Source organism: Chiloscyllium punctatum, chromosome 11 (assembly GCF_047496795.1).
Source record: "Chiloscyllium punctatum isolate Juve2018m chromosome 11, sChiPun1.3, whole genome shotgun sequence".
Taxonomy (NCBI): domain Eukaryota; kingdom Metazoa; phylum Chordata; class Chondrichthyes; order Orectolobiformes; family Hemiscylliidae; genus Chiloscyllium; species Chiloscyllium punctatum.
Genome location: NC_092749.1, coordinates 61,211,747 through 61,462,647, shown reverse-complemented (window position 1 = coordinate 61,462,647; position 250,901 = coordinate 61,211,747). Strand labels below are relative to the sequence as shown.

Genomic DNA, 250,901 nt, shown 5'->3' with positions numbered 1-250,901 from the left:
TCTTTTTCAATATATCATTTCAGTTGCATCACACTGTAAACTTTTGCTGAAAATTCTGTGTCTTATGATCTTATTCTCCACAACCACCTGATGAAGGAGCAACGTTCAGAAAGCTAGTGCTTCCAAATAAACCTATTGGACTATAACCTGGCATTTTGTGATTTTTAATTGGAGTTGTGTGATTTTTAACACGATGTGAATGGTGGGAATCTCAAATAGAGGTTGATTTGTAAGAAGTGACCTCTCATTTGAAAATGCCGCATTTATACTGGATTTCTGCAGGAGGGCAAAAGTCCTCAAGGCATCTTTTCTGTCAAACCCCCATAAGCTTCACTGCATTTGTTTCCATTTGTTTTAAATCTAATTAGTACAGAATGAATCTGTTCGATCTTTGCACATAAGATAACCTAGTGAACTTCTCTGAACTGCTTCTAATAAAAGGATATTCCTCTTGACATAAAGAAAACAGAACTGCCTGCAGTATTGTAGTTGTGATATCATTAATGCTCTATACAATCCTAGCAAGACTTCATTTTTATGCTCCATCTCCCTGGCAATATATATAATACTTGTCTTCCTAATTACTTGCTGCAACTATGTGCTAATCTTTTGAGATTCATGTACAAGAACACTTGAAATAACTCCACTGAGGCCAATATCCCATTAGTAAGGCACCGTGTATTCACATACCCTTAGTATTTGACACTAATCCAACCTCCTCAGAACCAGCCCTCAAGGTAAGTGGAACCGCTGACACTCCTGTTGTTTTTCCCTAAATCCCCTGTCTTTTTCTTTTCATATTTTCCGCAGCACCCATGTTGTGTGTGTGCAGGTGTGAGACACAGTGAAAGACAACAGGTCTACAAGTCTTTATTCAATTTCTACCACCAGGAAGAAAGGAAACACCTGAGTGGCCAGTGATAAGCAGTGGCCTTCTCAAAGGGCAATGCTGCATGATCAAAAAAGTGAAGGGGAGGGCAGGGATTAAATCAAAATAGAGTTGGAGGGGGAAATAAAACACTCCACTCCTTGTGGTGCCCACCTCTCCCAGAACAGCTCGAGGGAGTTGGTAGACACCAAATGCTCCTTCTCCAGAGACACCCAGACTCAGACGACACTTTTTTTTTCTTCCCTAAACAAAGGGGGAAAAGACAAAGAAACTCCACTTCTCCTCACCAGCAGCAGTAACACACTGACTGTAGCACGAGCCCACACAGAGACAATACCCGAAACTGAGGAAACTTTAAATCTCCTGGTTATTTTTTCTTTTTTTTTCCTTTGTTTTATATTTTCCCCAGCACCCATGTTGTGTGTGTGTGTGCAGGTGTGAAACACATTGAAAGATAACAAGTGTATGAATCTTTATTCAATTTCCACCACCAGGAAGAAAAGAAACACCCAAGTGGCCAGTGACAAGCAGTGCCCTTTACTTCAAAGGGCAATGCTGCGTGATCAAACAGTGAAGGGGAGGGCAGGGATTAAATCAAAATAGAGTTGGAGGGGGAAATAATACACTCCACTCCCTGTGGCAGCCACCTCTCCCTGAACATCTCAAGGGTGTTGGTAGACACCAGTTGATCCTTCTCCGGAGACACCCAGGCTCAGGCAATGCTCCTTTTTTTTTCTTTTTCTTTATTTTCCTGACTGTGGTAGTGCTTATTTTGTCCCCAGCACCCATATCGTATGTGTGCAGATGTGAGACACAGTGAAATGCACAAGGTATACAAATCTTTATTCAATTTCCACCACCAGGAAGAAAAGAAACACCTGAGTGGCCAGTGACAAGCAGTGCCCTTCACAAAAGGGCAATGCTGTGTGATCAAACAGTGAAGGGGAGGGCAGGGATTAAATCAAAATAGAGTTGGACGGGGAAATAATGCACTCCACTCCCTGCGGCACCCACCTCTCCCTGAACAACTCCAGGGTGTTGGTGGAGACTGCGTGCTCCTTTTCCAGAGACACCTGGGCTCGGGTGACACTCCTGTTTTTTTTTCAGGAGGTCTGACATTCCTGTTTATTTTTTTTTTTCCTAACATTCCTGTTTTTTTTTCTTTTCTTTTCTTTAACCCCCACACTACCGCCTAAGTGCGGTAGTGCTTACTTTTTCCCCTGCACCCATGGTGTGTGTGTGTGCGCGCGCAGGTGTGAAACACAGTGAAAGACACAAAGTGCACGAATCTTTATTCAATTTCCACCACCAGGAAGATATGAAAAACACCCGAGTGGCCAGTGACAAGCACTGCCCTTCACATCAAAGGGCAATGCTGTGATCAAAAAGGTGAAGGGGAGGGTAGGGATCAAATCAAAATAGAGTTGGAGGGGGAAATAATACACTCCACTCCCGGCGGCACCCACCTCTCCCTGAACAACTCCAGGGTGTTGGTGGAGACTGCGTGCTCCTTTTCCAGAGACACCTGGGCTCGGGTGACACTCCTGTTTTTTTTTTCAGGAGGTCTGACATTCCTGTTTATTATTATACGTTTTTACCCCCACACTACCGCCTAACTGCGGTAGTCACACTCCTGTTTATTTTTTTTTAATATGAAAAATACCCAAGTGGTGACACTCCCCTTTTATTTTTCCTCAAACCACACACTACGGCCTAACTGCGGTAGTGCTTATTTTCCCCCAGCACCCATGGTGTGTGTGTGTGTGTGTAGGTGTGAGACACAAGGTGCACGAATCTTTATTCGGTTTCCACCACCAGGAAGATATGAAAAACACCCGAGTGGCCAGTGACAAGCACTGCCCTTCACATCAAAGGGCAATGCTGTGATCAAAAAGGTGAAGGGGAGGGTAGGGATCAAATCAAAATAGAGTTGGAGGGGGAAATAATACACTCCACTCCCTGCGGCACCCACCTCTCCCTGAACGACTCCAGGGTGTTGGTGGACACCGCGTGCTCCTTCTCCAAGGACACCCAGGCTCTAACGTAACCCCGGAAGAGGGGCAGGCAGTCGGCCCTAACGACCCCCTCCACGGCCCGCTGCCTGGACCTGTTGATGGCCAGTTTGGCCAGGCCCAGGAGCAGACCCACGAGGAGGTCCTCGGACCTGCCCTCCCTCCTCCGTACCGGGTGCCCGAAGATCAGGAGCATGGGACTGAAGTGCAACCAAAAGCAGAGGAGAAGGTTTTTGAGGAAATCAAAAAGGGAGTGCAAACGCCCACACCCAATATATACATGGTCCACGGACTCCACAGCGCCACAGAACAAGCAGTTGGGCTGGGAATCCGTGAACCACCGCAATCTGCGGTTGCAGGGGACTGCTGCATGCAGCACCCTCCACCCCAGATCCCCGAGAGAAAGGGGGAGGACTCCCGCGTAGAGAGCCCTCCACTGGGGATCCCCACCGCCCGGTGGCAAATGGGCACGCCAAGGCGTGTCCGGACGGTGGATGAGGGAGAAGAGGTGGACGGTGTGCAGCAGCAATCGATACAGGGCCTTCCTTTGTATATCCCTTAAGGGGACGAAATTAAAATTCCGGAGGCGGCTCAGGTTGTGGGGCACAGGCTCCCGCGGGAAGTACAGGACCTTGGGGCCAATGTGAAATTCCGTCCGGGCCAGGGTGAGCGCGGACGGGATCGCACCGCACACCTGAGCGTCCTCCGACTGGTGCACTACGTCGGGTCCGAGCACCGCCGTTTTAAGGCGTCGGATGGCGGTGGCCACGTACCGGACGTCTACCGCTGCCCTGCTAGCTATGTCCTGCGGCAGCGTCCAGCCCAGGCCCCCGGCACCCAGTACGTCCCCGACCCTGGTCGCCCTCGCTGCCACGGCCCTCCCCTCCGACAGCCACTCGAACCCGCGAGTACGGAGGTGCGGATTCCTGAGCAACGGCTCCCTGACGACAGCCGCTACTCCAGCCGGAGGGTAGGCGTGACGCGATTCGACCATGTTCCAGACAGTGATCAGGTCTTGGTAAAAGACAGGCAGTGTCTTGAGGGCGACCTCCAAACCGTCACGGTCGACGAACAGGAGCTGCGTGTCGTAGTTGAGGTTACGCACCTGGCGGAAAAAATACGTCGCCAGGGCGCACCACCTTGGAGGCGGCTCGACGTAAAGGTATCGCCGCAAGGTCTGAAGGCGGAACGTCGCGACCTGGGTGCGGACGCACACCAGCGACTGACCGCCCTCCTCGATAGGGAGATTCAGAACCTGCGCGGCGACCCAGTGCATCTTTTTGTCCCAGAAGAAGTCGACCAACGTTCTCTGGATGTCAGCGACAAAGCCAGGAGGAGGGACCAAAGTGACCAGCCGGTACCACAGCATGGCGGCCACCAGCTGGTTTATGACCAGCACTCGACTCCTGTAAGATAGCACTCGGAGCAGTCCTGTCCAGCGGCCTAGGCGAGCCGAGACTTTGGCCTCCAGCTCCTGCCAGTTGGCCGGCCAGGATTCCTCAGCCGGGCTGAGGTAGACCCCCAGGTAGAGGAGATGGGTGGTACTCCAGCTGAACCCCCGTAACTCCTCCGGCAGAGAGTCCACCCGCCACGGACCGACCAGTAGTCCGGAACACTTGGCCCAGTTGATCCTGGCGGAAGACGGCCTGGCACTCGCGCATCCTCCCCAGGTCAGCCGGGTCGGTGAAAGTGAGGAGCACGTCGTCGGCGTAGGCCGAGAGGACCACCCCCGTGCCCGCGCCACGCAGAACCAGCCCCGACAACCTCCTCCGCAAGAGGCGCAGGAAAGGCTCCACGCACAGGGAATACAGCTGGGCGGACAGGGGGCAGCCTTGACGCACTCCTCTCCCGAAGCGAAGGGGCGCCGTCAGGGACCCGTTAACTTTAACCAGACACTCTGCGGCGGCGTACAAAAGTCGGATCCGGGCAACGAACCGCGTCCCGAACCCGAACGCCCGCAGAGTCCCGAGCAGGTACTCGTGATCGACCCTGTCGAACGCCTTCTCCTGGTCGAGAGACAGGAAGGCGCTCGGCAGACCAGCCCGTCGACAGAAATGGATCAGGTCCCGGACCAGGTGGACGTTGTCGTGTATCCTCCGGCCCGGGACCGTGTAGGACTGGTCCGGGTGAATCATGCGGGCCAGCACGGAAGCCAGGCGAGAAGACAACACCCTGGCGAAAATTTTGTAATCAGTGCTGAGGAGGGAGACCGGACGCCAGTTCTTCAAAGAACGAAGGTCCCCCTTCTTCGGCAGCAGGACGATGACCGCCCTGCGCCAAGAAAGGGGCAGCTGTCCGGCATTTAGACACTCCCCCAGGACCTGTGCGTAGTCGTTCCCCAGGACGTCCCAGAACGCCCTGAAGAACTCCACAGTCAGCCCGTCCAGCCCCGGGGTTTTGCCCCTCGAGAGCCGGTCGAGGGCGCCGGTCAGCTCCTCTAAAGTGACGGGAGCGGCGAGCCTTCCGGCGTCCTCCGGGCCGAGCTGCGGCAGGTCCTCCCACAGAACTCTGCGAGCGTCCTCGCTGGACGGATCCGGAGAGAACAGAGCCGTGTAATAGTTTCGGACGTGGGCCCTGACGCCCTCCGGATCCGAGACGAGGGACCCGTCGTCGGCCAGCAGCACAAGGAGCTACTGACGGGTGCCGCGCCTTTTTTCCAGCGAGTAGAAGAAGGGGGAGCCGCGGTCCAGGTCCTGCAGGAGCTGGATCCGCGACCTCACGTACGCGCCCCGAGCCCCGACGAGCTGCAGGTCCCGGAGCGCGGCCCTCTTCTCTTCGTACACCCCGCGCAGGGCCGGGTCCGCGTCGGGCTGACCGAGGCGTGACTCCAGGTCGAGCATCTCCCTCTCCAACTCCACGATCCTGGATTTCCGCCTCTTGGTCGACCCCCTCGCGTACTCCTGACAGAAGACGCGGACGTGAGCCTTGCCCACGTCCCACCATAGCCTCAGGGAGGGGAAGCTTCCCCGCTTCCTTCTCCAGCCGGCCCAGAAACGACGAAACGAGTCCCGGAACCGCTCGTCCTCCAGCAGCAGGTTGTTAAAGTGCCAGTACGCGGAGCCGAGCCTGGCGCCGAACGGAAGGAGTTCCGCCCACACCAGGTGATGGTCCGTGCACGACACCTGCCGCGTGGAGGCCTTCGGAAAACAGGAGGCGTATGCCCGCGAAACGTACAGGCGGTCGATTCTGGACGCTCCGACCCCAGGCCTCACGAAGGTGAAGGCGATGGAGTCGGGATGGAGAGTCCGCCAGACGTCCACCAGGTCGAAGGACTTGACCAAGTCCCCCAACCTCTTCCCCGACGCGCAGCCAGTGCGGGTACCGCCGTGGTCCCTGCCCTCGAGGACGCAGTTGAAATCTCCCCCGAGGACGACGCACTGGTTCTCGCCGATGGAAGCCAGATGAGTGGACAGTTCTTGAAAGAAGCTCGCTTGCCTCGGCCCGGCCAGGGGAGCGTATACGTTCACCAAGTGAAGCACCGCGCCCCCCAGCCGAACCGTCAGGTGAAGCAAACGGCCTGGCACCGGCTCCCTGACCCCCAAGATCTCCGGCTGAAAATGCGGGGCCAACAGGATAGCCACCCCGCCAGATCTGCGGGTGAGGTGACTCATGTAGACCCCCCCTCGCCACTCCAGGAGCCAGGTGGCTTCGTCTCCCGGGGCAGTGTGGGTTTCTTGCAGGAAGCACACCGCATACCTCCCGTCCCGAAGGACCGAGAGGGTCTGGAATCTGCGCTGTGACTCCCTGCTGCCGTTGATGTTGAGGCTGGCTATAGTAGTCTCCATGTCGGAAGCATTGTGCTACCACCACCAGTACAGTTAAAAAACAAGTACAATTACTGGGAGGACGAGGGAGGGGCACAGGTGTCCCTCGCCCTCACCAGGAGTGCCCCCAGGAAGTTCCTGACTCGCTTTCGCTTGTTGACGTCGAGCCCAGGCGCCTGGCGAGCAGCGTGGGCCGACCAATAAGCTTGTTCAAATGAGCTCCAGCGGTCGAGCGCCAGTTGGGCTCTATCCCGGCGACCTCGAGTTTCCTCGACAAATTCCCGGAGTTCCTCGAGGGGGATGAGGGGGAGATCGGCGGGGGGCACCTGGGACTCAAAAACGTCACTGCAGACGGAGTCCGCGTCATCCCCGGTGTCCGCCACCGATCCCGAACCCTCCTCCGGGAGGTCGCCCTCGGTCGCCGACCCCTCCCCCACCGAGAGGATGGGGGCTGGTCCGGCGCCGCCAACAGGCCTCGAACCCCCGGCGACCCCACCCCCAGGGTCACCGGCGGTACCTTCCTCGGCGCACCCCGTCCCGGAACGCCCCGAGTTCGGGTCGTCGGGCGGCGGAGGCTCGGGGCCCCGCTCTCCTCCCGACACCGGGACGCCTGGCTCCTCGGGGAAAAGGTCATCCCCCAGGAAAAGGTCGTCCCCCAGGGCCAAGGCTCCCGGAAAAACAGTCTGGGAGGGAGGAGCGGGGATAACACCTACCTCCCCTCCGCCGCTCGGCGACCCAGTAAAGGGTCCTTTGTCGACGCCCGCACCGCGGCCCTCGTCGTCGTTGTTGGGCAGGTCAGGCCGCGGTGCGGGATCGCTGGAGGGTCCCGTGGGCCCGTCCCCTGGGGAGGGGCAGCGCCGCCGGCGCGCTGCAGGACTGTCTCTCCCCTCCAAGGGCCAGCCCCTCTTCCCCAGACAGACAGGGGGGGATTTATGGGCCTTTCCCTCCCCGCCCGCCTTGGTGGTCATGGGGCCTGAGGCCCCTCCCCCCAGCCTTTCCCGGAATACGATTGGCTGGGGGAAGGCAGGGGTGTGGCCAGGGTGGGGAGGGTCAACCGTGTCACTTCCTGCCCCGCCCCTGGTTTATCAGGTGACGGCGGGCGGGGCAGGGGCCCAGTTCCCTCTCCGGGGCCCGGAGACACGGTCGCTGCGGGAGATTGGGCAGCAGTGGTCCCCCCCAGGTTAGTGCCAGGGTGTGGCTGGGCGGGGCGGGGCGGGGCTCGGGCCCGGGGTCCCCGGGGCCAGGTGTTGCAGTGCCCGGGGCAGGTGTCGCAGCCCCAGGGGTTTCTCCATCGGGGGGGGTAGATGTGGGGTCAGGGTCGGGTACGGGTTCGGGGGTTTGGGGGTCAGGGTTCCCGCGCCGGGGCGACGCTGGCACGGCTGCAGGGGCATCGTCGTGCCGGGGCGGGGCAGGTCGTGGGCTTGGTGTCGGGGATGGGGATAGGGTGGTCTCCCCGTGGGCGGGCCTGACGCGTCGCGCCTTCCTGAGCGCCTTCCGGCCGGCTGGACGCTCACCCCCCTCCCTGCCGGAGGCTGGAGGATCGGAAGCCTCCGGCTCAGGCTCCGGTGTCGGGGCCTGCGGTGTCGACTGTGGGGGAGGGGGAGTGGGCGCGGCGGCACCACCGGCAGCCGTTGGCGAGGGCTGGGCGGCCTTCTGGGTGGGGCAGTTTTTTCTGATGTGCCCCACCTCGCGGCACAGGTGGCACCGCACGCCGTCCAGAAGGCGCGGTAGGCCGCGCCCTCGTGGAGGAGGGTAAACGAGCCCTCCGTGACCTCCTCCCGGGCCAGGCAAATAAACACCTGGCGACGGAAGGAGTAGACGGAGGGCGGGGTCCTTCAGACCGAGCAGGAGCGGCTGGATCCCTGACCGGATCTCCCCCAAGGTGGTGAGGTGGGGGAGAAGGAGCTCGCTGGCAATAAAGGGCGGGACGTTGGAGATCACGACCCTCTGGGCCGTGACCTCCAGAGGGTCCACGGGCAAATGTGTCCCGCCCACAGCGAGCCCCCTCTCCACGGCCAGGTGGACCGCCTGCTCGGTCTTTAGGAAAAATACGGCCTTCCCGTACATCCGGGCCGCAGCGACTATGGCCAGTGGGCCGACCACACTAGCCATGGCCTTGCTGCAGGCCTCGATGGTCATATTGGGGTGGGGATAGGCCTTGACCCCCAGGCGTTTCGTGAGGTGCCTGAAGGGGGTGTGGTTTGCAGCCGGGGCTGGGCCAGCCGAGCCTAAGGCAGCGGCTACCCCGGCGTAGGTGCGGCTGGGCCCCGCGACCTTCAGGCTCGCCATCCTCTGCTGCTGGTGGTGGAGTCGGGACTCTGGCAGCGGCAGTGGTGGAGGTCGCAGGGAGAGTCCCAGGCAGCGACGGTGGAGACCCGCCTCAGGTGACAACAGCGGTGGAGGCAGGCCTCAGGCGAGTCCCAGGTAGGCCCTCGGTCACTGTGGTGTGGGGCAGACCTGTTGGGGAGGATCCCCAAGGCAAGTCCCAGGCAGCCCCAAAATTGAGTCCCAGGCAGCAGATGTAGTAGCAGGCCTCAGGCAACAGCAGTGGTGGAAGGCAGGTCTCCGGCAAGTCCCAGGCAGTTCCTCCAGTCACAGCAGTGGGGGGGCAGGCCTGCTGGGGAGGGTCCCCAAGGAAAGTCCCAGGCAGCCCCAAAACCGAGCCCAAGGCAGCAGTGGTGGAGGTAGGCCCCAGGCAACAGCAGCAGCGGTGGTGGTGGTGGAGGTCCTGGGGAGGGGCCCCAAGGCGAGTCCCAGGCAGCAAAGGCGGAGGCAGGCCTCGGGCAGCAGCAGCAGTAGAGGCAGGCCTCTCCTCAGGCCACAGCAGCAGTGGTGGTGGTGGTGGAAGTCCTGGGGAGGGCCCCCAAGGCAAGCCCCAGGCAGCAGCAGGGAGGCAGGCCCCAGGCAGCAGCAGGGAGGCAGGCCCCAAGCAGCAACAGGAACAGTCCTCGCACAGCCACAGAGTCACAGTCACAGAAATGGTCCAATCTCTCCAGAAGGGAAGGAAACACTCGAGTGGCCAGTCACAACTCCAGGGTGTTGGTGGACACCCGCGTGCTCCTTCTCCAAGGACACCTGGGCTCACGTGACACTCCTGTTTTTTTTCAGGATGTCTGACATTCCTGTTTATTATTATACGTTTTTACCCCCACACTACCGCCTAACTGCGGTAGTCACACTCCTGTTTATTTTTGTCAGCCAAACTCTCTGATTGGACTAGATTTACAATCCTAATCAGGGAACTCATTCTATTAGCTGCACTGGCTGACCTTGTTACAATCATATCTGTAAGACCTACTACCCACCCAACTCCTCGAACCTTACACCATGAGAGGGAAATCAGGTAAGTTTTTTTTCTTTTTTGTTTCTTAGTAAGGGAAGTTAGCAGGGATGTCAGTGCAATGTTCCTCCTGTGGGATGTTTGAGGTAAGGGATGCCATTAGTATCCCAGCTTAGTACACCTCCAGTAAGTGCACCCAACTCCCGCTGTTTTGAGACCGTGTTAGGGTACTGGAGCTGGAACTGGATGAACTTAGGATCATTTGGGAGGCAGAGACAGCTATAGCTAAAAGCTACAGGGAGGTAGTTACTCCTAGAAATGAAGATAGTTGGATGACTGTAAGAAGGAATTAGTGAAGCAGTCAGTGCAGGATCCCCTGGAGCTGTTACCCTGTATAACAAGTATAACAAGTTTTGGATACTGTTCGGGGTGGGGGCAGTGTATGACTTACCAGGGATTAACCATGGGGTACAGGTCTCTGGCATAAAGTCTCTCCCTGTTGCCCAGAAGGGAAGTGGGGGAGGAGTAGAGCATTAGTCATTGGGATTCCATAGTTAAGGGGACAAATAGGAGATTCTGTGGGAACAAGAGAGACTCGCAGTTGGTGTGTTTCCTCCCAGGTGCCAGGATCCGTGATGTCTCCGATCGTAGTTTTGGGAGCAGCCCCAAGCCGTTGTCCACATAAGCACCAATGTCATAGATAGGAAAAGGGATGGGATGTAAGATAGATATTCAAGGAGCTAGGGTGGAAGTTAAGAGCTAGAACAAACAGAGTTGTGAACTCTGGTTTGTTGCCCATGCCTCATGATAGGGAGGTGAGGAATAGGGTGAGAGAGCAGTTGACCACGGCAACAGGGATGGTGGAAGAGGGAGGGATTCAGATACCTCAGTAATTGGAGCTCATTCTGGGGTCGGATCTCTACAAACAGGATGGTCCACACCTGAATCAGAGGAGTACCAATATCCTGGGGGGATATTTGGTAATGCCTTTCGGAAGAGTTTAAACTAATTCAGCAAGGGGATAGGAACCTAAATTGTAGCTCCTGTATACAGAAGGTTGAGAGTAGTGAGGCCATGAATAAGGTTTCAAGGTCTCTGGAGGGTACTGGCAGGCAGGAAGGTCATGTGAAGTGTGTCTACTTCAACGCCAGGAGCATCTGGAATAAGGTGGGTGAACTTGCAGCATGGGTTGGTACCTGGGATTTCGATGTTGTGGTCATTTTGGAGACATGGATAGAGCAGGTTATGGAGTTTAGATGTTTCAGTAAGTTCAAGAAAGGTTATAAAAGAAGGGGAGGTGTGGCATTTTTAGTCAAGGATAATATTATGGTGGCAGAAAAGATGTTTGAGGACCTGTCCACTGAGGTAGTATGGCTGCGGTTAGAAACAGGAAAAGAGGTCACCCTGCTGGGAGTTTTCTATAGGCCTCTGAAAAGTTCCAGGGATATGAAGGAAAGGATTGCAAAGATGATTCTGGATAGGAAAGAAAGTAACAGGGTAGTTGTTATGGGGGATTTTAACTTTCCAAATATTGACTGGTAATGCTATCGTTTGAATAATTTAGATGGGTCGGTTTTTGTCCAATGTGTGCAGGAGAGCTTCCTGTCACAGTATGTAGATAGGAGAAAGTGAGGACTGCAGATGCTGGAGATCAGAGCTGAAAATGTGTTGCTGGAAAAGCACAGCAGGTCAGGCAGCATCCAAGGAACAGGAGAATCGACGTTTCGGGCATCAGCCCTTCTTCAGGAATGAGGAAAGTGTGTCCAGCAGGCTAAGATAAAAGGTAGGGAGGAGGGACTTGGGGGAGGGGTGTTGGGAATGCGATAGATGGAAGGAGGTCAAGGTGAGGGTGATAGGCTGGAGTGGGGTGGGGGCGGAGAGGTCAGGAAGAAGGTTGCAGGTTAGGAAGGCAGTGCTGAGTTCGAGGGATTTGAGTGAGACAAGGTGGGGGGGAGGGGAAATGAGGAAACTGGAGAAATCTGAGTTCATCCCTTGTGGTTGGAGGGTTCCCAGGTGGAAGATGAGGCGTTTTTCCTCCAACCGTCATGTTGCCATGGTCTGGCGATGGAGGAGTCCAAGGACCTGCATGTCCTTGGTGGAGTGGGAGGGGGAGTTGAAGTGTTGGGCTACGGGGTGGTTGGGTTGGTTGGTGCGGGTGTCCCAGGTGTTCTACGAAACGTTCCGCAAGTAGGCGGCCTGTCTCCCCAGTATACAGGAGGCCACATCGGGTGCAGCGGATGCAATAGATGATGTATGTGGAGGTGCAGGTGAATTTGTGGCGGATATGGAAGTATCCCTTGGGGCCTTGGAGGGAAGTAAGGGGGGAGGTGTGGGCGCAAGTTTTGCATTTCTTGCGGTTGCAGGGGAAGGTGCCGGGAGTGGAGGTTGGGTTGGTGGGGGGTGTGGACCTAACGAGGGAGTCACGGAGGGAGTGGTCTTTTCGGAACGCTGATAGGGGAGGGGAGGGAAATATATCCCTGGTGGTGGGGTCCGTTTGGAGGTGGCGTTGGACATGGAGGTTGGTGGGGTGGTAGGTGAGGACCAGTGGGGTTCTGCCTGGTGGCGGTTGGAGGGGCGGGGCTCAACGGCAGAGGAGCGGGAAGTGGAAGAGATGCGGTGGAGGGCATCGTCGACTACGTCTGGGGGTAAATTGCAGTCCTTGAAGAAGGAGGCCATCTGGGTGGTACGGTTTTGAAATTGGTCCTCCTGGGAGCAGATGCGATGGAGACGAAGGAATTGGGAATATGGTATGGCGTTTTTACAGTGGGCAGGGTGGGAGGAGGTGTAGTCTAGGTAGCTGTGGGAGTCAGTTGGTTTATAATAAATGTCTGTGTCAATTCAGTCACCCGAGATGGAAGTGGAAAGGTCTAGGAAGGGGAGGGAGGAGACTGAGACGGTCCAGGTGAATTTGAGGTCGGGGTGGAAAGTGTTGGTAAAGTGGATGAACTGTTCAACCTCCTCGTGGGAGCCGATACAGTCATCGATGTAGCGGAGGAAAAGGTGGGGGGTGGGGCCAGTGTAGCTGCAGAAGATGGACTGTTCCACATATCCTACGAAGAGGCAGGCATAGCTGGGGGCCATGTGGGTGCCCATGACTACTCCTTTGGTTTGGAGGAAGTGGGAGGATTGGAAAGAGAAGTTGTCCAGGGTGAGAATCAGTTCAGTCAGTCGAAGGAGGGTGTCGGTGGAAGGGTACTGGATGGTACGGCGGGAAAGGAAGAAGCGGAGGGCTTTAAGTCCTTTGTGATGGGGGATGGAGGTATACAGGGACTGGATGTCCATGGTGAAGATAAGGCGTTGGGGACCGGGGAAGCGAAAATCATGGAGGAGGTGGAGGGCGTAGGTGGTGTCCCGAACATGTGTGGGGAGTTCTTGGACTAAGGGGGACAGGACCGTGTCGAGGTATGCAGAGATGTGTTCGGTGGGGCAGGAGCAGGCTGAGACAATGGGTCAGCCGGGGCAGTCAAGTTTGTGGATTTTGGGCAGGAGGTAGAAACGGGTGGTGCGGGGTTGTGGGACTATGAGGTTAGAGGTGGTGGATGGGAGATACCCTGAGGTGATGAGGTTCTGGATAGTCTGGGAGATGATGGTTTGGTGGTGGGAGGAGGGGTCATGGTCAAGGGGGCAGTAGGAGGAGGTGTCTGCGAGCTGGCATTTAGCCTCAGCAGTTGTCAGGGCAGCGTTCGCGGAGGCTGCGAGGTCGGTGGGGGCGGAAGTGATGTCATTGTCCACTTTACCAACACTTTCCACCCCCACCTCAAATTCACCTGGACCGTCTCAGTCTCCTCCCTCCCCTTCCTAGACCTTTCCATTTCCATCTCGGGTGACCAAATCGACATGGACATTTATTATAAACCAACCGACTCCCACAGCTACCTAGACTACAACTCCTCCCACCCTGCCCCCTGTAAAACGCCATCCCATATTCCCAATTCCTTCGTCTCCGCCGCATCTGCTCCCAGCAGGACCAGTTCCAAAACCGTACCAACCAGATGGCCTCCTTCTTCAAGGACCGCAATTTCCCCCGAGACGTAGTCGACGATGCCCTCCACCGCATCTCTTCCACTTCCCCCTCCTCCGCCCTTGAGCCCCGCCCCTCCAAACGCCACCAGGACAGAACCCCACTGGTCCTCACCTACCACCCCACCAACCTCCATGTCCAACGTATCATCCGCTGTCATTTCCGCCACCTCCAAATGGACCCAACCACCAGGGACATATTTCCCTCCCCTCCCCTATCAGCGTTCCGAAAAGACCACTCCCTCCGTGACTCCCTCGTCAGGTCCACACCCCCCACCGTGTTAAGGTGCTTGAGAATTACAAGTTAGCCAGGAAAGATCTAAAGAGAGAGCTAAGAAAAGCCAGGAAAGGACATGAGCAGGTAGGTTCCCCACAGTCGGCTATTGCAGAAAATACGGACGCATGGGATTGAGGGTGATTTAGCTGTTCAGATCAGAAATTGGCTAACTGTAAGAAGGCAGAGGGTGGTGGTTGATGGGAAATGTTCATCCTGGAGTTCAGTTACTAGTGGTGTACTGCAAGGATCTGTTTTGCGATCACTGCTATTTGTCATTTTCATAAATGACCAAGATGGGGATGTACAAGGATGGATTAGTAAATTTGTGGATGACACTAAAATCAGTGGAGTTGTGTATAATGCAGAATGATGTCGCAGGTTACAGACAGACATAGATAAGCTGCAGAGCTGGGCTGAGAGGTGGCATGTGGAGTTTAATGCAGAAAAGTGTGAGGTGATTGACTTTGTAAGGAGTAACAGGAATACAGAGTAGTGGGTTAATGGTAAGATTTTGGTAGTGTGGATGAGCAGGGAGTTATAGAGTCATAGAGTCATAGAGATATACAGCATGGAAACAGATCCTTTGGTCCAACCCATCCATGCCGAACAGATATCCCAACCCAATCTAATCCCACCTTCCAGCACCTGGCCCATATCCCTCTAAACCATTCCTATTCATATACCCATCCAAATGCCTCTTCAATGTTGCAATTGTACCAGTCTCCACCACTTCCTCTGGCAGCTCATTCCATACACGTACCATCCTTAACCTATGCCCTCTAGTTCTGGAGTCCCTGACCCCAGGGAAGACTTTGTCTATTTACCTTATCCATGCCCCTCATAATTTTGTAAACCTATATAAAGTCACCCCTTAGCCTTCGACACTCCAGGGAAAACAGCCCCAGACTGTTCAGCCTCTCCCTATAGCTCAAAATCTCCAACCCTGGCAACATCCTTGTAAATCTTTTCTGAACCCTTTCAAGTTTCACAACATCTTTCCGATAGGAAGGAGACCAGAATTTCAAGCAATATTCCAACTGTGGCCTAACCAATGTCCTGTACTCAATACTCTGACCAGTAAAAGAAAGCATACCAAACGCCTTCTTCACTATCCTATCCACTCGTGACTCCACTTTCAAGGATTTATGAACCTGCACTCCAAAGTCTCTTTGTTCAGCAACACTCCCTCGGACCTTACCATTAAGTGTATAAGTCCTGCTAAGATTTGCTTTCCCAAAATACAGGTCCTCGCATTTATCTGAATTAAACTCTATCTGCCACTTCTTAGCCCATTGGCCCATCTGGTCAAGATCCTGTTGTAATCTGAAGTAATCCTCTTCACTGTCCACTACACCTCCAATTCTGCAAACTTACTAACTGTTCCTCTTATGCTCGCATCCAAATCGTTTATATAAATGACAAAAAGTAGAGGACCCAGCACCGATCCTTGTGGCACTCCACTGGTCACAGGCCTCCAGTCTGAAAAACAGTCTTCCACCACGAGTCTCTGTCTTCTATCTTTGAGCCAGTTCTGTATCCAAATGGCTAGTTCTCCCTGTATTCCATGAGATCTAAGCTTGGTAATCTGTCTCCCATGGGGAACCTTGTCGAACGCCTTACTAAAGTCCATATAGATCACATCTACCACTCTGCCCTCATCAATCCTCTTTATTACTTCTTCAAAAAACTCAATCAAGTTTGTGAGACATGATTTCCCACGCACAAAACCATGTTGATTATCCCTAATCAGTCTTTGCCTTTCCAAACACATGTACATCCTGTCCCTCAGGATTGCCTCCAACAACTTGCCCATCACTGTCTATAGTTCCCTGGCTTTTCCTTACCAGCCTTCTTGAACAGTGGCACCACGTTAGTCAATCTCCAGTCTTCCAACACCTCACCTGCGACTATCAATGATACAAATATCTCAGCAAGAGGCCCAGCAATCACTTCTCTAGTTTCCCACAGAGTTCTAGGGTACACCTGATCAGGTCCTGGGGATTTATCCACCTTTACGCATTTCAAGACATCCAACACTTCCTCCCCTGTAATATGGACATTTTGCACGATGTCACCATCTATTTCCCTACAGTCCATATCTTCCAGACCCTTTCCCACAGTAAATATTGATGCAAAATACTTGTTTAGGATCTCCCCCATTTTCTGTGGCTCCACACAAAGGCCGCCTTGCTGATCTTTGAGGGCCCCTATTCTCTCTCTAGTTACCCTTTTGTCCTTAATGTATTTGTAAAAACCCTTTGGATTCTCTTTAATTCTATTTGCCAAAGCTATCTCATGTCCCCTTTTTTGCCCTCCTGATTTCCTTCTTAAGTATACTCCTACTTCCTTTATACTCTTCTAAGGATTCACTTGATCTTTCCTGTCTATACCTTACATATGCTTCCTTCTTCTTCTTAACCAAACCCTCAATTTCTTTCATCATCCAGCATTCCCTATACCTACCAGTCTTCCCTTTCACCCTGACAGGAATGTACTTTCTCTGTCTCGTTATCTCATTTTTGAAGGCTTCCCATTTTCCAGCTGCCCCTTTACCTGCAAACATCTGCCCCAGTCGGCTTTTGAAAGTTCTTGCCTAATACTGTCAAAATTGTCCTTTCTCCAATTTAGAACTTCGACTTTTCAATCTGGTCTACCCTTTTCCATCACTATTTTAAATCTAATAGAATTATGGTCGCTGGCCCCAAAGTGCTCCCCCACTGACACCTCAGTCATCTGTCCTGTCTTATTTCCCAAGAGTAGGTCAAGTTTTGCACCTTCTTTAGTAGGTACATCCACATACTGAATCAGAAAATTTTCTTGTACACACTTAACAAATTCCTCTCCATCTAAACCCTTAACACTATGGCAGTCCCAGTCTATGCTTGGAAAGTTAAAATCCCTCACCATAACCACCCTATTATTCTTACAGATAGCTGAGATCTCCTTACAAGTTTGTTTTTCAATTTTCCACTGACTATTAGGGGGTCTATAATACAATCCCAATAAGGTGATCATCCCTTTCTTATTTCTCAGTTCCACCCAAATAACTTCCCTGGATGCATTTCCCGGAATATCCTCCCTCAGCACAGCTGTAATGCTATCCCTTATCAAAAATGCCACTCCCCCTCCTCTCTTGCCTCCCTTTCTATCCGACCTATAGCATTGGTATCCTGGAACATTAAGCTGCCAGTCCTGCCCATCCCTGTAATTGTTACGATATCCCAGTCCTATGTTCCTAACCATGCCCTGAGTTCATCTGCCTTCCCTGTTAGGCCCCTTGCATTGAAATAAATGCAGTTTAATTTATTAGTCCTACCTTGTCCCTGCCTGCCCTGACTGTTTGACTCGCTTCTATTCTCAACTGTACCAATCTCAGATTGATCTCTTTCCTCATTTTTACCCTGGGTCCCACCTTATTAGTTTAAATCCTCCCAAGCAGCTCTAGCAAATTTCCCTGCCCATATATTAGTCCCCTTCCAATTTGGGTGCAATCCGTCCTTCTTGTACAGGTCACTTTGACCCCAAAAGAGATTCCAATGATCCAAAAATGTGAATCTTTCTCCCATACACCAACTCCTCAGCCATGCATTCATCTGCTCTATCCTCCTATTCCTGCCCTCACTAGCTCGTAGCACCAGGTGTAATCGAGATATTACTACCCTTGAGCACCTCCTTTTTAAATTCCTGCCTAAGTCTCTGTAATCTCCCTGCAGAATCTCAACCTTTTCCCTTCCTATATCGTTGGTTCCAATGTGGACAATGACCTCTTGCTGGTCCCTCTTCCCTGTGAGAACACTCTGCACCCTCTCTGAGACATCCTTGATCCTGGCACCAGGGAAGCAACACACCATTCTGCTTTTTCACTGCTGGCCACAGAAATGTTTGTTTGTACCTCGGACCAGAGAATCCCTTGGAACCCGATGTACCCCTCATTGCATTAGAGCCAGTCTCAATACCAGAAACTTGGCTGTTCGTGCTACATTCCCCTGAGAATCCATCACCCCCTATATTTTCCAAAACAGCATACCTGTTTGAAATGGGTATGTCCACAAAAGACTCCTGCACTAGCTGCCTACCTCTCTTACCCTTCCTGGAGTTAACCCATCTATGTGACTGTATCTGAGACTTTCCCCCCTTCCTATAACTGCCATCCATCACATACTGTTGATGTTGCAAATTCCTCATTACTTCTCACTGTCTCTCTAACCGATCCATTCGATCTGATAAGATTCGCGACCAACAGGATTTATGGCAGATATAATCCGCAGTATACTTTAAACTCTCTTTAAACTCCAACATCTGACAAGAAGTACATATCACTCTCCTAAAGGTCATTTTTACTTCTTCACAATCTACAGATCCAGAAAATACCACTGTCTTATTGCTGTACAAACACTGTCCAAGGTTAAATTAATAGTTATGGCTTATATTTTAAGTTTAATTAAGAGACATATCTCCAAAAACATATAATCAAGAAAGAACTCACTCTACTCACAACTGCAGACTTTCTGTAGGCCACACTTAGAACAACAATTAACTTACCTGATTCTGTGCTGTGAACTTTGCCCAACAGTTCCTCCAAGATCAGTTGTAAATTTAACTGTTTGTTAATTTTCCCAGATGCACTCCAATATCCAACGATACATGAATTCAAACAGCAAAGGTAGTGTCAGTTTCTTTTTTTCTATCCTGCACTGACCTCACCATGTGCTTCCTTTGTCTGTACTTCTCCCTTTTAAAACTGCTGTTGTTTTGACTTTTTTCCCCCAAAGTTACAAAACAATGCAACAGCATTTTAAACAGTAATTGCTGCTCCTGGAATTCAAAATACCTCAAAAAAGAAGCCGCTGTTACAGCCAGAAATTTTTCCCATCCTCCATCTTGGTTTACCCAGAACCCCACTGAGAGCTCTCGGTGTCCATGTGCATAGATCCTTGAAAGCTGCCACCCAGGCTAATGGGGTTGTTAAGATGGTGTACAGTATGTTAGCTTTTATGGATTGAGGGATTGAGTTCTGGATTAGTGGTGCTGGAAGATCACAGCAGTTCAGGCAGCATCCAAGGAGCAGCGAAATCGACGTTTCGGGCAAAAGCCCTTCACGTCAATTTCGCTACTCCTTGCAGCTGCCTGAACTGCTGTGCTCTTCCAGCACCACTAATCCAGAATCTGGTTTCCAGCATCTGCAGTCATTGTTTTTACCCCAGAGGGATTGAGTTTCAGAGCCATAAGGTCACATTGAAGTTGGACAGCTGCACTTGGAGTATTGCATCCAGTTCTGGTCTGTGCATTATCGGAAGGACGTGGAAGCATTGGAAAGGGTGCAGAGGGGATTTACCAGGATGTTGCCTGGTATGAGGAAAGGCTGAGGGACTTGAGGCTGTTTTCATTAGAGAGAAGAAGGTTAAGCGGTGACTTCATAGAGACATAAATATGATGATAGGATTAGACAGGGTGGACAGTGAAAGCCTTTTTCCTGGTATGGTGATGGCTAGCACGAGAAGATGTAGCTTTAAATTGAGCAGTGATAGATACAGAACAGATGTCAGAGGTAGTTTCTTTACTCAGAGAGTAATAAGGGCTTTGAATGCCCTCCCAGCAACAGTCGTGGATTCACCAACATTAAGGGCATTTAAATGGTCATTGTATAAACATATGGATGATAATGGAACAGTGTAGGTTAGATGGGCTTTAGATTAGTTTTACAGGTTGGTACAATATCGAGGGCTAAAGGACCTGTACTAAGCTGTAATATTCTGCGTTCTATATTCCTCGCCCTCTAAGCCCAGGCAGGTAAACCTGCTCTTTGTCTCATAGCATTTCCTGGGGAGTTTTCGTAGTGGGTCTGGTTCCTCTGGCTCACCCTGGGATAAGGGCGGCATGTAATGGACTGTAGCCCAACTTTTGTACCTGGACCATCTCGTAAGAAACTAATCCTCTTCTTCAGGCAGTAAAAGCTTCTACCACGTCCATCTCAGGCTCCAAGGTTCCTTTGATGCTAGATGAAGGGGAGAATCCATGGGTTCTGACAGCCTTTCTGGTTATTCTGAGGGCATGGTATGTTATGCTTCTGCCCCATTTGTGAGTTTGGAGCTTTCATGTGGTCCATTTGCTTTTTCAGGACTGCCTCACCTGCTCAAACATCATATGTCACAGGACTTGCCCTCATGTCAATTGTGTCTCTTCACCATGCGAGGCTATTTATGTGATTTTGGCACCAAACTTTGTCCCCTGAAGTAAACTGTCTCTCTTGCTTAGAGGACCGTTCTATTTGGCATTGGTGTTCCTGATGCCATTTCACCCTCCACTCCCACACGAAGTAAGGGAAGATCAGATTTAACCTGGTGCAGAGTCTTCTCTCCATTAACAACTCCGCTGGATCTATCCCTGTAGTTGCATGAGGGGTGGTCTGATAATCAAAAAGGAACTGTGACAGTTTGATATCAAGTGAAGCTACAACCTTTTTTTTAAGCCTATCTGCCAGATCACTGGACAGTAAATGGTATGGAGCTGTCCACATATCCTGAATATCATTCGACTTTATGAAATACTCAAATTCCCTGCTCGTAAATGGTGGCCTGCTGTCCTTGACAAACCCTTCCAGGAGTCTGTGCATTGCAAAAGATGCTCCAGCTTTTCTATTCCTGTGTTAAATGATTGAACTCTATGCACATCCAACCACTTTGAGTGGGCATCCACAATGACTAAGAACAGTGAGGCCATGAACGGCCAGCATAGTTGATGTGTAACTGAATTCAGCACTTACCAGCCATTCATTCCATGAATGTGGGGGAGTTGCTGGCAATAGTCATAGTCATAGAGATGTATAGCATGGAAACAGACCCTTCCATCCAAATCGTCCATGCTGACCAGTTATCCTAACCTAATCTAGTACCATTTTCCAGCACCTGGCCTATATCGCTCAACTCTTTCTATTCATATATCCAGATGCCTTTTAAATGTTGTAATTCTTCCAGCCTCCACCACTTCTTCTGCAGCAAACTTCATACATGCACCACCCTCTGCGTGAAAATGTTGCCCCTTAGGTCTCTCTTATTTATCCTTGTTGGCACTCTGGCACTGACCCACCATCACGGCAATGTCCACATCCAATTCTGGCCACCAACATCTTGCTAACATCTTCATTTTGGAAACCCTTGGATAACCCTGATGGATTTCAGTCAGTTTCTGGTGGTGACTTTTGCTCAGAATAATTAGTCTTGCTTCCCATAATAATATGTCATCCTCTACGGTGATCTGGTCTCGCTGGGTCCAAAAGAGTTTCAATTCTGATTGTGATGGCCCTTTGGTTTTCCCCCATCATCTGTTTTTAGCTGTTTTTAGTTTTGCCAGGACTGGATCCTTTTGTGACCACAGTGTCATTGTCAGCGATGACCAGATGCAAACCCAGAAAATTTAAAACCAGAACAGACTTTTCCAATGGTGGCACTGCAGGTATGGTTTTGCCAGTGGGAGGGAGCTCAAGGCATCTACATTTGCTACTTGGCCTCCTGGAAGGTGTCCTAACCTGTATTTGTATGCATTAGAACGAGAGCCCATTGCTGAATTCAATCTGAGGCTACGGGCATCATTGCCTTGTTTTCTTTGAATAGCCCTAACAGGAGTTTGTGGTCTGTTACTATTACAAATTTACATCTGTAAAGGTACTTGGGGAACTTTCTCATACCAAAGATGACTGTCAAACTCTTCTTCTTTATCTGGGCATATTTGTGCTCTGCATTCACCAAAGTCCAAGAAACATACATCAATGGGTGTTTTTTTCCATTGGGCCATCTATGAGCCAACACTACCCCAATATTGCATGGGGAGGCATTGCATGTCAGCATCAGATCTTGCTTGGATCAGAGTGTACCAACACCTTAGACAATGATAGCTGCTTCTTCACTTCCCTAAAGGCCACACCTTGGCTACAAGATCATTTACAAGACTGACCCACTTTCAAAAGCAGATACAAGGGTGCCAGGACAGAGGTTAGGTAACATGAACTTGCCATAATAATTCACCAAGGAGGAGAAAGTGAGGACTGCAGATGCTGGAGATCAGAGCTTAAAAATGTGTTGCTGGAAAAGTGCAGCAGGTCAGGCAGCATCAAAGGAACAGGAGAATCGATGTTTTGGGCATAAGCCCTTCTTCAGGAATGAGGAGGGTGTGCCGAGCAGGCTAAGATAAAAGGTAGGGAGGAGGGACTTGGGGGAGGGGCATTGGGAATATGATAGGTGGAAGGAGGTTAAGGTGTGGGTGATAGGCCGGAGAGGGGGTGGGGGCGGGGAGGTCGGGAAGAAGATTGCAGGTCAAGAAGGCAGTGCTGAGTCTGAGGGTTGGGACTTGGAAAAGGTGGGGGAGGGGAAATGAGAAAGCTGGAGAAATATGCATTCATCCCTTGTGGTTGGAGGGTTCCTAGATGGAAGATGAGGCGGTCTTCCTCCAGGCGTTGTGTTGCCATGGTCTGGCGATGGAGGAGGCCAAGGACCTTCATGTCCTTGGCAGAGTGGAAGGGGGAGTTGAAGTGTTCAGCCACGGAGTGGTTGGGTTGGTTGGTGCGGGTGTCCCAGAGGTGTTCTCTGAAATGTTCCGCAAGTAGGCGGCCTGTCTCCCCAATGTACAGGAGGCCACATCAGGTGCAGCGGATACTGTAAATGATGTGTGTGGAGGTGCAGGTGAATTTCTGATGGGTATGGAAGGATCCCTTGGGGCCTTGGAGGGAAGTGAGGGGGCAAGTGTGGGCGCAATTTTGCATCTCTTGCGGTTGCAGGGGAATATGCCGGGAGTGGAGGTTGGGTTGTTGGGGGGTGTGGATCTGATGAGGGATTCGCGGAGGGATTGGTCTTTCTGGAACGCTGATAGGAGTGGGGAGGGAAATATATCTTTGGTGGTGGGGTCTGTTTGCAGGTGGCGGAAATGACGAAGGATGATACGATCCATCTGGAGGTTGGTGGGGTGGTAGGTGAGGACCAGTGGGGTTCTGTCCTGGTGGCGATTGGAGGGGCGGGGTTCAAGGGTGGAGGAGCAGGAAGTGGAGGAGATGCGGTGGAGAGCATCGTCAACCACGTCTGAGGGGAAATTGCGGTCTTTGAAGAAGGAGGCCATCTGGGTTGTTCGGTATTGGAATTGGTCCTCCTGGGAGCAGATGTGGTGAAGGCGAAGGAATTGGGAATATGGGATGGCGTTTTTACAGGGGGCAGGGTGGGAGGAGGTGTAATCTAGGTAGCTGTGGGAGTCAGTCGGTTTATAGTAAACGTCCGTGTTGAGTCGGTTGTCCGAGATAGAAATGGAGAAGTCTAGGAAGGGAGGGAAGAGTCTGAGATGGCCCAGGTTCCTTAAATTTACAACAAGTGTAATCCAGTCTTGTACTTGGGGTGCCTGGAACATGCGTTTTTCCCTTCTCAGGCATACGCTGATGTTGGAAGAATGTCTCAAGACAATGTTCAATTTCTCTAAATGCTCTTTATTGGTCTTCCTTGTTATTAGCACATCATTCGTATAAATGGCAACCTGGGATAGACCTTGTAAAATGTTCTCCATTATCCACTGAATGATGGCACAGGCTGATGATATTCCCAAATATCAGCCTCGTATATTGGTACGAATCCTTATTGGCATTAATTGTAGCATACTTCTGGAAATCTTCATCTAATTACAATTGCAGATACACATGGCTCATGTCCAGCTTCATGAAGGACTGCACTCCCACTCCCACCAACTTTATGTATAAATTCTCTATGCAATTTATCCAGTTTCAAAAAGCAATTCACCCACAAAGGCAAAGCCATTCTTTGGGCTTCATAATTGGTATAACTGATGCTTGTCATTTTGCAAACTGGACTGGTTTAATGATTTCATCACTTTCCAACATCCTGATTTCTGCCTCTACTTTTGCACATAAGACAAAAGGCACTGGGTTGGCCTTACAGAATCGTGGAATTGCTTCCTGGTCAACACATAAGGTGGCCTTGGCTCCTTTGATAGTCCCTGAAACTTCTTGGAAAACCTTTTAGGTAATTAATTAGGACTTCACTCAGGCAGTCCTTTCCTGATCAAAAAATGTTGAGTCTATTTTTCTCAACCAATTTTGCTCCATTAGCCTTTCATTACAATCACTGAAAACTGAACCAACAGCGTCTCGTATGAGACTGGAACCAAAGTTGTACCCTTAATCTGTAAAGGTTCCCCAATAGAGGTTCTCAGTCTTGCTCAGGTCTTAGGAAAACTTAAGGGCTGGAGTCCAGAGCAAATTTTGTTAAAGACTGGTTGTGCAATCACTGATACAGCCCCATCAGAATCAATGTCCATTAGAACCAGGTGGCCATTTAGCCAGACATTTATTTGATTGGCTCTGATTTTTGATGTTGCTAAGCAATTTAACTGTTCCAAAACAGATGTTGGTGGACTTTCCAGGGTGTGCACTCTCCAGGATACTGACCACTGTTCTCTTACTCAATTCAGGCCTACTGGGGCTCTTTTGCTGTCTCAAGCCTACGTACCAGCAGCAGTTACATGGCTTGCCGGCCAGATTCTAAAGAAAACGTCAACCATTTGGTTGAGGCTTGGCTTTGTTTTGGGATTTTGCTGTGGACTGACCTCAAGTCCCTTAATTCAGGATTTGTCCTGAGTGAGGCTATGCAATTACATTCACTCAAGTGGTGTCTTCCAAGCTCACTTGCCCTGGTGACGTGTCCACTTCCATCACCATACCCTGTAATTCATTTGCATTTTCCTGCTGCATTGTCTAATGACAGAGCCAGCGTAGTGCCTGACCTACAGTTGGGCTTCAGCTAGTAGGTACTTTTGCATATTTATATCATTAATCCCACTATTGTCGCCACTTCTGTTACCAAGTCACCCTGTATTTACATGTATATAGTACATGACACTGGCCTGGCTTCCTTGGAGCAGCTCTCAAAGTGAGTGGAACCTCTGACACATTTTTTTTCCCCAGGATATCTAACACTCTCGTTTTTTCTCTCTTTCTCTTTCTCCACCACACTACCACCTAACAGCGGTAACACTCCTGATTTTTTTTTTCCCTAAGCAGTAACTGACAGACAACCGTCAACATGTAACGTGGAGACAGTAGCACATTGCATTCGAATGAAGTAGGACTCGAACCTACAACTTTCTGGTCCGAAGTCAGACGCATTATTTATTACGCCACTGGCCCAATGCACAACAGCAATTTACAGATAATGTCAATGTACAATGGGGACAAATTAACACATTTGATTTTCGCCAGGCAGGACTCAAGCCTCAACTTTTGATCCAAAGTCAGACACATTATCCATTACGCCACTGCCTGAATACACAGCCACACTCCTGTTTTTTTTTTAATACTCCCACACTGCGGGAGTGCTTATATTTTCCCCAGCATCCATGTTGTGTGTGTGCTGGTGTGGGACACTGTGAAAGACAAAAATCTTTATTCATTTCCCACTCCTCAATGGGAAGGCAGCAACAGAATTAGTCTCCTCTCCTTTTTTAATACTGGAAAAAGAAGAGCAGAGTCCTTCACTCACACTGATCCAGCTCTCACAGAGGCAGCTATCAAAGTGAGCAGAAATTCTGACACTCCTGTTTTTTTTTTCTTTTTCTTTCCCCTAGCATCCATGCCATGTGTGTGTAGGTGTCAGACACAATGAAGAACAACAAGTGTGTAAACCTTTATTTATATTTCACCACCAGGAAGAAAGGAAACACCCAAGTGGCCAGTGACAAGCAGTACCCTTCTGAAAGGGCAATGTTGCGTGATCAGTGAAGGGGAGGGCGGGGATTAAATCAAAATAGAGTTGGAGGGGGAAATAATGCACTCCACTTCCTGCGGTGCCCACCTCTCCCTGAACAGCTCAAGGGTGTTGGTGGACACCGCATGCTCCTTCTCCAGAGATGCCCGGGCTCTGACATAACCGCAGAAGAGGGGCAGGCAATTGGCCCTAACAACCCTCTCCACAGCCTGCTGCTTGGATCTGTTTAAGGCTGGTTTGGCCAGGCCCAGAAGCAGACCCACAAGGACGTCCTCAGACCTGTCCTCCCTGTACTGTACCGGGTATCTGAAGATCAGGAGCATGGGACTTAAGTGCAACCAGAAACAGAGGAAGGTAACACTCCTGTTTATTTTTCTTTTTTTGTAATTGGGGACCTTAGTGAGAAGGCAAACAGATTGGGGGTGGGTTTTAGAGGTCACAGGGGAGGTGAAATAACTCCACAGAGACTAATGTCCCATCACCAAGGTGTCCTTTATTTAGACATGGAGAGTCCTTTGCACAGATCAAGCTCCCTCAGAGCCAGCTCTCAGAGTGAACAGAACCTATGACACTCTTGTTAATTTTTTTTCATATTTTTTTTCTTAACCCCACACTACCGTTAACTGGGGTAGTGCTTATTTTTCCCTTGTACCCATGTTGTGTGTGTGCGGAGGTGTGAGACACAGTGAAATGCACAAGGTGCACAAATCTTTATTCAATTTCCACCACCAGGAAGAAAAGAAACACACAAGTGGCCAGTGACAAGCAGTGCCCTTCACATCAAAGTGCAATGCTGTGTAATCAAACAGTGAAGGGGAGGGCAGGGATTAAATCAAAATAGAGTTGGAGGGGAAAATAATGCACTCCACTCCCTGCGTGCTCACCTCTCCCTGAACAACTCCAGGGTGTTGGTGGACACCGCATGCTCCTTTTCCACAGACACCCGGGCTCTAACGCAACCGAGGAAGGGTGGCAGGCAGTTGGCCCTAACGACACCCTCCATGGCCTGCTGCCTGGAACTGTTTATGGCCAGTTTTGCCAGGCCCAGGAGCAGACCCACGAGGAGGTCCTCAGACCTGCCCTCCCCCCTCTGTACTGGGTATCCGAAGATCAGCAGCATGGGACTGAAGTGCAACCAGAAACAGAGGAAGGTAACACTCCTATTTATTTTTTTTTTCTTCACCCCCACACTACCGCCTAAGTGCAATAGTGCTTATTTTTCCCCAGCACCCATGGTGTGTGTGTGTGCAGGTGTGAGACACAGTGAAAGACACAAAGTGCACCAATCTTTATTCAATTTCCACCACCAGGAAGATAGGAAAACACCTGAGTCGCCAGTGACAAGCACTGCCCTTCACATCAAAGGGCAATGCTGTGATCAAAACAGTGAAGGGGAGGGTAGGGACTAAATCAAGATAGAGTTGGAGGGAGAAATAATGCACTCCACTCCCTGCGGCGCCCACCTCTCCCTGAATGACTCCAGGGTGTCGGTGGACACTGCGTGCTCCTTCTCCAAGGATACCCGGGCTCTAACGTAACCCCGGAAGAGGGGCAGGCAGTCGGCCCTAATGACCCCTTCCACGGCCCGCTGCCTGGACCTGTTGATGGCCAGTTTGGCCAGGCCCAGGAGCAGACCCACGAGGAGGACCTCAGACCTGCCCTCCCCTCTCTGTACTGGGTATCCAAAGATCAGCAGCATGGGACTGAAGTGCAACCAGAAACAGAGGAAGGTAACACTCCTATTTATATCTGTCAGCCAGGGCCATGTAATTAGACCAAGCTAACAGCCCCAATCAGGGAACTCATATTCTTTGAGGTCCACCTGGCTGACCTTGTTACAACCACTACAACACCTATATCCGTTTGTACCTCATTATTCTGCAATCTTTTTCTATTTAAAAGTCTGCTGACACTAATGATCTAATTATAATAAATTCTGACTGTGCATGCTTACCTCTGTTTTTTAAATGTGAATGTGCAATATAAAGCTAATTTTTTTAAATTAAAAAAATCTTCTTTAAGTTTTTTTTCTCCTCACTTTTTTACGGTATGTTAAGGTTTTCATTTTAAGGGTTCATTTGGCTTTTATCATCTTCTGTTTCAATTTAGGAAATTTTGTTCTGCCCACATATGTTTATGGGTGTCAACAAACATAATCTCAATAAAATTCTGCTTTACTATTCTTCATGTCAAAATAAGCAATCTCACATTTTCATGTATTACATTCCATTGGCCAATTTTTTGCCTGTTCACTTAACCTATTTATATCCCCTTGCTGACTCTTACACAGTATTACACAGCATTTGCTTTCCTGTCTACCTTAGCATCATCAGCAAATTTGGTTATGATGCAGTAATTCTTTTATTCATGTCATTAATGTGGATTGCAAAAACCTGAAGACCCAGTAATGATTGTACTGTTATAGTCCGAGTTACAATTTCCATATCTGATAAACATCCTGACATTGTTTCCTGTTCCTTCATCAATTCTCTATTTATTCTGGTATATTGACCACAATGCCACATGTTTTACATGTTTTTATTCAGTGTGGTAACCTTTTATGAGGCACTTACTAAATGCTTTTTAGAAGTCTAAACGTATAAATGCTACTGATTGTTTTAATCACAGTCCTCCTTACATTTTCAAGAAACTGTTACAAATATGAGGATTTATGGGAATGACATATTTTTGGGGGGTGTCTTTAACTAAAATGAAGGAAAGAAGTAGTCATATGACCCTGTTCTGAATTTTGCTGACAGCAAACTGGAGAGGGTGTTAAAAAATTTTGATGTCCCCATGCAAAGATGGTTTTACCAGGAAGAAAGTGCAAGCATGCACATCTTTAAATAATGCCCAAAACATCAGGGTTTTGTAAAAGGTTATACTTCAAATGATCTATTGAGATACCACATCACTATCCTTTCGACTCTCAATTTAACTAAGTAGTATTTTTACTTGAATACAGGGAACCACGTGACTCACATTGTCATGGAGACAGGCTTCGGAGGAAAAGGATATAGAAAGGATTGAGTTACATACTTCCCTAAAGCAAAGCACTGAACTTCAAACACAGGTTGAGTTGTAAGAATCCAAAAGAGTGAATGGAGCTAGAGGCTACGAGTCTTTATAATTCACAAGGCAAGAATATGGGAGGGGGTTGTTATGACCAGTTGAAAAGGGGTGTATCAACTCCCCTTTGTTAACATTCTTGGATGGCTGCAATAAAGACTTTTAACTCTCTTAATATGCAGTTGTATCATGTTTCGATTAAGCATACTTCCTATACCAGAAATTAATAAGCCAATTTTTCTTGAGTGAAATAAAGAACAATTTTATTATTTACTAACCCTGAGAACGCAATAAATTGTGACGTCCAATACAGACACAGAAATGTAGGTATAAAGTTTAAAAGGGATGTTCTAGGCCAATAGGAAGATAAAGAATACACAGTTTGAAATGTTCTTATTGTCCTTGAGTTATAATAGTTGAACCCAAAACCAGAGCTGTTTAACTGATACCTCATATCCACAACAGTAATTAAATTTGTATTGTTGTCAGTGAATGGATATTTCTCCATTTGCTTTCTTGATGCTTTTGAGATGTTAAAGGAAGAATAGGGAGTCAGAAAGTCTTCCACTTCTTGCTGTCAACAATTGATTTTGCTTCTTTCCATCTGCTAAAGTGCCTTCAGAAATATGATTCATTTGTGTATTCTAGATTAACGATCTGTTGCATTTGCAAGATAGATAGTTGTAGGCAACCTTTCCTGTCTAATATGTGCACTTATGAGTTTTTACAATCATTGTAAAAATAGACAATCAACATCTAACTTCATCATCTGATTCTAATACCAGAGACCTTAATGCACTAAAGTGACTTTTTAAAAAAGGACAAATACAGACCCAAACTGGCTGCTGTAATCACCTGACCAGGTTGAACCAAGTTCAGGAAACCATCAGTGAACAATAATTTGCCTGAAGTGAAATTAGCATAGTTGTAAAAGTCAATGAAACTTGGACCTGAAGCTCCAGATGTTTCTTTTTGGGATGAAACTTGAATGCAGAAGAGCTAGTTGGAAAGACAATAACCATATTACTAACCAATAATGAAGTTACTGTATATTGTAAGGGGAATAATGGGGCAGCCATAAATCATGAGAGGAATAACCAAAAATTGAGTGCAGCAGGAAGGAGGATTCCTCTTTGACTTAGGGGAGAACCTTTGACAAAATCTTAACTGAAAAAGTGACAGAGCTGAGATGGTGCACAAGAAATTTCATAATCTAGTGCCATACCCAGAGGCATGCCATATGATAAACATTTGATCTATTCAGAAAAGATTTACAAGGATGTTGCCAGGGTTGGAGGATTTGAGCTATAGGGAGAGGCTGAACAGGCTGGGGCTGTTTTCCCTGGAGCGTCGGAGGATGAGGGGTGACCTTATAGAGGTTTACAAAATTATGAGGGCATGGATAGGGTAAATAGGCAAAGTATTTTTCCTGGGGTCGGGGGTCCCGAATTAGAGGGCATAGATTTAGGGTGAGAGGGGAAAGATATAAAAGAGACCTAAGGGGCAACCTTTTCACACAGAGGGTGGTACGTGTATGGAATGAGCTGCCAGAGGAAGTGGTGGAGGCTGGTACAATTGCAACATTTAAGAGGCATTTGGATGGATATATGAATAGGAAGGGTTTGGAGGGATATGGGCCGGGTGCTGGCAGGTGGCACTAGATTGGGTTGGGATATCTGGTCGGCATGGGTTGGACTGAAGGGTCTGTTTCCATGCTGTACATCTCTATGACTCTATAAATTAGGTACACACAAACTGTTAAGGAAGTTGCTTACATATCATGTAAGTTTTGGCATCTGACTATAGAAATGGTCAAGTTTCTGAACAACACTTAGTTACATAGGAAAACAAGTGAAGTTACTACGAAAAACTGTGAAATTCATACACCTGATTATTTAAGGATGTGCCAACACCCAAAGGCTATGGAATTTCCACTGTCTCCATGTTTCAGACTGAACAAAAATGTTAACAAAGTGTTCAAAACCGGTTTCATAGACTCCACATTTAACAAGATCCAGCAGATTCATTGAAACCATTAGATATCAGCCAGCAGACTCTGAAACTGGCTGCGTCATCAAGCAGCCAAAGTAATTAACCCCTTCCATTTTGGACATTCCTGAGAAGCAACCTCCAAGATATTCAGCTTCAAAAATCACAAACATTCACTTTACAATAATTTCACCTAAACTTTAAACCATCAAACCCTGTCAAGAAACTACAGATCTGTCATGTGGGGCACTGGAAATTGTAAATTAGAAACTGAATTTATAAAAGTGCACTATCTTTATTTGTCACAAAAGGTGACTACTGAATTATTTTAGAACTCAAAGAAGAGTCATATTGAACTTGGAATGTTAGCTCTGTTCTTATGTCCACAGATGCTGCCAAAACTGCTGGGTTTCTTCAGAACTTAAAGTCTTTGTTATTCAGAGGAGGGGTCCAGTATGAAATGATTCTGAAATTGTCTTAAAGTCACAGCCTTTATGTAATATAACAAAATAAGTAAAGATTGAGTATATAATGAAAGGGAGGAATTAAGACACAAACAAGGAGCATAGAAGCAGCTTAAATTACCACTAAGCAGAGCAGTTTAAAAAGAGCCCCAAAAGTTAAAATAGATTCTAGTTACCTAAGAAAACAAAGCAAGGGTAGGGATGAGTGACAACTGTGAGCAATTGTGGTGCAATAATAGAATCCCTGCCTCTGAGCCAAGAGGTCTGGATTCAAGTCCCACCTACTCCTGTGTGTAATATCACTGAATGGGTTGATTATGAAGAACAGAATCCAACAGAGATAGGTTTAGCATGCTCAGACTTTTGCGGAGGTCATCATGATCAAGGATAACATCTGCTGTGAATGTTTCTTGACGAGGTCAGCTCACAGTTGGGAAACTGGAACTTTCTCACTTCATTTTACAGGAGATCTTGCCAAGGACTGCAAAGCCATTATGACATTGAAATTCAATGCAACCAAGAGGTTGCTATCATTTCTTTGTAATTGTACATACCTACCATGTCCCAAGTGTGTAATGTATAACTTATAAACCAGAAAATAACAACTCAACTGGGACTAAATGCAGAAGAAGGACGACTTGGCTAAACTGGTGAGTGGGAACAAGCACCTGACGAAGTACATTCAGAGGACATTTAATAATATTATAATCCTGAGTGCCATTATAATTATAAAGATATAAAGCATGTGATGTCAGTCAAAGTTCCCTCTAAGCTGCACAACTCCAAGGCTCTGTGCATGACAATCAGTGTCGGCACATCAATCATGACACTGACTTATTCACAGCCATTGATAGTATGGGTGGACTTTGTGACACACTGGATAGGTTCAACAGAACAGGATGATGGTGGGTGTTGGAAGGCAAACAAACCACATCCAGTTCAATGAATTCAAAATACCAATAATTAAATCTGGAGGACTTCTCTGAACTGCTGCTCATTGATGGAACATACAAAATCATAACAATGGTTATGTTCTGGAGCTGTCTCTGAGATACTGAATGAGATCATGGATGTGTTTATTGGAATGACAGGATCCTGCATTGATCAGGTGAAAATGACAATTATTGATAAGGCCATGAACAAGATGAATACACTAAAGAAACACCTCCCAGTTGTCATGATGCTCCTGTTCCAATTCCAAATGTTGCTGAGCATGAGAATGAAATTCTAGCTAGACAATGGACAGTGGTTAGAAGCAACAATTGTTTATGGATTGCAGCAACATGTTTTGTGTATTTTTGAAGGTGCAATTAACAATATATTTCAAACGTATTGGCATTTCTACTGCTTCCTGTAGAGTAATTCACTTATAAACTGCAACCACAGAAGTGAGAATTATATTTTCCAAGAAATGTCCTAACATTTAGAAATAATACAAATAATAATAAGTCAGAGGGTGACAAAATTAAACATACCCTAAAAACTCCTCCTGATCCATGAAGGAATGCATCTCAGTGTTTGTCTTCCACCCTGATGTCCTGGATCTCCAGTACAACTACATATTCAAATTTTCTGCATAGAAACTCATCAAGTGTGCTGCTATGAAAATCCTTGTAGCTTCCAGTGAGCATCAAGCAGTCAGGCATAGGAGCAAAATCTAGTGAATTCTAGTGATAAGAATGGCTGACATGATGGCTGCAGTGACAGCTTCTTGATTCAGTTTTGTTGCTCTGTAAATGAACCATGTTACGCAGAAGCATTTCAGCTTGTCTATGAAGATATTTGCTCCCAATTGTTATTCGTAAACATCTTGTTCATTCAAGGAGGTTGACATGGCCATAACAATGGATGTTCATGACGCTGCTGGATGACTTTCAACAAGCCTGAGAAATACTGAACAGCTGGTGTGCCAAAGACACTTCATATTTAACATTTCTCAAAGGATTTAAACATTTGATAAGAAGAAGCCAAAGTTTTTGATCTTGTACTCATCAGGACTAGAGGACAGGAAACAGACTTGACACACTGGGCACCAATTTATATTGCATGAGAAGAAGGTGCTAAATGATTGGGCTATCATTGGCATGGAGATGCAACAGGAACAGTTAACGTTCGATCTTAGTTCTCAGACCAGCCAAACTCTGATTTGTCAGAGTGTTGCCACAAGAATACAGGAAAGAGATTGTCAGTCTCTCTTTTTTCAATGAAAAAAAACATAATAGTATGACTTATTTTGCTTACAAAACATAGAATTCTGTGTATTATTATATGCAGCTTCTAGAAAATGCAAATTCATAACACTGTGAGCTCAACTGATAATCTTAAATTGGTTTGTGGTGTAATTCTTAGCATGATCTGAATTATTTAATAAATGATGTCTAAAAGCAGAAATGTCTTGAATGGTTGACATCTGAATGTCGAAGATCTTGTTGATTCCACTCTTGTTGTTTTCCACTTGGAGTGGACCTCCATACATTGCAACTCACGTAACACGCATCATGGTTAACATGGTGATTGCTCCTTGATCAATGACTCTTGGCACTATTGGGGAAAATGTTACTGAGTCCTGTTATGTCTGTCTGATGCATCCATTGCTGCTGTGTTTGATGAACTTTGGTTCCCAGTTTTGCAATGTTTCCATCGAATAATTTTCAAGAATTTCTATGAACTTGCCCCATCCTCTTCCTAATATCTTCTTCATACTCACATTCATCCAATATCTTGGTACTGCTCCAACTCTGCCTTTTTGCACATCTCAGCTTTTAATTGCTTTACCACTGATGGTTGTGTTTTCTGTGCCAAATCATGAAGTTTTGGAATTCCTTACCTGAATTTTTCCACTGAATTCCTAGTTTAAGATTTCCAGAAAACCTGTCTGGCCAGAACTCAGAGGAAGAAAGGAGCATGAGTAGGCCATTCATTCCCTCAAGCTTGTTGTACCTGTCTAGTTTGTAGCTGATCATCTACCTCTACCAATTTCCATAGCTATCTCATAGCCCTTGATATAATTAGTAATGAGAAATCTACTAATCCTTATCGGAAATGTAATTAATGACTCAGCTTAAACAGCCCTCTGGGATAGAGAATTCCAAAGGTATTGCCACCCTCTGAGCAAAGAAGCTTTTCATCATAGGCCTAAATTGCTTGCTTCTTCTTCTGAATTGTGTCCCCTGGTTTTAGAAAGAGCACACATTCCCAAGAAAGGGAGAATTGTAAGAATTTTGCAACATCCTATAAGAAAACCTTTCATTCTTTTAAACTTGAAAGAATCCAGGCCCAATCTGTCATCACAGGACGGTACCATTATCCCAGGAATTAGAAGGTTAATCCTTCACTGCACTCCCTCTCTGGCAAGCATATTGCTCCTTAGGCAAAGGGATCAAAACTGCACACAATATTCCAGATGAAGTCTTTCCAAGGTTCTATACAATGATGCTTGGCATCATTACTTCTCTCCTCAAATCCCTTGCAATAAAGGCCAACATACCATTTCCTCCCTAACTGCTAGCTGTACCTGCATGTTGGCTTTCAGTGACATAAATAAAGTTACTCAAGTCCTTTTAGATATCAATACTCCCCAATCTTTTAGAGATTAATACTTCCCAATCTTTCACCAGTTAAGAAATATTCTGTGTCTCCATTCCTTTTATCAAAGTGGATAGCCTCAGAATTATCCATATTATATTCTATATGCCATGTTATTGCCCATTCAGCCTGTCCAAATTGCCTAGCAGCTTCTTTGCATCATCTCCATAGTTATGTATTCTAATTAATGTTTGGTTCCCAGATGTTTGAAATAATCACATTTAAAGCTTGTAATGCTTTGAATTTTTTGTTTACTTCTAACTTGCCTTGCTACCTGGCTAGGAGACTGGCTTAGGACATTGCTGAACTAGTTCCTATTTACATAGATTTGACATTTCATGTCAGCCATGGAGGCTGTATATTGAAGTGACAGGAAAGTAAGGTTCCAGTCTTCCTTTATCATCGAACAATCCACAAGCCTCTTTTGACCATCTGGACATGTCTCTGAGGGTTGTATTATGATGATGTTGAACCTATACTCTAATCTTCTCACTTTGAAGGCCAACATACAGTTTTCCTTCTTTACTGCCTGCTGCACCTGTGTGCTTACTTGCAGCAAATGGTACACAAGGACAATGGTCCCACTTTATAGCTTCATTAAGATGTTTGGGAACTAAAAAAGTGTTGTCCTCTCATTCACCACAATGAAATTCACCCGATCTGTAGGCCCTGTGACATGAGACTCTGCATAATAATTTCTTTCATCTTTGGGTCTGGCTTTCAAGTGTTACTTTTAGCTGTATGTGTACTTTGTTTGGCGAGTGAAACACTGGTTGTATGGCTTGGTCAATGGTGATAGGATACTCAAAATCTTAAAAGTATCCAATTGTTTCATTGAATCTGATGGGAGGGCACTTTTTATGGGTTTTCAATTCTTAACGTGGCCTTCTTTATTTCATGATTTATTGTCACAGTCTGCAGCTTTGCATAATTGTTCAACTCCAATGTTGAGATTAGAGATAGAAATTTGATTAATCTGGATCACATTAACATAAGCAGGGAAGATGTGTTGGGTAAGCTAGAGGTTATTGAGGTGGACAAATCCCCAGGACTGCAGGGGATCTATCCCAGGTTGCTGAGGGAGGCGAGAGAGGAAATAGCTGGGGCCCTGACAGATATCTTTGTAGCATCCTTAAACACAGGCGAGGTGCTGGAAGACGGCAGGGTTGCTCATGTTGTTCCCCTGCACAAGAAGGGTAGTAGGGATATTCCAGGTAACTACAGACCAGTGAGCCTAACATCAGTGGTGGGAAAGTTGCTGGAGAAGGTACTGAGGGATTAAATCTATTTATGTTTGGAAAAGAATGGGCTTATCAGTGCAAGGCAACATGGTTTTGTACAGGGGAGATCATGCCTTACCAACTTAATAGAGTTCTTTGAGGAAGTGACCAGGTTGATAGATGAAGCAAGGGCTGTAGATGTCATACACATGGACTTTAGTAAGGCGTTTAGAGTCATAGAGATGTACAGCGTGGAAACAGACCCTTCGGTCCAAACCGTTCATGCCAACCAAATATCCCAACCCGATCTAGTCCCACCTGCCAGCACCCGGCCCATATCCCTCCAAACCCTTCCTATTCATGCACCCATCCCCATGGTAAACTAATAGAGAAAGTGAAGTCACATCATGTTCAGGTTGTTCTAGCTAGGTGGATAAAGAACTGGTTGAGCAACAGGAGACAGAGAGTAGTAGTTGAAGGGAGTTTCTCTAAGTGGAGAAAGGTGACCAGTGGTGTTCCACATGGATCAGTGCTGGGGCCACTGTTGTTTGTAAGATACATAAATGATCTGGAAGAGGGCACTGTTGGTATGTTCAGCAAGTTTGCAGATGACACGAAGATTGGTGGAGTAGCAGAAAGCATAGGGGACTGTCAAAGAATACAGGAGAATATCAATAGACTGGAGAGTTGGGTGGAGAAGTGGCAGATGGAGTTCAATCCAGACAATTTTGAGGTGATGCATTTTGGGAAGTCTAATTCTAGAGCAAATTGTACAATAAACAGAAGATTCTTGGGAAAAGTTGATGAACAGAGAGATCTGGGAGTTCAGGTCCATTGCACCCTGAAGGTTGCTGCACTGATGGATAGAGTGGTCAAGGCAGCATACGGTATGCTTGCCTTCATTGGACGGGGTATTGAGTATATGAGCTAGCAGGTCATGCTAAAATTGTGCACAACATTGGTTCGGCCGGATTTAGAATACTGTGTACAGTTCTGGTTGCCACAGTACAAAAGGATGTGGACGCTTTGGAGAGGGTGCAGAGAAGGTTTATGAGGATGTTGCCCGGTATGGAAGGTGCTAGCTATGAAGAGAGGTTGAGTAGATTAGGTTTGCTTTCATTAGAAAAAAGGAGATTGAAGGGGGACCTGATTGAGGTCTACAAAATCATGAAGGGTATAGACAGGGTAGATAGAGATAAGCTTTTTCCCAGGGTGAAGGATTCAATAATGAGAGGTCACGCTTTCAAGGTGAGAGGTGAAAAGCTTAAGGGGGAAACATGTGGCAAGTACTTTACACAAGAGGGTGGTAGGTGCCTGGAACGCGTTGCTAACAGAGGTAGTTGAGGCAGACATGGTAGTTGAGGCAGATTCATTTGAGATGTGTCTGGACAGATGAATGAGTAGGTGGGGAGCAAAGGGATACAGATGCTTATGAATTGGGCAATAGGTTTAGACAGTGGATTTAGATCAGCTCAGGCTTGGAGGGCTGAAGGTCCTGTTCCTAGGCTGTAAATTTTCTTTGTTCTTTGAGCATCAACATTTGATTCTCTCTTGTTGGAGATGATCATTGTCTGGCATTCATTTGACAAGAATGTTACTTGCTGATGGTCACCCCAAATCTGGAAGTTGTCCAGCTCGTCCTGCATTTGGACATGAACTGCTTCAGTAGTTGAGGAGTTCTAAATAGTGCTGATGTCCAATGATCGGCAAACATCCCACTTCTGATGTTATGGTGTAGAATGGTCACTACCTCCCCTACCTCTCTACTCTTCCTGTCTATTCCATCCCCTTTCTCATCTACTCCACGTCAATCTCTGCTCACTTAATCCTCCTCATTCATCTTTGCTCACTCCCACCCACCTTCTGCTCCCTCACTCCTCTACACTCCTGCCTCTGCTCATTCTTGCTCCACAACCACCTGCTGAAGGAGCAGCGCTTTGAAAGCTAGTGCTTCCAAATAAACCTGTTGGACTATAACCTAGTGTTGTGTGATTTTTAACCCTGCTCCCCATCTGTGGTCTCAAGCTCACTCTCCCTATCTCCCCACTCTTGTTCCTCCTTCGTCTACCAACCTACCCATCAGTCCCTCTCTCCCTGTTGCTCTCTCCATTCACTCCTACACCCCATTCCCCACATCCCTCTCCTATTATACACCAATCCCCTTCCATCTCCCCTATACATCAATTCCCCTTCTCCCCTATCCCTCCATCTATACCCATAGCCCCCTCCTTGTACACTGTATTATTCCTCCCATCTATATCCCATTTCCCAACTCTCCCCCTTCCTATTTCTGTCCTTCCCTCCAGTCGCCCACCCATTCCTGCTCCCTTCTATCCCTCTCCCAGCTCCTCCCACCTTTCCCCTCCCCCCAGCGGCGGAAGTGGGGGGGAAGGATCAGAAACCGGAAGTGTGTCAGTCGGTGACGGGGACGTTGCCGTTTCCTCACATCCGCCGGTCGCGGCGCTTCAGATGGATCGGGAGTCGGGAGACGGTGAGACGTGGCCGGGCAGTGATCCCGGATCAGGCGAAATGCTCAACACGAGCGAGGAGAGCGGCAGCGAGTGGAGACGGCGGCGGAGACGGGAGGAGGCGCTGGGCTTCAGGCCGCAGAAGGAGATCCTGTACAACCAGCTGCTGCCGTACGCGGAGCGCCTGGACCGGGAGTCCAACTACATCCTGGGCCAGATCAAAGGCAACCTGGGCCGGGCCGTGCAGCTCCGGGAACTCTGGCCTGGAGTTTTATTCTGGACAAGAAAACTGTCAACGTGAGTGATGGTGGGAGGGAGGGAGGGAGGGGAGGAGGGTGTTCGCGCGGCGAGGCGCGGCCTTCACTCTCCCACCCGCCGAGCTTGTAGACCGGCTCCACTATCCCCCCCGAATCTGGACCGGCTCCATTTCTCCCTCACCCCCCCCCCCCCCCCCAAGTTAGTCAGCCCTCTCTGGGACGGAATGTGGCCGGAGGTGTTTGTAAAGGTCCGGGCTGGGCCAGGGCCACCACCTCCTCCCCAGGCCGTAAGTCTGCTTGTGATAACACTTGACGTTTAAAAATAGAAATAAATCCCTCCGGAACCAGCGTAGCTCTTTGTTAGGACCGGGCCAATCTTGTTTGAAAATACGACTAGGCAGAGGAAAGGTGAAAATTAACTTCAGAAAGAAACTTACTTCGTGTGACCTTTCACCAACTTGAAATGTATTGCCTTGTGTTTGAGATGCAGCTTACTATGACACGACACTTTTTTTCTCTGTTGACAAACTTTGATAAGGGAAGGAAGCGCTGCCAGTGCTGCTGATCGTATGTAAACCGTTATTAGGTTTAAAATTCAGCGTCTCTGGATCAGGTTGTCTTGGCTTAGCAAAATTCCTGCCCGGCTCAACGCTGATGTACTTTTAAAAATAATAAGACGCAAATAAAACCTAGTTGGGGAATTCAACTTTAGTGTGCTTAATTGCACCCGTGCTTTTGACTTTTAAGCTCTTCCCAATAAAAACTATTTAGAGGTGCATAAGGTATATTATTGAAAAATGATTCTTTTGAAAGTTGTTTGTAAACAAATATTTGATTACTTTAATCCATAATTAGGGAAAAGTTTCTATTTATTGGGGACCTACTGTATCTGCAGCATTCTTTTGATACCCAACAGAGAGAGAAACTTTTGAATGTATTCTTGGTTTTTGCCTTGTTGGGGAAAAGAAATCAGAGCATTTAACAAATAAATCACACTGTGAAGCTGTTACGTCAAGATTAAGGAGATTTTTGATCTTTTGAGTTCGATCTTTTGCACTTGTTCTTCCAGCTGAAGAACTACATTGCAGCATTGTGAAAATGTTTTGTCCAATTAGATGTAAAATGGGTACGTACTGTTTTAAGTTGGAGATGGGGAAATGATCTATAGAGAGTTAATGTAATCTTCTAAATATACCTTGGTATTACTCACCCCACCCCCCCAAAAAAACATTAACGTTTGTAAAATGTTTTAACTTTTGGTAACTCCATTTTGTTCATAGCCATTATTGTGCGTTACAGATTTCAATTTCTGCTTTGGTAAATTTTGTTTCCAAATGAAATAATCATTTAATTTTTTTTGTTATTGCACCATTTAAAATTGCAAAATTTATTTGATACAGTGCCAGCAAAGTGTTATTTTGAATAACATTGAAATAAGATACGATGTAGCATACATTTGTTCACTATGTTCTGAAATATGTTTTTATGGATTACACAATGTCAGTTTGTTTACTACCCTGTTTAAAAAGATTCTGTATCAAGATTTAATGAGCAAACCTTTTTCCTTTCATTCTGGGCAACAAGTGCCCCTCAAGCAAGAAGTGCTTTGGAAACTATGCTGTGTGCAGATTTTTTTTCATTGCCTCCATGACAGTGACTGCATGACAAATGTTAATGGATTTACTTAGTTTTTAAAATTTTCCCTGTTCAATCTCCCTTCCAGATTCAAATTGAATAAATAGGATTTCAAATTTAGGGGATAACTGCTAGAGATTTTAAATGAAGTCACCTCTCTATTGATAGTTTATTTCCTGCATTCAGCAATTGACTTTTGGAATGTTTCTTGGAAGTACAATATTTGCAAATTACTATTGATGGTTTGTGATCATCTTGGTGTGTTCTCATGGATGATAAGTTTGTGTGATAGCTTTCAAGTGAAAGATAATTTGTAATTATGTAAATTTATGAATATTCAGCAGTGGTTTATGCTTCAGTGTGTAAGAATAGACTGTGATCCATTTTGATCAGTTCAGCATCTCCACTGATGAGGCTGATAAATGGGGTTATCTTGAACTGCTATGTCAAATGATCTCAAACTTCAAGCTTTTTAATTGAAAAGTTGGTGATTGTCATAAAAGTCAGTTGGTGCTTTGTGATGTCACTGTCATTGTAATATCACGTCAGTGGAAACGTTATTTATATCTACTTGTTTTTAACCTCATTTCTTTGCAGTTCTGAAGATGCTGTGGGGTTGAGCCTGTGTTGAGGAGAAACCTGTTTGATATCAGATTATGTTTCAGAAGTTGTTTACTCATTATAACTAGATTTGAGTTTGTTTATCCAAATAAATTCCATTGTGCTTTGGTAATCTCTGGAAAAATTTATTCCAATCTTGTACTGGATTCTGTTCATTTACCATTTCAACCCAACCCTGAGTACTCATTCCTGGTTTCCCATGCCTGCCTACCTTTATTTACATTTTAAAAACCTTTTTAAACCCAGCTGTTTAGAGTTTGGCCATATCTCCTAATATCATTTTGGATTAAGTCCCCACACTTTTGACGGCATCTTTTGTGAAATATGTTTGGGACATTTGTACCATGTCAAAGGTACTATATAAATGTAAGTAGTACCCATTTAAAAAAAAACTTGCATGTTTTTTGCTTAAAAAATATGATAACTAGAGACAAAAGGGATAACCATAGCGTAAATGAGAAGAGTGTGAGAAGCAACCAAAGGATGATTACAGTCCCCGAGCTTTGTTTATACGAAGAATTAATAGACAGTTGTTCCAAGTAAAAGGTAGGCTTTTAACCTAAAGCTTTGTGTGTCATTCCACTGGCTCTTTGATTTTGCTTTTCTAAATGATTTGGAACCTTTTTCTAAGCCTTTGGTAAAGCTTGTTACAGGAAAACTAACTTTTAATTACTTGACACACATTTTACTTTGGTCCATATTCAAAGATTAACATGTGTATATTTGCATAAAAATCTTTAATGAGATGTAGGTGGTGTTGGCACGTCCAGCATTTATCGCCCATTCTTATTTGCTGTTGAGCAGATGTTGAAAAATCACAATTTCGAGCAACTTCAATCCTTCACTTATCTGTTTGGTACAACTAAGTGACTTGTTAGGCCATTTCAGAGGGCAGTAAAGAATCAAACACAAAGTTGCAAAAACACAGTCTAGAATCATCAGTAGGCTGGGCCAGGTAAGGATGAGAGATTTCCTGCCCTAAGAACATGAGTGAAACAGTTGGGTTTTTCAAACAATTCAACAATAAATTATTGCCACAATTAATAATGACTAGCTTTAAATTCTAAATTTATTAATTTCACCATTTTCTATGGTTAGTTTGAACTTGTATGGCCCTCTAGAGACATTACCACCTCAGCACAATCTGCCAAATGATTTGTTTTCTCAGTTTATCCAATAGTAAATCAGGAAAACATCTAGAAAATAATACGGAAAAAGGATTCCATTAAATGTAGCAGGACAGAACATTAAGAAATTCCCTTTGAAATGATGTAGCTGGAGATTTGTGCCTCCTCCATATTCTAGTTTCCTTGCCGTACTATAATACTTGCTTTTAGTTATTAAGTGATCTAATATAAATGAAAAATAGCTGACACTTTTACGCTATGCAAAAATTAATTGTGTAAGTCATTACAAATAGTATGCTTTTTGATAGTAATATGAGAATTAAGCAAGTATGGCGATAAATAGAAGTGCCAATGAAACCAAGTGCGAGGGGAAATGATGGAAACTCAATGGAATCAAATAGAAAGGGGTCAAAATGAACAAATAAACAGAGGAAGGAATGATTGACTTTTTTAAAAAAAAGTTCATAGATAATATTGTGCGCATTTCTTCTGGATGGATTAAGTCACTTCCAAAATGTAATTCAGTGGATGGGAACCAACTTGGGGACATTCAAAGGATTGTAAGCCATTATATATAAATGGAAGATTTTTAAAGCAGTTTTGTGGATTTCTGATAGAATTCCTTCTGTTGATGTAGTAAGTTAGGCTGTGTAAAGTATTCAATACAACAGAGTGCTGGCATAGTACTTCTGAGGTGACCTCAAGTCATTTGTGGTGATGGTTTTGATTCCTTGACAATTTTATGAATGTGAAAAATGCATATTAGATACTAATCATGTGACTTCAGTACTAATAATAGACTGAGTGGCATACAGCATTCATCCTAAGTAATGTGCTGTGAACTTTGAAACTCTAATAGATTTGAATTGTGATCTAAAGTAGTATTTGACTTGTACCAGCCATCCTATTTGGATGTAATAGAGAAATGTATTGCCCTTAAGTAATGTAGCTCCATACATCACAGAAAGGAGGCTCCTGTATTTGCATCTATAGTCTATTCCTTTTACAGCCAGCACTTGAGACACTGGATTTTTTGGCCACTTTTTATTCATAGTCAATCAGCATGGAAACAGACCCTTTGATCATTGACTTTATCTTGCTATATTTTGTGTATATTTTCCATCTGTCTTGTGGATGTAATGTTCATGCCTCAAATTATGCCTTTTTTGTAAAAATGCATATCAAGACATTTCAACTTCAATTTTACATAAGTAGCAATAAAATTCAGCTTGTCTCCATTTTCATGTTACATTCTTGGATGTCCTATTGCATTCCATGTCAAGTATATAGCCTGAGAGCAAAGCATTTCAAATTGAAAATTATATAGAATGTAGTAGAAATGATGCGTCTGGAGAGATGCATGAGTACGTTGGGAGCAGAGGGGTACAGATGCTTAGAAATTGGGCTTCAGGTTTAGACGGTGGATTTGGATTGGCTCAGGCTTGAAGGGCTGAAGGGCCTGTTCCCGGGTGTAAATTTTCTTTGTTCTTTGTTCTCTTTGTAAATAAACTTTTCTTCTTGCACCATGTTTGGCTGTGAGGTATCTCAATGTAATTTCAATATTGTTAATGTTCACAATATTTATTGTAAAGCACAGAGCCTGAGAGTTTCTGTTGTTTCCAGTCCCTCCTTATATGTGCCCTGAAACAGAGACCTATCACATTGCACTTCTGTGGTTTTTACCCCAGCATTGGTATCTCCCTTAGCACATCGTCATGGGCATTGGAATTGGAATATTCCAGTCTGCAATACTCGGTCAAAGGTAACCCTTTGCACTGAAACACCAGCACATTTTGAGCAGACTAAAGGCTGGTTTCACAGTGTTGATCTTCTAGGTGCAGACGATGCATATCTTTAATGTGTGTTCCTGGAATAGTCAGTAGAGCTCAGAGTCATGTGGCACAATTGCTCAGGTGATTCTTGTTTTTAAAAAAAAACCGGCATCTTTCTGCAGACCTTCGTAGGAAGGATCCAATAGCAAAAAGCCTTGCTCACCACCAGACAGTCTGTTCTACTGCTTGATTAGAACTTTCAGCAATGAGACATTTTGTCAAATTAGTTTGACTGTCTGTCTATGTTGAGACGATCTGGTCAAATTTCAGAATCAGATTTTGCAGGAGACCATCAATGACCAGAATCATTTTAAGGTTCGTCCCTATCCAATTGACATAAATCTGTGAGCAATATCACTGCACATTGGTTTGCATTCAAATTGCTTTATCCATCTAATTGCTTAGAATTTATTTTCCACCAGCTGTTTGCTTCCCATTACACTGTGCCTGTCAGTACACTGCTGTTGTGCAGAAGAAACCTATGTAACAGTGCCCAGGGTTGTCAAATTATTTCTTCCTGGTACAGTCATATCTAGTCTTCCTTACTCAGTGTTACAAAATTGTGTATCCTATCCCTTTGGTATTCTCAGTGCACTTAGGTAAAATTCCTAATTTTCTACATTAAATGCAGATATCTTGACCATAAGCGTTATCTCAGTTAGTGTTTCCTAAACTATTTCAAATATTAAACTTGGATTGTATGTAAATTGACTTCCAGATGCCACCAAAACCCAACTAATAATAAAATAATGCTGTAACATTCAGTATATAATTAAAGTTTCATATTTATGAATATATAAATATGAAAATCAGTTTTTCAAGTGCCATTACTTTTGGGCCTGGTGATTGTGATACACATTATGCATAATCTGGCAGTGTGGTTGACACTATACACTTGATCTCCAATATCATTTCTGGAATTGATAAATACTGGAATTTGATGACAAATATTCTAAATGAAACTTCAGACAAATACGCGCTGGAGGAAAAAACATTTTTAATGCACTCATTACAACATCAAGGCAGTAAGTTCCCACTGAAACAAAATTCTAGCACAGAAATTTGAAGGGCACTTGTTTTTTTTTAAATTTCATCTCTTACATTTCAATAGTTCAGTTAAAGCTGCAGGTAAATAATGTCATTATGCTGAATGGTACCAATCAAGCTTTGTTGCATCTAAATATGCAATGCAACTCCTGGCAGCTGAGTTTTTTTTTGTTCACTCATGGGATGTCAGCACTATTGGCTAGGTAAGTATTTATCACTCATCCCTAGTTCCACTTGAAGGTGATGAGTTGCCTTCTTAAACCATTGCAATCTGTTTGGTGTAGGTACACCCACAATGCCTTGAGGTAGAGAGTACCAGAATTTTGATCCAACAGCAGTGGCAGAGGAAACTGATATATTTCTAAGTTGGAAAGGTGAATGGTTTGAAGGGGAACTTGCAGGTGGTGATGTACTGATGTGTTTTCTCCCTTGTCCTTCCAACTGGTAGTGGTTGTGGGTTTGGATGTGCTGCGAGGTCCCTTGATGAATTTCTGCTGTGCACCATGTAGGTGGCACATGCTGTTGATCATATGTGTTAGTGGTGGAGGGAATGGGTGTTTGTGGATATGGTGCCCATTAAGCAGATTGTTTTGTACTGAATGATATTAAGCCTCTTCAGTGTTCTTTGAGCTCAAAAGAGCCAAACCTCCTCTTTAGGTTAGGAGCTAAATGATCCTGGCAGAACCCAAACTGAGTATTAGTGACCAAGTTATTGGTAAGCAAGTGTTGCTTGATAACATTGGTGGTGACCCGTTCCATTCATATTACTGAGGAATGAAAGTGGACTGGTAGAAACATAGAAAGTGGGAGCAGGAGTAGACCATTTGACCCCTTGAGTCTGCTCCGCTATTCAGTGTAGGGTGGTAACCAGCCATGATGGGTTTTGGGGCAAGTTTCAAGATATCATGCCATTCATTTGACTGAGGATGCAATCAAAAATAAGCTGGTCATCAGAAATCCGTGCTTTGGCACAGGTGTGTCGTGTTTGTAACAGAAATCACGCAGAAATCTGGGTTTTGTTTCACTTCTTAATGTAGTACATATGTTATGTCTTGTGCTTCACTTTGAAATTTATTATCATAGCTTGAATGCCAGATGATTTCATTGCTTGCAGTTCTGTTTGCTATTTGTTTGAATTGAATTGGGCTTGCGACTTTAGTTGGGAACTGTGCTCTGGAGTGTATTTCCCTATGACAGTATTATACACAGTAGATTGGGTAAGGCTACACATTAATGAAATGTTTTGTGAGCCATGTTTAAAGTGGATCAGTTACCTAGTGCTGCTTATGGAATATTTCAGTGTACATAATGGTTGCCATGTTTGCTGACTTGATGGTGACTATTTTATAGTTTGTGCTTGGTCATTTTTCAGTGTGTGTCAAGTTGCAATATAAATTTCATGAACAGTTTATTCAAAGTTTTAAAAAGCTTGAAATCTTCCTGCGTATAATGGCTCTTGTAGAAATTTGGCAGAAAATTAAAATAGCACAATGTAAATCTGAGCTAAAACAGAAAATGCAGAAAATACTCAGATCAGATACCACCTATCGCTTGGTAGAGACGGTTAATATTGCAATATTGTCAGAACTGCAAAAGGTTCAATGTAATATTGTTATGGACCAGCCAGACCCCTTAAAACATTTCAAGCACTTAGCCCAGACTCTAACTTTACTAGTTGTTTTAAGCAGGTGTAATGTGGATATTCTAGGAGAAATGCAGCTGGCTCAACCATGTAGTTTTAAACAAAACCATTTATTTACAAGATTATTGAATGAAAAACAAACAAAAGAGAACAGAATACAGAATAACTTAACCTATCCGAAAACCCAACAGATTATCCTAATTTAATGATGCTGTTCCCAGTACTTCCAACAATTCCCAGAAACACCCTTTGGCACAGATGGTAAAATCAAACACAGGTTCTTACAGGAGAGAAGTCAGAGAGTGATCAGCACAGACCTGCTTCTTTTGGGTCTTGCAGCCCTTTTCAATCAAGCCAGAGAAAAGCTGAGCTGGGGGAACTGGCCTCTCCCCTTTTATTGTACTAGTTTTTTCTTCAAAAACTTGGAAAGCCTGTTGCATGAGGCAGTTTCTGTTAGTTATAATCGAATTGGCCCTAAAACCCTTCTTGGAGTCTGTGTCTTTTACGACTTCTCTGAATAAATTAAAACGTAAGGACAACAATAACCATGTTAAAGGAGCAGCTTCGTCACAATATATTTTCAATATTTTGCTAGCTGTGGGCAGGGAACTTCAAAATCTATGAGCTACTCACTACTTCAGTTGTCAAAAAAACTGTAAATATTGATTCTTCACTGCAGTAGCTGGGTGAGCATCTCCTGCTTTTGCCTTTTCTCGAGTAGCTAAAAGGTGTGAAAGGAGAGATGCATTTTCTTCCATTTGCTTTACTGATTTCAGGATCAGGATCCTGAAGAAGGGCTCATGCCTGAACATTGATTCCTCTGCTCCTTGGATGCTGCCTGACCTCCTGCGCTTTTCCAGCAACACGTTTTTCAGCTCTGATTTCAGGATCATTCAAGGTTTCCTGAATTATCACTTTTATTATTCAAGAAAAGTAAATTATGAAGAGGAATATCTGGCTTACATAGAACAGTACTGCACACAAGCAGGTCCTTTGGCCCATCGTGTCTGTACCAACTGTAATGCCATTCTAAAATAATCTTATCTGCATATGGTTGATTCCTTGCCTGCTCATGTATCTGATTAAATGCCCCTTAAACATTGCCATCTGCTGCTACCACCTTCTCTGGCAGTGCCTGTCAGGAACCTACCACCCACATCTCTTTTAAACTTGCACCCTCTCACCATAAGCCTGTGCCCCCGAACATTTGACATTTCCAGCCTGGGAAAAAGACTCCAATGCTCGTTATCTCTCAATTTGATATACTTCAATAAGGTTGCCCCCTCAGCCTTTGCTGTAGCAAAAACAATCCAAGTTTGCCTAACCTCTCCTTTACAGCTAATAAACTCAAATCTAGGCAACATCCTTATAAACCTCTTTTGTACCCTGTCCAAAGCTTCTGCTTCCTTCCTACACGGTAGTGACCAGAATTGCATGTGATACTTCAAATCTGTCTGAACTAAAGTTTCATACAGCTGCAACATGACTTGCCAGCATTTGTACTCAGTGCCCTCACTGGTGAAGGCAAGCATTTCTTGACATCCTTATTCATTTACGTTGCTGCTTTTAGGGAGCTATGGACTTGCATCCCAAGATCCCTCTATACATCGATGCTGCTAAGGGTCTTGCTTATTTGCTGTATACTTTCCTCTTGCATTTGACCTCTTAAATTGCATCACCTCACTTGTCCAGATGGAACTCCATCTGCCATTTCTCCATCCAACTTTCCAACTAACCAATAACTTGCTTCAACCCTTGAGAAACTTCCTCACTTTCCACAACTCCACATGTTGTTAACTAATTGTTTGGTTCAATGCTCACCAGTTGCATTTCGTTAGGAATTATGCCCTTCTCTTGATAGCCTTTGTTCATTTTCTTCGACAATAGTTCACCATTAAACACAACCACTTCACATGCTTAAGCAAAACACATTGCTTGACACTTCAGTGCAGTACTATCTTATTGGATGCCAACTTACATGCTCTTTGATAACATCTCAGCTGCATGCTGCTAATATAGATGTGAATCATCACAACACTACTTCAAAGAATAGGGCAGTTCTTTCTCAGAATCCGCATAAATACTTGCCTTGTGTCAAGATCAGCAAAACAGATCATTTGGTCATTATCACATTGCTGTTTGTTGGAGCTTCTTATGCATTAATCAGCTGTCACATTTCCCACATTACAATTGAGTATACTTGAAGCAAAGTTCATTAGTAGCAAAGCAGTTTGGACATCTTGAGGTCATAAAATTGCTGCAAACATTCCACATTATTTTCCCCTCTTCAACAAACATTCAAAATACATTATTATCCAAATATCAGCCTCCCTACTGACCTGACATACTGAATGCTTCCTTCATTGTCTGAAAGCCTTCCATTCAGGATATATTATGCCCACAGCAGATGCCACTGAAAAGTATTGGTGCAACGGCAGTACATGTTATTCTCCCCAACCTGTCTGCAAACTTAGTTGATTACTCCACCAGATCTAAATCCGCTTTTCCTGGTTCCAATTCAGTTAGTTTTAATATAACTGTCACATCACCTATAATGGCTCATCCTGCATAATCAGTGAGCTCTAAGATTCCATTTCCATTCTATCCTTGTATTCATCTGTAGACTGCTTCTTGGTACCTTTATCCAAAAGTGTAGGTTAACATTTCTTGGGTAGACTGGCAGCAGTCCTCATTAACTGTCCATCACTGCCTTCAGTTTCATGATTGTTGCTATGGTGTCCAATCAGCCAATCAAGTTTCAAATTCAGCAAGAGATGTTTTTATCTGTGCATCATCTGGAACAAAACCATCTTAATCACCAATGCTACCATATTTCTCAGCAGGTCAGTCCGATTGAACTGGAAAGTTCAATATTGGCTTCCAGTTCAACCTGGATTAAACCCATGCAGATATAGTTGTCTCAAAGAGCTTGGGGCTAAATTGGTGTAGATTTTGGATTTTGCCAGTTTTCAGGTCGAGTATGAATTGTTGGTAGTGTCATCCTGTTTCCCCACTCAGTCATAGCAAAACGCTCAGAGACATAGTATAGCTTTACATCCTTCATCTCTATTCCGAGCCCTGGCGGGAGAGAGAATGGTCGCCTGTAATGAATTGTATCGTCATTTTACAGGGAGGAGCATCCAGATAAGGCCGCATGCATATTGATTGGATGACCTTTACAATCAGCAAGTGTCAATAGCAAAGATTAAGCCATCTGGTTTTACATAATGAATGTTTTTAACCTTAACTGGCTTCACAGAATGAATACTTTTCACCTTGTTAAACTGACCTTGCATACTGAATGCTTCAATATTGTTAAATGGCTCTACATTATGAATACTTTTCCACCTTGTTAGCCCATTACCCTTGCCTCCAACACTCCATTGTTAACTAGGTTCTTATCTGCGTCATGCTCAGCTGAGCCTCTTGTTTCACAAAACTCAGGATTTATCTCTCTCCCTACCTGCATATACCCTATACGCATTCTCACTAGTAGATCACTGACATTGCCTGAGTTTGCTATAGGTTCTTGATGCTACTTTTCCTTAAGTGTACTGTTGGTAAAGTGAGAAACTTCCACAGTCATCCTAACTTTGATATACGCTTGGAACCTTTGTTTTTTCAGGATGTCCTTCATGGAACTTGAAACTGGTTCTGAGAAAACTAATGTTGGAATGTTTCAAACCATTGGTTAGTAAACTGAAGCTCCTTTTGCTCAAAATAGTTGCAATTTTAGCATGAGGTGCAGAGTTTATGAATTTATACTTGTCAAAACTTGTCAAATTTCAGTTTCCTAAAACGTACTTCAGAAGGATCCTGAACAGAATAATGTTATTGTGTGATTAGATTACTTACAGTATGGAAACAGGCCCTTCGGCCGAACAAGTCCACGCCGAACCGCAACCTACCCAGACCGATTTCCCCTACACCTAGCACTACGGGCAATTTAGCATGGGCAATTTAGCATGGCCAATTCACCTAACCTGCACATTTTTGGACTGTGGTAGGAAACGGGAGCACCCGGAGGGCACCCATGCAGGCACAGGGAGAACTCCACACAGTCAGTCGCCTGAGGTGGGAATTGAACCTGGGTCTTTGGCTCTGAGAGGCAGCAGTGGTAATAAAATTGTAGCTGCGTAATTTTTTTTCCATTTCAATAGAAGAATTCTATTTGCCATTTAAAAAATATTTTTCTTGATTAAAAGCTCTTATTTCCCTCTCCAAAAATTTAGGCAACTGAGCTTTCAGTTCAAAGATGGGAGATGGTCATGGTGGTCCATATCTATATGATTATACTTTCTGGATATTTCCCTTGTAAATTCTATTTGTGTATGTAGGTATATACATCACTGACATGAGGGAGTAGGTCACCTAACTGTTTATAAAATATATCATTAATTGATCTCCAGTGACATTAATTATTCTGAAATGGGTAAAGGGTACCTAAACCAGATTATGCTGCTGTAACTGAAGTCACATGCTCTACCTTTCTTTCACATTCAACTTATATGTTAGCAACCTATTTAAATTTCGAAAACTTGAATTAATCGAGCGTATGGACAAAGAAATTAAGGGGATTAATAGGTCATTTGATCCCTAAGCTGGTTTGGCATTCGATTATGTCATGACTGATCTGATGACTGCATTAATTCCATTCTATATACGTTTTGATTTCCTGTCACTCGCGTATCTTTTGAACTTTGCCTTAAAATATTCAATAACCCTGCCTCTCTGGGGAAGAGAATTCCTCAGAAAAATAATTTCATTTCTATCAATTGAAGGGAGCCCCTTATTTTGAATCTGTGCACTGAAGTTCTAGTCTTTACCACAACTGGAAATTTTCTCTCCGTACCCATCCTGTTATTTCTCTGTGGGATCTTGTATTAAATCACTAAACAGAGGGCTGCATTCATTCCACTTACTTGACCAAGTCTTTCCCATAAGATAACCTTTTTATCCCAGTTATTGGTCAAGTATCAAATTCTGAACTGCTTCTGAAGCTTTAATATACCTTCTCAAAATGGATTTTAAAAACTATGCTGTACTTCAGATGTGGTCACACCAATATTCTATGCAATTGAAACAAAGCTCTCATACTTGTACATTCCACTCTCTTTGCAATAATCGTTTCCATTTGCCGCCTTATCACTTTCTAACCTTTTTTAATCATGAACCAGGGCACTTGAACCCATTTCTGTACTGCAGAAATATTTCTCCATTTCAACAATATACACCTTACTCGTCCTATCATTTTGTTGCCTACCCACTTAACCTATCTATATCCCTTTGTAGACTCTTTGTCTACAAAAATGCATAACAATTTAATTTCTTAACAACCTTTTGTCTACACCAAATTTAGCATGTATTCATTTGGTCCCTTTATCTGAGTTATTACTATAAGCTGTAAATAGTTGAGGTCCCAAATGTCAATCTTGTCACACTCCGTTGTTTAGCATTTTCAACCTGAAAGTAACCCATTTATCCCACTTCTGTTTCCTGTTATTTGACCAGTTCTTTATTTACATTATTATGTTACCCCTGCATCATAGACTCTTACCTTTTGTATAGAGTTTTGAGTCACGTCAAGTGTATGTTTTTGTCAGTCCAAGGACGACATGTTTTACAGATTCCACATTATCCACATTACTTGTTACTGTCTCAACTTAATCAAATATGATTTCTTCTTCTCAAAACCATATTGCGTCTGCCTAATTAAGTTGAGATTTCCGAAATGCCCTGTCAGGATATGGGCTGGGTGCTGGCAGGTGGGACTAGATTGGGTTGGGATATCTGGTCGGCATGGATGGGCTAGACTGAAGGGTCCGTTTCCGTGCTGTGCATTTCTATGACTGTGTGTAACCTGAGCTTTAGAATACATTCTGGTCTTTCTCCTTGATAGGTGTCAAGATAACAACTGGTATGTAGTTACCTGCTTTTTTTCCTCCTTGAGTAGAAATTCCACTATTTCAAATCTAATGGAACCTTTCCAAAAGTGAGAGAATTTTGGAAAATTGTTTTTTAATGTATCTTTTTATGTCTGCAGTCATTTCTTTTGGGGTTCTAGGATTAAGTCAGTCATGTCCTCGTGACATGTCAGCCTTTGCATAAGACATAGGAACAGGCGTGGGCCAATCAGCCCCTCAAGTAACTCTCACCATTCAGTAGGACCCCTTTCCTCAGCCTTTGGTTCACTTACTGATCAAGGATCTATCTATCTTTGTTAAATATTCACAAGGACTCTGCGCCTAAAGCTCTCTGGCAAGAGTTCCAAAGATCTTGACCCTTTGCGAGATGAAATTCTTCCTCGTCTCTGTTAAATTGGCATCCATTCTGGTACTATACAGTCTGGTACTGGACTGTTCCATGAGTTGAAACATCAACTCTGCATTTACCTTGTCAAAGTTAAAAATCACACAACACCAGGTTATAGTCCAACAGGTTTAATTGGAAGCACACTAGCTTTCAGAGCACTGCTCCTTCAGGTGATTGTGGAGGGCTCGATCGTAACACAGACTTTATAGCAAAAATTTGCAGTGTGATGTAACTGAAATTATACATTGAAAAATTGATTGTCCACACCAATACTCTGAAGAGTATCTCACCACCATAATCAATCTGCTCCCTGCCCCGATCTTTGTGGAACCTCACTAGTCACAGGTCACCAACCTGAAAAAGGACCCCTTATTCCCACTTGCTGTTTCCTGCCTGTTAGTCAATTCTCTGTCCGTGCTTTTGTTTTACTAGTTTTCTTAGTAACCTTCTGGTTGTGATTGTAATTGTTCCCTTCCTTTATACTCTTGATTTGCAAATATTTCTTGCAAATCCTTTGCTGTTTTCAATGAGGACAGACACGTTCTATCCCTTTAACACTTTGACCGTTTCCTTATTGCCACCTATTATTAATTCCCCAAGCACATGTTAACTCTTTTTCTGCACAAGATGTTAGAATTTGTTTATTTGTTCTTCTTTTCACAACTACCTTTTTGAGTATTCTAATTTCTCGCTGCTTATTACACTTTTAAACATTTTTTTTGCCAGTTCTGTCTAGTCTTCTGAATTATTGTTGAATTATTTTCTTTCAATTCGATACCATCTTAAACTTCCTTAGTTGGTTATTGATGCTGCATCTTTTGTCTTTACTCAGATTGTCTTTATTTAATGTTAGAAAATATCTCCTTAAATGTCTGGTGCTATCTTTTCACTGATCCTTCCCTCGTCTATAAGGGCATTGCAGAGCCCAGTTGCTGCATTGCATAGAAACTTCTTATAGACAATTCTCATAAATGTGTATACTGTACAGCTGTAACCAAATTTTCTAATATAGCCCCATTTTAACAGTCAATCATAGATGCCCACAAAATAAAATTGTTGCAAAGCAGCATGGTAATGTTCGCTGAATGTTCAGGTTTTTTTTATACTGCATGCCAGTTTGAAAAATTGTTTGCAAGTGCAGGTTGAGAACCTGATGTCTAATGTTGGGTGACCAGTTGTTGTAGAAGCAAAGCATGTTGGCATTGGCCCCTGGCAGCAGTTTGGCAGTAGAGGAATGGCTACTTGGTTCACAGTCAAAGACCAGACTTTGAACATAAGGTGCTTTGAAATAGACATACAACATAATGTGTGCCAATTACTGGCCATGAGTTTTCAGCCAAGCTCTTCATATACCCTGGTAACTGAAAACCTGATGAAGCAACCAGGGTCAGGAATGCATGATCAGAGAGAGAGAGTGCGTGAAAGGGAGGGAGGATAAAAACATGAGATGGGCAGGGATGTACGTCATCTGGGCATTGGCACTGGTGCAGAATGCATCCTGAGGATGGGAAGCTTGTGACCCAATTGGCTGGAAGGTAAAGACGGAAGTTAGTGTTTGAAACTATAAATTTACAATAAAACTCAAGTCTCTGAAAAGATTTTGATGCCTAATTCAAGACGTGTCAGTCCAACAAGATCAAGAATAAAAAATAAAACTTTTTATAGAGTTGCAGAGAGAAAGAGAACCAAGTATGGACATGATTTCCAACGAGGTAAAAACAATGACAGCAGATGCTGGAAACCAGATTCTGGATTAGTGGTGCTGAAAGAGCACAGCAGTTCAGGCAGCATCCGAGGAGCAGTAAAATCAAAGTTTCGGGCAAAAGCCCTTCATCGGGAATAAAAGCAGTGTGCCTGAAGTGTGGAGAGATAAGCTAGAGGAGGGTGGAGGTGGGGAGAAAGTAGCATAGAGTACAATGGGTGAGTGGGGGAGGGGATGAAGGTGATGGGGCGGGGGGAGGGTGGAGTGGATAGGTGGAAAAGAAGATAGGCAGGTAGGACAAGTTATGGGGACAGTGCTGAGCTGGAAGTTTGGAACTAGGGTGAGGTGGGGGAAGGGGAAATGAGGAAACTGTTGAAGTCCACGTTGATGCCCTGGGGTTGAAGTGTTCCGAGGCGGAAGATGAGGTGTTCTTCCTCCAGGTGTCTGGTGGTGAGGGAGCGGCGGTGAAGGAGGCCCAGGACCTCCATGTCCTCGGCAGAGTGGGAGGGGGAGTTGAAATGTTGGGCCACTGGGCGGTTTGGTTGATTGGTGCGGGTGTCCTGGAGATGTTCCCTAAAGCGCTCTGGTTGGAGGCGTCCAGTCTCCCCAATGTAGAGGAGACTGCATCGGGAGTAGTGGATACAATAAATGACATTAGTGGATGTGCAGATAAAACTTTGGATGTGGAAAGCTCCTTTAAGGCCTTGGATAGAGGTGAGGGAGGAGGTGTGGGCGCAGGTTTTGCAGTTCCTGCCGTGGCAGGGGAAGGTGGGTTGTAGGGGGGCGTGGACCTGACCAGGTAGTCATGGAGGGAACGGTCTTTGCGGAAAGCAGAAAGGAGTGGGGAGGGAAATATATCCCTGGCGGTGCGGTCTTTTTGGAGATGGCGGAAATGTCGGTGGACGATTTTGTTTATGCGAAGGTTGGTAGGGTGGAAGGTGAGCAACAGGGGTGTTCTGTCCTTGTTACGGTTGGAGGGGTGGGGTCTGAGGGCGGAGGTGCGGGATGTGGACGAGATACGTTGGAGGGCATCTTTAACCACGTGGGAAGGGAATATGTGGTCTCTAAAGAAGGAGGCCATCTGGTGTGTTCTGTGGTGGAATTGGTCCTCCTGGGAGCAGATGAGGCGGAGGAATTGGGAATACGGGATGGCATTTTTGCGTGAGGTAGGGTGGGAAGAGGTGTAATCCAGGTAATGAACCATACTCTTACCTGGCTGCAATTGAAGAAGAATTTGAAGATTAAAAGGAAAGCAAAAATGAAAATCAGTTGTGATTTAATGTTGAAATCTGGACTGAGGGAGACTTGAAGAAAGCATGGGAAGAAATGAGATGATGCCAACAGCCCTACAAAGGGAGTGACAATGAATGAATTGGCAAGAACTGACATTCATTCCATAATTTTACAATGATACAGGACAGTTTGTCTAGGGAGTAGGTTTGAAGGGTGAGCTGATGATTGTAGTAATGTACATACAGTTTATGTAGAAATAATTTAGAAGGGCTTTTTCTCATTTTTCTGTGGGAACTTAATGGCCCAGATAGAGAATGGTAAAACATAATGCTTGAATTTCTCTGTTGCAGTAATTTGTTTTCTTTTAAAGCAGAGAAACTCAGAAATGAACATGTGGTAATGAGTGTTGAGGAAAAATCTGGCATAATCTTGCCTGCTTCTAGTATATGTTACCATGACCACGTGCTTCTTAGAAAATATGGTGGCATGTGACTTGGAAAGAGACAGTGTGAAACATTTCAGGCATTTCCTAGTCATGGGATGGGAAGTGGCTATTAATAGCATATGTACTATAATCAGTTCATTTTCCATGACCTATTTTCCAATCCTGGACTTCTGTTTTTTTGTTTCTTGTTTGTGTGTGTGTGTGTGTGTGTGTGTGTGTGTAAAATACACACACGCGCGCGTAAACAAGAAACAAAAAAACAGAAATCCAGGATTGGAACATAGGTCATGGAAAATGAACTGATTATAGTACATATGCTGTTGATAGCCACTTCCCATCCCATGAGTAGAGTTCAGGTTTTGTTAATGAGTAGGTCTGAAACTAATAATGAGTCCAGTGCTAACTTGGAATAAACTGAACGTGAATTATTGTGCATGTCAAGCACAAGCCATTAATGAGCAAAGATTTTGTTTTAGAAATAGTGTAGAGAAATACATGATTGATTCATGTTATTGTCTCCTAAATGCCTAGTATCACTGTTTACAGTGAAAAAACACCGGTAATTTGGCCCAACAGGTTTGTGTTGCTGTTTATACTCTACATTAGCTTTCTTCCATCATCTTACTCTTGTATTCTATTCTCCCTTGTATAGTTATTTAGCTTGTAAATGCATCTAATCTGTTTAGCTTGTAAATGCATCTCAGTCATTCCTGTGGAGTCCAACATTCCATTCTATCAGCAAAGAAGTTATTCTTGAATTCTAACTGGATTTTTTAGTGACTGTTTTGTATTGATGGCTCCTCAAGCTGTTCTTGTCCACAAGTGGAAGCATCTTCTGTGTCTTTCCCATAACCTCTTTCATAATGATAAAGGCCTTGAACAGGTCAGCACTTGGCTCTTCCTATTGACAGAAGCATGTTCAATCATATCTGATGGGCACAGGATTTTAATTCTGGGATTATTCCCATAGCTCTTCTAATCATGTTTTTGTCTCTCCCACAAGAATGGTACTGATCAAAATGTCAAATGATATCCTGTATGATTGTGAGCATCACTCCTTGATCTATCTGCAGTCTTAGATGGGCGGCACGGTGGCACAGTGGTTAGCACTGCTGCCTCACAGCGCCAGAGACCCGGGTTCAATTCCTGCCTGAAGCGACTCTCTGTGTGGAGTTTGCACATTCTCCCCGTGTCTGCGTGGGTTTCCTCCGGGTGCTCCGGTTTCCTCCCACAGTCCAAAAATGTGCAGGTTAGGCAAATTGGCCATGCTAAATTGCCCGTAGTGTTAGATGAAGGGGTAAATATAGGGGAATGGGTCTGGGTGGGTTATGCTTCAGCGGATTGGTGTGGACTTGTTGGGCCGAAGAGCCTGTTTCCACACTGTAAGTAATCTAATCTAATCTTGGACAATACCTCAGTTATTTTCTAGTTCAAAACAATCGTACCTAATTCCACACTCATGTATCCAATTGTAGCCAGCCATTAAGTTCCCCAAGGATCTAATCTTCCATCTCCTATTTTTAATGTGCATGCAGCCTTCAGTGACAGCATCTGAAAATGCAATGCCAGATTGCACATGTATCAGGCATGACCTCACCTTTTGCCTCTTATTTGACCAGTGAAATACTGGGCAAAATCAAAGCTTTTACATTAACTCTGTCTCTTTCTATCAACTATCTGAGTGAATTGGATTGTTTGCAATCTTAATTATTAATTTGACTCTGAACCCACTTCATGCTCTTACCATTACTAGGACTGCTTTCTTCTACCTCCGTAACATTGCCCTCTCTCACTTTCCTTCAGTATACAGAGTGCTCAAGCTCACATCTTTGCCATTGTTCCTGCCAAACTGAACTATTCAAATACTATCCTGGTGGCCTCCGATCTTAGGTTCTGCATGAACTTGATCCAGCCAAAGTTCTATCACCTTTATGCTACCTTGATTTAAATCCTGTCTATCACCCCTGTGGTAACTTGACCCTACTTTGACTCCTGGTTCAGTAATGCCTTCATCTTCCTTGTGCTTATTTTCAGCACCTCTGAGATTTCTGTAATTGCCTCCAGTCCCAGCCCCAAAACCTTCTAATATGTATGTGCTTCTCTAAACCTGGCTCATTGAGTATCTTTGATATTAATCATTCCAACTTCCATGGATGTGCTATCAACCTTAGACCTCAAAACAAGCAACACCCTACTTTTGCCGCTCTTCCTTGTTGCTCCTCTTTAAGATGCGCATTAAAATTGCATGACCTAATTGTCCTTGTTTAACTTTTATAAAGCCTCTGTGAAATTCTTTAGAATGCCTTATTAGGATAAAGGCTATATCAATATAAGTTATTAACCTTGTACATGAATCCTGTCATGGCCTCACACCTAGTAACTCTCTTCCATGGTCCTCCAATTATAGCCCATTGTTCACCCCTGATATTTATTTCTCTTACTATTGGCAGTCAAAGCTCCAGCTGTCCAAGTCCAAATATGATTATTTATATTTCAGGTTGATGAGTCCATGAATTTGTAACCCTTACAAAAATGTGATGACTGCCTAGTATTTAGTATTATTTCTAAAATTTTGTGGTTATCGATGTGGAATATTTATCAAATTTGTATTTTTGTTTTCCAGATATATCCGATTATATGGAAGAAAATTCAGTAAAGAAGATCACGTTCTATTTGTTAAGCAGGTGTATGAATTGGTTGTCATGCCTAAACTTGAAATTAGCATGATGCAAGGATTCACACGATTGTTAATCAGTTTACTCAAGTAAGTTAGTTTATTTATTCAAGTTAGTTAGTTTAAGTTACGAGAAGATGTGCGACTGCAAACAATTGCCAACCATTAATAAGTACTTTTAAGTTCTAAACTACTATTCTTGTGAGTATGTTTTAGTGGATGTGTGGTAGTGAATGTTTTTCAGTCAGGTAACTGGTGCAGTGATACTCCTCAGGAATCCGTTTGCAGTCATTACCTTTTAAGATGTCTGTGTTGAGAACGGCTGCATACAGTTTGCAAATGACATTTGGGAATGGGGTAGTTGGTGAAGAGTATATTTTGGATTTCAAGGTGACAATGATTAAACATGCAGAAGCATGGCAAATGTAGTTTATGGGGAGAAATGTGAAGTTATGAACTTGGGTGGATTAATATGAAAAGTCAGTATACTGTAAATGACACCTAAATGACAATAAACAATAAAGGCATCTGATATAAGACTTTTGTAATCACTAATTTGGCAATTCAGAATGTGACAATGCAGATCAAGTGTAAAGACCTTCAGAAAGAGCATTGGGGAGATGTATTGGGGTTTTATCGGGGTGAGCAACTTAATTTATCATTGGAGGCTGGAAAGTTAGGATTTTTCTTCAGGTTTAGAGATATTCGAATGGACATTTTTTTAACTTTAGATGAAGTTTTGATACAGTATATAAATAAAAACTTGTATCTAATGCTGAACTTTCATGTTAGTTTTTTTGATTTATGCACAAGGACTTGCAAATCATTCTTTCCTTCAGCTTTCTGCAGTCTTTACTCAACTACATCCTCTATTCTTTCTGTCTGCATAACCTCACATTTTTCCCTCATTATATTCCATCTGCCAAATTTTCATTGACCTGTCTATATTCCTCTGTAGCTCCCTTGTATCATCCTAAGGGTGGATCCTGACTTAAGGGTGGAATAGTGGTTCAGTGATTGCCTCACAGTGCCAGGGACCTGGATTTGATTCTAACCTTGGTGACTGTCTGTGTGGAGTTTGCACATTCTACTCGCATCCACGTGGGTTTTCTCTGGGTGCTTCGGTTTCTTCCTACAGCCCAGAGATGTGCTGGTTAGGTGGATTGGCCATGCCAAATTGTCCATCATGTTCAAGGATGATCAGGCTAAGTGAATTAGTCGTGGAAAATGCAGGGTTACAGGGGCAGGGTAGGGTTGTCAGTCTGGGTGCAATTCTCTTTGGAGGGTTAGTAGGGATTCTATGATTCCCTCACCTTGTCTTTGCACCTATTTTTATCAGTTGAAAAATGTTTACTTCTGTCCAAGTCATGAAAATATGTTGTCAACACTTGTGGCCTTAGCACTGATTCCTGTGGCATTTACTAGTTGCAGGTTGTTGTCCTGAAAATTCCCACTGATCCTAATTCTGACTTTTGTTAGTTAGCCAATCCACTTCCAAGTTAATGTGCTATTTTGATACCGGGGCTCATACTTTAAATAACCTTATGTGAAATACGTTTATTGAATACCTAAGTGTATTGCATCCAGTGCTTCCCCTTTATTTCCTCTGCTTGTTACCACCACAAAGAAGTGTAATAAATTCGTCAGGCATGATTTCTCCTTCACGAGGCTGCTCTGACTCTGCTTGATTATATTGTGTGTTTCTAAATGCTCTTCTATTTTGTACTTCATGACTAACTTTTTCCTAATGACAGATGTTAAGCTAATTGGCCTATAGTTACCTATTCTTTGACTCCCACTCTTTTTGAAAAGGGGTGTTACGTGGGTAGTTATACAATCCTCTTGGACATTTCCAGAATCTAAGGATTCTTGGAAGAACAATATCAGTGTGTTTACTATTTTTGTAGCAACTTTTTAAAACAATTCCTAGGATGCAGCCCATCAGGTCCAGAGGACCTTTCACCCCATTAGTTTTTCTTGTGGTTTTCTTTTCTCTGGTGATAATTATTTTAATATGTTACAATTTCTGTGCTTGCTTTTATATGGGACTGGAAGCAATCAGGGATTACTACTCTTGAGGTCCTGATTGCCAATTTTGTACCAAGCTCCTTAAGTTCTGACTGCTGGACCTTATCACCTTTCCACCCCATGTATTGGTACCAAGTTGGGCCATGATCTTTGGCTGTTCACTGCGCGCATTCTTGCCTACTTATGTATGTGCTCTCACACTGATCTACGGCTGTCTCTGCCATGCCCCAGAAACACTTGTGTTTTCCCTGAGTTAGTGAATCCCATCACTACAGCTGTCCCACTTAGTCCTTCGTAGTGCTGGACCACACATGGTGCCATGGCTTGGCTGCTGCTGTACTCCATGAAAGCACCATCACCTTCCTCTGTATCCAGAATGTAAAGCCAGTTAGCGACTGGACCTTGGGACACCTAATTTGGATAATCTATTTGTCTACATGCCTCTAATCTGCAATATGACCATCTCTGAATGGGCTATCTACATTATTTTCTGTCTCATGGTTGCACCATAGTCTCCAGCCACCACTTGAAACCTGGAAATTAAGTTTGTGCAACCAGTGGCAATTCCTGCTTATGTGCTTGTCTAGTCCCATGACTGAGTCTGTCAAGATAATTCTTTCAATTTCTATCTTGATTGTGGTCATTTATATTTCCGTATCTGATGTTCCATGGTCCATCTCATACACATTGCTTCTTAGTTTATGTCTTATTTTATAAAAAGAAAGCAAACTGGGGATCCAAGATGGTGACGACCCAGCAAGTCTGAGTCTGTAGTGCTCTGCCCAAGACTCAGGCAAAGTGGACTGCCCACCTGCACTACACCTGTCAAATCATTTAAAATAGCTTTTATTTAATACAGCTAGTTATTTTGCACCAAACTTGAACAGTTTAGTGCCCCGTTAAAATGACTAAAGGAAAGAATGCTCGCAGCACACAGGAACCCCTCCCCCACCCTCCCCAGCTGCAGCAGAGGCGTATGCAGCCAGCCCGGGGGACTTGCCTATGGTGGTGAGCCTTGTTGCAGTGATTTCCAAGCTTGAAGTGAAGATCACGCCTTCATAGAAGAGTCCAGGAGCAGATGGGAATCGTTGTTGGTCGCGCTGCAGAAGCACGACCAAGACATAGAAAAAATCGAATGCGGAGCTAAAGGCTGCGACCTCTGAGGCTGCTGCAGAATCGGCCGTGGGTCGGGTCCAGACTCTCAAACAGCGAGTCTGGACCTTAGAAGATCACCTCGAGGTCGTCGAAAAAATATTCTTTTGCTGGACCTTCCTGAATGGGAAGGGGAAGGCCAGCTTACAACATTTCTGGAGCAGTGGCTTCCACAGTTGTTGAATCTGGAGGCTGGATCAGGCCAGGTAAGGGTAGAATGGGCCCACCGGGTTGCAATACACAGGCTCGGCTTGGACCAGTGCCCCCGCCCGGTCCTGTTCCGGCTGCAGTGCTACAAGGAGAAGCAGATGCTCCTAGAAGCTGCCAGAAGTCTTGGGAAAGATTCCCAAGCCATGACTTACAAAGGATCCAAGACTATGCTGTTTCAGGACTGTTCCTCAGCTCTGGTCCGAAAGAGGAGGGCGTTTGAGGAAATGAAGAAGCGTTTAAGGGATTTAAACATTCAGTACTCCCTGCGCTACCCAGCAATACCAAGTTTTAGCCACGAAGGGTCTGTGTATAACTTTGGATCGCTGGAGAAGGCCAAGGAATTTTTGGACTCTCTTAGATAAACTGTGAGATTTAACTTGTATGGTGAATGATGTTGTTCTGACCTTCTCCTTCCCCAGTTCACCCTTTTTTCTCTTTTATTACTTTATTGCTTAATATTATCTCCGGGAGGTAAGGAGGGGGGCTTATTTGTTCTCCACTCTGCGATTTTCCCCTTTTTAAAAAAAAATATAGGCCGGGTGGTCTAGTCAATTTGGGTGAGGAGGGGTCTCTGCCTTGTCTTATTTTTTCTTTCTTTTTAAAGCGGGGTTGTTTCCCCCTGTTATTTTGTATTACTATACTTAATTGTTATCTGCTGAGACTGTAATTTTGTAGTTTTATATGTTGATATGTGGTATTAACATCACCAAATATATCTAAGTGTTGGTGTGGGGGGCGGGGTTGGGGGCAGTAGGGTACTCGCTGTTAACTTTAGCTTTGTAGTACACTTGAATTTTCTTTATTTTATTATGGGATGCCTGGGTCAAGGGTGGGGCACTGGTTGGGAGAGGATATGATGGGATTTCGGAAAGGAAGTGATGCCCCCTGGAAACTAGGGGGAAAATCTCTGTTTAAATGTTTTATAATTTTTCTATTTATAAATAGTTTTTTATTATATTGGTGTGAGTGTATTAAACAATCTCTATTTTTGTGTATTTTCTGTGGTCTATGCTTGGGGTGTTTTGGATGGGGTTTCTCCTCCTTGGGGGGGGGGTGGTCTCGGACTTGCCTGGACGATTATGGTTAGTCATTCAATTAAATGGTGCACCTGGAATGTCAAGGGGAGTAATTCACCAATCAACAGGAAGAAAATATTATCAAACCTCAAAAAAGAAAGGGTTGATATAGCTCTCCTACAGGAGACACATTTATTGGATAAAGAACATTTGAAATTACGACAGGATGGATTTGATCAGGCCTTCTTTTCTAGCTCAAAAAGTAGGGGAGTAGTCATTCTTATTCGGAAGAATCTCCCTTTCGAAATCCTAAGTCAGATAAAGATGAATCTGGACGATATATACTAATTAAAGCCCTTATAAATGGAGAAGAATATGGGATGTTAAATCTGTATTGTCCCCCTGCGCATCCTTTCAAATTTATAATGGAAGCCTTCTCCAAACTGACGGCTCTTGGTGCTCATCATACAATTATAGGGGGGGACTTTAATTGCATATTGGACCCGGATATAGACAGGATACCCAAGAGTACTGCGGGTGTATCCCCCAGATCCAGACAATTGGCAGATTTGAATAAAGAATTAGGGTTAGTAGATGTGTGGAGGTGCCTGCACCCGCAAGGTAGAGATTTCTCTTTTTACTCTAATCCACATAAATGTCACACTAGAATTGACATTTTTTTGTCCCCTCGACTTTTTAAAATTTCATATCATCCTGTAAAATAGGTAATATAATTTCTGATCGCGCTGCTGTGTATATGGAAATCAAGGCTAGGAACAATAAGGCATCCCCCCTGACATTGGCGTGTGGATTCCTTCTTAATGAAGGATAGTAAATTTGTAAAATAATTTTCTCAAGAATTTAAAACTTCCTTGGAAATTAATTCAGGTACGGCTAGTAATCCATCAATGATGTGGAAGACTGTTTAAAGCTTATGCATGAGGTCTGATCATTTCATACTCGGCGACCCAAGAAAAAATTAAAGGGAGAATGACAGCGTCTACTTGAGGCTCGCTTAAAAGCAGCTGAAACCGCATATGTTGACAGACCTTCTATTGCCAAATCACAAAGGATTACGGCCTTTAGCACAGCTCCGAATATCGCGCTCACCCAAACGGCAAAGAGGAAAATATTATTTGCAAAACAAAGATTATATGAATTTGGCGATAAACCTGGTAGATACTTAGTATTTCTCGCGAGGTTCAAAAAAGGCTACTCACGCTATCACGGCTATCAGGGAAAGTGCTGGTACTCTGACTCACGATCACAAAAGGATTAACACAATCTTCAGAAAGTTTTATTCTGATTTATGTAAATCGCAGGATTGTGAAGATAGAACCAGGAGGATGCAGTCCTTTTTTTAAAAAGCCTGGCCTTTCCGGATTTAACCCCAGAACAGGTATTGGTCCTGAATGCTCCCCTAACAACTGAGGAAATACTTGATGCAATCAGGTAACTTCAGAGCGGTAAGGAACCTGGCACAGATGGCTTTCAGGTTAAATTTTACAAAGAGTTTACAGCTGTATTTGCTGACCCATTTATGGACATGTATATCTACTCATATAGTCGGGGGCTGCCTCCCGCCTTCGCTGAAAGAGGTGAATATCTCCCTTATTCTCAAAAGGAAAGGACCCAGAAGATTGCGCATCATAGAGACCAATATCCTCGCTAAATGTAGATCTTAAAACTCTTTCTAAAACATTAGCATTGAGGCTAAAGAGGCTACTGCCATATATCATAAAAGAGGACTAGACAGGGTTTATCAAGGGCCGTAGATCATCTAATAATATTAGAAGGGTCTTGAGTGTGATTCAAATCTGTCATCAGGAAAAAATACCAGGAATAGTAATCTCATTGGATGCAGAGAAGGCATTCAACAGAGTTGAATAGTCATACCTGTTCTGTACATTGGAAAGGTTTGGCGTTGGAAAGGTATTTGTCAAATGGGTCTCAACACTGTATAATGATCCCAAAGCAGTTGTGATTACCAATGGATTAGGCTTGGATAGCTTCAGTGTGGGTAGGGGCTGCCATCAGGGATGTCCTCTCTCACCGTTGCTATTCATGCTAATAATTGAGCCACTAGCAGAGGCTATACGGGCTGACTCTAATATAACGGCCCCAAGGGTTGGTACAGGTAAACATAAAATTACCCTTTACGCAGATGATATATCTTTTTCTTAGTAGTCCTCTGATGTCCGTGCCTCACTTAATCCAAGTTATTAATACGTTTCGTGCATTTTCAGGCTACAAAATTAATTTTCCAAAATCCGAGGCCATGCTGATGGGTCCCACTTATTGGACGGATCCCACTTCTCCTTTCCGTGCTCTCTGCAGGGTTTCTTGTACTTAGGCATTTTTATCACCCCAATATTTGGCCAGCTATACAAGGCCAATTTTGTGCATCTATTGGAAAGGATAAGGCACGACCTTCAACGTGGGGAGACCTTCCCATTTCCTGGCTAGGTTGATTAGCCCTAATTTAAAATGAATGTCTTGCCCCGTCTCTTCTACCCTATGAGAATGCTCCCGGTGATGCTGCCGAGGCCAGCACTGGTTGGCTGGGTTCTTTCATCTGGAATCATAGACGGCCCCTCATTACGTTAAGGAAGCTACAGCTTCCACAGGCAAGGGGAGGGCTGGATTTTCCAGACTTTAGGAAGTATCAGTTAAGTTCCTTGTTAAGCTACATAGCCGATTGGGTCTCGTCTGACCCGCAATCAATCTGGCTGGACATTGAGGCTTCTCAAGTAAAGTGCCCTCTTATTAACCTCTTATTTTTAGATAAGATGAAAATCATTACGGACCACTGTAAAAACCCTAGAGTACTAAACACAATTAAAGCTTGGAATATAATGTGGCAAAACGAGGGTAACTCGCGTAAAACATCCCCCTATTCCCCTATACTCTGATAGTGGGGGCATGGGGTTTTCAACCGGGGTTCACAGATGCCGCATTCAAATCCTGGAGATCCAGGGATATCTCCTGTTTAGGGGATCTGTTTGAGGAGGGGGTCCTGATGTCTTTTGAATAGTTGCATCAGAAATTTGGATCACCTAACGGAGATCTCTTTTGATACTTCCAAATTCGAGATTACGTACAGAAGAAGACTACACTATTCGGTAGTCTCTAAAAATCAGATAGAGAACGTAGAGTGCTGTGGCCAGTGGCTGTACCCTCGGTCAGCACTCTTGATCATTTATTACACGATGAAGTGTCGGAAGATATGGACCGTCTGCTTAGAGCATGCGATCAGGATTTGGGGCTGGAAATTTATACAGAAATGTGGAATGACATCTGGGGAAAATGCCAGAAAAGTCTCCATTTGTAACAGAACCCAGGCCATTCAGTTAAAGATACTTCATAGGGCCCATATGGCACTGGAACGATTGGCAAAAGTTTGGGCAGGAGCATCTCCAATGTGTCCCAAATGTAAAACAGAGGTGGGCCCTCTGACACACTGCTTATGGACATGCCATAAGATCTGCAAATACTGGACCAAAGTAGTATACACCCTGACAGAAATCTTGAACGGAAATTACAGTCGGTCCAGTATCTCTCCTTCTGGGCTTCTCGAGCTTATCTTCTCTGGATGTGCACGGGAGGAAATTATTTTCCATTTTGTCCTTCTGTGCAAGGAAAAATATCTTAGTAAACTGGGTGGCTGAGGGCCCTCCAGGACTTCCGAATTGGCCCATATTAATCATGGAATGTATTCGCCTTGACTTCCTTACAAATATGGTGCACCAAAAAACTGAATTATTCTGTAAAATATGGCAGCCCTTCTTGAATTACATAGATACAGATATTTCAGCCATTCTATCAAGGGCTTTCATTTAGTTGAGGTAACGGTTCTGGCTGGTCCGGGGCGCCTTGGGAGAGGAATCCCGCATGAATACGGATTTTATTACGACTTGATGTTAACTCATTCCGAGCATGTACTTCACTACTTAATTACTATGTTATCCTTTTTTTCTCTTGAATAATATAAGATATTTGATCATACACTCTGGTTAGTTATAGGTTAGATTAGTAGTTAGTTGAGTTTTGTCTTTTTCATTTTCTTCTCTGTATCTTTTCTTTTTGTTTGACAGGTTTTGGCTATTATTTATTTAATATTTAATTGTATATTAGTGTTTGTACTTGTATTTTTTTAAATTTGTAAACTTGTAAAAATATGTTAAATTTTCAATAAAAATATCTATTTAAAAAAAAAACAAACTGCTGTTTTGCAGTTCTCAGTGTTAAAGATTGTTTTGAGGTCAGCTTTAATTTGTTTCTGAAAATCTCACCAGTGATTCCTCTGTTTGTTATTCAGACATTCCAAGAACACAGTCTACATAGACACAGATTTGGTAAACCTTTTATGCAGGGTAGGAGGTATAGCTTCTAATTATTAGCTTCTTTCTCTCCTCAGTTCTCTGCATTTGCAACAATGCTGTGATCTGTGTGTGTGGGAAGCTATTTTTGGCATCCTTCAGATCACATTCTAACTTGATTTTCGATTCACATTTTTAAACAAAAATGCACAATTTGCATTTTTCTTGTGGAGATGCAAATTCAAATTAAGTAGAAAGTAATGCTGTAACAATTACTGCTCCTAGTTTCCATTAAACACATTTAATATCTGTATGACTAAAAGTTGCATTCAAATCTCCACAATTATCTCCAATTGGGAGAAGCTATTCGCAACCTTTCAAATTTGATCCTGTTTGACCTCAGTTGCATCCCTGTGACTGTTACATTTAACTTGTTTATCACTTTTCTTCCATTTCTTTCTTTTTCTACAAGTGACTTAATGATTTTTAATCAACTATTTCTTTGATACCACTTACACAGCTGCATCTTTAAACTGTGGACTGTATTCACAGATTGATCAGGGTAACACTTCTTCAACAATATTGTGTGTCCCACCTGTAATTCAAATCGCTTCAGTCTTTCAGGATCATATTCAGGGCAAGAAAGACGGCAAACGTTTTTTAAAAATGTAGAACACTGCTTCTGAACCCAGCCTGCAAAAAACAAAGGCTGTCTCAGGCTTTTCTCTGTAAATTTTTATCATGTAGTGTACGATATGTATTCTACAACAAAAACAGAAGTTGCTGGGAAAACTCAGGTTTGGAAGCATTGTGGAGAGAAAGGTAAAGACTGGAAAAGAAGGTAAAAGCTGGAAAAAGCAGAGCATGTCAAGCAGCATCAGAGGAGGGGACTGATTAAAGGCTTCGACCTGAAATGTCAACTCCCCTCCTCCTCTGGCGCTGCTTGACCGGCTGTGCTTTTTCCAGCTCCACTCTTTATCCATTCTGATCTCCAGCATCTGCAGTTCTCACTATCTTCAGGTCTGTGGAAAGAAAGCAGAGTTAATGTTTTGGGTTCATCTTCAGAATTGGGTCACTGAACCCGAAATGTTAACTTGACCTTTTCTCCTCAGATGCTGCCAGACCTCCCAAGTTTTCCCAGCAATTTCTGTTTTGTTTCTGGTCTCTAGGATCCACACTACTTTTATGTTTTCTTCAGTTCTTTTAGTCTTGTTTAAATTTACAATTGGCAACCCTGATTAAGGCCACCTTTTGTCATTATCCACATGATGCATATTTTGCATTTGTTAAAATAAGAGCAGATAAAATAGATAGCTGAAGGGGCTTGGGTGCAGTTGCTTAGAAGTAATATTCTGAGGGGAAATCTGATTTTGAAATCAGATCAACAGGGGAGTGTAAAATAAGTGATACAGGCAGCAGTATGGAGAACAAAACAATTGTTGAAGAAGAATGGATTGCCAAAACAGCAAAAGGTAAGCTGAAGAGAAATGACAAACTTGGAAAGTGCAAAAAAGTTTTTTTAAAAAAAAAGCAGTATAAGCAAGGTTTAAAAATTATCTTTGCAATGTATTTGTTCACGTTCAGTTATGTGTTTGTAAATTGTTTTTCCTGTCTATTTCACCTAGAAAAAAAGAACTCTTATCAAGAGAAGACTTGCAGCTGCCATGGAGACCATTGTATGAAATGATGGAAAGAATTTTGTACTCGAAGACAGAACACCTTGGACTAAATTGGTTTCCAAAGTAAGCATATGTTTATGTATTGCTGCAGTATTACTGAATTAGAATTTGACTGTATTTATTTAAAAGGCATTTTATTTCTGCTATTTGGCTCCTGATTAATAAAGAGCATTTTTTGGGTAAGGGGGAATGAGGTATGTCAAGCTTGCTTCTGTTTTTATTCTATAAGAGGTGTGGCAAAGTGAATCATTTGCAATCATAATTGCACAATGTTTTTTTCTATTTTCTAGTTGATGACATGCAGGCTACTTTGCAGTGACCAGCTAGTAAAGTGTATTTCCTTGAGTTGCGTGACTCTGATTTTACTCTTAAGCTCATACAATGCACTTCTCCTCTTCACAGAGGGCGCAACAACATGAGGATGAACAGGTTCCCTCTTGCATAACTGACAACATTGCTGCAGTTTAACAGATATGAGACAGATATCTGTAAGGTAGAAGTGGGGTCTCCAGCAGTTGTAGCAAGTATGTTACTGCAATTGGCTTGCAAAATAAATTGGATGTATTTTCTTAGAAGGAAAACTGTCATCCTCACTAATGGAAAACTGAGAGCAGACTCACTGAGAGAGCCTAGGTACTATTCAATGCCTGTTTGGTAAGTTTGTTCCCTTCAAAGAAAGTGAAATTCTCCCCAAAGTGAGTAGACACTTCAGAGTTTTAGTATGCCTGGGTAGAACTGACTACTTTGTTCATTTCAAATACTCGGGGGAATGTTGGGAATACTATCTGTTACTTTTTCTATGTGCTATAACTATAACTTAGAAAACCACTAAATTAAAATTTTTCAATGCATCTTTGAAATCTCAAAACACTGCCCTGAAACCCAAAAGATGATATGTATTTGACTGCATGGAAATGATAAATAGTGGTATGTTTTTCTGAGTATAAATTGCTGACCATGATCAAAAAAGGCCCATAACAGGCACTGTGCACTTTAAAGAATTTATCTGCACAATCTATGAAATATGAAGCTAATATATTGAGGCAATCAGAACTATTCAGAACAGCATTGTTCTGCATTAACTGCATTGATTGAAGGATTATGGGAATGAGTAAGAAAATGGCATTGAGACCATGTTGAGATCATCTGTGATGTTATTTAATGGTGAAGCAGGCTTGAGGAATAGTCTATTCCTGCTTCTAGTTCTTGTGCTCTTAATGGAAATCCAAGGATATTGATAGTGGAAGATTTAATGGTGGTTGTGCCAATGAATGTCGAGGGGTTAGATTCTATATAAGAGACTCTCTGGATTAGTGGTGCTAGAATAGTACCTGTATTCCTGATGAAGGGCTTTTTCCCGAAACGTTGATTTTACTGCTCCTCGGATGCTACCTCGACTCCTGTGCTTTTCCAGTACCACTAATCCAGAATCTGGTTTCCAGCATCTGCGGTCATTGTTTTTACCTTCTATCTAGGAGACGGTCATTTCCTCGTACTTGTGCGCAGGCGAGCTGCAAATGATGCAGAAAATTTTGCAGTTGTCAGTGAACGTATCCACTTCTGCAAGGCAGTAAGTCATTGATAGAACAGATGAAAATGGTTTGTTGGATTTGTGACACTATCAGAAGAACTCCAGATGGCAAACTTCAAACAACCACTGCTATCTTGCTTTTTTTGGGTGTCTGATCGATTCTAGTTTTGCTTGGGCACTTTGATGCCAAAAATCAGTCAAAGGAGGCAATGACGTTAAGGTTAGCCATTCTTGTCTTTTCTCCATGTTTGAAGCAAAGCTATGTAGAATTTAGGAGCTAAATAAACTTGCCAGAACACACAATGAGTATCAGTGAACAGGGTATTGCTAAGCAGGTACTGCTTGATAGCACAGTTGATGACTCCTTCTGATGCTTTACTGATAACGAATGTAGATTGTTGAATCAGTATTGTTAGAAATGCATGTAGTGCTGGAGAAATTGGCGAGTCTTGCAGCATCTGCAGTGTTTCTTCAGCACTTTCTTTTTCGGATCTGCAGTATCATCAGTTCTTTGCTTTTGTCCTGTTTTTCGTCTATAGACATACCTGGGTAATTTTTCACATCGTTGGGTAATGCCAGTGTTGTAATTGTACTAGAACAGCTTGGCTCGGTACTTGGTAAGCTCTGGAGCACAAGTCTTGAGTACTATCACTGGACTGTTGAGAGCTTGTAGCTTTTGTAGTACACAGTAACTTCACCTGTTTCTTCATACCACAATGAGTAAATTGAATATTCTGTAAACTGCATGCTTGATGCTGGAGACCTATGGAGAAGGATGAGATGGATTGTTCACTCAGTAATTCAGGCTGCAGGTTGTTGCAAATGCTTCAGTTTTGTCTTTTCACTGTGCTGGGCTCCTCACTCTTAGAGTATAGGGATGTGTGTGAATCCTTCTCCAGTGGCTTTTTTAATTGTTTACCATCATTCATGATTGGATCTGGCAAGATTGCAGTGCTTTGATCTGTTGATTGTGAAATCATTTAGTCTTGTCTATCATTTACTGCTTTTGCTATTTGACACACAAGTAGTCATCTGCAAAACCAAAGAAGAGTCATGGAACTCAATACATTAACTTTGTTTCTGTATTCACACATGCTGCCAGACCTCCTGGGTTTCTTCAGCATTCTGTCTTTATTTCAGATTTCCAGCATCTGCAGGATTTTATTTCTTTTTTTCCAACTTTACCAGGTTGGCACCTTATTTTTAGGTGTGTTCGGTGCTGCTTCTTTCATGCCCTCTTGCAGTCGTGATTTAACTCATTCATTCTTTTAACCTGCGTGTAAAATATAGGCCCCATCTAATTAATTCCACCCACATAATCCATTTATTGCAGAAAACATGTCAAGAGAGCCTTCCTTATGCTTTGGATAGCGCAGTATCCACCTTCAGATAAGCTGCACACTCTGCTGCATGTTTTGGCCTCACAAAATTTGACCATTCTATGGGCGCTCTCCATAAAGGCCCATGTATTATGAAATTATTTATCAACCTGTTCTCATTACCCAAGTCATAAATCAAAATAACCTGTTCCCTAGTTGGTTCTTCAACATTCTAATTGGACACAATAAAACTATCATGTAGATATCCCTCCAAATTTAGATTCCCTGGGCTACATGAACATTAAAGCCCTCCATAATCACTATATTTCCCTTATAATGTGTGCTACTAATTTTCTGATTCATACTTTTTTTTCTGCACTTTGATTATTATAAAGGAATCAATAAAATGGCTCACATCAAAGATTTGTGTACTTGCTTCTTCTTGCCTTCACCTAAACTGATTCTCTTGTTTTTCGATACAAAAGTCTTTTCCTTTGTCTGTTATCCAATTGTTTATCATCAGGATTGCTCTTCCTCTCTTTATTTTTGCCCCTTGCTTATAAAAGTTAATTTTATCAGAATATTCATTTTCCAATCTTGGTCATTTTGCAACCCCATTTCCTTAATGTCTAAGAGATCAAATCTGTTCAAACTTTGCTGTTGAATGTTGTAATTTCTTAATTAATTGCAAGTGTGCTTAAGATTACTTTGAACTTGTTAACTTTCCATGATGATTTTCTTTGGTAACAATTTGATAACTGACATCAAATTCAATTAGCTCAATCTTTTGTGACAAATCTCCAGTTTTTTCCCCTTGATAGTTGCAAAACTTTTACTTATGTGCAGTGCGATCTATTCTCAATGGTGCTGTTAAAACTGATTTTGCTTTACTATTCATCTCAAGTATACTTTTAAAAATACATAAGCTGAGGTGAAAAATGACTGTGTGAGCACCACTTAAATGTCAAAGGCTGTCATGTACTCATATTGAGTGCTAATATGGCAGTGTTTCTAATCTATTGATTTTCTGTGCCCTGTCTGACCTATTTCTCTTTATTATTCAGTTCATTCCGACAAGGCTTCTCTTCCCCTAAATCGTGTGTGCTTAGTGTTTTGCATAGGTGGTAAGGAAGATATTTATGTGTTTGCCCGATCAATAATGCATGTTTTTATAAATGTGGTGCTTATCACACAGATGTAACATTTTTACTAAAATGCATCTTTTTGTTGTGCATCATTTGTTTAAAAACAAAATGATAACATTACACCACTATTGAGAACATTGCACTGCATTTAAATTTCTGTTTGAGATGGTTTGGGGCTGCTATTTGCATAAATGCCATATATGAAATACTAATAGTGTAGTGGAGTACTGCTGTGAAGAACTGTTAAAAGCATCTTACATAGATTAAAATATTTGGGTAAATGTAACAGAAATAAAGTGCAAAATCATCTATTTGCATATTTGCAGTCATGTGATTGTTTTGTTCCTTTTGTCATATTCAAGTCCACCACCAGAAAATTGCATTTGTTTGTTATTTGAGTGATATTTCACAAGAAACTAGAGTGTGAATTAACATCCAGTTATAGCTGCATTGTTCAAGATGTTTCGATATGAAATTTTCGAGACATTTATTTGAACTTTCACCTTTTGTTTTCAGTTTTTTAACTTGTGAAGCAAATTCTCTTTTCATGCATTTAGAAAAGAAATTTGCTCCATACTTCGGCAGTTTTTTTTTAATCATTTATATTGACATTTGTAGTTCCTAACATCAGGAGAAGATAAAATGAAGTAGGGAATGACTTTTCAAACTGAACTATAAAGAAACACAAACTGAGTATATAAATCGGTATGAATGTATAATCCTGTTGGTTTGTGTTAGAGCGTCCTTTGCATTCTAAGTAGAGTTGTATCTTAAATTGAGTGCTTAAAAATGTCTGCTATGTTAATTTATGTGCAAGTAGTAGCTGTAGTTATAAAGAGGTTGCTGGGGAAATAGTAACTGATTTCTAATTGTTTTCAGATTTCATATGCAACATAAGCTACTGATGAACTGTTTTGAATATTGCAGAGGCTTGAAATATTAATTCTGTTTCTCTCTCAAGCTCCATAGAAAATGTATTGAAGACACTGGTGAAGTGCTGTCGACCGTAAGTGCAGAGTTTCTTACAATATTGTTAATGTATTTTAAATGTCTTTGTTTTAATTTCCTCCTTTTGCCGTTTGAGTTGTGATAGCTCTGTTTATTTCTTTCCATATCAGTAGTTAAAGAATGTTTACAATTCAATACTTAAGACTTTTTGATTTTCATGAGCTGAGCACATAGATGGATTCAGGCTGATTTTGTAAGAATGTTTAGCTACACAGGACTTAAGGAAGAGTTTCAGTAAACGTCGTTGGAGCTTGGAGAGTGCAGTTGATAAAAAGGGCAACTAGGTTAAAGAGAAACCATACTTAAATCTTGAATTGCTAATATGCAGAAGTTTAATACTTCAGTACCTGTTAGACTGCCACATTTCAATCCATATCACATAACATAATCCTGGTTTTGAGGGTAGGCTAGGATCTATTCCAGTCGATCAGATTGGGTTGTGAGACTTGCCTTTTCGCTTTCATTTTAAGCATCCTTTTTCTTGGTTCTATCATTATCCAATTATAACCAGTATTTCATTTGTAGCTGCTTCTCTTCCTGCTCTCACTATTGCTTATATTTTCCACAGCAGAATTTATCACAGATTGCATTACAGTGTGGAAACAGGCCCTTCGGCCCAACAAGTCCACACCGACCTGCCGAAGCGCAACCCACCCATACCCCTATATTTACCCCGTACCTAACACTACGGGCAATTTAGCATGGCCAATTCACCTGACCTGCACATCTTTGGACTGTGGGATGAAACCGGAGCACACGGAGGAAACCCACGCAGACACGGGGAGAACGTGCAAACTCCACACAGTCAGTCGCCTGAGGCGGGAATTGAACCCGGGTCTCTGGCGCTGTGAGACAGCAGTGCTAACCACTGTGCTACCATGCTGCCCATATCCTTGGTAATGTCACCATCACCAACCCTCATCCCCATCATTTCCCTTCCAGATTTGGTCCAGATATTTTGATAGACAGATAATTGTTTCTGAAGCAAAGATTGGAGGTGTGAGTAGGAACCCTGTGGAATCCTCATTGTAGTAGACTCTGAAGGATGTGCCTGTGAAATAGAAATTTTGCTGGGCGTTTTCCCTATGCCTGAAACCCTGCAAAAGTATATATTTAAGAAATTGAATAATCCTGCTGCAGAAAATACTTAACGAATTGCACCTTCCTCAGATGCCTTACATGCTCAGGCCCTGACTTAGTGCAGACCTACTTGCCGCATTTTGCACAGTTGCTAATGCCACCTATTTCACCGCGAACATCAGAACCCTTTTATGCTTCAACTCATTGTCTGCTGAAACCCATCCATGCCTTTATAAAACCAGAGTCATAGAGCCTGGAAATAGACCCTTCAGTCCAACCAATCCATGCCAAACATGCTTACAAACTAAACAAGTCGCACTTGTCTGCATTTGGTCCATATCCCTCCAAACCTTTCCTGTTCATGAACTTATCCAAATATCTTGAAAAATTTGTTACTGAACCAACATCCTAATAACTCTTTTCTGAACCATCTCAAGTTTAATAATACACTTCCTATAGCAGGGTGACCAGAACTGCGCGCACTACTTAAGAGGCCTCACCAAATCCTATACAACCTCAACATGGTATACCAACTCTCTTGACTCAAAGGTCTGAGTAATGAAGATGTGTGTTTAAGGGCTTGATAAAGGGCTTATGCTCCTGCTCCTTGGATGTTGTCTGATCTGCTGTGCTTTTCCAACACCCCACACTCGACTCTAATCTCTGAATCCAAGGTGGAGGACTGCAAAAATGTCTGGCTGTAACAGCTGCTCCTTTTTTTGAGGTATTTTAGGTGTCGGAGGTGATTTCCTCAAATTCCAGGAGCAGCAATTACTTTTTTATATGCTGTTGCATTGTTTTGGAAATTTGGAGGGAAAAAAAGTCAAAACAACAGCACTTTTGAAAGGTAGAGGAATAGACCAAGGAAGCACATGACATCAGTGCAGGAGACAGAGAGAAAGAAACCCACATTGCTAACTGATAGAGCAGTCAAACTGCACAGTTACTGCCTTTGCTGTTTGAATTCATGTATGGCTGGACATGGAAGTGCATCTGGGAAAATGAGCAAACAGTGAAATTCATAACTAATTTTGGAGGAACCTGTTTGGGAGAGGTCACAGCACAGAACAGATAAGTGGATATTTTAAGTGTGGCCTTACAGTAAGCCTGCAGTAGTGGGTTCTTCGTTGATTGTTTTATTGAGATATGTATCTTGATGAAACTTAATATAAGCCATAGCTATTAATTTAATCTGGAGCAGTGTTTTGTAGAGGAACAAGGCAGTGGTATTTTCTGGGTCTGTGGATTAAAAAAAACAAAAATGACCTTCAGTAGAGTGATATGCTCTTCCTGTCGGATGTTTAGGGAGCGTTTACGGGTTACAGAGGATTATATCTGCAATAAATGCCGTTGGTTGCAAATCCATCTATCAGGTCGAATGGATCAGTTGGAGAGGTAGTTAGAGGCAATGAGGAATTTACAAGAGCAAGGGGATGTGATGGATGGTAGTTATAGGAAGGAGGGAAGGTCGCACATACAATCATGTAGATAGGTAAACTCCAGGAAGGGTAAGAGAGGCATGCAGTTAGTGCAGGAGTCTTGTATGGCTATCCCCATTTCAAACGCATATAGTGTTTTGGAAAATGTAGAAGATGATGGATTCTCAGGGGAACGTAGCATGAACAGCCTAGTTTCTGGTATCGAGACTGGCTCTAATGCAATGAGGAATACGTCGGGTTCCAAGAGATCAAATTGTGTTCAGGGACTGTCTGGTCCGAGGTGCAGACAGACATTTCTGTGGCCAGCAGCAAAAAATCAGAATGGTGTGTTGCTTCCCTCTTGCCAGGATCAAGGATATCTGTGGGTGCAGAATGTTGTCAAGGGGGAGAGGGGCCAGCAGGAGGTCATTGTACACAGTGGAACCAATGACATAGGAAGGAAACAGGTAGAGATTCTGATGGGAGTTTACAGAGAGTTCGGTAGGAATTCAAAAAGGAGGCCCTCAAGGATAGTAATATCTGGATTACTCCCAGTGCTACGAGCTGGTGAGGGCAGGAATAGGAAGATAGAGCAGATGAACGCATGGCTGAGGAGCTGGTGTATGGGAGAAGGATGCACATTTTTGGATAATTGCAAGTTGTTTTGGGGTAGAAGTGACTTGTACAAGAAGGACGGATTGCACCTAATTTGAAAGGGGACTAATATACTGGCAGGGAGATTTGCTAGAGTTGCTTGGGAGGATTTAAATTAGTATGGAGGTGGTGGGGGTAGGATCCAGGGAAATGGTGAGGAAAGAGATCAGTCTGAGACTGGCACAGTTGAGAACAAAGGCAGGCAGGGGCAAAGCAGAGAACAAGGTAGGCCTGATAAAGTAAACTGCACTTATTTCAGTACTAGAGGTCTAACAGGGAAGGCAGATGAACTCAGGGCATGGTTAGGAACATGGGACTGGGATACCATAGCAATTACAGAAATGTCGCTCAGCGATGGACAGAACTGGCAGCTTAATGTTCCAGGATACAAATGCTACAGGAAGGATAGAAAGGGAGGCAAGAGAGGAGGGGGAGTGGCGTTTTAACAAGGGTTTGCATTACAGCTGTACTAAGTGAGGATATTGCCAGAAATATATCCAAGGAAGTTATTTGGGTGGAACTGAGCAATACGAAAGGGATAATCACCTTATTGGGATTGTATTATAGACTCCCTAATAGTCAGTGGGAAATTGAGAAACAAATTTGTAAGGAGATCTGTTATCTGTAAGAATAAGAGGGTGGTTATGGTAGGGGATTTTAACTGGGACTGCCATAGTGTTAAGGGTTTGGATGGAGAGGAATTTAAGTGTAACTACTGGAGCTGGTGTAAAACTTGACCTACTCTTGGGAAATAAGGCAGGGCGGGTGACTGAGTTGTCAATGGGGGAGTACTTTGAGGCCAGTGACTATAATTCTTTTAGTTTTAAAATAGTGATGGAAAAGGATAGACCAGATCTAAAAGTTGAAGTTCCAAATTGGAGAAAGGCCAATTTTGACAGTATTAGGCAAGAACTTTGAAAAGCTAGTTGAGCGCAGATGTTCGCAGGTAAAAGGACGGCTGGAAAATGGGAAGCCTTCAGAACTGAGATAACGAGAATCCAGCGAAAGTATATTCCTGTCAGGGTAAAAGGAAAGGCTGGTAGGTGCAGGGAACGTTGGATGACTAAAGAAATTGAGGGTTTGGTTAAGAAAAAGAAGGAAGCAGATTTCAGGTACAGACAGGATAGATTGAGTGAATCCTTAGACTATAAATGCAGTAGGAGTATAGTTAAGAGAAAAATCAGGAGGGCAAAAAGAAGACATGAGATAGCATTGACAAGCAAAGTTAAGGAGAATCCAAAGGATGTGTACACACAGATTAATGACAAAAGGGTAACTAGGGAGAGAATAGGGCCCTCGGCCCTGCCGAGTTTTCACCATCCCCCCAGACCTCCCCCTCACTGAGGACGAACGATCAGTCCTCAGCAAAGGACTCACCTTCATCCCCCTCCGTCCACGCATCAATGAATTTAATACACGACGTGACATCGAACAATTCTTCCTCCGCCTCCGAGCTTACTTTCACAATCAGGACTCCCGCCCACCTTCCGAGGACCCCTTCGCCCACCTCCAATACACTGCATCCACCTGGACACCCCGCGCTGGCCTATTACCTGCCCTCGACCTCTTCATTTCCAACTGCCGCCGGGACATTAACCGCCTCAACCTGTCGTCCCCCCTCCCCCACTCCAACCTCTCACCCTCACAACGCGCAGCCCTCCAATCCCTCTGCTCCAATCCCAACCTCACCATCAAGCCAGCGGATAAAGGGGGCGCAGTGGTAGTCTGGCGCACTGACCTCTACACCGCTGAAGCCAAACGCCAACTCGAGGACACCTCTTCCTACTGCTCCCTCGACCATGACCCCACCCCCCATCACCAAACCATCATCTCCCAGACCATACAGAACCTCATCACCTCAGGAGATCTCCCACCCACAGCTTCCAACCTCATAGTCCGGGAACCCCGCACTGCCCGGTTCTACCTCCTTCCCAAGATCCACAAGCCTGACCACCCTGGCCAACCCATTGTCTCAGCATGCTCCTGCCCCACTGAACTCATCTCTACCTACCTCGACACTGTCCTATCCCCCCTAGTCCAGGAACTCCCCACATACGTTCGAGACACCACCCACGCCCTCCTCCAAGACTTCCGTTTCCCCGGCCCCCAACGCCTTATCTTCACCATGGATATCCAATCCCTCTACACCTCCATTCGCCATGACCAGGGCCTCCAAGCCCTCCGTTTTTTCCTCTCCAAACGTCCCCAACAGTATCCTTCCACCGACACACTCATTCGTTTGGCCGAACTGGTCCTCACCCTTAACAATTTCTCCTTTGAATCCTCCCACTTCCTCCAGACCAAAGGCGTAGCCATGGGCACACGTATGGGCCCCAGCTATGCCTGTCTCTTTGTTGGCTATGTAGAACAGTTGATCTTCCGTAATTACACCGGCACCACTCCCCACCTCTTCCTCCGCTACATTGATGACTGCATTGGCGCCACCTCGTGCTCCCGCGAGGAGGTTGAGCAATTCATCAACTTCACCAACACATTCCACCCTGACCTTAAATTTACCTGGACTATCTCTGACACCTCGCTCCCCTTCCTGGACCTCTCCATCTCCATTAGTGACGACCGACTTGACACTGACATTTTTTACAAACCCACTGACTCCCATAGCTACCTGGATTACACCTCTTCCCACCCTATCTCTTGCAAAAATGCCATCCCGTATTCCCAATTTCTCCGCCTCCGCCGTATCTGCTCCCAGGAGGACCAGTTCCACCATAGGACACACCAGATGGCCTCCTTCTTTAGAGACCACAATTTCCCTTCCCACGTGGTTAAAGATGCCCTCCAACGCATCTCGTCCACATCCCGCACCTCCGCCCTCAGACCCCACCCCTCCAACCGTAACAAGGACAGAACGCCCCTGGTGCTCACCTTCCACCCTACAAACCTTCGCATCAACCAAATCATCCACCGACATTTCCGCCACCTCCAAAAAGACCCCACCACCAGGGATATATTTCCCTCCCCACCCCTTTCCGCCTTCCGCAAAGACCGTTCCCTCCGTGACTACCTAGTCAGGTCCACACCCCCCTACGACCCACCCTCCCATTCTGGCACTTTCCCCTGCCACCGCAGGAACTGTAAAACCTGTGCCCACACCTCCTCCCTCACCTCTATCCAAGGCCCTAAAGGAGCCTTCCATATCCATCAAAGTTTCACCTGCACATCCACCAATATCATTTATTGTATCCGTTGCTCCCGATGTGGTCTCCTCTACATTGGGGAGACTGGGCGCCTCCTAGCAGAGCGCTTTAGGGAACATCTCCGAGACACCCGCACCAATCAACCAAACCGCCCCGTGGCCCAACATTTCAACTCCCCCTCCCACTCTGCCGAGGACATGGAGGTCCTGGGCCTCCTTCACCGCCGCTCCCTCACCACCAGACGCCTGGAGGAAGAACGCCTCATCTTCCGCCTCGGAACACTTCAACCCCAGGGCATCAATGTGGACTTCAACAGTTTCCTCATTTCCCCTTCCCCCACCTCATCCTAGTTTCAAACTTCCAGCTCACTTACTGTCTCCTTGACTTGTCCGACCTGCCTATCTTCTTTTCCACCTATCCACTCCACCCTCTTCTCTTTGACCTATCACCTTCATCTCCTCCCCCACTCACCCATTGTACTCTATGCTACTCTCTCCCCACCCCCACCCTCCTCTAGCTTATCTCTCCATGCTGCAGGCTCACTGCCTTTATTCCTGATGAAGGGCTTTTGCCCGAAACGTTGATTTCGCTGCTCGTTGGATGCTGCCTGAACTGCTGTGCTCTTCCAGCACCACTAATCCAGTATCCCCTTCAAAGATCAGCAAGGCGGCCTTTGTATGGAGCCGCAGAAAATGGGAGAGATACTAAGCGAGTATTTTGCATCAGTATTTATGGTGGAAAAGGGCATGGAAAATACAGAATGTAGGGAAATTGTGACATTTTGAAAAATGTCCATATTAGAGGAGGAAGTGCTGGATGTCTTGAAATGCTCAGAAGTGGATAAATCCCCAGGATCTGATCAGGTGTACTGTAGGAAGTGAGGGAAGTGATGGCTGGGCCTCTTACGGAGATATTTGTATTATCGATAGTCATGGATGAGGTGCCGGAAGACTGGAGGTTGGCTAACGTGGTTCCACTGTTTAAGAAAGGTGGTAAGACAAGCCAAGGAGCTATAGACAAGTGAGTCTGACGTCAGTGGTGGGCAAGTTGATGGAGGGAATCCTGAGAGACAGGATGTAGATGTATTTGGAAAGTCAAGGACTGATTAAGGATAGTCAGCATGGCTTTGTGTGTGGGAAATCGTGTCTTACCAACTTGATTGAGCTTTTTTTAAGAAGTAACAAAGAGGATTGAGGGGAGACCGGTAGATGTGATCTATATGGACTTCAGTAAGGCTTTCGACAAGGTTCCCCATGGGAGACTGGTTAGCAAGGTTGGATCTCATGGAATACAGGGAGAACTAGCCATGTGGTTACAGAACAGGCTCAAACATAGAAGACAGAAGGTGGTGGTAGAGGGTTGTTTTTCAGACTGGAGGCCTGTGACCAGTGGAGTGCCACAAGGATTGGTGCTGCGTCCTCTACTTTTTATCATTTATGTAAATGATTTCGATGTGAGCATAAGAGGTATGATTAGTAAGTTTGCAGATGACACCAGAATTGGAGGTGTAGTGGACAGCAAAGAAGGTTACCTCAGATTACAACAGGATCTGGACCAGATGGGCCAGTGAGCTGATAAGTGGCAGATGGAGTTTAATTCGGACAAATGTGAGGTGCTGCATTTTGGGAAAGCAAATCTTAGCAGGACTTATACACTTAATGGTAAGGTCGTAGGGAGTGTTGCTGAACAAAGAGACCTTGGCGTTCAGGTTCATAGCTCATTGAAAGTGGAGTCGCAGGTAGATAGGATAGTGAAGGCGGCATTTGGTATGCTTTCCTTTATTGGTCAGAGTATTGACTACAGGAGTTGGAAGGTCATGTTGTGGCTCTACAGAACATTGGTTAGGCCACTGTTGGAATATTGCATGCAGTTCTGGTCTCCTTCCTATTGAAAAGATGTTGTGAAACTTGAAAGGGTTCAGAAAAGATTTGCAAGGATGTTGCCAGGGTTGGAGGATTTGAGCTATAGGGAGAGGTTGAATAGGCTAGGGCTGTTTTCCCTGGAGCGTGGAGGCTGAGGGGTAACCTTGATAGAGGTTTATAAAATCATGAGGGGCATGGATAGAATAAATAGGCAAAATCTTTTCCCTGGGTTGGGGGAGTCCAGAACTAGAGGGCATAGGTTTAGGGTGAGTGGGGAAAGATATAAAAGAGACCTACGGGGCAACCTTTTCACGCAGCGGGTGGTACGTGTATGGAATGAGCTGCAGAGGAAGTAGTGGAGGCTGGTACAATTGCAACATTTAAAAGGCATCTGGATGGGTTTCTGAATAGGATGGGTTTGAAAGGATATGGGCCAAGTGCTGGCAGGTGAGACTAGATTGGTTTGGGATATCTGGTCGTCATGGATGAGTTGGACTGAAGGGTCTGTTCACTTTCTCCCATAAGTGTGTTTAAGGCCTCCTTAACCACCCTGTCTACCTATGAGGCAAATTTCAAACAATAATGTTCCTGAACCTGTAGATCTTTCCGTTCTACAAAACTACTCAAACCCTGCCATTAATTGGACAGGTCCTGACCTTGTTTTATCAATACCTTGTATTACCAAAATACAATATCTCTCATTTATCCAAATTAAGCTCCCCTTGAGCAATTGAGCAATATCTCTGTAATCTTAGATAACCTTCTTCAATTTCCACTATACCATGGTAATTTTTGCTTCAACAGAAATTTCAGTCATGCTCATTCAGAGAGCTAGTCAGTGCAGACACAGTCGGCTAAGTAGTCTCCTGCATTGTGAAATTCGGTGATCCTGCAAAGGAATCACGAGATGCAATACTCATGCTTGAATGTGGAGCTGAGATCGAAGATCGTGGTGCAGTCGTCTTCGAAGGGGCAAATGACCTCCTATTATTTCTCATAATTTGTAGTCATTTTCTGTAGCTGGCTTAAGAGTTACCTTCCATATACTGTTTTGAAGTAAAATTGCATACTGAATATGTTGGTACATTAAAAGGTTATGGTTGAGTGACAGAAGAGCATTCTTGACATAGCTTTTCTCCCCCTTACTCTAGGCAGCATCTCAATCAAGTCGATAAGAGAGATTCCAATGCAATGGAAAATGTATCCAATGCGAGCTATTGGGTTCTCTGTGAATGTTCATGTTCAAACATTTACAATCCTGTTAGTTTATGAAGTATCAAATTTCAGCAGTTTGGTTTGTGAAATAGCACATATTTCCTGACTTCAGGCTGTTTATCCCTTCCTGAATTCTCTATGATCCATCACTGCCTTAATGCATTCATTATTTCCCATTCGTGATTTAATTCAGCTGTTTCCCCTTCACCCCCGTTCTGCTTCAGACCACCTTTTCCATTGATCAGAATATCTACTGAATTGATAATTTTCTGTTGAACGTAATGATTCATTATAGATATTAACTTTGCTGGAAAATGCAGGCTGACTATGTAAAAGGTTAGTTGCTTCCTTGGGATGTGAAAATTTGCCAGCATAGAGTCATATAGAGATGTGCGGCACGGACACAGACCCTTCAGTCCAACCCATCCATGCCGACCAGATAGCCTAATCTAATCTAGTCCCATTTGCCCTCTATGCCCTCTAGTTCTGGACTCTTGTCTATTTATCCTATCCAAGCCCTTCATGATTTTATAAACCTCCATAAGGCACCCCTCAGCCTCCAATGCTCCAGGGAAAATAGTCTCATTCTATTCAGCCTCTTCCTATAGCTCAAATCTTCCAACCATGGCAACATCCTTTTAAATATTTTCTGAACCCTTTAAAGTTTCATAACATCTCTTTGATAGAAGGGAGACCAGAATTAGATTAGATTAGATTAAATTACTTAGTGTGGAAACAGGCCCTTCGGCCCAATAAGTCCACACCGACCTGCCGAAGCGTATACCACTCAGACCCATACTCCTACATTTACCCCTTCACCTAACATGGGCAATGTAGCGTGGCCAATTCACCTGACCTGCACTTTTTTGGATTGTGGGAGGAAACCGGAGCACCCGGAGGAAACCCACACAGACACAGGGAGAATGTGCAAACTCCACACAGAGTTGCCTGAGGCGGGAATTGAACCCAGGTCTCTGGCGCTGTGAGGCATCAGTGCTAACCACTGTGCCACCGTGCTGTCCACAAATTGCGCGCAATATTCCAAAAGAGACAAAATGACCTCCCAACTCCTGTACTCAATATTCTGGATTAGTGGTGCTGGAAGAGCACAGCAGTTCAGGCAGCATCCAAGGAGCTTCCAGCACCACTAATCCAGAATATGGTTTCCAGCATTTGCAGTCAATATTTTTACCTCCTGTACTCAATAGTCTGACCAATAAAGGAAGACATACCAAACGTCACCTCCACTATCCTATCTACCTGTGACTCCACTTTCAAGGGACTATAAACCTGTATCCCAAGGTCTCTTTGTTAAGCAGCGTTCCCCAGGGCCCTAACCATTAAGTGTATAAGTGTATTTTATTTACCATCTTTCTTAAATAGTAGCATCACTTTAGCCAACTTCCAGTCTTCCAGCACCTCACCTGTGACTATTGATGTTACAAATATCTCAGCAGGGAGCCCAGCAATCACTTCCATTTCTTCCCACAGAATTCTTGGATATACCCGATTAGATCCTGGCCAGCACCACCACCTCTAAAGTATGGACATTTTTCAGGATGTCACCATCTATTTCCCCACATTCTATATCTCCCATGTCCTTCTCCACCGTAAATACTGATGCAAAATACTCGTTTGGTATTTCCCCATAGGCTAGGACAATATTTGCTGCGCATCGTATTTGCCTTTCAGCTCTTTTAGTTTGCATTTAGTTTTAATCGAGCTGTTTGGGGAGACACTCTGCGGGCAGGTGTAACTTAAAACTAGGTCTTGTGAACTAGAGGCAGAGGCATGACTACTGCACCACAGGAGTCCATCTCTTTTGGTCTTTAAACTGAGTAATTAAGTATCCTTTACTTTGTACCGTCTTTCTATATTCTTTTTACCACATAGTTTTCCACTTGAATTAGGCATATTAACTTGTTTGGCAAGATATTAATAGTATACCTCAGTGTGGCAAAGTTGCTCTAATCTGTCTTCAGATTCAAGAGATTGAGCACTTAATCAGGCTTTACTTGGAATGAAGTGAATTAATCTGACGAGTGACTAATGTAGCTGGACTATTTAAGAAGGTCACTGGTATATTGAATAGGGGATATTCATGAATAGTATCCATTTGGAGTTTCAGAAAGCATTTGCTAAGTTCATGAAAGAGACTAGCAAAATAAGAGTGCACTAGGATGGAGGGAACTTTCTCACTGGCTAGAAATTTCCCAAGGGATAGAAAGCAGACAGTAAAGAGTTTAGTTTCTGATTTGAGGGCTAAAAGAAGTGCTGTTCCTATACGCAATAAAAAGCGAGTTGTACATGCATGTTTGCAAATGTTACTTAGTTAGGAGTCTCAATTTATGTAGATGTAGCAGGAAAAAGTCAAAACTATAAAGATAAACCTGTGGGATAAGTATGGTAGCTGAAGTTTGTCATTAAGTTAGCCAATTCGATCAAGTAAGGATAAATGGAAGTTTTTTTTAAACTGAGAGATAATAAAGAACAAAGTAATTTAGATATGCTTGTACACAGCAATAAGAGTTATTGTGCAGGTCAAAAAGTTATCAAAAATACAAAGGCATTGTTGGCCTTTATCTCAAATAGATAAAGTGTAGACCTGATGTTTCTATAGAGCATTGACCATTAATCACCTGGAGAACTGCAATTAGTATTAACCATCATTCCTTAGCATACAGGTTGTACCTTTTAATCTGGCAGCCTCTAGACAGGCCTTTGCCAGACCATAGGAGGTCATCAGTCAGGGTCAACACAGGAGTTTTTAAAAGTACGGTGTAGCATAAAATGAGACAAAAAGCCAGTTATTTTAGGAAATATAGACATTCTATTTACCTTGTTATTAAAATTCCAAAAGAAACTGAAATTGCTGCGAGTTTTTCAGAAAACTGAAAGTACTAGTGGGTTTGCAATGGCAGAATATGCCAGACTAATTTGAATTCTGGAACAAGATGTGCTAGGTTAATTTTTGTCTGTATATTTTCCTTATGTGATATGAACACAGATGCACTGGAACAATATCGTGGCTTGAATGCATAAATTATGAGGACATTATGCATAAATGTGTCTTACATTTCTTTGATTATTAGTGGTGACCAAATTGAGGTATTTACAATTAGTAAATTTATTGACAGGGTAGAATTCAGAACATTTCAGGTGCTGAGGAACTGTGATCTTAACGGTACAGCCATGCACACTTGTTACACAGTAGAATGACCTGAGCTGGGGTTCTCTGCTGAGGCATAATACCTTGCTCAGTGCACTTTGGTAGAGTTGGTACGATTATTCCACTAATCATTGATATGAGTGAATGTTTGACTATCCGTCTGTTTCTGGAGAGGTAAAGCTGAGGCATTCGGTGGTTCTGACATAACGCGATAGTTCCGTTCTTGCGCAATAAGAAAATCGTGCACTAGCCGTGCCATTTAAACTAATGGGGTTGGAATCGCATTATAGCCAATACATGTAAGGAACGTTTGCATTCAACAAATAAGTCTAAATTCTTCAAACATGTTAAAGCCAATTCGTGTTGAAGAAGCACACATTAAAGCAGAACTGACTGTACTCCAAACAGCTTATGTCTATGGTTGGACTTCTATTTGGTTATCACTAATAGTGCCAGTTCCATTTCACCATTTCTTTTGATGCTATCCCAATATTGATGCATCTGAGCTAACACCATTAGATATTGATATTAGTAATGTTTGAAGTAACAATTATTTATATTACCATCCTATCATCTTATTCTTACCAGACTACAAGAGCAAACGATAGAGCAGGAGTAGACTGTACAGCACCTAAAGACTGTTCTGCTATTCAGTACGATTATAGCAGGTCTTGGACTTCAGCTTCACTTTCCTGCCGACACCCTGTATCCCTTGATTCCCTGAGAGACCGAATACCTGTGTCTCAGCCTTGAATTTCAATGATGGGATCCCTACAACTTTATGCGGTTGAGTATGCCAAAGAATAGCAAAGTGAGTGGAGGGCTGACAGTGCTATCAAGAGGCAATTGCTTAGCATTAACTTGTTTGCTCAATTTTGGATTCTGGAAGGGCCACCTGACCTCTCAACAGTCTTGATCCAAATATGGACCATAGAATGGAACTCCAAAGGTGAAGTGTGTGTCGCAGCAGTTAATCAAATATAATATTCAGAAGCTCTAATAAAGCTGAGATCAATGCGAATTGAAGGAGCAGGGTGGGTTAATCTATCTGCAGGTTTGTTATATCTAACATGTAGGAAGATCATTTAGTTATTGTTGGTCAATCACTCAGTCCTAGTATATTACTGTTTCTCAGGAGAGTGTCTAAGGCTCAACCACTTTGTTGAGAAGGGGTGGGTGGTATTTGCTGCTGATTGTGCAGTTCACAACTGCGGAGATGCCCAATACTGGATTAGTGGTGCTGGAAGAGCACAGCAGTTCAGGCAGCATCCAACGAGCAGTGAAATCGACGTTTCGGGCAAAAGCCCTTCATCAGGAATGAGGTGCCCAATAGTCCGTGTCCATGTATGATAAGACAAGGGTAACATACAGGCTTGTGTTGATAAGTGGCAATTACCATTTGCATCAGAAATGCTAGACAATGACTATCTTAGAAAAGAGAGGATTTAACCATGTCCCTTTTACATTCAATAGCTTTACCATCACCGAATCCTCCAATAGACTTTTTAAAAGTTCAGCAGAAACTGAACTGGACCGAGCTACACAACTTCCTGCTGTAACTCAGTTAGGCTCCTTCAATAATATATTCCAACATATTTTGCAACCTGGAAGGACAAGGAGAGCAGTTACACAGAAACACCATCACTTGCAAGTTTCCCACCAAGACACGCACTATTCTAACTTTGAACTATGTCACTGTTTTTTGCTATCGTAAGGCTAAAATCCTGTGCTTCAATTTGAACAGCATTTTGAGAATATCTATACATCAAGGTCAGTACTGGTTAGAGAGGATGTTTCACCTTCTCAAGGGCAATTGCACACGGGCAATTGATGCTGACCTGCTAAGAAAAGACTTTTAAAAATCATAATCATCAAGTGAAGTAATTTCTTCTGATCTCAAACTTATCAACCCTTGTTGGGCGACTTTGCCTATGTGTTTTAAATTTCTTGACAAGTGGAAACAATCTCTCAGCCTCTACCATATCAAGCTTCTTCAGAATCTTGTGTTTCAATGATATCAATTCTCGATCCTCAAGTCCAGAGAATACAGGCATGTTTACACAGCCTCTCACTTAGGACAATCCTCTCAGTTCTAGGACCAACCTAGTGAACCTTCTTTGCACTGTTTCCAATGTGAATCTACCCTTAAATATGGAGACTAAAGTTGCACACTATATTTCAGATGTGATCTCACCAAAGTCTCATGGTATGACATCTTTACTCCTGTACTCACACCTACTGCAATGAAAATCAACATAACATTTGCTTTTTATGTTTTTTGCATGAGTACAATAAAGTTCTTGTTTGAATTACTGGATGTGAAATGTTGGGTAGTGTAGAAGGCTGTGATGCTAGACAAATGCTACTAGAGGCAAGAAGTTGATTGTGTAAGCGAGATTATCCTAGTTCCAAATGTACAAAAACAAACATTTGGTAAAGATTATTCTGAAGAAATTGATGACTTATTTAGACAAAGTAAATATTCATGAATTATTAACTCCCAGATGAGTATATATGTATTTATTTTCCAACTAATTGATTTCAACTGTTCATATTCTTTCTGTCAAATGGACAGTGGATTTTTTAAAAAAAGCATTCTTTTGATTATCTGAATTCTGCAGCTCTTTGAAGCTGATATGAACAATTATTAAGGGACAGATTAAGCTCTATTACGAAGTAGCGTCTGGCTTTGAACATTTTAAAATATTTTAAATTGTGTAGGAGTACTGTTCATGATATTGTGTTAGGAATGGATTTTTGTAACAAACTTTTTGTTTATTCAGGTATTTTCCAGATGAAGCTACAGCAGAGATGTTAGATGAATGGAAGCCATTGATGTGTCCTTTTGATGTTACTATGCAGAAAGCAGTCAGCTATTTTGAAATGTTTCTTCCTACCACGCTCCCTCCTCATCTGCATCATAAAGGATTCAGGTGAGTATGCAGATCTTTTAGTATACTGCTTTTAGGTTTTTTGTCCTTCCCTGGTTTCTCTCCCTCTTTTGTGCAGCATTCTCAAGCTCTAAAAGATTAATTTCTTGGACCTCTGTATTAAGACTCTCTTTTAAAGTGACTGGAGGTGCACAGGCAATTGTAATTCAATCCAGATTTGTTCATTTTTGTTGGACAAGTACAGATATTTTTGTCTAGCACTTTCCAATGATGGACTAACCAACATTGATAACCTTTGTTTTAAAAATTGTATTGAAGCAGCAGATATAAATTTCAGAAAAGATGATTGCAGATGATAAGTTTAATAGAATTCTTGATGGTATTGTGGATGTGGGAAATGTAGCCATGAATCTTCGGAAAGCCTTAAGGTTTCTCACCTTAAAAACTAATGGAGCCACTGATGGGATATAGAATTGAAGGAAGAAAATAAATTTTCTTTAGTAATAGAAGTGAAGAAAGGGTGAGAAGTTAAGCTTATTTTCTCAAAGTTGGAAGTGTTTTTTGTTTTGCAGATAGCAACAGCATGTCCACATGTTTTGGATATGAATGAAGGAAGCGTGTTAGTTAATTTGCAGATGACACCAAATTAGATTGGAAAGTGTAATGGTTAGTGAAGATGATTTTCTCCAAGTACAACAGGACCTTAATCAGATGGGCTGAGGAGTGGCAGGTGGAGTTTAATTTAGATAAATGTGTGGTGTTGGATTTTGATGAGGCAAACCAGGGCAAGACTGACACACTTAAGGGTAGGGCCCTAGGCAGTGTTGCAAAACAGACTTGGGGTGCAGCTGCATAAGTCCTTGAAAGTGGAATTGCAAGTAGATAGGGTGCTGAAGAAGACATTTGACACGCTTGCCTTCATTGTTCAATACATTGAGCAAAGGAGTTGGGATGTCATGCTGCGGCTGTACAGGATATTGGTGAGGCCACTTTTAGAATACTGCTTGCAATTCTGATTGCTCTTCTAAAGGAAGGATGTTGTGAAACTTGCAAATCTTTTCTGAATCCTTTCAAGAATGTTGCCAGGATTGGAGGGTTTGAGCTACAGGGAGAGGCTGAATAGGGTGGGGCTTTTTTCCCTGCTGCGTTGGAAGCTGAGGAGTGACCTTGTAGAGGTTTATAAAATCACGAACGGCATGAATAGGGTGAGTAGCAAAGATCGGGGGGAGGCATCCAAAATTACAGGCCTAGGTTTAAATGAGATCTAAGGGGCAATTTTTTCATGCAGTGAATGGTGCATGTATGGAATGAACTGCCAGAGGCTGGTACAATTACAAAATTTAAAAGGCATCTGGACAGACATGTGAATAGGAAGAATTTAGAGGGATATGGGCCAAACGCTGGCAAATAGGACTAAATCAGATTGGGAAGTCTGGTTAGTGTTAGAGTTGGACCAAAGGGCTTGTTTCCATGCTGTTTGACTCTATGATCAATAATATCCAACAAGGTTCTGTTCTGGAATCTCAGGTTCACTTTATGATAAGTTTGATGTCTGGCTAAGTGGGCTAAGTTTACAGATCATGCGATAATAGTCACTAAATAACTCCAAGGTTACAGATGTTGTGCCTACCACACAGTGTGTTTAACTCATATCTATTAAAGGAATAATAATAATAAACAATAATGTTTATTAACCGCAATTAATACTATTCCAACAAAATACATTACAAACTGACAATTTACACTATAAATCTAATCGACTATCTTGTGCTTTAACTTTGGATGATCATATACCACCACACGAGATCTTGGCCTTGATCCATGTGGTGATGATTGTCTGGTTGTCTCCTCCTGGTGGTCTCAGGGGTGTCTTCAGTGATTGGTCTTGAATTGCTGCCTCTGAGGGTGGTGTTGCAGTTCTTATACTTAGTAGTTGTTCCAACCCTTTTAGCAGGGTCTTTAATGTCCTCCAATAGATCAATCAGGACCCAACCAGGCCTTGACCTGTTGATGGCAGGATGGTCCTTAAGCATCCCTTTCTGGAGGCATTGGGTGCATATAAGTCAAGTAGCCCCCTCCAGATAAAGGTGTGAGGTGCCCCTGTGTTTGTGATTGTCCTGGGCATGGAATGGAAAGTTGTATTGTCTACAGCTACTGGGTCAGTTGGATACTGTGTGTCTGTAGCTGCAACCTGTCTGGATTCTGTAGCATGTTTATTAGCATAGTCACTGTGATCAAGGCTTGTCTCAAGTTCCCAGCCTGCTTCATTTCTTGTCCATTTTCATAAATCCATTATTTTGAGCAGCCCTTCTAGCTGCAAGAATCTATAAGGAGATGGAATGGGTGAAAAAGTTAGATATGAAATGCCATGTCAGTATACAATGAGCTTCTGCTTAGCATTGCCAAGCAACATTATTTCAATTTAACACTTATTAATAAAATAATCTCAATATATCCATTTAAAGTTTGCAAGTTTTACTTGAACCTAATTTGTCACAGACTTGCTATTCTGTAACCTGCAAAGTGAACATTTCCCTTTTCTGCAGTGTTTCAAATCCTGCCACTCCCCATCTCCTAATAGTTTAACGTTAATAGAATCATGAGGACAAAAAACTTTGAAGTTTAGATTAGATTAGATTACTTAGTGTGGTAACAGGCCCTTTGGGCCAACAAATCCACACCGACCCGCCGAAGCGCAACCCACCCAGACCCATTCCATTACATTTATCCCTTCACCTAAGGCTACAGGCAATTTAGCATGGCCAATTCACCTAACCTGCACATTTTTGGACTGTGGGAGGAAACAGTCCACACAGTCAGTCGCCTGAGGTGGGAATTGAACCTGGGTCTCTGGTGCTGTGAGGCAGTAGTGCTAACCACTGTGCCACCGTGCCGCCCAGTGCTCTATCTAGTGGAAAAGTTAATTGGTGTCAATTGTTTTGCAACTTCAGCTGCTACCTGCATAATCAACATGTCACCAGATGGGGTCAATTTAAAACTGCTGACTAATTTGAGCATTAACTGTAAATTGTTTCTTTATTCAAAATTGTTTTTATTTGAATATAAGTAGTTTGAAATATATAGCATTTTAACATACTTTTCTTAGCTGAAAATAGTACTAAAATTCCTAACGTTGCAGTATTTATTTCCTATTTATTGTTTGTTTAGGAAGTTATTTCAGCTGTGAATACACAGTATTGCATCTGTTTAGAACAGTGCTGTAACTTGTACATTGGGTATTCTGGTCAAGAAATGTCCAAAGGAACTTGAGTCCAGTTTTAATATTGAATTCTTTTGAGAACCTTGGATTCACTTTAAAGTGCCGCTGTTCGAGAATGCGGACGCTATTTCAACTGAGGATTTAACTGAATGTTGTTCTAACATTTAAAAAAAGTATTGTGGATTATGGTGTGTAAGACAATCCAGTTTTATCAGCCACAAGCAGCATATCTTGGTTTATAAGTTGATTCCCTGCAACTCTTTTCTCCCCTCCCTCCTCCCTACTCATACGTACTTGCATGCTGTACTTATAGTCAACCTCCTACATGTTATAGGTAGGTGCAAAGGATCAAGCAGGTAAAGCAGGCTGTGTTACAAAGATGCACAATAGGTTAAGACACACACAGCTGATACCTCCTGCATGGCAAATCTGAGATCGTGAGCACCCACATTCATCTGGTGATTTACTGTTTTGTTTTGAATGTAAGTCAGCCTCCATTTTTGATAGTTTTTGAAGCTTCAAAAATTGACTAGACATAAAAATCTATATTAACTCTGGAAGAATATACAGAAGATATGAGATCCTTGGAGGTGGTTCACAAATTTTAAAAGCATCATATTTCATGGTTTGAGATTGTAAAGTTTAACAATGATTAGGACAGAAAATAAAATGAAATGAATTGTTGGAAAGTATGTAATGTTATTTTGGGATGAAATTTGATGATAAAAAAACGTTTCTCGTAGTAGAACAGAGAATGAAGTGACACAGATTAATTTCAAGTGATTTGGGACTGAGTGCTAGAGAAACTGTTAATACTCAGTACTGCAGAGCAGAATCCAAGAATGGAGTTGATGGTTGAAGCAGAGAGAAACAGAGACGGAGATATAATGAGAAATGGTATACTTCACATTCTTCAATTTAATAGCAACCCTATGGAAAACTAATTTAATGCATTCAAAATTCATTTACTACACATTTATCAGCTTTTCGTGCTGGTTGCAATAAAATCTGTCTATTTAACATTGGTGCTGGCATCCTCTTGGTAGAGCCACAGTCATTTTCACTAAGAAAGAGTGAACTTGCATTGTGCTTGTTTTATTGAAGTACTTTGCATTGTAAAAGTGAAAACAGTTTACTATAGAAATATAGAATATCACTTTAAAATGGGAGCTTAGTTTCTTCAGTTGTCCTTAGTTCAAATATTTCCTGCCTCAAACCTCTGTCACTTTACGACTACACTTGCTCTTTACGCCCCATGTGATCAATTGCAGGAGATCATCTCATTGAATGGAAATGTGCAGGAATCTACATGTGTCTTAACTCAAGGGCAGTTATTGTTTATTGATGTTGCAATTGCTGATCTGTTTTCAATAATGTATTTTGATTTTTTTTATTTCCTGCAGGCTTTGGTTTGATGAATTAATACACCTTTACATCACTGTTCAAAACCTCCCTCAATGGGAAGGGGTAAGCCAATCGTTCCATGAACTGTTTTAAAAAAAAAATGACACTCATTTACAGAGAAAATTATTTGAAGGACACTGGGTGGGGAGTATTTTGTTTGGTTAATCGAATGCTGGATAACATAGCTTAGCCAAGCACCGGGATATTGTGATTCAAATAATTGAATGCTGGATAATCGAGGTTCCTCTGCATATGCCTTTCAGGACTGCAGAGTGCTTGATGGCCAGTGAAGGGCTTTAAATCTGCAGTCTTGTAACATTCACATGGCAAACTCGTTAACACAGCAATGCAATACTGACCAGAAACTGTCAGGGTTAATTTGATGGATAGGTAATGACCAGGCCACTGGGACTAGCCTCTCCCTTCTTTTGCAGAATTATGGAATGGGATTTTGGTTAACCAGCTGAGGAAGCAGAGGGCTTCAGTTTATTATATAATTTTAAGATGGCACCTTAGGCAATGGAGCCTTCCTGTCTTACTGGGCTGTAATTTTGTAAGTTTTCTCCTCCTGGAGTGGAACTTTTGATTCTGTTGGGAGAGCTCCCAATGGAGCCACAGCTCACCTGTCTAATAGCGAGAGTCCCTTGAAGACATCTGCAGATGTTGATTAGCTGACAGTATCCAAGTCTAAATCTCAGGAAAACAGTTAAAAATTACCATTATCCAAAAATGTTAACTCTGCTCCTTGCTCTGATGATATTGAATATTTCCAGCATTTTCTGTTTTACTGTTAATCTGTGTCCTCTGCATCTCAAAATTCGATTCCCTTCACCTCCATCCACCTCTACCTTATTCCCACAATCTGACAAGAAACATCACTGCTAAACTTTGACTATTCCAGAACTCTTCTGGATGGTATCTGTTCATCTAAAGTGTTGTTTCCTTTCCCAGCACTAAGGTGCACATGGAACCTGTTGACTTATTCCTTGTTTACCAGAGATTCAGAAGTTAAAATTCCCAAGATTGTTCAGATCTTTCCATGGCCTCGCTCCATCTGATCTCAGTAACCTTCTCTAGTGTTGCAGCACGTAGTATTCCAATTACTAGCATTGTTGTAAAGCAGTTTTTGTTTGGACTTCTACAAATGAAAGGTTTGAATTGTTATAGATGAATTTAAGCTTAGAGTAATGGATTCATACAACTTGATAATCTAGCCCATGCCATTCCTAATCCTAAACTAAAACTAGTCCTACCTGCCTGCTCCTGGCCCATGTCCCTCCAAATCTTTCATATTGTATTTGACCAAGTGTTATAATTGTACCCACATTCACCACTTCCTCAGGAAGTTCATGCCACATGAACCACCTTCTGTGGAAAAGATTTGCCCCATATGTCATCTTTAAATCTCTCTCACCTCACCTTAAAATGTACCCCCTAGTCTTGAAATCCCCGATCCGAGAGAAAAGACAACTACCATTAACTCTCTTTTATAAACTTCTTTCGGGTCGCCTGTCATTCTCCTCTGCTCCAGTGAAAAACATCCAGCCTATCCAGTCTTTCCTTATAATTCAAACCTTCCATACACGGCAGCATATTAGTAAATGTTTTCTGAACCTTCCTACAAATAATATCCTTCCCACAGAGCCATTTTATGGAGCATGTCATTCGAGTTAATGTTTTTGGGATCATCCATAAAGTGATGAAAGCATTATAGTTCCAAAAGCTGCAGTTATTGAGTTCAGTGTACTTTTTATTTGCTTAAATTTTCTAAAAGTGCCCAAGTCGGATTCATGAGAGATGATGGCAGTGATATTAAGGCTGGACTGGTAATCCAGAGACACAAGGCACGTAGGTTCAAATCCACTTGTGCAGATATGGAATTTGAATTTTAAAAAACTGGATTTTTAAGGCAGGAAACCATTGTTGTCCTTATCTGGTCTGACCTATGCGTGACTCTAGAGCTACAGGAATGTGATAGATTCTTAACTGCCCTCTGAAATGGCCTAGTAGGCCACTTGGTAATATCAAGCTGTTAATCCTTGCATTTAAAAAAAAATTTCAATTGCACGTTTGGCTGTGTTCACCCTGCACAGTTGTCTTTGTAAACATTTAATGACAAACTACAAAATTGGAAGAGCTGTCTCTCAGACAGTTAAGTAACAGCCTGACAACCATACTGAATCATACTTTGCAGACAGTTTTCTAGACACCGCTATCTAAAAAATCTTGGCAGGACAGATGGCGGCATAATAGTATCCTGTCAGGATGGAATTGCTCTAGGAATCGTCTATTGACTTCAGACCCTGTGTATTGTGGTGACATCAGATCAAACATGGGCAAGAAAACCTTAACTGCTACTGACTGCTGTCCTTACCTCAGCTGATAATTTGGTGCATGTTCACATTGAACACCACTTGGAGGAAGCTCTGAGGGTGGCTAGGATGCAGAATGTGCTCTTGGTGGGGCATTGATGCTCATTACAAAGAATGATCTGACAGCATCATTACTGACCTGGTCAAGACCTAAAGATAAAGTTGCTACGTTTGGTCTGCAACAATATTTGAAAGAATAATGAGGGAAAAACATAATTGACCTCATCCGTACCAATCTATCTGCTGTAAATGCATCTGTCCATAACAGTATCAGTACTATTTGTTATCCTTATGAATACCCTCCATTATGTTATGTGGCACTACCACCATGCTAAATGAGAGAGATTTCAAACACGTTGCAAATTCAATTGGGCATCCATGAAACTGTGTGTGGGCTAAGGGTTAGTGAAATTTTACTCTCCACTCAAACTGTAACCTTGTGGCCTAATCCCAACTCTTAGCATTACCATCGAGCTCAAAAACAGCAGATAAGGCAGCATCTGTGGAGAGAAAGCAGGGTCAATGTTTTGGGTCCAGTGATCCTTCTGATCTGTGGGTGAACTCTGGTTCAGTGAAGAGTGCAAGAGGACATGCCAGGATTGGCACCAGATTAGCCTAAAAATGAGGCTAGTCTGAGACTATTTTGCATGCCAAATGGACTGCAGTGGCTCTAAGAAGGAAGCTAGCCGCTACCTTCTCGAGAAATGTAGATGGGCAATAAATCTGCTTGATCAGCAAATCTTTCATCCCCTGAATGAAATTTTGAAAAAAAAAAGCTCTAATTGTATGCTTTCTGATAAGAGTAAATGTTTAATAATTTTAAGGAGATTTTTCTAAATTGGTATTTACTTGTTCATAACGTTAATGCATTGGAACTTGAAGATTTGTTTTCTGTTGATAGAATCTGGTAAACCTGTTTGCACGCTTGGCTATGGATAACATTGGGTACATAGATTGGGATGAATACATTCCAAAGGTAAATTACTTTGCTATTTTCAGGTATATTAGCTTGTGTTTTTGGAGTTTGACAGTATAAATAATTGAAAATTGTAATTGTCAAAGCATTTTAATCAATTTTATTATTGCTTGTTTTGTAGTTGATTAACAGTGATCATCTATTTCAAGAAAAGATGCTGTTACAATTTTAATCCTATGTTTGTGTGTTCATTGTTTTTTAAATAAAATTAAATTTGTGTTTTATAAAAAAATTGTTTATTGAATGATTTATGTATATTCCAGATTTTTACCAGATTTTTGAGAAGCTTAAATCTGCCAGTAGGAAGTAGCCAAGTTTTAATTTCCAAATATTTGTCAAGTGCTTATGATATTGGCCATGTGGTGGTTTGGATCACTTCCATGCTGGTTAGTATTTGATTATGGATTTATTGCAATTCATAGCAAATTCTTTGTTTTATTTTAAGTATTTTGTTTGAATTATCTTTGTGGTGAAGAAGCTATGTTATCTAAAGGTTTATTCAATCTCGCAGTATACGTGGAGTCCTAGAGAGAGACAGCACGGAAACAGGCACTTCAGTCCAACTTGTCCGTGTCGACCAGATATCCTAAATTAGCGTAGTCTCATCTGCCAGCATTTGGCCGATATCCCGCTGAACCCTTCCTATTCATGTACCCATCTAGATGCCCTTTCCTCTGGCAGCTTATTCCATACAAGCACCACCCTCTGTGTGCAAAAGTTGCCCCTCAGGTTCCTTTGAAATCTTTTCCCTCTCACCCTAAACCTATGCCCTCTAGTTATGGGTGCAGGCATGCACATGCATACCTTGTCACCTAACTCTATCCATGCCCTGAATGATGTTCTACGCCTCCAAGTTCACTCTGCAGTCTCCGATGCTCCAGGGAAAACCAGCCCCAGTCTATTCAGCCTCTCCTTATAGAGCAACTCCTCAACCAAGCAACATCCTTGTAAATCTTTTCTGGACACTTTCAAGTTTCACAACATCCTTCCAATAGGAGGGAGACCTGAATTAAACCATAAGACATAGCAGTGGAAGTAAGGCCATTCATCCCATTGAGTCCACTCCGCCATTCAATCATGGCTGATGGACATTTCAACGCCTCTTACCCACATTTTCCCCGTTTGCCTTAATTCCTTGCAAGATTCAGAATTTATCAATCTCTGCCTTGAAGATATTTAATGTCCTAGCCTCTGCTGCGCTCCATGGCAATGAATTCCACAGGCCCACCACTTTCTGGCTGAAGAAATGTCTCCTCATTTCCATTTTAAATTGACACCCTCTAATTCTAAGGCTATGTCCAGGGGTCCTAGTATCCCACCCTGATGGAAGCAACTTCCCAGTGTCCACCCTGTCTGTCATGCATTATCTTCTAAGTTTCAACCTTCAACCTTCTAAACTCTAATGAATACAATCCCAGGATCCTCAGCCGTTCATCGTATGTTAGGCTCACCATTCCAGGGATCATCAATGTGAATCTCCAGTGGACGTGCTTCAGTGCCAGTATGTACTTCCTGAGGCGTGGGGCCCAAAACTGATCACCGTATTTTAAATGGGGCCTAACCAGAGCTTTATAAAGTCTCAGTAGCACAACACTGCTTTTACATTCCAACCCTCTTGAGATGAATGACAAAATTACATTTGCTTTCTTAACCACAGACTCAACCTGCAAGTCAATTCTTAGAGAATTCTGGACTAGCACTCCCAGATTCCTTTGTTGTTGGACTTTATGAATTTTCTCACCATTTAGAAAATAGTCCTTGCCTGTATTCTTTTTTACAAAGTGCAAGACCTCGCATTTGCTCACATTGAATTTCATCAGCCATTTCTTGGGCCACTCTCCTAAACTGTCTAAATGTTTCTGCAGCCTCCCCACCTCTTCAGAACTACCTTCCTGGCTACCTAACTTTGCATCATCGGTGAATTTTGCCAGAGTGCCCCCAGTCCCTTCATCCAAGACATTAATATAGAAAGTGAACAGCTGCGGCCCCAACATGGAACCCTGTGGGACACACTTGTCACTAGTTGCCATTCCAAAAAAGAACCTTTTATCCTAAGAATTTAGAAATCTCCTCCTTAACGATGGGTTCCAGAATTTTACCTACAACTGAGGTTAGGTTAATTGGCCAATAATTTTCCCATCTTTTGTCTTGATCCTTTCTTGAAGAAGGGGGTTACAACAGCAATTTTCCAAGTATCTGGGACTTTCCCTGACTCCAGTGATCATTTTGAAAGATTACAACCGACACCTGCGCTATTTCTTCAGCCATCTCCCTCAGAACTCTAGGATGTAGCTCATTGGGGCTAGGAGATTTATCAATTTTTAGACCTTCTAGCTTTTCTAGCACTTTCTCTTTTGTAATGGCTACCAAACTCAACTCTGCCTCTTGACTCTCGTTAATTGTTTGGATATTACTCATGCCTTCCACTGTGAAGACTGGCACAAAGTATTTATTAAGTTCTTCAGCTATTTCCTTACCTCCCATCACTAGCCTTCCGGCATCAATTTGGAATGGTCCAATGTCTACTTTTGCCTCTCGTTTATTTCTTATGTATTGAAAGGAACTTTTGCTTTGATTTCTAATATTACTGGCTCGCTTACTTTCATATTTGATCATCTTCCTTATTTCTCTCTTTATTATCCTCTGTTTGCTTTTGTAGTCTTCCCAGTCTTCTGATTCCTGTGCTCTTGGCCACTTTATAGGCTCTCTCTTTTTCTGTGATACATTTCCTGACTTCCTTTGTCAGGCATGGCTGTCTAATCCTTCCCGGATAATCTTTCTTTGGGATGAATTGTGTTTTCAATTACACCCAGAAATCCCTGCCATTGTTGCTCTACTGTCTTCCCGATAGGCTCTGCTTCCAGTTGATTTTCATCAGTTCCTCTTTCATGCCTCTCTAATTACCTTTATTTAACTGTAACACCATTACATCTACTTTTGCCTTCTCTTTCAAACTGCAGACTGAACTCTACCATATTATGATTGCTGTCTCCTAAGTCTTTCCTTACTTTAAGATCTTTTATAAAGTCTGGCTCATTATGTAGCACTAAGTCCAGAATAGCCTGCTCCCTTCTGGGCTCCATCACAAGCTGTTCCAAAAAGCCATCCTGTAAGCATTCCATGAATTCCCTTTCTTTGGATCCAATGGCAACATTATTCACCCAGTCTATATGCATATTGAATTGCATGCAGTATTCCAATAGCAACCTAACCAATGTCCCGTATAGCTGCAGTGTGACCTCCCAACTCCTATGCTCAATGCTCTGACTGTTAAAGTGGAGATTTGTGAGAGCCCAGGGAATCCCTTGTGGACTGAGACCTGTAAAGCCTCTCTCTTGGTTCAACCCGGAGATCATACTCTTTGGAAGTTTGGAATTAAAAGCCTCTTGCAGACAGATTAGTTTAATTTTAGTCATCCCCCTTTATTCACTAATAGCATCACTGTCACAACATAGCACTGATACCTGTAAGCTAAATTAAGTTCTAAGAACCTAGGAGAGTAGGGTACCAGCTCTTCAAGCATCCCAGCAGGCTACTCCGATGTACTGATACAAAGTGGCTTCCTTTATACAAAAGTTTACAAAAGCATTGCATGTTCTTAATTAGACAAATTACAGTGAAAGACAATAATTCGTAAAGAAGAAAAGTTAATTGACAGATTGTGTGCGCTTGACTGATCACTCCTACAGGCCTTGAGCTATCCATCACGTGGCACAAACATACCCAGTTGAGTTAGGCATCTGCAGGCGAGATCAGTTCCTATAAAGAAGTACCAGTCTAAATTAAGTGGGAGATGTCATAAGGTAACCTTGCACAGCTCGCATGTCTGATAACGTTGTTTTACGAAATGGCTCCTTAGCAAGGAGGGCAAACTTTTTACCATAAAATGGCTTCCTGACAGATTGTGTCAGATTCTCTTCAGTGTTTGGTTTAGAATAATTTTAAGCTGGGAGCAGATTCCTGCTCTTTATCTTAAGCACAGAATCATTCTGTACTGGAGGCTGAAATGTTACTGCAAGATTGTATTTAAAGTGATTTAATTAGTCTAGAATTAAACATGCCTTCTTTTCAAGTTTGCGATTCACATTCAAATGAGACATAAGATCTGATTAATTAGAATTGACAGTGGAACAGCCCATAAGGTCTGCAGAGTGGTCTGCAAGAACAGCAAGTAAGTTAAGGCTTCATCAATATTATCTTTTAGAGTTTGTATTTAATAAATAGTAGTGGCTACTCAATATCGTAAAGTCCCAAAATGCAATTAAATTCAATCCAAGAGTTGATCTTCTACTGGCTTCAACAGCCTCAGCACTAAACAGATCTCTCTCTAGTGTCCTTTTGAACTTTCAAGTCAGAGCTTTGTAACAGCAAAGTTTTTTTCTCTCTGACTGCTCCGCTTGCAAGGGGTAATAAGAATCCATTATAATTGGCAGCATCTGACCATTAATTACAAAGTTTTTGATAGTACCAAGTTTTGTTTCAGGGTCAGAATCAAACACTGTCATTAATTTCACAAGGGAATGGCTGTGAATGCTATCACTTGGTGTCGTGTTCACACAGATTCACTGATGCTAAGGCAAATGTTCTTAATTGTCTTACAGCATCCTGTTCTCACATAGTGAGCACAGGTGTCCCTATCTTTTGCATTCCTTAAGTTTCCCCCCTTTTCCTGAGCCTTCCTGCCTGTCTATTTTCTAGTGCAGTAAATGTGTTCTATAATTCAGCATTACATTTTAGTCTAAATGTTTAAAGACCAGTTTTAAGGCTATAGACTTTCTCATGACCAACAAAGGAAAGCATATCAAATGCTGTCTTCGTTATCCTACCTACCTGCCACTCCACTTTGGAAGAACTATTAACCTGCATTCCGAGGTCTCTTTGTTCAGCAATACTCCCCAAGACCTTGCCATTAAGTGTCTAAGTTCTGCCCTGTCCTGCTTTGCTTTCTTTTATGTCCGATCAGATTTGCTATCGTGACATCATTGTCAGCTGGTGAGAAGGCAGGTAAGTGGAGGTGGGGCCACGCAAAGATCTGCCTTGATCTTTTGAGTGGTGGAGCAGGCTTGAAGGGCCCGATAGCCTACTCCTTCTCCAATATCTTATGTTCTTAGTGAATGAAGAGAAGGATGTGTTGATTATTCAGCTATTTTTACTAAACTGTTCTGATTCATTTTGCTCACTTTTGCAGCCTCAATTGCCCATTGATCTTGTTTCACAAATTCCTCAAATAGTGAAAATTAATTGGGAATCTCGATTTCCATTGATGGGTAACTGCCTTACCACTCTTGCTATCTGTTATTCGGTTAAAATTGTAGGTAATTTTCAACTGTGAATTTGTCTATTAAGGCACATACTTCGACTGGAGAAAGTAACGTCTTCATATTGTGCAAAATGTTTTTGTCTGAAAATGACTTCCACTTTGAATTAAAATGTGTTGTGTAATTGGATGTCACTCTGAAACGCAATTTGATTAACTTTCAGATCTTTTAATTTGTTAGGGTGGTCCCAGTAAATTAGCACAGAAGCATTTGAATGGATTTTTTAACAGCATTGCATCATTCTATCATCCTTCTAATAATGGGAGATGGTTGGTAGGTACTTCTGATTCTTGTTATGCCTGTTTAGCTGTTTACTTATTTCAATGGATGTTCTTGACTGCCAGTACCGATAGTGTGAAATAAATATTCAAACTCTCCCTAATACATATCTCAATGGACCTGTTGTAGTATCTCAAAACTGAATCCTGAATAACTCCCTATGACTCTTGTACATTTTTGTCTCAAAGTCAGTAGCTTGAAACATCATTGAGTAAGGCTACGTAAACACAACTAAACACTCAATTCAAGGACGAGCAGAATCAGTTGACACTTTGCCTATCTGGCAGTGATGCAAAACAAGTAATATCCAGTTGGCCACATTGTATACAGTGCCTGGTATTTAATTCTTTTAACTGCAATGGAACTGAATACAGCTGTTCTTCTTAATGATAAGCCAATCCAATACTGCTTTTTGGCCACCACCCAAGTTGTTTCAATTCTAGGTATGAAAAGTTTTGTCTTTTTAAATGCCTGTATCTTCTGGATGAGGCAGATAATTTTTTAAGCAATATGTTCACACTTGTTGTGATACACTAATGGAGCAGGTGGGCTTGATCTCAGGCTTTCTGATCCAGAGGTAGGAACGTTACCATTGTGCCACATGGCTTACTATTCCAATCCAGACAGAAACTAAATTCACCTGTATGCATTGCCAGTAAAGCAGCCCTGCTGTCAGGATAAAGCTTAGAGTTCTAGTCATACAGCGTAGGAACAGACACTTCGATCTAACTAGTCCATGCCAACCATATTCCCAGACTAAACCCGTCTCACTTGTTTGCGTTTGGCCCCTATCCCTCCAAACTTTTCCTATTCATGTATTTATTGTCTTTTAAATGTTACTCTATCCGTGTCCACCACTTCCTCTGGCAGTTCATTCCACATATGAATCACTCTAAAATAACAAAAGTTGGCCCTCATTGTCCTTGTTAAATCTTTCATCTCTCATCTTAAAAATATGTCCCCTAGTTTTGAATTTGCCACCCTAGGGGAAAAAAAACCGTTGCTGTTTGCCTTGTCTATGCCCCTCGTGATTTTATAAACCTCAATATGGTCACACGTCAACCTCCTCTGCTCCAGCATATTTTTATTACTCAAACCCTCATTCCTGGTAACATCTTAGTAAACCTTTTCTGAACTCTCTCCAGTTTAATAATATCCTTCCTACAGAAGGGCGACCAGAACTGTGCACAGTACTCTGGATGAAGCCTCACCTGTGGCCTGTACAACCTCAACATCACATCTCAACTCCTGTACGCCAAGGTCTGAGCAATGAAAGCAAACATGCTAAGTGCCTTCTTAACCATCCTGTCTGTCTGTGATACAAATTTCAAAGAAAGATGTGCTTGCACTCGGTCTCTGTTCCAAAGCACTACCCAGGACCTGACCATTAATTGTATAAGTAATGCCCTTGTTTATTTTCCCAAAATGCAATATCACACGTTTATCCAAATTAAACTCCATCTTCTACTTATCAGCCCATTGCTCCAACTGATCAAGATCTCTTTGTAATCTTAAATGACATTCAACGTCCACAACACCACCAATTTTGGTGTCATCCTCAAATCTACTAACCATGCCTCCTATATTATCATCCAAATCATTTCTGTAGATGACAAACAAAAGTGGACCCAGTACCAATGTCTGTGGTCACAGGCCTCCAGTCTGAAAAACAGCCCTTCACAGCTACCCTCCGTCCTATACTGTCAAGCCAATTTTGTATCCAGTTAGCAAGCTCAACCTGAATCCCATGTAATCTAACTTGCATAATTAGTCTGCTGTGCAAACCTTGTCAAAGGCTTTGTTGAAATCCATGTAAACAACGTCTCCCGCTCTGCCGTCATCAATCGTTTTGGTTACTTCCTTAAAAAAAAAATGAAGTTTATGAGACATTACTACCCTCATACAAAACCATGCTGACTATCCCTAAATGGAATGCTTTGTCCAACGGATTTTGCAGATTTCAGAAACCTGCATGCCAATGTGCATAGTTGGATATATTCGATATGGAATATAATATTTTTCAGGAGTACTTGGAGCATAGCAGAGAGTTTGCTTAATGTTTTTCACAGTAACTTGGTTCATTTCTTGTAGACTTTATTACTTTAAATAAACTTGGAGTTTATCAAAGCAGGAGTTTGTCATACCGTAGCTTTCATACCCAACTGGATAAATAGTTTAGTGTTCTTTCTTCATCCCTTAATGCTAAACTTCTCTACTTGTTGTAAAATTGGGACATAATTAACCATGTATGAAAATTAGCTGAAAATGAGTTGACGTTTTCAAAAGGAAAAGACTATCATGACTGAATGTTAGTTTTCTTCCATTTATTAAAATAAAAATAGAAGCTACTTAAATTATTTCCTTTTTATTTCTCCCTACTATTTTTTTCCAATGTTTATATTTGGGACCTTAAAGGTTATCTATGGAAAGTTTATATCATTGCCCCAGCTTTGTTTTTAATTTGTTACTTACAATTTTGCTCTATATAATTTTTCTATTGCCTAACTGATATTGCTTTTCCAAAGTTTTTGCAGTGCGAATTTTCCACAATGCACAATTTGAAAACAGACTTTTAGATGCTTTTAGGGCACCTATATTTTGCTACTATTAGTGTTTTAACATTCCTTGATACTGAAATTTTTTTCTCCTCCACACATTTTAACACTATTCTACATGCTTTTTTTAATTGACAATTAAATCCAAAGGAGGAAATTACATGTAATAAACGTGTCAGTTATTTATTTTTTATATAAGGATAATAAAGGTACATTTTAAATATAGGAAATTATTCATCATGCTTTTATTAATGCAAGCATGGAGCTATCATTTCTATCTTCCTTTCCTCTCTTCTCTTTTACATCCTTTTCATACTTGTGTATTTATATGTTCCCAGTTGTCTTGCACTTGACTTGGATCACTGCGTCATAGAGATGTATAGCAAGGAAACACATGCTTCAGTCCAACTCATTCACACTGACCAGATATCCTAAATTAATTTCGTCTCATTTGTCAGCACTTGGCCATATTCCTCTAACCCATCCTATTCATATATGTATATGCTTTTAAATGTTGTACTTGTATCCGCCTCCACTATCATCTCTTGCTTCTCATTCCATACATGCACCACTTCTCTGTGTGGAAAAAGTTGCCCCATAGGTCCTTTCTAAATCTTTATCCTCTCACTGTAAACCTATGTCCTCTAGTTTGAACTTCCTACCCTGGGGGAAACACCTTGACTATTCACCCTATCCATGCCCCCAAATGATCTTATAAAGTTCTGTATGGTCACCCTATAGCCTGTGACACTCCACAGAAAATAGCCCCAGCCTATTCAGCCTCTTCCTATAGCTCAAGCCCTCCAACCCTGTTAACATCGTTGTAAATCTCTTCTGAATCCTTTCAAATTTCACAACAACTTTCCTATAGCAGGGAGACTAGAATTGAATGCAGTCATCCAAAAGTGGCCTAACCAGTGTCCTGTACAGCTGCAAAATGACCTCCCAATTCTTATTATCAGTGCCATGACCAATAAAGGAAAGTGTGCCAAATGCTTCCTTCACTGGGAGATAATGAGGGCCACAGATACTGGAGATCAGAGTTGAGAGTGATGCTAGAAAAGCACAGCAGTCAGGCAGCATCAGAGGATCTGGAGAATCGATCTTTTGAGCAGAAGTCCTTCATCAGGAATCATGCCTTCACTACCCTGTCTACTTACAACTCCGCTTTCAAGAAACTACTAACCTGCAACCCAAGATCTTTTTGTTCGGAAACGCTGCCCAGAGCCTTAGCATTAAGTGTATAATCCCTGCCCTGATTTGCCCTACCAAAATGCATCACCTCACAAATACCTAAATGAAACTTCATCTGCCACTCCTAGGCCCATTTGCCCACCTTATCAAAGTCCCATTGTATTCTGAGAAAACCTATCAAGAATTGTATTTGATTTACATTTGTAATATCTCTCATATTTAGAACTAATTTTTATCATAATTCATCACGATTCATGTAAATTCCTCTTTCCCTCCTCACAATTAATAGATTTGGAATTGATTTATTTTTGAACAGATGAAACTGATGAAATTGTTACAACGCTTGCCTGCTAGTGTTGTGAGAAGATTGCACAGAGAGCGGTACAAAAAGGAAAGTTGGCTAAATGTTGTACCAGATAGCCACAAACTGACAGAGCAGGACATTACTGATTTTGTGGAAAGCATCAAACAACCTGTATTGCTTGCTATGTTCAGTAAGACTGGAAGTCTGGAGGCTGCTCAGGCCCTTCAAAATTTGGCTTTGATGCGGCCAGAGCTGGTCATCCCACCTGTACTTGAAAAGTAAGTCTTAAATTATGCCTGCCTTTTTTAATGTTTGTATCACTTAATTACTTCTGTAACATATCTGCAAGCCAAGAACTTAGTGCCATTGTAAGCAGTTCTTGAAAATAATGGTTTAAATCTGTTCAACATATTTAGAATGGATTTTAAAACCTGTTAACAAAATATTTCCTTTTGAAATATCCAAATGATTCAGTGGTTGTGTCAAAAGATAGCATGCCACAGATTTTGTAAAAGTTGTTATAATTTAGTTCTTAAATTAGCTGGGAATAAATACAAAAGGTTTTTCTACAACGTGGTAGTTGCATTCTGGTGCAACTCTGCATTATAGAAAAATCATGCTTTAGAAACAGCGCTTAAAGTGTTAGCGATGTAATCATGTTACAGCCAACATACGTTTTAAAAGTTTGGGCATTAAAAAGTGTCCCCAATTTGTCAATCGTGTTACAGCAAATTTGTGTTAATGAAATGCACATTATAGCAGAACGACCTGTAACCAAAATGTTTTTACTGCAAGGAAGAATCTTGTTTCAGACATGGTTCCAATGAAAAGGTTTCAGGTTTTTATTATTAAACTCGTCCTTAATGTGCAGGACACAATTTCAAAATTTGCAGTATTATAAAACTTGGAAATAATGTGAACCACAGACGAATATATATTAGTGTAGTGTAGACTTAAAAATGACAAGTTGGTGGGATGGGGTGATGGGCAGGGGGAACCAGTGGCAGATGGAATTTAATGTCAAAAAATGTGAAGTGATTCATTTTGGTCAGAAGAAAGTAATAAAAACACCAAAAACTGAAGGATACAATTTTAGAGGGGGTATGTGAGTGAAATTTTCAGGGCCCACCTGGAGTTTTTAGAAAAATGGGTGTTGGAGCTTAATTAGACAGGAGGTGACATTGACTGGTTCATGACATTCTCAGAAACCTTTTCAGGTGGGTTGGCTTTCCCAATCTTTGTGGTCTGTGACATCTTGCATTTAATAGCATATCATAAATGTTCATTCGCACCCTAGCCTGCTGTAATTGCATTACTATGTGCAATTATTTTTAGCCATAGTCAGGAAGCATCTTTGTTCACAAACGCTGCTATATTACATCTCCTCAAGCTCTTCATTCGCTGGGATCAGCGTTGTGACCCTTTGCTCGACAGCCTCCAACGCCAATATGCCTTTCCTTACATAGAGGAACCAAAACTGTTCACAGTATTACAGCTGTGGTTTGACTCATGCCTTGTTTAGTATTAAGAAGACTTCCTTATTTTAAGACTTCATTCTTTTGGAAACAAAGGCCAACATTTCCATTTTCCTCCATGTTACCAGCTGAATGTGGATGCTAGTTTTTATGATTCATGTATGAGGACTCCCAAATCCCTCTATGTTGTAGCTTTCTGTAGTTTTTCTCCATTTAAATAATATTCAGCTTCTCTTCCTGCTAATCTGCATAACCTCACATTTTCTCGTATTCTATTCCATCTGCCAAGTTGTCTACTTGCTTAACCTATTAAATAGAAAGTCAAAAAAATAATTAAATGCTGATCTTGATTCCACTGCAGACTGTCATCTTCATCACTTACCTTCCCACCTATTTTTGTCCCATCTGAAAACTTGATCATATATTCACTTGAGTCATTTAAGTTATTAATATATATTGTAAATAATTGTGGCTCCAGGACTGATCCCTGAGGGATTGCACTAATTATAGGTTGCCATCCTGAAATACAGCTCCTTATTCTACCTTTTATCTTTGATTAGAATCGTTAATCATAGACTCACTACCATGTGGAAACAGGCCATTTGGCTCTACAAGTCCACACCGACCCTCCGAAGAGTAAACTGCACAGACCCATTCCCCTCCTGTTCTACATTTACCCCTAACTAATGCACCTAACCTACACATCCCTGAACACTAGGGACAATTTTACCATGGCCAGTTCACCTAACCTGCACGTCTTTGGATTGTGGGAGAAAATTGGAGCACCTGGAGGAAACCTACGCAGATATGGGGAGAATATGCAAACACAGATAGTTGCCCAAGGCTGGAATCGAAACCAGGTCCCTAGTGTTGTGAGGCAGCAGTGCTAACCACTGAGTCTCTGTGCTGCCCTAGTTAGTTTGATAGTTGTCCATCTATGCTAATATACTACTTCCACACCTTGGGCTCTTACCTTATTACATATCAAACACATTCTGAACCAAAATATATTATATCCGCAACTTCCCCTTTGCCTATACTGCTTGTTAGTACCTCAAAGAATTCCAATAAATTTGTCAGACGTGGTTTCCTCTGAGTCCATGCTGACTTTGCTTGATCATACCTAATATTTCTACAATGTCTGCTATTATGTCCTTTCTAACTGACTCTATCATTTTCCCAATAACAGATGTTCAGCTAATTGACCTATAGTCACTTGCTTTTTGTCTCCTGCCCCTTTTGAATAAATGACTAACAATCTTGTAGGACCTTTCCAGAATCTAAGGATTCCTGGAAGATTACTTCCAGTGCTGCTTCTATCTTTGTAGTGAGTGCTTTTAATATCCTAGAATGTAACCTGTTAGGTCCAGGAGACTTATTGACCTTCAGCCCCATTAGCTTCCCTAGTATTTTCAAAGTACTTTGTCACAGTGATAACTATTATATTTATTCCTCTCTTGCACTTCACCGTTTGTGTCAGGCCTTGTTTTGTCATTTGGGTCATGGGGTGCATTCCAAAGCAGTGGAACGGTGTCCAGTGTGACACAAGGAAAAAGATTATCTTCAAATTAGGAGGGATTGTAATGTATTTGGCAGTGTTGTACAAGGCGTGAGATCCTTTGTTATAGAAATGACTCTTTACAACGAAAATATCTAAAACAAGACTGACGCTTTTAACACTGCGTTTACACAATAACATTGACTACTAGATAATGGGTGACTCCCAAAGATTAATGAAAAGGGAGACAATAAATGCAGATTGTTATAATTCAATTAATTTTTGGTGGTAGATGAATTTATTTGTTTGTATGTTATCATAGTTGTACATTATTTTTGAGAGCAATCTTTTAAGTGTAACTTCTGTGTTTTGAATTTAATCTTAGAACATATCCTGCATTGCAAACTTTAACAGAACCTCACCAACTCACAGCGACCCTAAGCTGTGTAATAGGAGTTGCTCGCAGTTTGGTTTCTGGAGGAAAATGGTTCCCTGAAGGCCCAACACACACGCTACCTCTATTAATGAGAGCCCTACCCGGAGTGGACCCAAATGATTTCAGCAAGTGCATGGTATATAAGCATATTCTTACATGTGTGACTCGACATTTATGGAATTAAGTCAAACATTCTCAATTTTTTTTTGTCTCACCATATATCATTCATCCATCACACCTGTTCTTGTGGACATCGGCTCCCAGATAAATAATGCCAGTATTTTAAAATTCTTATCCTTGTTTTCAAATCCTTCCATAGCCTGTCCCTTCTTTATCTCTGTTATCTCCTCCAGCTCTACAACTCCCAATATGACTGCTGCTCTAATTCTGGTCTGAGGAGAATTCCTGATTTAATGTTTTGACTTTTGCTTGACACCTTCAACTGTCAAAACCTCCTTACCTTTAAGGCAATCTGCAAAATTTGCCTTTTTTGAGTAGGCTTTGGGCATCTGTCCTAGTGTCGTCATATGTGATTTCATATGTCATTTGATGTCACTTGTTTTTAATGCCTTTGTGAAATTTTTGATGTTTTATTATGATCAGTGTAGTGCATAAATAGAAGTTGTTAAGAAATTGTTAAAACTAAGCCGTAAACTGTATTTGAGTTTGAAAATCTCTAATCCAGAAGTCAAGTAATAGTATGGAGGCACATGTCCCAGTATAGGTGAGGAAGTTCATTATTTGTTATTTATAGATACTGGTGGTTATTATATTTGTCCAACAATGTTTTCTAAATTGATAGAAAATAATACCCCAGAAAGCCTAGGTACTGCTGATTGTGGACGTTGGAAATATCTTGATGTTTTATTTGTGTTTCTTGAAAAATAATGTGATACAAACATATTGATAAAGGTATAGTTCTGGTTTAAGTTAATTTTTGTAAAATTGTGCATCTTAAAAAATTTGTTCTTACTTTCATGTAGATCACATTCCAGTTTATAGCTACATTTTCTACTCTTGTGCCTTTGGTGGACTGTTCATCAGTTTTGCAAGAGAGAAATGATCTTTCAGAGGTAATTTCATTTAAAAGTCATCAAAAGTGTTTTATTTCCTTAAAAATAAGTTAATTTAAGGAAGGCTGAAGAAATAATTGAAAACATAACACTTAAGCTTTATAATTTTATAGCACAGGATATGACTATCACGTTTGCAATGGTTTTCAGAAGAAATAGCTACCAATACGTATTCATGTGTATTTTGTCTCTTACCATCCAACTGCCCCCTTTTCCTTCTAGGTATTTGGGACTGAAAGGGGGTTAGGCAAGTTGCTGTACTGCATCTTGTCTATGATGCATCCTTCTGCCACCAGTGGTGGAAAGAACGAATGTTTAAAGTGGTCTTCGGATTGCTGATCAAGCAAATTGCACTGAAAACAAAAAGCAGAGTCAGTGTTTGGGTCTAGCTACCCTCCTTCAGAAGCAAATTACCTTGATATGAATTGTGTTGAATCATGTATTGTTGGAACTCCATTCATACAGGAAAGGAGAAAGTATTCCATTCTGCTTCTGACTTGTGCGTTGTATTGTGCTTTTCCCAAAAATGTATGTTATGTGGCATGTGGACCCGTTGACTCAGTTTCTAAAAGTTGCTGTTTTGCACAGATCTTGAACATATTGCGCAGCAGTACGAAAAGTGTTTGAGGTCGTCGATTGTAATAACTAATATTTACAGTATACATTCCGTGCCAACCTGAGGCAAAACATTTCCAATTGTAAATGACAGTGCAGCAGAAATAAACATCTTTCAACGTATATCACTGAGGCACTTTAATATAGTTTCAATACTGTTGATCATATATCTTGTTGGACATGCAGCCTTGAGGGGCTCTACAGTTTTCAGCCTTTTGGTGTGCTATGACAGAAAGCTTTCAACTGTGACCATACTCATTCCACTTCTCTGGCATTTGTTCTATGCCGGGTCAAAATCTTGGAACTAGTAGCATTGTGAGTGTACCTACACCACTTGAAATGAAGCTCATCTGCACCTTCTGAAAGGCAATTAGAGATGAGTAATAAATGCTGGTCTAGCCAGTGAAGCCCACACAACCTGAATGAATAAAAAATAGGTCACACCACAGCTTTGTGAAGGACATTTAGGGACAGATAATAAACACTGGCCTAGCCATTGATACTCACAGCATGTGATAAGACTTTTTAAAAAGCTTTATTGCATTCCTCAGCATGTAGTCTTGGACCTTGTGTAGTGACAGCGATGAGTGGAATGCACTGATGATCAAGCCCCACAACCATACTGGTTACACCATTTGTATTAATGTACTGATTCAGTCACTCAAATGCCAAATTGTTTCTTTTTTTGTTCTTCTACCCAGAATAAGAGAGACTGTCACCAGGCTTCCTTAATTAACTAAAAATGATCCATTTATTATAAAAAAAACTTACTCTTCAAACAAGTGCCACTCATTAACACCTAATCAATTATTCAATTTTAAAACTACATCCTTTCAATCCCAAACGAAGACAAACTCCAGTATCAAAAGGCAACTGTTTCTGCAACGTGATACTTAAGGGCCATTAATGCAGTCTGCCATTGCCTTCAGAATTTTGCTTGCCTTTTCTCCAAAATCACTTAAATCTTTCTAAATGGCAAATGGCTCAGAGCACCAGTTAAATTTGTATTCCCAGTACTTGTGGCATTGCAGTCTAAAATGCATAGTCAAGGAGAACTCTAGCAGACCAACCAGTTTTGAACTGATGAAAAGTGGTCTTTCACCACGTTGATGGTTATCCAACTGCTTTTATGTCAGATTATTATTGCATAGGTGTTATGGGTGGAAGGGGTAAAATAAAAGTGGGGAAGCGGTTAAATGACCCAGTCTGCAGGGTTGGTGAGAATCCTTTTGTTGCCAGGACCTGATGTTCTTCAATCTCACGTCACTAGATTCTTTTCATCTCTTTGCAGGAGGCACAAGTGATAGCTATGTTAACTGCAAAGTCTGTTAGTTAATGGTTAAAGGACACAGGTTACATCGACTGGTGGGAGAAATTAAACTGGCATGCTTCAAGCTTTGAATATTTTATTGGAGAAAAAGATGCACTTATCTGCCTTTGCAGCTTTCTGAAGGCTGCTAGTATCTTGCATACCCACAAGTTGTTGACCAACCCAGGAACCAGTCAGATAGTTGTTGTGAGGCTGATGGCCTTTCTCATCTACAACTGATCTGCAAGACATTGCCCAACAAATATTTCTTTTAACACATCCTGTGATGACGACATGTCTGAAATAGCCTTCCCACGGCTTGAGTAATTCAAGAATTGTGGCATCAAGCAAAATGGAAATCATTGGGACGACCTGTCCTTTAGTGGTTCATATGTAAATTTTTTTTTAAATTTCGTGTGGACTGAGATCAGATATATTTGAAAACCAAGGATTCTGGAGAACATGTGACTGAAGCTCATTGTAAGTGGCATATGGCCTGCTGCTATGATGCTGGAAGTCTGTTGTCACCAACCCCCCTTCCCATCTCTCAAACTTGTTGGGTCATGCATCTAGAAATAGTATTCCAGATAGATGCCTATCTTGCAGATGTATTGAATCAATTTTGCTAAGGACATAAATTGCTCTGGAACATATGTTCTGATCTACAGCTTCAGTATTGTCACCAGAGACCACAGCCCTTGTTGTTTCCAAATGCTTTCGGCTACCATATGTTCTTGAGTAATAGTCAAATATTTTTGACTACTTTTTTGGTTAAATTTATGGGTTAACTATTATTACTTTTGAAAGGCTGAAAATCATGCCTGTCAAAATTCATACTGTATTGTAGCAGAAGCTCAATTGATCTCTAAACAAATAAAGCAAAAAAATGAATTATGGTAATTCGGAAAACCTGGAGTGGAGCACAACAGCCAGTGAACTGGAAAATCAGGAGTGGAGCGGAACATCTTTCAGACTGGAAAGCTGGAGTGGGATGTGACGGCCAGCACACTGACTCATAAACGTTGATCTGTTATCTGTGAAGAACTAGAGTCAACTTTTACATGGGAATATGTGGAAGATTCTAGGTTATTTGACCAAACATAGGGGTTGACTTTTACATGAGATTGATTGTTACTAAAATATACAGAACAAACTCAATTATCCGAACATCACTTATCTGAATTTCAGATTATCTGAACAAGATCTCAAGGTCCAGTAAAAACTCTACCCATTATCCAAACTGTTATCCGAACAAAATACTCCCCGTCCGTCTCGTTTGGTTAATTGAGATTGTTCTGTTTATGGTATTTCTCATTTTCATGTGGAGTGAATGGAAGGGTCTGGAGATTGGCATCTGTCGTCTTGGGGATTTCATGAGGATGCCGAGATGGATCACTTGCTAAGCACTACTGACTTCTTTGCAAATGCACCATTTAGCCTTGTCTTTTGGGCTAACATGGGGCTTTACCATCCTAAAGGATGGGGATGTTTGTGGAACCCCCCTCATTCAGTTACTAATAGATCACTGCAGGTCATAACTGGATACAGCAGAACTGATTGTGGGACCATTTTCCTTGCTATTGCTTCACCAGGTGGCTATCTTGTTTTTAGGTTGTCAAACCTGGAACTGAAGTTATGACTTACAAGGCAACAATTAATTCCAACACTTTTGCTTTGGGGACTTAGACAATTTAGAGCAGATACATCAAAGTTTTTTTAATTTAAGTTACTTCACACAATTTTCAAAATCTCATGTCAAGAAAGGAGGTCAAAAGCAGCACCTTGTCCCAAGTCAATATTCTCAACATTGAGGCACTAATCACAAAGCCACCTCTGCTTGGCAGGTCATTTTGTTTGTGTGTCTGACAGTAGTTTAGGTGCGATACCTCTTACAGACAAGCACTCTTCTACCTTTTGCGCAAGGGCTGAATTTTGCATTTCCCTGGGTGTGAGTTACAGTTGGTTGATGGTGTAAAATTGGGCATAATGCAAATACCCTCAGCCCCTGTTCCATTTTTGCATGTGAATGGTTTTGGGTAGCCAGCTTTGCATGGGCCACTTGTTTCCATTTGTCTAGCCTAGACCTGAAAATTCTCTGACGCACCTCCAACTTGCCTTGGTGTTTGACTTCTGCAGTCATCTCCACTGGGGACTGAATACAGTCACAACAGTATTGCTGGGAGCAGTGAGCAGCTGACCATATGACTGGGAATGGTGGGTTTTGTATAAGTCATTTAACTGACCACTGATCAAGTTGAAGCAAGATGTGGTTCTCCTCATTAGTTGTGGGCTTGAGTAGAAGTATGGGATGTCAATGCAGTGTAAAATTCCCTGCCAAAGAATTACATTTTGACTGGGACAACTGTTTTCCCTGACCCAATAAAACTGTCCCCTAGCAAAAAAATCAACCCTTTCAAGAAGGAAAATGGGTATAAAGTGAGAGTGAGGGGACACAAAAATCTTAATATGAAAAAAAATCTTAGTTCATTCGTGGGATGTGGGTTTCACTAGCTAGGCCAGCACTGTTGCCCATCCCTAACCTTGAATGTAATTGATATACCTTCTTGATCAGCCATTGTCCTTGGTGGTTGATCAAAGCCACAATGTTGTTAGGAGGGAGTTCCAGGATTTTGACTTAGTGACAGTGAAGAACCACCAGTATACTTTCAACTCTGGATAGAATATGGCTTGGAGTAGAACATACAGGTTGCGTTGTTCTCATCCATCTGACCTTGTCTTTCCAAGCAGAAGTCACAGGTTTGGAAGGAGCAGGAGTGAGTGGAACAGCCAGTGATGTACATTGCTGCCAACATACAACAGAGGTGCAGAGTGCAAATGTTGAAGGTGTTTGGCGGGGTGCCACTCAAGTGGGCTACTTTGTTCTGTTGTGATTCTGCTTGAACTGTGTTTATAAAATCTTTCTAATTTATGTTTTTACCTGAAATGGCATACATTTTCTTCTGTTTTAGGTAGAGAGGGAGCTTTGCTCAGCCACAGCTGAATTTGAAGATTTTGTTCTTCAGTTTATGGACAGGTACATCTAAGATTTATGAATCATTATAGTAACAGTTCACAAATTGTTTGTTAAATAAATTTTAAATTAGATTGGTAGCAAATTTATAAACTCCTTCCTAAAAGTCTGACAAATATCTTTTTCAGATTTAACAACTATAAATGTCAACATATGCAAGCAAATAGAATTAAAATTAAGTTTACTGTCATGTTTACTCAAGAATAGGGATGCAGGAGTACAGTGAAAAATGTATAAAGTCACCATTTCTGGTGCCATCTTAGGTACAATGTAGAAAAATAAAAAAGTTACAAGTCAACATTACAGTTGTTTTCAGTATAAAGTAGGGAAAAAAAAAGAATTAGAGCCCTCCTTTCGCCATGGACCACAATTTACGCAGTTCCAGTTTATCATAACATGGAAATTAAGCTAAATTATTTTTTATATTCCTTTGGAATAAACAAATTGCATTGATGTGCCAACTGGTTTTTTTTATCAAAGTGGTCCCTCCCCTGAAGGAGACATTATCAACTCAGATGCACACATAATTAGTCACAGCAATTGAAACAGGAAGAGGATGCATCTGAATTTGCATATTCACAAAAATGAGCTTTTCAAATGTGAATCAATTGCCAATTAGATTAGATGATGGTAGCATTTTCTACGTTATGCATTAATTTTTCAGATATTGTGTAAAGTCAAATGACCATTCTTGCTGACTATTTTATCAATTTTCTGAACAAATCTAAATTGCACAGTGCTTTTTTTTTAACTTTAGTATCTTTGCCAAGTTCAGCATTTATTATCCTTTATTGGCCTTGAGGAGGTGGTGGTGAATTACCATCTTAAACCATTGCTGTTTTTCATGTTTGTATAAGCAAAATCAGAGATGAAATCATTTTAATGAATTGATAGACTTCTATTAGTCTTGGGCAATTGGGTAGGTTGGATAATGAGTGATCCGTCTGCTATCTCAATTATAATTACAAACAGATAAACACAGTGGCTCAGCAGTTGCAAAAAGCCTACAATCTGTGGCAATGAAAAGAAATATCCTCTGAAGTAACCATGAACACAAACATAATCATGTTAAATGTAGCTGTATGTGTAATACTGAATGATAAGGAAATTGATGTTAAGTTCATGATTTCAGAATGAACTGTGTAAGTAACTGTTAGTAAACTAATAAAATAAACAAGAAACTCCGGAATAGATCATGTAACCCCTCAAGTCTATTCCATTATATCATGATCAAACGTACATCTCAGTGACTTACCGTATTTCGCTTGATACCATATTTCACAAAAATACTATTGATTTTAGCTTTGATGCTTAGTCACTTAGATACTCCATAACCTTTTGGATGAAGAGTATTTCAGATTTTTGCTGTCCTGCATATTCAGAAGGATGCATTTTGTCCCAAATGGCCAAGTCCTAATTTTAAGGTATTGTCTCCTTGTTCCGAATTACCTTCCCCCAGGAAATATTATGATTCTACCCTAAGTAGTTGTTGTCATTCTAAACCTGCTTGATTTGGGAAACTCCATACCTTTTAACTCAAATAAATATTAGTTTATGCAACTGACATTCATTGTGTTTAATTCTCTACTGGTTGCTCGATGTAATTTTCTTCGAATCAGTTCTGAATGTGCAAACTCAGCAATATATGGAAATCTTTGGGTTGTTAAGGAAGCAACACTGATTTTCCTAGGCAGATGGCAGAGAATGTAAAACTGGCCAGAAATGTTTGACACATGAGAGGACATTTGTTTTCATTGCCACAGGTTGTAGACTTTTAGCACTGTTTATTTGCAACTGCTGAGCCATAAAGTTTATGAACTTGTCATTTATTTAAATTAGCAATAGCAGTGGTGCAGGTGTCTGATGTCACTCAGTTCTTCTTCAACACTGAACTCTTCTAATGAGTGCTAATTGTTTTTGATTAATTTCTTTCTTATTTAGCAGCTTTTCATGTACTGTTGGAAGCATATTCACTGAGTTTGTAGGCCATCATCAGTAAAGTGATAGCAGGTGACGTCGACAGTTCTTAGTGACCAAAGTTTGGATTCCTGCAGGGCCACTTGGCTCCTGACCTCATGACAGCCTTGGTTCAAGCATGGACAAAAGAGCTGAATTCTGGAGGGGAGCTAAGAGTGATAGCATTTGGCACCAAAGCTGCATTTGACTGAGTGTGGCATCAAGGAGTCCTAGCAAAACAAGAATCACTGGATGTCAGGGGCAAACTCTCCACTGGCTGGAGTCATACCTAGAACTTAGGAAGGTGGTTGGAGGTCAGTCATTTCCGTTCCAGGACATCTCTATAGGAGTAGTGTGTTTGGTCCAATCATGTTCGGCTGCTTCATCAACGACCTTTCTCCTTCATAAGGTCAGATGTGGAAATAGTCATTGATAATTACACAATGCTCACCACTATTCATGATGACCCAGATATTGAAGCAGTCAGTGTTCAAATGCATCAAGGTTTGGACAATATCCAGACTTGGGTTGACCAATGACAAGTAACATTTGTGCCACACAAATGATAGGAAATGACCATCTCCAATAAGAGACAATCTAACCAGCACTCCTTGACATTCAATGGTATATTCATCACTGAATTCTTCCGCCCCCCCCCAATCAACTATTGGTCAGAAACTCAACTGGATTCACCACATAAACATAATGGCTACAGAAGCAGATTAGAGGCTAGGAATACTTAGTGAGTAACTCACCACCTGAGTTCCCAAAGCTTGTCCACCATTTTTAAGGCATCAGTGAGAAATTTAATGGAATCCTCCCCTCTTGCCAGGATGATTGGAGCTGCCAATACACTCAAGAAATTTGACACCATCTAGGGCCAAACGGGTCACTTAATTGGCATCACATGCATAAGCATCCACTCCCTTGCTCCGTATTGGCAGCGTGTCTAGAAGAAATTCAAAGATCCTTGGAAAACAATTTCCGAACCCACAATCATCTCAAAGGACATGGGCTGCACATACATGGGAACACCACCTGCAAGTTCCTTCCAAGTCACTCACCATCCTGATTTGAAAGTATATTGCTGTTTCTTCACTGTTGTTGGATCAAACTACTGGAATTCCCTCTGTCATGGCATGGTGGGTCTACTTAGAACACATGGATTGAAGCAGTTCAACAAGGCAGTTCACTACCACCTTCACAAGGCAACTAGGGATGGACAATAAATACTGGCTAGCCAGAAACTCTTTTACTCACAAATTAATAAAAACAAAGTCCAAGTGGGTTGTCACTTAAAGTCAAAACAGTTTCTTGGATAGGAATATGTTACTATACAGATAATCAGGCTTATCCTGATTTATTCAAATATTTTAAGCAGATGGAGCAAAGGCCAATGGATATGTAATAAAAACAGCATACTACTTTAAAATCTGACAGCAACTGTCAAGCAAGGAGCGAGAAGTTAACATTTCATGTTTGGTGATCCTTTATGAACTTATCCCTAAAGTCAACATACTTTAGTATTCAGTGACCCTCTGCATGAGAATCACTGCCTCACAAAATAGGGTGGCACGATGGCTCACTGGGTAGCGTGTGCAACTGCCTGTGTGTGGCGTTTACACAATTTCCCTGTATCTGTGTGGGTTTCTAATGGGTTCGTACCACTGTCCAAACATGCAGTTTAGGTGGATTGGCCATGCTAAATTATCTGTGTCCATTGATGTGCAGGATAGGTGGTGAGCCATGGTAATGTGAGGTTATGGGAATAGGGTAGCATGCTGGGTATGGATGGGATGCTCTTAGGAGGACCAAATGGCCTTTTTCTGCACTGTAGGAATTCTGAGATTCATTGTATGAAGTCACTTTCCATGTTTCTAAATAATTAAGGATAAGTATCATCTGTCTGTTGCAGTTTTTGTTTTTACTGTATCATGTTTCCGTAGTTTCCAACTCTCAGTCATACAATTTTGATTTGATTAAACTCCATTTGAGCTGTTTTTCTACTGGAGTGATTAACCAAAAGATTCATTTTCTTCAGTGTATAGAGAATTGAATGGCTGAATACTTTAGTGTACTTACATCTGTTTTGTTTGGGTTTAGATGTTTTGCTTTGATTGAAATTAGTACACTGGAACAAACAAGAGAAGAGACAGAAACTGAGAAGATGACTCATTTGGAAAGCTTGGTGGAATTGGGACTCTCTTCAACTTTTAGTACAGTTCTCACACAGTGCTCCAAAGAGATTTTTCTGGTATATTGATTCCAATCCTACCTAGTTAGTTATCTGTAAATCTATTAGAAGGAAGTGTTGTATTGTGGTTTCTAAAAGTTTTGCTTTCACCCAGAGCTTTGTTTCTCTTGCTGTCCTTAATGCAGAAGATTATCTCTGAAGCAACAACTAGATATCTAGTTTCAATGCTATTTAGCAACAAAACTTATTAGTTAAAATGTAAATTTAGTTTTGTTACAGAAATAAACTTAGTTCTATGTGGTTGGAAAATCTGTATTTTATGTGATGCTTGCACCCTCAAGGCCTTCATTAAATTACTCTCTAATTTCAAAAATTCTAATTACGATCTGAATGTGTTTTGCAATTGGCAAAAAAAGCAAAGGCACTGGATTGAGTATTTGAAGTTGGGAGCATGGTTTGTGCACTAGTTCTTGTCAACAATTGCCAAATAAGTTAGTGCCTCATTGAAATGAAAGGTCATGCTCAACAGAAAGGATTGAGGTGACGTTGGTTTCATTAATCACCTGCCTGTTTTTGCCCAAGTGACACCAACATAGAGATGTTTTTAATGTCCCAAATGCTCTCCAGTTTATTACAGTATTTATGACCATTAGTTTTGATTAACTATAAATGTAAAGTTAGAATATGCCAGTGTGAGATAATCTGAGCATTTTATGCACAAATCAGCAAGAACACTCAGTGAAACTATGCTAGTTTTCTTAAAACCATGCTGGTTCTTTATCATACTTTCTGGAAGAGTAGAAGGTAACAAAGGAAAAGAGAACTTGTTTTAGCAAAACAGCATATCTAATGTTGTAATTGGTTTATCCTATTTAATTGTAGGTTGCTTTGGATAAGGTGTTTAACTTTGCTACAACCAATATTTTTGAAACCCGTGTTGCTGGCAGAATGGTGGCAGACATGTGTCGGGCAGCTTCTAAGGTTTGTAATTATTAGAATTGTTGTAATAGATAAGGGATTGCAAATTGATTTCACTTAGAAATCATTTAAATTATGGTCACCTTCATACAGTGCAACATGTTTTTTTTTGAAAATGCAGCGCTTTGCATCAGTTTCTGATTGACAAGCCTGCTTTATGACATGGTCATGCATCTACTCCAGGAGGGAAATGGGGTATCAATCATTCAATTGTACAAGCTAATAGTTACTCGATTTCTTGCTATCTGTTGGCATTAACGAAAGCTGTTGTTATAATCCTGATCCAGCTTTGTAAGAGTGCCTCTGTACCATTTGTCTGAAAATATACTGTATGATTTTGACTGCAATAATGACTGCTGCACCTAAGTAAAATTCACTTTATCTAGAAAAACATTGTGCTGTTGAAATGGTGGTGTCGTGGAAGACCTGGATGGCCTTTGTAATTGTTCCATTTAGACAAATGATGCATCATTGTAGCAGCTGTCTGTAATATTTATGAAAGTTTGCAAAATGGTCTGCTTTTACTGGAATAAGATTGAATTGCCTATATGAGAGTCTGGAGAAATACTGAATGTTTGTATTAACTGCACTTAAAAACTGCAATAAAAAACACCTGCTTTGACATCTCTGAAATGCAGTTAATTTTCTTATTTACTTTCTAGTGTCGTCCCGCAGCCGCTCTAAAGCGATTTGTACCACATTGCTGCAATGTAATAGCCCAACTAACCATCAGTAAGTATTAACGTTTTACTACAAGTCGATGACACTAATTATGTGGTAAGTATGAACTTGAACGTGTACCATGGATTGCTGAGAAGTTGTTCAGAACGAATTTATATTTGGAAAGAGGATGCTGGATAAAGATTACGCTGAGTTTTCAGTGCAAGTTGTACGAGGCATCATTATTCTAATATTAACTATTCCAAACCTGGTAGGACCAAACCATTCCACTCCTTGTTTTTCAATGTTCTCAAAACTTCAGTTCATATTGTGATGACAGTACTAAGTCCTTAAATTGAATTATTAAAGTTGTTCAATATCAGACTGGGTGTCATTTCTAGTCTTAACATTATAGTTTAAAATTATTTTTGCTGTCTTGCCATCCCTTTTACTTATTTGTTTTTATTTTTATAGTTACTTGTGTTTTGTTCACATTGATTTAAAACTTTAGTATGCTCCACTGTATAAGTAAATGCCGAACCCTCTAAGTTTAAAGAGCTGAACTTTCTAAGTATTGCAATGATAATGGATGTTGTGGAAGGACACCAATCCATTTGACTTAATTTTGGCTACACAAAGCTCAGTTTCCTATATACATCAGAATTTCTAATTATTTTCAGCAATTTCTTATTGCTCTAAGAATGGACTTCCTTTGTCCAAAACCGGACCTTTTTTAAATGAAAAAGTACCTCTCTCTGAGTAAGTTAAAGATTAGTCTGATCAATGTATTGTCCAGGGAACCAAATAAATCTTTAAAGCAACAAAATCAGAAATTGCTGGGAAAATTCAGCAGGTCTAGCAGCATCTTTAGAGAGAAAACATAGTTAACATTTCTGTTCCAGTGGCTCTCCTTAAAGCTTTCTGAAGAAGCATCACTGCACCCAAAATATTAACTCTGCTTTTTCATCACAGATGCTGCCAGACCTGCTGAGTTTTCCCAGCATTTTCTGTTTTCTAGCATCCACATGATTTAAAGACTTTTTTCTTAAAAAATAGTTGACAGGTGCTTAAATACCAGGTGAGGTGTCCTCTATTAAGCATGTGATATCAGAATAAATCGTCAGCTGTGTCTCTCTTTCTAAAATAAGTATGCCACAATGTTAGGTCATGTCCATTAGATTGTGCACTCGAATTTTGTTTCTTCCAACTGTCTGATCTGTAAGGTTTGTGCTACCATATACCCTGGGCAGCAGCACATGATTAGAAACTGGAGTGGCTAATATATTATGGCAACAAATTTCAGAATGGAAGGATGTGATACCAAATATGTTTACATACGTGTAAATATGATTGTACCTGGTCTGTTGATATCTGGTATCTGAATCGATCCAAGTTTTTCAACATTGTTTCATAAATGGAAGGCTGTGCCCAAACGACATCAAATTTCTGAGAAAAATGTACAGAAAGGACATGTGAAAAAGTGGTGTGGGTTTGGTTCTTTAGCTTTTAGATGCTTTTCCAAGCAATCAAGAGAGAGATTTAGGTTAGATTAGATTACTTAGTGTGGAAACAGGCCGTTCGGCCCAACAAGTCCATACCGATCCTCCGAAGGGCAACCCACCCAGACCCATTCCCCTACACTTACCCCTTCACCTAACACTGCGGGCAATTTTAGCATGGTCAATGCATCTAACCTGCACATTTTTGGACCGTGGGAGGAAACCGAAGCACCCGGAGGAAACTCATCCAGACACTGGGAGAATGTGCAAACTCCACACAGACAGTTGCTTGAGGCAGGAATTGAACCCGGGTCTCTGGCGCTGTGAGGCAGCAGTGCTAACCACTGTGCCTCCGTGCTGTCTCTAGCAAAGATCTAGTTTGGACTGTGGAATTAGGGAAAATATGACACAAAATTGGTTTGAGGCTAGAAAACAAAAGATAAGGGTGCATGGCTGTTTTCTAGAGTGTAAAGATATGTGTACTCGTTTGGTAGTGTCTGGTGAGACTGTTGCTTTTCACCTGAAGTCTGCACGTGGGAGTAAAAAGATAACTGAAAAATTATCTGGCATAAGTTGAGGTCTCATAACAGCTTACAATATGCTAGAAGGCTAAGAGGGCATTGACAGGCTAACAGGACTGCTAGAAGTAGTCAGATGCAAATCGCTATTGAGATATGTGGTGTGAAGACATACATGCATTCTTGAAATGAGAAATGACATACATGCATTCTTGAACTGCACCTCCTTGCATTGATGATGGAAGCAGAACAAAATCTTAAGAACTTGGACCACCTGTTGGAGAAATTAAAGGGCTTTTTTTCCTGGAAAGATGGTCAAAATCTTATCACATTGCTTTTCTCATCTGCCTTGGGAGTTTGATTGAATGTAAATCTGTTGTTTGGGATGGGGCTTTATAAGATATGAAACATGTAACACATTTTTGTTCTTTGTAGATGATGACGTGTTACAGGAACAGGAGTTAGATAAGGAACTGCTTTGGAATCTCCAACTGTTATCAGAGGTAAATATTAAAAATGAATCATAACCTGGAGAGGTGAAGAAACTTACCTCCGAGAAGATAATGGTAATTGTCCCGTGTTACATCCATGACAGTATTAAAAAAATTTTTTTTTTTTTGCTTCTCTCTTTTGGTTTGTTTTGTTTTAGAGCCCCCCATCTGACACTTTGTTTGGACTTTTTTGTTAACTCCCTTTTATAATGTTGAGTTCTGAAAATGTAGGAACTGAACTTGGGCTCCCATTATGTGTTATAATTTAGTATTACCAGATGTTCTATCATGTGATGAGTATATCAAGACTAGCTATCTGGGTAACTTGGAACCAAAATGGAAGAGAACATAGTCAAAAGCATAAATATTAGTTAAATGTTCTTAACTTTAATTTAAAAAAAAAAGTCATTTTGAATTTACATGGCTTCAAGATAGACGGTTACTTTTTTCAGATAACACGTGTCGATGGTGATAAGTTGCTACCTTACAAGGACCAACTTATAAAGATTCTACAAAGAACACTGCACCTGAAATGTAAGCAGGGATATATTCTCGCTGGAAACCTGTTGCATCATCTACTTCGTTCAACTACACTAATCTATCCGACAGAGTACTGCAGTGTGCCAGGTGGTTTTGATAAAGCTTTCACAGAGTACTTGCCAATTAAGGTATACATGCATAATTTAAAAATATGATAAAGATGTATCCATCTAGTTTTATTTTTGATTATGCCACAGCAAAATACAACATTGCATATATGTATTGTATTGTTGATCAATTTGAATGTCTTTACTAAGTCATTGAATTTAAACAATGTACATTTTATCACTCCATCTCTCCCTTTCACCAAAACATGTTTGTAGGATTGGGGAAGACCTGGAGACCTGTGGAAGTTAGGAATTCAGTGGCATGTGGCTTCTCCCGAGGAGATCAACTTTGCATACTATCTGTTGGACAACTTTCTTCAGCCAGAGCTGCGCAAGCTGCAGCAATATGCCGGTGGAGATATAGAAATGTCAAGGTTTGTTGTCAGATCCGTGACAATGACAATCTTTTGAGAGCAGCTTGGGAATGGAAGGGTTAGGTGGGAGGGAAAGAGATGGATGGCTGCAGTAAAATAATACTTTAAAAATGGACATTTCACATTCTTTTGCTAAAGTTATTCCAAACTGGGCAAAGTAATATAGGATTTTGTAGTTAGCATGGAAGTTACTTGGACTAGAGTCAAAGTCATAGAGATGTATAACACAAACAGACCCTTCAGTCCAACTCATCCATACTGACCAGATATCCTAAATTAATCTAGTCCCATTTGCCTGCACTTGGCCCATATTCCTCCAAATCCTTCCTATTCATCCACCCATCCAGAAGGCTTTTTTTCAATGTTGTAATTGTACCAGCCTCCTCCACTTCCTTTGGCAGCTCAATCCAGTCATGCACCACCCTGTGCATTAAAAGGTATCCCTTAGGTCCCTTTTAAATCTTTCCCCTCGTTCCCTAAAGATGAGACCAGGTGTCACTCGAGTTCTGGGCTCCCCCACCCCAAGGGAAAGACCTGGCCTCAGCTTCCACCCCCACCAACCTCCGCATAAATAGCATTATCCACCGACATTTCAGCCACCTCCAAACAGATCCCACCACCAGGGATATATTTCCCTCCCCACCCCTGTCCACTATCTGCAAAAACTGTTCCCTCTGCGACTACCTGGTCAGGTCCACCCCTGCCTACTCAAAACAACCCACCTTCCCCTGCCACCACAGGAATTGCAAAACCTGCACCCATACCTCCCCGCTCACCTTTGTCCAAGGGACAAAGGAGCCTTCCATATCCACCAAAGTTTCACCTGCACTTCCACACGTCATTTATTGTATCCGTTGCTCCCAATGCGGTCTCCTCTATATTGGGGAGACTGTGTGACTTCTGGCAGAGCGCTTCAGAGAACATCTCTAGGACACCTGTACCAATCAATCCCACTGCCCCATGGCCAAATACTACAACTCCCCCTTCCACTCTGCTGAGGACATGCAGGTCCAGGATAGCCTCCACTGTCACTCCCTTACCACCTGATGCCTGGAGGAAGAATGTCTCACCTTCCGTCTCAGGACCCTTCAATCCCATAGCATCAATGTAGACTTCCAGTTTCCTCATTTCCCCTCCACCCACCTTACCCCAGTTCCAACCTTCCAGCTGAGCACAGTCCTCATGACCTGTCCCACCTGTCAACCTTCCTTCCCACCTATCTGCTCCACCCACCTGACTGACCTATCACCTTCACCCCCACCTCCATCTACCTATTGCACCTTCTCCCCAGTCCAACCCCCCCCCCCCCCCCCCCCCATTTATCTCATCACCCCTGAGGCTCCCAGGCTTTTACCCAAAACGTTGATTTTCCTGCTCAGATGCTTCCTGACCTGCTGTGCTTTTCCAGAACTACTCTAATTTTGACCTTGTCTATTTACCCTACATATGCCCTCATAGAGTCATAGAGATATACAGGATGGGAACAGACCCCTTCGGTCCAACCCATCCATGCCGACCAGATATCCTAACCCAATCTAGTCCCACCTGTCAGCACCCGGACCATATCCCTCTGAACCCTCCTTATTATTATAACCATCCAAATGTCTCTTAAATGTTGCAATTGTACCAGCCTCCACAACTTCCTCTAGCAGCTCATTCCATACACGTACCACCTTCTGCGTTGCCTCTTAGGTCTCTTTTATATTTCTCCCCTCTCACCCTAAACCTATGCCCTCTAGTTCTGGACTCCCCAACCCAAGGAAAAGACTTTGCCTATTTACCTTATCTGTGCCCCTCACAATTTTGTAAACCTCTATAAGGTCACCCCTCAGCCTCCGACGCTCCAGAGAAAACAGCCTCAACCTGTTCAGCCACTCCCTATAGCTCAGATCCTCCAACCCTGGCAACATCCTTGTAAATCATTTCTGAACCCTTTCAAGTTTCACAACATCTTTCCAGTAGGAAGGAGACCAGAATTGCATGCAATATTCTAACAGTGGCCTAACCAATTTCCTGTACAGCCACAACATGACCCCTCAACTCCTGTACTCAATAGTCTGACCAATAAAGGAAAGCATACCAAATGCCGCCTTCACTATCCTATCTACCTGCGACTCCACCTTCAAGGAGCTATGAACCTGCACTCCCAAGGAATCTTTGTTCATGGGCACTCCCTCGGACCTTACCATTAAGCATATAAGTCCTGCAAAGATTTGCTTTCCCAAAATGCAGCACCTCTCATTTACCTGAATTAAACTCCATCTGCCACTTCTCAGCTTCTAGTTATGAGTCATAGGACATGGGGACAGGCCCTTTGGTCTAGCTACAGAACAACCTCGGTTATCCAAACATTGATTATCCGAATTAAGATTATCCGAACAAGATCTCAAGGTCCCAATGCTTGGGTAAACTGTGTTATCCGAATGTCGATTATCAAAACAAAATACTCCTCGCCTGTGTCATTTGGATAATTGAGGTTACCCTGTAGTCCGTGTTGACCAGATGTCCCAAACTAAACTAGTAACTCTTGCCTGTGTTTGGCCCATATCCCTCCAAATCTTTCCTGTTCAAGTACTTATCCAAACGTCTTTTAAATGTTGTAACTGTACTTGTATCCATCATTTCCTCTGGCAGTTATTCCATACATTAGCCACACTGTGTAAGAATGTCACCTCTCATCCTTTTCAATAAGGTGCCCCATGACAGGAAGATAGAGGAATAAACTAATTCATTTAGAGTGGCAGTGCATACTGGTTAGTCAGAGCCAAAAGGTACTGTTGATTTAGCAGGCTCCATAGACATCAGGGCGAATGAAAAAATGGCATAGAAGCAAACTGCTTAAACATGACGATATAGAAAATCCATGTGTTTGGTCTGAAAGTACATAATGGTCAATAAGAAGAAAGATCTTCTCTCATGTTAAAAAAAAGCCACCTAGTTTTGAACTCCCCCACCTTAAGGAAAACACCTTTGCTAATTACCTTTGCTGTGCTCCTCTCAATCATCTGAGAATTAGAGGAATTCCTTGCTAAGTCCAGACATATAAATATTCCCTGCACTTGTAGCTGCTTTGTTTGTTCTGCATTGTATTCAGACTTCCATACAAATAGACTTGCAACTTGCAGACTGACTTTAGCTTTCTTCAAGGCCAGTGGCAAACACCATTGCTTTGATGGTAGACACAAAATCTAGCCAATGAAATGCAGAAAAAAATAATCACACTATTGTCTCTGTAGAATTAACCGATACCTTTAAAACTTACGTGTAATTGAATTTTATATCTTCAACACTTGACTTTCTAAGATCACTCATATGATGTTTTTGTTGTTTGTAGTACTTTTACATTATTTTCTGAGGATAACAATGTCTATACTGGACAAGTTTGATCCCAAACTGAAACCTGGCTTGATTGACTATAAATTTAATTCCTGCGATTTGTTTGCCATGGTGGTCAGTTACTAAATATATTGATAAGAGACTGCCACTGTGCCTTTAACAGATAATATCAAAGTTCATTGCACACAAAATGGAAGCAACGCAAGACCGTTCTACACTCTGCAAGACTCTTTTGAAACAATCTTACTGCAAATATCAGAAATAAAAGATTCATCTTCAACACCAGCCTCACACATACTCCAACCTCACCCTGCTTCTACTTTAAAGTCCTTTATCAGTTGGTGCAACCCTGGTTTCTGAAGCTTTCTTCTTAATGACTTTTATATACTTTCAGACCAAACACATGGATTTTCCATATCATCATCTTCAAGCAGTTTTCTCCTATGCCACTTTTTCTTTAGCCCTGGTAAATGAACAACACCTTTTTGGCTCTGACTAACCTGTACACACTGTCATTCCAAATGAATTTGTTTTTTCGTCTGTCTTCCTGTTACGGGGCACCTTATTGTTAGGTTATAGCACCTTTTGTTCGCTCTTCTGCTCTTGTTCCTAATGCACCGAGCTGTTCATCTCAAACTTTTTTTTTGTAAGGCTGTAACATCGCATTAAAAAAATGTATTTATCAACAAACTTCAGACACCCCACTATTAGAACAAATCTGAAGTGAAACTATACTGTCTGCATTAAGAATGGAAAGACAGTTTTAGAAATAGAAAACCAGCTTAGTCAAACATAATTTCTCCACTTTAGAACTGATAACGTGTTATGAACCTACATCACAGATTCAGAAAATTCTTTGCAAAACAATAGCTGGATTACAACTGCATTCAGTTATTGTAATTTACTCTTTTACTGGAAAAAGAAATTAAAACCATTTATTTATTGATATTTTGATTGTTGCCTTGTTTAAGAAAGGTTCTGAAAAGGATTAGTTTGGCCCAAGCTGCTGCAATCTCTCTCATTAGTTTTTAATCAACAGTTATCCTCATGAAAAACTCTGCATGTAAACTGAGTTTAAAAATGCTCTTAAGAACAGGTAGAATACCATATTCAAAAGAATACCATATTTTATGCTTAAACAGATGTGTGCCAAATCATGCTTCAAGCTCGTATAATTTTAAAGGCAAATAATTTAGAAATTCTGGAAAAAAATATTTGTTGTCTTTTATTTCTAACAGAGATGATGTACATCAAAGTTTGTGTATCGTGCAGAACTGCCTGATGGGCTCAGGGAGCCTGTTGCCTTTCTTGGGAGGAGACCCCATTCGTGGCTTGTAAGCAAAATTAGTGCATGACATAAATAATTTCATTTAAAAGTATTTATTCTGAAAATCCTATCAGCATAGGTGAAATATTGGAGGTATCAGTACAGGTAATTTAAAGGTACCCCTGAACAGGTCCTGTTTGAACACTTCTAATGGGAGAGTCACGCTGAAGAGACATGCCATTGATGTTTGTTAGGCTATTCAAGAATGAGGTCAGATTACAATTCTTCACTCAATGTAATGTAAGTCTGGAGTACTCATTCCCGCAGCCCTTTTCTCACACACAAGGCGACCAGCTGATGTTAACTACATTTCAAAACTGGGATTGATAGATCTTGTGCTGTGGTGTTGAGGATTACTGAATTGATGTGGATGGATGGAGTTAATGTACAAATAATTGGTCATCTATTTAGATGGTGGAACATGCTCAAGAGATTGAATATCCTGCTATCCTTCTCGTTTAATTATTATTCATAATTCCTCAAAGCTGTTTCTAAGGTGGTCTAATCTTAAAGTAATTTTGGAGTATAATTCAGAAGAGCCTTTACTTATGGAAATCTGAAACTCTGCATTCAAAGAGTGATGGACTGAGTTGAATTTTTAAAGATAGAGGTCACATCTCTTTTAGGGAAGGATATTGAGTAAAATTGGGTAATTTAAATTGAAGGTGTTGAATGGTATATTCCTGTTTCCAAGGTTGACTGCCATAGCAAGTACATAAAAGGTACTGAGTGTGTGACTATCCTGTGGCTGAGGACTGTTTTGTCCTTTTTTTGAGAGAGGTTGGGGACAAGTGACGAGCAGGCTGAGAAGATAAAACAATTTGAGAGGCCTTTAGGTCTTTTAAAGTTGGAACAATAAAAACACTGAGTGGATGAGGTCAAGCTCTCAATGGTTCAGAATGTTTAGTAATCTTTAAGCAGTTGTTGCTGGCACCTCAGCAGGGTTGAAAGGTAGTGAATCTTTCCCAGCTACTACATTCTTTTTCTGGGGTGCTACTGCTTGTGTCCCTTTTCTTCCTGATAGGATTGTACATGAGACAGTTTGCCACGTGTGTGTTTATGGGATGTTACTATATTGAAACAGTTAATTAGTAATAGTTACTGTATCCAGTTTTACAAGAACTTAATTATTCCAAGATTCTTTCTTCCCCCCCCCCCCCCCCCCCCCCCACCATTTCGCTTGTTGTATTTTAATTATAGTGATTGAATAAATTGTGTTTTGCGTCATGTCAAGTAGTTTGACCAATTGAATTGCATCTGGACCACAACACCTTACATTTACCTTTTGAAATAAGAAAAAGTTAGCATCTAGGCTATCTCTTTAATATAACTTTGAGGTGTCTGGTCTGATCCATAGCAGATGGGTTCATATATAACCCAGATAAAATGACAAAAATTGAACAATATGCCATTCATCTTTCCTGAAAAGACCAGGAAACAACACTAAGCATTCAATAATAATGACGAAAGGTACCCTATCTTTAACTCATCACTGAATATGGTGGCATTTTTGGCAAATTTTAAACAGTCATTTTTAAAAAAAAACAAGAGAATGCTCTTCCCAAAGCTAAATTTTTCACACTGTCTCTAACTATAAGTACCATGTTTTCAATATTTCTCACATGGAGATATGACGAAATGGGTGAAAGTATGATTTGATACTGTGCATTGAAACAGATTTCAACATTAACATAGAGTTATTCCTCACATTCCTTGAGATGCACCCTCCACTTTGTTTTCCCTCTGGATGGAAACTGGCTTCAGTATCTTACTCACTGGGATTGTTGTGTATTTTATTTTAAAATTACATTATTGCCTTTTGTTTTGTTTTAATGATTATTATCTGGTATTTAGCAGAGGTCGTTTGATGATCAAAAATATTTTTGTTAAAGTGCCAACTTTAGTGTTTATTCCTGAAAAATATTGCACTTCAGGCTGGAAAACAGCTGTTTACAGTGAACAATTGATGTGATGGAATGGTATGGAAAATCAGCAAATTACAATGCAGTTTTTAAATAATGTTCATTACACTTTGTGTAGTGAATGAATAATGGTAATGTTTGATTCTATCCTTGGTTTCCCAAATATGATATATGTATTTTCAGTGTATATGAAATGTACTTTTATATTGGATGTTTAATTTGAATGTGACACTGCACCTTACCTATTTTTAAGGGTTGCAATTTTTTTTGCAGGGCTCCAACTTTGATGTCTTTGGAAGAGACCAAACTCTGCACTGGTATTAACTATGGTATGTTGTAGAAATAGATGTACATTAGTTTTTATTTTCCTGACTCCAAATATGAATTATTCCTTAAATTCCATATTTAGAAATGCTTCATTTAAAACTTCTAAGAAAATAATACAGGAGTAAAATTACACCTTTTTAATGTCAGAGTTCCATTGATGATCTTCATTTTGCCCATTGTAAATGTGAATATGTCGAAGTTCAGTTAACAGTGACATCTATTAGAAAATAATTGCTTCATGGAGAGATTAAAAATGGCTTAAGTTCTTTTTATTAGTTCATTTAATGATTTTGCACGATAAGAATTGGCTTTATTTTTAAAAAATGTATTCATACAATATTAATTAGTAAGTAAATTTAGGGTGGTTTGGAATTGTTCCTCTGAGACTTGCACATTGTAGGAAGAAGAGGCATCGGTTCATATATACCCACTGGCAAAAAAGTATTTATAGAAAGATGCACAGACACCAATGTGTTGTGTAGTTTTCCTGTGCTGTAAACCTTTGGTAGCTCAGAGGATGGGATTCTTCCCATTTGCGATTATCTATGTGCAAGGAGTCTGGTGTAATTTGGCTCCAAATTTACACTTGCTGTACTAAACAAAATGAATGTGTTTTGCTCATTTTGATTTGAATTGTATCCCAGCCAAACAAAATCTTTGATTTTTAAAATTCCTGATTGTATAAACTCTGGAATCATCTTTTGACTTGCCCTGTAATTTCTGGTTGTTAGATACTTCAAGAGAAAACTACAGGGAGGTAATTGCTCAAGTAATAAGAAAACTATTACGTAAGTATCATGAAGAAGGAAAACTTTTGTTTCGTTTTAATGATTATTATCTGGTATTTAGCGGAATGCAAGGAAATTGGAAAATAGAAAAAGAATCAAACCCTGAATCCTGTCCTCAGCAGGCTTTACACAATGCGTCCTAATTCTTCCCTGTTGGCAAAGTCCAGATTGAAGTACTGTCTGTTCTTCCCACCCACAAATCATCCCCCAAGGTAATGGTTTAATGGAATCACTTCATCTGAAGTCCTGGGCTCCATCTCATGGCAAAAGTTGGTTGGTCCAGGTTATCTTGATGTCAGCTACTCTATGCACTGAACGACATCTGTCACTAGATGGGGTCAGTTTAAAGCTGTTGACTTATTTTACCAAGAAATGTAAATACTGTATTTTATGCTGTTTCTTTCATTGTTTAATTTTTGTATGTATATCAACTGGATGGTTTAGATTTGCTGACCGTTGAGGATAAGATACATGTGGGAAACACTTCCTAATGTGGAATATATGTTAATGCTATAGATGTAGTGAAACAATTTTGCTGAAGATGTAGTTATTGCAAATACAAGTTAGCGCATGCAAATGTAATTCATGAATGAAACACTGAAAATATAACTTTTTTCTATCGTTTTAGACTACATGTTAGATAACTCTGAAGATGACACTAAGTCTTTATTCGTAATAATTAAGGTGAGAATGGAAGCAGCATTTTAAAATTATACATTTGATGTCATGACAGTTCAGTTGCGAGCATGAATCACTTTGGAATTGAGCCATCCTAGGAGGTGGTATGTTTACACCTGATGACTTAATTGATCTCAAAATTGCTATAATTAGTCTCAATACCTTTAAATTGGGGAAGGGGAGATTAGTTTCCTTGTATTTTGTGTCCAGTCACATTTCCCATAGAAAGTATGCTGCACACCTAAATAGTCTTCTGTTTTTCACCAGTGAGGCTCACTGAATGAAAAATGGCCATGTGATGGTGGATCGCAGCTGTGGTTTTATGAATCACTACTTTCAAAAGAAAGGGGATTGCTGCATCTTGTTACTATTTTTAAAACATAATTATGCTGTTAATTTCAGATCATGGGAGATTTGCTGCAGTTTCGTGGTTCTTATAAGCATGAGTTTGACTCTAGGTGGAAAAGCTTTAACCTTGTGAAAAAATCCATGGAGAACAGGGTAAGAATGACATTGTTGCAAACCCTCTGTTTCTTCCAATATGAGTATTTAGGAACTCTAGAATGAGAGTAAGCCATTGAGCCTACTCTGCCACTTAATACAATTGTAGTGATAATCCCCATAACCTTTTGACATTATTAGTAATCAGAAATATATTAACTCTACTTTAAAATACTCAAAAGTGAACTTCCACAATGCACTCGAGTAGAGAATTATAAAAATTCATAAATCTTCTGAGTAAGAATATTTCTCTTCATCTCTGACCTAGATGGCATCCCCTTATTTTAAATTATGTGCCCTCATTCTTGACTCCACAGGCAGAGGAAAAATTTTGTTTGCATCTGCCCTCTCTGACCCTGTACATATTTTGTTATTTTCAATGAGGTCGCATCTGAATTCTCAATCCTTTGATAGAACAGTCCCACCATCCCAGGAGCAAATGTCATCACTCTGAATTTTATTGGTATCCACCAGTTGCTACCTGCTGCAGCTGCATCACATTGCCTGCTCTTTCTATTTTAATTTGTATTAGTAAATATGAATTTTTTTAACTGGACTAAGCTGAATCTATTAAGGAAGTTTTAACTATGTTCTGAGAAAAACAGCATGATTAGAATAAGTCAACATGGTTTTATTGAAGGAAAATTTGATTGACAAATTTGTGAGAGTCCTTTGAGAACAGAGCTGCTAAGTTAGATAAAGGGAGTCAGCTGATGCAGTATTTGTATCTGTACAAAAGGCATTTGATATGGTGCAGCACAAACAGTTAGTCAGCAAGAAAAGAGTTCATGGAGTTGTAGGTAACATATTATCAGAGAGTAAGTAGAGAGTGGGCTAAACTGGATATTTTAAAGTTGGCAGGCAGTGATTAATGGTGTGTCAGGCCATTGGTTAGGCCTCAGCTACTTACACTTAAACAGTAATGTAGATTGTAAAGAAATGTATCCACATGCTGATGATACAAAGTTAGGTGAAAAAATGGGATGTTGGCACGACACACAGAGGCTGCAATGAGACGCAGTCAGATTAAGTGACTGGACAACAAAGACAGCAGATAGGTTATAAGGTAGGGAAATGTGAAGGTACTTGGTCATAAATGTGTGAAGCTTAGAAGTATTGTTAGATTTGGGTGTACATGTGCAGGAAGCTCATTCCATACACGTACCACCCCTCTGAGTGAAAAGATTGACCCTTAGGTCTCTTTTATAACTTCCCCTCTCACCCTTAAACCTATGCCCTCTAGTTCTGGACTCCCCCACCCCAGGGAAAAGACTTTAGTTTTTTTATCCTATTCATGCCCCTCATGATTTTGATTTTGTAAACCTCTATAAGGTCACCCCTGAGCTTTTGACGCTTCAGGGAAAACAGCCCCAACGTATTCAAACTCTCCCTATAGCTCAAATCATCCAACCCTGGCAACATCCTTGTAAATCCTTTCTGAACCCTTTCAAGTTTTACAAAATCTTTCCGATAGGAAAGAGACCAGAATTGCATGCAATATTCCAACAGTGGCCTAACCAATGTCCTGTACAGCGCAACATGACCTCCCAACTCTTGTACTCAATGCTCTGACACATAAGGGAAAACATACCAAATGCCTCCTTCACTATCCTATCTACCTGATACTCTACTTTCGAAGATCTGTGAACCTGCACTCCAAGGTCTCTTTGTTCAGCAACACTTCCTAGACCTGATCATTAAGTGTATTAGTCCTGCTCAGGTTTGCTTTCTCAAAATGCAGCACCTTGCATTTATCTAAATTAAACTCCATCTGCCACTTCTCAGCCCATTGGCCCATCTGATCAAGATCCCATTGTAATCTGAGGTAAACTTCTTTGCTGTCCACGACGCCTCCAATTTTGGTGTCATGTGCAAACTTACTAACTGATCCTCTTATGCTCACATCCAAATCATATATATAAATGACAAGAGGTAGTGGACCCAGCACAGATCATTGTGACACTCCACTGGTCACAGGCCTCCAGCCTGAAAAACAACCCTCCACACCACCCTCTGTTTTCTACCTTTGAGCCAGTTCTGTATCCAAATGGCTATTGTCCCTGTATTCCATGAGATCTATCCTTGCTAACCAGTCTCCCATGGGGAACCTTGTCAAACACCTTACTGAAGTCCATATAGATCACATCTACTGCTCTGACCTCATCAATCCTCTTTGTTTCTTCAAAAAACTCAATCAAGTTTGTGAGACATGATTTCCCACGCACACAGCCATGTTGACTATCCCTAATCAGTCCTTGCCTTTCCAAATACATGTTCATCCTGTCCCTCAGGATTCCCTCCACCAACCTGCCCACCACCAACATCAGACTCACTGGTCTGTAGTTCCTTGACTTGTCCTTACCACCTTTCTTAAACAGTGGCACCAAGTTAACCAGCCTCCAGGTCTTCTGGCACCTCACCTGTGACTATCGATGATACAAATATCACAGTAAGAGGCCCAGCAATCACTTTCCTAGCTTCCCACAGAGTTCTAGGGTACACCTGATCACGTCATGGGGATTTATCAACTTTTGTGTTTCAAGACATGCAGCACTTTCTCCTCTGTAATCTGGACATTTTGCAACATGTCACCATCTATTTCCCTACATTCTATATCTTCCATGTCCTTTTCCAAAGATTTTTGGTGAGATTACATCAGGAATATTGTGAACGCTTTTGGGTTCCACATTTAAGAAAAATATACTTGCATTGGAGGCATACAGTGAAGGTTCACAAAATGAAGCCCTGGGTTGATGGTGTTTCTCTGTGATGAGAGGCTGAGAGAATTATGTCTATATTTTCTGGTATTCAAAAGAATAAGTTGTGATCTTGAGTTGAAATGTACAAGATTCTGGAGTGAACAAGAAATACTGGAGATCATAGCGGGTCAGGCAGCATCCATGGAGAGTGAGTTTTGAGTCTAGATGACTCTTCTTCACAGCATTATCGAAATGTGGATGCTGTTTTTGGATAACATGAACTTTCTAGTGAACGGCTATTGTGATTTTATATTACCGATCTCCTACAGTGTGATTTTTCTATAGCATTTTTCCATAGCGCTACTTTCTAATAACTCAAGGTTGCAGAGGAGAGCAACTGTTGCAATATAGCAGAACAATCTCTGCAAGAATCTGGAGGGACTTGATATGGTGCATGCTGAAAGAATTTCTGCTGGGTAATCCAACATGGAGCTGGGCAATCCAACAGGGAGGCACAGCCTTCAGATTACAGACGATTATTTAGGATTAAGATGAATGATTTGTTCACTCTAAAGGTTGAGGTTTTGGAATTCTGTGCCCCAGAGGATTAGGTAATCTACATTGTTTATGTTTTAATACTGGAATGGACACATTTTTAATGTTTCATAGAATCAAAAGATATGGGAAACGGGCAATAAAGTGGAAATGAAGCCCAGGATCAGACATTATCATGTTGAGTGATGTTAACAATCACACAACACCAGGTTATAGTCCAACAGGTTTAATTGGAAGCACACTAGCTTTCGGAGCGACGCTCCTTCATCAGATGATTGTGGCAATCACCTGATGAAGGAGCATCGCTCCGAAAGCTAGTGTGCTTCCAATTAAACCTGTTGGACTATAACCTGGTGTTGTGATTTTTAACTTTGTACACCCCAGTCCAACACCGGCATCTCCGAATCATGTTGACTGACAATAGGCTTGATGGTCCATGTGGTCTACTCCTGTACCTATGTCTTGTGTTAATGCAACTGAGTACAAGATCAATCCAGGGAAGAAAATTCTTCAAAAAGGGTTCACAGAATTTATTGTTTATGAAAATAAGTATGAAAGAAAAAATACTTAAAAAAAAAAGTTCTGTCAATTCACAATGGAATACTGATCCTCATCTTGCTGGCAGTTGTCTCTTGCAATGCTGTGTTGATTGAAGAACATCTTTCTCCTCTTCCTGTTATGAACTGGACTGCTAAAGTGTGCTGTTTATTTCTTGTTAACTACAATCCGTTGTACCTGATCAGTGGTATGTTGAAACTCCTAATTGACCTGCCAAGACAGGTAGTAAACGTGATCAGTCTCTGTTTCTTAAGTGTGTACTCTATTTTAAATAGTTTCTTTAAGGTGACCACCTTACTGATTTTACTTTCTACGGTCCTCTGGCTGATTCCCCAAGATGTTAACTGTTTATGGAATCATCCCTTCATTGCAGTATTTCTCTGTTAGCTTACTGATCTCATCTGTTAAGATAATGGGCTCCCCTAAAGTAACTTGTGTCTCTCTTTTTGAGATAAGAGGACATGTAATGTTGCATCCCAGCAATTAATATCATTCCAAATCTGGAGCGTTCAAGAGCCCATCAATATATTTTACTTTTTAAAAAATCATTTGTCAATGTGTGACAAACATTTGCATGATTCTGTTAGCTGCAATGAACAGAAATAACAGAAGAATACAAGTTGCTGCAACACAAAATCTATGCTGAATCTATAAAGTTAGTACCAAAATAGACTTATGATACAACATAGTACATTCAATCACTACATATTAAAGTTCAAAATGGCGAAAAGAAAAGTAAATGCAGAACAGATACCTGTTAATACTGTTTTACTTCAAAGCTTCTTCAAACATTTTCCTGTAATCAAGCCATGTAAATGGGAGTAAACCTTTGCTTTTGAGATGATCCATATGGACTTTTTATTAAGTCATGAGATGTTGGTATTGCTGTCTTAGCCAGCAATAAATCCCAAATTGACTCTTAACTGCTCTCTGAGTAATCACATTGCTGTGGATTGGGAGTCGAGGAACATCAGTGGACCAGATGGGTTTTTCTAACAATCAACAGTGGTTTCCTAGTTTCTTAATTCCTGATATTTTTATTGGTATTCTAACATGCAACAGTGTCTGTCTTCGACCATACATAAACAATGTTATGTTAACATTATGCTTTCGCTTGGATGAGGCCAAAATAACTAAATTAGCATGTTGTTAATCATGGACTTCCCTACATACAGCCTGTGCTTTATGCAACCTGAAATAAGATGTTTACTGTTGGTGATTTTGCGAATGAGCAGCATGTGCTAAGTAATCCCGAGGCTGCTTTTTTTCAATCTTGGGATGAGGGCATTGCTGGCTAAGTCAGCGTTTATTGCCCATCCCCAGTGAAGAGTCAACCACATCTTAGTGGGTCTGGAGTCGCATGAACTGGATGAGTTTTTCCAACAATTGGCAGTGGATTCAAGGTCATCATTTGACTCTTAATTCCAGGTGTTCATTGAATTCACATTCCTCCATGACAGGAATCATACCCATGTCCCCAGGACATTACTTGGGTCTCTGGGTTAACAGTCCAGTGATAATGCCACTAGGCCATCACCTCCCCGACAATAGTGAGTGCAGCAATAATTATATTGATGAATTGTTAATTTTGAGCTCATAACATAGCTTAGTTAAGCTTGCTGCCAGGAACAATTGTTCATACGTAGACTGCTTCTCTGCAAAGATAATTAATATGTTCAATTTGCACCCTTTTTGAATTATCTAGGAATTTAGGGAGCCAATAGTTTACTTTTGTTTTCTCGCAGCAATAGGCTTGGTCAATAGGCATCTTTTTATGCTGTGCTGTAAGTTGTTGTGGTTGTTTAAAATGTGATATTCTTTTGTTTGTGATCAGTGCAAGATGAAAAGCTAAGGCAACAAACTGTGGTTCTTTTCATAGCAACTCCCTGCAAAGTTTCTGTTTCCACTTCTATGTTTGAGCTTGCTTTTAACTCAATTTGCACCTACATTCCATTGGAATAAAGTCATGGATCAGTTTGAGATAGTGCTCGAAGTCAGCCTATTCTGCTTTACTTAGTATCTTATCTATGAACGTTTTCCCAAAACTCTTAATTTGAAAGGAGTGCAAGATAGATTCATCAGAATGCTACAAGTCTTAAGACATTAAATTATTGAGGAAAAATTAACCTAAGTATGTTTCCTGGAATATTGATTATGGGTTGATGTCAGAAATTTGCCCGATTAAAATAGAGAGCGCACAAACAGATCGGGTGAAATTGACATGCTGTTTATTACAAGCGATATCGCTGGAAGAGAAACTGACTAGGCTGACACAGAACTGACTGTCTGTACAGGTAGATCAGAATTTCTCTTCCCAAAGCTGAGGATGAGACCAGTTTTTATATTAAGGCTGTACAATAAAGCTCATTAGAAATGGGAAAAATATAATGTATCTGGAAATGGAGTAATCTAGTTAAAATGATGCCAATTGGAAAATAGTTATCAGAGCAATGTCCTGTTCCTTCACAAGATGCAATATCCTATCAGTATCGATGGTTTCACAGGTAGGCGTTAATGTCTCCTCTGAAGTGGTGAGGTGCTTCCATTGTCTTGTCCTGGGAGCACTGCTGTTGCTGGTGCCTTTCTGTCTCACCTGCTGTTAGTGTGGCTTTGGTATTGCTGATTTGGAGATGTCTGTGTTGGACTAGAGTGTACAAAGTTTAAAAATCACACAACACCAGGTTATAGTCCAACAGGTTTAATTGAAAGCACACTAGCTTTCGAAGCGTCGCTCCTTCAACAAGTGATAGGATTGAGCCCTCCACTAACACCTATAATTTCAGTTACATCACACTGTAAATTTTTGCTATAAATTCTGTGTGTTAGGATTGAGCTCTCCGCTATCACCTGATGAAGGAGCGACGCTCCGAAAGCTAGTGTGCTTCCAATAAAACCTGTTGGACTATAACCTGGTGTTGTGTGATTTTTAACTTGGTATTGCTGAGTTGTGAAACAGCCTTCTGGACTTTGGGATAGTTGTGTTGCTCTGACGTTGTTAGTGGGAGCTTGAAGTGTATTCTCTTGTCTACGAGTGCTGTCTAGTTTGGCTTGTCAGCCTGCTGGGGCATTCTGGGTGATTTTTGGTACTGTTGGCCGATTTTGCTTTTGTGGGCCTATCATTGGTTGGCAGGGTGGCAAATCTTTTACCACAGGAGAAAGTGAGGACTGCGGATGCTGGAGATCAGAGCTAAAAATGTGTTGCTGGAAAAGCGCAGCAGGTCAGGCAGCATTTAAGGAGCAGGAGAATCGACGTTTCGGGCATGAGCCCTTCTTCAGGGCTCATGCCCGAAACGTCGATTCTCCTGCTCCTTGGATGCTGCCTGACCTGCTGTGCTTTTCCAGCAACACATTTTTAGCTCAAATCTTTTACCACAGTTGATTTTCATAGATTTTAGGATTTTGCAAATAACTAATAGGGTAGATAGAAACTAGTTCTGATGGCAGATACAACCTACGGTATGGGAGTTCTTGTGGTGGAACACTTGTTTGACTCTATGGAATGGCATTACTTAAATAGTATTATTCCTGTTGTTTCTCCACTTTTTGTTCATATCAAATTTTTGGTTTGTTATTTTAACAATTCCATCTTGGTTTTTGTTCCTTTTTTAAAAATCTATAAAAGCACCTTTGGATATTTTTCTAGATGAAAGATTCTGTATAAATGTATGTTTTTATCTTTTAACGTGTAGCTTCTCATTTGCCAGCCTTTAAGGTTCAAGGTTATGGAGCTGTCCTCACAACTGACTATAGGATTTGTGGTCCTGTTGGAATTTGGATATTTCCATTATACCTCAATAAGAGTTAACCATTATATGATGATGAAGAACCTGATCAGAGTGCTATCTGTACAGCTTTGCCTCAACCTCAGCTGTACCATTTATTGAGTTAGCAATGCGACTTTCAGTTTGCTTTACTTTTATTTGCTATTGATTGGAAATGGTCGGTATTGAGTTTGGTGTTAGTCTCTTCGATAATTCTAACATTATAGAAGCATGGCTCTCTTTGGTTTCTCCCAGTATTTAAGATCTTGCACTTGTATGACCTATAGATTGGGTTGCTTCTCCCTTTCAGTTTATCAAATTCACATTGTATCATTTGTGTTTATGACCACTTTCTTTTCTTTTTGCATTGTGATCATTCATGTACATCAGAACAGTTAGAGCACAACATTGGTTCTTGATACGTGCTACTCAGTGCAACTTGCAGATTTACCATTCCTGTAACACATTTTTTTCATCTATTTCAGGTAATTCCTTAGTGATGTAGATATTATGCTAAGTCACTAAATCTATTTTGCAATATTGTCTAAATTAATTTTCCAATTATTTTTAATATACAGCTGCATGGAAAGAAACAGCATATCCGAGCACTGCTGATTGATCGAGTTATGCTGCAGCACGAGGTTTGTGTAGACTACGTAACTTGGTCTCTTATTTATTCTGGAATTAATGTGAATACATTTTTCAAGCTATATGGATTTAAACTTTTGAACAAATTTTAATTCAGCATTTTTTCACAAAACTTCAAACCTTCTTATAATTTCAAAATGTTAACCCATTGCAGTTTGCATAAAGTGATCATTATTTTGTTTCTCGTATACAGCTGCGAACTTTGACTGTTGAAGGCTGTGAATACAAAACAATACACAGTGACCTGATGCGAGATCTCCTGCTATTGTCAACCAGCACATACAGTCAGGTAACTCATTTTAATTCTTGGAATTTACTGTATCTAATATTTGGAGTCTTTTTCCCTGTACTCGACTGAATGTGTCTCCCTGCCCATTTATTAATAATCTTTTTTCAAACACTTATCTAGTTTCCCCTTTGCCTGTATGGAAGGGGAATTCATGTTTTGTGAATCTATGGAATTCTTCGCCACAAAAGGCTGTGGAGGCCAGGTCACTGAGTATGTTTAAAACGGGGATAGATAGGTTCTTGGTAAGGGGATCAAAGATTATGGGGAGAAGGCAAGAGAATGAAGTTGAGGAATTTACAGCTATTCAATCATGGTAGATCATACTTGATGGGCCAAATGGCCTAATTTCTGCTCCTATGTCTTATGATCGTCTTTGTTTATTGTAAGAAATTCTACATTCTATTTAGTTATGGCATTGCTTTCCCTTTTAACTCTCTTTTTTTTGTTATCTTTCTTCCCCGCCCTTTCGCCCCAATGCATGCACGTACACTTTCTAAACAGCCCTCACCTGAAAACTCTAGTGTGGCTCCGTTTTATATAAGGCTATGTTGGATGGTCTCCTATCCCTTGATAATCTTACAGATCTCTATCTGACCACCTCTCGGCTACACTGGGATAGAATTAACAGCATTTCTCAACATTTTATTCTCTGATAACATTGATGCAGATTTCTGTTGCTTTCCCATATTGATGTGAGCATAACTATATATTAGGCTAATTGCAGCCTAACTGTGGTCTTGTACAAGGGAAACGTTACCACCTTTTATTTATCTTCAATGCTTTTACAATCATAGAATTCTTACAGTGTGGAAGGAGCCCATCAAGTCAACACCAATCCTCTAAAGGGCAACCCACCCAGACCCTATCACCGAAACTGTGCATTTTCCATGGCTTAGCCACCTAGCCTGCATATCCTCAGACACTATAGGCAGTTTAACATAGGCAATCCACCTAACCTGCACAACTTTGGACTGTGGGAAGAAACTGGAGCACTTGGAGAAAATCCACTCAGACTCTGGGAGAATGTGTCAACTCCACGCAGACAGTCACCTGAGACTGGAATCAAACCCCAGTCCCTGGTGGTGTGAGGCAGCATTAGTAGCCACTGAGCCACCATGCTTTTGATTCCAAGCAAAGAATTTTGTTTGCCACTTGTATGGTATTATGTACTGGTGCTCACACTTTCAATGTTTAATGCAGCTGCATGAAATTCCTTTACTTCCATTTAAATCGACCTTTTTCCATTTGTACATGCATGTAATATATGTGAGATCATAGTTAATCTGATCATCTTCAATTTCATTTTTCCTGCCTTATCCCTGAAACCCTTGATTTCCTTAGTGATTAAAAATCTGCAATATGCTTAATAACCCAGCCTTGATAGCCCTCTGTGGTAAAGAATTCCACTGATTCAGTAACCTCTGAGCAAAGAAAAATATTCTCCTCAGCTGTTTCTTAAATGGGCATCCCCTTACTCCAAAGTTATGCTCTTTGGTCCTTAACTCCCCACAAGGGGATGCAATCTGTCTGCATCTAAGAAATCTAATCTAATCTACCGTTTCTAGTATTCTAAGAGTCAGAACACCATCTACTCAACATCTCCCTACCTGGGATGAACCTTCTGTGGACTGCCTCCAGTGCAGTTTTTCTGCAATGTAATATACAAGCAATGTTATTTCTCCCCAGTACTCCTTGTAGTTTGCCCTTTCCCTTAAATATTTATCATAATTTTTTTTAATATTCCTATGCTCAAATATGTATGTATTTCAATTAGTGCTGTCACTGCAACACACTATCCTGTCCAAGAAGCTTCATTTTTCGTAGCTTTTGCTGTTTGTCATTTATAGATCTCTATCTGTAAAGCCATATGTATATAATACCTCGTGCCATTATATTTGCTGTATATCTTCATGTGGTGCCTCTCTTTTTTCAAAGGCTTAGTGTGCATTAAATCCTTTTAATATAATTTATTCAAATGGTTGGAATTTGTTTCCTGTTCATTCCTTGGCATGTTTTGATATTCTAGAGCCATGCCTACTAACATATTGTTGACCGGAATTCAGGACATTTCCATGTGCCAAGTTTACTTCAAAACTATAGTCATGGGATGATATATAAAGGGACTATTCAGTTCTTTATGCTTGTGCTAGCTCTTTGAAAGAGCTATCCAATGAGTCTGCCTGTTCTTTTCTTTTGCTCGAGCCCTTGAATTTGTTATACTTCAGCTATTTGTCCAGTGCAGTTTTGAAACTTATTATTAAACAGTGGAGGTAAACTTAAGTTTATTGTCACGTACTCACATGAGGACGGTGAAAGGTTTGCAAAGTTGCCGCATATGGCACCATCTTAGGTACAAAGGTACCTAGGTACCTAGGTACCGATTCTTTTAGGAATAAATTAGAAATATAAAGAAATAACAACAAGTCCCCATTTCAGACCTTCACATCATTTTAAGTACAGAATCTTGGGGGTAAGTTAGACGAATAAAGAAATAAAAAGTTCAGGCAGCACATTCCAGATCATGAGGACAATGTTTGTTATTTGTTTGATATTGTGTCATCTCTGGTTCATTTCTGCACTACTTTGAATCTACGTTATTTGATTATTGATCTTCCTCTGACCGGTTTTCTTTAAAATTCTCCTGTAGTTTTCATATTCAGCTACTGTATAATGAACTAGGCATTTCTTATAAGCTTCTTTTTTCTTTAATCATGCAGGCAACTTTGGATGCTTTTCACTGTTTTGTAAACACTCTCAGCCTTCCCAGTACGTTTCCTACCTTATCCCTTTTAAGGTTTCCAATTCCTCTTTTATAGCTTTATCTGCTAGTCTTTGGTTTCGACTCACCCCTGATCCTATTTTAACGCATTGAAATTAAACCCTTTCCAATTGGAAGTATTTTCCCATTTGACTTGCCTTTGTCTGTTTTCATAATTATTAAGAACTTAGTTATCACTGTTTTCAAATGCTTGCCATGATATATATTTCACTTGTTCCACCTAATTTGCCCCTCACATGTTTTACCTAGGTGTCCGTTCCCTGTGAAATCAGTTTGAACTTCTTCCATAGCATCAATTAACTTCCCTCTAATGGCATTGGTCACAGCCTTGTAACCATTGATTTTGCATTATTGCCTCCTGTTAAAAATCTGATCTCCAAAGCCCAGAAATCTGTAGAATCTCCCAATTCTTTTATCTAGCCACATACTATAGCCACATTTGTTTTAATCTCCTGCTCTTACTGGCACTTGACTGTAAGTAATCCAGTCAAGTAATCCAGCGATCACTATTACTTAAAGTTTTGCTTTTAAACTTTGTCTGTAGGTCCTGAAATTTATATATAGGATTTCAACCTTGTCCTACATATGCCATTAGTTAAAGTCTGGACCACGATGTCTAGGTCTTCCTTTTCTTCCATGGTGTGGTCTGTTGTGACATCTCTTTACCCAGCAACTTGGTAAAGCAGCACACCATGCAAGACACAAATTGGTCATTGCATAAATTGATTGTTCATCTAATCTACTGTGCTTTGTATGCTATTTTGCTTCCTGTGCATCCATTTGCCCATATTGTCATGGATTTTCTCTCAACTACACCACCCTCCAGTAACATTACTGAAAACTACAATTCCAGACTCATGCACTTAATGTTTTGTTGGACCCCATTTGGTTATAGGGTGACCACCTGTTGGAATGTCCACTTAAGGAAATTCTGTCTTTTTGCATACATTCTGCGGATACCCTGAGCTAGCTTTCAAGGAAACAAAAATTACATTTTCTGAGTTTTATATCTAGGAGATACATGGCATCCTGAAGTCCCCATATGACAAATGTTAGTATATGGAATGAGTGGATCTAGTTTATTATTCCCTTCATTATTTATATATTTCAGGTTTTTATTTAACTCTTAAGAGGGTATTTAACCCCTGTTATGATATTGGTAGAGACCAGTAATGTTAGTTTTTAGAGTCAGAAAAATTAATGAAATGGATGGAGCCATAATATTTGTGGTTTATGTCAGAAGAATTTTACCAAAGCTGAATCAAAAAACAACCACTCAGATCTTTGAGTATAGGAGATTATGTTGAGGTTGTACAGGACATTGGTGAGGCCACTTCTGGACTACTGTGTCCCGTTCTGGTTGCCCTGTTATAGGAAGGATATTATTAAGCTGCAGAAGGTTCAGAAGAAACTTACCAGGAGGTTGCTGGGAGTGGAGTTTGAGTTTTAAGGATGTACTGGGTCTTTTTTAACTGGAGCATAGGAGGTTGAGAGGTGACCGTGTCGTGGTTCATAAAATCATCATGGGTTTTGATAATATGAATGACAGGTGTCTTTTTCCTAGGATGGGGGTTTCAAGGCTGGGGGTATTAAGGTGAGATGAGAGATTTAAAGACCTGAGGGGGAAATTTTGTAGTTGTTTGTGTGTGAAATGAACTTGCAGAGGAGATGGTGGGTGTAGGTAAAGTTAGCATGTTTACAATACATTTGGGTGTGTAAAATGAATGAGAAATGTTTTGAGGAATATGGACCAAGCGCAGGAAGCTGGGACTAGTTTAGTTCAGGATTATGGTCGGCAAGGACTGGTTGGATAGAAGTGTCTATTTCCTGACACTCTCGTTCTTTCTCATTGCATTCAAGATCATTTGAATGATTTTGAAAGATGCAATTAACGCAGTTACTTATAATCTCAACCAACTTTTCTTTTTCCTTTTGCATCCATTGTGCAAAATCCCACATTTTCTTAGCAAAAATTAGAAGATTGATCTGAGTACTGCTTTATACTTCACATAAAATTGAGATTTCTTGGGGCTTCCACTTTTTAGGCAAAATTACCCCTTTAAATTTCCTCTAACTATCCTAATGGTTGAACACAGGACTCTGGTATCTTATACATAGCCATCTCAGGTTAGACGTCTCTTGGTACGAATGTTATTCACTGGTATTAAACTTGCTGTTAAAAATCCCTGATTTCACAAGTTTTAAGCCCCTTAATCAAAATGCACAATTTCAAATGAGCTATTTGAGGGAAATGTTTTCTGTTCTGCAGTCAAAATGTTCTTGAACCTAAAACGAAGCTGTTTAAATAGTGACTCACCCTGAAAAGCCTATTGATTCCTCTTGCTGTCCTATCATTTATCTCCCAGACTGGTAGCCAACTGTTCTTTTTAATGTGATCTAAAATTCTTGAGGAATCTAGCTCTTACAGAGACCATCACCTCATCATCCTCCCATAGCAAATTGGCTCTCATACCCCTGCAATTAACTTATGACTTCAGTTATTTAAATTGTTACTATGTGGTTTCAAATACTTAGCATCTACTGCTCCCTGTGCACAAATTTTCCCTTTCTTCTTTTTGCTAATATGTATCCTTCAGAACTACGAGTTACAACCAGTTAGCCAATTACCAATTACAGTTGTTAGCCAAGGACCCACTTACGATTGATTTAACTGTTAACCTGCTTGCAGTTTTATTGAATTAAGAAAACTAGATTAAATTTCAATTTGATTTAAAAAATACTTTTTTGTGCAACTTGTTCATGAAAACTCATACTATTTCCACTGTTTCATAATTTGTTATTCTGCTTAGCAAGCCATAGTATTTAACAGATATTCCCAACTCTCACCAACTGTACCCATATGTCCCTCAAACTAGCAAACTCAAAATCATACTACAGTTTGGCAAGTAAAAAGTAACCGTACATCATAACATTTGAATTTAGAATCTCATACACTATTAGACCATGTATTCTTTATATTCCTTTTTTACCTCCTTTTATTATGTTCATTTTCCATCCTTTATATTTATGAAAGTAAGTAGTCTTTTAAGAGTTTAACAATTTTTTTGTAGCTGTGAGCTGTGGTGCATTGGAAATTCATGGTGTAATAAATGATGGTACATTATGCTACACCACAAGTAGTAACTGGGCTTACTTCAACTGTTAGTTTACAAGAGTTCTGATGTTACCTATTGTGGATGAGTCCAGAACTAAGGACCTCAAAGTCCTTAATTAGGAGTCATTGTTTTAGATTAGATTAGATTACTTACAGTGTGGAAACAGACCCTTCGGCCCAACAAGTCCACACCGCCCCGCCGAAGCGTAACCCACCCATACCCCTACATCTACATCTACCCCTTACCTAACACTACGGGCAATTTAGCATGGCCAATTCACCTGACCTGCACATCTTTGGACCGTAGGAGGAAACCGGAGCACCCGGAGGAAACCCACGCAGACACGGGGAGAACGTGCAAACTCCACACAGTCAGTCGCCTGAGGCGGGAATTGAACCCAGGTCTCTGGCGCTGTGAGGCAGCAGTGCTAACCACTGTGCCTGAAGGGCTGATACTGTCACAGAAGATGCTGGAGGCCTAGTCATTTAAATTTTTTAAGGCAGTGTAGATGGTGTTCAGTTCCCTCATATAATAAGAATCTGAGGGATAAATGGAAAGGTGGAATTAAACAGAAACAGATTAGCTGTGATTTTGTTGAATGGCCATGCAGGCACGAGCTGAATGTTCTGCTTCTGCTCTTAATTCATATATTTGTAAGTTTTGGCAACGCTTCTATTTATTAAGGCTTTTTTCCTACCATAAGGTGAGAGGAGAATTGATAAAGAAAATCTATGAAGATCTAAAAATATCCATATTACCTTAAGTAAACAAATAATATTAAAAAATGGTACAAATGGAGACAAAAGTAAATGCTTTAATTAGACAATACGGCTGATGAATTATGTGGACAGCATTTGACATATTCTGTTCTTGCTTTTGTATGACAAACCTTTTCCACAAAATTTTCAAAAATGCAGTTTGGTGAAATATACCTTTAACGCTCTTCATTTTATGTGTAACTATGTATAATTAACTTGCAACATGTTTATTCACATTATTTACTCGATGTATAAAAAGCAAATGAGATAGTCATAGAGATGTACAGCATGGAAACAGACCCTTCGGTCCAACCCGTCCATGCCGACCAGATATCCCAACCCAACCTAGTCCCACCTGTCAGCACCTGGCCCATATCCCTCCAAACCCTTTCTATTCATATACCCATCTAAATACCTTTTAAATGTTACAATTGTACCAGCCTCTACCACTTCCTCTGGCAGCTCATTCCATACACATACCACCCTCTGCGTGAAAACGTTGCCCCGTAGGTCTCTTTTTATATTTTTCCCCTCTCACCCTAAGCCCTCTAGTTCTGGACTGCCCGACCCAGGGAAAAAACTTTGCCTATTTACCCTATCCATGCCCCTCATAATTTTGTAAACGTCTATAAGGTCACCCCTCAGCCTCTGACGCTCCAGGGAAAACAGTCCTAGCCTGTTCAGCCTCTCCCTATAGCTCAAATCCTCCAACCCTGGCAACATCCTTGTAAATCTTTTCTGAACCCTTTCAAGTTTCACAACATCTTTCCAATAGGAAGCAGACCAGAATTGCACGCAATATTCCAACAGTGGCCTAACCAATGTCCTGGACAGCAGCAACATGACCTCCCAACTCCTGTACTCAATACTCTGACCAATAAAGGAAAGCATACTAATCGCTGCCTTTACTATGCTATCTACCTGTGACTCCACTTTCAAGGAGCTATGAACCTGCCCTCCAAGGTCTGTTTGTTCAGCAACACTCCCTAGGACATGACCATTAGGTGTCTAAGTCCTGCTAAGATTTGCTTTCCCAAAATGCAGCACCTCGCCTTTATCTGAATTAAACTCCATCTGCCACTTCTCAGCCCATTGGCCCATCTGGTCAAGACCCTATTGTAATCTGAGGTAACCCTCTTCGCTATCCACTACACCTTCAATTTTGGTGTCATCTGCAAACTTACTAACTGTACCTCTCATGCACACATCCAAATCATTTATGTAAATGACAAAAGTAGAGAACCCAGCACCGATCCTTGTGTCAGTCCACTGGTCACAGGCCTCCAGTCTGAAAACCAACCCTCCACCACCACCCTCTGTCTTCTACCTGTGAACCAGTTCTGTATCCAAATGGCTAGTTCTCCCTGTATTCCGTGAGATCTAACTTTGCTAATCAGTCTCCCATGGGGAGCCTTGTCAAATGCCTTACTGAAGCCCATGTAGATCACATCTACCGCTCTGCCCTCATCAATCCCATTTGTTACTTCCTCAAAAACCTCAATCAAGTTTGTGAGAAATGATTTCCCATGCATAATGCCATGTTGACTATCCTTGCCTTTCCAAATACATCTTGTCCCTCAGGATTCCCTCGACCAACTTGCCCACCACTGACGTCAGGCTCACAAATCTATAGTCCCCTGGCTTGTCCTTACCACCCTTTATAAACAGTGGCAACATGTTTGCCAACCTCCAGTCTTCCAGCACCTCACCTGTGACTATTGATGATACAAATATCTCAGCAAGAGGCCCAGCAATCACTTCTCTAGCTTCCTACAGAGTTCTAGGGTACACCTGATCAGGTCCTGAGGATTTCTCTACTTTTATGCTCTTCAAGACATCCAGCACTTCCTCCTCTGTAATCTGGACATTTTGCAACATGTCGCCATCTATTTCCCTACAGTCTATATCTTCTTTATCCTCTTCCACAGTAAATACTGATGCAAAATACTCATTTAGTATCTCCCCCATTTTCTGCAGCTCCACACAAAGGGCGCCTTGCTGATCTTTGAGGGGCCCTATTCTGTCCCTAGTTACCCTTTTGTCCTTAATGTATTCGTAAAAACTCTTTGGATTCTCATCAATTGTATTTGCCAAAGCTATCTCATGTCCCCTTTTTGCCCTCCTGATTTCCCTCTTCTGTATACTCCTACTTCCTTTATACTCTTCTAAGGATTCACTTGATCTATCCTGTCTGTACCTGACACATGCTTCCTTCTTTTTCTTTACCAAACCCTCAATTTCTTTAGTCATCCAGCATTCCCTATACCTACCAGCCTTTCCTTTCACCCTAACAGGAATATACTTTCTCTGGGTTCTCGTTATCTCATTTCTGGAGGCTTCCCATTTTCCAGCTGCCCTTTTACCTGCGAACATCTGCCCCCAATCAGCTTTCGAAAGTTCTCGCCTAATACCGTCAAAATTGGCCTTTCTCCAATTTAGAACTTCAACTTTTAGATCTAGTCTATCCTTTACTATCACTATTTTAAATCTAATAGAATTATGGTCGCTGGCCCCAAAGTGCCCCCCACTGACATCTCAGTCACCTGCCCTGCCTTATTTCCCAAGAGTGGGTCAAGTTTTGCACCATTTCTAGTAGGTACATCCACGTACTGAATCAGAAAATTGTCTTGCACACACTAAACAAATTCCTCTCCATCTAAACCTTTAACACTGTTTGGAAAGTTAAAATCCCCTACCATAACCACCCTATTATTCTTACAGATAGCTGAGATCTCCTTACAAGTTTGTTTCTAAATTTCCTTGGACTATTAGGGGGTCTATAATACAATCCCTAGAAGGTGATCATCCCTTTCTTATTTCTCAGTTCCACCAAAATAACTTCCCTGGATGTATTTCCGGGACTATCCTCCCTCAGTACAGCTGTCATGCTATCCATTTTCAAAAATGCCACCCCTCTTCCCCCCTCACCTCCTTATCTATCCTTCCTGTAGCATTTGTATCCTGGAACATTAAGCTGCCAGTCCTATAAACATCCCAGTGCCATGTTCCTAACCATGCCCTGAGTTCATCTGCCTTCCCTGTTAGGCCCCTTGCGTTGAAATAAATGCAGTTTAATTTATTAGTCCTACCTTTTCCTGCCTGCTCTGACGGTTTGTTTGACTCGCTTCTATTCTAAACTGTACCAGTCTCAGATTGATCTCTTTCCCTCTTTCCTCCCTATCTCCCTGGGTCCCTCCCCACTCCCACCCCCACCCCATCTTACTAGTTTAAATCCTCCCGAGCAGCTAAAGCGATTAGGAATTTTGGCATTGGATACACTTGCTTATTAAAATGTCAGATTTACAATTCATCACTCATTAAATGATTCTTTAAATAATTTCCTGAATAAGAAATTGTAATTTAAACCGTGGAAAAATTGTCCTGCCTTTTCTCAATGGTTGTATGCATTTGCAGGTGCGTAGTAAAGCCCAGCAAGTTTTCTTCACAGCCTTGGGGACTTACAATTTTTGTTGTCGAGATCTTATTCCACTGGTGCTGGAATACTTGCATCCTGACAGACAGAATATTAGTCAACAACAGTTGAAAGTAAGTATTTTGATATGTCTTGAAGCATTATCATAGTACCAATATCAGTCCTATTGTATCAATTTGTATATGGTTCTTCTGTTAGCAAATGTCCCATCTGACTTAATGTTATCTTTCTATATGTCAGTGGTATACTTTTGTACCCAAAGGCAATGACAGACTGGTACATTTGAGACTAAAATATTTCTTCTGTATATATTTCAAACCAGGGTGCTTTGTACTGTCTTCTTGGTAACCACAATGGAGTTTGCCTGGCCAATCTTCATGACTGGGACTGCATTGTTGCTACATGGCCAGCAATAGTCTCCTCAGGACTCAGCAAAGCAATGTTTTTGGAGAAACCTTCCATAGTTCGTTTATTTGATGACCTTGCAGAGAAGATACATCGACAGTATGAAACCATCGGCCTAGATTTTGGAGTAAGTAATTATTGATGCTCTCATCAGGCAAATTTATGGGACTATTTTTTCCTCTCATTTGAATGTAAGAAAATGCTCAACATTTGAGCATGAAGTCAAGCTTCTCTCCTTTTCATGCTGCGTTGACTTCTAGGAGCTGATAGTGGAGGCCTTTAGCATGGTCTACACTGTTTAAAGTTAATGACACAGACTGTAATTTCTCTCCTGTATGCTTGGAGGCTGCTTATTTTGGATAGACAGGGAGAAGTAGGAGTTGGGTCAATGCTCAGCTGCTTTCAGATCGAAGGGAGAGTCAGTAACAACAAGATGGAACCAGGAAAGTGAAAGCACATGCAGACACAATCTTTGGGGTTCAAGTCTGTCTTGCTGCTATTTTTAGATGACAACTTTACTGCTCTAGATTTCTGTCAAACAAAAAATTGGATTTCCTTCAAACTTTCTGGTTGTAAGAGCTTACTAAGGGAAGGGTTGTTCAAGAATAACATCTGGCCTTTTTAATTAGAACCTATAATCATGTGATTTTATGTCAAGTCATTTGGGGTTTAGGAAAGAGGAATTTCTTTCAGGTGTTAAGATACAACTTGATTTGCAATTTCTGTTGATTTCACATGCCAAATTTTAATTTACGAATGTGCAAAAAAATGGAAAAACTATGTCAGGGACATTGCTCATTACATAAAAACTGCTCCTTATTTTGAACTTAAACAGAATATTTTGCACAATTTGATTGTTAATTTCCTTGTGATTTAAAAAGGTTATTCAGTAGTTAATCTGCAGCTCATCTGTTCAGATTTCAGATCGTTGTGTGGAAATAGCTGCATCCTTGTCCCAGGCAAATAACCCAAGTTCTATAATGCCTCTTCTCACTGCTGAAGAGATTGAAAATGGAATTCAGAACCAAGTAGCAAGAAATAATGAGTCCTTAAGGCAAGTAGAGAAGAGTCGACCCACTCAAAGCTGTTTTAACATTAGTACAGGTCGACAATCCTTTATCCGAAATCTGAAAAGCTCCAAAATCCAAAGGTTTTTCTGTGAAATTTTTATCTCATTAACAAGGTTGTTTGGCGTGCAAACAGTTAACCCAACTCCACACCCTCTCAATGCGTGTCACTCAGATGTGATGTTGGGGAGGGGCGTGGCCCAGCATTGGCAGGCCTCGATTCTCTCTCAGGGCCCGTTACTCTGTGAGTCTGCTGTTCAGTAATATTTTTTAAAATTTCACCATTGAACTGGCACTTATTCAGAAATTTGAAAAATTCTGAATTCCGAAAATCAGCTAGTCCCAAGTGTTTCGGATAAAGAATTGTGTACCTGTAATAAATTTGTGTTCATGTATTCATTTCACATTGTTTCATATTAATATTGTTTACCAATTTCCTCCTATGTGGCCTGCAATGTGCTAATGACCATTTCCCTAATGCTCCTACTCCATTGTTGCTTATAAGGCCCTGTTGACCATTGTGATCAGAGGTGCCATGGTGGCTCAGTGGTTAACACTGCAGCCTCACAGTGCCAGGGTCCCAGATTTGATTTCAGACTTGGGTGACTATGTGGAATTTGCACATTATTCCTGTGTTTGCGTGGGTTTCCTCCAGGTGCTTCAGTTTCCTCCCACAGTCCAAAGATGTACAGGTTAGGTGGTTTGGCCATGCTAAATTGCACATAGTGTCCAGAGATGTGCAGGCTCGGTGGATTAGCCATGAGTTACAGGGATAGGGTAAGAGTGTTGGGTCTGGGTGGGATGCTCTTTGGAGGGTCAGTGTGGACTTGATTGACCGAATGGCCTGCTTCTACACTGTCGGGATTCTGAGGTGTCTTCAGCTGCCCCTTGATCTGGGTTCTCCACCTGCCTAAGCCAGATTCTTTATCTGCCCTGGTACTCTGCCCAGTTTCCCACAAGCTCCCACCCTGAGTCCCTCAGTCCCTGTCCCAAATCTGTTTTTATCTGGACCAAGGTTTTTCTCAACTCATAGCTGTAGCCTTCTGTTGTGCATCGAAATGCTAGATTTGATACTCGACAATGCAGATATTCTTGGTGAGCTGATGCTTGTATTGATCAATGTCTGCCACTTATTGGAACCTGGTGAATCTTCATGTACAATACTGGTGTGTAATTATTTTATACAATACCATGTCATTAACTGTATATGGTATTTCCTTTTAGATTTAGTGGTTTATTTTAGTTGGTAAATTAATTCAGCAAGGAATACATAGTGTGATATGGTATTTCAACCTGGGCATTGTTTTATACTTCACAGAATCTGCAGGAACCTAACCCTGGTATTAATTAATTCTTATAGGAAACCATGTTTCACTTAATCATTTTATTTAAAGTAGTGATTTTCAGAAATGACACCAGTGCCTTAGTGGGGATTGCCTGCAAATGAAAAATGAGGGCTGTGTTCAATGTTGTCCATAATTAAGAATTCTCTTTGTTGTTTAGGAATTATAAGAAGCTAATAGATACCTTACTGGACTTGCTTGACCAGCGGAACTTGTAAGTTTTTAAAAATTATGTATTTTTGTTTAAGCTTGATAGCTCAGTCCATCATCTTGTAGCTTTCCAGTACGCGACATTTCAAATTTGCATCCCTAGCTAGATTTGAGATGGAGTTGACACTTTTGTGCAGAGAAAAGTTAAACTATGGGAGAAATGCTTACAAGGAATTGCTCAACAGATTTTCACGGGAAGTATACAGCATTGATGCAGTACATATGATGAACTTTAGAAAAGATATTTGTTCCCTGTGTTCAGACAAAAGATGTGCTGGTGGCAAAGGTTGAATGCCAGCCCCCGGTTGCACAGACTGTCTACCTGCACAGGCAAGCAATCAGGTTTACAGTCCTGTAATAACTTCATCTTTTTATTTTTCTTTATATTTGATTGAGCATTGAAAAGGATTGTTTTAAAAATTAAGCCCTGTTTAAGGAACTTCGTAAAAACTAAAACAACGTTTCTGGAATTCATTGTGAATTGTGTTTACATTGCTTTGTTCAAGCATTTGGGGAGGAGAGAGAAGACATTCTGAGTGCAGAGAGTAAGACTTGGCTGGCAACAAATTGCTGATTGACTGGTTTGTGCAGTTGTGACTAGTTGTGGATATACCAGAGGTCATCAACCTGACAATAGTCCTCTAATTGGATCTTGGGAAGCTGAACAGTGTGTGTATGTTGTTGTGGTTCTGTTCGCCGAGCTGGGAATTTGTGTTGCAGACATTTCGTCCCATCTCGGTGATATCCTCAGTGTGTGTATGAATAATACAGTGAGTCTTCAGACTGGAAGAAATAGGACTTGACTCTATATATCTCTGCAGCAAAGAATTTCACATGTAGAGATGGTCAGTTATTCTCTCCCACCATTTGCTATCAGCTGATGCATCTAACCAGTGCCTGAAACTGAACAATTAATGTGTAAGTTCTCTGCCTCCTTAACAAGAACTGAAAATCTGAAAGGAGGGTATGAGAGCAGATGGTTTTGCTTGGGAAGAGAAAGGAACACCTCCTTGAAGCCTGTGAACTGATGCTATTGGAATGTGTTTCCCGATTTTTTTTTTTGTGTCCACTCAACCACCCATATGTGTAGGGATTCTACATTTTAGAATTGGCTTCCCATTTTTCAGCCGTCCCTTTACCTGCGAACATCTGCCCCCAATCAGCTTTTGAAAGTTCTTGCCTAATACTGTCAAAATTGGCCTTTCTCCGATTTAGAACTTCAACTTTTAGATCTGGTCTATCCTTTTCCATCACTATTTTAAATCTAACAGAATTATGGTCACTGGCCCCAAAGTTTTCCCCATTGACACCTCAGTCACCTGCCATGCCTGATTTCCCAAGGGTGGGTCAAGTTTTGGACATTCTCTAGTAGGTACATCCACCTATTGAATCAGAATAGTTTCATGTACACACTTAAATTCCTCTCCATCTAAACCCTTAACATTATGGCAGTCTCAGTCTATGTTTGGAAAGTTAAAATCTCCTACCATAACCACCCTGTTGTTATTACAGAGAGCTGAGATATCCTTACAAGTTTGTTTTTCAATTTCCCTCTGATCCCTTTGGGGATGTATAATACAATCCCAATAAGGTGATCATCCCTTTCTTATTTCTCAGTTCCAGCCAAGTAACTTCCCGGGATGTATTTCTTGGAATATCCTCCCTCAGTACAGCTGCAATGCTGTCATTACAGCTGCCAGTCCTGCCCATCCCTGAACCATGTTTCTGTAATTGCTATGATATCCCATGTTCCTAACCGTGCCCTGAGTTCATCTGCCTTCCCCGTTAGGCCCCTTGCATTGAAATAACTGCAGTTTAATTAATTAGTCCTACTTTGTCTCTGCCTGCCATTCTGTTCTCAACTGTACCAGTCTCAGACTGATCTCTTTCCTCACGATCTCCCTGGGTCTCCACCCCCACCCCACCCCACCTTAGAAGTTTAAATCCTCCCGAGCAGCTCTAGCAAATCTCCCTGCCAGTATATTAGTCCCCTTCCAATTTAGGTGCAATTTGTTTTCCTTGTACAGGTCACTTCTACCCCAAAAGAGATTCCAATGATCCAAAAATGTGAATACACTAGCTCCTCAGCCATGCATTCATCTGCTCTATCCTCCTATTCCTGCCCTCACTAGCTCATAGCACCAGGAGTAATCCAGATATTACTACTCTTGAGGACCTCGTTTTTAAATTCCTGCCTAACTCTGTAATCTCCCCTCAGAATCTCAACCTTTTCCCTTCCTACGTTGTTGGTTCCATTGTGGACAATGACCTCTTGCTGGCCCCTCTCCCCCGTGAGAACATTCTGCACCCTTTCTGAGACATCCTTGATCCTGGCACCAAGGAAACAACACACCATTCTGCTTTCTCACTGCTGGTCACAGAAACATTTGTCTGTACCTCGGATTAGAGAGTCCCCTAACACAATTGATCTCTTGGAACCTGACAAACCCCTCATTACATTACAGCTAGTCTCAATACCTGAAACTTGCCTGTTTGTGTGACATTCCCTTGTGAGTCGATCACCACTTACCTTTTCCAAAACAGCATACTTGTTTGAAATGGGGATAGCCACAGAAGACTCCCGTACTAGCTGCCTACCTCTCTTACCCTTCCTGGAGTTAACCCATCTATGTGACTGTATCTGTGACTTTTCCCTCCTCCTATAACTGCCATCCATCACATACTGTTGCTGTTGCAAACTCCTCATCGCCTCTAACCGTCTCTCCAACCAATCTATCCGATCTGATTGGATTCTCAATCAACAGCGTCTATTGCAGATATAATCCGCAGTAACCCTTAAATTCTCTTTGAATTCCCACATCTGACAAGAAGCACATATCACTCTAGTAAAGGCCATTTTTGCTCCTTCATGATCTACAGACCCAGAAAATAACACCATCTTATTCTTCTACAAAACACTGCACCAGGTTAAATTATAGTTATGGCTTATATTTTAAGTTTAATCAAGAGACATATCTCTAGTAATGTATAATCAAGAAAGAACCCACACACTTGAAACAGATAAGTGAATTGTTTTTGTGCTGTGAACTTCACCCAAACAGTTCCTCCAAGATCAGTTGTGAATTTCACTGTTAATTTTCCCGGACACTCCGATGTCCAGTGATGCATGAATTCAAACAGCAAAGGCAATAACTGTGATAACGAGAATCCAGGGAAAGTATATTCCTGTTAGGGTGAAAGGAAAGGATGGTAGGTATAGGGAATGCTGGATGACTAAAGAAATTGAGGGTTTGGTTAAGAAAAAGAAGGAAGCATGTGTCAGGTATAGTTAAGATAAGGATAGATAGGGTGAATCCTTAGAGTATAAAGGAAGTAGGAGTATACTTAACAGGGAAATCAGGAGGGCAAAAAGGGGACATGAGATAGCAAATGGAATTAATGAGAATCCAAAGAGTTTTTACAAATACATTAAGAACAAAAGAGTAACTAGAGAGAGAGAAAAAGGACCCCTCAAAAATCAGCAAGGCGGCCTTTGTGTGGAGCCGCAGAAAATGGGAGAGATACTAAACAAGTATTATGCATCAGTATTTACTGTGGAAAAGTCTATGGAAGATATAGACTGTAGGGAAATAGATCATGACACCTTGAAAAATGTCCATATTATAGAGGAGGAAATGCTGGATGTCTTGAAACGCATAAGTGGATAAATCCCCTGGACATGATCAGGTGTACCCTAGAACTCTGTGGGAAGCTAGAGAAGTGATTGCTGGGCCTCTTGCTGAGATATTTGTATCATCAATAGTCAGAAGTGAGGTGCTGGAAGCCTGGAGGTTGGCAAATGTGGTGCCACTGTTTAAGAAAGGTGGTAAGGACAGGCCAGGGAACTATAGACCAGTGAGCCTGATGTCAGTGGTGGGCAAGCTATTGGAGGGAATCCTGAGGGACAGGATGTATCATGTATTTGGAAAGGCAAGGACTGATTAGGAATAGTTAACATGGCTTTGTGCGTGGGAAATCACATCTCACAAACTTGATTGAGTGTTTTGAAGAAGTAACAAAGAAGATTGATGGCAGAGCTGTAGATGTGATCCATGTGGACTTCAGTAAGGCATTCGATAAGGTTCCCCATGGGAGACTGGTTAGCAAGGTTAGATCTCATGGAATACAGGGAGAACTAGCCATTTGGATACAGAACTGGCTCAAAGGGTGGTAGTGGAGGGTTGTTTTCAGACTGGAGGCCTGTGACCAGTGGAGTGCCACAAGGATCAGTGCTGGGTCCTCTACTTTTGTCATTTATATAAATGATTTGGATGCTAGCATAAGAGGTATGATTAGTAAGTTTGCAGATGACACCAAAATTGGAGGTGTAGTGAACATCAAAGAAGTTTAGCTTGGATTACAAATGGATCTTGACCAGATGGGCCAATGGGCTGACAAGTGGCAGGTGGAGTTTAATTTGGATAAATGCGAGGTGCTGCATTTTGGGACAGCCAATCTTAGCAGGACTTATACACTTAAGGTAAGGTCCGAGGGATTGTTGCTCAACAAAGAGACCTTGGAGTGCAGGTTCATAGCTCCTTGAAAGTAGAGTCTCAGGTAGATAGGATAGTGAAGGAGGCGTTTGGTATGCTTTCCTTCATTGGTCAGAGTATTGAGTACAGGAGTTAGGAGGTCATGTTGCAGCTGTACAGGACATTGGTTAGGCCACTGTTGGAATATTGCATGCAATTCTGGTCTCCTTCCTACCGGAAAGATGTTGTGAAACTTCAATGGGTTCAGAAAAGATTTACAAGAATGTTGCCAGGGTTGGAGGATTTGAGCTATGAGGAGAGGCTGAACCAGCTGGGGCTGTTTTCCCTGGAGTGTCGGAGGCTTAGGGGTGACCTTATGGAGTTTTGCAAAATTGAGGGGCATGGATAAAATAAGTAGGCAAAGTCTTTACTCTGGAGTGGGGGGAGTCCAGAACTAGAGGGCATAGGTTTAAGGTGAGAGGGGAAAGATATAAAAGAGACCTAAGGGGCAACATTTTCGCTCAGAGGGTGGTACGTGTATGGAATGAACTACCAGAGGAAGTGGTGGAGGCTGGTATCATTGTAACATTTAAAAGGTATTTGGATGGGTGTATGAATAGGAAGGGTTTGGAGGGATATGGGCCGGGTGCTGGCAGGTGGGACTAGATTAGGTTGGGATATCTAGTCGGCATTGATGGGTTGTACGGATGGGTCTTCTTCCATGCTGTACATCTCTATGACTAAGTTATATTTATAGATTGTAATTCATAGTTTTGTTTGTCACAAAGCTGGTCCCTTTTTTCTAAAAGCTGTTTCTTTTCTCAAGGATACTGTGTCCTTGGTTGTTTTCTGGAGGGGTCATAAACCAGCTCCCAGTTCTGATTAGACTGGTTTGGTACAGAAATTAAAGGGTATTGAGAGGCCTTTTTGTTTATATGTAAACAGATGAGACTTCAGGCTAAAGTGGTCATGTTTTAGACCTGTATAATGAAAGAGTGTCAACTCTCTGGCAGTGCAGTTCAGTCCAGAACTAGTTAGGAGTTTGGTGTGGAAACAGGCACGCTCTCTCTCTTTCTGCCCTTCCAACCTCAACCTGTAAGCATCTGTTCCATTTTTTGATAACTGTGTTTCCAGGTGGCTTGCTTAGTGAGACTGTTGTGTACATTCGGAACAGCATAATTAAGTCTAGTTTGGATAGATTGAATTCTGTAGGAGTTCTTTCTTCTGTTCTTTGTGTTTCATTATGTAATTTTGTTAATAAATTTTTGTGTATTAAAACCTGGTAGTCAACCTCGCTAACCTGTACACTTATCATGGTGGCTCAATGGTTAGCACTGCTGCCACACAGCACCAGGATCCCAGGTTCGATTCCAGCTTCAGTCAACTGTCTGTGTGGAGTTTGCACATTCTCCCCGTGTCTGTGTGAGTTTCCTCCAGGTGCTCTGGTTTTCTCCCACGGTCCAAAGGTGAAGGTGAATTGGCCATGGTAAATTGCCCATAGTGCTAGGTGTGTTAGTCAGAGGGAGGTGGGTTACTCTTTGGAGGGTCGTTGTGGACTGGTTGGGCCGAAGGGCCTGTTTCCACACTGTAGGGAATCTAATCTTATCGAAACAAATTGCAAAGTTATGGCCTGGGCTGCCTGCTTAAGAATGTTTTCGGTGGTTTGGCTGAGTCCATAACAGTTTACCTATGATGAAATGTATTTATTTGTAATAACAGTAGTTCTCATTAAATACAGGAACATGTTAATGTGATTCAATCAGATGGGAAAACTGGGTCGTATCGGTAAAATAACTGGGCTGAAGCACACCTTCCCAAGTAGATCATAACCAAGTTGATTGGCAGCTACGGCTGCTGCTTACACTTCTGATGATGTCTAATGATCACTTCTAATGTGCAAGAATGTGATCAATGGCTAAGGATTGTATCTGCCTTGCCTGGATGAATAGTCATTCATCCTGCACTTATTCATTGGCTCGGTTCATATATAAACAGTGACTGTTAACGCTCTGCAACCTTGGCTGGAACACCAATATGGAAATTTTAGCATTGCTTTATTATCTTTAATTATGATGTTTTTTAACAAACCTTGTAAAAGCCTTTAAATTTTGATTAGGGGTTTGATTTTTTTTAGACCATGGAAATTTGAACAAATAGCCATTGGTTTCCTTTCCCTGTTACTGAGAGATGATGTCCCACTACCTACAAGAGGAATCAAGTTCTTTATTCAGAGTCTTAATCATGATGCTTTAGTAGTCCGGAAAGTAAGTTTTCTTTCTGTTAAATTTCACATGCCTAGCAATCAAAGAAGAATTGGAAGTTTACTGCTTAATTTGTCATTGTGTGGTGTACTTTGTCAGTTGCAAGAAAAATGGAATCACGAGCACTTTACCTTGCTCATGGATAATATGAGAAGTGTCCTCCCTCCTGAAAAACAATTGTTAGCTGATAGGGCTGTGCTTCAGTGAATTCACTCAATCAATTCTCACCTGACTTTGGAACCTGGCAAACTTGCCAGCATATTTTATATAATAATGTCACATGATATTGTACTTTTTTAAAAAGCTATCTTCTCCTGACATGAGACATAGCATGGCTGTGTTGAGCTGATATTTACAAAAATATTATCTAAAAGCCTGAAAGAATGAATGTTCATTGTTAATTTTCATGCCTGAGCTGTATGGGGTCAGTGGCTTCACGTACTACGGATAATAAATAATTTCCAGTCTGGCTGTAAAAATATCATTCAACTGAATTGCTCATTCTGAAAACATTAAGTGCAATGAGATAAGCTCTGGATAGAAAGGTTTAGTGTAACAATGAAATTTACCATGTTAAGCCCCTGCAACTGGGTGCCAAGGCATGGCCTCTGCCCAACATCTGAACCTATTGTGTGTCTCTACGGTGAAGCTTGGAGCCTCTTCTCATCTCCCAGGCACACCTCAAGTCACCTGGTTTTGCAGGGATGGGGGAATATGGTGAATTTGGTGCTGTCACGCACCGAAGAACCTGTCTAGTATTTTGGGTGTAGGATTTTTTTGGCCTCACTAGGCATCCCTGCCATGCCCCCACCCCGCGCGCACACGCACACTTAACAAACCTTTGAAAATGGTAGTTGCTACATGCTTTTCAGCTGTTTACTGCTCATCCAGTGACAGGCCTGATCTTACCCTCCTTCGCTGTTGAGGCAGAGAAAAGGTTTTAGCTGAGCAGCTTTGCATTATATTTCAAAAGTCACCTTGCCTTTTGGCAGACTTATTTCTGTCCCTTGAGCAAGGACGCTTGCCTGGACTGCGTCCACAGCCTCTGCAGTCTGCCTGTTTGTGCAAATAAGATCCAAAATAAGTTTACCACAACCTAAAACATGCAGCAGGTGGTGAAATCTTGTTGGGACCTCGAACTTTCAGGCAGAATATGATGTCCCCAAAATTGCACATGTGACCATTGCTAAATTAATTTCATCTTCAGATGGCAATATCTGCTGTGGCTGGCATCATGAAGCAGCTGAAGAGACCTCACAAAAAAATAGAAATTGATCCATACACTGTTTGTAAGTAGAATTGACCTTTCAGTGATTATTTCCTTGATCATATTCTCAGTTAAATGTTAATGGACTTAAAGTAATTTTAAATATGCAAACCTTTTGAACAAATTGCTTATTTCGAACCTGGGTTGCTCATTAAAGGAGTTAAGTTCAAACAATTTTGGAAACCCCTCAAATTTGTCAATGTTTTATTTTTCATTGATTTTTAAGAGAAAACTTGCAAGGAGGAGAATTTGCTTTTACTTGTGAAGGGCGTTCACTGAAAAGACCATGGTCATAATGAGTACAGTTAAATCATATGGTATGTCTTTGGGCACATTCAAATGTCTGGAAATGCTTCCATCATATGACTTGACTGGCACTTGATTTTAATACTCCAGCTCTCATAGGAAGATATTACAGAGTTAAGACATTTTTGAAGTGACACTTAGTCGAAAAACCTGTTTTTGAGTGTTCCTTTGAAAGGTTTAACATTCCTTGCTGTATTCCTGTGCTCACCATACTTGGCGCTAGTCAGATATTTTGGCGTTGCTGTTCATAACTGTATCTATGATCCAAAAATACATTTGAACTACTTCTTTGCAAACATTTTCACTATTTAAAACATTTTACTTTACCTTTCAGAAGTTTTTATTTTGCATTATTATATTCTCAAGACATTAAAAATGTGAACAAAGATGTTTCAATCACTAAAAGTAAAAATCACATGGTGATTTGATATGCTGAATGTGCCATTATTCTGGTGGAAAATAGGAAATGTTGGATGAGAAAGATAAAGCTCTAACACAACTGTCTGCCATCCTGGTAGACATGATGGAATAATAATGACATAATTGACTACTTATTAGCAATCGGTATCTATCAAGAAGTCTGTCAAATCCAGACATGAGTTAAGACAAAATCCATTGCTGGAAACCTTTGGAAACGATAGGTCTAAAGTTACTTGCTTCTCGCAAGTATGTTACACTATTGTGTAAATGTGGGCAGCATGGTGGCTCAGTGGTTAGCACTGCTGCCTCACAGCGCCAGAGACCTGGGTTCAATTCCCGCTTCAGGTGACTGACTGTGTGGAGTTTGCACATTCTCCCCGTGTCTGCGTGGATTTCCTCCGGGTGCTCCGGTTTCCTCCCACAGTCCAAAAATGTGCAGGTTAGGTGAATTGGCCATGCTAAATTGCCCGTAGTGTTAGGCAAAGGGATAAATGTAGGGGAATGGGTCTGGGTGGGTTGTGCTTCGGTGGGTTGGTGTGGACTTGTTGGGCCGACGGGCCTGTTTCCACACTAAGTAATCTAATCTTTACTTCTAATGTTGGTTTCAAGTTCATTTTCTACAGTTTTATTTATTAGTGAAAATTTTAAACCTTCTGCTTTATTATTTTTTGAAGACCTTAAATATATTCCACATTTTTAATTGTGTGAACTTCCTAACTAGATGGCTCTCATCCAGCAATAACCCAGCCAGGAGACAGGCCTGATAACAAGTGGCTTCATTACAATAGCTCCAATTTGCCAAGGACTAAGGATGAATGGGAAGCCTGCTTATTTGTGGAAAAGACACACTGGGGGTACTATACATGGCCTCAGTAAGTATGGGATTGGTGAAATGTAAGCCATCAGAGTAATTCTGTTCAAATCCTTGGAGATTGCTCAGTATGATTGGAGTCAATTATAAAGGATGAAATTACAACACATCTGGATAGCAGTAACAGGATAGGTCAGAGTCAGCATGGATTTATGAAGGGGAAATCATACTTGACTAATCTTCTGGAATTTTTTGAGGATGTAACTCTGAAGGTGGGCAAGGGAGATCCAGTGGATATAGTATACCTGGACTTTCAGAAAGCCTTTGATAAAGTCCCACATAGGAGGTTAGTGAGCAAAATTAGGGCACATGGTATTAGGGGCAAACTACTGACATGGATTGAAAATTGTTTGGCTGACAGGAAACAAAGAGTAGCGATAAACGGCTCCCTTTCGGAATGGCAGGCGGTGACCAGGGATCAGTGCTGGGACTGCAGCTTTTTACAGTGTACATTAATGACATAGATGAAGGTATTAAAAGTAATATTAGCAAATTTGCTGATGACACAAAGCTGGGAGGCAGGGTGAAATGTGAGGAGGATGTTAGGAGAATACAAGGTGACCTGGACAGGCTAGGTGAGTGGACGGATGCATGGCAGATGCAGTTTAATGTGGATAAATGTGTGGTTATCCACTTTGGTGGCAAGAACAGGAAGGCAGATTACGACCTAAATGGAGTCAAGTTAGGTAAAGGGGCAGTACAACGAGATCTAAGTGTTCTTGTACATCAGTCGATGAAAGCAAGCATGCAGGTACAGCAGGCAGTGAAGAAAACTAATAGCATGCTGGCCTTCATAACAAAAGGAATTGAGTATAGAAGCAAAGAGGTCCTTCTGCAGCTGTACAGGGCCTTGGTGAGACCATACCTGGAATATTGTGCGCAGTTTTGGCCTCCAAATTTGAGGAAAGACATTCTAGCTATTGAGGGAGTGCAGCCTAGGTTCATGAGGTCAACTCCCGGAATGGCGTGACTATCTTACGCTGAAAGATTGGAGCGACTGGGTTTGTATACGCTTGAGTTTAGAAGGCTGAGAGGGGATCTGATTGAGACGTATAAGATTATGAAAGGATTGGACACTCTGGAGGCAAGAAGTATGTTTGTGCTGATGGGTGAGTCCCGAACCAGAGGGCACAGTTTAAAAATAAGGGGTAGGTCACTTAGAACAGAGTTGAGGAGAAACATCTTCACCCAGAGAGTGGTGGGTATATGGAATGCTCTGCCTCAGAAGGTTGTGGAAGCCAAGTCTCTAGATACTCTCAAGAAAGAGTTGGATAGAGCTCTTAAGGATAGTGGAATAAAGGGTTATGGGGATAAGGCAGAAACAGGATACTGATTGAGGATGATCAGCCATTATCATAATGAATGGTGGTGCTGGCTCGAAGGGCAGAATGGCCTGCTCCTGCACCTATTGTCTATTGATTAACGGAACAAATGACGAGTGATTTGTAATTCCAACATTTAAGCAATTAGAAATATTTTCAAGACCAGCGGATTGGGTCAAAATATTCTATTATTAGAAGCATTGCTCATGCATATAATGTACATCATTAAACTGTCTAAAAAGTGTAGCGCTGGAAAAGCACAGCTGGTCAGGCAGCATCCAGGGAACAGGAGATTTGACATTTCAGGCTTAAGCCCTTTATCAGCAGCTGTAGTCCTGACTTTATTTTAGTCATGTAATTAATTTATGTTTAGTATGTTATTAGACAGTATTATAATAGGTTGTAAAGAAAGTGAAGATTTGGGAAGTCTTTTTAAAAGGACAGTTGAAGCATAGATGCAAGAGAAAATCTAATGACTTTTTTTTCCTAATTAGGAAGCTGCTTGTTTATGCCCCAGTGGATCAACAACCCAAACTAGGAAGAAGTCGAAGCGAAATGTCAGAGGTAAAAATTATTTGTGTCAAAAGTTGTTTTTAGCATTTTCTAGTCATCAATTCAGGGTTATTTGATGAGCTTGAAATAATGAGAGTGCTTGAGTTGAAGTAAGTGAGTAATCTTTATCAAAGCATGAGTGTATGATCTCATTTGAAAAATAATGAAGTTTTACAACTTTATTTACTATTTCGCCTGCTGTTGTGTCACCACTTTCCTTAATATGCTAGTATTGCACATCATTGGCCTGGATGGACCTTGGACTAACATTGTTTTTATATTGGGAACCAATGTTTCAAGTTTGACAAAGTAGGAAAGCCCAATGAAGTGAATATTAATAGCAAAGTATAACAAACAGTTTATGCAAGGCTACTGTGTAACTGCACTGCATAACTTGTATCTTAGCTTAAGTCTTATGAATAATTTTGCCTGAGTTGCTGCCAACATTGGTCATGTATCTCTGATCAGTACCCGCATTGCTGTTAATGTGCCTTGAGAGCAGCATAGTTGTGCAATAGCTTTACATTATTTTATGAACTTTGTTTTATTGTAATAAAAGAGCACCTTCAGTTCAATACAGCTTCTTCCTCTTCAGTATCTTGTTATGAATAAAGAGTCTATAGAGCTCAAGGGTCTCCTGGGTAAATCTGTTCTTTTTCCAGAAATCAGTTCTGAAATCCATACAAAAGACAGTTGACTAGTGTCAAGTATGATATTGTCAGCAAGCAACTCGAAAGCAGTAGTGCAGCACTTAACTTGACTGGCATCCTCAAACCGGAAAAAGTTTCTTAGCAGTTTTTCTAATTACCCTGACATCAGATTGTCTCATTGGTTCAATGTTGACAAAAACAATAAATTCAAACTAGAGTAGGTTTTAGTATCCTGGGACATAATTTAAACTGGTTAAATTTGAATTGTTGTCAAAACAGCAACCAACTCACGTAATAATTTCACAACAAAATGTTACATATTTTCAATTATCCAGTACACTGAGACTGCTAGGTAGTGTTGTGGACTAGGCCAGGCCACTCAAAACTTTCTTAAGCAGGCAGCCCTAGACCTAACTTGGCAATTTGTTTCGGTATATGTACAGTGAAAATTACCTGGAGGTAGCTAGGTTGACTACCAGATTTTAAAACAGACAAAAATGTATTCACAAAATTACACAATGAAACACAAAAAACAGAATAAAGAACTCAAACTATCCAGTTAGACTTAATTATGCTGTTCCGAAGAAGTTCCAATAAGCAAACTCCGTTTAAAACCCAGTATAAATGGAACACATGCTTACAAGTTGAAGTTGAAGGGCAGAAAAGAGAGAACTAAAACTGCTCAGCTCATGTTGGCTCAGCTAGAGAGCTGACCACACCCCTGTCTTTATACAGGTCACTTCTAAAGCATGACCACTTTGGCCTGCAGTCTCATCTGACTACATAGAAACAAAAGGCCTCTTAAAATCCTTTTCATCTCTGTACCAAACCAGACTGATCGGAGTCCAGCCCAGTTTATTGCCCCTCTGAAAAAAATCAAGGACAGAGTCTTCTTGATCCAAGGAACCATTTAGGAAAAAAGGGACTAGCTTTGTGACAGTAGTCATCTGACAGATGCTTGTAAGGTCTGTGAAAAACAGTATTCACTCTCTCTTAAAGGTAACAGTACACACCTTCAACTTCATAACAATACTGAGAAGAATATTGATCCCCGCACTGATACTTTGTTTATATTAAATATCTCTGTCTTCTTCCCCCTGTACCTCCTTAAATATTTTCCTTTGTTTGGAATATGTTAACATACCTTGTCGGCCTTCAATCATGTATACAGGCTTACTCAGCTACTTTTGAAATCAATGTAATTGAAATTTTCCATGACTGGTATATCTGTATGCAGTATTTGTTAACTATTTATTAGTACTGATGCTGTTGTTAAAGTTATGGTAGAGTGAAAATCAGTTTAATATTTACATACATCTTTTATGATTTAGTTTAATTTTAACTAGTGCCCATTTGAAGATTTTTTTTCTTTTGCAAAGAAAGGCATTATTTATGTTTAATTTACTATGGTTTTGTCACATGTATGATTAGTCTAAAACTCTGCACAGGCATTGCTAATGACTTCCAAATAACTATCTTTGTAGGCAGAACAAGTAATTTATGACCATTTCTCTGACCCCCAATTTATGGAGCAATTGATTAAATTCTTATCCTTGGAAGACCGAAAAGGAAAGGACAAATTTAATCCACGCAGATTTTGTCTGTTCAAGGTATGCAATAGTATTAGTGAACTAAAATGAAACATCAGCTTAATGCATTTGATTTTTGGCATGAGTGACCTCCAACTGTTGGCCAAAGTTACTTTTTTGAAACAACTGTTCCTGTGGTAATTACCTCCAACTGTTTTACCTTTATTACAAATTTTTTACCAATGGTCGCCTTAGACCTTCTGATTTGGTTACAAAATCAACTGTCCCTTACTTGTATTACAACTTTGACCTTGGTGAAGTACTCTTGATGTCTTGTCACTCTTGTAATATGTGGAATATGATAGCCTACTTACATCCAGCATAGTTTCAAAAATGACAGTGACTAAATCATCTCTTTTAGGTATAGGTTCATGGTAACTGTTGGCCAGGATATTACTACTACAAGTAGTGCCATAAAATCTTCAAGAAACTGAAGGAGTTGATGGAGTCTTGAATTACTATCTCATCCAAAAAGGCGATGCACATTTTTTTCAATATTGTAATAAGTGCTTATTTAAATTATACATTCAAGTTTTTGAAGCAAGGGTTGTCCTTGACCTTTTGATTCGCATTTCCCTGAAGATTTCTTGCTAATTCAGTTTTTCCTCTTGTCACTGATTATAATAAATTTGATCATTTGCATGAAAAAGCATTTGCTTTAGAATTTGTTTGAACCACTTCTTAAATTACTCATAAGCATGTTGGGGTTATTGGCATTCACTGTCTATAACTCAGAATTAACCTGATCATTGGCAGTTTTGCATTTTTATGATAGAGAAATAACTTTCAACTTAAAGCAGAGAACTTTTTTCCTCTCTTAATTTCCTCTATAAACCACTGGAAGCTTAAAAAAAAACAACCTGTCAGACATGTTATGAAAAAATTGAGATAGGTGAGACTTGAAACCAGACCCTGAGTCACTACCACTCTGCCTTAAGAACCTTGTAACCACTGGAGACTAAATGAGCAAAGAAGTCTTTTGAGCATGGTCGGAAGGCCTCTGCAGGAACATTATTCCTAAACAATTATCATCCACAAGTGACAAATCTAAACATTCATGCTCAATAAATATTTGAAGGTCACTGCAATGTGGCAGCTTTATAAATACTATTGACTTGCAGCCCTCTAGCATAACCTCAGTCAGTGTGTGATGGATGCTTCCGTACAATATCAATTTATGGGATGTTTCTTTTCTCCTCTTTTGCTTTTTTATTTAGTGGCAAATCCTGTTCACATCACCTAATGTTCAACACACATCCTCCATCATAAATGCTGAAGATGTCCATTTAATATTTTGCAAGCCTCAGTTCTCAGCAATGGGCTGTAGTACATTCTATAAACTAACAACTTTGATATGAGATCAAATCTTTGTAACATCTGTCTCACCATGGCCTCTCTTCTGCTTCAGTCGAAATTCTAGTTCCAAATGTTACGTAATTTGGAAACATATTCTTTTCCTTGCTCTCCTGTCTCATGAAGAGACTGGCCATTTTGTTCCTATTCTTGGGCCAATTCCATTGTTCTTCAGCTTCAAGATTGTTTCAGGTGCAAGTTGTACTGTGTGTTTAAATTTAAGGTAAAATGAAGCATCCTGTGACTTGATTTGCAGTCTGCCTGAAGGTTATTTTACTGAGAAGAAGGTGCAAAATATTTTTATCCGGAGACAATAGCAATAGGCTACATTCTAATACTGGATTGATTGAGACTGCAATGTCCTAGAGGAACAGTGATAACGTTGGGTTGTAAACATTTTGTGTGGGAAATCATGTCTCACAAACTTGATTGTGTTATTTGCTCAAAAAACTCAGAGGATTGATGAGGGCAGAATGGGTGGACGTGATCCATATGGACTTCAGTAAGGCATTCGACAAGGATCCCCATGGGAGACTGGTTAGCAAGGTTAAATCTCATGGAACACAGGAAGAACTAGCCATTTCGATACAGAACTGGCTCAAAGGTAGAAGACAGAGGGTGGTGGTAGAGGGTTGTTTTTCAGACTGGAGGCCTGTGACCAGTGGAGTGCCACAAGGATCGGTGCTAGGTCCAATACTTTTCATCATTTATATAAATGATTTGGATGTGAGCATAAGAGGTATAGTTAGTAAGTTTGCAGATGACACCAGAATTGGAGATGTAGTGGACAGCGAAGAAGGTTACCTCAGATTACAACGGGATCTTGATCAGGTGGGCCAGTGGGCTGAGATATGGCAGATGGAGTTTAATTTAGATAAATGCAAGATGCTGCATTTTGGGAAGGCAAATCCTAGCAGGACTAATACACTTAATGGTAAGTGTTGTTGAACAAAGAGACCTTGGTGTGCAGGTTCATAGCTCTTTGAAAGTGGAGTTGCAGGTAGACAGGATAGTGAAGAAGGCATTTGGTATGCTTTCCTTTATTGGTCAGAGTATTGAGTACAGGAGTTGGGAGGTCATGTTGTGGCTGTACAGGACATTGGTTGGGCCACTGTTGGAATATTGCATGCAATTCTGGTCGTCTTCCTATCGGAAAGATGTTGTGAAACTTGAAAGGGTTCAGAAAAGATTTGCAAGGATGTTGCCAGGGTTGGAGGATTTGAGCTATAGGGAGAGGTTGAATAGGCGAGCGCTGTTTTTCCTGGAGCATTGGAGGTTATGGGGTGACCTTATAGAAGTGTACAAAATCATGAGGGGCATGAATAGGATAATTAAACAAAGTCTTTTCCCCGGGGTGGGATAAGTCAAGAACTAGAGGGCATAGGTTTAGGGTGAGAGGGGAAAGATATAAAAGAGACCTAAAGGGCAACTTTTTCACGCAGTGGGTGGTATGTGTATGGAATGAGCTGCCAGAGGAAGTGGTGGAGGCTGGTACAATTGTAGTATTCAAAAGGCATCTGGATTGGTATATGAATAGGAAGGGTTTGGAAGGATATGGGCCAGGTGCTGGTAGGTGGGACTAGATTGGGTTGGGATATCTGGTCAGCATGGAAGAGTTGGACTGAAGGGTCTATGTCCGTGCTGTACATCTCTATGACTCTATTTGTACTTTAAATTGGCCATTTAACTAAAAATGAGGGATCAATATGGTGAAGCTACAAAACAGAGTGACTAGATTGCTAAACAGCAGAAGCCACATGCAATAAATGTGATCAATTGATTCCACAACTGTTGGATCAGATCTGAACTTAGTCCTGCTACGTCCAGCCATGAATTGTAATGTGAGAAATCTAGAGGAGCAGGCAGCTTCACAAATGCCACCATCTTCAAGGATGGGAGAGATGAGCACATATTGCAAAAGATGAGGCTGAAGTATTTGCAGCCTCCTTCAGCCAGAAGTGCATGACCCCAGCATCACAAATGTCAGTATTCAGCCAATGTGATTACTTCTACATGATATCAAAGAACAACTGAAGGCGTTAAATACTGCAAATGCTATGGACCTTGACAGAACTCTGGCAATTGTACTGAAGATTCCAACATCATCCACACCCCTAGCAAGCTATTCTAGTACAAATACAGCACTGGCATCTCCTGGCAATGTGGGAAACTGGCCAAACATGCCCTTTCCACAAAAAGTAAGACAAATCGAACTTGGTCAATAATGTGCCATTATACTTTTATCCATTATCTTGATCATCAGCAAAGTGTTAGGGATTGTTAATAGTACCATCAAGCAGCATCAGCTCAGTGATGACCTGATACTCTGTCTTGGTTCCGCAAGGGCCACTCATGACTGAACTCATCAAACGTTTGGCTTATCACTGATTGAGGTCATATGCAATGCAAAGGAAAATACTTCTGATTGCTGAAAGTCCATTATCTAAGTCTTAAGACATCATTGCATGAGTTCGACTACGTGGAGTATTTCTGGATCCAAGCAGAAAGATAATTGAAAAGGAAATCAGCTGAACTAATTGCAAGTATTATTTCATTCAGTGCAGTAACAGGAAAGTTTTAGATTTTCAACCAGCAGCTTCTGAGCTGAATTCCCAGTTTTAATGGACACTCTCACTGTGGATTTATGCTTGGGGTCAAACTGTATGTTTACTGTTTGTGGCCGAGTCGGGGGCACGAAGAGAAATGAAAACTGCATGACGCAAAATCATTTCTTCAGTGTTTTGGTGTTTTCAAGCTTGATTATAAGGACTGTGATTACATTTGCTAATCTTTAGATCATGATTTTAATGTAAAATAAAGCAAACTAAACTTGAAATAAATTTGAAGTTCATCATCATGTTTTGAATAAATTTGTTAACTTCTTCCATGACAGGGTTTGTTCAGAAACTTTGATATGGCCTTTTTATCAGTGTTAAAGCCACATATGGAACATCTTGTCTCAGATTCTCATGAAAGTGCACAGCGATGTGTCGCTGAAATCATTGCTGGACTAATCCGAGGTTGTAAACACTGGAGGTATGAAGAGGTAATACCATTGGTTTTATACTCTAGACAGTTAAATCTGAGGTGAGATAAATATTTATATTTGTGCAGAATTTACACTTTTAATAACAATCCAACTTAATTCCCTGACTTATATTTTTATTGTCAGTTGTATTCATATCCATTTTAAATGGATAGTTGACTAATTTTGACTGTCAGTGTTATGTTAGCTGCATTTTTAATTGTACAAATTGACTCTGGCTGCTTGAAAAGAAAAACAGGTATAGTGTTTATTGCTTATAGAAAATGTTCCATGCTAATGTGATTTGCCTGAATTTTGGATTAAATGATTTATAGTAATTTAGTTGCCTTCAATTATTTGAGACAACCAAAAGCATTGATATAATAAGATTCTATTGTACTTGCAAATTTATTTTGTTTCTCAACAAGCTTGATTATTTCAATAAATATGTTCCCCCTTTAATTATACAAGGTATTGAGCTAACTGAATTCCATTTCTGTCAAAAATAATTGGTGCATTTAACACGCAGTCTTATGATCCCAGCTGAATTAATACTGGACAAGTCAGATTCCAGAGTGAAACTTTACTCGATGGACACCCAATTTTATTTTGCACTTTGGTTACCATGGTGGTCAGTGACTGAATATATTCACACAAACAGCTTTAGTATGTTACAAAAATAACTACATATGGGATAATTTGTAAGGATCTCATCATAGTCAGCAATCCTTTCTCTTTGAAGTATAAAACCTATCTTTGCTATTTAATTTCTTATTGACTGACAAGACCACAAGTGTTTACTTTGTGAGCTTGTGCACATTCACCAGATGAGATTCTCTGTCTAGTCTTCAGAGGCACAGACACAGGCTATCTCAGAGGGTTCTCACTGAATTCTGAAAGGAAAAAGCTGCAAGGTTTTCTCCATTTTTTTTCAAACATTTTAGGTTGTTAAACATCGCATCTGGTCTTAGTCAGGCAATAAGACATAGGAGCAGAAAATAGGCCATTCAGCCCATCGAGTCTGCTCTGCCATTCAATCATGGCTGATAAGTACTACTTCACCATTTTAGCTTCAATCCCCTTGACAGTCAAGAACCTATCTATCTCCGTCTTAAATATACTCAATGACCTGGCCTCCACAGCTTTTTCTGGCAATGAATTCCACAGATTCACCACTCTCTGGCTGAAGACGTTTCTCCTTATCTTCATTCTAAAAGGTTTTCCCTTTACTCTCAGGCTATGCCCTCTGGTCCTATAGTCTCTCCTACCAATGGCAACATCTTCCCAACATCTACTCTGTCCAAGCCATTCAGTACTGTGTAAGTTTCAATTAGATATCCCCTCATCTTTTCTTCTGAAGTGAATCTGCTTCTAGTCTCTCTTTCCTTGTATTATAAAAGCTCAACTTAATGAATACTTCAGTTATCTCAGTTAAGATAAGCAATTGTCTCAAGAGGCAGTTTATTTGGTCATTTAAAATGAAATAGTTTCTGTCCGTTTTAAAAAAAATCACATGCACGAAATTGAAAACCAAAAATCTATCTATCTATCTCTATCTCTATTTTTGGATGCAAATTCCAAAACAAGTTATCGTATTCAACAAAAATAGACTTTGTAATTAGCAAATAATACTTCAGCAATTTGTTTGTACAGTTTGTGCAAATTAAGTTATGATGGAAAATTGAAATTTAATTTTATGCCATCCAGTCTTAATTTGCAGTATTCCTTTTGTTGACAAATGGACTTTTGAATTTTATATTATGTTCAACCCCTGGAAAGAGGTTGATAGGTTTTGTTTGGTGATTTTAGGTGGAACAGCTATGGAAAATTCTCTGTCCGTTTTTGAGAACTGCCTTGTCCAACATCACAGTAGAGACCTACAGTGACTGGGGAACATGCATTGCCACGGCTTGTGTAAGTAAAAGCAAATTATTTATCTAAACTGTGCGACACATGCATACACTTGAATTTAACATCTGCCCTTGCTTTGATTTTGATGTGAAATCAAAATTGTGTTCTAAATTGGTGCGTTAAATAAATTAACTACCAATTAAGTAATTCTAAAATATAACTGCCTGGAGTATTTGGTGCTTCGATATATGTATTAAAATCTGATGCAAAGTGTGAAACATTATAGCGTAAGAAACTGAGTAGTATTCTGCATGTTAATTCTATGCACGAGAAAGCCAGTATATAAACTTAATTGTGAAATGACACTGTTCATATCATGTTTTTTGCAAATATTTGAGACAATTTTAAATACAGTTACAACTTCTTTATAAACATTTTATGCTTCTGTGTGCATTTTTAGTTTCTGGAGGATTTTTATAAACAAAATATAACAAAATGAATCAATGTATTCAGCAATTTACACAGAAATTGATATTAATTATATGTGAAGGAAAACTTTGAAATTCATCTTTTTTTTTACACCCTCTGAACGCTCAAGTAATTCGTAGCCACTGAATAACATTTGGAATATTTTGATAGTTTGTAAGAAAGGTGGGCAGGGAATTGGTATAGCAACAAAAAAAATACTGCAGATGCTAGAATCCAAAGTAGACACACAGGTGGCTGGAAGAACACAGCAAGCAAGGCAGCAACAGGAGGTGGAGAAATCAACGTTTCGGGTCGAGATCCTTCGTCCTGATTAAGGGTCTCAACCCGAAACGTCGACTTCTCCATCTCCTGATGCTGCCTGGCTTGCTGTGTTCTTCCAGCCTCTTTGTCTACTCAGGAAATTGCATAAACTTCAATAAACAGTATATGATGAATAATTGGCCATCCTTTGATGTTTGAGGTTTTAATGTTGGCCCCCATAAGACATGGGAGTAGAAGTATCAGTCTGCTTTGGGGTTCAAGAATCGTGGCTCATCTAATGATCCTTAACTCCACTTTTCCTCCCTTGACACTGTTCATGGTTAAAAATTTGTCAATGTCAGCCTTGAATATGCTTTTAATTACTCAGCTTCTGCAGCCTTCTCTGGTAAAGAATTCTGCAGATTCACTAACTTCTGAGAGAAGAAATTCCTCCTCCTCTCTTCAATGGGTGAACACTTAACTTGAGGCTATGCTCTCTGGTCCTACACTGTCCCACAAGGGGACAATCCTCTTAACATCTACCCCATCAAACACCCTAAAAATGTTGTATTTTAGTAATTTGTCTGTCTTTATTCTGGTTAGCCCATGAGTACAGGCCAAATATACTCAACTTATCCTCAGAAGAAATTCCCTCCATATCTGGGGTAAATCTTGTAAACATTTTCTGCACTGCCTCCAATGACAGTGAATCTTCCGATTAATAAGGTGACTGAAGTTATTCCATCTGTGCTGACAAGTGCCTTGTGTAGGTTGAAGTTTCATGTATAGAACAAAGAACATTACAGCACAGGAACAGGCCCTTTGACTCTCCAAGCCTGTGCCGATCTATTTCGTCTATCTAAATCTGCTGCCTATTTTCTAAGGATCTGTATCCTTTGCTCCCTGTCCATTCATACGTCTGTCTAGATATATCTTAAATGATGTTATCATTCCTGCCCCTACCACCTCCACTGGCAACACATTCCAAGCACCCTCTGCGTGAAGAACTTTCCACCTATATCTCCACTAAACTTTTCCCCTCTCACTTTGAACTCGTGACCTCTAGTAATTGAGTCCTCCACTCTGGGAAAACGTTTCTTGCTATCCACCCTGCCTACACTCCTTATGATTTTGTAGGCCTCCATCAGGTCCCGTTTCCTCCCCCAAATCACCACCTTTCCAATGAAAATAATCCTAATATACTCAACCTCTCCTCATAACTAGCACCCTCCATACCAGGCAACATCCTGGTGAACCTCCTCTGCGCCCTCTTCCAAAAAGCATCCATATCCTTTCGGTAATGTGGCGACCAGAACTATAAGCAGCATTCCAAATGTAGCCAAACCAAAGTCTTATGCAAGTGTAGCATGACCTGCCAACTCTTGTACTCAATACATCCAGTGAAGGAAAGCATGCCGTATGCCGCCTTGACCACACTACTGACCTGCGTTGCCGCCTTCAGAAAACTATGGACCTGAACAGCCAGATCTCTCTGTACATCAATTTTCCCCAGGACATTTCCATTTATTGTACAGGTCACTCTGGAATTGCATCTTCCAAAATGCATCACCCCTCATTTGTCCAGATTGAACTCCATCTGCCATTTCTTTGCCCAACTCTCCAATCTATCTATATTGTATTGTATTCTCTGATAGTCCCCATTCACTGTCTGCTACTCCACCAATCTTAGTGTCATCTGCAAACTTGCTAATGAGGCAACCTACACCTTCCTCCAAATCATTTATGTATATCACAAACAAAAGGGGTCCTAGCACGGATCCCTGTGGGATACCATTGGTCACAAGGTCTCCATTCTAAGAAGCTTCCTTCCACTACTACTTTCTGTCTCCTGTTACCCAACCAGTTCTCTATCTATCTAGCTAGAACACCCTGGACCTCCTGCGACTTCACCTTCTTCATCAGTCTATCATGGGGAACCTTATCAAATGTCTTACAAAAGTCAATATATGTTATATCTACATCCCTTCCCTCATCAATCAACTTTGTCACCTCTTCAAAACATTCTATTAGGTTTGTAAGACATGACCTTACCTGCACAAAACCATGCTGCCGATCAGCGATAAGCCGATTTTCTTACAAATGGATATATGTCCTATCCCTTAATATCTTATCCAGGAGCTTCCCTACCACTGATGTCAGGCTCAGAGGGCTGTAATTACCTGGATTATCCCTGCTACCCTTCTTAAACAAGGGAGCAACATTTGCGATTCTCCAGACCTCTGGGACCTCCCCCATTTTCAAGGATGCTGCAAAGATATCTGTTAAAGCTCCAGCTATTTCCCCCCTGGCTTCCCTCAGAAACCTGGGATAGGATCCCATCTGGTCCTGGGGACTTGTCCACCTTAATGCCTTTTAGAATATACAATACTTCCTCAATCCTGCTCGCTAAGAATATCTCATGACCTCTTTTAGCCCTCCTAATTCCTGTTTCAGATTGGACCTACATTCCCAAAATTCTTCCAAAGCTTTGTCTGTCTTCAGTCGCTTAGACCTTCTGTACGCATCCTTTTTTCTCTTAGCTAGTCTCACAATTTCGCCTGTCATCCATGGTTCCCAAATCTTGCCATTTCTATCCCTCATTTTCACTGGAACATATCTCTCCTGAAATCTAATCAACCTCACTTTAAAAGCCTCCCACACATCAAATGTGGATTTCTTTTCAACCAGTTGCTCCCAAGCTACACTCCCCAGCTTCTGCCAAGTTTTGGTATAGTTGGCCTTCCCCCAATTTAGCACTCTTTCTTTAGGACCACTGTCGTATCCACAACGTACAGAATTGTGATCACTATTCCCAAAGTACTTCCCCACTGAAACTTCAACCACCTGGCCAGGCTCACTTCCTAACACCAGATCCAGTATGCCCCCTTCCCAAGTTGGACCATTTGCATACTGATCTAAAAGACCCTCCTGGATACTCTTTTACAATTTCTGCTCCATCCAGACCTCTAACACTAAGTGAATCCCAGTCAGTGTTGGGAAATTTAAAATATCCTATCACCACCACCCAAATGCTCCTGCATATTTCTATCATCTCTCTACATATTTGTACCTCAATCTCACGTTCACCGTTGGGAGGCCGGTAGTACAATCCCAACATTGTTACCGCACCCTTCCTATTTCTGAGCTCTGCCCATATTGCCTCACTGCTCAAGTCTTTCATAGTGCCCACCTTCAGCACAGTTGTGATATCTTCTTTGACCAGTAATGCAGCTCCTCCACCCCTTTTACCTCACTCTCTATCCTGCCTGAACCATCGATGTCCTGGGCTATTTAGTTGCCAGTCATGCCCTCCCCTTAACCAAGCCTCAGTCATAGCAATAACATCATACTCCCAGGTATTAATCCAAGCCCTAAGTTTATCTGCCTTACCTACTATACTACTTGCATTAAAATAAATGCACCTCAGACCACCAGTCCCTCTGCATTCATCCTCCGCTTCCTGCCTACACTCTTCCCCTTAGTCACTCTGACTTCATTAGCTACTTCCTTTAGAGGCTTTAGTTACTACCTCCTTCCTATCCACTAACATCCCCATTTGGTTCCCATCCCCCACCTTATTAGTTTAATCCCTCCCCAACAGCATTAGTGAAAGTACCCCCAAGGACATTGGTTCCAGGTGTAAACCATGCAATTTGTAATAGTCCCACCTCCCCCAGAACTGATCCCAATGTCACAAAAGTCTGAACTCCTCCCTCCTGCACCATCTCTCAAGCCATGCATTCATCCTGAATATTCTGTCATTGCTGCTCTGACTTGCACATGGCACTGGTAGCAATCCTGAGATTACCACTTCTGAGATCCTATTTTTTAACTTGGTTCCTAACTCCCTAAATTCTTCATGTAGGACCTCATCCCATTTTTACCGATTTCATTGCTGCCTATATACACCATGACAACTACCTGTTCACCCTCCCCCTTGAGAATTTTCTGCAGTCAATCTGAGACATTCCTGACCCCTATAGTATAGCTCCTTAGTTAGCTAACAGTCAATGGTGCTGTGGGTGGTAAAAGGAAACAGAATTGGGATAAAGGGACCATTTTCAGGGTTGAAAGCTGTTTTTATCGTCCATTTCCTTTTGAAGTAAAGACCATCATTCCATTTGCCTTCTCTATTACATGCTGAACATGGATACTAGTTTTTGTGATGTATGCACAAGGTCTCTAAATCCCACTCCAGCATCTTTCTATAGTTTTTCACTATTTAATAATGCTTAGTTCCTTTACTTGTCAAAATGCATAACCTCTCATTTTCCCACATTATTTTCCATAGAGCAATTGTTTTGCCCACTCTCTTAACCTCTGTAGACATTGCCATCCTCACCACTTGTACTCCCACCTGGTGTGTCATCTGTAAACTAAATTGTAGTAATCATTAATATGTATTGTAAATAATTGTGGCCACAGCACTGAACCAAAATGCACTACCCTCATTATAGGTTACCATTCTGAAAATTCCCCCCCTTTGTCCCAAGTCTACCTTCTATTACACTCTCCAACAATACAGGCTATTCGTTTAAATGCAATACCTTATTGAACACATTAGAAAATCCAAAATGTTATAGTTACTGGTTCCCCTTTGTCCATCCTGCTAACTATCTCTTCAAAGAACTATAACAAGTTTAATAGGCATGATTTCCTCTTCATGAAACCATGCCAACTCTGCTTTATGTTATGTATTTCCAATTGCTCTCCTTTATCATAAACTTCAACATTTCTGAATGAGAGATATTAAAGCTTACTAGCCTGTCAGTCATTTTGTTTCTATAACATTTTGAATGAGAGATTGGCAGTTTTCCAATTCTCTGGGACTTGACCAGAGTCTAAGAATTCTGAGAAAATTACACTATCTCTAGAGCAAATTTCTTTAATATCCTCTGGTATAACCCATCAAATCTAGGGACCTATTGACTTATCATCCTATTAAGTTACCTATGCTTTTTCTCTCATAGTTATTAGACTTATGAACATTGAGCAATATATTGAGAGAAGTGGAAATATGTACAAAGCAGCAAACCTATAAGGTTTGAAAATTTATATCACAAATGTTATGGACCAGGCCAGACACCCTCAAAACATTTCAAGAAAGTAACCCAGATCCTAAATTTGCTAGTTGTTTAAATAGGTGTAAATTGGATATTGCAGGAGTGATGTGGCTGGCCTAACCACTTAATTTTAAACAAAACAGAATTTATTTGGAAGATTATCGAATGAAATACAAACAAAAGAGAACAAAATATAGAATAACTTAATCTGTTAGGTTTTCGGATAAATTATCCCAATTTAATGATGCTGTTACAAATTCCTGCAACAATCCCCATAAACACCCTTGGAAAATGTAAAATCAAACACGGTCTTACAGGAGAGATGTCAGAGAGAGGGAGGATCCGCATGGACCTGCTTCTTTGGGTCCAGCAGCTTTGCAACTGACTGCTTGCGAAAACCAAACCAGACAAGAGAACTGAGCTAGGAGAACAGGCCACTCTCCTTTCGTTGTACAAGTGTTTTATTTTAAACTTAAGTCTTTTGCATGAGGAAGTATTGGTTTGCTATCATCAAATTGGTCCGAAAAATCTCCAAATCTAGACATACTGAAGCCTGTCTCTTTGTGACCACTCTGAGGGGAAAAAAAGGACAACATAACTTTGTTAAAGGAACGGCATCATACAAACTGTTCAGAGCAACTGTTTAATGCTAGTGTTTAAGATTTATCTAGACTCTTTGAACCCTAACCCACATCCTTTGACCTTGAAGAAGGGTCACCGGGCCAGAAATATTAACTTTTTTTTCTCTCCATGAATGCTGCCAGACTGCTGAGCTTCTCAAGCAATTTCTGTTTTTGTTTTGGATTTCTAATAATCAGTTCTTTGTCTTTGTTTACTTGAACCCTGTTCCTCAAAGACTGATCAGCATAATCATCTGTTTCTTCTTCAAATTGACATAACTTATTTTTGTTTATATTAAAAGTTTCATGATTAAGTATTTGCTTTTCTTTGCATTATTGTCAGACTGGTAGATCAAAAAGGGTTTATCAAAAGAACAATCACTTAATTTTATTCTCACAGGAGAGTAGGGACCCTCGTAAACTTCATTGGTTATTTGAATTGCTAATGGAAGCCCCATTGAGTGGAGAAGGAGGATCATTTGCAGATGCTTGGTAAGTGATTAATAAATTCCCTTCTCCCTTCAAAAATGGACTTAAGAATTTGAGGAAATGGCTATTACCCTGAAAAGAAAACTAAAATTCAAAAGAGATAGTGCAGATAGGAACAAAACATTGCAAAGGTACATCAGGTTGAGTGGACAGAAGTATAGTAATTAAAGTTCAGTTTAGTCAATCTTGTGGTCATTCATTTGGGCTTCAAGAATGTAAATTGAAGTATTTTTTAAATACTGAGGAACAAAACAACTAGTAAATCTAAATTCACACATCATTAAAATCCACTCAGCAGGTATAAAGTGCGAACAATAAAGTGAGTGGAATGTTCACTTTTATTTTAAATGGTTTGGCATAAAAATGATTGGGGTGGGGTGAGTGAGAAAGTTGTGCTTCAGTTTTTATAGAGCTTTAGTCATACCCTCTCTGGAGCATTGTGTTGAATTTGGCACTAAATCTTGGGGAGGATATTTTAGTTTTGGACAGGCTCCATGGTAGGTTAACTGGAATGATGGCTTTAGATGGTTATCTTACAAGGATAGATTGAATAAAGTTGAATTGCATTTCTTTGAGTACAAGCTGTTGACGGATGGTCTGACTAAAATGTTTAAGATGTTCAAAAGATTTAATGGAGTAAATACTGAGAAATTGTATACCAGCTTAAGAGCCAAGAACCAAAATATAACTGGGTCTGACCCATTTCCTGTGCTTCTCACCTCATCCCTTCTTTCCATTCCACACCAAAGATTGGGTCCCCCACTTGTCAGTTTTCGCCTTACAAGCCTCCCTCTCCAAAGCATCATGACCATTTCTACTACCTCCAGCAGGATACCACTACCAGACACACATCCTGCACCCCCCCCCCCCACCCACTGCTGCCACTGCCCCCTTGTCAGCATTCTGTTCCCTCTGGGACACCTGATCCACTTCTACTCCACTGCCAATACTCCTTTCACACCCCAGTGGCACCTTGCCATGTAACTGCAGAAGAATAACACTTGTCCATTTACCACCTCACTCCTTACCATATGTTCTTTTCTTGCATGGTGCTGTCTGCTCGGTCTCCATGTACTCTTCAGTCTGCCACACCCACATAAATAAGATCCTTTCTCAGTTATTTTCAGTTCTGACAAAGGGTCTCCAGATTCACTGTTATCTGTTTTTCTCTCCATAGTGTGTGCCAGACCAGCTGAGTTTCTCCAGCAATTACTGTTTTTGTATGCTAAAACTGAAACTGGAAAATTCAGGAATGACATTTGGAACTGTTTACTACTCCAGTCAGCAGCTGTGGTTTCGAGAGCTATTGGAACTTTGAAGATTGACCATTTTTTTGTTGGATAAAGCCATCCAAGTCTAAGGAGCAAATGTAGGAAAAGATAGTTGAGCTGCGGATTAGCTATATTGCTTTAAATGGCCTGCATGTTAAATGGTTGGCTTCTGTTCCGAAGAAAAGGATTCCATAAGACTGTACAAAATAGTAACAGGAGAAGGCCATTTGACCTCTTTCAGCCTGCTCCGTCATTTAGTAGGATTGCTGATCTGACACTCCTCACGTCCATTTTCCTGCCCTTCCTTTAATCCACGATTCCCCTACTGATGAAGAATTTAGCTATCTTTCTCAGCCTTAAGTATACACAGATTGTATCCACACAGCTCTGTGCAGAGTTCCAAAGCCACTCAACCTTTAAAATAAATTCCCCTTTATTCTGAGACTGTGCCCTCTGCTCTCACTGTTCCATGAGGGGAAACATTCTTTCAGCATTTACCCTGTCAAGCCCTTAAGAATAAGAATAAGAATAACAATAACATCTCAATGAGATCACCCCTCATTCTTTTGAACTCTGAGTTCCTGTTCCAACCTGTTTAAACTTTGCTCATAAGACAGTACCTGCATACTTGGGATCATCCTAGTGAACTTTCTCCAACTGCCTCCAATAAAATAATATATTTTAAGTAAGAGGATCAAAACTGCTCATGGTACTCCAGGTGTGGTCTCTGTGCAATTTCAGTAAGAGTTCCTTACTCTTCTGCTCCAACCCTCCTGGGATAAGGACCAACATTCCGTTAGCCTTCCTGATTACCTATTGCAACAGTGTGCTAACTTTGTGTTTCATGTCCAAGGACCCCTCAGTCCCTTTGTGTTGCAGTTTTCTTCCTTCCAATATGAACATCTTTGTTTTCCCACATTATACTCCATTTGTCAACTTTTTTGCCCTCTTACTCGTCATTTGTGGCCTTCTCTCAGCCTGCCTTTCTGCCTATCTTTTGTGTTGTGTAACAGATTTGACTACACTGCATCCAATTCCTTCTTCTAAATTGTTAGTATATATTGTAAGCAGTTATGGTTCCAGTCCTGCTCCCTGTGGAATACCCATTGGTCACAGGTCACCAACCTGAAAAAGATCTCCTAATTCCCACTTGTTTCCTGTCCATTTGCCATTCTCTATCCATGTCAATATGCTGCCTACAACACTGTGGACTCTTATGACTTAGCCTTTTATGAGATACTATGTTGAATACCTTCTGGAAGACCAAATACAATATATTTATCCATTCTGGTTGAGACTTGCTCAAAAAGCTCTAATAAATTAGTTAAATACTAATTTCCTTTCATGAAACAGCATTGTGCTTGAGTAGATTACCATTTTTCAAATGTTCTGCTATTACTTTCTGAATTGATTCCAATACTTTTCCAACATCAGATTTTAGTTTAGCTTATAGTTACCCACTTTTTCCTTCCCTCCCTTTTTGAGTAGGGGTGTCACATTTACATTTTTCCAATGCTCTGGTACAGCTCCAAGGAAAATTGAACCAATGTGTTCACTATCTCTGTAACTCATCCTATGTGTTATGTGAAAAGGCTGAATAAAACATTTATTTATTGACTGGAGTTGTCAGCCAAGCAAAGAATATTTGGATGTTCGCATACGGTTTAGGAACTTAAATTACTTTAGCCATGATTTCTTGTTTTTAATTGGCACAAATTGGAAAATTGTTAACAAAGTTGTGTGCATTGAAAAATTGAAATCTGCTGTAAAGACTATAATACTGTAATGCTGTAATCCTTTAGCTTTGTCAGCCACTGCTGTGCACATTCAAAACCATAATTTAAAATGCTAGTACTTCACAATAGTTGCATTGCATAAAGCAGAAATCGATATGATGATGCAAAACAGTAGATTTGTCATGGGCTAGTTATGGTGGGTATAGCGGTATATGATGCAGCCTCTCGTAGCCACTTATCAAAGCAATCACTAATCTCAGAATATTGAGGGTAAATTTGTTGTTGGAGCTAGGGAACCTGCCAATCATCTCTTGCTCATCTATAATTGGGAGCAAGCTATCTGCTCTGTGAGAGAGAATGGAAATTGGGCCGAAATAAAGTGATGCTGTTTTGGGGAGCTGTTCATGGGAAAGATGTTATTGTATAATATTTGCTGTCGAATTCAGTAAGTAGCCAGGGAACAGTAATCTTGAGCATAAATTTCCAAAAAACAAAGCTGGTTAACATGCACTGGGACTTACCTGTTGGTCTTGTGTTGGGAGAGGTAAAATGTACATCTTTCCTGAGATCTATCAATAAGATACAGGATATCTTGGTATTCAAATTCTTTTGGCTGGGAGAGTAATCTGGTGGAAGACAATTGGCTAGATTGGCTAAAATGTTTTGTACACAATTGCCATTTAACGTTAAGGAGCTGTTGCTATATAAATGATTCTCAAAAATGATTGTGCTCAGGTTTTTTGATTCATCAGGTACGTCTCTTCACTTTGCTAGATCAATCCAAGACTCATCTTCCTTGATTAGTCTTTCCACAAACCTGTACATTCCCTGTTTTTTGCAAAAAAAACCCTCTCTTTTAATAGTCTGACTGTAGATGACTTCATATAACAGTAATCCATGCTCAACCTGTTCTCTGTATTAATAAAAGTACTTTCCTTTCCTAGTGATAATTCTAAATATACTGTCTTCTCTACGTTAGCGGGAAATACTTAGCGTATCTCTCCTCATAACTATGTAGTTTTGAAACTTTGTGTAGTGATTCTGCTTATATAATCATTGTGACACCTATCCTTTTTGTAATGGGGTACCCAAAACACACTGCACAATCTAGAGCTGTGGCATAATTACTATCTGAATCGTCAAAAAGATATTCTGGATTAGTGGTGCTGGAAGAGCACAGCAGTTCAGGCAGCATCCAAGGAGCAGCGCAATCGACATTTCGAGCAAAAGCCCTTCATCAGGAATAACGCAAAGAGCCTGAAGCGTGGAGAGATAAGCTCGAGGAGGGTGGGGGTGGGGAGAAAGTAGCATAGAGTACAATGGGTGAGTGGGGGAGGGGATGAAGGTGATAGGTCAGGGAGGAGAGGGTGGAGTGGATAGGTGGAAAAGGAGATAGGCAGGTCGGACCAGTCCGGACAAGTCATGGGGACAGTACTGAGCTGGAAGTTTGGAACTAGGTTGAGGTGGGAGAAGGGGAAATGAGGAAACTGTTGAAGTCCACATTGATGCCCTGGGGTTGAAGTGTTCTGAGGCGGAAGATGAGGCGTTCTTCCTCCAGGCGTCTGGTGGTGAGGGAGCGGCGGTGAAGGAGGCCCAGGACCTCCATGTCCTCGGCAGAGTGGGAGGGGGAGTTGAAATGTTGGGCCACGAGGCGGTGTGGTTGATTGGTGCGGGTGTCCCGGAGATGTTCCCTAAAGCGCTCTGCTTGGAGGTGCCCAGTCTCCCCAATGTAGAGGAGACCGCACTGGGAGCAACATATACAATAAATGATATTAGTGGATGTGCAGGTAAAACTTTGGATGTGGAAGGCTCCTTTAGGGCCTTGGATGAAGGTGAGGGAGGAGGTGTGGGCGCAGGTTTTACAGTTCCTGCGGTGGCAGGAGAAGGTGTCAGGATGGGAGGGTGGGTTGTAGGGGGGGGCGTGGACCTGTCCAGGAGGGAACGGTCTTTGCGGAAGGGGTGGGGAGGGAAATATATCCCTGGTGGTGGGGTCTTTTTGGAGGTGGCGAAAATGTCAGCAGATGATTTGGTTTATGCAAAGGTGGAAGGTGAGCACCAGGAGCGTTCCGTCCTTATGGTTGGAGGGGTGGGGTCGGAGGGCAGATGTGCGGGATGTGGACGAGATGAGTTGGAGGGCATCTTTAACCACGTGGGAAGGGAAATTGCGGTCTCTAAAGAAGGAGGCCGTCTGGTGTGTTCTGTGGTGGAACAGGTCCTCCTGGGAGCAGATACGGCCGAGACGGAGGAATTGGGAATACGGGATGGCATTTTTGCAAGAGGTAGAGTGGAAAGAGGTGTAATCCAGGTAGCTGTGGGAGTCGGTGGGTTTGTAAAAAATGTCAGTGTCAAGTTGATTGTCATTAATGGAGATGGAGAGATCCAGGGAGGGGAGGGAGCTGTCAGAGATGGTCCAGGTAAATTTAAGGTCAGGGTGGAATGTGTTGGTATAGTTGATGAATTGCTCCTACTCTGCTGAGGACATGGAGGTCCTGGGCCTCCTTCACCGCCGCTCCCTCACCACCAGACGCCTGGAGGAAGAACGCCTCATCTTCCGTCTCGGAACACTTCAACCCCAAGGCATTAATGTGGACTTCAACAGTTTCCTCATTTCCCCTTCCTCCTCCTCACCCTATTTCCAACTTCCAGTTCAGCACTGTCCCTATGACTTGTCCGGACTTGTCCTACCTGCCAATCTCCTTTTCCACCTATCTACTCCACCCTCTCCTCTCTGACCTATCACCTTCATCCCCTCCCCCACTCACCTATTGTACTCTATGCTACTTTCTCCCCACCCTCACCCTCCTCTAGCTTATCTCTCCACGCTTCAGGCTCCCTGCCTTTATTCCTGATGAAGGGCTTTTGCCTGAAACGTCGATTTTGCTGCTCGTTGGATGCTGCCTGAACTGCTGTGCTCTTCCAGCACCACTAATCCAGAATCTGGTTTCCAGCATCTGCAGTCATTGTTTTTACCTTCAAAAAGATATTGACATGGTGAGTGGATAAATAGGTGGGAGATAAAATCCACTGCGTAGAAGTGATGCCCTTTGATACAAAGAAAATGGAGGCACAGAAGAAAACAAAGGGTCCTATTCTGAATGGTGTGCAGGAGCAGGGAGACGTGGGTGTCTCAGTGCATAAGTCATTAATGTTGCAGTACCGATAGAAAGCTAATACTAAAAATGCATACATTATTCTAGGCTTTACAAATAAGATCATGGAGTACGAGAGCAGATAGGGTATTTCTGAATTTGTATAATTTGACTGGTTAAACCTCAGTTGAAGTGTTATGTCCAGTTCTGGATGCCACATAGGAAGGACACAAACACATGAAAAACTGCAGAAGAGGTTTTCAAGAGTAGAGTCAGAATGTGTGGTGCTGGAAAAGCACAGCTGATCAGGCAGCATCCGAGGAGCAGGAGCATCGAAGTTTTGAAGAGCTTCTGCTCAAAACTTTGACTCTTGAGCTCCTCCAAAACCGCCTGACTGGCTCTGCTTTTCCAGCAGCGCACTTCTTGACTCTGATCTCCAGCATCTGCAGTCCTCATTTTCTCCTAGTTTGCAGAATATTTCCAGGAGTGTGACACCAGTTATGATGAAAGATGGGAAACTTTGGGATTGTTTTTCTTGGAGAGGAGATGACAAATTGGAGATTTGAGAGAACTTTTCAAAGTCATGGGAGATGTGGACAAAGTTGATAGAGAAGAACTATTACCATTCATAAACAGATCACAAACTAGAGGGGTAGTTTTAATGTATTTTTCAAAAGAAGCAATGTGAGCTGAGAAAAAGATAGCAAGTAGTTAGGGTATTAAATGTACTACCCGGAAGTATATTGGGGCAGGTTCAGTTGAGGCATTTAAGAGGGTGTTGGATGATTATTTAATTTGAAACAATATGCAGGGTTGTGATGAAAAGGCAAGAGATTGGCACCAAATGAAAATGTTTGAGGCTTAGTTCAGACACAGTATGCTGAGTCGCCACCTTCTGCACCTTAATGATACTGTGATTCTATAAATTTTAATGTTTATGCACTTCGCACACATTTTCGAATATCCCAAAGACCCTTCATGAAATTATGTGCTGGTCCTTGTTTTATGTTGACCTACTTAGCATTATTTGAATTGCATTTTTTTTAAAAGCCTGATTCTTTGAATTCGATTGAGATTTCTAGTTTAATTTTGTTACTCTCCTTGCCCAAGCTTTGCCTCCCAGCATTGTCTTTCTCTTTTGCTCTGCTTCGTTCCAGCATCGCCACTCTTGCCCTTTCCTCTTATCTGCAAAAGTTGAATTTGTACCACTAGATGTAATTGACTACATAAAAGTATTTTCTTTGTATACATTGTATTTATTTTTTAATTATGTGCTTTTTTGTGTGTTATTTAAACTGAGAATGCAGATTGTATTATTTGTATGATAGTGTTTCAAGTTGTGCTTTCTTTCTCTGGCCAAGAAACTGTCTGAAGGAACCAATCTCTGGCATGAACATCGATTTGTATGGGAACCAGTGATTCACTTCAAGTTGTTCCCCTTCAAGTGGTACCTTCAGGAACTTTTTGAGGGCTACCTGCTTTTGCCTCCCTCTCTTCATCACTATACTACTTGAATTTGTATTTCTATTCCTTATCTTGCTTTCAACATATATTCTCTCTCTCTCATTTCTTTGTGATTTTTTTTGTCATCTGTTTGCCTCTCTTCTAATCTGACTGTATCCTCCAAACAGCATCCACCTTTCTAATGCTCCATCCTAATATCAAAGGAAGTCTCTAGAGAAACGATCAAATGGGTCCCTGCCCTAACAGGCTAATGTACTGAAAAAGCTTGATCTCTTTGGATGAAGTAGAGCAACTTTATCCAAGACTAGAAATTACAGAATGGAAATGTTTGCCAAAGATAAATTTTTATTAGGGTGTAGTTCAGTCTGCTTTTCAAAAGAAAACTTGAATTGGATTTCGCAATAAAATTCTTCAGTGGTATTTTGATGGCTTGTGTTTCTTACAAAAATTTCCAAATCCAAAGTAACTAAATTCAGTTGACTTCGAGTCTTTCTATGTCACATGACAATAAAATCACATTGGGAAGGTCATAAACTTAACTGAGACATTGAAGGCCACTTAGCCTGTTCTTTGACCCTGGTCTCTGTCATTGTAGGAAATCTTAATTTAGTTCTCCTTATCAGAAAGTGTTGCTGAGACTTCTGACATTCCATGATGAGGCGAGTTAAAAATAAATCTTGCTTCTGAATTTGAACAGGGCAGCATTCTCTGCTTTTATAAACAGATATGGACCCCCATGTCTGCAGGAGGTGTACACATTTTGCAAAAATTATGGCAAAGACATGGAAGAAGTACTAGCAACGTTAATACCTCCAAATCAGGTGGGCTTTGTTAAGACTGGTATTCTGAAATGCTCTCTCCATTCTTATATGAAGCATTCTATGTATCCAGATTGAAAAAAAGTGCTTAATAATCTGATGTGGAGGACTGTGCATATAGTGAAGGGATATATTTGCCAGCAATGTTTGAAAGCAGTATGCACGCACCATTAATCAATACTTGTTCAGTCCCTTCCAAACATCATTGAGGTCTTTTTAAAAACAGTGATATCCAAATTCAGGCTTGATAGTTAATAAACTGAAAGGAGCAAAATCCTTCAGATGACTCCATTGCATTACCTAAGAGAGGTGTTTGGAGCACAAAGAAACCAAAATTGTGATAACTTGCAAGATGGTCTGATGTAGATGGCTGCAATGCCAAGTTTTTTGCAATCCATATTAGAATTCTGCCATGTTTGTATATGTCCAGCTTTGCTTCACAAAGTAAAAAAAAAGTCTCTGCTTGGTCATTGCAAGATGTATGACCACATAATATGACATTGCACCAAGTTCTCAACATTTTGTCATTTGTAGATTAATTTCACTAAGTTGGATCCTTTTTATTAAAACATGAACAACAGTGAGAGTTAAATGTACTCCAGGTTAAGCTTTTAAAATAAGCACTTGAGTTCCATTGAATTCTCAAGTATCTGTATAGCGGATTAATCTGCCTTTCAACACACAAATGAGTTTAGTTCTGGTTGATAATTGGTAAGGAATTATCAAGTACAGCAGTGAAACTGAAAGAGAATTCTGGATTAGTGGTGCTGGAAGAGCACACCAGTTCAGGCACCATCCAAGGAGCTTCAAAATTGACGTTTCGGGCAAAAACCCTTCATCCAAGAGAATTCACCAGATGTGAATTAATCTAGTAAATGTAGTTGTGATATATTTACTAAGTTCAAGATAAAATTGAAATAAAGGCTGATGAGAATGTGATGGGTGGAATCTTCCTTGTAACGGTAGAGCTATGCTTGATGCTGGTCTTGGAGCATGGTGTAAGATGGGAAGGTGCCTGTATGGGGGAGTACCGACAAGTTCGTTCCTGGGGCTGATTTTGGAGGAAGCAACAAGTGATAACCTACCCAGTAATGGCAGTTTGTCAATCTGCATAATTAAGTCCCTGAATGTGAGCAGTTTAGCAAATGCAGATCAGCGTGGCAGAGGATGAGCCTTACACTGAGGCCGAAGCACCTGGCTAGATGCCCATGCATTCCTTTACTGAAAATAGATGGAACAGCAGACACAGTTGCTGTTGCAGGTCATGCTTTGGAGAGGTTTCTGGATGGTACAGTATAAGTCGCAGTACACAAAAAATTGATACCTGGTGGGGCTGCGGTCTTGAAAGTTCAGAACACAGGCAACGAATGTTGCCAGCACAAAGGTGGTTGAGATCTGGATATTGAACTGATCCATGATTAGTTTTTAAGGTTGGAAATATTCCTTCCAATATGCCTTGGTGTGTGTCTGTGTATTTATTGCCCTTTTTATTGCACATTTTTTAAAACCAAGTTGCTTACTCTTCAGTAATTTTTGTAAGGTTTAACGTTTGATTGACAGTTTAGTTAAAAATATTGTGACTATCTTATTGTATCGTGCTTTGTTGCTCAAGTTTAAAGTACTCAGTTTCTTGCAAAGACCTTTGTAGTAGCTTGAAGATAAATGTTAAGAAATATTGTGCCTTAAACTGATATTTGGATAATTCCTTCACTTATTTTTTTCAAGTACAGTTGGAAGTTGGAGTGTCAAAGTAATTTCTCTCTTGATCACCTTTATTGTACTGCAATGAAAGTGTTGCGCCTGGTTGTATTAAAATAAGGCATATTCAACATGCGTTGAGAATATTCCTTGTGCACTATGCTAATTAGTAATTTTAAGTTAACATAACAATCTTCTGAAAATAGTCAGATAAGTTTCAACACCTACCTCATAGAAGTGCAGAAAGATTTATGTGACAGCAGAAGTCCATTTGGTCCAGTGTCCAGAAAAGATCTATCCCTTGGCCTGTAGCACAAAAGGTGCATATTTAAGAATTCATAAAATGTGGTCAAGGTTATGTACACAATATTATTTTAAACCCATGAGAAAAGTGATTTATTATGCATTTGATCTTAAATTTATAAGGTTAAAGGACTAATTAATTTCCTATCTACCTTTATTCAATTTGCAATTCCCGCCTTTGGAAACTATTAGCTAAATCACTGTCTTCTGGATGAATCCTCCCTTCGAGGAAGTATCACTTGAATGAAGTTCTGTGGAGTCTTTTTACAATGCATTTGAAACCACCTCAACAGTTCAGTTTCATTGGAACCAAGGCAAAGTGGCCTAGTTACTATTGCTGGACTATTATTCCAGAAGCTCAGCTCATGTGCTGGGAACTCTGGTTTGAATAAATTTTTAATGTGAATTCTATATTTTAAAAAAAGTGAAATCAAGAATCTCATGATGACCTCAAAAAGATTGGAAAAGTCCACCTGGTTCACAAATGTTCTTCAAGGTAGAAAATCTGCCATTTATGCCTGGTCTAACCTACATGTGACTCTAGAGCACAGCAATGTGGTTGACTCTCAACTAGCAAGCCACTCAGTTGTATCAATCACTTAAAATCTCAGCAAAGAAAGGAAACCACAAGACCACCTGGTATTGACCTATGCACCACAAAAGACGACAATCCTGTTGACCCTGCAGAGTCCTTCTATCTAATGTGGGGGCTATTGCCTTAATTGGGAGAGCTGCCTCTCAAACTAATCAAGCAACAGTTTGACATTGTTATACTCATGGAATCATAATTTACAGACCATTTCCTAGACATAGCAATCACCATCCCTGTATACATTCTGTACCACTGGAGAGACAGACCCAGCAGATTTGGCAGCATAATGACATATAGTTAGGGGTGAGTTGACCTGGAGTCCTCAACATTGACTTTGGACCACATGAAGCCTCATGGCATCAGGTTAAAATGCGCAAGGCAACCTAATTGAAACATACTATCCTCACTCAGCTGATGAACCAACAGTCCTTCATGTTGAACCTCAGTTGGAGAAAGAACTGAGGATGGCAAGAGTGCAATATGCATTGAGTGAGGGACTTAATGTCCACCACCAAGAGTGTCTTGGCAGCAGCACTACTGATCGAGCTGGTGGGGTTTTAAAGGACCTAACTACTAGACTGGGTCTGTACTAGATGGTGAAGGAACCAACAAGAAGGAAAAACATACTTGACCCCATCCTTGCCATTTAGCCTGCTGCAGATGCATCTGTCCTTGTCGAGGCAGAACTTTGTCTCTACATTGAGATTATCTTGTATTGTGTTGTGTGGCACTATCACCATGCTAAATGGGACAGACTTCACAACAGATCTAGCAATTCAAGACTGTGCATCCATGAAGTGCTGTGGGCCATCAATAGCAGCAGAATTGTTTTCCAATTTGCAACCCCAAGACCCAGCATATACCCAACCTTTGTCATCAAACCAGAAGATAACCTTTTCTCTCCATAAGATCTAAAGCAGGGTTTCAACTGTTGCTCATGATTGATTGCAGATCTGCAGTACCATTCACAACTCCTTGGATTCTGAAACAATTCATGGTCAAATACTACAAGACCTGGGCCATATGCAGGCTTGGGCTGACAAGTGGCAAGTAATATTCACACCACACAAATGCCAAGCAATGAACATCTCCTGTAAAAGACACTTTCACCATAATGCCATTGAATGTCAAGGGACTATCATCATTGAATCCCAAACTGCAACACGACGGTTGGAGGAAGAGCGCCTCATCTTCCGCCTGGGAACCCTCCAACCACAAGGGATGAACTCTGATTTCTCCAGTTTCCTCAGTTCCCCTCCCCCCACCTTGTCTCTGTCAAATCCCTCGAACTCAGCACCGCCTTCCTAACCTGCAATCTTCTTCCTGACCTCTCCGCCCCCACCCCACTCCAGCCTATCACCCTCACCTTGACCTCCCTCCCACCTATCGCATTCCCAACACCCCTCCCCCAAGTCCCTCCTCCCTACCTTTTATCTTAGCCTGCTGGACACACTTTCCCCATTCTTGAAGAAGGGCTTATGCCCGAAACGTCGATTCTCCTGTTCCTTGGATGCTGCCTGACCTGCTGCGCTTTTCCAGCAACGCATTTTCAGCTTGAATCCCAAACTGTCAACTTTCTGGGCGTTACCATTAACCAGAAACTGTGGACTTGCTACATAAATATAGTGGCTCCAAGAGCAGGTCAGAGGCTGGGAATACTGCAGCAAATAAATCATCTGTCTCCCTAAATCTTGTCAGCTATCCACAAGGCACAACTCAGGAGTGTGATGGAATAATCCCCTCTTGCCTGGATAAGTGCAGCTCCAATAGCATTTAAGCTTAATACCATTCAGCGCAAAGCAGCCTGCTTGATTAGCATTACATCCACAAACATCTGCTTTTTCTTCCCACTGAAGCTCAGGAGCAATAGTGTGTACTGTCTAGAAGATGCACTGCAGAAGTTCACCAAAGATTCTTAGACAGCACCTTCCAAACAGATGACAATTACCTCCAAGTGAGTTGTGAAATGTATGACAATCTCACTCTTGAAAAAGACAGGACCTGCCAGGAAAAAAGTGGAGACTTATTTTTGGGACCACAGTATTAATCAACATACCACAATTGTTCCTGATGCAATAAAACAACTGTATGCCCCAATACTCTTAGCAGTTCGCTGCCTTGTTAGAAAACGTAGTCAAATAACGTTTTGACATTTCAATGTTCCAAACTAATCTTTGATAATCATTTTGTGGAGCCCTTAAGTAGCACATAATACCCCCCAAATCCTTGGTCCTCTGCTGTTCAATTCTGACTCTGACTTGGCACAATTTGGAGCAAGTGTTCTTATATGCTTGTAATAGTTTGTGCCATTTGAGTTCTCAGCTAAAATCTCAGTTTCAGAAATTGAATTTTGTTTACAACAGACTAGAAATATAGTGTAGGTTGGTTTTGAAAGATAGTTTTTCTTTCATTTTCTACTTCCTACAGCTGCTTTGCAAAGTTTACATATATACAAATAACGTTTGTTATTTTCACTCATCCTGTGGTAACTTTCCCAGAATCGTATGAGCAAATTCATTTAAACTTGCCCTTGGCAGTGTTACCACTAAACTCCGTTCTATTTTTGCCTAACAACCACATGCATGCTTGGCAACAGGAGATGCCAGTGGAAACCTGGATTTCTGTTTTCACACCTCCCAAGCTTTGAGTATGTTGGTAGCTAGATGGCATGCTGAGGATCAGATCTTGAACCTCCTATCTACACTGGATAGAGCCATCAGAGCGCAACCACGGTAAGTTCTCATGCTGAACTCTTTTTAAGAGACAGTGTCCCAGTGTTTACTTGCCTTTCCAGTCACCCAGCCTTCCCCTTCATTTACCCACTACTCTCACCAAGAAACGGTTGAGGCTGGTTGACTGAACTTGAGGTTCAAGAAATTGTTAATAGACAAGAGAGTCAAATGTTCTGGGTAAGAGACAGTAAATTGGAGTTGCAACAGTATTCAAATCAACTACGATTTTATCTAAGGGTCAAATGGTCTGTTCTATCAAGTTATCAAGTCCCTATCTTCCCACACTCAACCCTCCCCTCCCTAAGCATTTCCTTTTCTTTCTTTCTTTCCTCATTCTGTTGTTTGTAACCCAAGGCCAAAGAATGAATTAACATGATCCCAAGTAATTTTGAGAAGATTTGCAGCTCAGGTTGAGGTTCTGGATATAGGTTTGCTCGCTAAGCTGGAAGGTTTGTTTTCAGACATTTTGTCACTATAATAGGTGACCTCTTCAGTGAGCCTCCAAATGAAGCACCAGTGGTGTAGTCCGCTTTCTATTTCTACGTTTGAGTTTCCTAGAGTTGCTGATGTCATTTCCAATGGTGATGTAATTTCCTCTTTTCCTCCGGGGGGGGGGGAGGGGGATGGTAAATGGGATCCAAGTTAATGTGTTGATAGAGTTCCGGTGGGAATGCCATGCTACTTTCAACAAACACATTGACTTGGATCCCATTTGCGCCCCCCCCCCCCAGGAAAAAGAACAGGAAATGATGTCACCATAGGAAAGGGTGTTACCACAAGCAATGACATCACTAACCCTAGGAAACTCAAACATAGATAGCGGGCTACACCGCTGGTGCTTCATTTGGAGGCTCACTGAAGATGTCACCTAGTATGGTGATGAAACGTCTGAAAACGAACCTACCTGCTTAGTGAGCAAACCTGCATCCAGACCCAGATTAATATTTTCCATCATTTCCATCAATTCATTGCCTGAAAACGTGTTGGAAGCAGATTCAAGTGATTTTACGAAAGAAAATTGGATATATACTTGGAAAAGGAGTCATTTACATTTTTATGGGGAATAAGCAAGGTAATGGTACTCATTCAAAATATGTGCGCATGCAGTAGGCCAATTAGCTTCCTTCAATATTGATACTATCACAATGTGAAAAATTAATGCCAATAAAGGAATAACAAACTTAATGGCTGTAATATGTGACCATTAAAACAAAAATTGTGAATGTAATGATCTGTATCTGTCAGGAATGAAAACATTATAATTTACAAAATCCCATTCTTTGTGTTCTATTGCTAGCCGACTGTACGTTTTGCAGGGTGGTTTGGCGCAGCAAGAATGGAGAGTGCCTGAACTAATGCATAGGCTCCTTCAATATCTTGAGCCGAAACTCACGCAAGTTTATAAAAACGTGCGAGAAAGGATCGGAAGGTGAGAGTTCGAGATTTGAATAAGATTTTAAAATATTAGGATTTCTTATTCTTATCAAATGTATATACATGTGGATTTGACGTTTTTGTACATCTGAATTTAAGTATTGAATTGCACAAGTTCAAGATTTATTGTGAGCTCTGCTGTTATTGATACTAAAACACATGGCCAAGAGTATATCAGTCATAATTTGGGATGGTATTTTAGAGCAAATTGCTTATTTTCCATTTTGTATTGCAGTACAAATGTTTAATATTTATTTGATCATCTTGATTTGCATTAACTTGTAGATGTCCACAGTCACAACAAACTGAAAAACCTAATAATACCTTCATATAGCTCATACTGAATTAAATGTATCACAGTCCTTCTTGTTTCCATGCTCATTCTGGAATAAGGTGTGGTCTTAACTATGTGACTAAATTAGCAAGTCAGAGAACATGCCCCAGTATTTTAAAAAGACTTAGAGTAAGGTCTGGACAGCAAAAAGATTGGCAAGTCTGGCCTATAGAGATCCTTTTCAATTTACTAGTACAATAATATTTATTTTACTTCCTGCCCAGCAGCTGATTGAAGTAACAGGCTGGTTAGCTGCTGACAGGAAAACCATTGATAAGAAGACAGAACTGGGGATTCTTGGGGACAGTAGGTGGTCATGGGTTGGTGAAGATAGGTGAGCAACACAGTCAGCCAGTTAATCACGGATGGACGGAGAGATTCTGATCAGCTTAAGATTTGTTTGAAAATGCTACGTGGGGGAGCGTTCTGTTTTTCCTAGCTCATGTGCTTAAAAAGTATTTATTTGTTGTCAACACTGTTTAATTACAGGATATCTTTGACTTTAGGGAGTCTGATTGTAATTAGGTTCATTCGATTATTTTGGGACTTTGTCTTTAAATTTAGAGTAAATGAATGGAATCACGTGACTTGTTCTAATGCTGGAAGCACTCCTGTGTGGTTTGATTGGAGCGATCATTGGAATATTTGGAGTGTTTTATGGGGAGTTGGGTGTGAGGCATTTACACTTGGAAAGAATGCAGCAGTGTAAGTTTACCCTGAGTAGATTCCAAGTTTCACAATATTCCAGAGAGGTGTTTTAAGTATAAGGTTGTAAATTGTCCATTAGATGAAAGGGAAATGTATGGGGTCAAGAATAGCTAATTAAAATTTCTACCTGAATGCAAAGTTAATATGTTTCATTTTGCAATGTGAAGAGAGCATAGGGAGCCAATTTTTAAATCTGATACAGATTTCCAGGAAAGTCAGTGGGTATTATGAACAAATGGTAGTTCTGTGGTTAGCAGAAATAAACAGCTACTTGGTTTTGCAAGCTACTACAGCTGGGTGCAGGGAGGAGATAGAGGTATCTTTGACTTGGGACATTTTGGAGCCAAGGATTCCAGGATACTTGATCTAGTATAGTAAAAATACAAATGTTCTTTGCAACAGCCTTGCTATTAAACTTTTTGAACTGAAAATTAAAATAAAAGAATAGCAAGATGAGGCAGTTTTTTTTCCATTGGAATGTGGATGAGGTGTCTGTCTTAAAATGTGTAAAGGAGATGTGTACTGGACCAAGACAGGACAAGGGAGTGCCTGTAACTGGAATCATTGGTCTGACAGGACCAGTTCAAAAGATGCCACTTGTGTAATGCATTGCTGATAACTTCAGTTGTAGTAAAGTATAGGGGTTATTAAACCAATTCCTGAGCAAAGACGGACTTATGTATGTGCTGTTCCCTATAATTAGACAGTAAGATGATAGTTGTACATTATTGTCCTAGCAAAGGGTAATGATTTTTGCATTTTAGAAAGGATTATTAAAAGCAGGTTGAAATTAAGGAGAAAACTGTAGGCAAGTCAAGGGTTTGGGCCAGGGAGTGCAGGAGCTTGTTGCTCTAATTTTTTTTTTTGGCGACAACCATGATATCTATCATTGTTGTAAAAACTAATCTGGTTCACTAGCATCCTTTTAGGGTAGAACGTCCTGCACACTCTTCAATAGCAATTCCACAATCCTCAAAATTATTAAGTATGTTTCATGATAAAAAACTTAACATGTTACAATATAACTTATGACATCCTATTTCATGTTACTTCTCAAATGTTCTCTCCACAGTGTTTTAACATATTTATTCATGATAGACATCACTCTACCAAATTCAAATCCAACTCTGTCACCACACGTATCTGAATTCACCAGTCGTATCTTAGAGCAACTTAAGCCCCTTACAGAAATTGACGAAGAAATTCAAAATCACGTTGTTGAAGAAAATGGTTTTGGGGAGCAGGATGAAAGGACACAAGCCATTAAACTTCTGAAAACAGGTAGGCAGTCAAATTAGCTCATGAAAATATTGCATTAATTTTCTGTGGATGTCAGGGCATCAGATTTCTGAGGCTCTGGGACAGCTGGGATTCATACAGTGTGAGTAGGTTGTGTCTTTGGGATCTAATATCCTTGTGGCGATGTTTGCTGCTACTTTTGGGAGGGTTTAACCTAGTCTGGCAGAGGCATGGAAACCTAAGGAGGTGGCAAGATTGAAGGAAAGTAGAAAAGGAGGAAGCGAAATTGGAAAAACACATGAAGCAAAAGTAAGCATTAATAAGACCAGAATGGAAAATAATGTTAAAAAGGCAGCTTTAAGGAATACAATTAAGAAATAGAAGTAGGCCATTTAGCCCCTCGAACCTACTCAGCTATTCAATAAGATCATTGTTGATCCATTTCTATTTTGAATTCCAAATTCTCATCTACCCCGGATAGCCTTTGATTCCCTTGCATAACAAATTCTGGGTATTTAAAAGGACTAGCTTTTTTGTAACGAACTGTGGTTTTTCCTTTACTTCCTGAAACATAAAATTAAAATTCAGTGAATATTGTCCAAGATACTGACCTCTCAATCAACTGCATGGTTTGTTTTGCTGCACAGTGCTGAAATGGTTAATGGCAAGCGCAGGAAGGTCATTCTCTACGGCAGTTGCAGAGCAGCTCCAACTCATGCCCCTCTTATTCAAGGTATGTTGTGACTGTAATGTTTACATTAATTTCTAAACTGTGCAAAGTAAATTAGCACATGTTTTAACCTGTTTCTTAATTATACTGAAGCAATCATATTTAGTTTGGAATATATTTGGTTTCATGTCCGTGTTGCCAAAAAAGTCTTCCTGCACTAATAGCTTTTTTTCCTCTTAATTATTTTTAATAACCCCTGTTTGGATGTGTTATGATACATCTCCAGGACAGGTGTGACTTGAACCAAGACTTTCTGGCCGAGAGTTAGGGACACTACCACTGAAATTCAAGATCCTTCCTGCTTTTTTTGCATATGAGAAAAATGTACTGTCCAGTCAAAACATCACACTTCTCCAACGAATGTAGTTAAAATCTAGAACTGAATGAATGAACCAACTCATCATCATACATACTTCGAACCCTGTCATAATTAGCTGACTTTATTTGGAGTGAGCTGTTTCCAGCTTGATTACATAAATCTAGACCTCTGAACAAATTGAGGTGGCATTGTGGCATAGTGGTTAGCCCCTCAATGCCAGGGATGTGGATTCAGTCCCAGCCTTGGGTGACTGTCTGTGTGGTGTTTACATGTTCTTTCCTTGTCTGTGTGAGTTTCCTCTGGGTGCTTCATTTTCCTCCCACAGTCCAAAGATGTGCAGGTTATGTGTATTAGCCATTCTAAATTGGCCCATAGTGTGCAGCTAAGTGGATTATTGTAAATGTGGAATTTTAGGGTGGGGATGTGAATCTGAGTGGAATGCTATTTGGAAGCTCAGTGCAGACTTGATGGGCTGAATAGCCTCTATCTGCACTGTAGGTTCCTATGAAATTTAGACCTCGGCTTGAAATTTAGGTGTCCTTTCCCTTTCTCCAGTGTTCTAGTTTCTGGTCTGATATTTGGTGCCTGAATTCGTTGAAGCTTAAAGTGGACATAGCCACTTGTAAGGATGATTTCCTATCACTGTTTTTGAATTATTTATTTAAAGTTCAAAAAGCACTGCTGTCCATGTTAATTTGGATTAAACTTGGTTCTTTGGTTGCATTTGTATCAGTTTTATTTTCGTTGTTTTTCTTGCCAATCTGTCCAGTTGGCATTCTGAGTTATGTTTACTTAGTATTTAAATTAGTTTCTGAATTGTTTCATTCATTTTAGATTGCTCCTGTGGAAAATGATGAGAACTATGATGAACTTAAAAGGGATGCAAAAATGTGTTTATCACTTATGTCTCAGGGATTGCTGTATCCTGAACAAGTGATCATGGTGTTAGATGTTATAAAACAGGTAAATTATACATTTTAATATCTCTATTGTAAATATATATTTTACGAAGGAATGTAGGAAGGAAACTTCAATATTCAGGACAAACTAAGGAAAATGCCAGAATACACAAGGCATTCTTCATTGAAACTAGCTTTTGAGAACCATTTTAATCAGGTTTATTTTTTTGGAATGTTTGTGGCTTGCATGTCCAGCGTTCTTTCCTAGCTGCATTTGTAGGTGTTATTGAGTCACGTTCTTCAACTTCTGACTGTGTGATGAACAACTTCTCACAACACTTTCAGTTAAGGGGCTGTTCCAGCAACACTGCTTTGCCTTTGGCACATTCCACCTTTGTCCTCTTGGCTGTGTGGGTTAGTCAAAAGTAGTGCTATTTTCTTGGCCTGTACATCTGTCACTATTTTAAATGGTATAGGATAAATTGACTTGAACTAACGAACTAGTACAAAGGACATCAGTGACACGAGAGATTAACCAGTTATGTCTGTGGTCTTTGCAAACCAATCAATGTTTACTATATCTCTGAATAAAGTATTCTTCTTTCCCTCAGCATTTTATAATATGTTTAATTGATGGTGTCAGGATAATATGATGTGATAGTCTTAACATTAATTGGTAAGGTTATCACTATTCACATTTCTGCAGTTAAAAAAAATCACATAATCTCTACTTATATAATTTGACCTTCAGTTAAATCCTCACATATAATATAATGTTCTGTATAACACTGCGTGCAATAGTTCTGTTTAAAAACGAGCTAATTTAGTTCTTAAGCCCTGTATTAAAACATATCCTTCATTTCTTTTAGAAATATACTTTTGTTTCTTAAATAACTATTTGTTAGAAACATTTTGTTTGAAGCAAAAGCTCTAGTAGCTAGAAACCTAGGGCCGATTGTTTTAGTGCAAAAGCAGTACTTGCTTTGAGAATTTTTTTTTGTACTGCACCATGTGAGTTTCCACTTAGACAATAAATGCAGTATCTGCTATGAAACAACATAAGACCATAAGACATAGGAATGGAAGTAAGGCCATTCGGCCCATCGAGTCCACTCCGCCATTCCATCATGGCTGATGGACACTTCAACTCCACCTACCCGCATTCTCCCCGTAGCCCTTAATTCCCCAAGACAACAAGAATCTATCAATCTCTGCCTTGAAGACATTTAGCGTCCCGGCCTCCACTGCACTCTGCGGCAATGAATTCCACAGGCCCACCACACTCTGGCTGAAGAATTGTCTCCGCATTTCTGTTCTGAATTTACCCCCTCTAATTCTAAGGCTGTGTCCATGGGTCCTAGTCTCCTCACCTAACGGAAACAATTTCCTAGCGTCCACCCTTTCCAAGCCATGTATTATCTTCTACGTCTCTATTAAGTCTCCCCTTAATCATCTAAACTCCAATGAATACAATCCCAGGATCCTCAGCCGCTCCTCATATGTTAAACCTACCATTCCAGGGATCATCCGTGTGAATCTCCGCTGGACACGTTCCAGTGCCATTATGTCCTTCCTGAGGTGTGGGGACTAAAACTGGACACATTACTCCAAATGGGGCCTAACCAGAGCTTTATAAAGTCTCAGTAGCACAATGGTGCTTTTATATTCCAACCCTCTTGAGATAAGTGACAACATTGCATTCACTTTCTTAATCACAGACTCAACCTGCATGTTTGCTTTTAGAGAATCCTCGACTAGCACTCCCAGATCCCTTTGTACTTTGGCTTTACGAATTTTCTCACCGTTTAGAAAGTAGTCTGTGCTTTTATTCTTTTTGCCAAAGTGCAAGACCTCGCATGTGTTCACGTTGAATTCCATCAGCCATTTCCTGGACCACTCTCCCAAACTGTCTAGATCCTTCTGCAGCCTCCCCACTTCCTCAGTACTACCTGCCTGTCCACCTAACTTCGTATCATCTGCAAACTTTGCTAGCATTTCCCCAGTCCCTTCATCCAGATCATTAATATATAATGCAAACAGCTGTGGCCCCAACACTGAACCCTGCAGGACACCGCTCGTCACCGGCTACCATTCTGAAAAAGAACCTTTTATCCCAACTCTCTGCCTTCTGTCAGACAGCCAATCCTCAATCCATCCCAGTAGCTCACCTCGAACACCATGGGCCCTCACCTTGCTCAGCAGCCTCCCGTGTGGCACCTTATCAAGGGCCTTTTGGAAGTCTAGATAGACCACATCCACTGGGTTTCCTTGGTCTAACCTACTTGTCACCTCTTCAAAGACTACCAACAGGTTTGTCAGGCATTACCTCCCCTTACTAAATCCATGTTGACTTGTTCTAATCAGACTCTGCTCTTCTAAGAATTTAGAAACCTCATCCTTAATGATGGATTCTAGAATTTTACCAATAACCGAGGTTAGGCTAATTGGCCTATAATTTTCCATCTTTTGTCTTGATCCTTTCTTGAACAATGGGGTTACAACAGCGATCTTCCAATCATCCGGGGCTTTCCCTGACTCCAGTGACTCTTGAAAGATCTCAACCAATGCCTCCGCTATTTCCTCAGCCACCTCTCTCAGAACTCTAGGATGTATCCCATCGGGGCCAGGAGATTTATCAATTTTAAGACTTTTTAGCTTTTCTAGCACTATCTCTTTTGTAATGACAACCATACTCAACTCAGCCCCCTGACTCCCTTTAATTGTTGGGATATTACTCATGTCTTCCACTGTGAAAACTGATGCAAAGTACTTGTTAAGTTCTCCTGCTATTTCCTTATCTCCCATCACTAAGCTTCTAGCATCAGTTTGAAGTGGCCCAATGTCTACTTTTGTCTGTCGTTTGTTTCTTATGTTTTGAAAGAAACTTTTACTATCGTTTCTAATATTACTGGCTAGCTTACCTTCATATTTGATCCTCTCCTCTCTTATTACTCTCTTTGTTATCCTCTGTTTGTTTTTGTAGCCTTCCCAATCTTCTGATTTCCCACTGCTCTTGGCCACTTTATAGGATCTCTCTTTTTCTTTAATACATTTCCTGACTTCCTTTGTCAGCCATGGCTGTCTAATCCCTCCCTGGATAATCTTTCTTTTCTTGGGGATGAACCTCTGTACAGTGTCCTCAATTATACCCACAAACTCCTGCCATTTTTTGCTCTACTGCCTTCCCCGCAAGCTAGTCTATTTTTGTCAGTTCCTCTCTCATGCCCTCATAATTACCTTTATTTAACTGTAACACCATTACAACCGATTTTGCCTTCTCTCTTTCAAACTCCAGACTGAACTCTACCATATTATGATCGCTGCTTCCTAAAGGTTCCCTTACTTTAAGATCTTTTATAAAGTCTGGTTCGTTGCAAAGCACTAGGTCCAGAATAGCCTGCTCCCTTGTGGGCTCCATGACAAGCTGTTCCAAAAAGCCATCCTGTAAGCATTCCACGAATTCCCTTTCTTTGGATCCACTGGCAACATTATTTACCCAGTCCACCTGCATATTGAAGTCTCCCATGATCACTGTGACCTTGCCTTTCTGACATGCCTTCTCTATTTCCCGGTACATGTTGCGCCTCTGGTCCTGACCACTGTTAGGAGGTCTGTACACAACTCCAATTATGTTTTTTTTTCCTTTGTGGTTCCTCAATTCCACCCACATAGACTCCACATCATCTGACGCTATGTCACTCAGTGCCATAGATTTAATATTGTTCTTAACTAATAAGGCAACCCCACCCCCTCTGCCGACCTCCCTGTCTTTTCGATAAGTTGAAAATCCTTGGAGGTTTAACTGCCAGTCCCGACTCCCCTGTAACCAAGTCTCTGTGATGCCTACCACATCATAATCATTCACTATGATCTGTGCCATTAGTTCATCTGCTTTGTTATGAATGCTACGAGCATTCAGATAAAGTGCCTTAATGCTAACTTTCTTATCATTAGAGATATTGGAAGTCATATGATGTCCTGAGTTATCCTTGCTCTTTTCTGCATTCCCAGTCTACCTCAATTTTAAATCCGCCTGGACACATGCTATCCTGCTGCTTGTCTTTCAATTTAATGCCATACTCCCTGTCGCTTTCACTTTCCCTTCCCCCCCAACTCAGAAGTTTAAAGTCCTACTGACCACCCTATTTATCCTCTTTGCTAGAACATTGGTACCTGATCGGTTCAGGTGGAGACCGTCCCAATGATACAGATCCCCCCTGTTCCAAAACTAATGCCAATGCCCTATGAAGTGGAGTCCCTCTTTCCCACATTCTTGGGCAACACTCTTAATGTATTTTATTGGAGCCTTTTTAAATTTATGGCTATCCAGTTTAATTATTTCCACTCCTCCTCGTATTCTTTAGTTCAAATAGCCACACTATTCTAAGAAATATTTTCTCTACCCTCAAAGTTTTTTTAAAATTTGATTGGCCCTAACTTTCTTGACTTTTCCTGCTACTTCTAAAATTAATATTTAAAATGCATTTCTCTCATTGCTTTTTTTCTTTATCCCCACTATTTTTAAAACCATCTTTGACACACATTACTTTCAGAATATCCTCCTGCAGATAGCCCTAATTTTGCAAGTCTCACTTTAATTTGCATGTTGTAGCAACTCTGAGTTATTCTTCAGATCCTTTACTACTTGTGATATCTTTCTCTGCCACGAAATTTAATATGACTCAAAGGCCAAAGAGAATGCAATGTCTAGTTTCTCCCTGCCCATTGCTACCAATGCAAGTAGCAAACAAACTTCGTGCCAGTCAGTTTTATTGTGGTAGTGGGGAAATCTTTAGAAATAATTTGGGACAAACTTATCACTTTGGTAAATGCAAATTAACTAAGGAAAGCTGAGACGGATTTGTTAAATGAAAATGCAGCAGGATCTTGATCAGCTGGGCCAGTGGACTGAGGAATGGCAGGTCGAGTTTAATTTAGATATTTGCGAGGTGTTTCGTTCTGGTAAGACAAGGGCATTAGTGAACCAGATGTAATTTACAATAATTGATGATTTGTTTCATGGTCACCATCACAGCCACTAGCTTTATAACAGCTTTGTTAACTGAATTCAAATTCTACCAACTGCTATGATACCTTTTGATTTGTTTCCAAAGTACTAGTCTGGGCCTCTGGATTACCAGTTCAATTATACAACCGCTACATCATCACCTCCCCTTGCATGTATTTAAGAGCTAAAGAGTAAATATTTAAAGGTTCAGAGCCAAATCTTTGACAGACAAAGTATTCAACTGCATTTGTTTTAAGATGAATTGGAATTCTATCTATTATGGGCTGAGAATAGAGCAAACTGGTAAAAATATCATTGAGGTTGCAGTTAGAATTTAGTGGGCACGTCCAAATAATTTAAAACTTTATCCAGTTTCAACATTGAGGATATTTAGGAGTCTTCTCCTGTTAAGTACTTAATTGCCCACTACTGTTCACAACTGGATGTGATAACTACAGAACTGACTTATGGGAGCACTATTAGTAGTTACTGGATTACTGTGGAAAGCACTGACTGTGTATAAATTGTCACATTGTACTGGAACTTACTTTTATTTAATTTACTTTTGTATTTTGGTTGCCACTTTTTAACCTGCAGAATTCTATTATCAGTTATCATTTTGAATTATTTGTTTTCATTTGCACAGATATCAGAGAGCAGTTCTTGGCATACAAAGTACACTGTCCTAACCTACCTTCAAACCATGGTATTCTACAATTTGTTTGTTTTTTTGGACAATGAACAGGCAGTCAAAGATGTGAGATGGCTGGTTATAAAACTCTTGGAAGATGAACAGTTAGAGGTAAGCATAATTAGATTACAGAGGAAAATGGTGATAAATTTTAGTCTGAGTCGTAACAGTAGTTTTTATATTCACCCCTGCGATAAAAAGCATTATGTTTTTTAATTTGAAAACCATGCTTCGTTTGTCAGCTTGGTCTAATTGGGAGCACTTATTTATGAATTGGAAAATTCAAGTCTAGTTCAGAACTTGAGTGTATAAATTTAGGTTAATTCTAATGCAGCAGTGGTGGGAGAATTCTGTGATGTTGAGCTGTGATTCTTCAAGTCAGATGTTAAATACAGATATCTTCGTGTTTCACTACTGGTGAATTTAAATAATGGAATTCAGTGTCATATTGAACATGTCTTTCTTCAACCCCAAAAGATAGAATGTGACAACTTATTGTTGTCAGATTGTTTTTCACACTTGCCCACACATTCAAAGTAAGTTAATGTGCATGAGAAAACTGATAGTACAGAGGAACCTCAGTTATCTGAAGGACACAGGTGGGGGTATTTCGTTTGGTTAATTGAATGCCGGATAACATAGCTAGCTAAGCATCTGGAATTTGTGATTTTGTTCAGATAATCCGAAATTTGGTTAATCAAATGCGGGAAAATTGAGGTTCCTTCTGTGTAAGTGAGTGTTCCTACAACAGACCCTACAACAGTTTAGCTTTTCTGTTTGAAAGATTGGTACTCCTGAATTTTTAGAAACATGACCAGAAAGTCAACAGTGTGGTTTTAAAACCAAATGCATCTTGACATTTTTCATTTATTGTTTGCTAATACGTAATAAAATTAGTCAAATTTCAATCAACCCAAACAAATTGTATCACTGCAGTATCAAGAGAGCTGCTTAACTTGTATTTGTCAATGGGAATCGATTTCAGCAAACGTGTCTTTTTGAGGTGACAGTAGTTGTGATCTAAGATTACACATAATAATGACAATCGTGAGGAGACTGTCATTATTCAGCAAAATCTGAAAATGTGCAGAGGATATGGTCTTGGCCTCAGAAACAGAGAATCTGTTGAAAAATGGGGAAACCCTGGCCACTGATTTATAGACCATGTGGACTTACTTTCATTGACAGTGATTTTTGCCAAACCCTTAAAATGTAATTGTTTCAAATTTCTACTTCAACACAAATTAAGTAAACTAAACTCTGAGGTTACCTTTTTGTGGCACAAGAGGTAAAAGTTGTTTCTACAAATGTAGATACAGCATCTTCAGAATCTTGGGAGGAAAACATAGCAGAATAGCATGGTTCAGAAACTTAACAAATACACATGAGGAAAAGAGTCATAGAATAATTACAGCACAGAAGAGTGAAAGCTCTGTTAGAAATTCAGTTAGTTTCCCTCATTTCCCCCCCCATCCTTTCCCCAGAGTACTGCAATGTCTTTCCTCGTGTGTTTTTGAAAGTCAAAACTGAATCTCCTCCACCACCACATACCAAGGTAGTGCATTTCAGATACTAGTCACTTGTGCTTTTCCTCATGTTGCCATTGATTCTTTTGCCATTCGATTTCTATCACCTTCTGTTCTTATATTTCCTGTTATGGATGTAGATTTGCTCGTTGAGCTGGAAGCTGGTATGGCCTGCTTTTTTTGGGTTTTTTTTTGGTTGGTGATGTCATTTCCTGTGGTGACGTAGTTTCCTGTGGTTGTGTCATTTCCTCTTGTTTCCCCACAAATAAAATGTGGGCCATACCACCAGTGCTTCATCTGGAGGCTCACTGATGATATCACTTAATATGTTGATAAAACATCTGAAAATAAAACTTCCAGCTCAGCGATCAAACCTACATACAGAACCTCAACCTGAACTACAAATCTTCTCAAAACTCGCTTTCTCCTGTCATGGAATATTTTTGTCTTATTTACGCTTCATGAATTTGAACACTATCAAATGTCCTGACAACTCTCTCTAAAGAGAACAACCGAGCTTCAACCAATTTATTGACAAAACTGAAATTCCTCATCTCTGATACCAGTCTCCTGATTATTTTCTTTAAAACCTTCACATCCTTTCACCATTTTGTCTACCTTCCCTACCATCTTCATTGATATGTCTATATCCCAAGGTAGCTGTCCCTTCTTTCCTTTAAAAACGAAATCACTTACATTTTAGTGGGATTTACAGCAATATAAAGTGTCACCACACTTCTCTGCTTTAAATTTCAACTCATTTTGTCCATTCTATTAGTCTGTTTGTGTCCTTTTGTAACTTGTTATCTTCATAGTTCAAATTATGCACAAGTTTTGTGCCATCTGCAAAAGTCCTATATCAAATCCAGGTCATCTTACATATATCATAAAAAGCAGATAATTGAATCTTCTATTAGACCGCACTCAACTTTGTGATGCTGTACAGTGAAATATTGTTCTGCTACATGGCTGTCATATCAGAGTTACAAATCTGTTGACATAGAGGTGAATATGATTATTACCAGTACACTTTTACTGATACTGACACCTCTGCTACCTGAGTTTGCAAATGTTGCACCATTACACCACATGGGTATGCAGCATTAAGAGAATTTAGTTACTGCATCAACCAAGACTTGCTGGTCCAGGCTGTATTGACCAAGCTAGCACCAACCCAGCTCCTGTTCAGAAGGCTACTTTGAATCATTGCTGAAACTCCTTGACTGTCTTTCAAAACCCTGATGACTGATGGCTCAATGTTTAGAAGACCTACAGGTGCCAATTATATTCCTTTATCTAGCCCCTAAGTATAGTCTGAAGGATCAAACTTTCTTCACCAACCACTTCAGTAAATGATGCCACCTTCTCTGTAAATGACAGCATGCACAATTCTTAATGCATAATGAATTCCTAATGATGTTCTAGAGCACTTATTTCCACTTAGCCATCAGAGAAAATTTGTAGCCTACAGGATACATGGTATACACCAGCAGTTTTGACCTGCATATCTGACTTAGATTTTGATATTTGATTTATTTAACTTGTTGCTACCATATGAAAAAATTGTTTTATCTGGAACAAATACCATCAAAGGCTTAAAATGCACAGGTGAGGAAGTAATTTCTTGACAAACAAATTATACCTTTTATTCAGAATTAATTGTCGTGCCCATTTTGTGAAGTCAAATAATCATGCACTTGAAGTAATTGCATGCATACACGCAATCAAACAAGAATTATGTACAGGTTAACTATTGACATGGAATTTCTTAGCTAAATAAGCATACTCGTTAGCGAATGATTACAGATGATGTACAAGTATTGTGATTAATAAACTCTCATGTCTGCTAATATATTACTGTTAATAATAGTGCTTCTCCACTATAGTTAAGGATTGGCAGTAAGGGCTGATGTAGCCAATAACACCCACATCCTATTAACAAGTATAGCCTCTTCCTCCATCTTGGTATCAGGACAGGCGATCCACTGCCCGAGTGCTCTTGCAATGCATGGAAGATTGTGGTAAGAGCTGAGTTTACAGATTGATTGAGGCTTTGAAACCAGAGAGCACACTTTGCCCTCCTAAATATTGAGGGTGTTTTGGATGTAAGTTTGTTCGCTGAGCTGGAAGGGTAGTTTTTGGACGTTTTGTCACCATACTAGGTAACATCAGTGAGCCACTGGTGATACGGCCTGCTGTTTTATTTATGTGTTTAGGTTTCCTTAAGTTGGTGATGTCATTTCCTGTGGTGACAGAACCTCAACCTAAGCTACGAACTTTCTCAAAACTTGCTAACACTTATGGGCGCAATATGCTAAAATTGGCCCAAAAATGGAAACCAATGCCATCCGACAGAGCGCCACCCACGAACAGTGATACTTCCTGCACAAATGTCTAAGGAAACAAATACAAACCTCCCCTTAACACCCCACTAGCCAAAAGAATAGCAGAGCAAAATGGCCGCAGAAAGCTTAGAGAAATTATTAATGCTGCCCATAACAGATTCCGTAAATACAACCAAGCTTTACTCACTAATGTAACAGACCATGAATGGATAGACACAGTGCAACAAGGCATAAACATTAGACAGCAACAAACACAGAAAATGAGAAAACTAGACCTGCAGAAAAAACTAGACAAAATAACAACACAGAGGCATGGATAAAAATCTTACCTGACTGGCCCTTAACAGACACTGAAAAAGCCATCTTAGTATGAGGATTAAATTACAACCTCGAGGATGTGAATAACGATTTCTTAGCAGCATTAGAAACAACACTGAAAGACAATGAATTCACAGAAGAACCTCAGCATACCACCAGACAGGCAGTCACACCAACATTAAACAGGAAAAGGAAGAAACACACTCCATACGCAAGCAAGGAAAGCACTAGAAGGACGAAAAAATGATAAAAACATTGTTATCCTACCTGCAGACAAAGGACACTTGAGAGTCATTTTAAATCAGAGTCTGCATTGAGAAAGAGAATGCACTGCTTGCAGATAGCAACACTTATCAACAAGTGGCAACAAACCTAACCCCACAACTAGAGAACTGAATCATAGCCCTACTCAAAAAACTTCAGAAATCTGGAGAAATAAATAAGTCCAATTTCCAAAAAATGAAACCAGACGGATCCAACACACCACGTTTCTACAGATTACTCAAAATTCACAAACCAGGCGCACCCCTCAGACCCGTAGTGTTGCTTCCCGGAACACCAACTTACAGATTAGCCAAGAAGCTACAACAAAGACTAAAACACTTAGTAGAAGACTCATGCCATTCTATCCACTCCACCCAAGAATTCCTCAAAATCATCAAAGACACCAAGATAGAAGAGGATTAAATAATGGTCTCCTTTGATGTAACAGCCCTGTTTACATCTATCAATATCAACCTGGCCAAGGAAACACCGGCTACACTATTAGAAGAACCAACGGCACATACACCAAACACCACCAACTTCTTCAACAAAGACAGTATCGTCAAGCTAGTGGACCTATGCCTTACCACCCACTTCACCTTCAACAACAAAATCTACAGACAAGCCAATGGAATACCCATGGGATCTCCGATATCAGGGTTCTTAGTAGAGACTCTAACAATTAGCTCTGCCAACCATCCAACCCAAACTTTGGGTCCGATACATGGATGACACCTTTGTCATCACTAAGTAAAACAAATTAGAGGAAACCTTCAAGACCATCAATAATATCCTTACTGGCATAAAATTCACTAAAGAGGAGAAAAACAACAACAAACTGCCATTCCGAGATATCGCAGTAGAGCAAACAGCCAATGTCCAGAAACCCTAGCCAGGCTCCCCTACGTCAAAGACATCTCTGAAATGACTGCCAGACTACTCAGACGTCTTGGCATTATGAGGGCCCACAAACTCACCAACACACTAAAACAGCAGCTAATGAACTTGAAAGACCCCATACAGACTACAAGCAAAACTAATGTCATTTACAAAATACCTTGCAAGAACTGTGACAAACAGGCAGGAAACTAGCTACCAGGATAAACAAACATCAACTATCCACAAAAGACATGACCCACTCTCACTAATATCTTGACATACAGATGAGGAAGGACACCACTTCGCCTGGGACAACACATCCATCCTAGGAGGAGACACGCACGAGAATTCCTAGATGCATGGCATTCCAACTGGAGCTCTGTCAACAAACCCATTGACCTTGATCCCATTTACTACCATCTGAGAAAAAGAACAGAAAATGACACCACCACAGGAAGTAACATCACCGGAAATGGCATCCCCAGCCCATGGAAATCTAAACACAAAATGTGGGCTATACCACCAGTGCTTCACTGGAGGCTCACTGATGATGTTACCTAGTATGGTGACGAAACATCTAAAAACAAACTTGCCAGCTCAGCGAGCAAACCTACATCCAGAATCTCTACCTTCGCTATGAATCTTCTCAAAACGCAGTAACAGAGGGTGTTTGTTGCTGCAATGATACAGACTTTTATCTGGGCAAGTGATGTATTTATGTCTACAAAGCATAGATCAACACCTGACTCCTGGTGGTAATGTTAAGGCTCCTGTTATTTGGGTTAAAGTGACTCTTGCTCATAAACAGTGATGTGTGTGTGAGGTTCAGTCGTAATCTATCTACTAAAGCTACTAGGTACATTTCATATGACGTATTGATCAAGGATTTAAAGCACAGTCTGACAAATAGGAAAATGATTTTTTAAAAAGTGTAAATGGAATGACAAACAAATGTGGTTTGTCTGGTTTTGTCTAGAAGACTTGTGGATACCTTTAATGGATATTGAACTTGTCAGCAAGGTCACATCTTATAACTGTGAACAAAGAATTTGGTTTCGTTACACTGGATTTTCTGGATTGTTTATAATTTCAAATTATTTTGAAACTACAAGTATATTGTGTACTTTGATAAAGTAAAAGTAGAATGTACAAATTGAGACCCAGTTAAGGCCAGAAATTTCAGTTGATGCATTCGCATTCATGGTGAACTAATCTTTTCATCAAATGCTCTATATCTTTAACTGCAACTTCTCTTTTTGCCTCCTAATTATATTGAACATTCCATCAGTAGTAACTGTGTTCATATGTTCACTTTTAAACTATGTTTTCTATATCATCACTTTGAAATCCTTCCAATATTTGTGCAAGTCAGCTATATATAAATATATATAAAATTGGGCATATTATTAACATATAATTAATGAGAAGTAAAAAAACATGTTCATATCACAATCATTCCCATGGTGATTAACTTTTGAGGGTGGGTGGGAAAGGTGAAAGTTAAGGGCTGCTTTGTCATAGGGGTCAGTGTTGGGTGGCAGTGACTGTTAATTTGAGTATGGATTCAGCTGGTTAGGTGGGAAGATTTGCTGCCTAGCCTGTGGAAGCTGCTGATCCTGTGACCCAGGCTTTTGGGAGAAAGCTGCTATTCACATGTGAAAGTGCATCCTGCCCAAGTGCAAAGAGTAAATCTCAAAATATTGTACAAAGACTTTTGCAGCAGCAAAGGAGCCAGGATGTGGGAGTTACATTTCAAATACGGGTCAGTTTGTCACCCTGATAATTCTTGTTGAAATACCAATTAGGCAGCACAATATATCTCCAGTTTATCAAATGAGCCTTTAATATGATCCCAAGTACTTTGTGTCCTGCAGTTAGTTACCGTAATGGATGCAATTCCCACAGATACCAATAAAGTTTAATTAACACTAACACACATTAAGTATGAAAAATAGCAAGATTTATTGATGACTACTTTTTAGCACTGTGCACCATTCATATTAAATTGTAAGTATTTGTGCAAGTGTTAGCATTTTAAAAATTGGAATAGATGTCTAAGACATCACTGACAAATTTGTTTATTCTAGATATAAATTGTAAATGATAAACATACTCAAAATCCATATTCGCTTTATTCAGACCAGCCAATGTTAAGGCCTATAGGTTCAACGCATCTTAAAATTATTCAACACTTTTTTTAAAGTACCAATTTCTAACTTGGTCACTTTCAAGGATAAAATGAGGCAGGCATTTAAAGATGTTCAAATTGCTGTTCATGTATTTTCTTCAATTTTCCCCTTCTCAATCTTTACAATACCGCCCTCTCTCTGTAAGTGGAGGTTGTTTTATAGACACACACTTGTGTTCAACAAACACATTTGGAGATTTATTTTCTGTACTATCTGAAATTATGAAAATTTATTGAAATTCAGTAGAATCGTTAGGTTAATGTAGCAAATTTATTCTAGGATCATGAAATTGAATCAATTGTGGAGGTGTCATTGCAAAGTCTGACTTTGTCACTTCTAATTTGCTGCTACTTTTACCAGAATGTTCTAGTTGTGGGAGGCAATGGCTTAATTGTATTATTGCTTGACTACTATTCCATAGATCCAGGAAATGTTCTAGGTACCTTGTTTCGAATCCTACAATGGGCAGATGACAAAATTTGAATTCAACCAAAATCTGGAATTGAGAGGTTTAACGATGACCGCAAAAGCATTGTTAATTGTTGGAAAAACCGATCTGGTATACTAATGTGCTTTAGTGAAGGAAATTGATGTCCTTACCTGGTCTGTGACTACATGTGGTTCCAGGTACACAGCAAAAGGATTAACCTTTGGGGATAGGCAATAAATGATGCAAAAGTGCTGTGAATGAACAAAAAAAGAAAGAACACCAAAAAGCTTGAAGTAAATTAGCAACACTGATTTAGTGTGCCACATTACACACACTAATGCCCTCACATTTGCTGGAAAGTTTGGACAAATATATGAAGAATAGCCTAATTTCCCCATTTCACTTTGTTCCCATTGTTATTGCTAGTATGGAAGCATTGGTTCAATTTGAATGGTCACTTTGTCTTATAGTGTATGAATATTGTGGAAAAAGTAAGAAGTTGAAACTTTTTGTCTTGCAGTCATCAGAATAAACACGAGTGGCAAACTGTGAACAATCTCATAAAAATTTGTACTATGGAGAAAAGTGCTGATTCTGATCATTATCGTAAGAAATCGATAGGGCCCTATTAGCTGCTCAGGCTTTTGGGTAATTTAAGGTGTAAGGCTTATTCATTCCTTTTATTTGCAGACAATAGGTTTCTGCATATGTCACTTATAGCAATCATACTCAACTAATTATTATGGATATGTTGTTTGTATAGCTATTTATGCATGCAGGATTTTGTTTTAGCCCATTCTGTCCAGTTGTGGAATGACATTACAAGCAACAGAAATGTTTGTTTTGCAAGTGTGACCTGGTTGAGTGCACTTGGGAGTCTACCTATTACAAACAACCACTAGAGCGTACTGTTTGATTTGATCAAGCAGTCATTGGAACAATATAACCTTTGTCCTTTGTATTGCAACAGTTCTGAAATTCATATACCACTTTGCTCAATTGTGTGGAAGGAAGCATTTCTGTTCAAATTGATCACAGTTTCCTGTTTATGGAAAATATCATCAATTCAGACAGCATAGTAGCAGCTTGTTTAACCTAATGTTCCGATTTTTGAGATATTTTGCTCTTCCAAGATGTTTGAGATAGACTGGGCATTTTTCATGGGTAATACTAATCATAGATTTATGCTAAGCCTTTCAATTGTCTTTGAGTTTTTGTCTTACATTTTAATTTATGTATGCACACATATATGCACATACTCTTTTTAACATTGTGAATTGATCCAGATCTGAAATAGAAATTTTGTGATTAGGTCACTTATCTGCTAATCCAGTAGTCATTGTAGCCCTTCTTAAGTAGCTGACATCCCTTTTTTGTCTTGTTTGTAATATGCATTTCTCTTGCTTGCCGCCTCTTCCTTTACACAAGGAAGCTAAATTCGTTTTCAATAATTTTGCATTTCATTTGCAGCTAATTTGTCTTACCCTTGATGTGTATCTTTTGTGGTCTTTTGAAAGTTTTATCAATTGTGTTTTATTCTGTTCTGTCTAAATTTTCCTTTGCTGCTTTTACGAATGAACGTGAAAGGCCAAATGTTTAGGCAGTATATTTACCAATGGACATGGCCAAAAGTGTAACAAAAGTAATGTTGCTATAATAGCACTGATGAGGGCAATGAAGCGAAGGCCACAATGTTGCACTCTTAAAGGTGCCTTGAACTAGCGAAATGTAACTCACTCGCTCCTTGTCGACAATTTCTTTAAAATGAATTGATAGTTTTAATGAATTATGTTTGAGGTTTTCCTTTTGTGAGCTATGATCAAGTTACTAAATTTCATGAAACAACAAAAAATTTGCACAAGATCTCAACCACGTAAGCTAATTCGTCGTGATGACACTAGAACTAGGAGACACCTTTAAAAATGCATCTCATACTTAAGATGAAGATGAGAAATTATGTTATAAGAATTGAGAGTCTCTTTGCAAGATGATTTGAGTAACTAAATAATTTAAAGGCAGAGGTACTTGGTTTCTGGACCAAGGAGACAGTCGAGGGGTATCTGAAGTAAATAGGAAAGTGCAGTTGAGGCCATCATTAGACCAGTCATGATCTCGTTAAATGTTGGAGCAGTCTCAAAGAACCAAGTGGGTCATTCTATTCCAGTTTGTATGTAAGATGTAGTTTTGGCATTTCTAGTTTGGGGCCTGCTAACATCAATTTATATAGCACTTTCTAATGTTATAAAAGGTCCCAAAGTACTTTGAGGGAGCATTGTAAAACACGATATAACCCAAACAAACATGATATAATGTCAAATGGTTTGACCAAGGAGGTACGTTTGTAGGACTATTTAGATAAATGCAAGGTGCTGCGTTTTGGGAAAGCAAATCTTAGCAGGACTTATACACTTAATGGTAAGGTCATAGGGAATGTTGCTGAACAAAGAGACCTTGGAGTGCAGGGTAGTGAAGAAAGTGTTTGGTATGCTTTCTTTTATTGGTCAGAGTATTGTGTTTAGGAGGTGAGAGGTCATGTTGTGGTTGTACAGGACGTTAGTTAGGCCATTTGGAAAATTGCATGCATTCTGGTCTTCCTATTGGAAGGATGTTGTGAAACTTGAAAGGCTTCAGAAAGGGTTTACAAGGATATTGCCAGGGTTGGAGGGCTTGAGCTATAACAAGAGGTTGAATAGGTTGGGGCTGTTTTCCCTGGAGCGCCGGAGGCTGAGGCGTGACCTTTATATCGGTTTATAAAATCATGAGGGACATGGATTGGAGAAATAGACAAAGTCTCTTCCCTGGGGTGGGGAGCCCTGAACTAGAGGGCATAGGTTTAGGGTAAGAGGGAAAAGATATAAAAGATATAAATGGACGACCTTTTCATGCAGAGGGTGGTGCAGAGGAAGTGGTGGAGGCTGGTACAATTACAACATTTAAAAGGCATCTGAATGGGTATATGAACAGGAAGGGTTTAGAGGGCCAAATGCTGGCAAGTGGGACTAGATTTGAAGATGCAGCTGACAATAGTAGAGTGATTTAAAATTTGGATGCTCAAGATTCCAGAGTTAGACGAGTACAGCAATCAGGCTTACGGGACTGAAGGAGTTTACAGAGATGAGGAGGAATGAAGTGATTTGAAAAGAAGACTGAATTCTGTGATCACAATCAGGTCAATGAGCTCACAGGTGATATGATTTAGACTTGATGTGAGTTAAGGTATGCACAGTGGATTTCTGAATAAATTCACATTTACAGAATCTAGAATATGGCAGGTCCCCTAGGAGTGAATTGGAATCGTCAAGTCTAGAGATAATGAAAGCATGAATTTAATTTCAGGAATTGAAATAGGGCTGAGCAAAGGCAGTGTTATTGAAGGCACTCAGTAGTGATTGGAAGATCTTCCTGGGATTAAATAAAATGTCACAGTTTATAGAATCCTGACAGTATGGAAACAGGCCCTTCAGACAACAAGTCCACACCAACCCAAGAGTAACCCACCCAGACTTATTCCCCCTATCCTGTATTTACCCCTACTGCACTTAACCCTGAACACTATGGGCAATTTAGTATGGCCAGTCTGCCTTACCTGCACAGTCTACCTAGACTGTGGGAGCAAACCGGAACACCCAGAGGAAACTCACGCAGGCACAGGGAGAATGTGCAAACTCCATATAGACAGTTGCCCGAAGCTGGAATCGAATCTGGGTCCCTGGCGCTCTGAGGCAGCAGTGCTAACCAGCAAGCCACCGTGCCGCCCCTTTATTGTTGCAAGACAGAAAGTGAAGAAAAGTATGAAATTTACAGCCCCTCTACTTCCACCAACATGGAAACTAGAAACTCTACCTTTAAGTGTTAACGTCTTCAACCCCTGGTTTAATGAAATTTATCTAATGCTTCATATGATTTACAAAGGCAGTGACTGATTTTGTTGGGTATTTTCTGTAACTGCTTTGAGTTGGGGGGTAGGGTTGAGGTTAAATTCTAAAGTCTAGTTGTCTTAATTTTTATCTTGCCACAAAATTGATAATGGTGAATATGCATAATACATGAACAATAACCTTTGGCATTCACTTAATTGCAAAAATGTGCTAATAGCTAAATGTAACTGCCTGCTGTTATTTATTTCACACTGTTGTTAATTGGTTTTTAATACAAAATGCAGTATAGTAAATGAAGTAAGTCTATAGTGATTCTGTGCACTTCATAGTCACATTTCACTGGTGTGCGATTGCATCAGTGTTTAATGATTCATTTAATAGTACAGTCCTTAAAGATTCAGTTTATTTTCATAAGAGCTTGTTCTGTTATGTCCCATTATCAGTATGCCAGTATACATAAGAACATAACATTAGAATTCAGAGCAGGAGTAGGCCATCTGGCCCTTCGAGCCTGCTCCACCATTCAGTAAGACCATGGCCGATCTTTTCATGGCCTCAGCTCCACTTACTCACCATGACCCTTGATTGCTTTACTGTTCAAAGAAATTATCTATCTTCGCTCTAAAAAGAGTTACTGAGGAAGCCTCAACTACTTCACTGGTCAGGGAATTCCATAGATTCACAACTGTCCCGGTGAAGAAATTCCTTCTCAATTCAATCCTAAATCTGCTCCCCTAATTTTGCCCTTTTGACCTAGTTTCACCCACCAGTGGAAAAATCTTCTCTACTTCTATCTTATCTATTGCCATCATAATTTTATGTTTTTATGTTGCTTCTAGTGCCAGTACATCCTTTTTCAAGTAAGGAGACCAAAATTGCATGCTGAACTCCAGATGTGGCCTCATCAGCACCCTGTACAGCTGCAGCATAACCTCTCTGCTTTTAAACTTCATCCTTTTAGCAATGAAGAACAAAATTCCATTTGCTGCCTTAATTACCTGTTGCACCTGCAGACCAACTTTCTACGATTCATGCACAAGGACACCAAGTCTCTCTGCACACAGCAGCGTGGTGCAAGTTATTACCATTCACGTAATAGTCCTTTTTGCTGTTATTCCTACCAAAATGATGACTTCACATTTATTAACATTGTACTCCATCTGCTGGACCTTTGCCCACTCACTTAAACTATCTGTCTTTTTGCTAAGTTTAATAGTCCTCTGCACATTTCTCTTACCACTCATCTTAGTGTCATCCGCAAACTTTGACACAGTACGTGTGGTCCCCAACAACAAATCGTCAATGTAAATTGTGAATGATTGCAGTTCCAACACTAATCTGTGAGGCACACCACTAGTTACTGATTGCCAACCAGAGTAGCACTCATTTATCCCCATTCTTTGCTTCCTGTTGGCTAACCAATCCTCTATCCATGCTAATACATTGCCTGTAATGCCTTTATCTTAAACAGCGGCCTTTTATGCGGCATGTTGTTGAATGCCTTTTGGGACCCAAGATGCACCACATCTGCTGGGTCCCCGTTGTCCACTGTGTTTGTAATGTCTTCATAGAATTCCAAAAGATTTGTTAAGCATGACCTTTCCTTCATGAACCCATGCTGCGTCTGCCAAACAGGGCAGTTTCTATCTAGATGCTTTGCTATTTCTTCATTGATAATAGACTCGAGCATTTTCCCGCTACAGAAGTTAACTGGTCTTTAATTTCCCCATCTTTTGTCTATCTCCCATTTTAAACCTCCCTTTTTGAGGCACACTCATGGTATCATCATTATGTCACAGCATGTGACCTGAGGAAATTAAGGGATCGCTAGAAATATAATATATCATAAGCATGCTGCTCTATTGTAGCCGAATAGCTTTATATAAGCCCAGATATTTCTGTGCCTGAGAATTTAATAATTGTATATAATAGCCAGTTATAATAAACAGCTGGATTCTTCAATATCACATTATCAATGCCTAGATTTGTGCATTAGAAGGGACAATATCAGCATTTCCGCATCAGGTAAAATATCCTGCAGGAAGCAAAATCTACATAGAAGTTCAATATTTACTTAGATAACTATTCTTATATTTTTCGTTTAATATACCATTTCAAATAAAGTGTATTGGTAACCCACACATTCCTGTTGTAAGAGAGTTTAATTAGCATGGTGCTTGAAGCATCGCTCAGTATGTTGCCGAATATCAGAATATTGTGTTCATTATTTTAAATTTTAATCTGAAAGGTTGTATGCGAAGTACCATTGAAAATAATTTATAGATTAAGTTAATGGATACTTGATGTAAAAATTTTCTATGTACTCCTTTGTAATTTTGTTGCAGAGACTCCAAGTAACATGCTAATTTTTATCCTCTGGCAATCCAGGAAATTTTAGTTTATCTAAACCTGTTATTTTAGGTTCTTGACACATTCACGATGAAAGAAGACTAAATATTAAAATTTATAGTTACTCTGATGTCAGGATTAGTTTTGTCCTGGAATAACTAATCACCTAAATCTGTTGTATAACTAATACTTCCGCAGGGCATCTGATGCCAACCATCCACACGTGGTTGTAACTTGGGTATGTGACAAAGTTGAATTATGGTATAAAAGTTATAGAACATGGAATATAGGAAGGTACAGCACAGAACAGGCCCTTTGGCCCACTATGTTGTGCTGAGGATTAATCCTATTGTAAAATAAAATAACTTCACCTACGTACCCCTCAATTCACTGCTATCCGTGTGTATGTCCAGCAGTCGCTTAAATGTCCCTAGTGACTCTGCTTCCACCACCACAGCTGAATTCCATGCATTCACAGCTCTCTGCGTAAAGAATCTTCCTCTGATATCCCCTCTATACCTTTCTCCTAATATCTTAAAACTATGACTCCTCGTGCCACTTTCCCTGGGGAAAAGTCTCTGGCTATTGACTCTATCCATGCCCCTCATTATCTTGTATACCTCGATCAGGTCACCTGTCTTCCTCCTCCTTTCCAGAGAGAAAAGTCTGAGCTTAGTCAACCTCTCTTCATAAGGCAAGCTCTTCATAAGGCAAGTCCAGGCAGCATCCTGGTAAACCTTCTTAGCACACTCTGCAAAACCTCTGTATCTTTCTTACAGTAGGGTGACTCAGAACTGGACACCATATTTCAAGTGTGGTCTCACCAGGGACTTGTAGAGCTGTAGCAAAACCTCGCAGCTCTTAATCTCGATTCCCCTGTTATTGAAAGCCAAAACACTATATGCTTTCTTAACAACCCTATCCACTTGGGTAGCAACTTTGAGGGATCTATGTACTTGAACACCCAGATCCTTCTGTTCCTCCACACTGCCAAGAGTCCTGACTTAAATCCTATATTCAGCAATCAAGTTCGACCTTCCAAAGTGCATGACTGCGCATTTATCCCGGTTGAACTCCATCTGTCATTTCTCAGCCCAGCTCTGCATCCTGTCTATGCAGCCTGCAATAGCCTTCGATAGTATCAACGGCACCTCCAACCTTTGTTATACTGTATAGCTAGGGATGGGTAGTGTGCTGTGTCAAGTCAGATGCTTTCAGAACTTTTTTTTTACAATTGCACTGTAAGCAGTTTTTTAATTATTCCTTTTTGTATTTATGTAACATACTATACATTTTTAGATTTCTTCGACAGCAGTAGCAGAGCTCATGGTCAACACAGCCAAATTAACATTTTTCATTGTGTTGACATCTATCCTGAGAGCTGGAATTTTTAACCTCTACCAAAAGTTTCTAATGTTGTTTGCAGCTGATTTCAGTGTTTACTGCTTGTAAAGACACCGCCTTATGTGATCAGGCTTATGTTTGTTGATTTTGTGACCCCATTGGCTCAGTGGTTAGCACTGTTGCCTCACAGCACCAGGGTCCCAGGTTCGATTCCAGCCACTGGCAACTGTCTGTGTGGAGTTTGCACTTTCTCCCTGTGTCTGCGTGGGTTTCCTCCGGGTGCTCTGGTTTCCTCCCACACCCCAAAGACGTGTAGGTTAGGTGAATTGGCCATGCTAAATTGCCCGTAGTGTTCTGTGCATTAGTCAGAGGGAAATGGGTCTGGGCGGGTTACTCTTCGGAAGATCGATGTGGACTAGTTGGGCCGAAAGGCATGTTTCCACACTGTAAGGAATCTAATCTAATCTCTGTCATCTTAAACTGTCGTCTTTCATTACTGGGTTCTGCCTTCTTCAGTGTTACAGAAGTGGAAGTAGATGTTTTTGTTATGATTAGCAGTCATACGACACTAGATTATAGCTCAACAGGCTTATTTGAAATCACGAGCTTTCAGACCACTGTTCCTTCGTCAGGGAAAGCACTTCACCTTATGAAGGAGCAGTGCTCTGAAAGCTTGTGATTTCAGATATACCTGTTGGATTATAACCTGGTGTCATTTGACTTCAAAGCTTGACTACCCCAATCTAACACTGGCATCTCCACATCTTTATGATTAGAAAGTGGTCAGTACCACAGCTTAGAGTTCAAAAAAAATAGTGCCCGCAAGTTCTGAACGGTCTAGATCATTCTATCGTCTTTTCACTAGAAAATAGAGTTTGTGACGGGGACAGTGATTTGCTGGAGGAAGTTACAGCTTGCCCAAGTTTGTCAGACAGGTAACATAGAGTGTACATGTCACTTCACCTCATTGTCAAGGGTTTGGTAAATTAGATAAAGGAAGCAGGTAACTTGAGGGATTCTACATGTGATGGTGGAAGCACGGGAAGAGAAATAAAATTCCTGGAGGCACTTGGGCAATGCATGAAGGGTTAGGATTAGAACCAAGCAAAACCATCTCAGATGATTAAGAAAATAATATGGTTGACTATGCTAAAAGCTGCAGAGAAGTTAAAGAGGCACAATGCATTTGTCCAAGCACAGAATTTCATTAATAACTTGGGGTTATTTTGAAGCTGATGGGATAAGAATCTTATCGGGATTCAGACAGTGTGGCGGCAAGATGTTTACGCACTTTGCAAAGTTTGCAAATGGGTCTGTTATCAATATTAAGATAGTAATTTGCTGTATGTTTTGGAATGAGCTTGGAATTAATGGGCTCTGTTGTGGTACTGAAGGAATGGACATGAAGCAGGATGGTGTGTTGTGAACATTAGTTGATATCCACTGTTCACGCAATGAGCTTCCATTTTCTGCTCACAGACAAGAGAAATGGCTGCCACCACCCTGAGTGGTCTGTTACAGTGCAACTTCCTGACCATGGATTCCTCCATGCAGAGTCATTTTGAACAGCTCTGCAAGACCAGACTTCCGAAGAAGAGAAAGAGAGACCCAGGCATAGCAGTGGATACAATTCCTCCAGCAGGTAAGAAGAATTAGCCTGTGTGTCAGAAGCTACTTAGAGGCTAATCTAATATTTTATATTTTGGTTTCCCCTTTTGGTTGTCTGGAAGATGAACGTGCAATAAGTGAGCAAAAGTTAAAATTCACTGAGTTTTTTGAGGATGCAGATTTGATAAAATTTCTAATGGTTTTCGCCCACCCCTGTAGATTTGGTTCGTCGACATGCTGGAGTATTGGGACTAAGTGCCTGCATTTTATCGAGCCCGTATGAAGTGCCAACTTGGATGCCACAACTTCTGATGAACCTCAGTGTTCACCTTAATGATCCACAACCTATAGAGGTAAAATGAAACAATTATTTAAATACATTGCATTTTCAGATGTTGTGTTGAATTGTGAATATGGCAATATCAAAAACCTCAAATTACCTATTTCTAATTCCATGAGGAGCTCCAACTGCATATCTCCATTCATATCACCCAATATTAAATTGTATTAGATTGGCCATATAGACTACATTTTCTGGTATGTGTAAATCTTACATCTGAGTGATTTGAAACTAATACATTGCTTTGAATGGAAGTGTGCTGTTCTGTCCACTTGTATAGCTGGTACATCATTGTGCAGTTTCAAGTTAGCTTTGCACATAAGCAGGGATCTCGGTAGTAATGCGAGCAGAAAATGGGCTGTTGTTTAAGTGTATAAGAACATAAACAGCAAAAGGGAAATATAACTTTTATTAGTAACAAGTTTTTTTAAGACATTACAAAATCTCAAAACATTTCAAACCTTGACAGCGTTTACTAGGGTTGGGAACCAAAAATAAGAGAGCAGGCAAAAGAAATCCAAGGTTCAGGCTGAGTTTGTAGAGAAATGAAAGCTTCTCTCTGGTGGAGATGGTGCTTTATACAGTTGTTGAATTGGGGCTTGCCCTGTCTGCTCCCTCCGCAGCACATTCTTCCATGGGTCAGCATATTTTTGCCATGTTGCAGGCTAGCTACTTGTCCATGCTATCCTGTGCTCCAAAGTAGCAGTAGGTATTGTGATAGTAGATGGTGCAGCTTTGCATCTGCCTCTATAATGTTCTGGTCTCTGGAGATGGTTCCACGAAGGCATGAGCAAGTAGATGTTCTAGCCCCCTTGGTATTTGGATAATGACGTTTTAGAGTCAGCAAGTCAGTTAACATAGAAACAGGACCATTGTGCCATGCTGATCAACAAACATCAAACTAATCCCAGTTAGCTTCACTTGATCTATAGTCTACTATGCCCTGACAATTTAAGTACACCACCTTCTCCGAGAGCAAGTTCCATATTTCTACCACCCTCTGGGTGAAATAAACTTGTTCTCAGATCCCCTCTAACCAATTTGTTTCTCACCTTAAACTTGCACCCAAATCTTAGATATAATTGCATTAGGAGAAGCGCAGACAATTTCACTCCACTGATTCCTGGGATAATTGGTTTGTCTTATGAAGAAATCTTGGATCCAATTGTGTTCATGAATTTAGAAGAACAAGAGGTGATCTTATTGAAGGGCGTAAGACCCTAAGTGGACTTCACAGGCTAGGTGCTGAAGAGACTAGAACCAGAGGGTGCGGTGCCCAAAGGATGATTTAGTTTGTGGAACTTTTCCCCGTAGAACAGTGGAGGTAAGGTTACAGAATACTTTTAAGACTAAGTCATATAGTTTCTTGACTAACAAAGGAGTCAAAGGGTGGTGGGTATAGACAGAAAAGAGTTCACAATCACATCTGTGATATTACTAAATGGCCGAGTAGGCTTGAGGACCTGAATTTCCCACTCCTACTCCTAATTCTCATGTTAGTATATTCATATGACCTTAGGATGTAAACCATTAGGTCCTGTGGACCTCTCAGCATTTAGCTTGGTTTAATGTAGTGGATTAGCCAGCACATCATCTTCAGTAAAACATTCTCCTACCACAAATAATTCCATATGCAAACATCTGTTTTTATGTACAATTTGCCCCGACTTTTGATATCTTTGAGCACAGGATCAGTTTGCTCTCCAGCTGTTGCCGAATCATTTTCTTGTGGGTTCGTCAGATGCGTCAAAGTCTTATTTTTTCAACTTTCCCCAAGAAGTGCATTCTTTCTTGACTTTAGCCTCTTGCTGAGACTCCATGCAGCTTTATTGCCTTTTTGGTCCTGAATTCTGTTTCCGAATGCATACCTTATGTCACTAACACCGATTTGTTCCATCAGTCAATTTTTTTTGCTACTTTGTGTTCAACATAGTCAATATATTATTATTCTGTATTATTCAGGTGCGGTTATTTTTCAGCACATGCCAGCTCATGTTTTTCAATTACGTATTGATTCATATTAGATTAATTTTGTCCTTAATAATTTGCAATTATACATTTCACTCAGGTGTTTCAAACTTCTTTGTTTCTGCAGATGACGGTGAAGAAAACTTTATCCAATTTTCGAAGAACTCACCACGATAACTGGCAAGAACACAAGCAGCAATTCACAGATGATCAGTTGGTGATTCTTGCAGATCTCCTTGTGTCACCATGTTATTATGCCTGAGAAGGTATAAAAGCTATTGAAATCAAATACTTACAAAATCTGATATTCGTCGCATCCTGTTATCACCTGTTAATTTATTGCTAATAATTAGAATATCACAAATACAAAAATGCTGAATCTTTAGGAGGCAGCGAATTGGGCTTCAAGATTATATTCTGTATTGTGCAAAATTATTTGGAGCATTGCAGTGTGTTTGGAATAGCAGTTGGTCTCAAGCAATAGATTGTAATGGAATGAAGATGTAGCTTCATATTAATACAAGAACTGAAGTAGTTTTACTTGGCTCACTTGAACTTGAGTTGAGCAGCAAAGCAAAACTTAAATGAGTGGATCACTATAGCCTGCACCTATTTTGTTAAATAATGCATTTGTAATTTCCCTTGAATGATTTATGTATTTACTTCCTCATGTCTGTACCTGCACAAATTGAATACTGTCTTGGGATAGATTATTGATTAGATTACATTTGCCTTTGCTGGGAAAGTAAATGGCACAGTACCTTTTTGATTCATGCTCCCTAATCAGGTGCATATGCACTCAGTAGCCTTTCGTCAGTATGGTCCTAGAATAAATGAGCAAGTAATTCTGCAGTGAATTCAGAGAAATGTCTCTTGTGTTATTGAGTTATCTCAAAACTATTAATTAATATTGTCAGTTCTGTGTTTTATTTTCATTGCACCCTGGTTTTGAGCACTAAATCTGATCATTATAATTGTGGTACTTGAGAGTCAGCATTACTATACTGACTTGAGGAACTTCTTATAAATGTGGAATTCACTAATGGCTGGCCACTGCTATATACTTTTTTTCAAGCATGTGAATCTCTGAATCAGCTTCCAGAGCTTTTCCATAGCACTTATTTGCATATAAAAATCAATAAAATGCTCCCAGGATGTTTATTGGTTGCCCTGCTAATCCTTACTACAGGGGTGGCTCAAGAGGGCAGTAAAGACTTTAAATGCTGGTCTCAGTAAAATGACGGAGATAAACTAAGGAGGTTTTCTGAGATAGGGGAAAATTGATCTAAACTTTGCATGAATTTGTCTTTCTATGATTAGCAACAAAATCAAAATTGTGATTTCTGACATCCGCTCCTGGACTAGAATAACGAGTATTTTGTGGTGAGGAAAGGAACTAGTTTCTGTTGTTTATTTAAAATATTGCTATTCCTTCAAGGAGGGATTCCTCAACTCACTCCTAGGTAATAAGGAGAGAAATTAGAGGATCATTGAGGAAATGGTGATCATAATGTAATTAGGTTCTATGAGAAAAAGTGAAGATGAGGATACTTGGTGAAATTAAAATATATATCATGTAATTTAATGGGACCATATTCAGATTAAACAGAAAATTGTCAACTGCATTAATAATAAATATTGGAATGAAGATGGAAGTTACAAATTAATATATTCCAATAAAGCTGGGGGGGTGGGGGGGGAGGAGAGAGTGCGATGATACAGCTATTAAGCAATTATAGAACATAGAATATTACAGTGCAGTACAGGCCCTTTGGCCCTCAATGTTGCAACAACCTGTGGAACCAATCTGAAGCCCATCTAATCTACACTATTCCACTATTATCCATATGTTTATCCAATGACCACTTAAATGTCCTTGAAAGTGGCGTGTCAACTACTGTTGCAGACAGGGCATTCCATGCCCCTACTATTCACAGAATAAAGAAACTATCTCTGACATCTGACCTATAACTACCACCACTCAATTTAATGCTATGTCCCCTTGTGCTAGCCATCTCCATCCTTCAAAAAAGGCTCTCATTGTCCACTCGATCAAATCCTCTGATTATCTTCTGTCTCAATTAAGTCACCTCTCAACCACCTTCTCTCTAACGAAAACGGCCTCAAGTCCCTCAGCATTTTCTCATAAGACCTTTCCTCTATAACAGGCCACACCCTAGTAAATTTCCTGTGAACCCTTCCCAAAGCTTCCATGTCCACCCTATAATGTTGTGGCCAGAACTGTAGGAAATATTCCAAGTGTGGCCGCACCAAAGTTTTGTACAGCTGCAACATGACCTCAAAGTCAATCCCTCTACCAATAAAAGCTAATACACCATATGCCTTCTTAACAACCCTATCAAACTGGGTGGTAACTTTTAAGGATCTATGTACCTGGACACCTAAACCTTTCTGTTCATCAGTACTCTTTATTCCTGTGCTCTTTCCAAAGTGAATCACCTCACACTTTCCACATTAAACTCCATCTGGCACCTCTCATCCCAGCTCTGCAGCTTATCTATGTCCCTCTGTAACCCGCAACATCCTTTGGCACTGTCCACAATTCCACCAACCTTACGGTCATCCACAAATTCACTAACCCATCCTTCTATGCCCTCATTCCAGGTCATTTATAAAAATGACAAACAGCAGTGCCCCAAAACAGATCCTTGCAGTACACCACTAGTAACTGACCTCCAGGATGAACATATCCCATCAACCACCATCCTCTTGTCGTCTTTCAGCTCGCCAATTTCCGATCCAAACCACTAAATCACCCTCAGTCCCATGCAATAGCCTACTGTGGGGAACCTTCTCAAACGTCTTACTGAAATCCATACACATCTACTGCTTTACCCTCATCCACCTGTTTGGTCACCTTTTCGAAGAACTCTAGGTTTGTGAGGCACAACCTACACTTCACAAAACTGTGACTATCCCTAGTCAATGTATTCCTTTCTAGATGATAAATCCTATCTCTTCTAACCTTTTCCAACACTTTATCCACAGCCAAAGTAAGGCTCACTACTTAAAATAAAAGGTCTCTAATTCCCAGGTTGTCTCTACTCCCCTTCATGAACAAGGGGACAACATGTGCTATCCTCCAGTCTTCCTGTAGACAATGACAACATAAAAATCAAAGCCAAAGGCAGTCTCCTCCCTGTCTTCCCAGAAAATCCTAGGACAAATTCCCATCCGGCCCAGGAGACTTGTCTATTTTCACACTTTCCAGAATTGCTCACACCACCTCCTTGTGAACCTCCGTTCCATCTGGTTTCCATATTCTCCTCTACAACATTGTGGATACTGATGAAAAAATTAATTTAGTGCTTCTCCTTTCTCCTTGGACTCCATGCACAACTTCCCACTACTGTCCTTGATTGACCCTATTTTAAGCCAGTCATTCTTTTATTCCTGATATACATATAGAAAGCTTTAGGGTTTTCCTTGATCCTATCTACCAATGTCCCATCCTAGCTCTTAGCTCTCTTTTTAGGATCTTTCTGACTAGCTTGTAACTCTCAAGCGCTCTAACTGAGCCTTCATCTCTGATCCTCCTTATTCCTTTTTACAGGAGTTTTAACGTTTTTAGTAAATCATGGCTCCCTCGCTTGACCACTTCCTCCCAGCCTGACATATTTACCAAGGAGATGCAGTCGCTGTTCCTTGAATAAGCTCCGCATTTCAATTGTGCCCATCCCTTGCAGTTTCCTTTCCCATCCTATGCATCCTGAATCTTGCTTAATCACATTATAATTGCCTTTACCCCAGCTATAACTCTTGCCTTACGCCATATACCTATTCTTTTCCATTGCTAAAGTAAACATAACTGAATTGTGGTCACTATCGCCAAAGTGCTCACCTACCTCCAAATCTAACACCTGGCCAGGTTCATTCCCCAGTACCAAATCCAGTGTGGCATCGCTCCCTGTTGGTCTGTCTACATACTGTGTCAGGAAACCCTCCTGCACTCATTGGACAAAAACAGACCCATCGGAAGTACTCAAACTATAGGATTTCCAGTCAATATTTGTAAAGTTAAAGTTCCCCCATAATAACTGACCTGTTATTCTCGCTCTTATCCAGAATCATCTTTGCTATCCTTTTCTCTACAACTCTGGAACTGTTCGGAGGCCGATAGAATACTCCTAACAGGGTGACCTGTCCTTTCCTGTTTCTAACCTCGGCCCATATTACCTCAGTAGACGAGACCTCAAACGTCCTTTCTGCCACCATAATACTGTCCTTATCTAACAATGTCACACTTCCCCCTCTGTTACCATTTTCTCTGTTCTTACTGAAACATCTAAATTCTGGAGCTGCAACAACCATTCCTGTCCCTGCTCTACCCATGCCCCTGAAATGGCCACAACATCGAAGTCCCAGGTACAAACCCATGTTGCAGCTATTTTAAAATCAGTGCTAAATATTTAATAGAATATAAAGAAAGCTGTGTTAAATGTAAAGAAAGCATCATGTTTTCTGTTGTCAGTTTTATCCCAACACATCCTCAGTTTTCAGGTTTGATGATTTATCTCCATCCTCCCATCAGTTTTTCACCAAGATATACTCTTTGCTTACTTGCCTTCCCTATGTATCTCTACATCCATTTGATGTACATTTTGCAATGAACACAAGGCTAAAGGCAGGCCATTACAGTTGCTGCTTGACTTCCCTTCCTTTCATTAACATTAAATATGACAACTTGTAGTTTTGATAAAGTTAGAGATCATCCATTCAACTGTTCCTGCTGCTACCTCTTCCCTTGACCACGAAATCTTTTGTGTAGAAGAGTCCATTTGCAATTTCCTCTGTATTCCGTCTGCTTCCTTTTCTTCCTTCAAATTCCTAATTCAAGGGAAATGTTGGTAGTAATGTCACTGGATAAATAATCTACAGGTCAAAACTATTGGACTGGGGTCACAGGTTCAACTCCTACAGTGGTAGCTGATGGACCTTATATTGCAGGCTTTATTAATTAAATTTTAAAGCTTGTCTCTGTAATAGTGACCATGAATCCATCATTCATCATCATAAAGCTATCACTAATGTTCTTTAAGGAAGGCAATCTCCCATCTTTAACTGTTATGGCCTACATATGACACTAGATTCACTCTAATGTGGTAGACACCTAATTGTTTCTAATTACCCTATCAGAGAATTACAGTGCACACTCAGGAACAAGTGGGACTCGAACCTGGGTCTCCTGGTTCAGAGATAGTGACAGAACCCATTGCACCACAAGAGCTCCCTAGTTGACTCTTAACTGCTCTCTGAAATGACCTAGCAAACAACTCAATTCAAGGTAAAATAAGGATGGGCAATAGATGCTGGCAATTGCCAGTGATGCCCTCATTACATGATTTTTTAAAAAATTATCTATAGTTTTGTGTTGTTTGAGCCCTCCTAATGTATCTGTTATTTTTAAATTATCTCTAATGATGCACTTTGGGGAATCTTTTTACTTCAAAGGTAGTACGCAAATGTGTACAGTTCTGGTCACCGCATTATAAGAAGGATGTGGAAGCTTTGGAAAGGGTGCAGAGGAGATTTACTAGGATGTTGCCTGGTATGGAGGGAAGGTCTTAAGAGGAAAGGCTGAGGAACTTGAGGCTGTTTTCGTTAGAGAGAAGAAGGTTGAGATGTGACTTATTAGAGATATATAATCAGAGGGTTAGATAGGGTGGACAGGCAGAGCCTTTTTTCCAAGTATGGTGACAGTGAGCACGAGAGGGCATAGCTTTAAATTGAGGGGTGATAGATATAGGACAGATGTCAAAGATAGTTTCTTTACTCAGAGTGTAGTAAGGGTATTAATGCTTTGTCTGCAACGGTAGATTCGCCAACTTTAAGTACACTTAATTCGTCATTGGACAAGCATATGGATGTACATGGAATAGCGTAGGTTAGATGGGCTTCAGATTGGTATGACAGGTCGGCACAACATCAAGAACCGAAGGGCCTGTACTGCGCTGTAGTGTTCTATGTTCAATGCTGCAATATTCAGTGTTTCAAAGTTGTTCCTTCTAATATGTTTCTCTCTTTTAGTACCTCATTCGGAAGTATATCTTCAGTTCTTTTTTAACTTCCGTGTAGAGAAGTGTAAATATTTAATTTCTGTTCCAACTTTAAACCTGATCTGTCTTTGAATCAGACCAATTTAGATCTCACCACGTTTTTGCTTTTTTTCGTAGATAGTAGTTCTGTTGACACAGATGGGAAGGAGTCTTGGTGCTACTGTTAATGAACTAAGGAAGACATTTGTTTTGTACATACGCCTGAGAATCCCTTTAGCCGTATCAATCTTCTGAAGACCCAAGAAGCTGCAAATATAATCTTTTTGTTCCCTTAAAGACATGGATCTTTTTCAGTCCAAATACATACAAATTTACAGAACAGCAGAAAATGTGTACGTATGTAAATGTTTAGTAGAATTTTCACTAATATATAGACAGTTTTTGCTTACTTACAAAAATATTGTAATTAAACAAAAGTCATTCTGCTGAATTTGTAAAATTCTTGTACAGTTTTGGCTCAACTTCCTCAATTTCTTGACTGCTCTTATGACAGCTCCACTGGCTATTTCATAACTTATATGTAGAGCTGTAAGAAATGTAAAAACTGTAGAAACAGGAGATGAGCTAATACATTTGTACAAAATGTAATCTTTAAAGACATAGTCTTGTGATCTTGAGATTCATTTGTAGAATGGTGTAAACTTAATAGTGGTTTTGTCTTCAAGTCATGTGCTTTACTCATAGTTATATGGTTTATGCTTTCGAGAAAATGTTTTAGCCCCCAGCTTTGCTAAACTTGAGAGGGTTTATTGTGCTGGTCTTGGTGTGTTTAAATAATTTTAATGTGTATCAATATTTTCCGTTTTTTTTATCCAATTTGTTTTTACCTATATTTGCTTTTTTCAGCTATTAAACATTGGTTACATATGATGTGTGGAGCATTACATGTATCCTTTGGATGATTAGCATTATGATAAACTATGGGTAAAATGTCAGATCATATTGTTGTGCAGTTGCTCATTATAACATGTCAAAGACTTAACCACTATATAGGATAGTGCTGAAAAGAAGTGGTTTTTGATGTACTATTTGGTTATTTTAAAGCCAATAAATGGATTGTTTGTAACAAATTTGTGTTACTTTGTGAGAATGTCTCTATCTTAGATACGTATTTATGTCTATTTTTAGATAAGTTTTAAGATATTAAAACAGATTCTGTAGGAGGACAACGGTCTTCAGTATTCCTTCAGTCTTCACCTGGTAAAATTGTTCTGGATTTGGTCAAATAGGTTCTTTCACATCCATCTCTACAGTTTGCTGGAATTGTCAGATTTTTTTCACCTTCTTGGTTCCATGTACCTATATGTTAACAAAATCACGTATTCAGTTGTTGGAATATATTCTCATTTTACCAGGTAGAAAGTTACTGGAGGCTAGTGGCAACCTCCGTTACTTGGTGTACCCCTTGCTCATATTTTTGGGAGACAGACTGATGATTCTTAGAGACTACTGTGTTCTGCATTTGTGGTTACAAAAGCTGGAGGCTTTGAATCTTAATTGTGGTTCTGAAAAACATTATGTTGAACAGGGGAGTGGAATCCTTGTACTTTTTTGCATCTCAAGTTCGTTTGGATCTAAACCTGTTGGTGGACGAGAACTGAAGGCATTTTTCTGGTGGATAGAGTTTATTTATTCAACTTATTCCACATACCACCTTGTCTTCTCCACCCCCCCCCCCCACCTTATATTTACTCAGTTAATCAATTAACCCTAGTCAGAAGCCTAACTCTTATTCAACTGACTTCTCATCAAATAAAACTCTTCAGGATATACAATCTTTGAACAGAAATGAATGAAAAATGTACATTTTTATATTCTACAACTTAAAACACATTCCCTCTTCTTTAAGCAAACAAAATTATAATGTTTAATCACAAAATGATCCTAATGAAAAGTATTTTTATTTGTGTTCTTGTAACTCTTTGTACCACCAGGCATCCTCTTCAATGATATCTAATAATTTATTTGAACCAGCCGTTTTTCTGTCTGACAGCTGGTGATTGACATCTACAGCCTTAATTATGGAGACTTCTTTCTGCTTTTTCTGCATGCTAGCAAAGTTAATCCTCGATTCCCAGTGACAACTTCTTCATTTGAAGAGAATAGTTATGTAAACAACATTCTCTCGTCAAGTTTTCTCATTGCTCCTTGTGTAGAATTTCCATTATAATATTGGATAAAAATACCCACTGTATCTGTTGCTTCTAAAAATGCCAAGGATTCAACACTAAGGTACTTTATCTATCATTGTTATTTTCCTGATTTACTAAGTCATTGGATCACATTTACTATTCTTTTCCACCAGGAATATGTAACAACCTACCTTACTCAGAACAGCCATCTGGACCATTGGAATGTGTAATATCACTTAAAAAGTAGTCGCTTTATATTTTCTGGGTTACCCAAGACTGGACAATTGGAGTTTGTATTTTTCTGAACTCAATTTCTTTAACATTTTATTTGCTCTCGACTTCATTAACTAGCAAGTTCCACCAGAGTGTTCAGTTCCAATATATCATACCCAGCAGCAAGTCTAGTCTGTGTGTGCAACCAGTTTAACCATCTTAGACTTAGCAAGTCTGTTTCTTCCCAGGATGCAAGAATTCATTCAATCTTATCAGCTTTGCCGAGAAGCATTTTAGTACTTTCTAAGTACGACTACTGATCCAAATTCATTCCTGATTTATTCTACTTTTTGTCTAATCCTATCCATTTAAAGACACCCATAGCCTGACTTTCAATCTTAAATTTCCTTTTTATTTATTACACTAGGGCAATCCTATGGAATTTAAGCACAGAAAATCATCTATGTGTAGTATAAAGTTAGGTATTTTTTAGGCGACCACAAGATTGCTGAGTCTGCTGTAAGCCAGATGTTATCTGTTTTCAGCAAGAGGCACCTGAGAAATGCCCAACCCTTACCACTTCATTCAAACCAGAAGCGCATTTGTTTAATTTCCACAGCCTCGCTTCAATATTGTCCATTTCTGTAGGTGGGTTTCAAAAGTACTTGCCTTTTAAATTTTCATCCTGCAGAGATGCAGCTTTTATAACATTTGACTTACATTACAGGAGGTAAAAACAATGACTGCAGATGCTGGAAACTAGATTCTGGATTAGTGGTGCTGGAAGAGCACAGCAGTTCAGGCAGCATTACAGGAGTACGTTGCTAAAGGACCTATGATGATTTTTACGATCACTTTTCCTGAGTAATAGACTCTAGTCTAAACTCTTGGTCACTGAATCTTCCTTCAAAATCCTGAACCTGGTCAGGATTTAGCTTTGTCTGACGCATCAGGGAGTGCTTTTGCTGCATTACAATTTGGCTGGCTGTTTTCTGGTATCTTGGCATATCCAGTACATACAATTCTTTTCAGCTACCCAACACTTTGTTTGCCTTTTATTCGTTTACCTTCAAGTTTGTTTATAATTCCTAAAACTTCTCCCTTGTTCATGAATGCCCTGCTTCGTGCATGCAGAACATTTAAGTGCTCTGAAAATAGGAACTAGTTGTTTCCCAAAACAGGGGCAATCACTTACCTCCAAAGAAACTTTTGAGAAAAATGCAAAAGAAAATTTGTGAATAGTGAGTTGTGATGGTGACACTGAATGACTTCAGAGATAAGTTGGCCAAATGGGCAGACACTTTACAGATGAATTTCATTGCACAGAAATGTGAGGTAATGCATTTTGGTAGAAGAAACATGGAGGGACAGGACAGGCTCAATGGTACAACATTGAGGGGCATTCAGGTGAAGAGAGACCTCTGTGTCAAGTGCATAACCCTTTGAAGGCGACTGGGCAAGTTGAAACAGTTCAAAAGGCCAATAGGATCCTTGGGTTAATAGGTAGAGAAAACGCAAAGCAGTTTATACTACATCTCTGCCGATCATTGGTCAGACCATATTTGGAGTGTTGTTTTCAGTTTGGGCACCTATTTCAGGGAAGATGTTAAATGTCCTGGAGAGAGTGCAAAGCAGATTTACTAGAATAATTCCTGGAATGAAGGATTTTAGATACGAGGAAAAATCAGAGAAATTGGGTTTATTCGCCTTGAAGCAGAGAGGATTAAGACATGACCTAATTGAGGTGTTCAAAATTATGATCAGTTTTGACAGGGTAAAGGATTTTTGTTTTCTTTCACTAGTTGGAAAGACTAATACTTATAATTTCAAGTTTGTCAGCAAGACTGTGAGACAGAAGATGAGAAACTTTCTTACTGAGTTGTTAGGATTTGGCATGCGCTGCCTGGGAGAGTGATGAAGGCAAATTCCACAGAAGGATCCAAAAGAGCTGGATATATATTTGCAAGTGATTAATTGAGAGGGCTGGAGAACAGAATTAGGAATTTTTCAGGAGCTGATACAGACATGACGGGTCGAATAAACTTCAGTAAAATTCTATCATTCTACATGGACAGTACCATTTGCAGTGAGATATTTGTATGGACTCCTTAGGCCAGGGTAAACGTTAATTTGCAATTTTATGAACCATTTCACCTCTTACAACATGATTTCTTTCATACAGTCCATTACTAAAGAAACTTTCTACTGTCATATTCATTACCTCAGTATTTATATTTTCACACTTATCATTAGCAAATTCCAAGCTCTGTTGTTATGATAGATTTAGCTGGCACCTAGAGTATGATCCTACACATTTCTCCACAATTACTCTTTATATTTCCAATTTACATTTAATTTAAATTTAAAAGAGATTAAGTGCTATATGAACTTCCTTGTTTGCTGTCTGTGAGAATGCTTCAAATGAGGAGAGGCTGAATAGGCTGGGGCTAATTCCCTGGAGTGTCAGAGTCTGAGGGGTGACCTTATGGAGGTTTTATAAAATCATGAGGGGCATGGATAGGGTAAATACACAAGGTCTTTTCCCTGAGACGGGGTGGGGGGGGGATGGAATCCAAAACTAAAGAGCTTAGGTTTAGGGTGAGGGGGAAAAGATTTAAAGGGATCAATGGGGCAACCTTTCCATGCAGAAGGTGGTGCATGTATGGAATGAGCTGCTAGAGGAAGTGGAGGCAGGTACAATTACAACCTTTTAAAAGGCATCAGGATGAGCGTATGAGTCGGAAGGGTTTAAAGGTATATGAGTAAAGTGCTGGCAAATGGGACTAGATTTATTTAGGTGGGTCCACTACTTTTCATCACTTATATAAATGATTTGGATGTGAGCATAAGACGTACAGTTAGTAAGTTTGCAGATGACACCAAAATTGGAGCTGTAGTGGACAGCGAAGAAGGTTACCTCAGATTACAACAGGATCTTGACCACATAGGCTGAGAAGTGGCAGATGGAGTTTAATTCAGATAAATGCAAGATGTTGCATTTTGGGAAAGCAAATCTTAGCACGACTTATACACTTCATGGTAACGTTGTAGGGAGTGTTGCTGAACAAAGAGACCTCGGAGTGCAGGTTCATAGCTCCTTGAAAGTGGTAGATAGGATAGTGAAGAAGTCGTTTGGTATGCTTTTCTTTATTGGTCAGAGTATTGAGTACAGGAGTTGGGAGGTCATGTTGCGGCTGTACAGGAGGTTGGTTAGGCCAGTGTTGGAATATTGCATGCAATTCTGGTCTCCTTCCTATCGAACGATGTTGTGAAACTTGAATGGGTTCAGAAAAGATTTACAAGGATGTTGCCAGGTTTGGAGGATTTGAGTTATAGGGAGAGGCTGAACAGGCTTGGGACTGTTTTTCCTGGATTGTTGGAGGCTGAGGGGTGACCTTAGAGGTTTACAAAATTATGATGGGGCATGGATAGGGTAAATCGGCAAAGTCTTTTCCCTGGGGTCAGGGAGTCCAGAACTAGAGACCATAATTTAGGGTGAGAGGGGAAAGATATAAAAGAGACCTAAGGGGCAACGTTTTCATGTGAAGGATAGTATGTGTATGGAATGAACTGCCAGAGGAAGCTAGTACAATTGCAACTTTTAAAAGGCATCCGGATGGGTATATGAATAGGAAGGGTTTGGAGGGATATGGTCCGAGTGCTGGCAGGTGGGACTAGATTGGGTTGGGGTATGTGGTCAGCATGGACAAGTTGGTTAGAAAGGGTCTGCTTCCATGCTGTACATCTCTGACTAGTTACCTGCTTACTGGCATCATTATTATTACATACCTGTCTTGACTCTATATTGGTCAGCATGGATAAGTTGGACTGAAGAGTCAGTTTCTGTAATTTACGTCTCTCTAATTACCCTGCTTACTACTGGCATCATTATTGCTACATGCCCTTCTTGTCATCTTGATCCCTTGACTTGTCATAAGATTTCAGTTGCTATCAGGAAACAGAAAATGTGTGTCATAGAAATTTGCTAAGTTGTCTGAATGGCTGGTTGGTGATGCAGAATGATTCCAACAGCATGGGTTCAGTTCCTGCACCAGCTGAGTTCACCATGAAGTATTCTCCTCCTCAAACTCTCCCCTTGCCTGAGATATGGTGACCCTCAGGTTAAACCACCACCAGTTTTGTGTCTCATGAGCAGCCCAATGGTCTGGTAGGGCTATGATGACTTTATCTCTGCCAGGTATTCCCGCACTAATTCTGATTTGTCATTAAGAACTTGCCTAGTTCCTTCTTGACACCCATTAAGATTTCTCTTCCATCCACCCTGTTAATCTGTACCATATGTATCTATTTTAAATAAAGTTACTCTTGTATTTCCTATTTTTGTTGGTCTTTTTATGAATTTGTCCACATAATTCCTGGTACTTGAATTTGGTACAAGGCAAAAAAACCTTACTTAGGTCTAGTTTGTTTTTAGTATTGTGTCCCTTCTTAGTCTTAGCTTCACAACATGGAAAAGACCTGAGAGTCCAGCTTTTCTCCTGGATGATTTACTTCTAGTCCACTTCAGTTATATAGCCTTTTCTATTCTCTTTTTCCAACAAAGCACTGGATATTGATTCCTAATGTAATTGGGAGAATAAACATTTACTGTGGTCTCACGTGGACTCTGGATTTATTATCAAATGCTTGCTCTGAGCATAAGGCTTTCCATTTATATAGTTTAGAAACATTAGGTTTAATGTCAGTACAAATAACATTACTGAAATGAATCATTCAGAATTTATAATTTGAGGTGTGACTTAATTTAATTAAATTGGACTTCTTTAACTCTTGCTTCATTTTTTAGTACACTTACAAGCCCTGTTCTTAACGCCTAATGCCCAAGTGTTGTGTCACAAACAAAGACAAAAAAAAACACAACTTGCTGAAAACAAATCACTCAGCCGGTCTGGCAGCATCTCTGTAGAGATATCAGAGTTAACGCTGCCGGTCCCCTGGACCCTTCTGCTGGATGTACTTTCGGCCAGCCGGTTTAATGCGGTGTGGGATATCAAGGATTAACCCTTGCCTCCGGCTCCGAACTGGTGCCTCGGTCGGTGCACTTACTGCTGCAGGCGATGTGAATATTAACGCGGGAGGGAGCAGGGCCAGGGCCGCTTTGCTGTTCAGTGAGTGCGGACTACAGCAGCAGGAGCTGGGGCTGGAGCTTGCTGCAGTGCGGAGCAGGGACAGAGCGGCGCCGCTGTACCCTCCCCCATCCCTCCGTCCCAGACCAGGCTGATCATCACCCCCCGCCCCTCCCCCCCCACCAGCAGCAGGCAGGCCAGGGGGGTGGGGTGGAGGTCCGCCCTCCCGGTGTCCCAGGCTGGGCAGCAGGAGGAGATGGAGCAGGAATTACCGCGGCCCCAGGACGAGCTTTGGGGAGTTACACTTTAATAAAGGGGGATGTCGGGGTTCGCCCAGCTGTTTACAGTCGGCTCTCTCTGATCTGTTTTCATTCCCGGAGACTGAGGCCGAGCCTCCCGCCCAGAGGTTTGCCGCAAGGTAAGGACGCCGTGACTGGGAGGAAAGTGAGGATTGCAGATGCTGGAGATCAGAGTGGAGAAGGTAGTCCTAGAAAAACCTCTTCCTGACGGAAGCCGGCTCTCACTGTGGGATCCTACTGTACAAAAACCTGCCCTTCAACCGGCCACACGTTTCCATCAGAGAGACTCAAATATTCCGAGGATGTTTCGCCATAAAGTACACATTTTGTGCAGCATTTTCAACTCCTGGTATCTCACTTGTATTTGACTCCGTTGATTGGCACTACAACCGTTCAGTGGGCTGTGGGCGGTCACAGAATGGAACCCAGGAAGGAACCTTGGTAAGGAATGGGGTTTCAGGTCTTCCTGTTATGTCCAGAATAATTGCACATTCCAGTACATGGCTTCCCTACTTCTAGCCTACAGCCTGTGATTGCATGTAGGTGTCATAAGGAGGGCAAACAATATTCAACAGGCACCTGCCTATTCACACTTTCCAAGCAGGTTTTCCAAATATACATTTTGAAAGATGAATTTGACCTTGTCTTCACTAGACCAGGATTTTCCAAATGCCATCAACACCTCATCTGTGTCGTTTGCTGTGAACACAACAATGGCACATCTCCAGGAGCTCATTCACACCACTACTCTTGTCACATGCACACTGCTGTTGGTCCTTGTATTCTGTTTGGGAACGTACGGCAACCTGATTGTCTTCTTGTCATTCTTTGATCCAGCATTTAGGAAATTCCGGACTAACTTTGACTTTATGGTCCTAAACCTTTCCTTTTGTGACCTATTCATCTGTTGTGTTACAACACCCATGTTTGCTTTCATTTTAATTTTTGATTCAGACAGCAGCGTCTCTGAAGCTTTCTGCTTCACTTTTCACCTCACTAGTGCTGGATTTGTAATAATGTCCCTCAAATCTGTGGCAGTAATAGCACTCCATCGCCTGCGGATGGTGTTGGGCCATCAACCCAACACAACAGCTTATTTACCCTGTTCACTTATTCTAAGCATCAGTCTGTGGACAGTAAGTTTTACTCTGGCTACCCTGGCTACCATGAGGACATATCCAGAGAGATCCAAAGTATGTGTTCCCCTCTTTGGATGCATTAAGGAAGATGATAAAATCATATTATATCTATATGTTATTGATTTTACATTTTGTGCAGGCACTGTGGCAGTTTCCTATATGATGATAGCCTATGCACTGAACAAGAATGCACGAGTGAGGAAATGTGCTGTCATTAAGGTTGATACATCAAGACCTAAGGCTCTCATGAGCACAGGGATTGATGATCTACAGCCTGGTATGCAGCACCTTTACCGAATTCAGAATTACAACGAACTCCAGCGTGTGCAAATGCATGCCTATGGCAAAACTCTGACCCATGTCCAAAGTGCTGCAAAGAGGTTGCAACTTGTATCTTCAATGAACCTTTCTGGGGCAAAAGATTCAAAGGCTGTGGTGACATGTGTTGTTATTGTACTCTCAGTATTCATTTGCTGCCTACCTTTGGGCATCTCCCTCATGCAAGATGTTTTGACACCAGGGAGCAGTTTTATTTTAAATCAGCTGAAACTGTGTGGGTTCACATTAATATTTTTAAAATCAGGACTAAATCCATTTATATACTCACGCAACAGTGCTGGACTCAGGAAAAGAATTCTTTGGTATACACAGCATGTGACCCTGGGCTGCATGCGTTGCAAGCATAAGACTCGGTTACAAGCAGTGGGCAAAGGGAGCCTGGATATGAACAGAAATAAATCATCTCATCATGAAACAAATTCAGCTTGCATGTTGTCATCGAAGCCACAGAGAAGGTTGGTGGACCAGGCTTGTGGCCCCAGTCACTCAAGAGACAGTGTATTAAGTCCCAATTTGTCAATTGGCCAGCAGCATTATGAACGGCATAACTCAACGCCTATCAACACATGGACTGAGCCTTACTATAGCATTTATAACAGCAGTCCTTCCCAGGAAGTGAGCAGCACCCCAAACAGTTTGCAGCCGGTAAACTCTACCTGTGAATTTGCAAATTCACACATTGCCATTCATCACCTTATGGCAAAAATACCAGATTTTGTGCAGGAGGATGATACTTCCACAAAGCAAATACCAGTCCCATCAATTTAGCAACATGCTATAATTGTATAATAATGAAGCTGAGAAGTTTATCGTGACTGTAGAAAGGGTATCAGCTCTTGTGTTCTTTACTTACATGAATGCCATATAACCATCAAAATACATTGATGGAACATTAGAAAGGCATGAACTTTGCACCAGCATCTCAAAAATAAATATTTGCACAACATTTTAGTTAGATTGAAATGCTTGATTTTAATAAATCTCAATGGAGGAATGTTATGTATGTTGTGAAAAGTAAGGACTAACAGGGCTCAACAATAACAATCTCTGCTGTAACAGACAACAAACTGAGTCTGGCTTTTGTAGTTGCACTACCTTTCAGAAATGCAGCTCAGTTCTAATCATGTCAACTTATTTCATCAATAAAATTCTGTGGCTTCAGTTATTTCCATTTACTGAGAGTAAAACAAAGTTGCATAAGTAGGAGTCAGCATATTTTCTTTGAAAAGCAAATGCTGCAGATACTCGAAAGCTGAAATATAAATAGAAAATGCTGGGAACACTCAATGAGTTTGGAAGCATCTAGGGAGAGAGAAAATGAGTTAATGTTTCAGATTGATAACCGATTGTCAGAATGAATTAGTGATTGTTGGGTCATCAGCCTAGGACACTGAGCAGAATCTTGTGAACTTAGTACCTGCAGTTCAGGAACATGATGAAAGAATGATACTACCAGTGCACCACAAAAGCCCATAAAAAAGACATTGCTTTTGTGTGCCTCGCAGTTGCTCTTTCTCAGAGTGATTTCACTTGCTTTTCTGACCACTCGGGGGGATGGACTTTATTGCTAACCAAATGACGAAGAATCTTCATTTAAAGGGAACCAGCAGTACTGTCAATGGTAACAGTTGTGCCTGTGAATGTAATGATTATAGTATACATGGTAGATAGATTCTTGATGAACAAGGAAGTCAATAGCTACTGGGAGGTAGGCAGGAATATAGAACTGAGCTTACAATCAAAGCAGCCATGATCTTGTTGAATGGCAGGGCAGGCTAAACAGCCAAATCACTTATTCCTGCTATTAATTCAAATGCTTATTTGATAAGAGTGTGAAGGAAGGTAGACCTACAGAGTTGATGAAAATCATGGAAAAGCTATAAATCCCTCCCCCTCCCCCAAATTGATTCACAGGTGATAAATTGATGAAGTGAGGGCACCAAGTGAAATTGTCTTCCCTGAGGATAGCAGGCTTACTCAAGCAGACATGGCTGCAGAGGTGAACAGCAGCTGGAGTATGATATCATGACCTGGATCTTGGGGCAGAAATGGTTTAATTATCTCGATAGGTCAGGTGGGGTGAGTACTGCAACTCCCGCCTGAGCAGCCATCACTTTCCGTAGCAGTCTCCTGCACGTCTCATTATCAAACACATTCCTTTTTCTCCAACTTTCTACTCAAATCTGTAAATGTTCATATTTAAGCTCATTCAGTTACCCTCTCATGCTTATTCCTTAAAGTAACCTTCCTGAAATTATTGCCCTCCCTTTTCAGCATTCGCTCACTTACTACACTCCTAACACTCAGCATTTCCTCATGCCGGGAAAGGAAAGTTCACAGCTTCAGTGAGAGACAAAGAATCAAAGTGAGAAGCTGCAGCTAAGTCCACATTGACTTTGATTGAGGAGCAAGCCCTGGAAATTGGCATGGTGTGCAGGTCATTGCCAGTGGAGAACTCGGCACGGCCAGCTTGTAGCATTAGCATACTGACACTTTCCACTTCACTGTCAATCATATCGATCTCAGCAATATTTTAAATGTCATGATTTGCATTATGCTGACATAGAACCTATAATCAGCATGAATGCCTGACTTTCACCATCTATGCATCATTGGTCCTGACAGAAGAGATGAGGGAGGTGCCTATGAAGACTTCAGAGAAGGACCAACAATCTGAAGATATACTGTCACATGACCCTTGCATGCCCTTAGATCCAGACACCTCAGACAGAAAGGGTGGCACAATAAGGAGTATATTAGGAGGAGCTGCTGGAGACAGGAACACTGGTTGGGAATCACAGCTGAAAGTGCAGAACATTTCAAGATCTGATGCAGAAATCCTTGAGACAGCAGCTGTTGCATGAGTAACTGGACATGGATAACGTAGTATTGTTTATTACGGCTAGCTATTATATGCAAACATGACATTCACAGGCACATCATTGTCTGGGTTAATGTTAAGCTTGACAAAAAGTAACATGTAGTGTGTCATGTTTCAAGTGATCTGATTTATAATGGAACATTTGATCTTTATACTCCTTGGTCAAATGCTATGATACAGTGATGATATCATGACCATATCTTTTAAAGACATACCGACCATGACACATTCACAACTGTCTTGCTCACTGCTGAAGTTCCCTCTTCCTGACCTACCGTCTATCTGACCCTTCTCCCCAACACCTTTAATTACTTTATAACCCTGCCACTCAATGCTGCTTTTCTACCTCTTGCTTCACATCTTGTGAACCCTTGTTCATGGTGAGGGTTCAAGAGAGGAAAGCGGTGAGTGGGTAAGATGGAAAAAGGGAAGTTTAGAAGAGGGATGATCTCCGTGAAGAAAAGTTTGGTGAACACAATTAGTAAAGACGGAGAGCTACAAAGTCAGGGCTGAGACAGAGGGTTCGGGCATGTGACAGATGGCAAGCTGGAGGGTGGGGGAGCTGGCCAATGAACCAACAACCTGAGGAAACAGAAAGGGGGGGGGGTGAGCTGGAGGTATGAAGAATGAGCATATTTATTTTATATTTTAAAATTTATTTCAAATTATTTCATTTATAAATAGAAAAATTTAGTAAAGTATTCCAAATTACAGGCACAATCTTCTAATTACTTTTTAATGTGAAAGATCCCACTGATCCTAACTGCAGATTTACTTCGTAATGGAAAACAATTTAAATGATACATTTTTCATGAATGCAGCTCCAATATTAAGAGCAGTTTCTGTATTATGAACAGTTCTGGTCTTCATATTATGAAAAGCATGATACAAACCCTCAAAGGTGCAAAAACAAAAATGATACGAGAACGAGGCCCATCAGGCAAAATTGGACAGTGGGTTTTCTTCACTGGAAAAAAGACTGGATATAAATTTTTGAAGTTTATAAATTGATTTTGTAGGATAAGGGTGAGACTAGAACCCAGGACCATATATACAAAATTGTTTTGAATACATCAAATAGGATATTCTGCAAACATCTCTTTGGCAAGAGTGATTGGAAGGATGGAACTCACTACTACAAGGAGGTATTTAGGAGAGCCCTTATGTGCTGGGATAAATACAATAGGGAGAATGGAATAGGATGTGTTGATGGGCTTTGATGAAGGAGTAGGGGTGCATTGGTGGAAGGGGCCTATGTGGAGCACAAGCATGAATAAGTTCTAAAGGTAGAAGTATGGCAGCAAATAAACAGAGGGAAACAATTCAAGATGGTCACCATAAATAAATTCTTAGAGACAATACGTCAGCAAGAAAAAACATTAATTTCTCACTCAGAAATTTAAAGATAGCATTAAATTAAGAGGCTGAGAAATGTTGCAAAAGAATAATGTCAAGTCTGACGATTGAGAATGTTTTAGAAAGCAAACAATGACCAGCAAAAGGTTGGTAAGGGGAAGAAAAGTATGATTGCAAATTACCCAGGAATATAGAAGAATAGATATAAAACCTTTTATAAGTATATAAAAAGAGAGAAAGCAGCTGCTTTAGAAGTATGGACAAGAGAAATTATCATGGAGAATGAGTAACTGTCCACAATATTGAACAAATAGTTTATGATCATCTTCATAGTAGACCAGAAATTGAGGAAACTGAGGTAACAGGTGTGCTGTTTTGGAAAATGTAGGGGGTGATGGATTCTCAGGGGAACGTAGCACAAATAGCCAAGTTTCTGGTATAGGGACTGGCTCTAATGCAATGAGGGGTACATAGGCTTCCAAGAGATCAATTGTGTTAGGGGATTCTGTAGTCAGAGGTACAGACAGACGTTTCTGTGGCAAGCAGAGAAAAAGCAGAATGGTGTGTTGTTTCCCTGGTGCCAGGATCAAGGATGTCTCAGAGAGGGTGCAGAATGTTCTCACGGGGAGAGGGGCCAGCAAGAGGTCATTGTGCACATTTGAACCAACGATATAGGAAGGGAAAAGGTTGAGATTCTGAAGGGAGATTACCGAGAGTTAGGCAGAAATATAAAAAGGAGGTCATCAAGGGTAGTTATATCTGGATTGCTCCCAGTGCTACGAGATCGTGAGGGCAGGAATAGGAGGATAGAGCAGATGAATGCATGGCTGAGGAGCTGGTGTATGGGAGAAGGATTCACACTTTTGGATGATTGGAATCTCTTTTGGGGTAGAAGTGACCTGTACAAGAAGGACGGATTGCACCTAAATTGGAAGGGGACTAATGTACTGGCAGGGAAATTTGCTACAACTGCTTGGGAGGATTTAAACTAGTATGGTGGTGGTGGGTGGGTGGGGGTGGGGGGGGGGTGGGGGGGGGGGGAAGGTGGCGGTTGGGGGGGCGGTGTGGGGGGCTGGAACCCAGGGAGATAGTGAGGAAAGAGATCAATCTGAGACTGGTACAGTTGAGAACAGAAGTGAGTCAAGCAGTCAGGGCAGGGACATTGTAGGACTAATAAATTAAACTGCATTTATTTCAATGCAAGGGGCCTAACAGGGAAGGCAAATGAACTCAGGGCATGGTTAGGAACATAGCTCTGGGATGACATAGCAATGGGCAGGACTGACAGCGTAATATTCCAGGATACAAATGCTACAGGAAGGATAGAAAGGGAGGCAAGAGAGGAGGGGAGTGGCATTTTTGATAAGGGACAGCATTACAGCTGTGCTGAGGGAGGACATTCCTGGAAATACATCCAGGGAAGTTATTTGGGTGGAACTGAGAAATAAGAAAGGGATGATCACCTTATTGGGATTGTATTATAGACCCCCTAATAGTCAGAAGGAAATTGAGAAACAAACTTGTAAGGAGATCTCAGCTATCTGTAAGAATAATAGGGTAGTTATGGTAGAGGATTTTAACTTTCCAAACATCGACTGGGACTGCCATAGTGTTAAAGGTTTAGATGGAGAGGAGTTTCTTATGTGCTTACAAGACAACTTTGTGATTCAGTATGTGGATGTACCTACTAGAGAAGGTGCAAAACTTGACCTACTCTTGGGAAATAAGACAGAGCAGGTGACTGAGGTGTCAGTGGGGGAGCACTTTGGGGCCAGCGACCATAATTCTATTAGATTTAAAATAGTGATGGAAAAGGGTAGACCAGATCAAAAAGTTGAAGTTCTAAATTGGAGAAAGGACAATTTTGACGGTATTAGGCAAGAACTTTCAAAAGCTGATTGGGGGCAGATGTTCGCAGGTAAAGGGACGGCTGGAAAATGGGAAGCCTCCAGAAATGAGGTAACAAGAATCCAGAGAAAGTATATTCCTGTCAGGGTGAAAGGGAAGGCTGGTAGGTATAGGGAATGCTGGGTGACTAAAGAAATTGAGGGTTTGGTTAAGAAAAAGAAGGAAGCATATGTCAGGTATAGACAGGATAGATCGAGTGAATCCTTAGAAGAGTATAAAGGAAGTAGGAGTATACAGAAGAGGGAAATCAGGAGGGCAAAAAGGGGACATGAAATAGCGTTGACAAATAGAATTAAGGAGAATCCAAAGGGTTTTTATAAATATATTAAGGACAAAAGGGTAACTAGGAAAAGAATAGGGCCCCTCAAAGATCAGCAAGGCAGCCTTTGAGTGGAGCCACAGAAAATGGGGGAGATACTAAATGAATATTTTGCATCAGTATTTACTGTGGAAAAGGATATGGAAGAAACAGACTGTAGGGAAATAGATGGTGACATCTTGCAAAATATTCAGATTACAGAGGAGGAAGTGCTGAATGTCTTGAAACGGTTAAAGGTGGATAAATTCCCCAGGACCTGATCAGGTGTACCCAAGAATTCTGTGGTAAGCAAGAGAATTGATTGCTGGGCCTCTTGCTGAGATATTTGTATCATCGATAGTCACAGGTGAGGTGCTGGAAGACTGGAGGTTGGCAAACGTGGTGCCACTGATTAAGAAGGGTGGTAAGGACAAGCCAGGGAACTATAGACCGGTGAGCCTGACCTCAGTGGTGGGCATGTTGTTGGAGAGAATCCTGAGGGACAGGATGTCCATGTATTTGGAAAGGCAAGGACTGATTTGGGATAGTCAACGTGGCTTAGTGCGTGGGAAATCATGTCTCACAAACTTGATTGAGTTTTTTGAAGAAGTAACAAAGAAGATTGATGAGGGCAGAGCAGTAGATGTGATCTATATGAATTTCAGTAAGGTGTTCGACAAGGTTCCCCATGGGCAACTGATTAGCAAGGTTAGATCTCATGGAATACAGGGAGAACTAGCCATTTGGATACAGAACTGGTTCAAAGGTAGAAGACAGAGGGT

The 250,901-nt window shown here is 41.0% G+C and overlaps 2 protein-coding genes across 3 annotated transcripts; both read left to right on the top strand.

The window, feature by feature from the left end:
* The first annotated feature begins 38,729 nt into the window (after positions 1-38,729).
* Positions 38,730-235,537, top strand: LOC140483029 (proteasome activator complex subunit 4-like). Of its 2 annotated transcripts, XM_072580909.1 has the most exons (48): positions 38,730-39,087; positions 59,267-59,407; positions 69,668-69,784; positions 73,636-73,695; positions 74,678-74,722; positions 90,064-90,213; positions 94,795-94,858; positions 98,069-98,143; positions 98,407-98,529; positions 103,642-103,734; positions 107,806-108,071; positions 111,152-111,338; positions 112,186-112,275; positions 117,169-117,233; positions 121,290-121,440; positions 122,263-122,361; positions 123,021-123,090; positions 125,471-125,538; positions 125,979-126,194; positions 126,390-126,547; positions 131,122-131,217; positions 133,406-133,461; positions 134,191-134,247; positions 134,876-134,931; positions 135,328-135,426; positions 143,578-143,640; positions 143,841-143,936; positions 154,004-154,135; positions 154,345-154,554; positions 155,345-155,481; positions 156,998-157,051; positions 163,654-163,783; positions 164,988-165,069; positions 166,495-166,645; positions 168,461-168,530; positions 170,653-170,778; positions 175,004-175,156; positions 176,945-177,049; positions 183,799-183,890; positions 198,888-199,019; positions 201,139-201,347; positions 201,953-202,038; positions 203,189-203,317; positions 208,908-209,063; positions 225,954-226,116; positions 226,302-226,435; positions 228,518-228,656; positions 234,585-235,537. In XM_072580909.1, the coding sequence occupies exons 1-47, from the start codon at positions 38,792-38,794 to the stop codon at positions 228,650-228,652; spliced, it is 5,643 nt and encodes a 1,880-aa protein (XP_072437010.1). In that variant the 5' UTR covers positions 38,730-38,791; the 3' UTR covers positions 228,653-228,656; positions 234,585-235,537. The 2 variants fall into 2 exon arrangements, with proteins under 2 accessions (XP_072437010.1, XP_072437011.1); XM_072580910.1 differs by lacking the exon at positions 73,636-73,695 and having other exon boundaries at positions 38,754-39,087.
* Positions 235,538-242,073: 6,536 nt separating this feature from the next.
* On the top strand, positions 242,074-244,823 carry gpr75 (G protein-coupled receptor 75). Its single transcript, XM_072580908.1, has one exon. The coding sequence runs from the start codon at positions 242,828-242,830 to the stop codon at positions 244,442-244,444; it is 1,617 nt and encodes a 538-aa protein (XP_072437009.1). The 5' UTR covers positions 242,074-242,827; the 3' UTR covers positions 244,445-244,823.
* The last annotated feature ends 6,078 nt before the right edge of the window (positions 244,824-250,901 follow it).

Excerpts from the sequence above, each read along its gene's own strand:
- LOC140483029 (XM_072580909.1), top strand. The coding sequence starts at position 38,792 with ATGGATCGGGAGTCGGGAGACGGTGAGACGTGGCCGGGCAGTGATCCC. Across the intron at positions 103,735-107,805 it reads CTAATAATGGGAGATGGTTG|ATGAAACTGATGAAATTGTT; the intron begins GTAGGTACTTCT and ends ATTTTTGAACAG. Across the intron at positions 131,218-133,405 it reads GGAGACCCCATTCGTGGCTT|GGCTCCAACTTTGATGTCTT; the intron begins GTAAGCAAAATT and ends TTTTTTTTGCAG.
- gpr75 (XM_072580908.1), top strand. The coding sequence starts at position 242,828 with ATGAATTTGACCTTGTCTTCACTAGACCAGGATTTTCCAAATGCCATC.